Source organism: Equus asinus, chromosome 14 (assembly GCF_041296235.1).
Source record: "Equus asinus isolate D_3611 breed Donkey chromosome 14, EquAss-T2T_v2, whole genome shotgun sequence".
Taxonomy (NCBI): domain Eukaryota; kingdom Metazoa; phylum Chordata; class Mammalia; order Perissodactyla; family Equidae; genus Equus; species Equus asinus.
In genome coordinates this window covers 15,159,087-15,444,289 of record NC_091803.1, presented here as the reverse complement: position 1 = coordinate 15,444,289, position 285,203 = coordinate 15,159,087, and the positions used below count along the sequence as shown (strand labels likewise).

Genomic DNA, 285,203 nt, shown 5'->3' with positions numbered 1-285,203 from the left:
GGCTTCTGCCCACACCCAGATCTGACCTGCCAGGGTGCTGCCCGAGGGTCTGGAGGGGGCAGCCCAGGGCCTGGGGAGACAGGAGAGGACCTGGGGGGGCAGGGCTGGCCCAGAACCCACTTTACCACCCAGTAGCTGGTCCCTGGATCTGCCAATATCGCAGAAAGGGCACTTTGGGGAAAAGGCAGATTGGCAGGGCCCGGGGAGGGCTCGGCCCTCAGGGCAGGGCATGGGGGGCTGCAGGAGGCACCGATCACGGAGGATCTTTGAGGTCTCTGCCCTTCCCAAGAGAGGAGCACCCCATCCTGGGGGATATTTTTGAAAAAGTAAGATTGCTTTGTTAAGGTATAATTTGCATACGATAAAATGCACTCACTTTGTGTCCAGTGACACGGTTTTGACGAACGCATACCTGGATGACTGCCACCCCCATCAAGATACGAAACATTTCCTTCACCCCAGAAAGTCCCCTTGTCCTCCGCAGCTAGGCTCTCCCTCCCTCGGGCAGCCACTGGTCTGGTTTCTCCCATGGGAGATTGGTTTTGCTGCTTTTGAGCTGCAGGTAAGCGGAATCCTGCAGGATGCACCCTTCGTGCCTGGCTCCCTCCCGTCACAGTGATGACCCCGAGATTCGTCGCGTCTTTGCGGGAATTGCTGAGTGGTACTTGAGGGTCTGCCGCACCGGGAGTTCTCAGCCCCCGTGAATGGCCGAGGCACCAGCGCCCAGACCCGGGCAGAGGCGCATCACTGACGCCATCAGGGATCATTCTTTCATGGACTGTTCCTCTGCTCTCCGGTCTGTAGTAGGCACCTGCTGTGTGCACTGGCCTGTGCCGGCCCCTGAAGAGGACATAAAGGAGGGGTGAGGGGGAGTGGGGGGTAGGATGTGGGGAAAGGGCTGGTGGTCAGCCGGTGGGGGCTGATAACGACAAGGAGGAGGTAAGCCTTAGGCCAGGTCCTAAGCATGGGACACAGTCCCCAGGGGAGGGAGCTGTGGTGCCGTTTGGGGGTGGGGTGGTCAGGGCTGAGTGGGTGCCTGGCAGTGGCAGGGCCTGCGGGATGCGTTCTTGGGTCTCTTCCTCCTTTCACATTGTTCACACCTGGGCGCTGGCCGAAGCCTTGACAGCAGGGGGTCTCACACCGAGAGAGCATCAGTCCGCTGGAGGGCTCGTTAAAACGCAGGTTGCTGGTTCCCCTCCCCACCCAGTGTTTCCGATTCAGCAGATCAGGCTGCGCCCGAGAATCTGCATTTCTAACAAGTTCGCCAGTCAGGTGGATGCTGCCGGTCCAGGGTCCACACGTTGAGACCCTCTGCTCTGCAAGGCAGGGAGGGCCCACACCCCCACAGTTCTGGGTCCATGGCTACTTCAGAAGATGTCAAAGTTCTAGGATGGGGCCCTCACACCTCCTCCCCAGGTCTTTGCTCAGGGTGTTTCTCCCGTCAAGAAGGCCTTTCCCAGCCCATTCGTCTCTCCAAATTCTTGTCTGTCCTTCCAGCTCTGGAGTAATGCCCCCTCCTCCAGGAAGCCTGCCAAGGCCACCCCATACTCCGTTATCTTTCTGCCCACTCTTGTTATCACCCACCCTCGGGATGGTTCCGAACACTTCCAGTCTGCTCATTTCTTCTCTTCAGAAGGATGGAGGCACCCAACAGAAGTAGAAATGTACACACACATTCACAGCAGCGCTATTCACAATAGCCCCAAAGCAGAAGCACCCGAGTGTCCATCAGTGGATGAAGGATAAACAAAATGTGGGGCATCCACACACGGGGGTATGATTCAGCCATAAAAAGGAAGGAAGTGTTGACATACGCTACAATGTGGATGAACCTCGAAAATGACGCTAAGTGAAGGAAGCCAGACACAAAGGACCAAGTACGGTATGATTTCATTTGCAGGAAATGTCTAGAATGAGCAAATCCATAGAGACAGACTGTAGATTATCGGCTGCCAGGGGCTGGGCGGGGAGACGTTGGGGGGCCGCTGCTCAAAGGCACAGGGCTTCTTTTTGGGGTGACGGGAAGGTGCTTAAGTCAGTTGTGGGGATGGTTGCACAACTACGTGAATACACTAAAAGACCTTGGACTGTGTTCTTTAAATGGGTGAATTGTGTGCTGTAGGAATTATGTGTCAATAAAGGTGTTATAAAAGAAAAAAGAAAGGATAGGACACTGGGCGGCGTGGGCTCTGTCTCCTGGCCCTGGGAACGGCCTGCTGTGGTCCAGCGGCTCCCACCGCCTCCATTGTTCAGAGGACTAGCTCCGGACCCGGAGTCAGCACCTTGCTGTGTGTGCTGGGGTGAGCCTGTGCCCTCTCTGAGCCGGGAACACTGAGAAGTGATGCAGGAGGCAGCGGTGGACCGAGGGACCAGTGGTCCCCAGAGCAGAATCTTTCTGAGGTCTGCAGCCTGGACCCTGGCAGGGTGGGCGTGAAGGTAGGTGCCGCCGCCCGCCTGCTCTGAGGGATGGAGGCAACCCCACCATGCTCTGTCTTTTAACGTCCCTGAGCTCCGGGGTTTGGTCCTGAGACTGCAGAGAATGAAAGGGAATTACCGGCTACAAGCCCCAGGGTCTTGTTGGTAAGTGGCGCATTCAGCCAGAACTTGGATCCAGAGCGATTTCGCCCCAGTCTTTTTTTAGATGATGTTTTCTTAACAACCTACAGAGAACTTCGGTCCCCTCCCTCCTAATCCCCCGCTTTGCGCAAACATGAAATTAATCTTCTAAATACACAAGCTGGTTCCAGAAAGAAGCGAGCTGGGAGAAAGGGTGGGGGAGAGCCCGGGGGGAGCCCCACCCTCCCATCCTCGAGGTCTTTCTCGTGTTTGACTCACAGCCCGGGAGGGGTGGGTCGCTGAACTGCCACCTGACGCTTCCCAACGTACCCTGCACCAAGCCCTCCCAGCTTCCATCCAGCCCTGCTTGCACATTTCCAGTGATGGGGAGCTCATCACATCCAAAGGCAGCTTGTCTCTGAAAGAGCTTTGCCTGGGCCACTGCCCGAGTTTGCACCTCTGCCCTCTGGGGATTGTAGGACTGTCACCGTATGCCCCGAGCCTGTTCGTGGTCAGTCCAACTGTTAACAAGGAAAATGTGTGCCCGCTTCTCCAGAGGGGATGGTCCTTCCTCAGTCTTGGCCACAGATGGGGAAGACAGACACTGGAAGACGCTCAACCCCCGACACACCGAGGTACTCCCATCCCAGCTGGAACACACCCTCTTTCTCCCCACTTGCCCAAGTTCAAACGTTGTCTTATATAAATTCGGAAAAGACACCCCCGACTCCAGGTGGGTGCAGCTTCATGCTAGGGTCAGGGGTTCAGCTCCCACTGATCCCTTAGCCCAGTGCCCTTGAGCAGTGAACAACACACACAACCGTACCAGGTGGCCCTACACCTGCCCCCTCCCCAGGTGTCTGGTCTCAGCAAACGGCTCCGTCTTTCCCTTGTGGTTTTCTCTTGGTCGAGTTGTCTGGAACCTTGTCTCTAGAATCCTCTCTCCTCTATGGGTCTGAGTCAGAGCTGACCTAACACAGCTGGAGGTGGGAGAGACAGAAGCAGAGGACAGGTTCCAGTTTGTCCTCGTCTTTCCTCTGAGTGTCCCTGATCCACTCTTCCAGATTGGGGACCTCCTGTGTGCCAGCTCCTCTTCCAGATTGCTGGCTGGGCTGGCTCCCAGGAAGACGCCATGGGCCTCCCTAGGCTTCCGGCAACGTCTACACCGGCCAGGCCCCGCTGCAGCAGCTGGACCCACCTGGCTTCCGGATTTCTCTGTGGGCTCCTCTTGCACCCTGGCTTTGAGACGGCTGGCTGGAGATGCTCCCCTGGTCCCCGCACGGCTCCCTTCTTTGCACCTTTGTTCGCAGACCCCCCTGGGGGTGAGGCTGTTTCCTGTGCTGCGATGCTCGCCATGGCTGCTCCCTGCCCAAGTCTGAGTGGTACCCACCCCGTCACCCACATCTGAGCAAGTGGGACGGCCTCGCTCCTGCTCAGCTCACACTTGATTGCTCCCCACAGGCTGTTGGCTTGACCCCCTAGTGTCCCTCTAGCTGACACCCTGACCCTCCTGGGCCCCTCTCTCCACTCACCTGCACTGTTTCATCAGAGTCTTTTCTGGTTTTCCAGCTCTGGTCCAGCTCTGTGTCTGGCCAGAGATTGCTTCATATTTGTCTCTGCGCCAAACCTCTCGGTGGCTCCCTGTCTTCCACAAGGACCAGGCCCCTTACCTGGGTCCAGGGCCCCCCCAGAACCTGGTACTCGCCACCTTCACAGACAAGTCCTGCCTCTTACTCATCCTGTGACCTGGGTCAGCCAGCTGAATCAGTGTCTCCAGTGATCATCCTAGGAAAAATGAGAGGAACACACAGCGTCCTGCAGACAGGTTGTCTGAATCCTCCTCCCCATTCCACCCCCACCCACCATCTCTGTCTGGAAAACTTCTACTCGTCCATCAAAACCTCAGCTTCAGTGTCCACCTCTGCTCACTTGTTCACTTGGCCACACCCTCCCCACCAGCCCCACTCCTTTATGCTTCTCCTATGGTTCCTTGAGCTTTCCAGTGTCCTAGCTCTGTCCCACTGGATGGCAGCGGCCTTTTTGCTCTCTGTTCCTATGAGGACCAGGCAGCAGGCACGGGCTCTGATCTACTCCTGTGTCCTGGTGTGGCTCAGCCCAGGCCCGGAGGAGGCACCCAGAAAGGCTTGGGGACCTCCTGTGTGCCAGGGTAATGGGAGCAGATGGAGACCTCTCAGCAGGAGATTTCTGCGTGGTCAACCTGTCATCAAAGAGCCTGCAGGGGAGCTGAGGCCACCACTGGGGGACACCGAAGGGGCAAGAGAGCTCCGGTAAAGGTCACCGAGAGTGTGCGCACTGCCTCCCTTCCTGGGAAGCCCGTGGGCAGCCAGGCTCCGGGCGGTGTGGGCCTCTGCGCAGCCGAGGGGATGGGCAGGACCAAGGTCTGCGGGGGGAGCCTGCCTCGGTGCGAGGCCCGGCCTGGAGCTCGCCCACTTTGTCCGCGTCCTCTTCCCTGTCATCATCATCATCAGCAGCAGCAGCAGCAGCAGCTACAGTGACCATCCCTCTGGGACTCAGCGTTTATAGGACGCCCTGAATCCACGGGTGTGAGCCTCTCAGGGGCTGGCGGGGGGTCCTGCGGCGCCCACGCGCGGGCGGAGCGGAGGAGGCTGCATCTGGTTCTCTGTCCATGCGCTTTGAGCCCCAGACGCCCAGGGCACCCGGAGGGGTTGTGGGGGCCATGATGTGGTGGCTGGGCGTGCTGCCGTGGGGCGCTGGGCGTCAGGCAGTGGCAGCTCAGCCTTTCCCGGGTCTGAACTCAGGTCTCCCCCCGCCTCTCCTGGGTCAGGTGAGTACCTTCTCTCCCCCTGGGCTCGGTCTCCTCATCCACAAAGTGGGAATAAGACACAGCTCCGGGCTTTGCCAGCTGACCCACGCGGGCCGTGCCTGGGGAGCCGCTTTGAATCTGTAAATCCACGTGCTCGGAGAAGGGGGTTTGGGCCAGCGACTGATGGAAGCAGGGCTCTCTGTGCCTCAGTTTCTCTGGCTGGCACACCCGTGCCTCTTCCTCCCAGGCAGCTGCGGGAGGCCCCGTACGGGTAAAGGGGATTCTTGCAGGTGACCTGCCATGCTGGTGTCGGCCAACGGGGTACATTCACCCAGAGAAGGGATGGAGTGAGGCAGAGGCGATGGGGTGGGTGGTGGTGGTGGTATGTGTCCTGGACCCCAAGGGGATTCTGGAGGATGTGGCCTGGCGTGGGTGCCTGGGCAGCCAGAGCTGGAGGAGGATCCGCATGCATAGTGGTCACCAACAGAGACTCTGCAGCTGACGGCTCAGCCCCACCCAGGCTCCCCCGCGTCCCACACCTGGCGGGTGACTCTCTGTGCCTCCACTGTCTCCCCTGCTCCGCGGGGCAAAGCAGCACCTCCCTCCGGGTCGCATGAGGATGGCTTGCATTTATGTACTGCGACGCCAGATCTGTGCCAGCTGCTACTGTTCCCTGGGGGGGGGGGGGGTTGGTTGTGCCCCGGGCACAGCAGGAAGCCCACCAGGAGATTGTGGGGCAGCACCTGCCTTCTGCAGCCCTGGCCTCTGTGCATCAGCTTCTCTGGTGACTTGGGGCCTGTCCCCTCCCTTTGAGCCTCAAGTCACCATTTGGGGTAGCCAGAGGGCTCCCTGGGACCCCAGTCGCTCTGATAAAGCGACGGGGGAGGCAGATTCTGGGTCGTCTGACGCCTGACTGTTGTGCGGGCTGCTATCAGAATAAACAGGTTTTGTTGTGCGTTGCACAATCTTTGCATCTTTCATTTATCGCACAACAAATTGGAGAGGATTTAGCATGTATTTAATTAATTTGACAAAAATAGTTCAACAACAGTAAACCGGGCCGCAGAAACGCTCTCGGGGAGCGGCGCCGGCTCCTCCCGGGCTCAGAGAGGGCAGCGGCTCAGACTGCCTTGACGCTGGGGCCTGGTGTCTCTGGGTCAGGGAGAGGTGGCCCAGCCCCAGTGCCTGGGCCGACAGCCACACGCTGGACCTGGAGTTCAGGTCATGGCAGGAGAGCTGGGTGGGGGCAGGAGGCCTGGGGATGGCAGGGTCACAGGGCCCCTGGGAGCCTTGGTGCCTCATGCTCATGAAGGGACGGTACCCCCTGCAGACTCAGGGGACCCTGTGAGGATTTCCAGAGGCACTGGGGGAAAAGCTGCCTTGCGGCAGGCAGGGTGCTTGCTCCTTGCTGCTCAGTCTGCCACTGAATTCCTTATCCTTGTCTAAAGCTCAGGCCTCTCCTCTTCTGAAAAATATTTTGTATCACTTAGGGACTGTGTTTGGCTGCAAGTAAGAGGCCCTTTCTCCAAGATATGGCTCAAACAAACTAGGGGTTAGCATGTGACAAACAGGAGGCTCTTGGCTGGTGCTGGAACACCACGATGTTCTCAATGTCCCTGGTTCCTCTTCTCCTCTTCACCCTCCTTAGAGTGTGCTTTTCATCTTCAGAGAGACCGCCTGGCCATGAGATAGCTGCTCCAGATCCAGCCATCACATCCACGTCCTCAGTGGCACAAAGAGGGAAGGGGACGTGCAAAAGGGTGCAAGCCCTCTGAGTCTGTGCCTTCCTCTGAAGGTACTTTGCTAGAAACAGCACTCAATGCCTTTCACATGTTCTGGGCAAGAATTTAGTCATGTCTTCACAAGAATTTAGTCTGTCTTCAAGGGAGACTGAGCAATGTCGTCTCTCCTCTGGGCATGTTGATGCCCCTGACAGAGTCAGGGTTCTGTTAGGAAGGAAGGAGAGGAGGATGGATATTGGGTGGCCTGCCAGCAGTGTCCAGCCCACCCTCCCTAAGCCTCCTGATCCCTGGGGTCCCCAGGACTGGCTGCTGGGCGGGCTGGGTCCTTGTGCACTGGAGTGGGCTCCTGCGGCAGGAGTGGAGTCTGATTCCTCCTGAGTGTCCAGCTCTGAAGGCGAAACCTGGTCCCCAAAGGAGGAGCAGGTGATGTGGGAGCGAGGGAGCTGCCCGTGTCCTGGCCTCCGTCACAGAAGGACAGAGAGGTGAGGGCGCAGGGCTCAGCAGTGGACGCAGAGCCAGGCTGTCTGGGTTTGAATCCCAGCCCCGCTATTTATCAGCCAGCTTTCCAGGGCTCTGGCCCCATTGGGAGGGAGAAGGTTCCAGAAAGGCAGGAGAGAGAGCTCTCCCAAGGGTGACCTGGGACAGGGGCTTAGGGGACAACCTCGGTGGGGACTCTGCCCTCCCCGTGGGAAGGCCACATCCTGAACCCTCTCCTCTTGGAGCTGCGGCTGCTGGCGGACCCCAGCCCACGTGGCCATGTAGGCGAGCAGCTCCTTGCCTCCCACATCTTGGAAACTCCTCGGTCTGGGGGGCCTGGGGGCAGGGTTGGTCCCCCCCACGCACTTTCTCCTACTGGCTTCCCTGCCGCTCTGGGGAGCCAGGGGCAGTCCGCCTGACGCAGAAACGCCCCAAGGCGGTGGAAGAGGGAATCCCAACACCTACCGGGGAGAGGCTCCCAGGCTCAGCCCCAGGGCGGACCCCCGGGGGGACCACACCCCTCCCCCAGGAGATGTTTAAACAGCTTTAGTAAGACACAATAAGAACGTATGTTTAAAGCACAGAATTTGATAAGTTTGACAGACGTGTATAGCCGTTAAAAGCGTCACCCCAATCTGGGATGAAGACCCTAGATCACGCACACATCCATCGCCCCCAGATTTTCCTCTTGACCCTTGGGGGCCCCTCCCTCCTGCCCTGCCCCTTCCCGCCAGCCCCAGGCCACCTCCGATGTGCTTTCTGTCGCTACAAAGATTAGTCTGCAGTTTATAGAATTTTATACAAATGCAATTATACAATATGTACGGTTTGTAAAAATTAACTCAATTTTGGGGCTGGCCCCGTGGCCGAGTGGTTAAGTTCGCGCGCTCCGCTGCAGGCGGCCCAGTGTTTTGTCGGTTTGAATCCTGGGCGCGGACATGGCACTGCTCGTCAGACCACGCTGAGGCAGCGTCCCACATGCCACAACTAGAGGAACCCACAACGAAGAATACACAACTATGTACCGGGGGGCTTTGGGGAGAAAAAGGAAAAAATAAAAAATCTTTAAAAAAAAAAAAATTAACTCAATTTTAGAATAGTTTTAAATTTCCAGAAAAGGTGCAAAGATAGTACAGAGGGTCCCCGTACGCCCCACACCTCGTTCCCCCATTATTAACATCTTACTTTAATATGGTAAACTTGTCACAATTCGTGAACCAGTACTGATACATGTTTATTAACGAAAGTCCGTGCTTTATTCAGATTTCCTTAGTTTCCACCCAACATCCTCATCTGTTCCGGGATCCAGGAACCGCGGCACAGTCAGTCTCCTTGTCTCCTAGGCAACTCCTGGCTGTGACAGTTTCTCAGACCTTCCCTGTTTTGGGTGACCGTGACAGTTTGGAGGAACTGGGGCCAAGGGCAGTGTAGGCTGTCCCGCCATTGGGGTTTGTCTGATATTCTCACCATCAGACGGGGTAATGGGTTTGGGGAGGACGTGCCCTCCTTACATTCAGGACAAGGGCACATTCTGTCGACATAACTCGTCGCTGGACCTCCTGGCCGAGGTGGTGTCTGTCCAATGCCTCCGCTGTAAACTTACCCTTTATCCCTCTGTCCTCTCTGGGAAGAAGTCACAATGCGCAGCCCACACTTAAGGAGTTCCCTGAGGGTGGAGGAGCTAGAGAAACTATTCGGAATTCCTCTGCACAGACTTGTCTCTTCCCATTCATTCATTCATTCATTCTCTCATTCATTCCAGGTTAGGACAGACCTGAGTCCTCACACTGGATCCTTCACTTTCTGTGTCCTCAGTTCCAAGAGGCCAATCTGATTACGTCAGCGTGGGCCCCCACAGTCACGGAGGGCTTCCTGGGGCCGTGTTTGGGTCCCGGAAGATGCGGAGGGCTTGGCGAGCAGGACCTGTGTGTCTGGGGGTGGGGATGGATGCGGTTGACTGGGGTTCCTGCAGTGCCTGCAGCCCAGGGGGTGTCTGGGCACGTACTGGGCCTGGGCAGGGGCCCTGGGATGACAAGCTGGGACCAGAGGTGTGTGGTGTGGATCAGATGCAGGTGAGGGAGAGGATGGAGCAGATGTCGCCAAAAGCTCAGACTGGAGTGGCCAGGAGGGGGCGCGTGGCCTTCCTGGAGAGCAGTTCAAGTCCTTCCCTCCTCAGGCCTCCGTTTCCCTTCACAGAACTGGGGGTGGATCAGAGGGTCACAGAGGCCCTTCAAGCTCTCCCTGTGGACGGGATCCAGCTTAAAACTTGGCCCCTTGAGTCAGAGGAAGCTCCTGAGATGAGAATCCAAGAAAGTGAGAGCTTGTCATTCGGCCTTTGATGTGAAATTCCCAGCAGGGGGATGCTTGGCGTGTGTGTGTGTGTGTGTGTGTGTGCACGCTCGCTTCTGGAAGCCTGACCTGTGACAACCCCACTGGGCTCAGGAATGCCCCCCACCCATCCTGGGGCATGTAGGACTCACTCCCTAAGGTGACCCCCAATGATTTCCACCTCCTGTTGTTCATGCTTTGCTGTAATCCCTTCCCCCTGAGTGAGGGTGGGACCTGTGACTTGCTTCTAACCCTCAAAAATGTGGCAAAAGTGAAGGAACGTCACTCCCGGGACTCCATTACCTTATAGGAGACGCCGACTTAGCCGGCTGAAGAGAAACCCTCAGGGGTGGCTTGGTGAAGTAAAGAGTTACGGTGGAGATGGCCACGTGGAAGGGACTGCAGAGAACTCCAGGGCCTTCAGCAGCCTCCAGCGGACAGCCACAGGAAGCTCTCCGTCATCCAGGCGCAAAGAAGCGGGGCAGATTCCGCAGCCCCTGAATAAGCCTGGGAGCGGAGTCCTCCCCAGTCAAGGCTCCGGAGGAGAGTGCAGCCCAGCCAACAGCCTGATTGTGAGACTCTGAGCACGTGACTCCACAGCTGTGCCCAGGCCCCCGTCCGCGGAAGCTGTCAGGTGAGAGACGTGTGCGTTGTTTCAAGTCACTGGACCTACAGTCATGTTTTACGCCGCAACAGAAAGCTAATCCAGGAGGCATCGGGGAGGGAGCGGGTCCCCGACGTAGCTGCCCCTCACCTGGGGTGGTGCCTCCACTCCTTGAAGGTCAAGTTCCTTGTCTGTAAGGAGGGGGTTGTTGGAGCCACCCTGGGTCAGCCGAGGTCCCAGGTCCGCTCAGCATGGCAGCTGGCACACAGTAGGTGCCAGACCACAGTAGGTCACTTCCTCTGTGAAATGTTGAATACAGTGGTCTCCCAGCGCCAGGGGACTTTGGGAAACCGGGCTACGCCTGCGCGTTTGATTTGGCTGTTATAAGGCTTGCTTCCATCACGGGTGACCTTATGGTTTACGGGGGAGCTTTCCCGCTGGGCAGGGGAGCGGGAATGAACCAGTGACAAGCCGGAGCCAGGTAAGCAGGGCAGGTGGCGAATGGAGCTGAGTCTCTTCTTGGATCTGCTCTGGGCAGCTGGCTCCTGGCTCCAGGTTCCGACTGGCCCCCTGGAGACAAGGAGCCTCCACGCTCCGCGTGCTGACGGAATGTGGGAGCAGGAGCGGGACGCACCGGAGCTGGTCCCGGCTTGTTGGACGGACGGTTCTCAGTGACGAAGGTGACTTGGCGTGGGTGTGTGGAGGGGGCGCCTGACTCCCCGACCTGGCTTTGAGGGGCTTCCAGGGGAGAGGCGAGGGCTGGGGAGCAGTCTGGGGTCCGTTTGGAGGTTGAGAATCCCCAAGGTGAGGCTGCCCATGGAGGGATGGATGCTGGAGAGGCCTCAGAGGGCTTCCAAGCTGCAGGCAGGCAGATGCCAAGGAACTCGGGGAGGGGCAGGGCGGTGCAGTGGTCATTAGCTCAGGACCTAGAGTTTCTCCCCTCAGGAAGTCACTCAGCCGCCTCTTAAATCGGGACCCTAACAGACCACTTTCTAGTGTCAGGGTGAAGGGAAAGGGACCCAGCCCAGGGATAGTTCTCGACACAGTGTCTGGTCCATTCTAAGCCCCTTCAAGGCTCAGCCGCGAGAAGCTAAGGCCTTGCCTGCTGCTGTACCCCAAGCGCCAGCGCCACGCGGAAGGCGCTCAGTAGGTGTTTGTGAAATTAACGTCCAGGAACCACAGGCCAGCTTCCCCTGTCTCTTTAGCGAGGTTGCATCCTGCAGAGGATGTTGGGGTGCCCCTGCATCAGATGGAGCTGCCCCACTGTCTGGGCCAGCCCAGTAATCCCTCCATTCTTGCCAGGCAGGGTGGAGGGCAGTGGGGCGGTGCCCTCCTGCCACCCGGGGGGCCGGCGGCTGGATCTCAGCCCACGTCTCACCCTTGGGGTTTGGGGTGGGAGAAGCTCTGGCCCCACCTGACCCTGCACTCTGACTCACACTAGCTTCTGAGCCCACCCAGAACGACTTTCCCGACCGCCTGGCCCTGTGCAGGCAAGGCCTGCCCCCGCTGTTTATTCTTGGCAGATGGGACCTTCCTGTTTCTAAGAAAATGGCTTTAATTGGTAATTATCTCATGTCTATATCACGTCTTCCATCCAGGTGCCCGCAGCGCCCAGCTCGTTAAAGGGAATCCTTAGAAGGTGCCTGGACTTCAAACAGCAGCCCGGTTCACTGAGGCGCCTCGCGGGCTCCCCACGGCGCGAGCACCCAGGGTCAGCTCAGGGCGTCTGCTGCACCTCTGCCCCGGCATCGGGTGGGAGCAGGAGCGTGACCTCGGGGGCCTCACCGAGAATCCCGCTGCGCCCAGCCCAGCATGGGCTCTGAGGCGGGGCAGGGGGAGCGAGACCCTCTTCTCGCCTCTGTCTTTGGAGAGTCCAGGCCTTGCTCCTCCCCCAGAGTTGGGGTCCCCTCCACAACCTCATTCACTCACCGTTCATCTGACGATGTTTATTGAGCACCGACTGTGTGCTGGGTTCTACATTTCCTCCCGCGGCTGCTTGTGGAAGCGACGGGGAGCTCACTCTCTTGCACTCCTTCCTAGGTGTGGTGGAAATCTGACTTCTCCCTCCGCCCCAGCCCAGGAGCACTTGACTCCTGTAACCATTCCTCCTGCAAGGCCTGGCCTGCTCCCTGCCAGTCCCTGTATTGGTCAGGGTTCTCCAGAGCAAGAGAAAGATGTATTTTAAGTCTCATGAGATTGTGGCGATGCAAGTCCAAAATCTGCAGGGCAGGCCAGCAGCTGGAGACCCCAGGAAGGGTCGCAGTCCAGGCCCAGAGGCCGTCTGCTAGCAGAATCCCCTCTTGCCTGAGGGAGCTCAGTGTTTGTTCTATGAAGGCCTTCAACTGATCGGATGAGGCCCACCCACATTATGGAGGGCAGTCTGTTTTCCTCAAAGTCCACTGACTTAAAGGTTAATCTCACCCAAAGCACACACTCACAGAAACAGCCAGGATAATGTTTCACCAAATATCTGGGCAGGTCTAGCCAAGTTGACACATAAAATGAACTATTGCAGTCCCCAGGCAGGTGGATGGTGAGATGGGGACATGCAGGCCAGAGACACTCACCCCACTGCCGAGTCCAGGGACTGTGGATGTAGGACTGCATGGAGGAAGGAAACAGAAAACACCAGCACCCCGTGCATTTCATCCTTAGGAGAGAAGTGTCCTCCGTGGGGAAGGGCAGGCTCCTGCCTCTCTCCTCCTGTCCCCTCCCCCTGCACCCCCCAGCCCCTCGTCAGGGCGTCCGATGCATCCCCGGCCGGCCTCCTCATCTCGGATACTCCTCCCGTTCCCTCTGGGGAAAGAAACCCCGTCGCTTGTCTCTAGAGCTGACATGGCACAAGTGACGGCTTAGAGGGTCTTCGGCTCCCCCCACCAACCTCTGCAGGTGCCTTCTCTCCCTGCCGCCACCCCAGCCGCCTGAAGAAGACAATGTAAACAAATCAGGGTGGCGTTAGACGAACGTAACTGCAACGAGGATCTGCGAGTCCGCCCCTCCCATCGATTGTTCTCCTGGGCTTCTCTGAGAGAGAAATCCCGGCCCTCCCGTCTGCCCCCCGCCCCCACCCCGTTCTGATGCCTGCTCAGGATGCAGATGGGCGCCCAGGCCCAGCTCAAGACCCTCCCAGAGAGAGCTGGGGGGCCATTCTTGTAGGAAGAGAGCTACGAACGTCTCCCCAGAGTGAGCACTGAGTTCACGATATCTGCCTCAGAAGCAACCCAGGCCAGTTCCAAGCCGAGGTGAAGTCCTTCCCTTGGTCAGGTGACTTTGGCCTTGCTCCCTCCTGCACGGTGGACCTGCTGGCAGCGAGAGCCCGGCTGGGTCACGACAGAACCAGCTCGAGCAGCAAACGACTGGCTTCTTCGCCCTTCAGGGAATGGACCCTGCTTGATTATTTAATTTTTCTTCCAAGTCTGGGCCTCGTGGAAGGTAGGAGGTTTCGGTTTGCCCGACACATACAAAAATAGACCCATGCATACATAATATTTTGCCACTTGCTGTTTTTCTCATTAGAATGTGAAAATCTTTTTATACCATCATATTCACCTGAACTATGATTTTTAACTGCAGTAGATTCATCGTGGGAATTTGATGGAATTTAACATCTCCCTGTTATAGAACATTTAGGATCCAGTTGTTATTGGTGTCTTTTGCTGCTAGTGAACAAGGCTCAAGAAACTGCAGACCCCAAAGAAAAGATGGAGAAATTTGGCTATGTGAAAATTGAGACCTTTTACTCAGGAAAAGACATACCAAAGAAAATAAAAAGACAAGCCACAAACTGGGAGAAAATGCCAGCTAAGGCTTGGAATCAAGAATAAATGACAAATTCCTGTAAGTCAATGAGAAAAAAATCCAATAGAAAAATAGCCCAAAGACCAGAACACACATTTCATACGAGAAGGAAAAACGAGACCCATGAATATGCGAGGACACGTTCAGCCTCACCACGCGACCAGGTAGGTGCGGGTGCGGGTCCTCGTGTGTTAGTTTCGGGGCTGCTGTGATAAAGGGCCTCAACAGCTGACATTTGCGGCCTCACGGTTCTGGAGGCTGGAAGTCCGAGATCAAGATGTGGGCAGGGTTGCTGCCTTCTGAGGCTGTGAGGGGGTCTGTTCTGGGCCTCCCTCCGGCTTCTGGTGGCCTCAGATGTCCCTTGGCTTGTAGACGGCACTCTCCCTGTGTCTTCACCTTGCCTTCCCTCTGCGCATGTCTCTGTGCCAACTCCTGCTTTTCGTCGGGATACAGTCATATCAGGTTAGAGCCCACCCCAACGACCTCATTTTAACTCGATTGCCTCTGTAAAGAGCCTACCTCCACCCAAGGTCACCATCTGACGTCCTGGGGGTTAGGACTCCAACATACCTTTCTGGAGGGGACACAGTTCCACCCACACACCATGAGATACCGATTAGAACCCTTGAATTGGCCGGAAGGAACGGGTCTGACAGCAGGGGTTGGAGAGGACGGGCTCAACAGCTGACGAGAGCGAAAATTAATAGAGCCACTTAGAAAAACGATCTGACACTATCTTGTAAAGTTGAATTTGTGCGTTTCTACTTCTAGTTATGTTCCCAAGAGATCCTCTTGCACACATGTACCGAGAGACATTTACAAGGATGTCCGAGGCAGGGCTGTTCGTGACAGCAAAGGGGGGGTCCATTAATAGAAAACCAGACACATTAGTGATGCTATAGTCACACAGCTGAGAATAAACCAGGGAAAGCTTTGTATGTCAGCAAAGACGAACTTTGGGGTAACCAGTAGTTATTGCCACAAAGATGCTGCATCACCACTTACCCCAAGTCTCCGATGGGGAAAGCTACAATCTCAGTTCTCGCGGGTCTTCAGCCCGGCTGGTGCTTGGTTGATCTCTCCTGATCTCGACTGAGCTGGGCTGGCGGCCCTGCCTCGGCTGCTCTGCTCCAAGGTGTCAAGGCAAGCCTCGATATTTTAGGTCTTACAACACAACACGGCCAAGCTCGAAGTCTGGGGATGGGAATGGTCTGCCCATGATCCGGCCGTGGTGAGGGGGCTGACCTGGGAGGCAGGAAAGGTCGGAGCCCGTCATTCAATTTCCCATACTTAGTAATATAATGTCAAGTGAAAAAAGCAAGGCTCAGAGACCTTGGCTGCCCCTTTATATTCAAGTTTAAAAATAAGCAAAGCCAAACAGCATCCTATCTAACCACATGTGAATATGTGATACAATGAAAATAAACAAGAGAATGATAAACACCCAGACTCAGGCTGGTTGTTTCTCGGCTTGGAGAAGGATGGGGGATAGGAAGGAAGAAGTGATGCAAGTTACTGGTGATGTTCTAGTTATCGGCTGTGTGGTGGGTTCGTGGGTGTTCATTATGTCAACCAGTCAATCAATTAAATGGAGAAAAGGAAAAGGCCAGGCTTGGGCAGGTGATGAGGGTATCCCATTGACCAAAGTTCACGATTAATCCAATTCTGTAAACTTGAGGTCCAAGAAGTTCTGCTGGGCCGTCTGCTAGGCCTGGACAATGTGGGTCTGCGCCCTCACCCTCTCCCAAGTTCCTGGAATCTCTCCTTCGGTGTATCTGTTTCTCTCCCAAAGTAGGCCCAGAGCTGTACTCAGAACTCGAAGATAGCACCCACCCAGAAGAGAGAGGAGAAGAGAGGGGAGTCCTTCCAGGGTTATAGCCTCGCAGGAGGGTTCAGTTGGGTGGCTGGTCCCCTGCCTCCAGGATGTGTATCATATTTGGTTGAGGGAAGAAATTGAGAATCTGTGCCTTGGAGAAGGGTTGCCGGGGACGGCCACTCAGGTTGTGCACTGCTCAACTGCAGTGCAGCGGCTACCATTTCCATTTTGGCCAAGTTCTAGGTCATTGCTGTGTGTGTGAGTGGCCCCCCCGGAGCTGCGCCTGGTGGTCCTCCTCAGTGACCGGCTCTGGAGGTGTGGGATTAAAGACTGAAACACGAGGGTCACTATGGGCCATGTCCAAGGAGCCCCGGTCTCCTGTGGCAGAGGCAGCGTTCAGAGTCACTGGACACCTGAGATTCTAGATCCAGAGGGACTGGGCAGATGGAGGCATGGAGCCAGACGGAGGCTCAGAGGGGAACCCAGGGCTCAGGCGCAGACCAGAGGGAGGCGAGCGACAAAGGGCCAGAGCCAGGCAGAAACAAGATCGGACAAGCCCCTCGGCCTCCTCTCCTCCCGTCTTCCTGTCCTCCCGAGGCCGGAGCTCTGCGCAAACAGGACAGCCCTCACCCCTTGACAGTGGCGGGACAGAGAGGGAGAGAGTGAGGCGTAAATGATACGCTCCTTGTCGGGCCGGAGGCCCCACCATGGGGGCCTGGGTGGCCCAGCTCCTTCAGCTTCACCCCAGGCCGGCCGAGTTGGGGGGTGAGGTAGGGCCGCCTGGCTCTTCCTGGGGACTCCAAGGAGAGGCGGAGCTTCCCCCGGGGTGCCCGCTTTCAGGGTGTGTAGGAAGCGTCGCATGGCTACCAGGGCTGGCCCCTCCTACCGCCCGTTTCTCCCGCCTCAGAGGCCACGGCTCTCCCTTCCAGCCGATTCTTTGCGTGGTTCCCTCCACAGCACTCAGTGACACGCTGGCCTGGCTGCCAGCTGGCTCCTCAGGGTCAACGTTTTCTGTGGACTTCCCACGACGGGAGGTGAGCATTCAGCTCCTCACACACACGCACACGCCCCGATCCACATTTCCCAGCCCACTGTCCCCCGGTGCACCCACGCCCCATTCAGTCTAGGAGGCCGGCTCTTCCTGGATCTCACCAGGAGGCAGCAACGAACAGTTTTCACACAACTGGGACGTGTTCAAAGCCAGTCGGATTCTTGAAGAGAGGCCGGTGCAGAGCCTGCGCAAGCTGGTGCGCTAGCGACGGTGAAGGAATCAACTGCAAACGCCGTCCAGTGTCGGTGATGGAGGCTCTGCCGGGCCAGGGCCGGCGTGCAGGCCCGTTCTGGGAGGGGGAACCCCGTCGGCGTTCCCCTGGAAGCCACCTTCTGGAAGGGCAGTGACATAAGGGACCGCATAGACACTGGGCCCAGGGAGGGTGGGGCTGTGTGGTCTTGAAACTGGAGGGGACCCTGGCGCTGACAGCCATGTCCTCTGCCAATGACGAGTCACAGCTTATAAGCCCACATCGCTTCCCAGGCACAGGCTCGAGTCCTCGTACCAAACCTTCACAGCGAACGTGACCTGCTCCGTGTCTCTGGTGAAGCATCAGAGACCCTGACACCTCACCCTGTGCGTGAGGTCACCGAGCAGGCAGGCCCGGCAGGACTCGAACCCAGGTCTGTCGGATTCCGAGATTTCATTCCAGTCTTTCTGCAGCCCCAGAGCCCTGGGGAGCAGAATGGGGTCCCCCTACAGATGAGCCCACGGATCTGGGCGCTGGGGAGGGGACGCCTTCCAGGGAGGGCCCTCCATCGTCCCCTCCAGTGAGGGTGTCCCAGCCTGTGGGGCGGGCGGGGCTGCAGCTCCGAGTTCTCCCTCTGAGGGTCATTGAGGTTTGGCTGGGGTGCTGGGTGCCCAGCTGGGGAGGAAGCCCCATCTGCAGGCTCATCTCTAGAGTGGGAGATTTGTGGGGGGTTTAAAAAGCGAACCCCCCTCCTCCCAGCTTCTGATGCCCCCACCCCGGGCCAGGCTGGGGTGGAAGCTGCTGGATGCTGGGTAACCTGGCTAATTGCTAAGCCGGGGCGGTGGGGTGCGGCTTGACATAATTACAGTTTGTCCCATGGCTGCCGGCCCGGCTCCCAGGAGAGCGGGGAGGCGGCTCTGAGCAGCAGAAAGCGCACATTAGCACAGCAAATTGGGCTTGTTGGCACCGTCCAGGCCCCCGGGAGGCCCAAGTGCACAGGATGCCTTTGCCACCGCCCGCGGCAGGGCTACCCCCAGTCTCAGGGGAGGGCCTGTGCCAGCCTCCCGGCTGCTCGGCTCCCAGGCATCCCTTTGGGGATGGGGTGTAAGTCTTACAGTGGCACCCTGAGCCAGCCCTCCCCACTCTGGGCCTCAGTTGCCTCATCTGTCCAGGCGGATGAGGCCTGCCAGCATCTTGGGGGAAGGAAAAGGATGTGCTTTGTGAACAAGGGGCGTGGCCTCCACCATCCACTGTGGCCCTGCTCGTCCCCTCTCTCCTCCACCAGGGTGACCTCCTGGACTCTTCCCACCGCGGGGCTCTCGTCTGCTCCAAGCCCCCACAGAAATGCCTACTGGGGCCTGGGGGGTGCATGCACCTGACCCCACCTGCCCCTCCTGTTGCCTACTTGTGGAGGGCAGGGTTCTGACACAACAGAAAGAGCAAGGTACTGGAGCCAGCTGGAGGCCCAATGCCCCTTAGCCTCTGAGCCTCAGTTTCCACAACTGTCGAGGAGGGTGGGGTGAGAGGAGGCGGCATCCAGGGGCCCGGGATAGGCAGATGTGGACGCTGAGACGCAGAGGGCGAGGCCAGGTCCAGGCCGAGTGGGAGGGGCTGGCACAGGACGAAGGCTGGGGCCCACCCTGAAGGTTGTTCTCAGCAGGAGAAAGGGCCCTCGCCCCCGTCCCAGCTCTGGGCTTTCCAAACGCAGGCCGTCCTGGCTGTGGGGCGAGAGCGACCACCGCCACGCTGCCCGCCCCAGGGGAGCTCCCGCCTTCCTGGGCTCACGTCCTTTCCTGTGGACAGAGTCCCTCAGGCCTGGATCTGAGTTCTGGCTCCTCTAACCCCAGGTCTGCAGCCTGAGGCCACTTTCTGAGGCCCCAGAGCCCAGGCTCGGTGGGAGCGGCAGCTGTAAGATGCTCCAGCAAGTTCTTTGCCACATGCCCTGGAGAGGCAGGGTCCGTGTCGTCTCTCCTTGCTGCCGGACAGGGTTTGGTGACGGCTTGGACCAAGAGAGTAGGCCAGAAGGGTTCCCACGTGACTCCAGAGCTTGGGGCACGAGAAGCCGTGGGCTTCCGCCTTATCACCGGGACCTTTGTGCCGGGGCCCCGAGCCACCGTGTTGGAGGGCTGGCTGCTGTGGGGCCGCCATGTTGGGAGGAAGCCTGGGTCACACAGAGAGGCCGTGTGTCAGTGCCCTGGGCAGCAGACCTTGACCTGGGGTCCTCCCAGCCCAGACACCAAACACGTGGCTGGTGGACCCTTCAGAGGGCTCCAGCACTAGCCGTCCAGTCTTCCCAGCTGAGGTCCCAGATGTCATGAAGCAGAGACAGGCCGCCCTTGGTACGCCCTTCCGGAATGGCTGCCCCACAGAACCTGCGAGCACACCACGATGTTTTGGGGTGATTCTTCAGCTGGCAATAGCTAATAACCCAAACAGTGGGGTTTAAATGGGGTAAGTAGGGGAAAGCTTTTCCCAAGGGGCTGAGCTTGGAGATGGGCTATGAGCCTGGCTGCAAACACCAGGAGGAAGGAAGATGGCAGCCACAGAGCTCGGCGTGGGTCCCAGTTGGGTGTGTATACAGGCCCTGGCCCAGCTGCCAAACTGACGCAGCCGCCACAATTATGCTCCCCACCAAGACAGCTCCGCTCTGGCTCAGAGCCCCCAACCCCTTAGCCACAATTCGTGTGACTGAACACTGCTATCCTCCAAAAAGCCCTCCCCACAAAGCCCAGTACTAGGACCAAGCATAAGTCTTCTGCTGTTTATGTAGGTCAACCAAAGGTAGCCCTGTCACCTCCCTGGATTGAGGAGCTAGACCTCTATTAATGCAGCCCAAGAATATCTTCACTTTTACAACCACGGCTGAGTTGAGCTGACTGTGACTACAATCCATGGCCACTTCTGTGCTGCTAAATCCTTGCAACTTCTCAGCATAAGTTAGTGCTAGGTTCGACCTGCCTTGTGGCTGCTATAGCTGGGTAGACAAGTCACCATCACTCTCCAGGGAGCAACGAAGCACTGAGAAGTCTCCTTTCCAACCCTGGACCCCTGAATCCTCCTGGCCGTGGCTTAGTCACCAGGCCAGCCCTGTCCACCTCTGCAGCCACTCAGCTCTGAGGAGGAGGTCAGGGTCCTGATACCTGCTTCTCACCATCCTCCAGCTCCCCATTGCTTCCTCAGTCATGGGATCAGAGATTGTCCCGGCCGCCTGGGAGCAGGGCCCTAGACCAGGGAGGTACGTGCTCCCTGAGGACCACCCTCCCCACTCAGAATCTAGACCAATAGATCTGGCATTAAGCCGAGGGACACCAACATGTGCCGCTGGCACAGGAGCGCCCATGTTCATGGTCGAGGCATCCCCCACTCCCCGGGGACCAGGGTCCAGAGTCCGGCTCAGCCAGAGCAGCCCCGACCCTGCAGTTAATGTTCCCGGCAGAGCCCAGACTTAGGACCAATTAGCCTTTTCCTCCCTTTCACCCCAAAGGAAATTGCCTTTTGCGTCCAACTCTCTAATCGCCAGATGGAACGACTGCGACTTTGAGGACAATTAGGGAGGTCTGTCTTTTCCCAAACTCCCTGGTGTCCCCTCCTCCCAGGCCCGCCCTGTCTGGAGCCTTCCTCTAATTTGGGGCCGCTCAGGATGGACGGGGAAACCTTTAATGCTAAGAAGAATGCCTCCCTCCCGCTTTATAGCTGCGCCAGGAGCTGGCGGATGCGCTCGTCTTGCAGAAGCACGAGAGAGGCAGCCCGTTCAAGGGGCCTGTGGCTGCAGCATCCTGCTGTAAAAATAGCTGCGGGCTGGATGGCTGGAGGAAGAGAGAGGGCACGATTCATCTGCCCAGAGGGCCAAGGGTCACCCTAAACCCAGAAGAGGGAATCCCCAAGCCGGGTCTGGGAACTCCTTGCTGAGCTCTCCTCCGTCACCTCCGAGGTCCTCTGAGGTCACATCTTGATGGTTCAGATGCCGCGTCCTGTCCCCTCAGCTCTCCTCTCCAGCCCAAGCCTGGCCCCTCACACGGTGCAGCTTCACATCTGAGCCACTTTGCGGGTGCCTGGGACAGTCACCTGCTCTTCTCCCAGCACAGTGACAGCTCCTGTTGTGTTCCTCGTCCTTCAAGGCCCAGTTTGTTGGACCCCAGCCCATAAGGCCCCCTCTGAACGTTGGTGGCGCTTTTCCTCTGGATCCCCTCACCCTGACAGCCACACTTGTTTTGCGCACCACTGTGTCTGCAGTGCCCAGCACTCAGTAAGTACTCCATAAGCATCTGATGAATGAACGAACTCCGCACACCTTGTCTAACTGGGTTACTAAAGTGGTCCAAACGCAGGCATCGTCAAAGATGAGTGCTTAGTCCCCAGCACACCCAGTGTGGGGCCACAGTAGACAATTGATGAACATTTGCCAATGTGAGCTGCCTTTGCTTGGGAAGTGATGAGCTCCCCGTCACAGGTGGTATGCACGCAAAGACCACTTGATGGGGAGGCTGCAAAGGACACTCAGCGTCTAGCAGGGCTGGACTCAGAAGGCTGATGGATTCCACTGGGCCTCCGAGATCCCTTTGGCCAGAAAGTCTGTAACAAGGATTCTCCACGTGGAGTGCCATGTATGAACAAGTCCCCAGGAGCCTGAATTGCTGAGGCCCCCCTGTGATCCTGGAGGCCAGGCAGGTGGAGGCCGAGGAGCAAAGGTGACGGGGCCCCATGGCCAAGGGAAAGGCAGGCAGTCCTTGCTCTGCAGAGCAGAGGTTGGAGGGAGGCAGCGGTTCCAGGGAGAGAGGCAGACCAGCGAAGGCTCCTGGGAGGAGGTGAGAGGGGACGGAGGCGGGAGGATGGGGACGTGATGAGGGAGGGAGACGCCACTCTGGCAAAGGCCAGTGGAGGATGGAGATTGGAAAGCAGTGGAGGTCAAGGGGGCGGCTGGCGGGCTGCCGTCGGGGAGGCAGGTGACCGCCTGCTGCCCGTGAGGAGTTAGAGGCTAGGGGTGAAGTCACCTTCCCTGGCTTGCTCCCGTGTGGTCTGTCCTAAGGTCTCTTTCAAGCTGCCTTCCAGGCTTGGTCACCCCCAAGACCTCAGGTCGCCCTCTAGGAAGTGGGTGCTCGTCACAAGGGGCTAAGTACTCCTCTGACTCACCCCGGCTGACTCGGAATTCCAGTTCTGAGGCTCCTTGCTCCCAGGGGCCCCCTGGCCGGGAGCACAGACCTTGGGGCTCTCTCTGACCCCAAGAACTGGTCATCGCCTGTGGTCACTCGAGTCAAAATTGTGACCCGGCCTCCCCGTGCCCCTTCCGGCTGACAAGGGAGGGCAGCTTGGAGAGGCTGTGAGTTTCGCCGAGGACGCCCTCCTTGCTGGGGGTCTGCCCTCCCAACCCGGGCTGTTGACCACCTGGGGCTCCTGCCACGGTGCTGGGCTGCCCGACGGCAGCTTCGGAGGGGCTGGGCTGCTGGCACTGTTTCTCAGAGGGAGAAAACTAAGGGTCTGTACGCTGCTGAGCGAGGGTCCCACGGCGAGGGCAGAGCTCTGAGCCCCCCGCTGCCCCCAGGGCCATCGCATCCTCCCCACGCCCCGAACAGACCAAGCCCCGGGGACAAATGTTTCCCAACCATCTCTCCCGGGGGTTCCACGGTCCCCGCCAGACTTCTGACTCGCTCTTCCTGCTTTCGTAATCCCGAGGAGAAGGCGGCCAGGGAAGGAAAGCGGGGGACTAATTTGCTAAGCGCTTGTAAGCTCGGTGGTGACTAACTCAAGTCTCACCATGAACCCCTCTGGCATGTCCCTCCCCGGGCGGGCTGGCCGGCTCACCGCTCGCTCAGGACTGTCCTGGCCCTCAGGAGCCCTCCGTGGTCCTGGGCGGTGATCCCTGGAGACAAGAGCCTCGGGGCATCCAGTCCCACATGGAGAGGCCTGTGGCCAGCAGGAAGGAGGTGTTATTGTCCTGGGTGGCGTGTCTCCCTGCTCAGCAAGCCCAGAGCAGGAGGCCCCAAGGCCAGGCTCACGGACAGGGCCAGAAGCCAGGCCCAGGAAGGGGCAGGCACCTGCCTCACCCACGTGGCCCGTCTCCCACAGCAGGTGGAGGAGGGGCCAGGGCTGGAACCCAGGGCCCCTGCCCGCCTGTCTAGTCCTCTTCACCCAGGCCTGCCGTGCACCTCTGGAGTACGTGGTTGGTCCCTGCTGGGGGACAACACGGCAGGGCCTGGCCCAGCTCAGGGCGGAGGGCTCTATCACAGGTTCAGGAGGTCAGAGTCAGCTAGTCAGGGACGGCTACTATGGAAGGGGGGCATTTGGATGGGCCGAACCTTCTAGAAGCTTCGTTCTGGAGCCACTAGCAAGAGGGGCTTTCACCCTGGCACCACCACATATCAGACTTGGGTGAGTGACTTAACCCGTGTGTGCCTCAGTTTCCCTCCCCAGAAAACGGGGTAAGGATTGAAAGTGAGGACACGTTTTAGTACACGGCCTGACTTCCTGTGTCTTATAAACGTTTGCTGCTCTTCTCATCATCGCATTCCCGCCCCCAGGCAGGGATCAGCCGTATCGGGGCCCGGAGGCCTGGGGCCAGCTCCGGGGACAGTTAAGCTGTCCTGCGTCTGGGGATGGGTGGACTCGCCGCCTGAGCCCAGCACTGCCGGCCCTGGCAGCCCATCAGACGTGGTGGGCCCCGGGCGGGGGCGACTCGGCTGGACGGACGGGGCAGCTGGGCTGCGTCGGCCACACTCGGGGCCTGCCAGGGGCAGGTGTGGGCTCGGCCTGGCACGTGGCCTGGAGAATTCTTGGGCTGGGCCAGGCCTGGTGGGGACAGGCCATGTCCGGATATGTGTGTGTGGCCAGAGTGGAATGGGGATCTGGTCCCTCATCAGGGTCACCTCCATTGTTCTTTTGTCTCTTTGCTTTTTCAACTCCCTGGCATTGCCAACGTCCCCAGGGGGCCCGGGCTGGTGGGTAAGGATGGCACTGATGACCACAGAGCAGTAGTCCTATGGTTGAGGGGCCCCTGAGGACCAGGTTGGTGTTGAACCCCTCTCCACGAGCTGACCAGAGAGGTCATGTGCCCCCCACTTTTCATAGGAGAGGACTGAGCCTTCTGGAGGATGGCGCCCCGCCCCGTCACATGTCGCAGCTTGAGTTTCCCAGCTGGCGTGGGTGGCCCTGCCGTGGGAGCTCTCCTGACCTGCACGGCTCATAGCCAAGTCTTCCCAGATGGTTTCAGGCCTCAACTTACCCTGAGGCCTCGGCTGGGAGCCCCGTCCTGGGCCTCTGTCCCTGGCTACCGGGATCCGGTTGGCCTGGGCCTGGTGGAGATCCTGGTGGCTTGGAGCGTCTCTCTGGATCCCACAGCCCCACCCACTCAGAACGGCCCCAGACAGGTGCCTGGCAGGGAAGCCCCCATCCTGTCCTTTGTCACCTTCCAAACTCTTGTCCGGACTGGAGCACTATTTAAAGGGCTGTCCCCGAGCTCCGCCAGCCCTGCTGCGTCGCGAGGGAGCCCTCCAGACCATGGTAGGCTGGGGCCACCCTGCCTCCTGCCCCTGACCTCACTCCTCAACTCTGACCTCACCCCGTGGACTTACTTGGTTTGTGATTCCGACCTTCACCTCATTGCCTGAACTCACTCTGACCTTGACCTCGCTCCTCTCACTGGCATCCTTGACCTTGACCTGATATCCTGACCTTTTCTACCCTCTTGGTGTCATCCCCTGGTTCCTGTGGGGATTGGGGTTGGTGTTCATGACAGCATGGTTCCCACTGAGCCCGGCCTGGGGCCCGCCCTGCTTCCTCCCCTCGCCCCTGGGCTCCAGACGTGTGGGTCTTCCTGCAGGCTCTTAACAGCCTGCTCTGTCCTGCCTCTGTCTCACACGCCCTCGCCCTCATCAGTGCCACTTGGCCTGAGAACTCTGACTCAGTGTCAAGCCTCAGCTCAGAAGCCACCTCCTCCAGGAAGTCTGCCCGGAGTGCCCCAGTGGCAGAGGGGTTTCTTTGTGTTCTCAGCCCTTGCCCCTCCCTCTATCTTCCTCTACTGACCGTGTGACTCCCAGCTGGACCGTGAGCTCCTTGGGGACAAGGATGGGGCCTGATTCAGCCCTGGGTCCCCGAGACTGGGCATAGGGCCTGGCTGGAGGTGGCAGGTCCCTAATAAATGTCCTGATGCTTTGAGGTAGGCATTGTCTTGGTTTATAAATGGGTAAACTGAGGCTCAGACCAGGCAACTGAGTTTCTTAACGTCGCAGAGGCTGTGAGCAGGAAAGCAAGGATTAGCTCTCGGGTCGGGGTGACCCCCTCTGCCCTGAGGTGCTCCTTTTGGGGGAGTTTTATTTCTTAGGGACACTTTATAAAAGGGAATTTTCAAGCCAGCTGGGCTGGAAAGGGTCCCATCTGGGAGATCCGACGCCCGGCCGGGGCCTTGAGCCCCAGATTCCCTCTGCGCAGTCAGAGAAAACACTTTCCTCCCTTGCAGGTTTCTGGAACAGGGCCTGGCACACAGTAGGGTGACGGTTCACGAGATGGACATGAAAGGCTGGGTCGAGGCAGGGGTGGGGACACAGAGGCTGAGGGCAGGTCTGCAGAGAGAAAGGGCAGAAGGGAAGCGATTGTTTTTATTAATCAGAGGGAAATGTATATGTAATTATGCGAGATGAACTCCGCGGGGAGGTTCCTTTCTTTATGATGTCTGAAGGGATTTATAAATATTACAGAGGTTTTACAGCATCATAACGTCCCGGCTGCCCTGCCAGCCCCTTTCAAAGGATTAGTGGAGACAAAGGACCCAGTAAAAGCTAATTATAAGTCAGCCAGGCGCTGTCTCTCTTGAAATGAGCCCGGGAGCCGGTGGGAAGTGGGGGCGAGTGTGGGGGTGGGGGACAAGGATGAACTGTGGGGAGGGGAGACCACACAGGCACTGGGGGGACAGGGGAGGCCCATGCTCTGGGGTGCGGTAGACAGGGGCTTGGCAGAGAGGCTGGTGCAGGCTGAGATGGAGGCAGGAGCTGGGGGTGGGGGTCCGGGAGTGGGGACCCTGTCTTTTCCACCCCTCTGAGCCAATTCTGGGGCTCCTTGCACAGCGGCCCTAGTGATGGCTGCTGAGTGGAAGGTCCCTCGGGGGTCTTGGGGACCGAGAGCTTTCAGTAAATGCCCAACAGTGGACTCCTCGGCACCGTGACATCCTGAAAGAAACATTTGGTGGGAGGCTGGCCAGAGAGCCTGGAATCAGTCCACGCGGGTGGTCACCTGTTTTACCTGCTGAGCTCTGGACGGCTGTTTCCAAACCCAGCCCCACTCTGAGCCAGGCCCCGGGGTGGGGGCAGCAGGCAGGGGAGCCCAGAGATGGGACAGACATAGGGAGACATAGAGGGCAGTATGGCACGGCTGCCCCAGACCGGTTGGAAGGGGCGTGGGGTGGGGAGGAGCTCTAAGCTGGCCTGGGAGTCAGGGAAGGCTTCTCAGAGGAGGTGGCAGAGGAGCTGAGCCTGCAGGATGTGGATTCTTCCAGATGGAAGGCAGGGAAGGCGTTCCAGGGAGGCAGACCTTGGGAGAGAAGGAGGCTCCAAGTGGGTTTGGGGCAGAGGTGGGCACCTAGGTGGGTGGGGGTGGGCACTCTGGGAGAAGGACAAAGGACAGAGCTCACGGGCCTGAGGGCCCAGGTGCTATGCTGAGAACACTGGGAGGGTGGCAGGAGAGGAGGGGGCCCCATGGAGGGTCCGATGGTAGAAAAGATGCCCCTCTCTGCTCCACAGCCTGGGCGCAGACCACCCGCCTTCCGGAGCCCCGGGGCCCAGGTCAGGAAGCAGCTGTCCGGCCCCGTGGGGGGGGCTGGGAAACCCTCCCGCTTATCTGCGAGGCTTCCTGAGGAGCCTTGTCTGTCTGTCTCGGGCCCGGAGGGAGGGCAGCGTCACTCAGGATGGTGACACTGGGGGAGGTGAGGCCTGGGGGGTGGATGGCTGCCCTCCCATGGAGGGGGCTTCTGCAAGGCCTCCCCTGGCACCTCACAGGCACCCAGAAGAGCCCGGAAGAGAGCAGAAGGAGCAGCCAGCTCCAATGTCTTCTCCATGTTCGACCAATCCCAGATCCAGGAGTTTAAAGAGGTCAGTGCCCCCGGGGCCCTCGGGGGGATTAATGTCTTGCATGGAAAACACCCAGGAGCCCACGAGGCGTGGGGTCAGCCCTCAGTCCCTGGGGGCGATGCTGTCACTGTTCTGAGGGGCGCCACGCTGCACCTCTGGACCTGCTGGAGTAGGGTGGCTGCTGCCCTCTGGCAGCCCTGACCCTTTCTACAGAGCCTTTGCTTGCTGTGTGACCTCGAGCAAGTCCTTCCTTTCTCTGTGCCTCAGTTTCCCGCTCTGTAAAACGGGGCTGCTGGGAGCCGGACATGAGGGATGGGCATGAAGCCCGAGCTGCATTCCAGTGCCCAGTAGGAGCTCAGGGCAGGTCAGCCAGGGCTCTCACGCTGCTATCACACCAGGCGGGGTACCCGGGTGGCCCCAGGGGGCTGCACTGTTAACCCAGGTGGCAGGTCACAGGAGAACGGCCCCTTGGGTGGGCGCGGTTTCTGGGGCCAGGGGCCAGGCTTGGGTGGGCGGCCGCTCAGTGCCCATGTCTCGGCCAGGCCTTCACCATCATGGACCAGAACCGGGATGGCTTCATCGACAAGGAGGACCTGAGGGACACCTTTGCCGCCCTGGGTGGGTGACCAGCAGCTGGGGAGGCTTGGGACTTGGGGTGGAGCTGAGCCCAGGCCTTCCAGAAAGAGTGGGCGGCTGGGGGCAGGCCAGGGCAGTAGACATGGGGGGTGGTGAGGGGCTCATGAGCCACGGGGGCGCAGGAAAGGGACGGCCGCTGCCTGGGAGGGCTGCTGGGTGTCAGAGGATGACTCAGGGAAAGGGGAGGGCGTTGCAGGGGCAGGAATGGCCTGTGCAAAGGCCTGCGGCGTGGGAGGGCTGGGTGGGATGAGGGGTCAAGAGAGCAGGGGGAGACGCTGGGGGCGGGGGAGGGAGGAGCCTGGAGGTGTCCACAGAGCTCCAGGGTAGTGGCTTCAGCTGCCTGGCGGGCTCTGGCATGAAGGCCAGGGAGGGGCCTTATGGCGTGGATGGGGTGGCGGTGGGAGTGAGGCGGGGGTAAGGGGGCACAACCAAGTCACGTCTGGACTGACCTGTGGGCCCCTGGAAGTCTGCTGTCCGCTGGGACCATGACGAATCCCACAGTCCCCACCTCCAGGCAGCCAGCTGACCCCCTCCTGGGGCACAGGAGCCCCTGCGGCCCGGGCCTTCCAGCCTCTGTGCACCTCAGCTGCTGCTTCTTTGGGCCTCAGTTTCCCCATCTGTAAAATAGCGATAACAACCACCTTGCTCTCCTTTGTGGGGAGACTGAGCAGCCACCTTCCAAAGTCCCCAGCAGGTGGGCAGGGCCCCGGCCCAGTGGGAGTGGGAGTAGGGGTGGCCGTGGAGCTGGGAGACTCTCCTGGATGCTCCGTGGTCCGAGCTCCCCTCTCTCCGGCTGCCTGTAGGCAGGACCCCACTGACCCTTGTTGTGCTCCTGGATGTCCCCGCCTCTCTCCTCCCCCAGGCCGCATCAATGTGAAGAACGAGGAGCTGGATGCCATGGTGAAGGAGGCCCCTGGGCCCATCAACTTCACTGTCTTCCTGACCATGTTTGGGGAGAAGCTGAAGGGTGAGTGAGGCCCCAGGAGGCCCTGGGGAGGGGCTGGGCGAGCGGGAGGGGGCAATGGGGCCCCGTGTGCAGACGAGTCCCCCAGAGATGCCCATCACAGCTGGGAGCGTGGTGTCTCCCCCAGACACCAGCCCCCAGGTGCACACACCTCCCTGGGCCCTGCCTCAGTTTCCCTCTACCCCACAGAGGGGAGTAACTGTAGGAACTTCCACCTTCTGGGGCTGTGAAGGGCCCAGCGGGAAGATTTGTGTGGAAGCCCTTTGCCCACCATCAGGACGATGCCCCAGCCCCGCCTCCCTGGCCCCGGGTTCGTCTTCCATGATCTGCCTCACCACCCACTGCCGATGGGAGGAGGGGTACCTGGAAGGAGGTTCTAGAAGTTACCATGGCTGACCCCAGTGCAGGACAGGTTATACACACAGCCTCCAGGGAAAGGACTGGGGGGCCTCATTCACAAGCGAGGAGCCTCGAGCTCAGAGGGGTTGCCACACCTGCCCCAGGTGCTCCAGCAACAGAGTGACAGGGATGGCCCCCAAACCCCGATTCCTGGCTCTAACCACTGTACCTCCTGAGACACAGCATCAGGCTGGGGACGCAGGATGGGGGCGGGGTCAGGGCAGCTCTGTCCCTTTCCGGGCCCTGGGGAGCTCTCCCCTCCCCCTGGGCTCGAGGGTTCCACGGTCAGAGGGAGGGGCCAGCCTGGGCTGCGGCTGCCCTGGGAGGTGAGCCTTGTCGCCACTCTGTCCTCAGGCTGCCCCTGCCCAATGCCCTCCCTCGGCCTCGGCTAGATGTGGGTTCCAGACCTGGCGTCCCACCGACCCCCGGGGTGACCTTGGGCAAGGCTTATTTTCCCTTTGCACCCCAGTTTTTCTGTCTGTAAGATGGGGGTTGTGTTCATTTCCCAAGGCCGCTGTGACAAATGACCACAGACTTCATGGCTCAAAAAACCCGCAATGTATTCTCCCAGTTCTGGAGTCCAGAAGTCCCAAATCTGCCAGAGGCTCCAGGGCATAATCTGTTCTTCGCCTCTTCCAGCTACTGGCCGCTGCATCGCTCCCATGATCGTGGTCCACACCCCCTTTCTGTCTGTCTCCCTCTGCCACACTCTAATAAGGTTGCCTGTCATTGGATTTAGGGGCCACCTGCATAGTCAGGGGGATCCCCCCATCTCCAGATCCTTTCCTTACAAGTGCAAAGGCCCTGTCTCCAAGTAAGGGGGATGCACAGGTTCCGGGGACGAGGACGTGGACATATCTTTTGGGGGCCGCCATTTGACCTATGAAAAGTGGGGTTCTGCCTAATATCAGATTTTATTTGGTGAAAAATCACAAGCTTCTCAGGGTCGTGACCTGCTGGACAGTGCAACAGCCTCACACACCCTGTCCTGGCCGATCCTAGAGGCAGAGGGAGGCCAGCAACGGACCTATGATCAAACAGCCCACCATCCGTGTCAGAGATGAGGAAACTGAGGGCCCGAGAGGGGTGGGCTGGGAGCCGGGTGCTCTCCGCCTGACCAGGAGTGCCACTGGACCCCCCGCCCGGGCAGCTGTTAGGGGTTATTCCCAGGACCATGGCTACCTCCTCGAAGAGCTCAGAAGCCCAGGGGTACACTCCCGGGGACAGACATGCGTGCTCCAGCCGGTGACTTTAAAGGGAGGCCGGAGTCCGTGGCTGAGCGAGGAGATGTGACCCTGGGCCAGGCGGGGACTGCAGGCCTGCAGCTTTTTCTCATTTTTGCAGGGACTGAGGCTCCAGCTGAGCCTGTCACGCGAACTCGGCTGAGCCTGCATGCTCTGCTGGCGGTGGGGACAGGAGCCGGGGGCTGGGGCAGGCTCCGCCTCATCCCTCTAATTGGGACGAGGACACTTTGTCATGAGATTCCCAACAGGGAGCTGGGAGCAGCCGCTCTGTAGCCTGTCTGATGGGCTTCGCAGGCTGCAGAGCAGAGGCCCTCTCTGGGAGGGGGGACGGGGACCAGGACCACCGGGCCTGGGCGTGGGGCAGCTGGTCCACGTGGAGCTGGTCCTCAGGAAGGCAGGCTGGAGCCAGCCTGCCCCAGCAGTGAGGCCCCTTCAAAGACCCCGGGAGGCCAAAACCCCTACCAGCACCCCCCACCAATAATCCCTTGGCCAGCCCCCCACACCCCCCCCCCCCCCCACCGCCTGCAAGGCCAGCTGTGTGGGCCTGGAGCTCTGCCCCTGCTGGCCCCTTGGCTGAGCCTGTAGGCCGGGCATACTGGCTCCCCGATGCTCTGCCCAGATCATGCCCACAGCTCTGCCCTCCGGCTCCCAGGTCAGTGCCAGGCTCCATCACTCTGGGCCAGCCTCGGAGATGCAGAGTGATTCAGACACCATCCTGTCCTGGATGAGCTCCCAGTCTGATGGGGGAGACACAGGCGGCCCTGATCTAGTCTGATGGGGGAGACACAGCTGGCCCCAATCCTGCCTGGTTGGGGAGGCTCAGCTGGCCCTGACCCAGTCTGATGGGCAGGCACATATAGCGGAAGAACAAGCAGGGGGCTTCAAATCCTTCCTCTCCTTATTAGTGGGGACCTCAGGCGAGTCACACAGCCCCTCTGAGCCTCAGTTTCCTCTTTGATAAACTGGGGACATCAATACCCACCACATGGGCGCTTCTGGGGGTTCCATAGGAGAAAACGGCAAAGTTGCAGGCTGGAGCTTGGCTCAGAGTCCTCAGCTGTGTTTGCGGCCATGACCGACCACTGTTCGTCAGGACCTTTACCGTCCACGATCCGTTGTCCTTTCTTACCTGGGGGGTGGACAGCCAACACTGCTGTTGTCTCCACTTCACCAGTGACACAGCTGGACCTTGAAGAAGGAAGGGGGCATCCCCTGGTCCACAGTGAGCAGGGGGGCCGTGTGACAGAGGGGAAAGAGCACCAGGTCACTTGCTGTCATTCACACAGTCTGTGAGGCCTTGGGTGAGACCCTTCCTCTCTCTGGGCCTCAGTTTCCCCATCTCTACAACCAGGGCGCTGGGTATTCGGTCCCCTTGTGGAAGTAGAACCATTTCTTCTAACGACATCTTTCCTGAAGCTCACACTGTGAAGGTGATGAAACCAGAATTGCTCTGGCCCACCCGCCCCACCTCTGGCCCAGACAACCTTGCAGACCCCTCCAGTGCCCTGCCCGAGCCCCAGTCTTTGGCCCCTAACTGTGACACTCTTTCTCCTCCACCCACAGCCTCTCATGCACATCTTGGGTAATGAGAGAGCCCCAGAGTGGCCCCCCCCCCCCGCCCCACTAATCACACAGCAGCATCGGCTGTGAGAACTTGGACAAGTCACTTAACCTCTCTGAGCCTCAGTTTCTTCGTCTGTAAAATTAGACCTGTCATCAGGAGGCTTAAGCACGTAGTGAGTGCTCAGTCAGGGTCGCCGTGGACAGCTGTGCAGGTTGTTCATAACTATACGCAGCGCCCTTGGCTATTACTGCTATTCCTTGTTTCTCTGAAACCTTCAAGTGGAGTTGGCCCTCACTGTGGAGTGGAAGTTGGGGAGGAAGCTCCTGGACCCATTGCCCTCTGCAGGGGCCATGGGACCCACCCCTGTCTGTCCTTTTCATCCTGGCGCTCTCCCTGCCTTGTGTGTGCTGCTTCCAGGCACGGACCCAGAGGAGACCATTCTCCACGCCTTCAAGGTGTTCGACACTGAGGGGAAAGGTTTTGTCAAGGCTGATTTGTAAGTTCCCCCTGCTCTCTGTTTCGGTTTTTCTTTCCCCAAAGTCTCAGGTGATAATGAGCCCGGGTGGGGTCAGGGTGGGTGGCAGCCCAGCCTCCTCTCCCGCCCAGAACTCAGCGGGCTCGAGCAGCATCGGGCCAGGAGCCAGGAGGCTGCTGCCCCGCCCAGCTCAGCCATCACTTGACGTCCCTTCCCCTCTCTGGGCCTCAGTATCCCCATCTCTGTGTGGAAGCGGACAGGGAGAGTGGGGTCACCAGGGCTGGGCTTCCCAGGGGCGAGAGTGGGGGTGGGGGCAGAGGTGGGCCTTGAAGGACGACTAAGGATTGCCTGGGCTGGGGCAGAGAACATTCTAGATGCAGGAACTTAGTGAGTGAAGGGCCAGGGCTTGGCATGTGTGGGGTTGGGGAGCCGGGTTGGGCTGTGGCTGGAGGGCGTGGACGGACATGAGTGGGGGACACTGAGCACAAAGGGCAGACATGGCCTGTGTGGGGTGGCTCTAGACTCCAGGTCTGCCCTGGGGACATGGAGAACCCAAGAAAGAGTTAGGCAGGGGCAACATGGAGGCCAGCCTGGAGGAGGAGACGAGAAGTTTGCAGCCTCCACAAGGGCCGTGTCCATAGGGATGGAGGGGAGTGGTCAGATAAGTGGAGCCCCAGGGGCCAGCACCCATGGGATCCAGGGTTCTGGGGAGAAAGTTGGGCCAGATGTTTCTGGAGTCTGAGTGGATGCCCGGATGGAGGCACCAGCTCAGCCGGGGATGCACAGAGAGTGAGGTGGCTGCAGCCAGCTGTCTGGCAGGCCACTGGGCTGGCGTTATTGGGGTGGGGCCCCTGATGCCCGCCATGCCTGAGAATCTCACGCCAGTGGGAGCTCAAGGCAGAGAGCCACAGGTGGCAGGCAGGGGCAGGCAGGGCAGTGGCAGCCTCCCCAGGCGCCCGGACTCTGGGCTGACCTCTGAGCTGTCTCCAGGCAGTCCCCTCAGAGCCTCTAAGGTCTCGCTGGGCCTGTCGGTGGCCCCGGGCAGGCAGGATTTCCTCGCCAGCACAGGCTTCCTGACCAGTCGTTCTGATGCCTCAGGCCTCGGCTTCGGGGCTCGCCTTGCTGACTCTTAGAACCATCATGCACTGGAGGTGGGTTATGAGGGGCAGGCGCGGTGGGGGGACACACGGAGGGTCTGTCTTGTCTCTCAGACGTTCGTTCTCACCATCTCCTGCCCCCAAAGTTGTGAGTCACACTCTCCCCAGGGGTAGGGAGGGAGTCTCAGGGTTTCTCCCGGCTGCAGCCCTCTCCTTCACCCCTCCCTCTGGGGCCATGGCTCCCACTCCCATCTTGGGGACCCGGGGCGGGAGGCAAGGGGGGCACACCCTGGAGTGGCCTGGACCAGCCCCTCTCCTGCCACCCACCTTCTCTCCCACTAGCACAAGGCCAGGGCTGGGAGGAACCCTGTGGGGACCCAATTTGGGAAGCGAAGGCACTGCCCCCGGGATACGGGACCTGAGAGACGTGGCTGCCAGCCAGGCAGGCCACAGAGGAGGCTCTGGTTGAAACGGAGTCTTGTGAAAAGTCTCCAGCTTGGAGAGTTGGAAACTGTGACTGTGCTGCAGTAACATAAATAATGGAAAATGAGCATCCATCCTTAGCAGGGCCCGCCACCGCCGGCGCCACGGGACACTCTGGGTACACAGGGCCCGGCTCAGCCCTCGGATCCCATCGCCGCCCACTGCAATCCCTTGGGAACCCTGCAGGGCCAGCCGAGCTCCTGGGGGCATCAGTCCCTCCCACGCAGCCTCGAATGCAGCATCCTCTCCGCCTCCGGCAGCTCCTCCAGGACCAGGCAGCTCTGGCTCCTGAGGGCAGCTGCTCTTCTGGACAGCCCAGGGGACAGGCCGCCCCCCGCCACTGCAGATCATTACCTTTCCCCAGCCTCAGTTTCCCTCTCTGTAAAAGAGGGTACTAGTACTCACTTCCCAGGGCCGTGGGGAGCAAGTGAGAGCAGGCCCAGGAGGACACCGACCTGAGTGCACCTTCCCACCCCTCGGCTGAGTGTGAGCATCTTGCTGACCGTAAAACACGCACAGACGTCAGAGAAAATCACAGGCTAAGAAAGCGGTGCTTCCAGAACTGAAGCAACGACCTCCCCTCGGGGACCGGGAGGCTGATCATTAGTGCATGATGGGAAATCAGAGTGGCCCCAAGGTCGTGTTGGAGTCCTGAGGTCATTTCATTTGGTCCGCACCTGATGCTGGGAGAAGAGTCCATGTCACAAAGGAGGAAACTGAGGCTGAGAGCAGAAGTGTCCGCCTGAGGCCACACGGCCATCTGGGGGCCGGAGGGCCAGGCTCAGGTTGCTGTCCTCCTGGGCCAGGTCCCCCACCCCTGCCTGCCCTCCTCACCCCTGGCAGCCACGTGTCCACGTAGGTGCCCTTCCCCTGAGCACGACCGTTTCTCTCCTTTGAGCAGCATCAAAGAGAAGCTCATGACACAGGCAGACCGGTTCAGCGAGGAGGAGGTGAGGGCTGGCTTCTCGGGGCGCAGCCCAGCGCTGCGGAGGGTCTTCCTGGGAGGCGCATCCCTGCCCTTCTCGTCCCCCCAACCCCCGTCACTCTTCTTTAGATGCTGAGGTGACGTCCCCCTCGACTCCTTGGATGAGAACACGGATGGGTGGGGGTGGCTGTGGGACCCCGGCCTGCTGGCCTGGCCTCTGTGCCCTCCAACCTAATGCCTTCATCTGCACAGAGGGGAAAAATGTCCTTCCTGACACCCTTGGGGGACCCCCTGTCCTGCTGCCCACTCTGACCTGGTCCAGGCTGACTCCCTGCTCCTTCCCCAGGTCAAGCAGATGTTTGCGGCTTTCCCACCAGATGTGAGCGGCAACCTGGACTACAGGAACCTGTGCTACGTCATCACGCACGGCGAAGAGAAGGACTAGGAGGCGGCCGGGGACCTCCGCCACATTCAGAGGCAGCAGACGCGGGGGTGGGGCCCCCGCTCCCCGCGCCCTGGGGGTCGGGGCGAAGCAAGAATAAATAATGCTAACAAGGTCTGGGTTTTCGTGATGAATGCTCCGGTTGGGGAGAAAGCGAAACATTCCTATGTCGTTGGTTTTTCCAAAACTTTTTACTTCCCTGGCTTTGCTCAAAGGTTCCTGATGAGCTGGTGTTTAGAACCAATTGACAGTTTTAATGATCCCCAGCTGGGCCCCAGGACACTGCCTTCATTTATGAAGCTTTTATTGAGCATCTAATGCGGGCCAGACCTGGTGCCAGTCCTGGGGACGCGGGGATGAGCCAGCCCTGGGCCTGGGAGGGAAGATGGAGACGGGAGGAGGGCAAGAGTCAGGGAGGAGGGAGGTGCAGTGGGGGGAGGAGGGAGCGGCCCAGGAGAGACCTGGCAGAGGCAAAGCAGGTGGCAGAGGCAAAGGAGGTGGCGAGGGGGGGGGGTGCTTCCAGGGATGTTTGAGGAGTGGGCAAAGGTTTCTCAAAGAGGACACATGGAGCGCCAGCCATAAGATAAAAAGGGAGTGAATTGAATGTCATCAAAATTAAGACCTGCCGCTTAGCAAGACACCAGTAAGAACGTGACAAGAAAACGGGTAGGGCTGGAGAAGATATTGGCAACGATAGGTCTTGACGGAGATTTTACATCCAGAATACGGTTTTTAAAACCCTACACTTCAATAAAGGAAAGACAACCAAAAGAAAAATCAGGTAAACACAAAGAGGATATTCACATGGCCAATAAAGACCTGAAAAGATGCCCAACCTCATTCCTCACAAGGAAAATGCAAATGGAAACTTCCAGAAGGTACACACCCGGCAGAATGGCTAAGACGAAAAAGGTTGACAATACCAAGTGTTGGTGAGGATGTGGAACAAACAGCACTCTTAGATTTTGGTGGCAGGAGTGTAAACGTGGTCATCCACTTTGGAAAAATCTTTGACAGTGCCTACTAAAGTTAAAATACATGCCTGACTTGACCCATCTGTTCCACTGCTAGGTCTGTTCCACCAGAAATGTCCGTCATCTACCCTTCCAAAGACTTGTGTAAGAACGGACCGATTTATGAGTCCAAACTGGAAACAAGACAACTGCCCATCAAGAGGAGAGCTGATAAAGAAAGAACAGTACGTTCGTGCGTTGGGACACTACACAGCAATAAGAAGAAACCTGGACACACGCATACATGGTGATGCTCGCATACACGACATCACACAGAAGAAGAGACGCATAAGAGAGCATACTTCTAGAAAACCTCCTTATTGAGATATAATTCACATCCCATAAAATTCACCATTTTAAAGAATCCAATTCAGTGGCGTTTAGTACATTCCCAGGGTTGTGCAACCATCACCACTATCTATATCCGGAACATTTTTATCAACCCCAAAAGAAATCCATTAGCAGGCTCTCCCCAGCCCTAAGCAACCACTAATCTACTTTCCGTCTCTACGGATTTGCGTGTTCCAGACATTTCATAGACATGGAATCATATAACATATGGCCTTTTGTGTCTGGCTTCTTAGCATAGTATTTCACCGTTCATCTGTGTCATAGTTCTTATTTCTTTTAAATAGCTGAATAATATTCCATTGTGTGGCTACACCACATTTCATTTATCCCTTCATCTCTCGATGGACATTGGGGATGCTCCCATTTTTGGCTAGTATGAATGATACTGCTATGAACATTCACGTGCAATTTTGCGAGAACATGTTTTCGATTCTCTTGGGCACATACCTGGCGGTGGAACGACTGGGTCACACAGTAACTCTATGTTTAACTTTTTGAGGAATTAGTAAACTACTTTTCAAAGCATCTTTTCAAAGTGACTGCACCATTTTACATGCCCCCCAGCAATGTTCAAGGGTTCCAGTGTCTTCGGCTCCTCACCAACACTTGCTATTTTCTGTTTTATTTTTCTTTATTATGGCCTTCCAAGTGCATGTGAAGTGAGATCTCATGTTGGGTTTGTTTTGCATTTCCCTAGTGATTATGACATTGAGCACCCTGTCATGTCCTTATTGGCTATTTGTATGTCTTCTTTGGAGAAATGTTTATTCAGGTCTTTTGCCCACTTTTAAATTGGGTTATTTGTCTTTTTGTTGTCAAGTTGTAAGTTCTTTATATGATCTAGATACTGGACTCTTTTTCGATATACGATTTGCAAATATTTTCCCCCATTCTGTAGGTTGTCTGTTTCACTTTCTTGATAGTGTTTTTTTAAGCCTGTGTTTTCTTCTAAGAGTTTTGTAGTTTTAGCTTTCCCATTTAGGACTTGGAGCCATCTTGAGTTAGTTTTTTGTATACGGTGTGGGGTAGGGATCCAATGTCATTCTTTGCCTGTAAATATCCAGTGCTTCCAGCACCATGTGTTGATAAGACTATTTTCCTCCACTGAATGGTCTTAGCATCCTTTTTGAAAGTCAGTTGATTGTAGATGTATGGGTTTATTTCTAGACTTTCATTTCTAGTCCGCTGGTCTCTGTGTCTAAGGGTGTAAGTGATTCCAGTTATGTGGAGTTCAAAACCAGGCAAAACTAATTTATGAAGAAGGCAGAATAACAGTTACTTCTGCGGTAGGGGAGGGCCATAAGAGAAACATGGGAGCTGGAAATGCTCCATGTCTTGATCTGGGTGGTGGTACCCAGGCGTAAGCATATATGAAAGATGATAGAGCTGCACCCTTAGGATTCATGAACTTCATGCACTTTACTATATTTATGTTATATCCCAATAGAAGGGAAAGAAGGAAGAAAAGAAAGAAGGGAAGGGAAAGAAAGAAGGAAAGAAAGAGAGAAAAGATGGCGTGGTCAAGAGGTAGGGTGGAGACTGACCAATGCGGAGGAGAGTCGTGGGGACTTGGCTTTGGTGCCTGATGGCACTGTGCCCCGAGGAGGAGAACTTGGAGGAGAAGAGGCTCTGGGGAGAGAGGCTGAGTTCGGCTGGGGGCCTGTTGAGCGTGAGGTGGCGCGGTCCCGGAGGCAGCCGGATGCTGTGCCTACAGCTCTGGGAGGCAGCGGCTAGAATGGGATGGAGAGCGGGGCCTGGGCGAGCCCATGCAGGAAGAGCAGCTAGTGGGACGAGAAGAGGCCGTGGGCCAACTCTGAGCACTTGGAGCAGGAGGTGCGCCTGGCAGAGTAGGTGGTCAGCTAGGCTGGGAGGTGGGAACTGAGGGCTGGAGGGGTTGAGGAGGTCAGGATCAGGTGGAGGAATGTCCACAACACTGCATCCCAAGGGCCAGGCCGCAGGCTCCAGGCTGCGTGTGCTCTTCGTCATCTCATCCCTGTGAGTACAAGGAGGAAACTGAGGCACAAAGCTTGCCCAAGATCAAGGCAGAGCTGGGAGTGGAATCCAGGCAGCCCGGCTCCAAGCCTGCACCCATAAGCCCTACCCCACACTGCCACCCGGTGCAGTGGCACATGGGGGCGGGGACTGAGTTTGGGGTCTTAACAAGGGGGCCCCTTTCCTTGTTCCTTGCTCCCTCTGGGGGCGGTGGGGAGAGAGGTGTCCCCTCCGCCTGGAGCCCTGGCTCGGGACACGAGGGGAAGATCAGTGAGCAGGGGCCGGGGAGGCTGAGGCAGAGAGGGGGAGTTTTCCGAAAGAGCCCTCCCTCCACCGGCCTGGCTCCCTCTGCTCTCTAAAAGGGTGGCTTTCCTGGAAATCAAGGGCTCTGCCTCCGACGAACTCGTCAGACCTGTTTGTGTCCCGAGGAACCAGGCCGGAGCCAAGCTGGAGGGAATGGGCACTGCGGGCACCTGCCTGCCTGCTTGGCAGCTCCCGGCTGCCCTGCTTCATGACACCCAGATCTCCCTGCCCCGCAGTGGCCTGGCTCCACAAGGACACAGGGGCAGCCAGTGGGGAAGGCGAGAGGGGCTCCACGCAGCTCAGGAGAGGAGACTGGGGGCCATTTCTTTGCTCATTCATCCCTCCATCCTTCAGACATCCATCTACTTACACCTCCTCTGCTCCAGGACCCGGAGACAATCGATTACACCAATAACACCCACTACCTGCTCTCAAGGGGCCCTGAGGGAGGGTGGTGGGGGTGGAGTGGAGAGCCACAGGCCCGGGAGTGACCCGGCTCCGGTGGCCTAGGGAAAAGAAGGTGGGAGGTGAGCGATGGCCAGTTGTGAGGCTGCTGGTGGCTCGAGGCCCTGGCCTCTGCCTCTCTCGGCAGCCGCACAGCACTGCTCGCTCAGGACCCTTTCCCTCCAGCTGTGTGTCATTGATGCTCTTGGCTGCGCCTGACCTGGGCCCACCATCAGCCACCTTCAGTCTCCGTGACTCTCCATCCAGTTCTCAAGGGCCACCTGGGTTGGCTCTGCACTACCCCCATATGTGTTCCCCTGGGCCCCCCTCTGGTCCAGGCAGCAGGGCTGGTCTACAGAGCTGCCCCTTCCAGGAGTAGGGGCCGAGGCTCCTGAGAGCTAGAGAGAAACTGGGAGGAGCACACACACTGGTGGACATATCCTCTCTCCTGTGTCATATCTGGAGCCACCTTCTTAAAGGCACAGGAACTCCTCGTGGCCCCCTCCCCTCCCCTGTACCCCTATCCTCTTGCTGCTGGGCTCCAGCTGCACGGTTTCCTTTGGCGACTTGAGTGCCCTGCCTTTCCTTCTGCCAGAGGGTCTCTGAATATGCTGTTCCTTCTGCCTGGAACGCTCTCCCGCCCGGCACCGCCCCCTTCTTGCCCAGTCCCCAACTCTCAGCTTTCCGCCCTCGGCTCTGGGTCACCTCCCCAGGCCCCTGCATGCGCTTTCATGGCATCAAGTGCTTTTGCTAGAGAGACTAAGTGGTGTTCATCTGTAAGCCTGGGAGCAGCTTAGACTGTCCCTCGCTGCACCCCCAGCACCCCGCCCCGGGCCCGACGCATCAGGACTCTTGAGAAACATTGAACCGACTCCGGGGGGCCCAGAGACCCACCCCCGAATTGCACAAGGCCTGTGGCGGCAGCTCCCGGGGCCAGCGCTGCAGGCTCTGGGCCTCCGAGAGGACACCGTGGGCCAGAGGCTGAGGCCGGTCCAGAGCCGTCCCTGGGACTCCACGGGGCCTGGCCTGTCTATCTGGGCCTTAGTTTCCCCACAAGCAACGGGCCCTCGAGGTTCTTGGGATTCCCGGGCAGCAGCAAACCCCGAGGCCATGGCCATCCCTGGGCTTTCCTGGCTGTGCCTCCCCAGAGGTGACCTGTCTCGGGAGCTGGCCAGACCGGCTCCCCTGGAATTCTTGGTGGCCCCAACCAGGGCCTGGCAGGCGATGGGCAGGGAGCCCAGGCATGGCCACGGCAGGCCTTCCTCTCCCTGGCTCCCCGCGTGCAGGGATCCGACCCGCCTTGGCCCCGCCAGCCCCCCAGCCAGCTGGGTCTCATTGAGGGTAATTGGCCCAGCGGGACGCCTGGGTCTTGGCATCTCATTTTCCACTGCGATCCGTCAGCCGGGCCTTCGGACCGTGGCCCCCCGTATAAATCACGAGGGGGTCCCTGTTAAGAGAAACAGCAAATTCCTTCCACCCGTGTGGCTGACTAAATTGACTCGGAGAGCAGATTCCCTCCTGGCGCTCACTCAAGAATGGCCGAGTCCTTTGAAGGGCCTTCCAGGATGGACCCCAGGGGCCGGCAGCCGGCTGGGCAGGGAGTCTCCCCAGAGCCTCTGCTGACCGCAGGAGACCCCGCCTGACGCTGCTCCACCGTAGCTCCTCTGCGTCTCGGTGGCAAGCCTGGGGGCAAGTGGCTGTGGTGGGGGTGGGGGAGCCGATGGTGAAGGGACAGCAGACCTCAGGCCATGAACCGTGCTGGTGGAATTTCAGGCTTCAGGGTGGTGGAGGCCCCAGCCGCCGCAGAGTCTGACGGGAAACTCCACTCCATCGCTGCTGTGAGCTGAACCCTGGGCTGGGCCAAGGTTTCAGTCCGGCTGAGGGTCAGTCTGGGCCTCCAAGCAGCCCCCAAGTGTCTGTTTCTTTCTGTCTGTCTTGTGCATAAAGCTCACAGTTGACAAAAGCAGAGAAAAGTCCTGCAAGGGAGACGGTCAAAGGTGACCTGTGCCAGCTCTCGAGCCTGGGGCCTGAATTTGCATCGAGCTCCACTACTAGGCGGGTGACCCTGGGCAAGTCACAAACCACAGGCCAGGCCGGGGAATCCGACAGTGGACAGACAGACATCATCTGGGCCCCCACTGAGCCTACATCTCGGGGGAGGGAGACACCACGAGCAATGATGACATCAAGATGCAAGAAGGACTCCAGTTGGTGGAGAGGTGGACGGCCGGTGGGGAGAGGGGAGGGAGTGGACCACCCGTGTAGGCCGTGGTAAAGTTCATCCCAGGAGTCTGGACACTTCCATTCCATTGGGAGTGACATGATCAGAAATGTGGTTTAATAACCCCGGGTAGCAAGTACAAAGTCAGGAAAGGCCTATGGAACTGAGGAAGCACAGAGGAGATGCCCCTTCCAGGCTGGAAGGCTTCCTGGAGGAGGTGATCACCTGAAGAATGGGTGGGAGAAAGGCAGACAGAGAGGGGATGATGACGGGCCTCCAGGTGGAAGATGGAGAAAGGGAGCCTTCTTCCAGAAAAGTCCGTTCCTGATTACACCAAGGGGGAGGCTCAGTTTGGCACTAGTGGATCTCTGGGCAGTCCACGGCCCTTTTCAACCATCGGGAGCCGGCCACAGGCCAAGAGCCTTCCTTTGGCCACAGCAGCCAGCTGGACTTGAACAATATTGTTTTCACCATATAAAATGCTATGGTCATCTTCTGTTGGTGGCGTGTGGGACCAGCTTTTCATTTTTGGCAGTGAAGTTCTTTATAAAATCTTTCTGCAAAATACGTGCCTGAGTTGATTTAAAGAAAACAACATGAGCAATATTTAGGGGCAAAAATCATGAAGCGGGGATGGGAAATCACTGAGGTTTGGGAAGAGCTGAAGTCTCGGGAAGAGGCTGTGAGAGATGACACTGAAGGGGAATGTTCCAGAACTCTCTGGAACACAGGTTCCAGAATGCCTATGCTGAAATCGTCAGCTTTCAGTCTTGAGTCCCCTTGAACAAAGAAACTCCATCCTAGACCCCAAACCAGTGGGGTGGGGCCACGGGTGGGGCCACTGGTGAGGTGGGAGTGTCGTTGCTCGCTGACAGACAGACAGACAGGCTCCCAGCCAGGTGAGACTTGGTTGCGGGGCACGTACACGAGCTTAGAGTTGGTTGCCTTGAAGCCAGTCTCCCTGGGTGATTCAGGGGCAGCTCAGTCTGGCGGATGTGGCATCCTGGGGCCTGCCCTGTGCCTGCCGCCCCGCGCCACAGGCCCCTCTGCCCAGCCTCTCCCAGCTTGGCGAGGATGGAGCAGAGGGGGAGTCAAACCTTTGTTCTTGGTTTGGTTAAGACCGTCCAGCCTCTCCTTGGAGTCAGCAGGCCTCACTGACCAGAAGCCGAGGTCACTCAGCAGGGGCATGTGGCCGCCAGAGGAGCCCGCAGTGTCAGAGGCTGCACTCCCGGAGCAGCCTCAGCCAGGATGCAGAGGGGATGGGCCTGCTCACCCAGGAGGGCTGGCCCCCCCACACCCTCCCCCCGCTCTCTGGGGGACAAAGACAGAGGCAAGCCTGAGGGGGAGAGGCCAGGACGGGGCAGGGGGAGGGAGCTGGGGACAGTGTCCTGTGAGCCCATGCAGGCTGGGTGGGGGATACTCAATCTTCAAACGCTGTCCTGGGGCAGAAGGCGGGACTGGCTCAGGTGCCCCAGAAGGCAGAGCGGAGGAGGTAGCTGGGGGTGACAGGGACTCAGTCTTCAGACTGCTCTGCAGAAGGACTTTCTGCAAGCCTGAGCCATCATGGGGATGGGCATCTCGAGTGGGAGTGAACTGCCCGTGACTGGAGGTATGCAAGCAGCTACTGGTGATCATGTGGCAGGGATGGGGCAGGCTGGCTTTTAGGACCCGAGTTGCCTCTCGGGGCAGAAAGATGGGGCGCATAAAGCACCTGGCCTGGCACACAGTGGGTATCTCTCCCGTCCCACACTCGCCTGCCTGGCCTCGGTGTGGCCCAACCAGAATCGCAGGGCCCATGGCAGGCTGAGCCGGGACCCTCTGGGTCACCGGGTGCCAAGAGCTCTGTGAACAGACGAGGGAACTCGCCCTCCTCAGCTCCAGAGCATCCACGTGCCCTCCCTCTTTCCGGTTGCCCCGGAAACATGCTCAGGACCACATTCCTGTCCCAGACCTGTTGCTGGTGACGGGTGCTGAGCACGTGTGTCGGTGGCTGGGACAGGGAACAGCATGTTAACCTGCGGCCTCCTGGGTGAGGTTGGGGGGCTGTGAGGTGGGGCTTCAGGCCCTGGGCACGCTGGGGGACTTGGGGCTCCTCAGTGCAGGGGGAGGGCGTCCCGAAGATGGGCTGCTGAGCGGGTCTTTCCCTCTCCGGGCCCCAGACCTCTCTGTGCCACGAGCACGCTGGACTGGAGAGGGGCCCGTGGGCGTGGGCCTGGCGACGGGGCTGGGAGGCACAGGCCAGCCTGGAGCCGCCCTAATCTGGGGCTTAGCTCTGACTTCAAAGCTGGCGGCTTCAGCTTCGCTGGAATGTCCAGCCATGGCGGGGGCGGAGGGGGATGCCTGGTTCCCATCAAGCTCCAGAGAGCAACTGTGGCCTCTTGGGGGCCATGAGGGTGGGGTGGATGGCAGGAGGGCAGGGCTGGGGATCTCAGCGGGGGCATCTGGGTCCCACCCCAGCCCCTTAGAGCTGTGTGACCTCGGGCGGTGGCTTAATCTCTCTGGGCCCTTGTATTCCCCCTCAGAGAAACAGGGCGAGTGGTACCTCCCTCTCGGGGCAGCACCTGGTGTAGATCTGGCCCGGGGGTAGGGGGACCCCAGTCTGTGCCTGACCTAGCGTGTGAGCACCGGCTTGCTGCGAGGGTGACCCTGTGGCCCCACAGCGCCATCTACTGACAGCTGAGCAGCTGCGCCCAGCTCGGCTTCTCCAAGGCCCGTGAGCCTGGGCGTCTTCTGCGCAGCCAGGGGCACAGGGTTAAAAGCCCAATTTAGGGGCAGACAAGACTGAATGTGAGTCCCAGCAGCCTCAATTCCTGGCTGGATGACAGGGAAAACTCCTGTAAAAGTCAGCAGCGAGCACTTAGAGAGCGTCCACGGTGCCCCGGGGACGGTACTTTATGTGCCTCCACTCAGATACCTCTCCTAACAACCACCCAGAGTGGAGCTGACTACTACCCCTATTTTACAGAAGGGACATTGAGGCCAGAGAGGGAAAGACACTGGCCCTAGGCTGCACAGCCAGTGAGTGACAAAGCTGGGATTTGAATCCAGGAAGTCTACCTCCTCAGCCCTTGCTTGTTGTCACCCCTAGACCGAGTACAACGAACGCAGCTGATGTAGCTGTCCGGCCGGGTTGCAGGTAAGAGCGCCTCCTGGTAATTCGGCTGACAGCTCTTGGCTCAAGGTGGTGTGTTCCAGGGACTCCAGCACGGGGTTTGCGTTGCTCTGGGTTCACGTCCTCGCGCTTCTCCTTATTAGCTGTGGGACCCGGGCGAGTCACCCAAAGCTTGGTGCCTCCGTGTCTTTATGGCTGCTTGGCGCAACAGTCAGAGATGAAGCACGGAGGGGACACCCAGCAGCTGGTGACAGTGAACTCCTGCTTGTTCTCACGTATCTGCAATGTCCCCCTCTGGGCCGGTGGCCCCTCCTGGTGCCCGTGCACCAGAGACGGTCCAGGAAGCAGTCCTCACACTGCCACAGTCCTGCAGCCCCGGGCACGAGAAGGCCCACAGTTGGGGAGGGGGCTGGGTGCTCAGAGAGAAGGGACCTTCATCCTGGCTCCCGTGTCCAGGGGACCGGACTGAGGCGGCCTGAGCCCTGGGGCCTCGGGTGGAAGAGAAGCAGCCATGGCGGGGCCCCACCTGTCAGAGCCTGGTTCACGCCTTCCTCCAAATTTGTGGGGAGAAGGCTTCCTCTCCTTGTGGGTCCCGGGACCTGCATCGCCCAACCCTGCCGCCCACTGGGAACAACGCGGGTGGGAGGAGATGGCCGCCGCCATCTGTCGTGTGACCCACTCTGCGAGGCCTCGTCTTCTGCCCTCGCATGGGGTGACCTTATACCTCCAGCCACTTCCAGCTCTAACACCTCCCCAGCCTCTGCCTTCCTCCCTCACATGCCCCTTAGGGGTCAGATTCCCCAGGGACATAGGCCCCCAACACCTCCACTGGGAGGGACTTGTCAGAGCAGTTTGACCCCTGAGTCACTGCCCCCACCCGGAAATGCCCTCCTTGGCTCTCTAATCCTGGTTCTTCTTCCTGCCCCACCTCCAAGCTTCGTCAAGTGTTTGCTCACCGACAGGGCTGTGCTGTGAAAGCCGGAGGCCTAGGATGGCTTGAGCACATCCAAATACAACGGAAAGGGAAGCTGCCCCTGAATCCCACTGTCCAGCCTGGGAGACTTTGGGAGATGGGACCGCGGATCAAGCTGGGCCCAGAGTGGCCCTGGCTCGGGGCTTAGGACCCTCACTGGACCACTGTCCAGGGTGTCTCCATGAACACCTGCCAGTGAAGGGGTGAGCTCCCCATCACCGAGTGCTGGGTGGCCTGGGCCACCTGCTCCACAACCCTTGACAATCTCCATGGCCCTTGGACCCCCACTCTGAGGATCAGGCCTGCCGCCACCTGGGGGGTGGACCAGGCAGGCAGGAGGACCCATTTTACAGATGGGGAAGCTGAGGCCCAGGGAGGAAAAGCAGCTTGCCTTTAGACACACTGGCAGGAAGTGGCAGAGTGGACCTCAGAAGCCAAGGATGAGGACTCCGGGCCCAGGGCTCTCCCCATCGCCTGCTCTGGGGGTCCAGCCCCTGGCTCAGGTCTGTTTCCTGGGGGCTGGACAAGGAGGACATGGGTCCCCAGAGGGTGCTCAAGGTTGGGTCGCTGCAGCTTGGGAATGGGGCTGGTCCTGGGCCCTGAGGCAGACACCGGGGCAGGGGGCAGGCCTAGGAGGAAGGGGCGAGTTGGATGATCTGGGGATGGAGCAAAGAGGTGGACCCTGAGGACAGGGGATGGGGGACGCCTGGGGCTGGAGGGGGAGCTGCCGTCTCCCGCACACCTGCCGGCCGCGCCCTGTCCTTGAGCTTCATGCGGTCGGTCTCTCTGAAACCGCTCTTCAGCCCTGTGAAGTTGGAAGTGATAGATCTTGACAACGAGCTCATACCCTGAATATACTTGTTAAAAATCCTACATGCCAATAAGGAAAAGAGAACAATAAAAAACCCCAAACCAAAAAACACAAACCAGGTAGGTGGCAAAAAAGGATACCCAAATGACCAATAAAGGCCTGGAAAGATGCTCAACCCCATTCTCCACAAGGAAAATGCAAATTAAAACTTCAGTAAGGTAGCCACCCAGCAGACTGGCTAAAATGAAAAAGATGGACCCTAATTATGCCCATTCTGCAGAGGAGGAAACTGAGGCTCGGAGAAGCTAAGATACCTGTCTAACGGCCGAGGATGCCCAGGGCTGTCTGCTCTCCCAGCCTGCTATCCTTCTCCTCCCAGGGGGTGGTTGGAATGCCTTCCGCTGACCAGAAACTTTCTGAATGCATTGGTCACTTTGCAAACCACCAATGGGCTCCTCCTTTGGCCAGGCCGGTCCTGGGCACTGGGAGTCGGGCCTGCTCACCCCCAGCCTCTGCTCCTGAGCAGTGTAGCCAGAGAGCAGGGGGCGGGTCCATAACAGCCCGTGGCCTGGGCTGGGCAGAGTCCTGGGGGCCCAGAGGATGGAGAGGCCCTCGCTGCCAGGGGCGGAGGGATAGGCCGGGCACCGATGAGCCGGCCTTGCCAGGGCAGGAGTTGCTGCGGGAGGCAGCCAACAGCCAAGCTCGGCGGGTGGTCTGGAGGCGGCCGGAGGCCCGGAGTGCCCTCTGGGGGAGGGGCAGGGCCTTGGCTCCAGTCAGAGCTGGGTGGTGATGCTGAGGGCACAGGGAGCCGCCCTCGAGGGCGTGGGGCCCACACGGGCACTGTGGCATGGCCGGGACTGAATGGAACTCTGTGCTGCCGTCCCCAGAGGTGGTGACAGAGGCCACTGCTGACACGAGGCCGGGCACAGTGACAGAGGTGTGCATGGTCCTGGACTCCTGCCCCGGGGGTCCTTGGAGAAGCCCAAGGCTGTGGCCCCATCTCTGTGGTGGAACCAAGAAGGCGACCAGGAGGGCAGAGGTCAGTAGCTTCTGCAGGCCGAGGAGTTCGGGCTGATTCCATCCCAGACGAGCCAGCTGCTCCCCTGGTGCGTCCCTTCCCCGAAGGGAGCTGGCAGCCATCGGGGACCAAAGGACAGACCCAACATCTCTTAGCTCCAGCCCCCAGCTGGTCCCAATGTGACGATGTCATCGCTCTGGGGTGGTGTGTGTCTGCCTGATGTCACCAGTCAGCTGTGCCAAAATGGACTGACCAGAACAAAGGGGATGCCATGTCCTGGGGGAGCGGGGGCCAGGTGGGGGCTGGGCTGCCCCATGGGGTCTGTGCCCCAGTTGGGCCTGGGGTTGCTGTCTGGGGTGGACACCCTGCTGTCTGCCTGTGTGCCCTGCGGTGCCACCCATCTGAGCCCCTTTCAGAACTCAACCGTTTGTCCATGGAGTGGGGTGTCAGTCAGACCTGGGAGCCTCGGGGCCTGTGGTTTGTGTCCCTCACATGGGGTCATCAAAGGGTTTACGAGGCCCTCTGGAAGGCCCACTGGGTTTCTGTGAGGTGAGGTCATGCACCTGAAAGGGGGGCCCACCCTCCCTGTGCCTTGAATGGGCTTCTTGTTCTCCGGAACCCGGTTGTCAGCACCCGGCTTTTTCCTGCCAGGCCAGGGGCCCTGCCAGAGGCCAGGTGAGGGTGGAGACAGCTCAGGCTCGGCCCCAAACGTGCCCACCCGTTGGGGGGCCCCAGTCTGTCTGCACTGCTGGTCCTGGCAGGCGGTGGGTGGGAGGGGTGCCGGATCATAGAGGCCTGCACTGTCGGGCCCACTCAGCATCCTTGAATTTTCTGGTACCCAAATGCTCAGGAAGGGCTGTGGGGGCTCCTTCACTCAGCACCTGGGCCCTGATGCCTCCCTGGGGCCCCACCACTGCCCTTGCAGTGCTTCCAGCCCAGGAGCAGGACGACTAGGAGGTGGGTCTGGACGATACGATATGGCAGGTGGGAACTTAGAGGAACGTGCCTGGAGAAGCCTGTGATGGATGTGGGAATGGGCGATATGGATGATGACGGACTTCCAGGTGGAGAAAGGGGCCCCGGAGGGGTGAAGGAATCTGTGCAGGACTGAGGCGCCAGGGGCCTGGAGCATGGGGCAGGGGTGGGGGTCGGGGGAGGAGGCTGCAGGGCTGCAGTGTGGGCCTTAGGGAGCGTCCTGGTCCAGCTGGGCCTCTTTTCCAAACCCTGTTCTCCTTATTCAAAATCCTCAGTCTCTCCCCACCATGAGAAAGTTTTAATTTGATGTCTCCTTGAACGCTTTCTTGGCACTCCTCCCACAATTTGCTAAATTTTGCACAGTTTGGCCATTTTTTAGATTTCTTAAAGCTTCCAAGCTTTTAGATAAACAAACAAACAAGTAAGCAAAAAAGTCCACAATGTTCGTTTTTTTTTACTTGGTAGAGTAAGTAAATAGAAGCTCAGAAACACATGCAGCGTTTTCTATGCAGTGATTTAAGACCAAAATGGTGACACATATTTAATGCTCTGCTGCAGGGGTGGGAAGTCCGTGCAAAGGGCCAGACAGTAAATCTTTTAGTCTCTGCAGCCTTTCGGTCTTTGCCGCAACCACACAAGTCGGCCCTTGTCGTGCGAAAGCAGCCGTGGACCATATGTCGTCGAAGGAGCGTGCCTGTGTCCCAATCACACTTTATTTATGGGACCGAAATTTGAATTTCAGATAATTTTCACACACGGATCACCAAATAATATCCCTCTGATTTTTTTTGCCCAGCCATTTAAAAATGTAAAAATCATTCTTACCTTCCAGGCTGTACAAAAACAGGCAGCAGGCAGTTTTCTGTAGTTTTTTGGCTCTTGTCTGATAGTGTAGAAAGGCCTTTTAAAAACTAGTAAATAAACACTTAGAAATGCATACGCATCTCATGGATGGGGCTACCATCTGTGTTGGTTACCCATTGCTGCTTAATAAACTGCCCCCAAACTTTTTGGCTTAAAGCAATAACCATCTCACTGAGTCTCACGGTTCTGTGAGGCGACTGTGCTCGGCTGGGAGGTTCCTCTGCTCCACGTGATGGTCGTTGGGGCTGCAGCCTTCTGAGGGCTTGATGTGTTCCAGAGCAGGATAGCCGGACCCCGAGAAGGAGCGTCCCAGAGGGAAGAAGCGGAAGCCGCCAGTCTTCTTTGAGGCGAGGACTAGAACTGGCACCGAGTCCCTTCCATGACATCCTGTGGGTTAAGCAGCCACAAGGCCAGCCTAGACTCGAGGGGAGAGGGAACAGACCCCTTGAAGGGAGTGACAAATACTCTGTGGCCATCTTTAGTCTACCCTCCCACCTGTTGAGGCCACCAGGTGGGTGGATGACCTGGTGTGGATTTCAAGTGATTGCTGGATGCTCGAATGTTCAGGGACTACACACAGCTGGCCGGACCATGGGGACACGTTCCCAGCCAGTTAATAGCTAACGTTTATTGAGTACCTACCATGGGCGCAATGAAAGTGTGATATTGTAGTATCTTATAATACCCTGTGATGCAGAAACTATCGTTATTCCGGTTTCACAGATGAGAAAATAGAGGCTTAGAGACTTCCACCCAAGACCTGCTAAGTTGTAGGGTCCGAGGGACACCTGAGGATAAAGCCCGGGTGGTAGGGGGTGCAGGGGCTGGGGCACAGAAGGAGATCAGGGCTGGGGGAGGCAGCCAGGTTTAGATGATGGGAAGTGACTTGTCCAAGGCCACACCGCCAGCATCCTGAGTGGAGCTGAGACAAGAACCCAGGCCAGCGGGGGTGGGGGGTGGCATCACCCCCAGGACTCGGGAGCGAGCGCTGCATTTTCATCCACACTTGCAAGGTGAACCAGTCAACTCTGAGCTTCAGGCTGCTCCCCGGCAAACAGAGCAGATAATGGCTTCCTCTCAGAGCTGCGGGGAAGGTCAGACCAGAAAAAAGTCACCACCGCTGTCATTTTGAAGTGCTGAGGGTCTGTGGATCTGGGCACATGGGGACTACTCACTTAGCATTCCAGCCCCTGTAGTTTTCTCATCTATAAAACGGGCCCCGGTCTTGCGAGGAGTAAGTGAGATAATGTGTATGACGCACTGAGTACAGAGCACCCTCCTCCCAACCCTGAGCTGGTGGAGGACAGCAGCTCTATCCCACCCCTGGGTCCCCAGCCCAGTGCCTGATGGAGAGCAGCGCTCAACATAGCTGAATGCGCATATCATGAACGCATCCTGAGCTCCTAGGAGGAAACAGAGGAGGAGAGCGTGCACACAGAGGAGAGGCTGGCAGTGGGAAAGTCCCCTGAGGACCCCTGGCTGCCTCTTGGGAGGATTGGGGTCTCTGGGGTCAGGCAGACCCAGGACCCTCCCCACGTGGTGGCTGGAAGACGCCAGGAAGAGGAAAGACGAGGGGCAGATTTAGTTGTGTGCTGGAAAATGTGGGGAAAAGCTGCAATTTGTAGCATCTGCCAGTTCCCATGGTTTAAATGCTCTCACTGTGGCTAATTTCAAGCTCTCATCATGACATCAACCAGTTTGCAACATACTGAGAAATTAACAACTGGTTCTCAGAGCCGGCACCGGCAGGTTCCGGGACCACTGGGGGAGCTCTACCCCGACCTTCCTACTCCACGGAGCAGGGTGGAATGAGGTGGGTGCCCGGGGACGTCCATGGTGGGTATAATGGGAGGACTGGGCTAGTGACCATGAGGGAGGTGGGATCCAGATGTGGCCATCCCCTGAAGCTCAGGAGGGTTGGCTGGCTGCTTTACTCATCTCTCTCTCCTCTCCCCCAAACAGAATCCAGGCAGTTTACAGCAATGAAGACACTGCAACAAGGTGGAGTGACAAACAGTATTTAGAGGCTGATAAAAGGTAATATTTGGAAGCAGTAGGGCAAGGCCAGGGGTGAGGTTAAGACCCCAAGTTAATGTCACAAGGTACTCTCCTTCCTCTGGTCTCCTGGGCTGCCTCCCTTTCCTGTGGCTTGATGACACACTTGGCCTTCTGTGCCAGACTGACAGCTGGGAGGTGAGAGGGTCTGGGGGCAGCCTGGAGGGGACCCAGGCTGGGGAAGAGATGGGTGGATGGATAGGCACTGAGGGACACCAGTGCCATCTTCAAGTTTCTACAGGGACATTCTGGGACAGCAGGAATATACTGGGTCCAGAGGACAAAACTAGGGTCAATATGGACCTCTGTCCAAGAAAGAGCAGTGCACAGTCAGAGTTGTTCGTAGATGAGACTCGCAGCCTGGGAAGGTAGTGAGCTTCTTGTCAGGGGAGGTGTGTAAGCAGATGCTGGACAGCCACTGATTGGAGGCTTTCTGAGCACTTGGCTTGAGGGCCCGTAGTGCAGGCTGTTACCAGTCAGTGTAAGGCAGAGGTTAAGAGTGTGGCTCTGGGCCCACGGCCCAGTTCAGTAGCTTCCTGATCAGGTAGTCAAGTTTCTTAACCTCTCTGTGCCCAGGTTTCCCCATCTCACCTCTACTTCCACGTCCACGCCCTCCAGGCTCCATCCTATCTGGACTCTTGGTGGAAATGCTTCTGGTCTCCCAGGTTCCCAGGCAAGCCGAGCTCAAGAGGGGCAGTGCATCAGCAGCAGTCAGAAGCGGCCACGCTCTCGGGCTGCACTCTAAGACTGGGGCTCAGCATCCCCCTCAGCTCCCGCCTGTGCCTCTCTGCTACTACTGGTGGCCTCTCCCTGGGAGGGGGTCCTGGAGCTGCTTCTGATTCCTCTCTGTCCCCCAGATCCCAGTGCAGACCTGGCACATAGGAGACCTCAGTGAGTGCTTGTTAGATGAATGGAGGAGAGGATAGATGGATGGATGGATGGATGGATGGATAGGTGGATGGATGGGTGAATGGATGGATGGATGGATGGATGGATGGATAGATAGGTGGATGGAAGGGTGAATGGATGGGTGGATCCATGGATGGATAGAAGGGTGGTTGGATGGGTGGAGCGATGGATGGGTGGATGGATAGGCGGATGGATGGGTGAATGGATGGATGGATGGATAGGTGGATGGATGGATGGATGGATGGAAGGGTGGATGGATGGATGGATAATTGCAAGGGTGAATGGATGGTGAGTGGATGGATGGATGGGTGGAGGAAGGAAGGGAGGGAGAGGTAGTACAGGCCCTTTAATACAATTGCAAAGCATTCTCAACTCCTTTATTTTGTTTTATCCTCACAACTGTTTTGAAGGCTGGGCTGGAACTACCAATCACATCCACAGAATGAACACTGAGTAAAAAACTGGTAAAGTGCCTTGCTCCCGGTGCCTCTTCCAAAAGCTCCGTGCAGTCCCTCACTCATTCATTTATTCAAGCAGTCATTGTCACTGGGCATCATGCATTCAAGCAGAAGCTTGCTGAAGCCCATTTTGGGCCACTCAGGGCTGGGGACCTGGAAATCAAGCACACCTGCTTCCTGGCTTTGAGACGCTCTTAGGGAGCAATGCATGGACAGTTTGGCAGGCTCTGGGGAGAGCCTGGGCTAAGCGGCAGGGCACCACCCGTTCTGGAAGGTGGTATCAGAGTCGGTGTTTCCGAGGAAGTGAGGCAGGGCTGGACCTGGAAGGAGATGCAGGAGTTGGCCAGGTCAAGAAGGACAAGGCCGGTGATTTATGGCCGACATTGTACAGAACCCCCAGTCACAGCAGCTCGGCTCCCTCTGGGGCAAGCCAGGCATCCTGGGCATCTGAAAGAGGGTGGGGGGGGAGGGGCAGGGATAAGGCCAGGGAAGCTGGCGGGGATGGATCAGGGGCTCTGAGGGCCAGGCTGCAGAGTTGGGACTTCCTTTGAGGCGGCGGGGAGATGCTGAAGGGAGGGATGTGAGAGGGATCTCCCCACTGAGAGAGCAGCGGTGTTGGCCCTCACTCAGGCCCCTCTTGGCCTCCTTGGCCGGCTTCAGAACCAGCCTCCACTGTGACCTCAGCCAGGCCTGGGCCCCAGTGCCACCCCCTCAGGCAGTGGGAAAGCCAGCCAGGGCAGGGGCCCACCCACGGCTGCCCACCCGGCAGCGCCAGGGGGCCGCCAGCGCTCCGGGAGCCTGGGGCTGGGGTGCGGGGACACAGCCCCCAGAAGCCGCCTCCAGGGGCACGGCCGCGACGCCAGGTGCGCGCCGCTGCTCATTAGGCCGCCGTGCGCGCCCGGCTCTTGGTGTCTTTCTGAGAATCCCCCGAAGAAGAAAGCAATCAAAGCCCGGGGATTGGAAAACAAGGATGAGGAGATAGAAAACAAGATTTCTATCTGAATAATTTCCTCTAATTGCTGGTGAGAGACACTCATTTTCCTTTTGAAGCTCCCCGCGGCCCCGGGCACCTCGGGCCGTGCCAACATGGCAGCCCGTCTGGCCGGATTGTCTCCCCGCGCGCCCGCGGGGCTGGCAGGGCGCCCACGGGGGCGGGCTGGGTGCTGCCCGGTCGGGGGAGGGGGGGAGCCCCTGACCTGGTGCGCTGAGGATGAAGCACAGGGGGCCTTGCCTCTCTGCGTCCTGGCGCGCCTCCTGACCTCCCGCCACCCTGGGAGGGACACAGGAACTGGGGACCCCGATGCCGGGCCCCTCTCCCGTGCTGTGGAACCGCTGGGCCTTGGGACACGCAGGGCATTGGCTGGGCCATGGCTTAAGGCACTGCTTCCTCACCTCTCCTGCCCTTGACCTTGGCCCCCACAGTGGACAGAGCCAGGTGAGGCCAGGTGAGAGAGGCCGAGCCGGGGCCCCCTGTCCAAGCTCCTACCCGCTCCTCATGATTATCCCCTTGAGGGCTTGAGGTTCAGGGATGGTCCCACTGCAAGAGGGAGGATGAATGAAAGTTCTGTCCCCAAGCCCTGGTCTTCAGATGGCCGTGGAGAAGAGTGCAGGGGAAAATCTGGATTCTTCAGCAGTGCCTCCCAGCCAGCCCTGATCTGTCCCCAGCTCCCTCATCTGCTCTCTTCTCTCATTGTCCCTTGTCCTGTTCCCTCCATCGGCTGGGCTAGGGGCCTCCTCTGGGTTCGCCAGCCCCCCGGCTTTCTCTCTCTGCACTGGTCACGGCGACTGCCACGGCCGGCTGGCTGCTGCTCCCTCCTGTCTGCAGGGACCCTGGGGTGTGTCCCACGCTCAGCCCGGGGCCACATGTGTCGGGGTGTGCAGGGGACACGGAGTGGAAGGAAGGCCCACACCCCAAGGCAGCCGCGTGGGCGTGTCAGCTGGGGATGGGGCCCAAGCTGTCTTCTCCCCTAAGAGGTTTTTCCTTCTCTTTTGATCCTTTGCAATTTATGAAAAATGGAACGCATGTGTTCCTGATTAATTTCTACAAAATCACAGAAATGTTGACTTTTTTATAGAGTCGTTTTATGTGGATGCTCCTTTTATATTCTTTGAAGTCTTCCTTTGCTGGGAAAGTTGAGTTTGGGGAGAAGGACCACTCGGCCGCCTCTCACCTCCCATCAACACAAGGAGAATCGGCACTGTCACAAAGGCTGGCCCTGGAGGGAAGGTGTCCCCACCTCACTTACATTCCTCCTTGGCTCCCCTTGGCCTTCAGAATAAAGTCTGGGCTCCTGAGCCTGTCATTCAAGGCTCCACAACCCAGCCCTCTCGGTCAGTCTCTCAGCGCCCTCCTCTCCTCCCTAATAGCCAGACTCGCTGAACTTCTAGTTGCTCCCAGAAGATGCCAGTCTGTTCCTCTCTCTATCCGTTTGCACATTCCCTTTGCTAGGAATGCTCTCCCTTCCGTTTTTCCACCTGACAAACTTCTACTCATCCTTCAAAACCCAGGCCCAGTGTCTCCTTGTCTGTTCAGCCTTTGCTGCCTTGCCCAGGCAGCCCCTGTGCTTACCCCGCATTCCAAGAGGCGAGTCCTCATTTGACCAAAGAGGCCTGGACACGTCACCTCTGGCCTGCCTCCCGGGGTCACTGACCCAGGCGTGCAAAGATGAAAGGCTGGTATGTTGTGGTAAGAAGTAATAAAAAAGGCAAGACAAACCCTCCGCAAATGAAAGCCATGCCCAGTGTTTATTTTTGGTATTTTATGAGGTGCTTTTGGGCCTGGGAGACGGAGGAGAGTTCCACCAGCGACAAGAAGCACATTTCATCCTTGGGCTGGGAGGGCGGAGACAGGCGCAGCAGCCCCTCTGGTCCATCGCTGATCTCTGGGCCTCACCTGGACTCCTGGGGAGCCGGAGGTGCTGCCAGAGCTGGTCACGGGCAGGATTTTGGATCCCAGCAGAGGGTCCCTCTGGCTCTCACACCCTCCCCTCCCACCCCCACACTGAACCCCTTCTCACATGCTTTGCAGCTCACCTTGTAAGGCGGGCGGGCTGTACACGATGCCCATTTTACAGGTAAGCAAGCTGAGGCCCAGGCATGAGAGGGCTGGTTTAAGGCCGCATGCTGACTTAGCAGCCAGGCAAGGACTAGAACTCGGGGCGTCTGCCCCTACAGTCCAGGCTGGCTCTTTCTACCCAGCTGTCTCCAGCCATGGGAGAGGGGTCCCAGGCGTCTCCAGCCTCCTGTCCTGACAGCAGAGGGCACCCTACCCGTCCATTTCCTCCAGCCACACCAGGCCCTGGCCTCCTGGACTTCCTGCTTGCCTGCCTTACCATGAGCTGCTGTGTCTCTAGTTGAAGAAGGGGGCAGAGTGTGTGTGCGGAGTTCCAGCCCTGAAACCACATGGCCCAGCTGTAGGAGGCTGTCCAGCGAGCAGGCTGGCCCCGGAGACAAGGGAGACCCTCATATGCCAGATTGCCTCCTCCTGATCCAGCCCCAGTCCGGAGGATTGCCAGCAGCCTACTCTGTCCCCACACTCACAAGAGCTGGGGAAATCCCAGAGGGCTTCCTGCAGGCAGGGCCCAGCTGCGGGCGGGAGCCTTCCTCTTGTCTTCTTGAGTAATGGGGGCCTGAAGCCACAACAGAGGCTGGGAGGAGCCGGGGGCTGGAAAGGCCATGGGTGCTGCTAGCTGCTAGCCCAAGGGAGGGGTGGGTGGTGGGAGAGAGCCGGACCCTCAGGGAGCCTGCGTTGTGTCATGGAAAACAGCACGGCCTTGGATGACCCCACTTCCTGAGCACCGATTGGAAACCCAGCTCTGGGTCCTTTACGACCATCATGGAATTCTTGTAGTGACCTCATTGGCCCCATTTTACACAGAAGAAAACTCAGAAGGCTGGGAAGGATCCATGGCCCACCTGGGGGCACAGAGGGAGTCGATTGCAGATGTGGGATTTGAACCCACATCTATCTGACCTCAGAGCCTGCGCTGTGACCCATAGGAATGGCTACTTAGAGTGGTGGGAGCACCCCGGGGCCCTCCCCATTGGCCGATGTTGGAGGAGAGGTTGCTGATTTGGCCCAAAGAGGTGTCCCAGGTGTGTGGCCCTGTGCTGCCCCAGCCAGGCCCCAAGGGAGGCATGATGACAAACGCTCTCCCCGTGAGCGGGGACCACCATTTCAGAAGGGAGTTGAGTGTAAGTCAACCAGTCCTGATCTGGGTTCATCTCTGACACCGCGAGGCTCTGCTGGAGCTCTTCCTTGGCCTCTCTTGTGAATTGCATTTGAGTAAACACTCAGTAAATGAGTAAACTCAATGTAAATGCTCACCGGTTATGCCTCCCAGCATCCTTTGATTAGCCTCGGTCATGTGACTAGTTCTGGCCAATAGGATGTGAGCAGAGGAGACCTGCGTCCCTTCTGGGCTGAAGCAGTTAGGAGCCAAGGAGCTCTCAGCATCCCTCGCTCCTGCAGGAGCAATCTTGGAGGAACATACGTTCCAGATAATAAGGCTAAAAGATGGAGGAAGGCCTCCACGTCCGATTTTGTAGGAGGCAAAAATTAAACACCGAGCTTTGAGGCTTTCTCCAATGTTGATTACCTGAGTATTAGTACTCCGAGTCATGCCATCCTGGGAAATAGGGATTATGGTCTCCATCCTGCAGGTGAGCACACTTGGGTCTGGAGAAGGCTGGAATCTTTAGTTCCAGAACCACATCAGCCGGCGGTGCCTGATCCAGCCCCCCTGAGGTTTTCCCCGCCCCTTGCATTGCTGGCCTGCTGAAAACAGTGCAAGGACAGAGGCCCCGGAGAGGGGAGAGGAAGGAGCGGCTACAGCCCACTGGTAAAAAACTGCGTGTTGTTAAAACCCCATAAGGCTCATGCAAACCATGCCATGCAGGGCGGCTGCGTGCAGAAGAGCACAAAGGAGGACTAAAACGGGGCAGACGCCTGGGCGCCCCAAGGACGGTGGCAGGATGTGTGCGGGGCATGAGGGCAGTGTGTGGGGCCGGCTGTCAGATGCTCCACCTGCAGCGTGATGGATGGCAGGTAGGGGCCACCAGGGTGGTGGAGATAGGGCCTGATTTACAGGCAGCGGGGAAGGAAACGCAGCCAAGATTTATGGGGGCTCAAGTGACTCGTTCAAGCCAAGTTTATTACCCATCACGTGCATCTGAATGTGTATTTATGGCTCTCCAAATGATCCCGTCTCGCTGCAAATTATGTCCAAAGGACGCGAACAGTAGTTTGTCTGCATCAAGAAGGGCTGGTCCAGAGTGGAGTTCAAGACGGCTTTCCCAGTTGTCCGGGGAGGCCTGGAGCTGATCTCATTGGTGTGTGCACAGGTTCGAAAGGTGGACACAGGCCAGCGGGAGCTCCGAGCCGGGCCCCGCACTGGAGCCAGCGTGCAGAGACTCACCCGCCTCACAGGGCCCTGCCTGCACCACACTGTGCCCTGCCTGCACCCCACTCTGCCCGGCACGGAGCCAGGTGCTGAGTCTCACAGGCACGCTGAGGAGGTAGCCCAGAGGGAGGGTGAGAATGCTAACTCTGTCACCTGACTGCTGAGTAACCCTGGGTGAGCTACCTAACTTCTCTGAGCCTCAGTTTCCTCGTCAAGAAAGTGGAATTAACAAGGATGGCTGCCCCAGAGAGTAGTTAGGAGGTGTGTGAGACACAGCATGTAAAGTGCCGAGCACAGTTCCTGGCATTCGGTAAGTGCCCATAAATGTTTTTTTGTCTGTTGTCATCGTGATTATTACTCTAAGCATCATATGTAATGTTTGGCACAACCTGACCATCAAACCAAACCAAACAAGGCAAATATCTGGCTGAAGCCCATTTGGTAAAAGAAGGACCACTTAGCTGCTTTGCACACACTGGATACCAGGGAGGTAGGTCCAGCCAGTCAGATAACCACCTACAAGCGGCTTTTATCTTCGAACTTAATGAATAAGTGAAAGAACTGGTTGGGAATGACTTAACCTGCCCCAGTCTCAGACCTGTAGATCTCTAACTAAGCCCTGAACTTTGGCACAGTTGGAAACAAGAGCTGACATTATGCCAGTAGGCGCTCATATGACTGTCTCTTCCAGACGTGCCAGTAAATAGCAACCACTCTTGACACTGGAAGTGCCTGTCCTGCTGCCCCGGCCATCCTAGCCCCTCCACCAGGACCCCTTGATTAAGGGGTGTCTTAATTTGGATTGCCCCCGAAGGAGAACCTAGGACAAAGTCTTAGGAGTTGGGAATTCATTTGGGAGGTGTTTTAGGATGTAAGTAGAAGCAAGGGGAATGTTAAGGAGAAAGATGAAAAGCCAGTGTCCTGATGTGTTATCGTGGGCACTGCTCTCAGAGATGGGGACGTGGTTCTATAGGGGCCCTTGAGAAGAGTACAGAGTGTCTTCCAGAATTGTCCTTCCGGAAGAAGGAGGATGGAGCATGTGTCCACTGTCTCCTGTGCCCCAGTGGCTGAGAGCTTCCTTTGGGAGGATTGACCCTCCCACACTTCTGGGCAGTGCTTGCTCATAGACTGAGCAGACCCTTGTTGTCGGAGAGGAGCCTGAGCCAGAAAGGGGAAGGACGCATGTCACACGCCTGACATGGAACACTATCAGTGTGCCTGAGTTCACCTATAACTGTCCATCCTAGCTGCTGATGAAATCAGAGGGAAGCTGAGGGAATGTGATGCAGGGCACCGAAAAGCATCTGCTACGGTCCACCCCTTGCAACACTTGGATCTCTTTGTGTCCACATTAACTCCACTGTGTACTGAGTCTTCAAGTGGTGTACAGCCATAATCTATAAAGAACTTAATGCAGGATTCTGGGAAGGTGGTGGAGTAGGAATCACCAGGAATCTCTCTCTCCATGTAGACAACAACTGCATTGGCAAAATCTGTCTGATACAACTATTTGGGAACTCTGGGGTCTATTGAAGACTTGCAACTTCCAGGGAGAAGCTTAGACAATAAATTGCTGTTGATTTCAGCTCTTCGCACAGTAGTAGCTACCCATCCCTCACCCCCAGCCACATGGCAGGCAGATGTGCATATGTTCCTGGAGCAGCTTGCACATAACTGGCGAGAGCTAGATGGGCCAAATATGGAGGATTTGTGCTCTGATTGCTGACTGCTGCTTCTGATCACAGAGGTGCAGACAAAGAGGTGAGCAGCCATTATTGTTGCATCTCCCCTTTTTCTTGCAAACCCCTCCTCCTCCAGCTGAAGTGACATCTGGGGAATTTAAAGGGCTAGCATCCCTCTACTCCTTCTTCATTTTTTGCTTTTTTCCCCTTTGGGGAGACAGACATTAAATAGTAAGACATTAAAAAAACAACCACATATACAGGGAAAATTAGAAAGCAAGCCCAGGGAAAGGCTTAGAAAAAACTATAGAGGAACTTAAGCTGATACCTCAGGCTGATCCTCATCACAGAGACAGCCTACAACAATCAAAAAGAAAGAGAGAAAGGCAAAGAAACAATAACAGAAAAGAACAAACCCTGGGAAAGGGAAGAATCTGATTTTCAGAGTTACCACATAATTAAATTCTAGGGTCCAATTTTCAACAACAACAAAATCACAAAACATAGAAACAAACAAGAAAGTATGGCTTGTTCAAAGGAAAAGAAATAATTCAAAAGAAACTGTCCCTGAAAAAGTTCTGATGACAGATGTACTAGACAAAGACTTTAAAACAAATGTCTTAAAGATGCCCAAAGAATTAAGGGAAGATGTGGAGAAAGTCAGGAAAAACGCGGTGTGAATAAGATGGAAATGATAAACTGATATAAAACCTAAAAAGAAACCAAAAAGAAATTCTGGAGCTGGAAAGTACAAATAACTGAAGTAAAAATTCACTAGAGGGATTTAAAGGCAGATTAGAGTAGGCAGAAGGAAGAGTCAGTGAACTGGAAGGTAGAAAAATGGAAATTATCAAGGCTGAGGAACAGAAAGAAAAAAGATTGAAGAAAAGTGAAGAGAAGCTAGGAGACCTGTGGGACACCATCAAAAGGACCAACGTACACATCGTGAGAATCCCAGAAGGAGAAGAGAGAGAGAAAGTGTCAGAGAGAATATTTGAAGAAATAGTGGTTAAAAGCTTCCCACATTTGATGAAAGACATGAATATAAACATCCAAGACGCCCAACAAATTCCTGATAAGATGAACTCGAAGAGACCCACACTGAGACACGTTATGATCAAACTTTCAAAAGACAAAGACAAAAAAAGAATCTGGAAAGCAGCAAGAGAGAAAGGAATCATCACGTGCAGGGGATTCCAGTAAGAATATCAGCAGATTTCTCATCAGAAACTTTGGAGGCCAGAAGGCAGCGGGTCAATATCTTCAAAGAGCCAAAAGAATAAAATTGTCAACCAAGAATCCTATGCCTGGCAAAACTGTCCTTCAAAAATGAGGGGGAAATGAAGACATTCCCAGATAAACAAAAGCTGAGAGAGTCTGTGACTTCAAGACCTACCCCACAAGAGGCGCTCACGGGAGTCCTGCAGGTGAAATGAAAGGATCCCAGACAGAAACTTGAAGATGTGTGGAGAAATAAAGATCTCAGTAAAGGTAAACACATGGGCAATTGTAAAAGCTAGTATTATGGTAACTATGGTTTGTAATTCTACTTTTTGTTTGTTTTCTCATGATTTAAGAGACTAATATATTTAAGGAAAAAAATCCACCTACTAGTGTAAAGGTTAGTACTGCTGTAACTTTGGGTTTTAAATCTTGTTTTCTACATAATTCAGGACACGGATCCATTTAAAAGAATTATGAGTTTATGTTTTTGGCAACACAAAGTCTAAAGATGTAATTTTCTGACATCAGGAACTGAAAGGGATGGGGACAGAGCTGTAAAGAAGAATTTTTGTATGCTATTGAAGTTAAACTGGTATAAATCCAAATTAGAGGGTTATAACTTCAGAATCTTAAGTGTAATCCCCATGGTAAACACAAAGAAAATAGCTATAGGATATACACAAAAGGTAATGAAAAAGGAATTTAAACATTTCACACACAAAAATTAACTAAACACAAAAGAAAACCGTAATGCAGGAAACGAGGGACCAAAAAGCTATAATGCATCTAGAAAGCAAATAGCAAAATGACAGGAGTAAGTTCCTCCTTATCAGAATTACTTTAAATGTAAATGGATTAAACTTTCCAATTAAAAGCCAGAGACTGGCAGAATGCATAAAAATACATGGTCCAACTGTGTGCTGTCTACAAGAGACTCACTTTAGATCCAAAGACACAAATAGACTGAAAGTGAAAGGATGGAAAAGATATTCTGTGCAAATAGTAACCAAAAGAGAGGAGCGGCTGTGCTCATATCAGACAAAATAGACTTTAAATCAAAAAAGTTTGCAAGAGACAATGAAGGACATTATATATTAATAAAAGACTCAGTGCAGCAAGAAAATATAACAATTATAAACATTTACGCACCTAAGGGCAGACCCTCAAAATGTATGACGCAAAACTGACACAATTGAAGGGAGAAATAGACAGTTGTACAATAATAGTTGGAGACTTCAATAATCCATCACAATAATGGATAGAACAACCAGACAGAAGTTAAGTAAAGACAGAGGATTTAACACAGTAAACCAACTGATTCTAACAGATTTATATCTACCCAAAAACAATAGCATACACATTCTTCTCAAGTTCACAGGAGACTTTTGTCAGGATAGATTATATCTTAGGCCACAAATTAAGTCTCAATAGATTTTAAAAGACAGATGTTATCCAGAGTATCTTCTCTAGCCATGACAGAATGAAGTTAGAAATCAGTAACAGAAGGAAAACTGGGAAATTCACAAGATTGTGGAAATCATACCACATAATTTTAAACCAATCAATGGATCAAAGAAGGGATCACAAGGGAAATTAGAAAATACTCAAAGACAAATGAAAATAAAAATACAACATACCAAAACTTAGAGGATGAAAAGAAAGTGGTGCTAAGGGAAAACTTATAGTTATAAACACATTAAAAAACAGGAAAGATCTCAAATCAACAACCTAACTTTACAACTTAAGGAATTGGAAAAAGAAGAATAAACTAAACTCAGCAAAAGGAAGGAAGTAATACAAACGTTAGAGCGGAGATCAATGCAATAGAGGATAGAAAAACAATAAACAAATCAATGAAACTGAAAGTTGGTCCTTTGGTAAGATCAACTAAATTGACAAACCTTCAGCTAGATGGACTAACGAAAAAAGAGGGAAGACTCAAATTCCTAAAATCAGAAATGAAAGTTGGGACATTACTACTGATTCTACAGAAATAAAAACGATTATAAGAGAATACAATGAACAACTATATGCCAACAAATTAGATAACCTAGATAAAAGTGGAAAAACTCCTAGAAACAAAATCTACTAAGGTTAAATTACAAAGAAAGAGAAAATCTGAGTAGACCTATAACTAGCAAGTAGATTGAATCAGTAATCAACAACCTCTCAACAAAGAAAAGCCCTGGACCTGATGGCTTCACTGATGAATTCCACTTAACATTTAAAGAAGAACTAATACAATCCTTCTCAAACTTTTCCAAAAAGCGGGAAAAATGCTTCCTAACTCATTCTATGAGGCGAGTATTACCCCGATGTGAAAATCAGACAAAGACACTACAAGAAAACTACACATCAATATCTCTTGTGAACATTGATGCAAAAATCCTTAACAAAATAGTAGCCAACCAGATTTAGCAGCATATTAAAAGAATTATACTCCATGACCAAGTGGTGTTTATTCCTGGAATGCAAAGATGGTTTGACACACCAAAATTGATTAGTATAATACACCACAGTAAGAGAATGAAGGCCAAAAAACCCCACGTGATCATCTCAGTTGATGAAGGAAAAGTATTTGACAAAATTCAACACCTTTTCATGATAAAAATACTCAAGTAACTAGGAATGGAAGAAATTACCCCAATATAATGAAAGCCATATAAGAAAAATCCGCAGCAAACATCATACTCAACATTGAAAGACTGCAAGTGTTCTCTCTAAGATCAAGAACAAGGCAAGGATGCTCGTTTTCATCACTTGTATTCAACATAGTACTAGAAATTTCCTAAGCAGGAAAGGGAGAAGTAAAATTCTGTTTGCAGCTATAGTCTTACATGGAGAAAACCCTAAAGATTCCACAAAAAAATCCCCACAAACTGTTAGAACAAATAAATGAATTCAGAAAAGTAGTAGAATGCAAAGTCAACACAGAAAAATGAGTTGTGTTTCTTTAAGCTAACAATGAACAATCTGAAAAGGAAATTACAAATACAGTTCCATTTACAATGACATTGAAAAGAATAAGATATGTAGGAATTAACCAAGGAGATGAAATACTTGTACAATGAAAACTTCATAATATTGCTTTGGAAAATTAAAGAAGAATAATAGAAACAGATCCGACATTCACAAATTTGAAGACTTAATATTGTTAAAATGGCAATGCTATCCAAAGTGATCTATAATTCAACGCAATTCCTATCAAAATCCCAATGACTTTTTTTTTTGCAGAAATGGAAAAACCCATCCTAAAATTCATATGGAATCTTAAGGGCCCCCGAATAGCCAAAAGAGTCTTGAAAAAGAAGAACAAAACTGGAAGCCTCACACTTTCTGATTTCAAAACTTGCTACAAAGACACAGGAATCAAAACGGTGTGGTTCTGGCATAAAGACAGACATATAGACCAATGGCATAGAATAGGGAGCCCAGAAACAAACTCTTGCAAATACGGCCAAATGATTTTTGACAAGAGTGTTATCACCATTCAGTGGGGGAAAGGACTGTCTTTTCCACAAATGGTGCTGGGAAGACTGGACATCCACATGGAAAAAAATGAAGTTGGGCATTTGCCCAACACCATATACAAAAATTAACTCAGAATGCATCAAAGGCCTAAGTGTAAGACCTAAAAGAATAAAACTCTTAGAAGAAAACATAGGATGAAAGTTTTACTGTGTTGGATTGGGCAATGATTTCTTGGATATGACACGAAAGGCACAGGAAACAAAGAAAAAGACAACTTGAACTTTAGGAAAATTTTAAAACTTTGTGTATCAAAAGACACTATTAACAGAGTAATAAGGCAACCCATAGAATGGGAGAAAGTATTTGCAAATCATATATCTGATAAGGCATTAAAATCCAGAGTATATAGAGAGCTCCTAAAACTCAACCACAGAAAAACAACAACCTGATCAAAAAATGAGCAAAGGGCTTGAATAGACATTTCTCCAAAGATATGTGAATGACCAATAAGCTCATGAAAAGATCCTCAACATCAGTAATCACTAGGGAAATGCAAGTCAAAACCACTTCACACCCATTAGGATGGCTATAAAAAAACTGCTATTAAAAAAACTATTTTAAAAAGTCCCCAGAAACTACTGTTTCTACTATTGAAAAAATGCAATAACACAGAAAACAGTAAGTGTTGACGAGGATGTGGAGAAATTGGAACCCTTGTGTGCTGATGGTGGGAGTGTAAAATGGTACAGCTACTTTGGAAAACAGTATGGCGGTTCCTCAAAAAATTAAAAATAGAATTACCATATGATTCAGCAATTCCACTTCTGGATATAGACCCCAACAAAGTGAAAGCGGGGTCTTGATGAGATATTTGTACACCCATGTTCACAGTAGCATCATTCACAACAGCTAAAACGTGGAAGAAACCCAAGTGCCCATCGACCAATGAATGGATAAACAAAATGTGGCATATACATACTATGGAATATTCCTCAGCCTTACAGAAGGGACGTCTGTTACACTACAACCTGGATGAACCTCGAGGACCTTATGTTGAGTGAAAGAAGACAGTCACAAAAAGACAAATACTGTATGATTCTTACATGAGGTCCCTGGAGTAGTCAAAACTATAGAGACAGAAAGCAGAATGAAGGTTTCCAGGGACTGCGGGGAGTGGGGAATGGGAGTTAGTGTTTAATGGCACAGAATTCAATTTTACGTGATGAAAAGAGTTACGGAGTTGGGTGGTGGTAATGGTTGCACAATATTATAAATGTATTTAACACCACTGAGTTGTACACTCACAAATAGTTAAGATGGTAAATTTTATGTTATATATATTTTACCACAATAAAAAAAATTGGAAAAAAACCCACCTTAATACAGAGGTATATTGGAACAAGCTACATTCCTTGCAGCTACAGCTGGTCAAAAGTCCATGATCAATATTCATCTTCTGTCCTCTCCATCACCCATGCAAGATTTCCTTCATGTCAGTCAGCACTTCAGCTGGTCCAAGTTGCTTGCCGCTGTGGGGACCCTGGCCCTCATCCCCGAGGGATCTGAGCCCTTGGTTGCCTTGCCATTGTCAGACCCTGGTTGCCGCCTGTTCACCATATCACTAGGCATCGATGCACCAAGAGACGCTCCAGTGGAACCTCCAGTTCCAGACACACTGCCCCTGCCCTACTCTATATCGCAACCCAGCTTCCTCACAGTAATTGATAGTCGCCCCCATCGGTATGACGACTCCTTCCTTTGCCTTCTATTCTACTAGCCTAAGAAACCCAAAGAGACAGATAACATTTATAGGTGCAGGCTCAGTGGAACTTTTAGTGGGTTTTCTAGTGGAAATATCTCCCCAGACCCTGGAAACAGGGCTCCAGGTCTGGTGCAGCACAGATTCCACTAGGGTCTCTGGGAGTAACGTGAGAGGGACCAATCCTTGGTTCCTGAACATCTGAGTTCTAGCTAAGATGTTCTAGCTACAGGGGTATAGCATATCAGTTGTTGGTTCAATGCATATACAGCCATGTGCTGCATAGTGATGTTTTTGTCAACAATGGACTGCATATACAACGGTGGTCCCAAAAGATTAGTACCACATAGCCTAGGTGTGTGGTAGGCTATGCCATCCAGGTTTGTGTAAGTGCACTCTATGATGTTGGCAAAATGATGAAATGGCCTAACGATGCACTTCTCAGGATGTCTGCTAGTTGTTAAGCCCTGCACGACTGTACCACATTGTGGAGGACAGCTCTGTGTCAATCATATTTTTTATTTTCTGTATTTTATGATGGTTTGATGTATTGGGACCTTGATAATCCTAGGGGCTGTCAACCCCAGGACTAATTAATTCCTAGAGAGAGTAAATAGTTTGCCTCCAAGCACACATTTGCTATGCGAACCAACCAATCCAGAAGCCGCTGGACAACCTCCTCTATTTGGCTTTTACACTCCAGGAGGCAGTATTCTTCTGCCCTAATCATGCCAGGGCCAGGCGTCAGGCACATAGGGACAGCCTTGACACCCTAGAGCCCACTAAAATCATTCAAACTAGACGATCCCAAACCTACTCAGCCCATTCCCCCTGCCTCACCCTTTCCTTCTCTTGAAAACCACAATAAAGCCTTTTGCCCACTTTTCCCCTTGTTCTTTCTGCCTCCTGACCAACCCAGGTGCTTCTCCATGTGGCCCTGCATGGTGCACCATGCCTCCTGTTTCTAGGGAACTGTGAATAAAAACTTCCTTCATGGCAGTCTTCTCCTGATCTGTTGGCCTCACCATACCTGATTAAAACAAATCTTGAAAAATTTGAACACAAGCTCCCAATCCCACAGGGCATTTTCCTCCAAATGGCACTTTACCTGAGCCTTAAACAGGAATTCCAATGGTCAACCGGGCTGGCTGCTTCCCCGTGATGTGGTAGTTGGTAGGAACAATGGATCCCATTGTCATGCATTTATTGTCTTTCCTCTGCTGTAAAATAGGCCTCTTGGTCCAAAGCACGGCTGTACAGGATTCCAGACTGGGAGATCAGTCACTTTATAAGCCTGTGTGTGGTGCTGGAATGCAGGCAGAGATAGCAAATGCATATCGCAGCAGATGGATGTCCATCGTTTCTTGCCCTTAGACATTGGAGCTCTGGGTTGTCAGGCCTTGGACTCATACTGAATTATACCACTGGCTTTCCTGGGTCTCCAGCTTGTGGACCACAGATTGTAGGGCTTCTTGGCCTCCATAGCTGCATGAACAAATTTCTATAATAAAGCTCCTCTTATCTACATCTATGTCTAATTTCCTATTGCCCCATTTCCCTGGAGAACCCTGATGCATACAGCATCTGTTGATTATCCTTTCGCTTGAGAATTATCGAAATTTTCCTGGTTCTTTGTATGTTGAGTAACTTTGGATTTTATCCCAGAATTTTGAAATTCTGGGTCCTGTGAAAATATTCTGTTAAATGCTGATTACTCTAAAAGAAGAAAGTCGTTGTGACTAGGTTCAGACCTCAAGTCATGGTCCTCCTTCTTTGAGCTGTGATTCCAATGCAAGTTATGTTTTTAAAGCCTTTGCAATGCTATCCTGGCCCGTCCCATGGCGCACTACCCAGAGGCCAGTTTGGGACCTTGATAGTGGTCTATACTAGGGGTTGGCAAACTGGTCCACAAGCCCAATCCAGCCTGTGGATTGTTTTTGTGATGGCCTATGTGATAAAACTGGTTTTTATATTTGTAACAGTTGTGAAAAAGAAAAAAAAGAGAAAATATGTGACAGAGAACATATGTTACCCACAAAATCTAAAATAGTTGCTGTCTGGCCTTTTATGGAGAACTTTTCGACCTCAGTTCTCAAAGCCTTTCCTATGCTATTCCTTGCACGCACGACTCAAGGCTTATGCCTTTTCTTCACACGTTCTGCCAGCTCCCTCCTCCCCAGGACTTCCCCCACAATCTCCGTCTCTCCAAGCCTCTATTTCTGGTGAGAAAGCCGAGGGTCTAATCTCTCTGACTATCATGCGTGTCCTCTGACTGGGTCCACTCAGGGAGAAGTGGCAAGAGAAACATATGGGATTCCCCACCCTCTTCAAATCACAGAGGCACTTGCCCAGTTTCTCTGAGCAGAGAGAAATTTTTCTCAGAGTTTTAGGTGCATGTGGGACTGCCGCCACCCCAGGACCACAGATTCATAACTGGGGCTTGCCTCAGGAGAGAGACAGTTAAAAGTGAAAGAAAAAAACTGGGATTTCCCACCGTGTCCTCTGTCCTAAGAAATGTCTCATTCCTGGTTCTCTGGCCAGAAAGATGGTTTTTCTTAAAGCTCATTCTGTTTCAATCCACTTCACGGTCCCAGGATTTGGTCCATGCTAGAGTTTAACCCAGGAGATGTGGAGAAAAACAAAAAACCAGGGAACTCACAGCTATTTCTGTCATTTTTTGAGCTAACTGAGCAGAAACTTCAGTGGCTAAAAACAATGAAGAACACAGGCCTTGCAGAATTAGTCCAGGAGAGCCACGAAAGAAACCAACAGCAGCAGTAGCAACAGCAATAAATAGCAGTAACAACAAATCTTTGGGAAGCGGGTGAAGGGGTGGGGAATCTGATTTCCTGACTTGCCACATTCTGTTATTTCAAACACCCAGTTTCCAGTGAAATTTTATGAAACATGCAAAGAAACAAAGAAGTATGGCCCATTTACAGGAAACTGTTCCTGAGGAAGTGCAAACACTGGGCTTACTAGATGAGGACTTTAAATGCACTATTATAAATTTGTGCAAAGAACTAAAGGAAACCATGTCTAAAGAATTAACACTAGCAACCAACTGAACCTAAACAGACGTCTATGGAGCACCCCACCCAACGTCAGAATACATGCTCTTCTCAAGTGCACATGGAGCATTCTGCAGTCTATACCCCATGTTAGGCAATAAAACAAGACTCAGTAACTTTAATAGGATTGAAATCATACAATGTATGTTCTCTGGTCTCAGCAGCACGAAGTTAGAAATCAATAACAAAAGAAAACTTGGGATATTCACAAATATGTTAAAGTTAAACAACACCCCCCTAAATAACCAATAGTTCAAAGAGGAAATCACAAGGAAATTAGAAAACACTTTGAGATAAATAAAAATAAAATCACAACATACCCAAACTTGTGGGATGCAGCTAAAGCAGTGCTTAGTGGGCATTTTATAGCTGTAATTGCCTTTATTAAAAAAGAATAAAGGTCTTAAATCAATAACCTAAATTTCTACCTTAAGGAAATCACAAAAGGAGAGTAAACTAAACCCAACATGAGCTGAAGAAAAGAAATAATAAAGATTAAAATGGAATAAATGAAACAGAGAATAGAAACACAATAGAGAAAAAACAAAACACAAAAGTTGGTTTTTTGAAAAGATAAAATTTGACAAACGTTCAGGTAGACTGACTAAGAAAAAAAGAGAGAAGACTCAAATTACTAAAATCAGGAATGAAAGTGGGACATTATTACTGACTTTACAGAAATAAAAAAGATTATAAGAGAATACCAGGAAAAATTGTATGCCAAAAAATTAGGATGAAATGGACAAATTCCTCGCAAGACATGAACTACTGAAACTAACTCAAGAAGAAACAGAGCATCTGAATAAACCTGTAAGAAGTAAAGAGATTGAATTAGTAATGAAAAAACTTCCCATGAAGAAAAGTCCAGGCCAACATGGACTCTCTGGTGAATTCTACCAAAAATTCAAAGAAAAATTAACTCCAATTCTTCAAAAAATCTAGCAATATAGAAAATATAGTAGAATGGATGCTTCCCAACTTATTCTATGAGACCGGTATGACTCTGATAACAAAACTGGACAAAGACATCACCAGAAAAGACCAATATCATTTATGAACGTGGCCAAAAATCCTTGACAAAATACTGGAAAATCAAATCCAGCAACATATAAAAGAATTATATACCGTCACCATTGGAGATTTATCCCGAGAATGCAAGGTTGGTTTAACATCTGAAAATCAATCAATGTAATACAACATATTAATAGAATAAAGGACAAAGCACATATGACCATCTCGATAGGTGCATAAAAGCCATTTGACAAAATCCAACACTCTGTTATAATAAAAACACTCAAAAAACTAGGAATACAAGGGAACTTCTTTAATCTGATAAAGGACACCTACAAAAACCCACAGCTAACATCATGCTTAATGGAGAAAGACTGAATGCTTTCCTCCTAAGATCAGGAAGAAAACCGGGATGTCCTCTCTCACCACTTCTATTCAACATCGTACTGGAGGTTCTACCCAGAGTAATTAGACAAGAAAAATAAATAAAGCCATCCAGAATGGAAAGAAAGAAGTAAAACTATTCCTATTCATAGGTGATATGACAAAATCCTAAGGAATCCACAGACACACACACACACACACACACAAATTAGACTAATAACAAGTTCAGCAAGATTTCAGAATATAAGATCAGCATAAAAAATCAATTTTACTTCTATACACTAGCAATGAACAATTTGAAAATGAAGTTAAAAACAGTTGCATTTACAATACCATAAAAAAGAGAGAATACTTAGAAAATACTTGGAAATGACAAAAGAAGTGTGAGACTTGTGCACTGAAAACTGCAGAACATTGAAGAAAGAAGAAATAAATGGAAAGGCATCGCATGCTCATGGATTGAAAGAGTTAATGTTGTCAAGATAACAATCCTCTACAAATTGATCAATCTCTGTCAAAATTCCATTTGGCTTTTATTTTGCAGAAATTGACAAGCTGACCCTGAATTTAATGTGGAAAATCAAGGAACTCAAAATAGTCAAAACAACCTTGGAAAAGAAGAGCAAAGTTAGAGGACTCATACTTTCCAATTTCAAAACTTACTACTAAGGTGTCATATTTAAAAGTGTGAAACTGGCATAAGTCCAGGCATATAGATCAATGAAAGAGAACTGAAAGTCCAGATATAAACTTACGGTCAATTTATTTTCAATGTGTGTCAAATCCATTCAACAGGGAAACAATAGTCTTGTCAACAAAAGGTGCTGGGACAATTGAATAGCCACGTGCAAAAACTGAAGGATACCCTGTATTAGTTTTTATGGCTTCCATAAGAAAGTACCATAAACTGCGTGCCTTAAAACAAAAGAAATTTGTTGTCACATAGTTCTGGAGGCTAGAAGTCCAAAATCAGTGACATGTCAGCGCCATGTTCTTTCTGAAGAGTCAAGAAAGATGCTTCCTTGCCTCTTTCTAGCTTCTGGTGCTTGCTGGCAATCCTTGGCTTGTAGGTGTATCGCTCCAATCTCTGCCTCTGCCTTCGTCACAGGTGTTCAATGAGTGTTCTCCTTGTGTGTCTCTGTGCCCCTGTGTCTTCACATGGTGTTCTCATGAAGACATCAGTCATTGGATTTAGGTCCCACCCTAATCCAATGTGACCTCATCTTATCTTGGTTACATCTGTAAAAGTTCTATTTCCAAATAAAGTCACATCCACAGATATTAGAAGTTAAGAATTCAACATATCTTTTGGGGGAACACAGTTCAACCCACTACAGACCCCTACCTCTCACCATATAAAAAATGAACTAAAAATGGATTATAGACCTAAATGTAAGAGCTAAAACTATGAGACTGTTAGAAGAAAACATAGGTATAAATCTTTGTGGCCTTGGATTAAGCAATGATTTCTTTGCTATGGCATCAAAATCACAAGCAACAAAAGAAAAAATAGATAAATTTGACTTCCTCAAAATTAAAAACTTTGTGCATCAAAAGATACTATCAAAGAGTGAAAAGACAGCCCACAGAATGGGAGAAAAATTTGCAGATCATATATCTGATAGGTGACTAGTATCCAGAATATATAAAGAACTCTTATAACTCAACAATAAAAATGCAAACATCCCAATTAAAAATGGGTGAAGGATTCTAATAGACATTTCTTCATAGATACACAATGGCCAATAGGCAATGAAAAGATGCTCAACGTTGTTAGTCATCAAAGAACTGCAAATCAAAACCACAATGGGCTACCACTTCACATCCACCAGGATGGCTAAACAAGAAAGACAGACAAAAACAAGTGTTGATGAGGATACAGAGAAATTCGGATCCTCATACACTGGTGGGATTATAAAATGGGGCAGCCATTTTGGAAGATAATTTGACTGTTTCTCAGAAAGTTAAACAGTTACACCCCACAGCTCCTCTCCCAGATCTACATCCAAAAGAAAGAAAAACAGGAGGGAGATCCAAGATGGCGCCGTAAGTAGTCCTCTTTGTCTCTCCCCCCTCGAGTCTACAATTATTTGGACACTTATCACTTAACAAAGGATATCCAGACAGCGTCTCAGGACGTCTGAGATACCCACGCGACTATACATCGGAAGGTGGACGGACTTTCCTCCGGGAGGATGTGGAAATAGGTGAAAACTCTCTGACCCCGACCGAGCAGCCTAGTACCCGCAAGAGGCTTTCTTCCAACGGACGCCCCCAGAAGATCTACACACATCTAGGGCAGGAGCGAGCACACAACAGAGGAGCGACGGTGGAAACAGGTGACCAGAACCCTACCTAAACCCCCTGCAATTACTCCTAAACGCAGAGGGAAACTTTGGAGTTGCACACCTGGGCCCGTGGGGAGAGTCTCTCCCGGCCATTGGCGGGGAGACCCCGCCTGGTGTTCGCGGCGCCTGGAGGGTCCCAGAGAGAGTCACTGGGGGTGTGGAGGTCTCCCGGCTGCCACTGCCGGCGTGGTGGGGCTAGGGATTGCCGGAGATCTCCGAGCGGACTGGGACTGGGTGAAGCTCCAAAGACTCCATGCCCCGGAGGGGAAGCTCCAGAGGGGCAGCAGACAAAACTCTCTGTCTGCCATTAGCAGAGGGGCCACGCCCAGCATTCACGGCTCCGGGAGAGTCCCGGAGAGAATCCCAGAGGGAAGGGCGACCCCCAGCTGCCACTGCCCACCCCATGGGGCTAGGGATTGCCGGAGATCTCGGAGAGGACTGGGGCTGGGGAGAGTTCCAGAGACCCAGCTCCATAGCCTAGGGGGAAACCCTACAGGCTCACAGCAGCCTTAGGGAAAGCCTCTGCACAGCACCAGTAGAAAGCACCCAGCCAGCAGCCACAAGGCTGGAAGACCCCAGGGCAAAAGCAGCATAGCTAGGTGAACTAACCACAGACTGTAGAAGATGCCAATAGCTCTCCTGCGGCCCATAGAGGACAAGTGAGATTTTGTGGGTGCCGACAGCAACGGAGTGACAAATATAAGAGATCCCACCCCTGGCCGCTGGAAAAGCCCATAACACCGTTGCAGACCCCAAGGAGGGAGCACATCTAGGTGGGCTGCAACAGTAGGCACCAGCAGCCTGAAGCCCCCCTGTGATGGCCCCCATGGCAGAGGAGGGAATCCAAAGGACCACTGTGACTACGAGGAGGGGCCCAGGCCCAGTTAGCAACTGCGGACAGGGTTCCTGGTTGGTGCAGTATAAACAGCTGCTCCCCCACCGCAGCAGCTGAAACAAGTGAAAGGAGCAACTAAACTCTATCTCCATGCGGAGGCACAAATCAACAACATCAAGCAATATGAAAAAATACATTAAATCTCCAGAACAGAAAGAAAGTAACAAATACACAGAAAACAATCCCAAAGAAAATGAGATATATAACCTAAATGACGATGACTTCAAAACAGCCATCATTAAAATACTCAATGAGTTAAGAGAGAATTCTGACTGACAACTCAACGAGTTCAGGAGCTATGTCACAAAAGAGTTTGATACGATAAAGAAGAACCAAACAGAAATATTGGAAATGAAGAACACAATAGAGGAGATTAAGAAAAATCTAGATGCTCTGAACAGTAGGGCCGATAATATGGAGGAAAGAATTAGCAATTTGGAAGATGGCAATATAGAATTGCTGCAGGCAGAGAAGGAGAGAGAAGCAAGACTAAAAAGAAATGAAGAAACTCTCCGAGAATTATCAGACACAATTAGGAGATGCAACGTAAGGATTATAGGTATACCAGAGGGAGAAGAGAAGAAGAAAGGGGCAGAAAGCCTATTCAAAGAAACAATGGCCGAGAACTTCCCAAATCTGGTGAGAGAGATGGATCTTCAGGTGACAGAAGCCAATAGATCTCCAAACTTTATCAATGCAAGAAGACCAACTCCACGGCGTATAGTAGTGAAGCTAGCAAAAGTCAACGACAAGGAGAAAATACTAAGGACAGCCAGGCAAAAGAAACTAACCTACAAAGGAACCCCCATCAGGTTATCAGCAGATTTCTCAGCAGAAACTTTACAGGCTAGAAGAGAGTGGAATGATATATTCAAAAATCTGACGGACAAAAATCTACAGCCGAGAATTCTCTACCCAGCGAAAATATCCTTCAAATACGATGGAGAAATAAAAACTTTCCCACATAAACAAAAATTAAGGGAGTTCATTGCCACAAAACCTCCTCTACAGGAAATCCTCAGGAAAGCCCTCATTCCTGAAAAATCCAAAAAAGGAAAGGGGCTACAAAACCAAGAGCAGAGGAGATAAGTAGAAGGACAACAACAGAGAGTAGCAGCTCTACATCAGAACAGATTAAACCATGGGACAAGAAACAAAGGAAATTGAAGAAAACCGGAAAACAAGACACAAAATGGTAGTGGTAGGCCCCCACATCTCAATAATCACTCTAAATGTAAATGGATTGAACTCCCCAATCAAAAGACACAGAGTGGCAGGATGGATCAAAGAACAAGATCCAACAATATGCTGCCTCCAGGAAACACACTTCAGCCCCAAAGACAAACACAGACTCAGAGTGAAGGGATGGAGAACAATACTCCAAGCTAATAATGAACAAAAGAAAGCAGGTGTCGCTATACTAATATCAGACAAGGTAGAGTTCAAAGCAAAACAGATAAAGAAAGACAAAGAGGGACAGTATATAATGATAAAAGGGACTCTCCACCAAGAAGACATAACACTTATAAATATATACGCACCCAACACAGGAGCACCAAAATTTGTAAGGCAACTCTTAATAGAACTAAAAGAAGACATCAACAACAATACAATAACAGTAGGGGACCTCAACACACCATTAACACCAATGGACAGAACATCCAGACAGAAAATCAACAAGGAAATAATAGAATTAAATGAAAAATTAGACCAGATGGACTTAATAGACATATATAGAACACTTCATCCAAAAACAGCAGGTTACACATTCTTCTCAAGTGCACATGGCACATTCTCAAGGATTGACCATATATTGGGAACCAAAGCAAACATCAATAAATACAAGAGAGTTGAAATAATATCAAGCATCTTTTCTGATCATAATGCTATTAAACTACAAGAACAAAGCAGAGAAAGGTACAAAAGAAAGAAAAACATATGTCAACACGAAAACGTATTTGTGCAAAAAGGGCACTTGTACAAAAATGTACATAGTAGCGTTATTCATAATATCCAAAAAGTGGAAAAAACTCAAATGCCCATCAATTGACGAATGGATTAAAAAATCTGGTGTAACCATATAGTGGAATATTCATTCAGCTATCAAAATGAATTAAGTACTGATACATCCTGCAACATGGATGGTCTTCAAAACGTGCTAAATGAAAGAAGCCAGACACAGAAGGACACATGTTGTGTGATTCCGTTTGTACGAAATGTCCAGAATGGACAAATCCATAGAGACAGAAAACAGACAAGTGGTTTCCAGGGGCTGAGGGAGAGGAGGACGGAGGAATAACTGCTAATGGGTACAGGTTTTGGGGAAGGGTGATGAAAATGTTTTAAAATTAGATGGTGAGGTAGGTGGTTGCACGACTCTAAAGATTCGAAAAACCACTGAATTGGAACTTTAAAGGGTTGGACTTTACGGCATGTGAATTACATATCCATAAGGTTGTTATTGAAAAAGAAAAACAGGCAGGAGCCAGATTCAGGCCACGGGCAGTAGCTTCCTGACCCCCACATCATTGTGTCGTCCCGGACCTCCAGCACAAGGTTGAATGGAGGTGGGTGAGTTCATACCCTTGTCTTTTGTCCCAACCATAAGGGAAAGGCATTCATTAGATCGCCAGTAAGTTTGGTGTCAGCTGTAATTTTTTTAATATACTCTTCATCAGGTAAGGAAGATTCCTTACATTCCTTATCCAACACCTTAAATAAATGTTGATTTTATTATTTTTTTTCCTGAGGAAGATTGTCCCTGAGCTTACATCTATTCCAATCTTCCTCTGTTTTGTATGTGGGACACCATCTCAGCATGGCTGATGAGCGGTGCTTCAGTCCATGCCCAGGATCTGAACCCACAAACCCTGGCTGCTGAGGCTGAGTGCACAAACTTAACCACGACACCTCCAGGCCAGCCCGGGATATGTAACATTTCTTCCTTAACTGTTGGGTAGAATTCACCAGTTAAACCATCTGAGGCTGGTGTTTTCTTTAAGGGAATGTGTCTAATTATGGATTTAATTTCTTTAACAGATATAAGACTATAGGTTTTCTATTTCTTCTTATGACAATTTTGATAAATTGTGTTTTCCAACGAATTTATCCATTTCATCTAAAATTTCAAATTGTTGGCATAAAGGTCTTCATAATATCCTCTTACTATCTTTTTAAAGCCTTTAGGGTCTCCTGATATTTACTGATACTGATAATTTGTGTTTTTCTTTTCATTTCTTTGATCAACCAATCTAAGGATCTATCAGTTTTGTTAATCTTAGTCTTTCAAAATACCAATTTGTGGCCTTTAAAATTTTCTCTATACATATGTTTTCTATTTTATTGGTTTCTGCTCTCATCTTTGTTTTATTTTTTCCTCTTCTTTCTTTTAATTTGCCATTCTTTATCTAGTTTCTTGAGTGTTATGGGCTGAATTATGTTGCCCCCCAATTCATATGTTGAAGTTCTAACACCTAGTGCCTTAGAACGTGACTGTATTGGTGACAGGGCCTTTAAGAAGTTAACATGAGGTCATTGGGGTGGACCCTAATCCACTATGACTGGTGTCATTATAAGAAGAGGAGATAGGACACAGACACACACAGAGAGAAGACCACGTGAGGGCACAGCGAGAAGACGGCCATCTACAAGCCAAGGGGGGAGGCCTCAGGAGAAACCAACCCTGCCCACACCTTGATTTTTGGTCTTCCAGCCTCGAGAACTGTGAGAAAATAAATTTCTGTTGTGTGAGCCGCCCCGTCTGTGGTACTTTCATATGGCAGCCTTAGCAAGCTGAGATAGAAGCCTAGAACATTTGTCTTCCACCTTTTTTCTAGTCTATTCATTTAGAGTTATAAACTTCCTTCTGAGAGCTGAACGAGCAGCATCTCACAATTTTTGTACGTCATGCGCTTATTTTCATTAATTCAAAATACTTTCTAATGTCAATGGCGATTTCTTCTTTGACCTATTGATTACCTAAAAGTGTGGCTTAATTTCCAAGTATTGGGGTATTTTCTATTCTTTCATCGTTATTGATTTCTAGTTTAATTTCAATTCAGGCAGAAAACATACTCTGTATGATTTTAATCATTTGAAATTTGCTGAGATTTCTTAATTTGGTTAACACATGGTCTATTTTGGAAAATGTTCTACGTGCCCCTTAAAAGAACACGTATTCTGCAATCGGTAGGCGCGTTCTGTATATGTCCATTAGGTCAAGTTGGATAATTATATACTCCAAATATTCTATATTATTACTAGTTTTTTTCTCCTCGTCTTCTTAGTGAGAGAGAGGTGTGCTAAAATCTCAGACTATAATTGCGTATTTGTCTATTTTGGTAAACTTTTTCTTTATGTATTTTGGAGCTGTGGTACTGGTGTACAGAAAGCCTCCTGTTGAACTGACCTTGACATCATTACAGAAGGTCTTTCTTTAGCTCTGGTATACTTCTTGCCTTAAAGTCCATTTTGTCTCTTAATTTTGCTACACCAGCTTTCTTTTGGTTAGTATTTGCATGCTGTATATTTTCTGTTATTTTCTTCTTTTCCATGTCCTTTATTCAAAATGTGCCTTTTCTTTACTTTTTATTAAGATTATGATAGCTTACAACCTTGTGAAATTTCAGTTGTACGTTATTGTCTGTCAGTCGTGTTGTAGGTGCACCCCTTCACCCTTTGCGCCCACCCTCCACCCCACCTTTCCCCTGGTGGCCACTAATCTGTTCTCTTTGTCTACATGTTTAACTTCCACATGTGAGTGGAGTCATACAGAGATTGTCTTTCTCTATCTGGCTTATTTCACTTAACATAATTCCCTCAAGGTCCATCCATGTTGTTGTGAATGGGATGATTTTATTCTTTTTTTATGGTTGAGTAGTATTCCATTGTGTATATATACCACATCTTCTTTATCCAATCATCAGTTGATGGGCACTTAGGTTGCTTCCACGTCTTTGCTATTGTAAACAACGCTGCAATGAACATAGGGGTGCATGGGACTTTTGGAATTGCTGATTTCAAGTTCTTTGGATAGATACCCAGTAGTGGGATGGCTGGGTCATACGGTATTTCTATTTTTAATTTTTTGAGAAATCTCCATACTGTTTTCCATAGTGGCTGCACCATTTTGCATTCCCACCAGCAGTGTATGAGGGTTCCTTTCTCTCCACAACCTCTCCAACATTTGTCACTTTTTGTCTTGGTTATTTTTGCCATTCGAACGGGTGTAAGGTAATATCTTAGTATAGTTTTGATTTGCATTTCCCTGATGATTAGTGATGATGAGCATCTTTTCATGTGTCTGTTGGACATCCGTGTATCTTCTTTGGAGAAATGTCTGTTCATGTCCCTTGCCCATTTTTTGATTGGCTTGTTTGATGTTTTGTTGTTGAGTTGTGTGAGTTCTTTATATAGTATAGAGATTAACCCTTTCTCGGATATATGACTTGCAAATATTTTCTCCCAATTGGTGGGTTGTTTTTTGTTTCAATCCTGTTTTCCCTTGCTTTGAAGAAGCTCTTTAGTCTGAAGAAGTCCCATTTGTTTATTCTTTCTATTGTTTCCCTTCTCTGAGAAGGCATGGTGTCCGAAAAGATCCTTTTGATACTGATGTCAAAGAGTGTACTGCCGATATTCTCTTCTAGAAGCCTTATGGTTTCAGGTCTTATCTTTAGGTCTTTGATCCATTTTGAGTTTATTTTTGTGAATGGTGAAAAAGAATGGTCAATTTTCGTTCTGTTACATGTGGCTGTCCAGTTTTCCCAGCACCATTTGTTGAAGAGACTTTCTTTTCTCCATTGTATGCCCTCAGCTCCTTTGTCGAAGATTAGCTGTCCATAGATGTGTGGTTTTATTTCTGGTCTTTCGATTCTGTTCCATTGATCTGTGCACCTGTTTTTGTGCCAGTACCATGCTGTTTTGATTACTGTAGCTTTGTAGTATGTTTTGAAGTCAGGGATTGTGATGCCTCCAGCTGTGTTCTTTTTTCTCAGGATTGCTTTAGTGATTTGGGGTCTTTTGTTGCCCCATATGAATTTTAGGATTCTTTGTTCTATTTCTGTAAAGAATGTCATTGGGATTCTGATTGGGCTAGCATTGAATCTGTAGATTGCTTTAGGTAGAATGGACATTTTAACTATGTTTATTCTTCCAATCCATGTACATGGAATGTCTTTCCATCTCTTTATGTCGTCATCAATTTCTTTCAGGAAAGTCTTGTTGTTTTCGTTGTACAGGTATTTCACTTCCTTGGTTAAATTTACCCCAAGGTATTTTATTCTTTTTGTTATGATTGTGAATGGGATTGTGTTCTTGAGTTATTTTTCTGTTAGTTCATTGTTAGAGTATAGAAATGCTACTGATTTATGTATGTTGATTTTATACCCTGCAACTTTGTTGTAGCTGTTGATTATTTCTAATAGTTTTCCAGTGGATTCTTTGGGGTTTTCTATATATAAGATCATGTCATCTGAAAACAGCAAGAGTTTTACTTCTTCATTGCCTATTTGGATTCCTTTTATTTCTTTTTCCTGCCTAATTGCTCTGGCCAAAACCTCCAGTACTATGTTGAATAAGAGCGGTGAGAGTGGACACCCTTGTCTTGTTCCTGTTCTTGCCCATTGAGTATGATGTTGGCTGTGGGTTTATCATATATGGCCTTTATTATGTTGAGGTACTTTCCTTCTATACCCATTTTATTGAGAGTTTTTATCATAAATGGATGTTGGATCTTGTCAAAAGCTTTCTCTGCATCTATTGAGATGATCGTGTGGTTTTTGTTTCTCATTTTGTTAATGTAGTGTATCACGTTGATTGACTTGCGGATGTTGAACCATCCCTGTGTCCCTGGTATAAATCCCACTTGATCATGGTGTATGATCTTTTTAATGTATTGCTGTATTTGGTTTTCCAGAATTTTGTTGAGGATTTTTGCATCTATGTTCAGCAGTGATACTGGCCCATAGTTTTCCTTCTTTGTGTTGTCCTTGCCTGGTTTTGGGATCAGGGTGATGTTAGCTTCATAGAATGTGTTAGGGAGTGCTCCATCTTCCTCAATTTTCTGGAATAGTTTGAGAAGGATGGGTATTAAATTCTTCTTTGAATGTTTGATAGAATTCTACAGAGAGGCCATCTGGTCCTGGAATTTTATATTTGGGGAGGTTTTTGATTACTGTTTCAATTTCTTTACTTGTGTTTGGTCTACTCAGATTCTCTATTTCTTCCTGCTTCAGTTTTGGGAGGTTGTAAGAGTCTAAGAATTTATCCATTTCTTCTAGGTTGTCCAATTTGTTGGCATATAGTTTTTCATAGTATTCTCTTATAATCTTTTGTATTTCTGTGGTATCTGTTGTGATTTCTCCTCTTTCATTTCTAATTTTATTTATTTGAGTCTTCTCTCTTTTTTTCTTAGTGAGCCTGGCTAAGGGTTTGTCAATTTTGTTTATTTTCTCAAAGAACCAACTCTTTGTTTCATTGATCCTTTCTACTGTCTTTCTTGTTTCAATTTCATTTACTTCTGCTCTAATTTTTATATATTTCCCTCCTTCTACTGACTTTGGGGTTTGTTTGTTCTTCTTTTTCCAATTCTGTTAGGTGTCATTTGAGATTGCTTATCTGAGATTTTTCTTGTTTATTGAGGTGAGCTTGTATTGCAATGAATTTCCATCTTAAGACCACTTTTGCTGCATCCCAAATGAGTTGGTATGATGTGTTTTCATTTTCATTTGTCTCCAGATAATATTTTATTTCTTCTTTCATTTCTTCAATGATCCATTGGTTGTTCAGTAGCATGTTGTTTAATCTCCACATTTTTGCCCCTTTCCTAGCTTCATTCTTGTAGTTGATTTCTAGTTTCATAGCATTATGGTCAGAAAAGATGCTTGGTATTATTTCAACCCTCCTGAATTTGTTGAGACTTGCTTTGTTTCCCAAGATTTGGTCTATCCTTGAGAATGTTCCATGAACACTTGAGAAGAACGTGTAACCTGCTGTTTTTGGATGGAGTGTTCTATATATATCTATTAAGTCCATCTGGTCTAGTTTTTCATTTAATTCTGCAATTTCCTTGTTGACTTTCTGTCTGGATGATCCATCCATTGGTGTTAGTGGGGTGTTGAGTTTCCCTACTATTATTGTGTTGTTGTTGATATCTCCTTTTAGTTTTGTTAATAGTCACTTTACATACTTTGGTGCTCCTGTCTTGAGTGCATATATATTTATAAGTGTTATGTCTTCTTGGTGGAGTGTCCCTTTTATCATTATAAACTGCCCCCCTTTGTCTCTCTGTATCTGTTTTGCTTTGTCTGATATTAGTATGGCAACACCTGCTTTCTTATGTTCATTATTAGCTTGGAGTATCATCTTCCATCCCTTCACTCTGAGTCTGTGTTTGTCTTTGAGGCTGAAGTGTGTTTCCTGGAGGCAGCGTATTATTGGGTCTTGTTCTTTAATCCATCCTACCACTCTGTGTCTTTTAATTGGAGAGTTCAATCCATTTACATTTAGAGTGATCATTGAAATGTGGGGGCCTAACGCTGCCATTTTATTGCTTGTTTTCGGGTTCTTTTGCATTTCTTTTGTTTCTCGTCCCATGATTTCTGGACTACCAATTCAGGGAGGTAGTTTTCTATATCGGCTTTCTTCTTATTTGTAATTTCTGTTTTTATTCTTGTTATTTGTTTAGTGGTTACCAAGTGGTTTGTATGAAACGTCTCATAGATGACATAGTCCATTTTCCGATAGCCTCTTATTTCCTTAGATTAAGTCGTTCCATCCCTTTCCTCTTTGCCTTCTAGGTTGTTATTGTCAGATTTTTTTTTTCTTCCTTCTTGTGTTGTGGGTTTGTGGTTAAGATGACAAGATTATATTTATTCTTGGTGTTTCCCTTCCTTTTATCTTTAAAGTTATACTTAGCCTTTGCTAACCTGTTCTGATGGAGAGCTGCAACTTTCTGATTTTGTCTTTCTACTTATCTCCTTTGCTCTGGGTTTTATAATGCCTTTCCGTTTTTTGTTTTTTCAGGTATGAGGGTCTTCTTGAGCATTTCTTGTAGGGGGAGTCTTGTGGTGATGAGCTCCCTTAACTTTTGTTTATCTGGGAAAGGTTTTATTTCTCCATCATATTTGAAGGATATTTTCGCTGGATAGAATATTCTTGGCTGCAAGTTTTTGTCCTTTGAGTTTTGAATATATCATTCCACTCTCTTCTAGCCTGTAAGGTATCTGCTGAGAAATCTGCTGACAGCCTGTTGGGGGTCACTTTGCTGGTTATTTTCTTCTGCCTTGCTGTCCTTAGTATTTTCTCTTTGTCATTGACTTTTGCGAGCTTCACTACTATATGCCTTGGGGTTGGTCTTTTCACACTGATAAAGTTTGGAGATCTATTAGCGTCTGTGACATGGAGTTCCATCTCTCTCCCCAGGTTTGGGAATTTCTCAGCCATTATTTATTTGAACAGGCTTTCTGCCCCCTTCTCCTTCTCTTCTCCCTCTTGGACACCTATAATCCTTATGTTGCTTTTCCTAATTGAGTTGGATATTTCTTGGAGAGTTTCTTCATTTCTTTTTAGTCTTAGTTCTCTCTCCTCCTCTATCTGCAGCATTTCTATATTCCTATCCTCCAAATTGCTAATTCTGCCTTCTATATTATTGACCCTACTGTTCAGAGAGTCCAGATTTTTCATAATCTCCTCCATTGTGTTCTTCATCTCCAACATTTCTGATTGGTTCTTCCTTATAATATCAAGCTCCTTTGTGACATAGCTCCTGAACTCCTTGAGTTGTCTGTCTGTATTCTCTTTTAATTCATTGAGTTTTTAAATGATGGCTATTTTGAATTCATTGTCATTTAGGTTACAGATTTCAGTGTCTTCAGGATTTTCTGGGTACTTGTCATTTTCCTTCTGCTCTGGAGATTTAATATATTTTTTCATACTGCTTGATGGCATGGATTTGTGCCTCCACATAGAGACAGAGTTTGGTTACTGCTTCCTTTTGCTTCTACTGGTGGTGGTGGTGGGGCAGGAGCTGTGTAATCTGCACCAACCAGGATCCCTGTCAGCTGTTCCTGACCGAGCCTGGGCCCCTCCTTGTGATCACAGTGGCCCTGTGAGGTCTCTTGTCAGCTGTGGGGACAATTGCAAAGGGGCCTCCGGTGGCTGGTGCCTACTGTCGCAGACCACCTAGATGCACTCCCTCCTTAGGGTCTGCAAAAGTGTTATGGGCTTTCACAGCAGCCTGGAGCAGGTTCACTTGACTCGCAGCTCTGCCACCATCAGGTCCCACAGGGTCTCACTTGTCCACTGTGGGCTGCAGCAGAGCTATGGGTATCTACTGCTGTCTGTGGTTAGCCCACCCAGCTGTGCTACTTCTGACCCAGGGCCTTCCAGGCTTGTGAGTGCCGGGTGGGGCCACTCTACTACTGCTGAGCAGAGGCTTTCCCTGCTGCTGCTGTGGGACTGTGGATTTTCCCCCTGGACCAGGGAGCAGTCAGGCTGGGGTTCCAACTTGTCACTGCCCACTCACACAGTCCCTCTGGGTCTCCCTTGCCCCCTCGGGGTTGCAGCCAGGCTTTGTTTGTTAGATGCAGCCAGCAGGGTGCTCAGCCAGCCAGTCCCCTTTTGCCCTAGGGCCTCCCAGAAGTCTGATTGCTGGGCGGGGCCTCTCCCCTACGGCCGAGTGGAGGCTTTCCCTGTGGCTGCTGTGGGACTGTGGATTTTCCCACTGGGCTAAGGAGCAATCACGGGGGGCTTAGGGCTGTAGTCACCTGTTTCCACAGTTGCACCGCAGATGTGCACCCTTGGTGCCATGGCGATGCCATGGGCGTGTCAGCCAATAGAAAGCCGCTTGCAGGTACAAGGCTGTCTGGGGGTTGGAGAGTTCTCACCTATCTCCACCTCCTCTGGGGGGGAAGTCTGTCCATTTTCTGATGTATAGCAGCCCGGGTCTCTCAGGCATCCTGAGACGCTGTGTGGATATCCTTTGCTGACCCATGAATGTCCAATTAGTTGTAGTTCGAAGGAGGAGAGACAAAGAAAACTGCTCACTCTGCCATGTTGCTGACACCACTCCAAACTGTGCCTTTTATAAACAGCGTATACTTAGGATTTTAAAGCTCCATCTTGCCCTCATCCTTTGGGGTCTCCCTGGCTCTAGCTCATCACTTCTCCGTGCTGGTTCTTCCGCATCCCACCTACACCTGTATAAACAGTCTCCTTGGGATTAAATCTTCCTCAGATTATGCTAATCTGAGTGTGCTGTCTGTTTCCTGTTGGAACTCCAAGGACCACTTCCTCCCACTTCACAGCCTCCACTGCAGTTAACTGGGGGCCGTATGACTGGTTCTGACCAATGCACCAGGCAGGGAAATGACTGGGGTCTCCCACCGAGCTCCTCCACCCGTCTCTTCCCTGTGGTAACAATCTCGGAGGCCATGTGTTCCAGATGGAGCGGCCACAGGATGGAGAACGGCTGCCCAGCATGGTAAGAACTGTGTTGGGTGAGTAAGAAATGAACATCAATGGGCAACATCACTGAGGTTTCAGGGTGCCTTCTTATCTCTGGATCGCCTGTTCTCCGTGACTTAGGGTCATGCACTGGGTCTACTTTTGTATCCTCCTTGTGATGGATGCTCGCTTTTTCTTCCTTCCTTCCTCTTTCTTCTCTTTATCTTTCTCTTCTCCATTTTTCTTGTTCTCCGTCTTTTTTCTCTCTCTTTCTCTCTCCCTTCCTTCCTTCTTGCTTGCTTCCCTCCTTCTTCTCTCCCTCTCTCCCTTTCGCTCTCTCTCTCTCTCCTCTGCGCAGCACTTGAATCAATTCCCTTCCTACTGTGCCGAATTTCCCACTGTGGTTCTGAGGGCAGCGGTGCCTGCCTTCCACCAAAGATGAAACAACTGGATACCTGATCTCCCCTGAGTCCTGGCCCCCATCTCCTCTGACTCTCTCTCTCTTAGATCCTGGCACACGGCTTCGCTTGACCAACCAAGCCTGCAGGGGCAGCAGCGGCAGCCACTGGAAGCCGAATTCTGTGCAGAGCACGTGCCTCACCCAAAGGTTCCTCATCTTGCCTGGGTTTGTGGCTGTCTTGCTGCCTGACTGTTTTCTCAGTCCAGTTCTCTCGTGTTCCTGCTGATTCTGACCCTCCAATGTCTCCCAGTGAATTCCTTTTCCGCTTTACCCAGCCTGCTGGAGTGGGTTTCAATTGCCAGCAGCTAAAATCTCAATTGATATCCTATTTTCCACTTAACATATATCACAGACGTATTTCCACGCTATTATCATTCAAAATGTTATTTTAATGGTTGCATATTTCACCGTACTCATGTAGTATAATTTATTTAGCCATGCCCTAGTATTTGAGTAAATTTATTTAGCCATTCCCTAGTAAAAATTTCTGTTAAATGCTTGCAATGAATATTTTTGTGTTCACATATTTAGTTTCAATCTTTTTCTTTTTTAAAGATTGACACCTGAGCTAACCTCTGTTGCCAATATTCCTTTTTTCTTCTTCCTCTTCTTTTCCCCAAAGCCCCCCAGTACATAGGTGTGTATTTTTAGTTGTGGGTCCTTCTAGTTGTGGCATGTGGGACACCACCTCAGCATAGCTTGATGAGCGGTCCCATGTCTATGCCCAGGATCCGAACTGGCGAAACCCTGGGCCGTTGAAGCAGAGCACGCGAACTTAACCACTTGCCCACAGGCCCGGCCCCTTAGTTTCAATCTTTATCTCCTTAGGATGTCTCAGGAGTGGGAGTACTGGCTTAACAACATGAACATTTTGAAAGCTCTTGTCGCGTAAAGCCAATTTTTTCCCAGAAACGTTATACCAATTTGTACCCTCACAGTTAAGGATGCTCAATTTCACTCCACTCAATGAGACAAGGTATTATAATTTTAAACAATCTTTGATAATCTGATAGGGGAGACTCTCACTGGTGTTTTAAAGGGCATTTGATGACCAGTGAAGCCGAATATTTTAAAATAGTTTATTACATATTTTTATTTGTTCTTTTGTACATTTCTTGTTGAAGAACAAGAAATTTTTCTACTGGAATGTTCATTTTTATTGATTTGTAATTGCTTTTTATATATTAGAGGTGATAACCTTTCGTCTATTTGTTGTAACTATTTTATCCTGGTTTGTAGTTCCCCAATAAATTTAATTAAATGGTTCATAGAGATTTAAATTTTTATATATTAAATTCTATCTATCTTATTCTTTGTCATTTTTTCCCCTGCTTTTATGTTTAGAAAGTCTTTACTCACTCCCGGATCAAATATTTGTCTCTAGTTTCCTCTCTTTTTTTATGATTTTCCTTTTTTACATTCAGTTCTTTAAATCCTCTGGAATTTATATCAGAGCATGGTGTGAAGGAAAGAGCTAATTTCATTTCTTTCCAAATAGCTAAGCGGATGTCCCGGCATCATTTATTGAATAATCTGTTCTGTCCCCACAGATCTGCAGTGCCACCTCGGGAAGCGGAGACGCTACAGTCGCCATGGTAACAGGGCTGCCTCAAAAGCATTTGTTCTCACAGAGCCACGGCTGGTGCCCAGCAGGGCTCAGTCTGGCCTCACTGCACGTCTTCCCTAATTAAGATGCACCTTTTGGTTTTGTCTTTTAAAAACATTCTCCCTTTATAGCCACGATGCAGAAGGAAGTGGAGACCGAGGCCTCCTCACATCCTGTGTATTATGAGCTAGGCCCGCCAGGGTGGCTGGAGCACGGGAAGAGGAGGCAGCAAGCTGAGAAAGTGGATGCTGGTTCGCTCCTCTTTCATCCTGAGGAACTGGAGGGACGTCGTCAAGGTCCCTGAACAGCTGGAGGGTGATGTTCGAGAATGAAGCTCTATTTAAAATGGAGCGGAGACTGCGCTGTTGGCCCAGCGAGAGCCCAGCTTGGGTCCCAAGCACCCCTTCCCCTCCTGGGGTGGCAGCTTCTGCCACTGATGGGCAGCAAAGCCCACACTTCCTGCTCTCTGGGGCTTCCGGCCTTAGGCCCCTGGAGTCCTCTTCCTTATTAGGGGTCTGTGTCCAGCTGGGTGGGGATGAGACCTGGGCCTGCGCTCATCCTTCAGGAAGGAGGAGAAGGAGCCCTGCTTTGGGGGAGGTCCCAGGGAGCCTGAGCGCGGAGGGGGAGATGGTGAGGATGCTTGACGACCACTTTGAATGCTGGGTGATCGCAAAGCCGCCTGCTGCAGGGCAGAGCAGGCGAGAGACCATGTGAGCCGGGGCAGGAAGATGCAGAAGCTATGAGGCCGGGGACAGAACCCGGGTGGCAGTGAGAGGAGGGAGGGACATGCGACAGCTGTGGGAATCAGCAGCCTCCTCCTGCCGTTGTCCCCTGGGGGCCTGGCCCCCAGCCCTGGGGTCCCCTGAGATCCCTGGAGCTTTGCAGTAAGCCCCCATTACTCGAGGCACTTGGAGTGGGTTTCTCTTTCTTGCAATCGGAGCAGCCTGTGTCCCAGCAGGTGTGAGGCCTGGCAGTGGTGCCGTGGCCCTCCATGCGGCATGTCTGTCAGCAGCTCTGTTGGCCCTGGGTCTCCAGCCTTAACCCCCTCCCCCTCCCCCCTTCTTCCTGAGGACCCAGGTGCCAAGGCCTGCTGGAGCTCCAGCCCAAGTGTCTTTCCTCTCTCGCCCTCCATCCGTGCAAATACTGTCCTGCTCTCTGAGCCATGACCTGAGAAAGGTCAGAAGCTCTGCCCCAGGTGGGGGCGGACCAGGCCTGGTGGCTGGCATTCAAGCTCGCCAGCTGATGCCCCCGTCTCTGGGCTGCTGGCTGTGCCAGGAATCTTGTCCAAAGAGAGGACACTGCTGTGGGAAGAGGGGTAATAGATGGTGTCCCCCATGTCCTACAGAATCCTTGCAGATCAGGCCTTGAGGATTGGCTGAGGTTTCTGGAATATGCCAATCCTACAGAAAGACTTTCAGAGCTTCCGGGGACCTTACAGGTCATTGTAGTGGCTAAGAGTGTGGGCTCCTGTTTGGCCAAAAGGGAAATGAAGCCCTGGGGCTGGCCTGGTGGTGGTGCACTCCACTTCGGCAGCCCAGGGTTCATGGGTTCAGATCCCAGGTGCGGACTTACACACCGCTCATCAAGCCATGCTGTGGCAGTATCCCATATACAAAATAGAAGGAGATTGGCACAGATGTTAGCTCAGGGTCAATCTTCCTCACCAAAAAAAAAAAAAAAAGGGGGGAAAAGAGAAATGAAGCCCTGATACACAGCACAACATGGATGAACCTTGAAATCATGATGCTGAGTGAAAGAAGCCAGACACAAAGGGCCACATTGTATGATTGCATTTCTACGAAACATCCAGAATAGGTAAGTCCATAGAGACAGGGGTGGGGGGATGGGGGGACTGGGGATATTACTAAATGATATGGGGCTTCTTTGGGGGGGGTGATGAAAATGTTCTAAAATTGATTGTAGCGATGGCTGCACAGCTCTGAATATACCAGAACCCACTGAGTTGTACACTTGAAATGGGGGAGTCGAATGGTATGTGAATCATAGCTCAACTGAAAAAGCTCAACTACAAAAGAAGGGGAGTTTGGGCCACAGGGCAGACGGCCTGGGTTCCAATCCTGCCCCTCACTTACCAGCTGGCTCCTGGGACAGGCGGCCTAACCTCTTTGCACCCGAGCTTGCTCACCTGCAACAAGAAGCTGATAAAGCACCTGCTTCCTGGGTCAGGGGTCGGGGGTCGGGCTGGGTTAGATGAGTCAGCACGTGACTGGTGAGAACAGGGCCCGACGCTCAGTCAGCAGCTGCCTGCGCGGTTCAGTGAGGCAGCCCCTTGTTGGACGAGGTGGAAAATGGAAGCCCCGAGAGGTTAAGCGACTTGCCCAAGGTCACTGTCAGAAGCTGAAGAACAGCCCCCACAATAAAATACATGTCCAAGTCCTCATTCCTGGAACCTCTGCGTGTGACCTGGTTTGGAAAGAGGGTCTTTGTGGATGTGACAAAGTTAAGGATCTTGAGATGAAGAGATCGTCCTGGATTACCGGGTGAGCCTGAAATCCGACGACAAGTGTCGAGGCAGGTTCTGTGATCCCCTTTTACAGAGGAGAACACCGAGGCCATGTTTTCACTTGCCCATGTCACACCCCCATCAACGTGAGGGAGGAGGAGGGACTGAGATGTGCGAACCCGGGCTGTCCCCTTGGAGCACACTGGCTCATTAGATTTCCCAGCCTCTGCCTGAAAAGGTATTTAATTTGCCTTTTACGATGTACCGATTGCAAGTTAATTAACTGGCAATTGCAAGTTATAGGTGGCATTAGAATTTATTAATAACATTGGAAATAAATCTCCCTGGAATTCAAATAATTGACAATCTCGTGAAATTCTCTATTTTATAATCCATAAAACAGGTCTGGCAGAGAGGTGTTCCAGAAACCCTGGGGGTGGTTGGGGCTGCAGGTGTGGGAGAGTCAGGCTGGGGAGGGGCTTCTGTTCTGACCTAGGCCCGTCTTGGGCCTGCACCCCTGCCCACCACCTCAGCCACTGCCTCTTAGGGTCTCCTATTGGGATATTCTGTGGCTCACTGCAGTGATCACTGCAGGGCACTGGGACGAAGATGAGACCCTGCCCACAGGAACATCACAGCCTGCTGGGGGTGACAGAGCTGTGAGGGCACTTTTTTTTTTTTTTTTTTTGGTGAGGAAGATTAGCCCTGAGCTAACATCTGTTGTCAATCTTCCTCTATTTTGTATGTGGGACACCACCACAGCATGGCTTGATCAGTGGTGTGTAGGTCCACGCCCAGAATCTGAACGCACAAACCCTGGGCTGCTGAAGTGGAGTGTGCAAACTTAACCACCCGGCCGTGAGGCCAGCCCTAGAGGGCACATTTTTGCTCCAGGGAGATGAGGGCTGGGACTGGGGGACCCCACTGGCGCCTGGACTGCCTCTGGCTGGTGCTCCTGGCCCATTCGGCAGGAGAAGAGCCCCTTGTGGGTCTTTGGAACACACCACACACAGGATGAGAAGAATGAGCCCCCCAAATACCCCTCCTGTCCAGCGTGGAGTGGGCCAACCCCGCCCGCTGCATTCTGAGAAGGGAGATGCTCAGAGACCCTGAGGGTCAGGCAAGTGTCTGACCAACTTCCAGCCACGCCTTGATTCCCTCCCCGTCCCAGGTCACATGGAATTCTTTTGAGTTCCATTCCCAAGGAGGTGCAGCAGGAAATGTGGGGTCCCATTGGGATGCCCAAGAGGGCCCCTGCTGGGGCTGACCAGGGCTTCTGGCCCACTTCTGCGGGTTTTTTTGGGTTTTTTTCAAGGTATGCTTTTTTATTTATTTATTTATTTTTGGTGAGGAAGATTGGCCCTGAGCTAACATCTGTTGCCAATCTTCCTCTGTTTTTTTTTTCCTTCTTTCCTTCCCCAAAGGCCCAGTGCATAGCTGTATATCCTAGTTGTAGGTCATTCTAGTTCCTCTATGTGGGACACCGCCACAGGGTGGCTTGATGAGTGGTGTGTAGGTCCACACCCAGGATCCGAACCGGCAAACCCCAGGCCACCAAAGCGGAGGACACTAACTTAACCACTAGGCCACCGGGGCCGGCCCCCCTCTGAGTTTTTGACCAAGGCCGTCCAACCCCTCCATGGGAAGCAACCCTGTCCCAGAGCAGCGCCTCGGCCTCTGCTCATACTCGCCCCTCCCAGTGGGGCCATCCTTCCGTCTCTCGGTTCACATGGTCTCCGCTCTTCCTTCCAGAATCCCAGCAGCCAACAGCACGGCCTCCCCGAGTCCCACGGACCTGATCTGAGACCCAGATTCACCATCAGCTGGCTGTATGACCTCGGGCGAGCCACTCAGCCTCTCTGGGGCTTAGCTGACTCTCCACAAAGTGGGGAAGGCGTCTGTGAAGTTGAAGGGAGGTGATGCATGCCACGTGCTTCACACGCTGCCTGGCCTCATCCTTAAAGACCAGCTCACGTCCACTTCCCCGGGCAGACCCACACCCCTGGCCCTTGGGGACCGGGGCCTCCTTTGGGGTCCACAATACCTGCGCCTGGGCCCTGTCCACACACACGGCAAACTTGGCCTGTTTCCCTGCGGCCGTGGAGCTCCCGTCGGAAGCTGGCTCCCCCTGTGCCCCTCCACTCCCGGCAGCTCTGAGCGGGCCCGGGAGCACCTGGACTTCGATCCTGCGCCCATCCTGGGGGCTCACTCCAGACTCTGCCAGCCCCCACGCAGGCCTGCCCCGGACAGCACAGGGTCCAGGGCCAGGGTACGTGGAGGCGTCCCATATATCTGAATATTTCAGTTAGATGTTGAGTTAACCGACAGTTAAATAAAATGTTCGATGCTCCTACTTGGATAAACGTCCTTTATGAGGACCTGGAAGGCCAGGATGACTTCAGATTGTGACCCCGGAACGTGAGGGCCCGGGGAGAGCCGCCCCCAACCCTTTGAACCACGGCCACCCCTGCTTGCTTCTGTCCGGCACCTAGGGCCTGTGTGCACGTGTGGACACCCACCCTGCACACCCAGGCTCAGTCACCCTTGGGAAGCAGCAGCCCCCGGTCTAAGGATGCAGATGTCAGTGGGGACGCGGTCTGCCCTCCAGACATCCGTGGGGAGAGGCACACGCCGACCTTGGGCTGGGGCCACGGGGAGGGCACATTTGGTGTCCTGGGCGAGACAGGACAGGCTCCCTCTTACGGTCCCACATCTGCCACTGGGTCTGGGAGAATGAAATGCTCCTGGCCTGCTTCACCAAGGGGTGGAGGACTCAGCTTGTCAGATGGCATTTGGTCCCGTGGGACCTCCATGAGGCTTCAGCCAATAAGGACGGGGTGCGGGGGATGGGGTGGGGGCCTCCAGGGAGCCAAGAGTGTGGCCTGGAGAAGAAAAAGGGGCTCGGCTCCCCGGGGGGGGGCACTCACACCTCTGCCCAGCCCTCTGAGCCATCCTCTCCCTCCTGCACCCTTGTGTGTACACCGTGTGTCCCCCTTGCACAAAGGATCACCAAGGAGACACCCGCCTTCACTCCCCGAGACTTTGCTGATGCTGTTCCCCTGCCTGCAGTGTCCTTTCCTGTTTAGCCCACTTCTGCTGATGCCTGAAGACCCCTTCCTCCTCTGTGGCTCCTGCTCCGGCCCCCAGCAGACTGGCTGCGCCCCCTGCTGTGTTGGTGTGACCACGCGGCCATTCTCCGACATGGTGAGCCACGCATGTCCCACTGGCTGGAATTCACCTGTCCTCAAACCCGGCCACACTGTCACTAGATGGGGGCCTTCGTTCCAGGGCCGGCCTCCCACGCCACCTGTGGGGCACCAGGTTGGGCTCAGCGCTGGCTCTAAGTAGCCGTCCCTCAGTGTTCTTGTGTGATTGGGTCTGTGTCCCCATAGGGAGGATGCCATTCCTTTATTAAAAAACGGACACTTCGTCTGGGCCAGGCTCTGTGCAGGAGGCTGGGAAGGGGGGAGGTGACCAGACAAGCTGGATCAGGATCTCAGTAATGTCACCCTGGGACGAGGCCAGACCAGGGGTAACATGGGGGCCAGGGGCAGGAGCCCAGTCCGAAGCTTCCAGCCGGGAACACAGGGTCTCCCTGGGCCCTGGAAGCGTGGGCCTCCTCCTGGGCTGGGGCTGTGGTCAGAGAAGAACTCCCCTGGGGCCCCTCATGAGGGGTGGGTAGCCCCACGAGGCTCTGAGTCCTGCCGGGGACAGCCTGTAGGAAGCCCTGGGTGGCATTCAGTTCAGTCCCCCACCTCGGCTGAGGGCCAGGAAAGGACCCAGCGACTGGGCCCCAAACCGGATTTGTGCCTGAAAGAAAATGTCCACGACCCCAGGCTTGGGCCGGAGCAGGGAGGCAGGGGTCCCTCTGCCCAGGACCCTGAGGCCTCCCCATGTCACTCTCCGTCTTGCAGAGCTGGGCCAGGCCAACCTGGATGCCACGCTGTTGGGAGGAGGGCTCCTGGCAGACCCCTGAGGGGCCGGGCCTCGGTGAGGCTGACCAGGGACATGGTTGGTCAGTGGGCACAGCCAGGCCCCCCACCAGCTACCCCACACGACACCAGAGCCACATGAGGAGACCACCTTTATTGTCAGAGTCTTACAGACGTCCTGTCCACTTCCGACTGCCCCTCTGTAACAGCAGGCCTGCGGGAGGCCACACCTCGGCCCTAGGGCCAGCCCTGCCTCATGAGGGGCAGTCAGGACCTCGAGGGCAGAGAGAGGTTACCAGGGGCCAGGGACCAGGCCACAGCTGCCCAGGAGCACCCAGGGCTCTGGGGACCATCACTTCTCCTGAGGGGACACATGCCCGGGGGGCGCCTGCACCTGTGAGGCCCAGCGAGGGAGCAGCACCAGGGCTGGTCCGGGTCACAGGGGACCCAAGGCCTGAGAGGCCTGAGTGGCCCAGATGGCTGGGTCTGAGCTGCTCCGGGCGTCTGCTGGGGGGCCCGCCTGGGCTCGCAGCCCTGAGGGCAGGGGCGTCTCTCCCCACCAGGGCCTGGGACATAGACAGCCCTCCTTCCTCTGTGTCAAGGGGACACAGGACTTGCCGTGTGGCAGAAATGGCCAAGCCTACAGATTCCCAGGAGCCTGCGAGGGGGCATGTGGTGGCCCCTGGAGGATGCGCATTCCATTCAATCTTGCCTCCTCCCTGCTCCGGGGACGGGGGTCTGGGGGCGGGTGGGCTCAGAGAGACTGGGATGCTGTGGTGGCCATGCCAACACGGTTTGAGGGCCCCTGCACCCCAGGGCTCCTCTTTCACGGTCCCCAAGTCCATGTGACTGTCGTGGCTTTATTCAAGGCCTTCCTGGCCTCCAGGAGCAGATACAGGCCCAGACGCTGCCAGCCCTCGGAGCAGACCCCGAGCCTGGGGAGGGCCGTCACGGAAGGTGGCCCAGGTGCCGCGCATGCAGTCTTGGGGTGCTGGGGAGGGCCCACCCTCCTCCCCACCCTCCTCCCCACCCTCCTCCCCACCCGGCGGCCGGTCCAGCCTCGCCAGCCCTGCGCCCGCGCTGGCCGAGGTTCCCCGTGAAGAGGGTAAGCTGGCTGGGTGGAGAGTTCGGAAGGGAGAGGCCTGGGTTCAAATCCTGCCCCAGCCGCCCACGGTCCGGTGGTCTGGGGCGGGTCACTCATCCTCTCCAAGCCTCCGTTGTTCCCCCAGCAGGCGGGGACAATAAGCCTATCTAAGGGCTAAATGAGACAATGTGGGGCCAGCCCCTGGACAGGCGCCCGCCTAGCAGGGACTCAGGAAATGACGGGGATTACGATTATTCCCACGCTCTCCGCCCACCCGGACCCCAGCTCCTGCAGGGAGGGGGCGTAGGGGGCAGGGACTGGGGCAGGGCTCTGCCAAGCGTGCTGGGCCCCTCTGGACCCTGCCCCTGGAGATGCCATCTGTCCCCAAGGTCTCCAGGCCTCAGGAGCCAGTGTCCCTCATCGTCGTCCACCTGGAGCCCTGGCCCACTGGGGGTGCCCTCAGGAGCCGGCAGTGGCACAGGCCTCGGGCTGGGGCTCTTGGGCTGGGGCTCTAGGGGCCGGGCTTGTCCTGGAGAGCTGGCCCTACTGCCTGCTGCTGGCCCGGCCCGCGCTCTTCTGCCCAGGGTCGGGGCCGAGCAGGGCGGCCAGTGAGCCGTCGGGGGGTGGGCCACCCCGCTTCATCTTGAGGCTGGCCCTCAGGGCGGCGTCCTGGCCGGAGCCCCCCTCGGGGGACGCCAGGGGATCTGGAAGGAGAGTGGGAGAGTGGGCTAACACAGGCCTGGGGGCACTCCAGGGCACCCTGGCTCTTGGTCCCCGGCGAGGGAAGCACTGTGCCAGGAGAGGAGAGGGCAAGGCAGCAGCCGGCTTCCTATGCCTCAGGCATGGGCTCAGTCATTCATTCATCCATCAACTCATTCACTTACCCATTCATTCATTCATTAGTTCACTATCCATTCATCCATCCATTCCATCACTCACTCAGCCAGCCATTCATTCATTCATCCATCATTCCCTTGCTCACTTACCCATTCATTCATCTATGCATCCATTCATTCACTCACTCATTCATTCATCTATCATTCATTCTTTAACAAATGCTGACCAAGGCTGGGCTCCAGCTGCAGAGGTGCCAGTCCCCACCCTGCCACAAGAGCCTCCTAATGTGCCAGGGGGAGACCTGGACAGCCCGCCCCCTGCGGGAACAGAAGGATTCACAGAGCGCCCTGGCGAGAGCAGAGGGCACCTCCACCGAGGAAGGGATCTTCGAGCAGGTCCTGAAGTGGGAGCTGGTGTCCAGCAGGTGGAGGGACCGGCCTGAGCAAAGGCACGGATGGAGGTGGGAGGGGACCCGGGTGACTGGGTGGTGCCTGTGTCCCTGGGCACCAGCCTATGCTGAGGAGGAACTTGGGACTTGATGTGTCTGAATGTCGGTCACGGGCATCAGGGAGCCACCGAGGGTCCTTGAGCTGGGGAGGGACAGGGTCAGACTGGGGTCTGAGGAGGACCGTCCGGCAGCCAAGTGGAGGGTCCTGGAGGCAGGGAGACCAGAGACCAGCGGCAGCTTCCAGGAGGGCAGAAGGGAGTGGGGAGGCGCGAGCAGAGGGAGAGTCCAGCTCGGTGGCCAGCAAGGGGCCCGCCCGTCCACCAGTCCCCAGGTGGTCGCCACTCACCGTGGATCCCAATCATGTGCTCCAGGATGAGGACTCTCTCCGCCAGGATCTTCAGGGCCTCCCGCAGCTGCTGGACCCCCTCGCCCTGCCGGGGAGGAAGCCACCAGGGTCAGGGCCGTCCCACCCCAGCGCACCTGTCATCGGAGCCCTCCCCATCCCCCCCTTCCCTCCTGTCACCGTCAACACAAATAACCATCATCCAAAATGTGCCAGGGGTGGGGTTCGAATTCTTGTTCACAGACAAGGAACCTGAAGCACAGAGAAGGTAACCAGCGTCCCTGTGGCCACACAGCTTGGAAGTGGCTGACGGGGCTTCACACCCAGACCTGCCTGCCTCCTGTCGGGCTCCTCCTGCTCCGAAAGCTGCCCGGCTGCTCCCCCTCCGTGCCCTTCCTTCCAGAAAATGCCCTGCTGCGGGCAGAGCACCTGGCACGGGCCCCCAGTGTGGGTGCTCTGCTGGTGTCCTTCCTGGAGCTGCCCACCTGTGAGCTCTCTGCCAACCAAACGTGCAGAGCAGGCCGGGGCGGCCACCCCGGCAAGAACAAGAGAAGGGGGAGCCGCCACTTCCCGGTGCCAGCGGCAGGGCGCGATGATGGCGAGGCCACATTCTGGGACCCGGCCGACACATGGGCAACAGACCTCGTGCATCAAGACTCCTGAATGAGCTGATTTACTGAGAAGACGGGTGTCAAGGCCACTTTGAAAAGAAAAGTGACGGTGAAGGGTCAAGGCCCTGTGCTGGGTCAGCAGCAAAATGGGTGCCTTTTGCTGGAATAACATGACAGCTCTGTCATGACATTCAGATTAATTTAGCTTAAAAAACAAAAGGAAACCAAAAAGCGTGCTACTGGGTTACAGGCGAGAAGTCTTCCTACGGGGAAGCCAAAGGCCATGAGAAGCCGCACACACTGTGGACAGTGTCTGGGATGGGAGTGTCCCCAGCGAGCAGCAGGGGTCCAGCCTCCTCTCTCAGGGAGCCAGCTAAGCCCCAAGTCCCTGGACCACAGGCTGCACTCTTAAGAAATGGGGAGGGGGGAGTCACGGTGACCTCTCAGTCTCCATCTGTGCTCACGCTCCTGCATGCACATCTTCCTCCCACTGCCTCCTGCACCCACCACGGCTGCTGTGGTTCCAGCCTCTTTCCATTTCTCCATTCCTGCATGTACCTTCCAAAGGTCCGCCCCAGCTCGTCCCTCCAGCCCAGCCCGCCTCCTGCAGCTGTCTGCCTCCAACGCCCACCTCCCACCTTGCCAGACTCTCCCCTGCTTGGAACCTCCCCAAGCTCGCTCACTTAAGGGGCTCTGGGTGCCCACCATGCTGGCGGGCCTGGCCAGCACTGACACAACCGGGGGACTCTTATTCCCAGCTTGCAAGGCCTCCCAGGTGGCCCCACTGCCCTTGCCCCCTTTATGCATCACCCTGGTCCCCAGCACCCCTCCCCATCCCAGAGGGCAGGGGGCCCCACAGCCACGCCCTTGCCCCATCTGTGTGCCCTGCCCGCCCCATCTTGCCCTGCCACCTTCCTGCTCCCATCCTCACTCCTTCATCCGCCTTGTCCCACTTCCACCAGCCACGCACCCATGTGCCCTTCAGTCCACCAGAGCCGTAACCCTGTGGGCGCATCCTGTCATGGGAGAGGATCCTGTCCCTGGAGAGGGACCCCACAGCGTGAAGCCTCCTTCAAGGAGGGGTCTTTTCTGCAGCCGGTGGCCCCTCCTGTCCTCTCCACGAGGGTCTCCTCCACCCTCCGCCCGAGCCAGTCACCCCTCCGTGCTCCCCCCACTGCAGCACCCTCGCACAGTGCCGCCAGCACTGCTTCTCGCGTCTGCCTCCCCCGATGGACGGGTCCCTGTCACCCCGTAGCCGCGCCGGCTCCGGCTCCGGCTGAGGGGCGTCGGCTCAGATCTGCTGGGAGGGAGGCAGAGGGGCCACGGCAGTTACCTCGGCGGCGGCTTTCTCCCCTTCCTCAGCCTTCCCACCAGGCTCGCCCTGGGAAGAAAGGCAGGCTGTCAACAACCAGGGGGGCGGCGGGTGTGGGGGACCCTCCCCAGCCTCGAGGGCAGACCGTGGGGGCCTCCAGGGAGTAGGGGGGGCAGCAGCCCGGGGCCCAGAGCTGGATGGGAAGTGCCCTGGGGACAGGGAGCAGCGGAGGGCAAGGCCTGGGTGTCCCTGCACAGCCTGGGGCTGTGGGGGAGTCAGTTCATGTCTTGGCTCTTCCAGGAGCAAGTCCCCTGCCTCTCTCGGGACTCTGCTGCCTCCGGGACTCTGCTGCCCTGTTTCTAAAATGGGGCCAGGAATATCAGCCTCACGGTGACACCTACGTGGCTACTTACTGCTGTGTGACCTTGAGCCGTTACTTTACCTCTCTGTGCCTTGGTTTTCTCATCTCTAAAAAGTGGGTAACAATAGTGCCTATCTCACAGAGCTATGAGGAGGATTAAATAAATCAATACCAATAGTGAGCTTAGACTGGAGCCTAAAAGTGTTGTGAAGGTGTTTACCGTTATTGTTATTTGCTACTAAACAAAGCCCGTGGCTTTGCAGGCTGACACTCCTGGGTTTAAATCTTGGCTCTACTGTTGCCTAGCTGTGTGACCTTGGCCAAGTTACTTAACCTCTCTGAGCCTTAGCTGCCAGTTCTGGCAAATGGGGAAAATAAAGCCTGGTCTCGCTGGGTCGCTGTGAAGCTTACAGACACTATGGATGAGGAGCACCTCCTCGGAGGCCAGCATACAGTAGGTGTTCAGCAAAGACCCATCCTTCCTCCCCCGCCCTGTGCCCTCCATGTAAGGCTTGGGCACGCAGTAGAAGGCGTGGCCTCCTTGGCCCTGGAGGCAGGAGTTGAGACTCAGATTCTTCGGAATTTAGAAGTGAGCTGTCTAAGACGCTTGCTTCTGGGAGGTTCAGAGAAGGGAGAGATCTGCAGGTCACACCACGCCTTAGCCGGGGGGTCTGGGCTCTGAGGTCTCCCCTCCCCAACCTGGGCATCTGGGACCGCAGTCCGGGGGCCCCTTTCTCTCGTTCGGCCCAGCCCAGCGTCGGGGGGACAAGGCCGTGCTCGGGGAGCCTGGGGGCTGAGGTCCGGCAAGGCGGCTGGGACAGACCCCCAGCCCCCGGTGCCTGGGAGCGGCCCACCCCCAGGGCCCACACTCACCGCCACTGTGGGCCCCGGCTCGGGCCGCTCTCCAGCCGGACCCTGCGGACAGCAGACAGAGCTTAGCCCGGGCCCAGCGCCAAGCCGCCCCGCCCCCCCGCCCCGGGCTCCGTGTCTGAAAGGAGGACCAAGGAGGATGGCCCGTCCCACGTCCCCTCCAGGAGCCTCGGCCGGGCCCTGGGAAGAGGCGCCTCTCATCTGCAAGATGGGGCCGCGCCAGGGAGGCCGATCGCTGGGGGAAGGAACGATGGCCTGCGCACCCCCGCGGAGAATGGCCCCCGGAATCGAGTGACAGCAACGGCCATCGAGACGGTCCCACCCCTGGACGCCCGTCAGTGCTGGGGCCCAGCCGGAAGGCCCCCGACCCCAGACCTGGATGTCCAGCCGTCCTCCAGCATCCCCACCCAGCAGACCAAAGGGGGAACTCCTGCTCCCCACGCTACACTCGCCCCCATTCCCCAGTCGCCCTTCTCAGACCAGCCCCAGGTCCTCCGGCCGCTCCAGCGCCCACCTAGGAGCTCGCCTCCCCTTCCCCTCACTCGCCAAATCGACTCCAGCAGCCAACCGTCAGCTCCACTTTCGCAACGTGTCACTCACTCTGCCACCTCCTTAATGCAGCTGGGGCTCCCTGCTCCACGTCTGCCCCCAACGTCCACTCTCCCCACAAAAGCCAGAGGGGTCTTTCATGACCCCTGAGAATCAGATCAAGGACTAACCTCCCTGACACTCCATGAGTCAGCCCCCTTCCCACTGGGACAAAAATCCACGCTTCCGCCCTGCAGGTTGGGCCCTGCCCACCTCACCTCATCTCTCCCCACACTCCCTCTACTCAGCGTGTTCCAGCCACTTCCCTGCCCCAGGGCCTTTGCACTCACTCCGCCCTCTACCCGGATCGCTCTTTCTTGGCATCTTTGCAGGGCTGCTCTTTCTGGTTCCTGGGGTCCAGCTGAAGCGTCACCTCCCTCCTCACATGTGTCACTCCCTCATGTCGCAGGAGGCCCCTTCCCAGTCACTCTCTCACGTGGCCTCCTTTAGTTCTCTCATGACACCTCCTTACTGTTCAATGTCGGCCTCCCCCCTTAGACTCTCAGCCCCCGGAGGCAGGGCTCCCTGCGGCCCTGCTCTTGTGCCCAGTACAGTGTCTGATGCAGCCGAGGTCCCAGGAGACATCTGCTGGGTGAACAGCGTTTAGGGAGGTTCTCCTAAGGGCCTGGCGTTTCCCATCTGGCATCTCCTTTACTCCTCACAGCAAGCCCACCCAGGAGGGATCTTTATCCTCATTTCACAGATGGGGAAACTGAGGCCCGGGGGGCAGTGGCCTGCTCAGGGTCACCCAGTTGGAAACTGGCAGAAATGGGCTTCAAACCCCGGTCTGTCTGTCCCACTCAGAGGAGAAAGTAGGGGCCACCTGGTCCTCCGTCACTGTCCCATCTCACTCCTATTTGATCCCTGTCTAAGGGACCCTGTCCCCAGTGCTCAGAGGCCTCGACCCCTCGGCTACGGAAGGAGACAGTGGCTGGGGCACCAGACTGGCCCCGCCGTCCACAGTGAAGCCACAGTCCAGTCCTCCCATGGGAGCAGTGGAGGCTGCTGGCCACTCCGACATTGTCAGTATGTGGGCTAACCTCGGAATCTCTCTCTTTCCTAACCTTGGAATCTCTCTCCATCCCTACACTGTGGGCCCTGGGGAGCCAGGGACAGGCCGGGCACCGCCTGGGTCCCTCTGGCATCCCAGCCCTGCCCACAGGCCCCCGGCTGTAGGGAGAGACCACAGCTAGGAGGGGAGGGGTCAGGATGCCAGCAGCCCAAAGACCCCTCATGTCGATGCCCGGTGCCACTCTCTAGAGGGGGCTGGACGAGCAGCTCGGATTCGTGACCCCTGAACCTCCTTGGAATCTCGCAGGCCTGGGCCCCCACAAACCAAACCCCTGAAGCCCTGAGGGTCTGCACAGCACCCAAGGCAGCCCTGGCTGCAGGGCCTGGGAGACTCTGGCAACAGACCACCTGGTGGGATGAGGCCACCCCAGATCGGCCCCTGCATCCTCGGCAAGGGCCAGAAGCAGCTGGAGAGAGCCTGAGAGGGGCCTGGAGCTGCCCAGGCCCTGCGGGACCCCCACTCTGTTCCCCTGCTGTGTGACTCCGGCAGGTGATGGAGCCTCTCTGAGCTTCCACTTCCCCGTGGCTGCTGGGATTAAATGATGGGATGCCCGAAAGCAGTGGGCACAGGAGGTGGGGGAAGGGCCAGGAACACCCACGTCCCTGGCTTTCCCTGTTGCCGTGGGCTCTGGACATCTGGAGGGCCTGACCGCACAGGGCTCCTGTGGCTGACAGATCTCCGCCACACCTCTCTCCCCAGGCTGCCCCCAGCTTCCCTGGGCCCCTCCATCCCTCCCCACAGTCCTGTCTCTGTCATTGTCATTCTCTTCCCCTTGCCCCCCCCCCCCCCCCCCCCCCGCCCCGGGGCCTGTGGCTGGCGGCTCAAGGGGCTAGGAGGGGACCATGCGGGCCTGGCCTCCCAGCTTCCCTGGCCAGCCCCCTGACTCAGAAGCAGAGCAGACCTGAGGGCCCCCTGCCCTGCAGCCCCCGCCCCACCCAAGGCCCTGCCGCCAGCCTGGTTGGTGGCACAGCCAGCGTCGCTCTATCTGTGCCGTGTGCCCCTTCCCACGCCTGTGCATCCCGCCAGCCCTTCTCCACGCTGCCTCCTCCGGGTGTGACACACGGGGGACAACGGGGAGCAGGTCAGGGTGGGGACACTGGTCCTCTGACAACCAGAACATCCGCTCTCGAGGGCTGGGCTATGGCCCCGGGGCCGGTCGTGTCCCAGGCTGGCGGTGCTCAGGGAACACTTGTCAGGCGACTAAAGGGATCAATGAATGTGGGGGACTGCCCAGGTCCCAGCGCCCACAGGTCAAGGCCCGGATCCACACCCCTCGCCATGTGGGGTCACCTCTCAGCACCCACCCCAGCCAAGCCGGAGCCCCAGGACAGCGGAGTCCCGGGTCTGGACAAGGCCCAGGGTGGGGGCTGCAGGAAGCTCTGTTTGGTAGGACATCCCCAAACCCCTCCCTTTTGGCCTCCGCAGGACGTCCTGGGCCGTCCTGCCCCTCGGGGGCGATTTTGCTCCCAGGCCCCAGGCGCCTGCACAGGCTGTTCCATCTGGCACCTTAGTTCTCTTTCGCTCCCTCTAACAACCCACGAGGGAGGCCCTGTGCCCCCCCGTCTTAGCAGCTGAGGAAGCCAGAGCCCAGAGAGGCTGCCTTTCCACCCAAAGTCACACAGCCAGAGAGGCAGAGCAAGCTGGCGTTCGAGGCCACCCAGGCAGGCTTTGGGGTGCCCCCTCCCACACAGGGAATTCTTGGAGGGAGGGGTGACAGGCTGGGGTGGCTGTCCTGTGATCCTGGCCTGGCCCCACCACACCCTCTGTGCGACCTTTGGCCTCCCCGGGTCTCAGCTCATCTAAGAAATGGGAGTGACGCCAACACCTCCCTGGCACGAGGGAGCAGGCAGCAAAGGGACACTGCCACTAATACAGCCAGGATCCCCGCCGACCTTCCTCCGGGCACCCCTGGCCCCACAGGGGACTGGCCCGGCGGCTGGTTCCTTCCTGAGCAACTCTTGCGGCTAAGAAGCTGGCTCCTCCTTTCCCGGGAGACAACGCCCCCCGTCCCCCTCAAAGGGGAAAGTCCTTACCTGGGATCCAGGCACACCTGGGGGTCCTGGGGGACCGAGTGGTCCAGGGGGACCTGTTGGCAGAGTCACAGGTGGTCTCAGGGCCCAGAGAAGCTGGGTCAGCTCAGGAGAGGCCCCTCCCCGCTCCCAGCCCAGCCTGCCTGGGTCTGTCTCCACTGGTGCAAACAGGGGGGTTTGATGAAGGAATGGTCAGGGGCGGGGGGCACGTGCTCCCCTGGCCTCCCCTGCCCCATCCCCGAGCTGAGACCCCGATCCTCCACCTCTTCTCTCCCTGCAGCCCCCACACCCCATACTGCTCCCCCTCCCAGGGCCTCATCCATGGGGCCGCGCTGCACCACCCCCACCCCGAGCCAGCCCAACCCCTGGCAGATCAATCGCGTCTGCCCCTCATCGGGACCTCAGACCTGAGCCCTCCGAGGCCATCCTCACCCGGGGTACTACAACCGCGTCCTGACCATCCACCCTCCTTGTGGCCACCCAGAGCCACCTTCCAGTTAGGTCCCTCTCAGCCCAGCCCACTCCACCCTCATTCCCTAGATGCCCTTCCAGAAGTTTCCTCTGCTTCTGCGCCTGTGCCAGCACTGTTCCTTCCTCCTGGAGCTTCTCCATTCCCTCCAGATCCCGGCAAACTCTTTCCTACTAGTCTCAGGCTGAGCATCACCTCCTCCAGGAAGCCCTCCTACTCCCTCCTCCCTCTAGACACATCCCTGACGTGGACCAGCCGCTGCGCACGGCCTCTGTCAGATTCCCTGTCTGGAAACTGGGGCACGGCCCAGGGAGCGCCCAGGGGGTCAGGCTGGTGACTGAACTTCCCACACGTCTGGAAGCGTGAGGCCTTGTCCCCAGGCGCCAGCATAGGCCTGTGCCTCCCGGGCTGCAGGGAGCCCCCTGCTGTGCCCGCGTGCCCCCACGCCTGGCAAGGACCCACAGGGAGGGGCACAGATCTGAACGTGGTCTGGTTAAAAACAAACGCCCTCCCTCCAGTCGGAGCAGATGACCTCACGGTCCCCAGGTCCCCTCCGAGCTCATGCCCTTGCCTCCTCCAGCCTTTGCTCCACTGCCACCGTCGAAACAAGGCCAGGAGCCTGGAACACCGCCGAGCAGCGGGGACGGGGACGTGCTCAGGAACACGCGGAAGGCACCCTGCGGAGGCCATGGGCCCCACCCAGCCCTCGCGCCCCTCGGCCCAGGCCACCCCAGGAGGGGCACCCCGTCCAGGCCAGCCTGTGTGCTTACCTGGAGGACCTGGGGGGCCCCGGGGCCCCGGGACGCCTGCCAGCACGGTGTCCACAGCAGCAGAGGCCAGCTGCGCGTCCCCATCTGTGGTAAGAGCAGAGCCGCCTGTGACTGGCAGGCAGAGCCCAGGGCTGGGGGCTGGGCCAGGGCGGCCCCGACCCACCCCGCTGGGCCTCACAGCAGCCCCGGCACGCGGACACGGATGCTCTCACTGCTCAGAAGAGCAAGGGAGCCCGGGTCAAAGGGCAGGGGAGCCTGATGGTCTTCCTATCAAGACAAATTCCCTCCTGAACATTCCAGGCCCTTGGGCTCTGGCCCCACCCCGCTCACTGCTGGAAAGGCTGGCACTCTCTTCCAGGCTCCACCCCACATGCTCGTTCTGATGCACCCTGCTGGCTCATTCCTTCGGGGCCTCCACCTCCAGGAAGCCTGCCTGCCCACTCCTCTCAGCCACAGGGCCCTGGCCTGCCTCCCTCACGCCTGGGCAGTGGTGAGGCCTGGCTAATGGCTCCTCTCATCCAGGGCAGCCCCATGTGACTTCGCCTTGCCCCATCCCACAGCCAGGCCCAGAGCGGCCAGGCTCAGGGAATGTCTGGGATGGGGGTGGTCACCTCCGCCCCTCCCTCACACACCCGGACTCTCCTTCCACGGGCCACACAGCAGGTGGTCCTCCTGTGGGCGCTCAGTCCCCACTGGCTGCCTCCACTGCTTGGGGCCTCCCCACTCTTTCCAAACACTCACACCGCAGCCCTGCAGGATGGCCGCCCTGTGTCAGGAACCCCAGGGCTGGGGGAAGGAGGGTCCCATCTGAGGAGGGCTCCGGGCACTGGAGGTGGCAGAGGCAGGGCGTGGTGCCCAGGCCAGGGCAGGCTAGAACCTTCCTGCGGCTCCTCGTGGTCCGGGATGCGGCTGCTGGACTCGGAGACCCACGCGGGCCTCGCAAACACCCTCTGCTCTCTCCCTGCCCAGGTGCATCGCTGAGCCCACCACGCGTGAGGAAGCTGGGTCTTCAGGGCTAACACTCGCTCCAGAAGGCCCCTGAGAGCTGAGCCCCTCCCCAGGCCCTGCCGCACCCACCGGCGCAGCCCAGGACGCCCACGTGCCCAGGAATGAGTTGCTCCCTTCCGGGGCAGGCACTGGCTGGGGGCTGGTTTTCAGCTCCAGAGCAACTCCATCAGGGAGTAGTACCACCCCAACTTTACAGATAGGGAAACTGAGGCTCGGAGGACAGTGCAATTCAGGTCCAGGGTTTAACGCTCAGCTGAGGCCTGTGCTACCTGGGGGGACAGAAGCAGCCGCAGAAAGGGGGCTGGGTTTCTCTGACAGCTGACAAGGAGGTCCCCACCCCCCACGGAGCCTGGGACATCACCCACCCCTCCTGACGGCACCTGGGATGTCACCCACACATCCCCGAAGCACCCAGGACGTCACCCCCCACCCCCATGGTGCCCGGACGTCACCCACCTGCCCCCACGGCAACTGGGACGTCACCCACCCATCCCCCCATGGTGCCTGGGACGTCACCCACCTGTCCCCACAGCAGCTGGGACGTCATCCACCCAGCCTCTCTTCTCAGAATTTAAAGTCAACCCTGTCACTTGCTTCTTAAAACCCTCCCCTGATTTCCCAGGGCATTTAACAAAAACAGTGCCCCTCTGCCCACCCGCACCCCGCCACCTTCCTGTCCCTGTGCCCTGAGTGTGGCGGATGGTCCCATGTGCCAAGGCCCCTCCTGCACAGGCTGTGGCCCCCAGGGCAGGCGTCTGTCTCTTGCTCCTCGATGAGTCCCCAGTGTGTGCGACACATAGTAGGTGCCCAATCAACACTTGTGGAGTGACCTACAGCGAGGGGACTTGTAAGGAGCAGATGCCATAATGGATGACCTGGGGGCGCTGCCGTCACCAGGCGGGGAAACCGAGGCTGGGCCAGAGAACAGAGTGATCTTTGGGGGTCAGGACCCAGGGGCGGGAGCTCCAGGCATGGACAGGCCGCACTGGGGCCGAGAGCAGGGTTGGGGGCCAGCATCAGCCCCCAGGGGACCCCTGCCCGCCTGGCTCCCCAGCCGACGCCCTGCTCCCTGACGTCCGCTTCCCGGGTCCCTAGGGGAGGCTGATCCCCCAGGCATGACACTCACTGTCCTTGTCGGTGGGCGGCTGCAGGGAGTAGAGGACGCCTTGGGGGCCACCTGGAGGGAGGCCAGGGCTGCCTGCCGGGCCAGGGGGGCCAGGGGGGCCAGGGCGCCCCATCTCTCCAGGAAGCCCGCGGGGCCCTGGCGGCCCCAAGAGGCCTGTGGGGGAGAAGAGGAGTCACATGAGGCCCGGGCCTGGCCGCTGACATCACAGATGGGAGCAGGCCCATCCAAAGGACGGGTTGGGGGGCCAGAGTCAGTGGGGGCGTCTAGATCACCGTCTCCCCGGAGGGCTGTCCTGGGATGTGAGTGACACGGCTTCCCCTCCCCGGCCAGGGCAGAGGGCACAGCGGGGCGCTGGTGGGAGTGAGGGGGGGCTAGGAACCAGCGAGGCTCTGCTCAGACGCCGTCTGCCCCTCCAGGGGCCTCAGCTCTGGGGCAGGGGTCCCGAGGGTGGCGGTCAGCCTGGGCCAGCCCTGTGCCTGCCCTGACAGGACCCGTACCTCCCCTGCTCTCTGGAGGTGTCGTTAAAATGGCTGGGAACAACCGCCAGCCCCCCATGGCCTCACCCCACGCCAGCACCCACGGTCCCAGAGCCTTCTCTTCTCCCTGCAGCCCACAGTGAGCCCCGGCCCTAAGGCGCTTGGGATGGGGCAGCCATGGGGATGCTGGAGGGAGGAAGTGAGGCTGGAGCCCCCCAAGATGGCGGCCATTAACCCCAGCAAGATCCGGGGTACACAGGATGCCTGCTCAGATAGGGGAGAAACACCCCCCGGCCGAGGGGACAAAGTCAGGTAGGGGGTCCTTACCCGGAGGCCCCGCTGGGCCCTTCTCTCCCGCCTGGCCCCGGTCACCTTTGGAGCCTGGGGGGCCTGCAGGCCCTGGTGGTCCCGTCTGCCCTGGGGGCCCTGGGGAGAGAATGAGGGGAGGCCTGAGGACACTGTGGGCCAAGCTGCCTCTGGTGGCTCCAGGCCTGACCACCTGGGCTGTCCGGCCAGACCTGCTCCAGGAGCCGGGACCCCCGTCGGCTCGCTCGGTCATTACAGTTTACAAATCACTTTTGTACCTATTAACTTCCGTGATCTCAGGAGCTACTTTTGTCCCACTTGACAGGTGGGGAAACTGAGGCTCGGAGAGGGGTGGTCCGTTGCTCAGGCTCGCAGAGCCAGGCTGCAGGTGACTCAGGCTCCTCCCTCCACGACCTACCGTCTCCCTGCTCGGGGTCTGGAACTGGGCTTGTGGCAAAGAGCTCTCCAGTAAGGCCTCCTCGGAGCCCCGGGTGGCCCTGGAGGACACGCCTGCCCAGCGTCCCAGCCCCGGGGTCTACAGGCCCCCAGGGTGGCCGGGAGTGGCGGGGGCCGGCCCCTCTCCCTCTGGAATGCCTAGAGAGGATGCCCAGGAAGCCTCGCTGAACCGAGGGAGGGACCTGTGCTGGCTCCGCGGGCCCCTCCTGCTCCCACCGCCTGACTGTGGTCCTGCAATAAGGGTTCGACCTTGGCCTTGACCCAGGCTGCTGTTTTCTGCTCTCAGGAGGTCCAGGCGCTGGGGTGTCACCATTTGTAGGGATTGTGCCCCACCTGGTGGCCACTTCTTGGAACTGCACCTCCCCGGGGTGGGGGGGGGGGGGGGGCGGCGGGAACCCAGAGCCTCTCCCAGCCTCCCACCAGCGGGTTTGGGGCCTGGGGCCTCAGGGACGGGAAGGTTCCTTCCTCCCCAGTTCCAGAGGAAGGATCTGAAGAACATGGGCATGGGGCAGCCCCTGGGGGTGAGATCTTGGGGACAGCGGCTAGAGAAGTGGGCCTGGGGGCCCAGGGAGAGATGCTCCCCGCGCCCCCAGCCCCCAGCCTCTTGGAAGAGTGCAGAATATCTGCTCCTCCCCCAGTACCAGGACTGGCCTGTGGAGGGCAGCTCCCCCACAGCCGGGGGTCTCCCTCGTGCTCTTTTCCCTCTGCTGGCCGGGCCAGACAGGCACAGATAGGAAACATGCAGAGGAGGCAGGGAGGGGCCGGGCGCGTGCTCAGAGCTGAGACAGGGCAGGGGTGCTAATATGCTGTGGGCTCGACTGGGAGCCAGGAGGGGAGGGAGGTGTCACCTGCAAAGGGCTCTCGTGGGGCTGACAATCATGGAGAGAAAATGCCCCTGGATCCCTGGGTGACCCCCACTCTGAACCTCAGTTTTCTCCTCTGTAACCCCCAGCTTTAGTGGAATGATTAGAAATGAGATCCGTACAGCCAGGGGTGACATAAAAGTATTTAATAACTGGCACAACATGGACACTGACCAGTGAAAAGCGACATCAGCCTTAACCCCGAGTTCAGCCATTGTGACAGGTGCCAGCCAACCATCTGCCCAGGGTAAGCGCCTGGCACAAGGCAGGCCTTCAACAATCTTAACGACTATTATTACAATTATTATTACTATTCTACCATCCTAGAGAGCAGAGCCCAGGGGATAGAAGCTGCAGAGAGTAAACATTTACCCTGATTTTGCAATGTGGCCGGAAGGGAGAAAACAGGATGGCAGGTGTCCTCTGACTATAGTTAGAGGTCAACAAGGAACCCCCAGAAGGTGGTGGGAGGCAGTCACTCCCCGTAAGATGGAGCCGAGCAAGGTTGGGGCTGGGCTGGGGGCCTAAGTGTAGAGCTAAGGGGCAGCAGGGTAGACAACGAGGACAGTAGCTGAACTGGGAGGCAATAAGGAATGGTGAGGCCTGCGGCAAACTGCAGAGCTTGGACAGAATCTGTGGGGCAGCCGTAACTAGACTGCAGTGAATTGTTTCCATGAGGGACTGCCAGCCCCAATGGCCAGAACTTCCATTTTCCTAAGAGAAGCTAAAAAATCCTGATATTCATGTGAAAACCTCCAGTTTTTAAATGTTAGTTTAATTTTTCTAGATGCCACGTGGGCGTATGTGACCCAGAGGGCCTACCCTGCGACCTACTGGTGGAGGTCCTGGGAGGCCATGCCTGGGCCCTCCCCTGCAGGCCTCACTCACCGGCTGGGCCTGTGGGTCTTCTCCTTTGGGGCCCCGGGTGGGCGAGGGGGATGGCATCTGGGAGGAAATCCTCGTTCCAGGGCGGTGGGCTGCTCTGGGGCACCGGCAGGTCGTTGTCCGGGCCTGAGGGCCGTTCTGCAGCTTCCAGCAGGAGAACCTGGGCAGGAGAAGGGCAGAGGGTCAGGCCAGTCACATGCTCGCAGAGTCCCTGAACTTCTCTCCGGAGTGGCCGCCACTGGGATTGGAGACCTGTGGCCGTCGGGGAACGACCCCGGTCACCCCACTTCACTGGTCCTCCCAGGGCGGCGCTGGGGGCACTTGTCCCTGACATTGCCCAGCTCAGGGCACAAACAAGGTGGTCAGGAAATGTCTGTGGACAGATGGAAGGAGGGAGGGAGGAAGGAAGGAAGGAAGGAAAGAAAGAAAAAAAGGGAGGAAGAAAGCGCCCAGCTTGGCGCATGATCTTTAGGGGAGCTCCAGGAAAACGGAAGGTGGTCGTGGTCACCCAGGGCCTGGAAGGCAGCCATGTCCTCTCCCCTTGAGGGACGCAGGGGCCAGAGACCAGGAAGGCCCCAGGGGACCGTCTCCCAGATTCAGGTGAACTGGGAGCCGGAGGGAGGCCCCCGCGAGTCCCTGCTGCCCCCGAAGAGGCCGCCAGGGGGCGCTGCAGGCCCGGGATCCGCGCGGGCGCCGGCAGGTGCGAGAGCCAGGGGCGCCCCCAACCCGGGCAGAGGGTGCCCGGGTCCCTGTCACGTGGAGCCCGGCTTCCTGCTCCCACCCTCTGTGTCCCTGGTCTCAGCCCCCCCGATCTGCCGACCGGGAGGAAGAAGTCGGGGTCTCGGGGTCCCGCCCCACACCCCCCGCCTCGGGAGCCGGGCCCCTGCGTCCTGCTGGATTCCCGGAATCCGCCCCCACTTCGCGGAGGGTCAGGGCCCTGCACGTGGCCTCCCCCGGTGCCCCCGCGCTCAGGCCACAGCCGGTGCCCAGGCCTGCGGCAGCCCCCCAACCCCCGCCTGCCCCTCCCCCGCCTGCAGCAGGGGGCGTCAGCCCGCCCCGCCCCCTCCTGAGCCCCTGGAAGCGGCTGAGGCTCTGAGTGCCCCCTCCGCTGGCCCTCTGCAGAAGGGGGCCACGCCCTCCTGTGTGTCCCTCAGCCCCTGCACCACCACTTTGTGCCACCAGCCCTGCCCTGGGGAGAAGGGACCACGACGGGGCGCGCGCCCTCCTTGCTGCTGGTCCCCAGAGCCCGGCTGGCGTTAAGTGCCACGTGGTGGGGAGGCTAGGGCCCTGGTGCGACACAGGCCAGTCTGGACCCTGGTTCTCCCCCGAGGTGGTCCCTGCGGGACCTGTGCGAGCGTCATGACCTCTGTGGGCCTCAGTTTCCCCCTCAGCAAAATGGGAGGAGCGTGCAGCCCACGCGCACCCTGGTTAGTCCGCCGCTGCTGGGGGGTCACGGGGACAGACGGCTGCCCGCACAGCCCCCGGGTCTGGGCTGCGCTGAGGATTCGTGGGTCCCTCTGGGCACCCCCGCCCCCCACTCTGCAGTGTCCCTGGGCCTGCGTGACAGAGTCTCCCAGGATCCTTGGGAACACGTGCCACCCCTGCACCAGGTCTCAGGGCCTCCATCTGTGTTGGCTGAGGGGGCTCCTGTGCCGTGAGGCTCTGGTGACGCCCAAGCCACGTCTCTGGGCCCCTCCCTTCCGGTCCTCACAAAGGCCCATGAGGCAGGAAGGGTCCCTGCGGCCACATCACAGGTGAAGCCAAATTAGAGGCTCAGAGACTGTAAGTGACTTGTCCAAGGTCACCCAGGAAGTAGGTGGTGGGGCATGGGCCCCATGTGATGCCTCGTCCACCTCGTCACGGCTTGGCCACCACTTTGTCCTCAGCAGAGCTTCTCGGAGGCACAGAGAAGGGGAGCGGCTGGCTCAGATCACAGAGCAGCTTGGGGTGGAACCCCGTCTCCTGACCCCGGGAACCCCCACAAAGAGGAGAGGGTGTCCCTTCCTGCCCCAACCGCCCAGTGTCCACTGGAAGCTGACCAGCCTCGCCAAGGTTGGGGGCTTCCGGGCAGCGGAGGAGTTGGCGAGGGGGGCAAGGAGACTCGGCTGCGGGGGCAGGTGATGGGGGACGCCAGGCAGTGGGCGTGGGGACGGGGTGAGAACCGTCGGGACTGGTGCCCGGGGCTGGGGGACAGGAGGGCGGGTGAAGGCAGGAGCGGCTCCCCCGTTTCAGGCCTGGCTCTGGGGACGGTGGGATTGCTGCCAGTCAAACTGGGGCACAAGAGAGGGCAGGTGTGGGGCTGACAGTGACCAGTGTGGGGTCGCGTTGAGTTGCAGTGTCTTGGGGGACCTCCAGATGGACATACCTAACAGGGAGTAGCAGGGGTGGGGCAGTTTGGAGGGGGAGGGGCCCCCACCGGGGCTCCCGGGGTTGACCCCCAGTGTTCGTTCCTGGCAGGGCTCAAGAACCCCCATAGGGGACCTGCCACCTGCAGCCCGGCCCCCGCACAAAAGGCCTGGCTCACTCCTTCCTGGGCCACCTCCCATGCAGACACCAGGTCCACAGAGCCCACGGCCCCAGGCAGAGGGGCGCTGGCCACGGCTAAGTTAGCCTCAGGCCCCGCCGGAGTCCAAGCCCCCTGGCCAGGCCGTGGCCAACGTCCCAGAGCGACAGGCCCCACCCTGGCAGCATGAGCTCACCAGGCTTGGCAGCAGTGGGCGTGAGGACTCAGCCCAAGAAAACCAGACATGGCCGGCCTTCGGGGGCAGTGGCCCCAGTGATGTCATCGTGGCCTGGCTGATTGGCCGGAATGCTGCCCCCCTGCACCAGAGACCAGCTGAACTCAGCGGCTCCTGTGACCCTCACGTGGGGGAACTGCCTGCGTGTGGTCCCTGAAACCAGCGTGTAAACTCAGGGGGGAGAGAGGAAGGAAGGCAGGATGCTTTCCCCAGCTGGCCTCCCACCCCACTGCCCCCAGCAGCCAGGCCCGCCTGTCCTAGGGAAAGAGGGGGGCAGGAACGCTACATCAGCTCCTAAGTCTGGGTCCTATGGCAACTCGGGCACCCGTGGGGAGTGAAGATGGAGCAGACCCTGATGGTTGCCTGGTCACCAACTGCCCCTCTCCCCTGGCTCCAGAACCCCCTCTTGTATGTCTGTGGGTGTGCCCCAGAGGAGGAATCCTGATTGGCCAGGTACTCATTTTCCCAGCTCCCTTGCAACTACGAGGTGGGCATATAGCCCAGTGCTGGCCAATGAGTCTGCTGGGGTGTTTTCCCTCACTCTAGTTCCTGCCTTTGAGGAAGTGTGAGGATGTGATGCCTTGAGCTGCAGCAGCCACTTTGTAACCATGAGGCACTGACCATGAGGACAAAAGCCAATTCACTAAGGAGCTGGAGGGGAAGGCTCCTGAATAACTTGGGTTCTTGAGTCACCAAACCAATCCAAAGACCACCTACTCCTGGACTCTTTGTTAAACAAACAATAAGTGTCCTTAAGGAATACACTGTCATTAGCTAGGTTTCTGTTACTTGCAGCTGAATGCCTCCTTCCTGACAAACCAAAACAGGCTTCTTGTCTGAGGGAGCAGAAGGCTGTTTCCAGGCCTCTGTGTTGCTGCTCTCTCATGCCAGCTGCCTCGTTTCTGGCTCCCCGTCTGGGTTCTCCCTGCCTGGCTCTGCTGTCACCCTCCTGATCCAGCCTCTGGCCTGGCTGACCCCAGCTCCACCTTCTCTCTGACCCCTGCAGGCTCGCCTGGCCTTGGCGCAGCCCCAGGGTTGCTGGGCTGTCCTGACCACCAGCCTGGCTTGTGTCCCCTCCCTCTCCAGGCCGCTGCCTTTCAGTGCCCTCTGGCCCAGGCCAGCGAAACTCCCAGTGGCCCTGTATCCTCGGGGGACAGGGACATGGAGCAGGCAGCTGGAAGGTGGCCCAGGCAAGACACGGGAGCTGAGCCAAGAGCCTGCCAGCCCTCCCTGGAATCCAGAAGGAGGGTAGGCAGCTGAGAGGGGCTCCCCACAGGAGGGGCAGGCAGCCACCTCCCCAGACTCAAGCTGCGCCCACTACTCCCCACCCAAGAGCGCCCTGAGCTGGCCCTTGTGCACGAGCCTCGGAAGGACCCAGCAAGGGGCAGGGAAGTGACGTCTTCCGTGTCCATTTTACAGGGCAGCAGAATGAGGCCGAGCTGAGAAGGGAGCTGCCAAGCCAGGGCTATTTATTGCCAGGCCGGGCATCCTCGTTCTGCTTCCTCCAGCACATCCTGCTGTCCCTCCCTCCCTCCCCTGATGTCCACAGAGGGGTCACAACCCTCACCCTCAGCCACCAAGGTGCCACCGAGCCAGCCCTGCGCCCAGCTGCGATGCCGGGGCTGCGCCGGCAGGAGTGTCAGGGCCGAGAGGACCAGGGGCTGGGATGGCTCATGGCAGGAGGGCACAGGCACAGGCCAGGTGGGCGGGGACAGCTGGCGTTAACAGTGGAGGAGCTGTGACTTGACACCCCGAGGCGCTGGGTGGGGCCAGGGCTGGCTGTCGGGGCTGCTCTGCCAAACCACACAGCCGCTTTGGGGGCCTAGGAAATGTCTGGCTGGCTGGCCCGGGGATCCCCCTTTCCTAAACTCTTAGGTGCCAGAAGCTCACCCCAGCACCCTCCCTGCACCCACTCCCGTCCCAGGGCTGCCCCAGCCCTGGCTTGGCCCACGTGGCAGCATCTGCTCCCTTTCGCCCCCACCCCCAGGGAGCCACTACCCCAAGGAGGGCCCAGGTCCTCCATCCCCGGCCCGTGCCCAGGACCCCCAGCCAGCAGCAGGGGTCCAGGACGGGGAGGCCATTCACACCCTGGGGCTCCTCGTGCCATGCGCTCCACACGGACGCCTCCCACACACTTGTGTCTTCAGCTGTAAGATGGGGACAGTGATGTGGCATAGATGGTAACACGGACCCTCACACTTGTCGGGCACTGGACCTCTTCCAAAGCCAGGTCCCACCACCATGTCCCCTGCGGCCCCCAGCTGCCCTGCGAGGCTGGTCCTCTCATCCACTCCACGGGGGAGGAGCTGGGAGCTCGGCGAGAGCCACCAGCTGGTGGAGGGTGGTCCCGTGTACATCTGACCCCAAGCGACAGGCACCTGCAGCCTCCATCTGACCAGTCGGGTGCCCTCAGAGTCCAGCTTTCAGGGCAGGAGGCAGGGCCAAGGGGCGAGGTAGGGTTGGCAAGGGCTGCGTGTATGTCTGTGTGTGTGTCTCTGTGCTGTGTGTGTCCGTGTGTGTGTGTGTGTGTCTCTGTGCCGTGTGTGTCTGTGTGTGTGTGTCTATGTGGTGTGAGTGTGTCTGCAGAGGACACCTGCCTGCCCGGCTCCCCTGGGCAGGTTGCCCGCTAACACCCTGCGCCTGGCCCAGCCCTCCCTTCCCTGGCTTTCTTCCTGTCTCCTGGCCCAATGCTGCCTGGGACCACTGCCAAATAAATGACTTGTCCTTTATCCCAGTCCTTTTCCCTCTGGGGTGACCCGTCCCTCCCACCGATGTCCAGGGGCCAAAAGCTGCCTGGCGCCCAAGGCTCCTACTCCACCAGCAACTCAGTGCGCAGCTCCGCACCAGACAGAAGGAGGAGAAGCCGGAGCTGGGGACGGCGGCCCTGGGGGGCGGTGACTCCGCGCTCTTTCCTCCAAGGGGTTGACTTCTGGGTGTCTAGCCTCCCCGTCCCCGAGGCCTGCACCCAGACCAGCCTGCTTCGTGGAGCCTCCAGACTTCTCCCCTCTCCCCTCCCCCACCCAGGAGGCTGGCCCAGCCCAGAGAAGGCCACTCAGCCCCCGAGTCCCCGGCAGCACCCAGCCCCGGGCCCAGGCTGCTCAGGCCTGCTGGGCTCCCTGGGGTTGGCGCTTCCCCAGCCACACCCTGTGGGTGCCCGCTGCAGCCTCCCCGGCCAGCTCCCCAGGCCGTCTGACCTTGGCCTCCAGCGTGGTCAGCCGCTCACTCATGTCGCTGAGCCGGGTACAGTTCATGCATTCTGAAAGAGAAGAGGCGCCCAGTGAGGGTGGGGTGTAGACCCTGGGGAGAGAGCAGCTCAGCCACCAGGACGGCCTCTGGGTAGACACGCAGGGAAATCTCTGCGGATGTGCCTGGAAAACTCCTACCCATCCTTCAGGGCCTTATCCTCAGCGCAGCCTGCCGGACCTCCAAGTCTCCTTTCTGAGTACCCACAGCACATTGCACCATCTTTTTTCCAGCAAAGTTCTGAGCTGGTGCCAGGCCGCTGCCTGGGCTGCCTCGTCAGTCTATGAGCGTCCCGAGGGCAGGGTCTTGTCTATTTTGTTTGCCCACGAATCTCAGTGTGTGGCCCAAAGTAGAGGCTCAAAAAAGTTCTGAGAGTTGAGGAATGGATGGTCAATGAGCTGCACTCTCTGCCTTTGGGAACTGTGGTCTGGGGAAGGAGCCGGGTGAATAGACTCAGGCCGGGAAGGGCTGTGCTGGGGCTGTAAGAACAGGACCTGCAGGTGAGCATCACGGGGGATGCCCAGGCCAGTCTGCAGTGGGGGAGGGGCTGGTCAGGGAGGACAGCCTGGAGGCAGCAGCCTCTAGGGTGAGGCCCGGGAGAGGCACAGTGAATGGTCAGGTTCAGCAGAGGGGAACAGAACAGGGGTCCACCAGCAGCCTGGCTGAATCAGAGGGCCCCTGCAGGCCCCCCGAGGTTGAACAGGGGGCCCCTAACACAGGAGGCCTGGAGGAAGGAGCTGGGCAGGGTCCTGAGGCCAGGGGGCAGCTGTTGGCAGGGGTGGAAGTCAAGGTTGCATTTGGGTTTTTTAAAGCTCATTCTGGCAGCAAAGTGTACGGAGGGCGGGAGTGGGAGGGACTGGCAGCCGGAGGGCCAATTAGGAGCGCGGTAATGGTCGACCCCCCGGGGAACGCCTCTCCCTGGGCTGTAATTATCTCTTTCTGTCTGTCTGCCCCGGAGACCCGGAGCTCTTTAATGAGGAAATAGATGGTTCAAAGCTGTTCCAAAGAGCTTTTATTGCTCTCGAAGTCAAGGGACGCCGAAATGCCTCTGTCAGTTCAAAGGCTGACCCCACAGGAACCTCATTCTGGTTAAACAGACAGACACCCGACAGAGATCAGGTCCCCCTGCGTGTGCTGGGCTGACCATGGCAGTGAGGCCCGCATGCCCCCGTCCTTGGCAAGATCCCCCATCTCCATCACTGGATGCGAGTCACCTCGCCAACGTCCCTATCCTGAAATGGCGATTGCTCTGTGAGAGACGGGGGAGCGCCAGGGTTTCAGGACCACGGCGCTAGATGGTTCCTGCCGTGTCCTCCCCAGGGCTGCCCACCGGCTTCGGGGCCAGGGGGGCTGACCCCCGCGGCTTTCTGCTCAGCAGCCCCAGGGGGCTTTGCAGTGCCTACTGCGGGGCCGGCAGACGCCCCGCTCCCCGTCTCCCTCCGCTGCTTCCCTGGGCTGGGCTCAGTCAGTGGTTTATTAGCATTTTTTTAGGACCAGAACTCTTCCTCCTCTTCCTCCCCTCTCGTAAAACCTTCTCAGTAACCCCGACACATAAAACAGATTAAAGCCTAAGGTATAAACACTAAAGTTTTAAAGAACAGAAGAATGTACACAGTCGTCTGACTCTCTGACGACTTCACAGGGGACCCGCCAGGCGGGGGTGGTGTTCTGGTTAAACACGGGGAGATTGAACACACATGTCTCCTTCTGGTCGCTCCAGGAGAGGGAGGGTAGAGGAAGAAAGAGGTACAACCACAAAGCAGAGATGGACTGGGGGACTTCTCAGGGGACCAGCGCTGCCAGGAAGTGACAGGCAGCCAGGCCAGTCCCGGCCTCGCCAACGCCCACGGAGGCCACCAGAGCCTCCAGGCTCCCCTGAGGCTGGGACAGCCCAGGCGGGTGGGGTGAGGGGTCCTCTCTGGGCACAGGGACCCGCCCAAGGGAAAGGCCCACAGGCACTGACAGCTGGGGAGGCCCCGTGCCGACAAGGCCAAACCACATGGAAAGAGCCCCAGGGGCTCCACAGGCCCTCTGAAACAGACAGCCCAGGACTCCCCGGCCTTTGAAAGAAGCCTGTAATGAGAAAGACGGAGACCAAAACAGGGTTCCGTGTGTCCATCCACCCACCCTGCCCTCCACCTATCTACCAGCTCTGCACCCCACTCACCCACCCACCATACCCACCCCCGCCCATCCCCTCACCCCCTGGAGCTCGGCAGCTTCCCTGTGCCCCTTGGTGACCCTGTGCCAACACTGATGGGGTGGGCGGCAGGGCAGCATGCACGGGGGGGCCTGCCTCGGAGCAAAGGCCCATGGACCATCCCCCGCAGTTGTGTCTGAGGGGGAACAGGCGCCAACTCCGGAGGAGGACGGGCCGGAGGACTTTGAAAGAGCTAGATTCCTGCTGGAGCCCCAGCTGCCTGGTCCGCACTCTGCATGGGAGAGGGCACCCCCCGCACCCCGGGTCCGGCAGGAAGAGCAGGAGCCGGAGGAACAGGATGGACGCGGGTGACTGTGAATCAGAGCCCCAGCCCTGCCCAAAGCACATTCTAGAAGCGTTTAGGGGCCATGACCAGAGCGTTTCCATGCTCTCAGGCCACAAATAGGACTCTCTGCAGGGGAGAAGGTCAGCGGAGGGAGGGGCGGGACCTATTTCTGGAAAGTGTGCTGGGCCTGCTTCCAGTTTGCCCTGGCACTGGGCGCCCTGCTTGGCAGTTGAGTGGCGGGTTGGCCATCGGCGGGCACAGGGGGTCCAGCTCCCTGGCTGTGGAGAGGCCCAGCCAGCGGGCACCTGGCCGCAGGCATTGACACTGGCTGGCCCCGCGGCTCCCCTGGCATCCTGTCATCACTGAAGCCTGTTTGTTTCACTTTCTCGAATTACCCATCAGCGCAGTGGATGCACGGAAACGGCACAAGTGGCACTGGGCCTGGCTCTGGGGCGGACGAGCTCCGGGCCTTGGTTTCCCCTGAGAGCAGGGCTCTCACTTCCTGGGATTCTGAGGGTCCCCATGTTCCCAGTGCACACAGGCCGTGAGCCCCGGGCCACAGGACACGTCCCGGTGGCTAGGACACAGGTGCAGAAACCCCTGTTGGCAAATCTTTGCCAGAACAGCATGTGCATCTCGGAAGTGTGGATGTGCCAGGCAAACCAGCCTGTGTGTGTGCGCGCGTGTGTGTAAGAGAGAAACAGAACCGGACTGCTTGGTGCGCTCAGTGGAAAGAACTCTGGAGGCCACTAACTCCCTGTGTGGCCTGAGAGGCCCTCTTCTCTGTGCCTTGGTTTGACCCTCTGTAAAAGGGGTTCACGCCGGATCAGCTCCCAGGGCCTCCGGCTCCTGGACCCTGCTCCTGCCGCCTGTGCCCTCACCCTCGGGCCTTGCTGCTGGGCTCTGTCCACTGCAGGACAGTTGTTGCCAGTCCGCCTGCCATTCACCTTTGGCCAGCACTGTGCTGGTGATGGCTCGGCACCCAGAATTCAGGACCCGCTGCCTGAACGGGGCCGGATTCCTGAGGCCTGGGCCCTGAGATTGGCTTCACCCATAAGGCTATTGCAGAGAAACCTAAACTAAAAGGGCAGAGACCCCGACAGGGGGAGCCAGGGCGCAAAGGTGGTCCTGTCCCCAGAGGCCCAGCTCCCTCCATGAGAGGTCTCAGAGATGGCCGTGCAGGCAGGGACATGTGCGGGGCAGTGTCACCAGTGGGGCCCGGGTGGAGGAGATCCCTCGATCCTCCTGGAGACCTCTGACCCTAGCCAAGACTCCTCGGCCCTGTTAGGAGGACACAGCTCCACTGGAATGGCCGTGAGTGCTCACAGGACCACAGGAACAAGGAGATCCTGAGTGGACTCGGTTTCCCCAATATGACAAGAGTGGGGCTGGGCCCTGCACAAATACATCTGGCACCTTTCTGTCCTTGACACAGGTCAGCCTTGGGCCACACATTCTTTCAGTGCCTCCCTCACCCACTGGGACCCTGGGGGTCACTCAGCACCTCACCCCGCTGGAGAGATTGGTCATCTCCCCCTCTGTCAGAACCCTGAGCAGCTCCCACGTGCTCAGGAGAGAGTCCTTGTCTTGGCTGGGCACACTGCCCCAGATGGGGGCTCTCTTTTCTCTTCTCTCTCAATACCACACCCCCCGCCAGGACACACTTCTCCAGCTAGGACACACCCTCCAGCCAGGACACACCTCCTCCAGCCAGGACACACCCCTCTAGCCAGTACACACTCCCCTCAGCCAGGACACACCCCTCCAGCCAGGACACACCCCCAGCCAGGACACACCCCCAGCCAGGACACACCCCTCCAGCCAGGACACACCCCCAGCCAGGACACACCCCCAGCCAGGACACACCCCTCCAGCCAAGACACACCCCGAGCCAGGACACACCCCCAGCCAGGACACACTACCTGAGCTTTCCTCAGTGCCCAGAGGCTCCCTCCAGTCTCTAAGACAGAGGTAGTCTTCTGAGGAAAGAGGATTTTCTGGGTAAGACTCTGTACCCAGCTCAACTATCTACCAAGGTCTGAGAGTAGAATGAAGGCATCTTAGACAGGCATGGCCTCAAAACACTTATACTCATGTGCCCCCCCTCAGGAAGATGTTAAAGGATGTACTCCACCAAAACAAAGGAGTAAACTAGAGAAAGGAGGACAGGAAACAGGGACACACAGAGGCAAGAAGTTCCACATGGGAGAGAGACAAAGGGGTATCCTGAGTAGGGAACTAAAGGAATGCCACGTGAGGACAGGAGGCCTGGAGGACAACCTGACCACGTTAGACCAGGAGACAGAGCGTTCTAGAAAAGAGAGAGCCTCTGAGGGTGGGAATGTCAGGAAGGGAGAATTAAATATCTTTGCGGGAAATCTGGGGTGAATTAGTGATATGCCAAGTAATGCACACCCACAACATGGCATAGAAAACTGAACACTTAAAACACGAACTATTAACTTTCCAGAAAATGAAAAATCTAAAGCGAGGAGAAGCACCCTGGTCTACTGCCCAAATCAGCTGCGAACGTGGTTTGCTTTGTCAGAATCCTCTGTTCATTGTCTATCGCTCTAACCCAAATTGTGATACAATTCTCTGGGAGGAGGGGAGGAAGAGAAGGCCTGGAGCATGGGTCAGGGGTGAAACAACGTGTGTCTAGTTCAGCCTGCAGCTCTGCGGGGCCCTCAGGGGCTCTGAACCAGCCCCATGGGTAGCAGAGAGGCCCTGGGAAGACCTGTGCCTGGGAAGCTCCCTTTCCAGCCAGCTTCTAGAGCGCCACTTATCCAGGCTGGATTTCTCGAAGCCACATGCCCCAAAAGGAAAGGCGGAGGGGGCAAGGTCAGGCCGAAGCGGGGGGGCCTTGCCCTGTGCATCCTCTGTGCTCCCCAATATACACCAGAGCAATGAACCTCATCGGGGGCTGGGGAGCCTGCTGGTGCGATAGAGCCATGGCTGCATGCCAGGCCCAGCCGTGGGGTTCACGGACAGGACAGAATAATTAAATTCCATCCTTTTCTATATCAGGGATCACAGAGGAGGCAAGATTTTTTAGGAACTTCTGCCAAGACTTTTATTGAAGAGTAACTTGAGTTCCTTCTCAAGAGGGGCAGCCTCGCAGGGGTGTCCTCACTGGAAACACAAATGCGCGAAGCACTGGCTGCCCCGAAACTTCTCAGAACATGATGGTAGCTGGCCACCTCCATCCCGACTGCTGGCACCCACATCAGCAGCCCCTGGACTGCGGAACTTTCTGGCGATGTTCAGAAACACCCCACCGGGAGACGGACAACACTGGTGAGTGAAGTTGGTTCACTGGTGTTTATCAGGCACCCACTGGGTAAAAAGCAGAAATACCCTGGCATACTGCCCTCCCTTTGCAAGTGAGGAGGATGAGATTCAGAGAGGTTTGGCAATGTACTCAAGGTCACACAGCTTGTCAATTAAAGGCCAGAATCAGAACCCAGGTCTTCCCTTCCCATAAAGCCATGGTGGGCTTGGCTAGGTGCCCTGGCTGGGGCAACAACTCTCAATGCGAAGTCAAGACAGTGCCTGGATCTTGGCTGGGCATGGGCAAAGTCTGTGAATTCTGCACCCCACATGGCCCTAGGGATCTGCTGTTCTGGCTGGCCAAGTCTGTCTTCCCCCTTCTCTACCTCCACATCCAGCCCAGAGTTCAAGGTTGATGGGTCTTGCACCACGGCTGGACCACATCCCAAAGCATCTTTTCCCCAACAGAATCTACAGAGGGATTATTAGAATTATTGAGTTACTTTACCAAGGTCGTTGGAATACAAAGACAGTTTACAAAAATCAACAGTATTCCTATATACCGGTGATAAACAAATAGAAAATGAAATTTTAAAATACCATTCACAAAAGCATCATAAACCATCATTATGTAGGAATAAATCTACCAAAAACTATAGAACATCATTGAGAGAAATTAAACAAGATCTGAATAAATGGAAAGATATACTATGTTCATGGATTGGAAGACCCAACACTGTAAAGATGTTAATTCTCCTCGGTTGTTCTTTAGAGTCAGTGCAATTGCACTCAAGATCTCAGAAGGCGTGTGTGTGTGCAAATTGGCAGGTTGATTCTAAAACGTATATGGAAATATAAAGATCCAAGAATAGCCAACGCAATCTGCAAGAAATTGAACAAAAGTGGAGGACATGCTAGCAGAATTGAGACCTATGATACAAGTATAGTAATTAAGACTGTATTTTGGGTGCAAAGACAGACAAACAGACCCACATTTATACAGTCACCTGGTTTAGGAAAAAGGCACAAACGCATTACAGTAGAGAAAGGACAGACTCTCAATAAATGGTGCTGGGTCAATTGAATATCCAAATGGAAAAGAAAAATAAAAGAATCGGACCTCTAACCCACCCCACGCACACAAGTCGATTCCAGACGGCTCATAGATCTAAATGGAAAAGGTCAAACAACACGGCTTTTAAAAGAAAACATGGGCAACTACCTTCATGACCTCAGGATAGATGAAGATGTTTTTAAACAGGACATAAAAAGTAGTAACATCATAGAAAACGGTGATAAAGCGGACTGCCTTAAAATTAAGAATTTCTTTTCTTCAGAAGACACCACTAAGAGAATGCAGAGGCTGCCACTGGGTGGAAGAGGAAGGTTGGAATTCCCGTGTCCACAAGATGTCCAAATGGCCAATAATCACACACAGAGGGGTCACCTCATTCGCCCTGTCAGGAAATGCAAATGACCCCCAGCGCCACACTCCCACACCCCATCAGAATGGGTGCAAGTAAAAAGATGAACAACGCCGGTGTTAGGGAGGCTGAGAGCCACTGTATAAACCCAACAAAAATGAATGAACACGTTCACCAAAAGCTGTGTGCAAGAATGTTCACTGCTGACAATCACCGAAAACCAGAAATAACCCAAATTCCCATCGACGGCCGACCAGATAAACTGAATATTCACGAGATGGAGTTCCTCACAGTAACGAGCTTGCACGAACCGTGTGCAGCTGTGTGGATGGACCGCAGGAAGATAAGGCTGGGCGAAGGGTGGCAGACCCTGGGGGAGCATGCGCCGGGCGGGCCCCATTCTCTCAAGCTCCAGTGCTGACTAAGGTGCTGGCCCTCGGGGTAGATGACCTTGGGGAGGGCGGCTATTGGAAGGGGCGGGAGGAGGCCTCTAAGATGACGACAATGTTCCTTTTCTTGATGTGGGTCCTGGGACACAGGTGCCGTCAGTTCGAAAAACACGTGGAACTATTCCCCTGCTCATCCGAAACCACCAATCTGACATGTTGCCCCCAGGGCTCCCTGTCACCCTGAGGACAAACCCCAACAGTGTGGGCTACTTGCCATGCTCTGAGCACCTCTCACTCTCCCAGGCCTTGTTGTCTCATCAAGAAATGGCTCCCAGCCCACCCCGTTGATCAGCTAACTCCTGCTTAAGCATCACCTCCTCCAGGAAGCCTTCCTGGACCACTCCAGCTGGACATCGGCACCTGCCTTCCCATCAATTGCCACGCGCCCAGTGCACACCTTGCTGACAGCACTGGGCACCCTGGATGGGGCTGGCCTCTTGTGTACCCCTCTTTCCTGTGGGCTGTGAACCCCTTGAGGGCAGGGCCCATGTCTCATCCATTCTCATATTCTAGAAAAATGGGGGAGGCATATTCCCCTGTCACATGGGGCTGCAAAGATGCTCATGTGTCCTCATGGGAGGTGGCAGCGCTGCCCTTGGGGATGAGCAGAACTGGAAGGGGACCCCCAGCTCACAGTCCGGGCAGCCTGCCCTGGGGAGGACCTCGGGGGACAGCGAGGGAGGGGGCCGCTCTCGTCAGTGGGGGAGGCGAGCACGGTCGGGTGTCTGCCCGGTGCCCCCTGCAGCTCCGTGCCAAGCTCCCTCCCTGCACAGGAAGGGCCACAGCCCCGAGCAGAGAACAGCTGTTTCCCATTTCCACCAAGGCCAGACGGAGCGGAAGCGGCTGAGGGAGAGATAAGGAGGACGTTTTGATGCTGAAGCTCATTATATTCTGGCTGTGTCACCACGGGACGGGAGGAAGGGGGGAAACGCTCTCCTCCAATTTCACAGGAGCAGCAGGTCTGGCCCACGTGGCGTGAGGCAGGTCACAAAAACGATCCAAAGGAGAGATGGCCCCTCAGGTCCAGGGAGCACTTACCGTGTGCCGGACGCTGCTCAAAGGGCTAGACCTGCGCTGACACCCCCTTTTCGTGTAAACTCGTCTAATGCCTACACTAACCCCATGAGGTAGGGACCATTGTTACCTCCACTTTACAAATGAGGAAACAGGCACAGAGAGGTTAGGGAGATAGCCCCAAGTCACACAGCTAGGAAGTGGCAGAGCCTGGATCCAAACCCAGGCAGTCAGGGGGTGGCACCCTGGCCGGCCTCGGGGACCTGCCTGGTGAAAACACCTGAGACCCAGGGGCTCTGGGGAGCCTGCCTCCAGGCTTCCTCCTGGCCCCAGCCCCACCAGCTGTCCTCTGGAATGCCTACCCCCGTGCCGAGGGCTCCACAGCCTCTCCCCAGATGCCATCTCCTCCCCTTGCCCCAGCTGAGGGCACCACAGCGTTTCCTTTTGAAAACATTAGGGCCCTCGACTTCTGTGGGGAAACAGCAGGAATTAAATTAATGCATTTCTTTGGGAAATGAGCCCTGACCCAAAGTGAGCTGTGTCCCTCTGCTCGACGGGGCTGACACGTTCCCTTTGCCTTCTCCCCCAGAGGGCAGCTGGGCCCAACCAAGAAGACACTCAAGCTGGCGGTGGCGTGGGGTGGGGGCTGCAGGGGCGAGGGGCTGCCACCTGAGGAGGGGCCTCAGGGCTCCCAGAGGGTCAGGGCACTGCTGAGGGGGAGGGGGCACAGGAGGGAGACCAATGCACATGGCCACGCAGCACGGTGCAGACACTCGAGAACATGTGTGTGTGTGCGTGTGCACGTCTGGTCCTATTTCTGGGAGGGAATAGGAAGCATTCTCCCCTCCCCCAGGGCCCCGGGTTCACAAAGCCCTTTCACCTTCAACCTCACTTGGTCCCCGTGTGGCTAGTGAGGCCCCAGAATCCATGGTCCCAATTTATAGCCATGTCAAGGGCAGCTCAGAGAGGGGAGGGGACTTTCCTAGGTCATACAGTGCTGTGACCAAATGCCAGTGTCCTCTGGGGAAGGCCAGGGGCCCTCCCACCCCACCACGCCCCCCATTCCCACGGCCGCTCCAGCAAAAGGAACCCACAAGAGGCTCCAGGAAGAGTGGAGGCCGAGGCCAGGGAACCAGCCCCCTGCTCTGTGAGCATGCACCCTCTGATGGATCAGGAGTGGGGTCAGGCATCAGGAACAGCGCTGTGTGCCCTCAGGCAGGGTGCAGCCATCTCTGGGCCTCAGCTTCCCGAAGGTTAGATACAGAGACAGACTCAACGCTCTCTCAGGGCCCTGTCGCCCATCGTTCTCTGAGTCAGTAACCCAAACGGGAGCCAAAAGGTGCATCAGCTGGGCATCTGCCTTTCCCCTTCTCTCTCCTGTGGGCAAAGGAGCCGGGCCTTGCTTCCTGCGAACAGACGGATCACATCATGGCGGCTCATTCTCAGGCTTCTATGGTGACATGTGATCCCCTGTGAAGCAGCCCGGGGCCTCCGTGGGCTGAAGGGGCCATTTGCCCACCTCGCAGGGGGCAGGCAGCGTGCAGCCCAGGTGAGGCGCAGAGGCTCTAGTCCCATCTCGGCTCACCCGCTGCCTCTCAGTGGGCCTCAGCTTTCCTCCACGACAAAATGGGGCAATAGCGCCTGCCCTGTGTGGCTGGGAGGCCGGGCCCAGACCTTTGCCGCTGGCCTTCGGTTAGTGCGTGGCCTTCCGTCCCCGTGGCTGGGGTGCTTGGACCAAGGCGGCTGTGCGACAACAGAGGGGTTTCCAGCTTTCCAGCACTGTCCCTCAGGTCTTGAAGGGGATTTCATCACAACAAAAATAAGTGGTCCAGTCTCTATGGCCTTTTGGGGGAGCGAGAAGCTGGTGGGGGCCGGGGCACCCTCCCTGCATATGTTTTCTCTCTCCGTATTCGGCCGCTTCTCTCGGTGGAGTCCTGAGGTTCGTGCGGTTAATCTGAAGTTATTGCTGGAAGCCCTCTATGCTTTTTTCCTCATCCAGAAAGAAATCATAAATATCTCCAAGGTCCCGGGAAGCTGGCAGGCAGCCTTGCCCGGGCCTGAAAGATGACACCAGGCACGGCCGAGGGAGATAAGCTGCGATCCTAGACACCCTTGGACACGCGGAGTCGGGGCTGCCACGGCTGTGTGTCACTGGGAAAGAATCCCGTTTAACAGGGCTCCAAGCCGAAGGTCAAGGTTCAGGGGTCATCAAGCAAAGCTGGCTGACCGGGGCCTCCAGACCCCAGGAGGGGCGGCCTGACGCCGCCGGGGCTTCCGCTCCCCAGGGGGCCGGAGGAGCAGCCCAGCCTCGGCCCTGGTGCAGCCTCCCCCTGCCGTGCCCGTCCAGGCTCCAGAGGCGCAGGGAGCTCTCCTGGGGAAACAGGAGGTGCCCAGATGACAGCAAGAAGGGGGCGGGCTCCTTGGTCCCCAGGCCTTCAGAGGGAAACAGTAGCAGAGTTTTAAGAACTCAAGTCAAAGTCCCTGGCCCGTCCCAGGAGGGCAGCGTGGTGGCGGAGGAGCCCACAGCAGAGGGGAGGGAGGCCTGGGGAGCAGGTCTGCACGTATCTCCACAGGCACCTGGGCGGGTCCCTTCCCCTCTGGGGTCCTATTCCTCCAAAGGCAGCTGAAGGGACCCTCATAGATAACAAATCAAAGAGAAGCTGCTCCCATGCAGGGGGAGGGAGCCCAGAGCCCCCGAATCAGCTACCTCCTGCCTCCTGGGCTCAAGGTGGGCACGGGGTGGACGGGTCTCGGTGCCCCGGCCCCGGGGCCTCAGACCCCCAAGGGAGCAGCATGTGAGGAGGCCCGTCCCACGCCCACTGGGGCTGTAGACAAGACTCCTGACTCTCAGGGTCAAACCTGGACCAGGCCTTTCCCCGGAAGAGGTTGCCATGGCAACTAAAGGACCACTTGATGGGGCCCCTCCCCTCACCAGGCACAGACCCTCCCTAACGATGGATCTCCCTGCTGATTGCCTGTGTTTTCCAGCCTGGAGGATCACTCAGACACAACCTGGCTCTTTCTTAGGGACACTTCCTCCCCACCCCCCGCCCCCAATAGTTGAAAACACATTTGAACGACACAACGTGAAGGCCTTTGTGCAGGATTTACAGTCGTTGTCTCATAGCTTAAGGCTTAGTCACCTCTCCGGGCCCTGCCCCCTGACAAGCTGAGTGACCTTGGCAAAGTTACTTCTCTGAACTCGAGTTGCTTTGCTGGGAAGAGGAGGATAATCGAGGCCGCCTCCTAGGACCCGGACCAGTTAGAGAGGAACAGGATAAACACGGACCGCACGTCCCAGGAAGGGCGGCTGTTAGCTGGACTCTCATTGGAAAGCACACCGCCCACGCCGTTATACAGTCCAGAAGGATCTCACGCTACCTCACCCGGGCCTTTCATTTTACAGATTAGAAAACGGATCTGGAATGGTAAATGGTTCACGGCCACAGTCACACATTTGAGATGGTGGCCAACCCAGGTCTGAAATCTGGTTCTGGGCATACGTCCAGTGGCCTTTTCCCCCTCCTGGGGTAGGCGCCACATTACTTCCCCTCAGTCATTTACACCATAGTAAGAATGAGTCCATACAGTACCACTGAGGTCACAATGCTTTACAAATCACTCTCCCATCCCTCTCTCCCACTAGGAGAGCCCAAGAAAATAACATTATCCCCAGAACTAAGGAGGGGTGGGAGATGGTCCAGCCCAGAAAGGTGAGGGGTGGTCCAGGATCTGGAAATGCCAATCCCTCTGAGTCAGTGGCTCCGTCTGTGTGCAGGTTCAAGGAATGGGACAGGAAGCCCTCTGCTCAGGCACAGAGTACAGTTATGGAGGGGGCTCCTGTTGGCCGCGAGTTCCAGCACCCAGACGCTGGTCTGGAGCAGCAGCAGAAGCTTCTGCTCCACGATCGGCGCTGATGCCTAAACTTGGTCCTACCCCAGGCTTCTGGGAGCCCAGCTGGACTCACCATGCAGCAGAGGAAAGAAAGCTCAGGCCAGAAGCAAAGCCGCTACAGGGGAGGTGGGAGGACAGCCAGAGGCTGGCCTCAGCGGCTGACACTTGTGCCCTGTTCAGAGCTGGGCTGGAGCATGGGGGGCGCAGAGAGCCCCGATCTCCCCCCTTCAGCCTCTCTGAGCTTCAGGGATTAGGGGAGGACTGGGGCTGGGGTTGCAGATTCTCCCGGAGAAGGGGTCCGTCCATGTGCAAGGGGGGCTGGTCTGATCCACTTAACCCCGGTCCCCTTCTCCCTCTCTCCTGCCCCCTGCCCTGCAGACCAGACCCAGGCACTAGCCAGAGGCACACCTGGCCGCCCGGGAAGGGGCCCTGCCACCAGTAGATTCCAGGCAAGCAGTCTCAGGTCTGGGCCGGGGGTACGGGGTGGGTGGGGAGGGCCTAGGGGGACCCAAACAGCACCGCCTTGGGGCTGCTCGCTGTCCCAGCCAGAGCCAAGCCCCGAAGGAAGATAGGAGTCAGGAACGAGCCTCCCTATGGGAGAGCATCCAGTCCCCTGCCTCCTCCAACGACCCCCACCCCAGCTCTGTACCCCAGAGCCCCCGGAGCCCCGAGATGCAGCCGTCCAAGACTGCAAAGTCTGCCAATCTGGTGGGCGTGAAATGCGATCTCGCCGTGGTTTGAATTTGCATTTTCCACATTGCTAATGAGGCTGGGCATCTTTCCATAGGTTTGCAAGCCGCTTCTCTCCCCGACCCCTCTATGAAATGCCCGTTTGCGCTCTTGACCCATTTTTCTACCGGATTGTTCTGTCTTTTTCATATTGATTCATAGGAGTTCTCTCCGTATTTCCGATACCAACCCGCTGGCGATTTCACACGTTGCAATACGGCCTCCCGGTCTGTGGCTTGTGTTTTTGCCCCGGTAACACTGTCTCTTGTCGTGCAGATGTTTTCCAGTTGATTCACCATTTATTCCTTTAACTCCAGGCATTTCGTGAAGTCGCGCTAGCCGCCTCCGAACCCCATTCGCGACTTTGAAGGGACACTTCCAAGGACTCACTCACGTGTGTGACATTGGCTGTGGGACTGGTAGGCGGGATCTATGTGGCCAAAAGGTCCTTTCTCTGCCTAGTTTGCCAGGAGTTTTCACCACGAATAGATGTTGAATCGTATCTTTTAAACTGTGAATGAACTGAATTACAGGAACCACCGTTCTGAACGCTGCTTGGTGGCGATCTACGACTCGTTTGTGCTCCGCTCGACTTGAATAGCTACTATTTTATTTCGGGTTTTTCACTTGAATCCTTTATAGCTCCAACGCAGAACCATTGTGTGGCCACAGAGGTGAGGTCAATTTCAGTCCTGCACCCGGGGGAGGGAGAGGCCTGGGGCTCTGATTTCTCAGGCCTATTTCTCCCCATCCAGAGTCTGACGGACAAGCTCCCTCGTGGCCTCCCTGAGCTGGGAGGGGACCCTTCCTGTCTCGTCTTTCACTGAGTCTCCCCCGTTCCAGCTCAGGCGTAGACCCCAGTCCCGGGTTCCTGAGACCCACGCCCCCACCCCACCACCACCTACCACTGGTGCCCCCAGCACCAGCAGCGAGCCCTCGGTCTCCTAGGGTACCTGGACGCCTGGAGCCCTTGCTCCCTGCCCCGGAGGGGAGGCCGAGAAGGGGCCAGCAGCCTTGTTCCTGCTTGTTTCACCCAAGCTGAGGTTGTATTTAAAATGTAAAAGAAATGGTTCTGGAAAACACTGATGAATAAGTGAAATTTGATGAAAACGCTGGCTACGAGTCAGCCAGCCGCTCCAGTACAGGCTAACACGCAGGACTCCAGTGCTGGTAGAATTTCTCAGTGGTTTGGTGCTAAGAGACATCTGTGCCCAGATGACGAAGAGATTCCCAGAGTGTGAAGCTTGGTTCTGGGGTCCCACTGTTCCGGAGCCTGGACGAGGGCTCCTGCTCCTGGGCCATCGTCCCATACCATGGGCCCAGGCTTCTTTACACAGCTTACACGTGCATACAAGCACATACATGTATAAATAGACACATATATTCACAAAACATGACGTCCAAGCTCTGTATGGGCATGAAGACTCTGATGCTGGGGTCACACACATGCAAGTGCACATGTACACACAAACACACACGTACCATGGCAGTCTCTTAAGCCTTCCTTCTAGAACATTCCAGGCTGAGACTTGACTCATAAGCTGAGAGGTGGGCCCCCAAGGCCCATGGAATGGGAGGGTCTGGGGGAGCTGGGCAGGAATAGTGGCCAGCTCTGGGAGGCCGGTTTGAGGCTGCATGTAAAGGGGAAGACAGGCTTTCAGCGTCAGCTTCTGGAACATTCTCTAGATAGAAATGATTTTGGAAAATCCTGCAGCACAGAATCCTTTCTAAAGAAAGTAAGGCACTTACCACTACCCAACATTTGGAGAAACACATGGTGAATGACCTTACAGATATTCATTCAACAAACACTGCCAAGCACCCTGGCCAGGAAGCACTATCCTGGGCATTCAGGATTCAGGGAGTGAGAACACAGACTCAACCCTTGAGAGCTCCATGGCCCTGGGAGAGACAACCCACGAGACCATTGTAACAGCAAGCTAAGGAAGCCAAGAGGGTAGGGTGGGTACACAATGAGGCCTTCCTGAGGGTGGCGGCACCAGAAAATAAGAACAAGTTGGAATTACTGGAAAGGGAAAGTAGTACTTAGGTAGTTTCCAAACCTAATTTGGTTAACAGTTCCCAAGACGATGCTGGGGGCCCGAGGCCCCAGCTCAGGTCTGCCCAGGGCTCTGCCAGTTGTCCAGTGTCTGAAGCAGCAGGATCTGCCCCCGGCCATCAGACCCATTTCCCAACAAGGGGCTGGTCAGCATTCCCAGGAGGTCCATGAGGGCTGTAACCACAGGTGGTCCCTCAGCAAACACTGAAGCCAAACTCCATCTTATGCAGATGGAAACAACGGCCCAGAGAGGGTAGGGAATTGACCAAAAACACCCAGTCAGTCAGGGCAAAGCTGGGCCAGAGCTGGGGCCCACATGCCAGTTTTGCTGGCTCAGACTTCTGCAAGTTCTCGGTCCCAAAGCTGTTCTCAGCCCTGTCGGGGTTCCCCAGGCCGTCACCAGCTCCCTTAAAGAAAGTCTCAACTTCTCTGGACAATGGGCTCCCCGTCCCTGTGGTGTAAACTGCAAACTCCTCAGCTGGCCCTTCAAGGCCCTTGCAGTGCGGCCTCTGCGCCTCCCGGGCCGTCTCCCCCCTCTCCCACCCTCCCCACGTTCTCCCTCTGCACCGGATCAGTCGCCTGCCGTCCCCAAACAGACCTCGCTCTTCCCTGACTCCTGGCCTCCACATACCACCCCTGTGGCGTGGGCCTTCTTGTCCCCTCTGACAGATGGGGAAACCGAGGCTCCCCAAAAACCCCCCACCCCAGGGTGCATGGCAGTGCCACTGTATACAAGCCCAGGACGACTCAGCCGGCTCCTGGCACTGCCTGGGCTGCGGGCCCTAGAGGCGTGGCCTCTGCAGAAGAGGGCTCAGCCCAGTGGTCAGTTCCTCTGTCTTATGATTTCATCCTGCTGGGATAATATTAATAATAGCAATAACAGCAGTCGGCACTCACAGGGCTTCCCAGGTGCCAGGTCCTGTTCTAAGCACACTGCATATATTAACCCATTTAATCCTCACAACAACCCTATGAAGCTGCACCCATTTTACAGATAGGGAAACTGAGGCACAGAGAACAGGCTGGTAAGACGTCACACAGCTTGTCATGCAGATAATTCGATGGCTACCGTCCAAAACGTGCCTGATAAACTCTGACTTGACCCCAGATCAAGCACCTTCAGGACACCAGCATCCCCAGGGCACCAGGTCAGCCATCCAGGATTTGCTCTGGGTGTTCAGTTTGTGGTCCTCCCACTGAGCACCCAGGAGTCCCAGCCCTGAGATGGGGTCCAGGCCTGCTACTCGCCTTCCCAGGGACCCCCGTCAGCTCCCCCAAGGGCCTTTGTCTTTCCCAGTTGAAGCCTTCCAAAGGGTTCCACGTGGCCGGGCCACTGGAGGCACAGAGAGGCCCCCCGCCCATGTGCGGCTGCCTGGCATCGACCTGGACTCAGGCAGGAGCGCTCGTGAAAAGAAGCGAGATGCTCAAGTGCTTTCGAATCACCCCGTGTGGACAGCCGAGAAGAGCCCCCCGTGTTGAGAGGCCCAGAAGCCGCATCCCATACTGCTGGGGCCTCAGCTCTCAGCTCCATCCCGCCCACTGCTGGGCCCGCCTGGAATATTCTGGGCTGGGGCCCTGCCCGGACCTCAGCAGTCCTGGCCTTCAGCTGGCAGCAATCCCCGCCGCCCCTGGCAGGGTGGGCTCCTCAGTTAGCACGTCCACTGGCTGCGATGAGCCGTCCTCGCTCTCAGTCCAGGGAAGGAATCCACACACTTGGGGCCCCGCCATTCAGGCCCCGGGGAACCGGGCACATGCTGGGCCCAGCTTGTCCTCCAGAACACGCCCTCGGAGGACAGCTGGCAGCACACACGGCGTTATTTCCTCCGACCCAGGGCGGTGCGCACAGTACTCGGAGCATCCTTACCTTACAGGTGGGGACTTCGAGCGGGCAGAGGGTTAAGTGCACCCAAAAGAAAGGGAGGACGAGGAGCTCTCGCTCCGGCTCCAGCGCTCTTTCTGCTCCAGGCCGGCCCCGTCCAGGAGCAGAAGCAGCCGCCAGAAGCCTCAAGAAGGAAGATACAGAAGCCCATGGCATGCATGCCTATGTGTGAGCGTGTCTGCACGTGAGTGTGTAAATGGGTACATTCCTGTTGGCCCAAGTGTGCAGATGCCCATGGGCACGTGCGTACACCGGCTGTTTGCGCATGCCGGTGCTTGTATGCTCATGGGTCTTGTCCGTGTCTGTCTCCTATGCAGGGGTGTGGACTGTGTGCTGCGTGCCGTGTGAGCGCGTTCACGTGTGAGGGGAAGAAGAGGCTACGTCTGTGTGCCGTCCTCCCACACACCTCAGTCACGGCCGAGCAAGGGACATGGAAGCACTGGGGCCCATGTTGGGAGGTTGGGGGTCCCGGCGGCTGCGAGGAAGCCACCACCCCTTGCTGCTCCAGGAAGGGCTGGGCACTGCCCATATTTTGCACCACTGTTTATACAGAGACTGCAGCCCCACCCCTGGGCCAGGATGTGGGGGCTGCGGGCTTGATCAACGGATGCAGAAGCCAGCCAAGTGCAAACTCAAGGAGGGACCAAGGCATCCTTCACTTTCTGAAAAAGGAGGGGGAGCCGCTTACCTCCGTTGAAGATAAAGCAATAGAGACTAGAGAGGAGATGGCGTCGGCCAAGACTAGCCGTGGAAGCCTGACCTTGAGCCCGGTCTGCCTGAGTTCCAGCCCAGGGCTCCTTCCTCCATCCACACTGCCTCCCCAGGCCAGGGGGCTTGGGCCGGGCTCCTCAGATGGCGAGTCGGCAGTGCCGCCCTGGACCAGCATCTCGGTGCAGGATGCAGAAATCCCGAAAGCTTCGCGCTGAACCAGGCAGAGTGTAGGGAGCCCAGTGGCTCTGAGCCTGCAAGGGGACAGCACCCCCAAGCTTTACGACCTGACGATGGGGAACCTCAGGCAGCATCTCCAAGCCAGAGGCTTCCATCTCCAGCATCCGCCCTCCAGCTCCGTGAGTTCTTGGAGGCCCGGCAGCCAGAGCCCAGCTGGGGCTCCCAGCACCTCCAAGAGACTCAGAAGCTTGGCAGCTGGGGCCCTTGGAGTGTGCAAAGGGAGGGGACGTTGGTCTGCTCCATCCAGGGAAGTGCATGAGGCCAGGCAACAGGCCAGCATCACGGCCTCCATCAACCTGAACCTGGAGTGTCTGGGGCTGAAGCAGGGAGGGGAGGCGGGAAAGGCGGGTCTGGGGAGTCCATGTCCCACACCCCTCCCTCTGGCCAGGGCGAGGGTGCTGGGTCACTAAAGCGACTGGAGGCTGAGGGAGGAAAGGATCACACACTGAGGCCAGAACGGAGGAGCACTCAGGAGAACAGAGGTCAGCACGCTTCTCCCTCCTCCTCTCGATGTCCAGCCTCCCATTGGGCCACTTATTCAGCAGATGCTCCCTGTGCCCTGCTGAGTGTCAGGGGCTACAACACACAGTGGCAGTGGGTGCAACACACTCTTTGCCCTTTGAGAGCTTCGAGTCTGCTGGAGGAGACACAGGGTCACCAAACAGGTCCTGCAGTGTCCCACGTGCTGTGGTGGCCGTAGGGACGGGCCACTGGGGGAAAAGGGAGAGGGGCCTCAAATCCAGACGTGATTTATCAGCGGAGGCTCCCAGAGCAGGAGTGAGCAGTTGGTCAGGTGGAGGGGCCAGTCTGTGAAAAGGCCCTGAGCAGGGAGAGAGCTCAGCACGTTCCAGGTCAGGGCGGCTAGAACACAAACCTCAGTTGCCTCGTGCCAGGCCCTGCGAGCCCACTAAGGTGCCCGGTATCTATCCTCAGGGTGGCAAAAGCTGAGGAACAACATTAAACAGGGAGTGAGAAGCAGAGGGACCTTCACCATGAAGCTTACACTTCTGGAACCTTCACTGGCAAGGGTCCCTTCAAGGCCCCGAGAGAGACTCTGGCAATGTGTTCACATGTCTGTATAAAATTTGCCAACCTAGGAGTTTTCTATGTATTCCTTTTATTTAAAAGCCCCTCCAGTTGGATAAGCATCCGATCCACGGGCCCGGATCTGCCTCTGGATGGGGAATCAGCTCCCGTTGCTGGGAGGTGCTCCTGGCACAGAAGGAGCCCTTGCGTCAACTATGGACTTCAGGTGATTGTGGTATGTCACTGTAGGTCCATCAGTTGTAACAAATGTGCCAGTCGGGGGGTGGACACTGATAACGGGGGAGGCTATGCACGGGGCGGGGGCGGGAAATCTCTGTACCTCCTGCTTAATTTTGCTGTGAACCTAAAACAGCTCCACAAAAATGAAGTCTTACAAAAAGAACTGCGGGGGCCAGCCCGGTGGTGCAGCGGTTAAGTGTGCACATTCTGCTTTGGCAGCCCAGGGTCAGCCAGTTCGGATCCCGGGTGCAGACATAGCACCACTCAGCAAGCCATGCTGTGGTAGGCGTCCCACGTATAAAGTAGAGGAAGATGGGTATGGATGTTAGCTCAGAGCCAGTCTTCCTCAGCAAAAAAAAAAAAAAAGAACAGTGGGAAAGTGCTCCAGGCTCAGTGTGAGAGGCGGATGGGGTCCCCTTTCACAGAGCAGGGTCTTGCACACCTCTGGACAAACAGCAGGTTCTCGGTCTACACTGGGTGTTCTGGAAAAGCTTGCTGATCGCGTGGGAACTGCCCCTTCCCTTTGGAAAAACCCTTTCCCAGCCCTGCACTGAGGCGGCTGCTGAAGGCTGAGGGACGTCCTAAAGAGAAGAGAGGTTCCCATACTCCCAGCCTCGGCGTTGCTTGTGGCCGACGACCGTGACATCTCCCGGCTCACACCTGACCCTGTGGGACCGGGCAGCTGCAGCGAGCGGGTGACAGAGCCGGGCCTGGGAAGACCAATGGCATCTAATATTCAGTCTGACATCATCTGGCTGATGTTCCCAGAGACTAAAATTAGGCAGAGGAAATTTGGGATGCTGCTTCAGGTTTCCAAAGAAAACAGGAGGGGAGGCCAGAAAAACGGATTATCAAAGGATTTTTGTGACTCAGTCGCAGCTAGGAAAACAGACACGGGCTCCACTTATGGGAATAGGCAGAGGATCTCCCAGCCCTTCAGCGGAAAGGGAGAGCCAAGCTCCGGGTGAGCCCGCTCCCACTGGGGCTGTCCCGGTGCAGCCCCATTTTGCGGATGGAGTGGAGAGATGCCGGGCCTCGTCCAAGGGCAGCTGGAAGCCGGTGGAGTTCCATCCGCAGCCACCTCCTTAGGACACTGCTCTGCTCCCAAGAGCATTTGGCTCTGCCCCACTTAGGAGAGGTGAGGGGTCTCGAAGGGTCTGCTGCTCCATCAGAACTAAGTGTTTATCCCCAAGGACCAGCTGGGAACGTCCAGGCCACGCGGGTGGGCAGGCCAGTGCCTGAGAACTTGAAAAGTGCCCGCTACCCCACGTGCCATGGGGCCCAGCAAGGATCAGCAGTCTTTCCTCATTCTACCACTTGAGCTGAAAGACCTTTGGTAGAAGCTTCTCAATGAGAGATTAGGGAACCCCAAGGTTCTCACAGTCTCTGAAACGTGGAAAGTGTAAGCAAGATAAACTGTGCCTGGGCCCGTTTCAGGAGAAACTGTCCAAAGCCTTGTCCAGTTCTCAGAGAGGGGGATCCATGACCCTCTATGTGTTAAGACCATTGCCTCGACTGTCCAGTTCAACCTCTCCTTTTATAGATGAGGAGCTGAGGAGGGGCCGGCTGCAGATGCTGACACAGGTGTGGAGTGCAACAGGTCGAAACCAGGTGGAAAGATGGAGGGGAGGAGACATCAGGCAGAAAAGTCAGATGAAGCCGGGGTAAGTGGGGGTACAGAAAACGGAACTGGGGGGACCGCCACGATTGTCAATCATCAGATACAAGCGGGGCATTCTACTGCCCTCATGTGGCTGCGGGGAGAATTACAGGCATGAGCTGGCCTGAATCCCGGCCCCCACCCCCCCACCCCGTCCCCCCACCCCGACCCCGAGCCTGGCCCGGTTAGCGGGCGCTCTATACAGATGTGAGTTTTCTCCCTGGATGAGAAAAAAACAGGACAGATCACCACCAGGCACTGTCGAGATGGAAGGAGATGCGGGGTGGGCATCTCGAATTTTCTGGCATCTTCAGGACTGCAGTAATCCCAGAGCACCCCCAACAGAAATGTAATCCTGACAACACAGCAGAGGCTTGGGCCTGATTCTGGGATTTCGCTTCCAACTTATTGGGCAAATTCTCTCAGTGTTGCAGAATAAATTAACAGGCAGGTGGATGGGAAGACCAGCATCCCCGGGAACAGTAGGTGCAAAGTCCAGCTCCAACACGAGGGCTGAGGAAAGGGGAGCTGCAGGCGGCTGGGTGGCCCCGCAGATTTCCAGTCACCACGCCAAAGGGAAAGGGAGAGGTGAACTCTGCAGAAGCCAGAGAGGGATTAGCAAGAAGCGGGGCAACGAGGGGCGAGCCTCACGCCAGGCTGCCAGGCCCACTCAGAACCGGCCCTCCCACAGCAACTGTAACTCAGAACGTGGCCTTTGCAGCTGCCTCACAGCCTCGGCGGCCAGTAACCCCAAGGTCTCCATTTCACAAACAAGGAAATGGAGCCTGAGAGGGAGTGAGGCCCTCCCCACAGCACACGCCCAGAAAGAACCCAGGCCTTCAAAATAGGCCAGAGCCATATTTCCACGGCCAGCTGATTTTCAACAAGGGTGCCAAGATCATTCGATGGGGAAGGAATAGTCTCTTCAACAAGTGGTGCTGGGAACCCTGGATGTCCAGATGCAAAGAACAGAGCGAGACCCTACCTCACCCTGTACACAGAAATTAACTTGAAATGGATCAACAACCTAAATCCAAGAGCTGAAACCATAAAACTCTGAGAAGAAAACACAAGGGAATGCCCTGCACTTGGCGACGGATTCTCAGATATGACACCAAAAGCACAAGCGAAAGAAAAAAATCGATCAATTGGACTTCATCCAAATTAAAAATGTTTGTGCATCAGAGGACGTTACCGAGAAAGTGAAAGACAACCTACAGAACGGGAGAAAATAGCTGCAAATCGTATCTCTGAAAAGGGTCTAGTTTTCAGAATACATCTTACAACTCAACAAAAAAGACAAACAATCCAATTTAAAAAACAAAGGACTTGAATAGACAGTTTTCCTAAGAAGATACACAAATGGCCAACGAGCACATGGAAAGATGCTCAGCATCCTTACTTACTGGGGAAGCGCAAATCAAAACCACAGCGAGATACCACTTTCCATCTGCCAGGATGCTTAATAATTTAACAAATTTTAAAAAACCCCAGAAAATAACAAGCGTTGATGAGGACGTGGAGAAACTGGAACCCCTGTACCTTGCTGGTGAGAATAAAAAATGGTTCCGTTCCCATGGAGAACAGTTTGGTGGTTATTCAAAGAGTTAAACACAGAATTACCGTATGACCCAGCAATTCTCCTCTTCGACATACACCCAGAACTGAAAACAGACACTCACACAACTGCACGTACAAACACGCTCACCCTTCATAGCAGCTCTTTGCACAACAGCCAAAAGGTGGAAACAGCCCAAATGCCAACCCATGGATGAATGAATAAACAAATGGTGGAATATTAGTCAGCCATAAAAAGGAAGGAAGCACTGATCTGGGCTACGACGTAGGTGACCCTCCAAAACATTATGCTCAGTGAAAGAAGTCAGACCCAAAGGTCACATATTGTGTGGTTCTATTTATACGACATATCGGCATAGATAAATCCACGGGGACAGAATGTAGATTGGTGGCTGCCAGAGGCAGGGGGGAGGGGAGAACAGGGAGTGATGGTTTAACGGGTTAAGGGGTTTTACTTCGGAGAAGTGGTCACATTCTAAAACCAGAGAGAGGTGGTGGTTGCATAATACTGTAAAAATATACCAAACGCCACTGAATTGTTCAGTGTAAAATGGTCAGTTTTGTTATGTGAATTTTACCTGAATAAACTGTTAAAAAATAAACCAGAAAATTTACTATAAACCACAGGATATGCTTCCCTAGGCTGGGTGCTTCCCACCCCACCCTCATCCCTTCTCAGACCCTGGAACCAATACGTTCTCTCCAACCACCCGATGGAGAGCTCACGCCAGCCTCTCCCCAAGCTGAGCCATGCACCACGCGTCCAGCCCGGCCTCTTGGGCTTTGCTCCGCCGCATGGCCGCCGCCTCAGCCATGAGAGACCATGGCATGCCCCAGTAGGAGAGGGGCTGGTCTAAAATGGCGCCACTTCCAGTTTGAAACGTCAATCCCTCAGCCCCAGGCTTCTATCTCCTTTCAAAAAGGCACCTGCCAACCTCAGTACAGAATTCCTGCCCCACAGGCACCGCTTCTCTTTAGGGCCTTTCTCATCGGCCAGCCCCAGGAGGACATGGTATTAGCACGATGAAGCTGAGGCTCAGAGAGGTTAGCCACTCTCCCAGGGCCACACAGCAGGGCAGCAGAGCTGGGACGTGAGCCCAGGCTTCTGACCCCCAGGCTGGTGTGGTGCCTGATGCCCATTTCACCTCCTGCCTCCCAGTGTACAATCCCACAGCTCCCACGGGAATGGCCGTGACGCCAAGACAAGGACTCACGGCAAAGTCCTGGGCACAGGCCTTCCCACTGCACCTGCCTTCCTCTGCCCTGGGGCTCCAGGCCCTGCTCTCTCCCCACCACGTTCCCTAGACTCCAGGGCAGGAGCCAGCAGCCTGCAGACCTGCAAGCTTCCCCATCTCTTCTGCCCAGAGTCAGACCCAGGCTCCAATCCTGGGTCCACCCCTTACTGCCCTGGGGCCTTGAGCAAATTCCCTAATCCCGAGGGCCTCAATGTCCTCTTCTGTAAAATGGGACTACGAATAGGATGGTGAGCTCACCATAGTGTCAATCCCTTAGTTGTTATTAATCACTTTTGCCCTCTAGCTCCCTGTTGTTAAAGGGCTTACCTACTAAATAAATGACATTTACTGAGGGATACTGAATTTATGTTACCATTTTGAACTGTGATCCCATACAATGGTACGTTGCTTAAAATCAGTATTCAATAGGGCTGGCCTGGTGGCACAGTGGTTAAGTTCCCACGTTCCCCTTTGCTGGCCAGAGGTTTGCGGGTTCGGATCCCGGGTGCAGATCTACACACGGCTTGGCACACCATGCTGTGGTAGGTGTCCCACATATAAAGTAGAGGAAGATGGGCACGGATGTTAGCTCAGGGCCAGTCTTCCTCAGCAAAAAAAGAGGAGGATTGGCGGCAGATGCTAGCTCAGGGCTAATCTTCCTCAAAAAAAAGAAAAATCAATATTCAATAGCAAAATGCTTAAAACTATTTGAGGTGATTTTCAGTACAAACTTTGGGAATTCCTACTCTGAAGCCACCCTTAGGCTGGGTCCTGAGCATTCAGACCCTAATAAGACCTGCTTCCTGCTGGCGAGGAGCTCACAGGGCAGGGACACCTAAGGGACAAGGACAAGCTTTTGTTAGAGTGGTGCCTGAGGGTCGCCCAGGGACTGAGGGAGCCTGGAGGAGGAAGCAGGGACACCCTCCTGGCCCTGATGAGGAACGGCTTTCTGAGCCTTGAGGTGTGACGAGAAGCTGACCAAGCAGAGCCGAGCAGAGCAGGGTGGGAGGGAGGCACGCCATGCAGAAAGAATGCCCGTGAAAGGGCAGAGGTGAGGAGAAGAGTAAGAAAGGAAAAAGACTAACGTAGCGCTTCTGCGTGCCAAGCCCTATTTCACATTTTACAAATATTAACCATTTAATCCCCACAAAAACCCAAGGAGGAGGGTCTTCCTCTGAGCCCCATTTCCCGGATAAGGAAACCGGTCGGATGCAGAGGTTAGGGAACTGGACAGCAGGTGCTGGTCCAGCTGGGATTCTGTCTCCCAAGTCCGCATTCTTAGCCACCCCGCTGGGGCGCATGTGGAGCCTCAAACAGCTCCATGTCTGTGGAGGGTGAGATGTGAGTGGGTCAAGGGGCAGGAGGTGTGAGGGCACCCAGGGTCTCGGATGCCCCGGGACACCTGGATTCAGGAGACTGTGCATGCACACCCCTAGCACAGTCATCGATTTGTATGCTCATTACAACTGTCGTCCAGCAGATGGCAGTCAAGGGCCTTGAGGCAGGGTGCCTTCTAACCGGCACAAAGAGGTGCCGCTTGGCTGGTACCCAAAGCCTCTCAAACCGGGAGGGGCTGTTTAATTGCCATCTGGGACTGGAGACAGCTGGGCGCTCCAGGTGATAGGTGGGCGAGGGCTAACCTAAGATTCGGCAGGGGCCAGAGAAGAGAGGATGAGTTCAAGGGCTGCGTAGACAGAAGAATTCGCAGGACATGGGGATCCCTGGAACTGGGGCACAAGGAAAGGAGAGCGTTGGGGCTTTGAGGTTCCTGGACTCAACAGCTGACAGATGCAGTGGCGTCGCTCACTCGTTGCTGAGCAGGGGGAGTCAGCAATGGTTCCGGGGGCAGCGATGAGTGGCTTTCGGACACGCAGGGAGTGAGGAGAGGGCAGCAATCCAAGAGGGACGTCTGGAGGGGGCTGGATGGAAAGGAATGGATCTCAGCACATGACCCATCCACGCAAGACACTAACATTCCACGGGAATCCCATAGTGGTCCAAACCGTCTAGCAGAGCTCCCTGAGAGACCTGGGACGGAGCAGGTCTTCCTGTGGTCCCGGAGCAAGTCCAGGTGAAGCCAGGATGCTCTTCGATCCCACCACACTGGGACCCCGAGTCACTGTCCCCCTCCTGCACCCAGAAGATCTTTAATATACTCTCTCCACGGGGGCTGCAGAGCCCGCTTACTAATAAGAAGGAGGTCATGTTTCTGGAAACAAATGGAGTCTGGACACCACAGGGATCTCTTCTGTAGTGACCAACCTGCAGCTGGGCGAAAGGAAGAAAGCGATCCGGGATCCCACAGCTGGATGCAGCGGTCTCAGGGCTGGCGCCCAGGACCCACCTCCAGCTTCTGAACCAGCCCCGCGGCCCACCCATGATCTGGGGGCCCCCTCTCAGCTCCCTCAAGCCGGAGCCGCTGTCCGAGGGGGCTGGGCCGGCAGGTCTGGCTGGGACCGGTTTGGTCTCTGCTGAGAGGCCCCCACCAAGTCTTTGATTAGCAGCCAAGACGTGCTTCTTTCCAAGTCAAAAATAAAATAAAATAAAGCATGTTACAAAGTGATTCCCTCTCCTCCAGCTCATTTTAATGTGGTTTTCAGTGTCGGTTTATTGCGAGCAGCCCTGCTCACAGAGAACATGTGCGTGCAATATGGCCTGTCACCGTCGGGATTCCAGGGGGCCGCTGCCGGCCGGCCGCGCAATCAAGAGCAACAGGAAGGAAGTTAAAGGCGTGTCGGTGAGGGTCAGGTAATTGGTGCCTCAAATATTTGTCCTAAAGGCTCTGAATGGGTCTGCTTCCACCCTGCATCCTTTCCCTTTATAATCCCAAGGCTTTCTTGAGCCTGGCAGGGGAAGGAGGAAGGACAGGGTGGGAGAATTCCAGGGCTGGGGTGTGGCGTGGGGACGGGGCAGCCTGGGGTATGCCTTCTCCTGTCTTCGGGTCCTCGCAGTGGGATGAGGGAGCAGGAAGATCTCCCTGGCAGGCGATGGGGAGATGGAGCCTGTAACAACACTGTGCTCTCTTGGGTAAGTGCCTGCTCATCTCAGGGCAGCTGGGCCTCGGTTTCCCCATCTATAAGAGAAGGTGTTTGGCCTAGATGTCAAAAGGTGACTTCTATATGTGACATTCTCTGGTTTCTCTGGGTGGAGACAGTGGAGCAGGGATGGTGGATGGCCCGAGCCCCGACAGGATCTTGTGGGGTCCCTGCAGTTATGTAGGGTCAGAGGGTGCCTTAAATATTATCAAACTCACCCGAATGTGTTATTTGACTCAACCTCCCCCCACTGACAAGAAGACCACTGCCTCTCTGGGAATGTGCCCCCAGCTCATCCCTCCGTCTTCATCCCTTGGTCCTGGGTGTGCCCGCTGGTGCTCCCAGGGAGACCCTGGCCCCCTTCCCCACCCATGACAGCCCTGTGGATGTCTGGGGAGCACGGACAGGTCTGCCCTGGATCTCAGTGTCCTTGGTCCGACATCCCCACACTGCGGCCTCCACCTGCAGGGCCCGGTGTCCAGGCCTGGCCATGTCAGGCAGCTCATGTGAACAAGAGCCATCCTGCCAACCCCCACCCGACAGGGACGTCCAGAGGAGAGAAGGCAGAGGCGGGAGACGCTTCCTGAGCACCTAAGATGCACAAGACACGATTCTCTCATCTGTTGTCTCTCCTCCTGGGTGCCTCTGTTTTATAGTCGTGTAACTTGCCCAAAGTTGCGCAGCTCACACATAGCACTCAGAAGGGCCTAGAGGCAGAGAGCCCAGTGCTTAGGACCTGAGTCCGTGTCTGTCCTCACCCCTATTCAGCGGTGCGACCCCAGGCAAGTTGTTTAACTTCTCCAGGCCTCACTGATCATACGAAAAATGGGGATAATATTAGTACCCACTTCCGTGGGCTGTGGTGGGATCTGGTTTCCGTAAAGCGCCTGGCACAGTGTGGGACACAGAGTGTCACAGCGCCGCGCTGGGCACCGTGTGACCCGGCTCCATCAGACTCCACCAGAGTGCTGGGGCACCGGCAGCCACCGCACAAAGGACCTCTTTCAGGAGGAGAGATAAGTGGCATCTGCTTCTTTGAGAGATGACGAAACCCCATGGACTTGACCGAGGACCAGAGGCTCCTGGGAGCTGTCAGCCAGGCCCCACACCCCGCTGAGGGTGGACCAGGAAGGGGAGCCCCAAGTCAGCTCCCGCCCTTCCTTCCTGCCCCTCTTCCTTTTGTTCTATGGGATGGCCTGCCCCTGCTTACCAGAACCTTCTGGGGCCTGCTTCCAAGGGAGTTCCATTTGCCATGGATGCCAAAAAGGCTTCAGGGTGGGGCACAAATAAAATGAAAAGCAAATATTGCAGTTTGCGGTTTCCCATAGTCATCCAGGCTCCAGGCCCTCTCTGGATATGTTGTGTACACTCATGCACACACATACACACATGCACGCACAGTGTTCACACATGGGCACATCCAGACCCACTCAGGCCCCTCCACCCATATGAATGGACACACAGGCCTGCACGGACGCACACGCATGTGCATGCACACACACTGCGGGCAGAGCTGACCATGGCCCTCTGACTCCACTGGAGTCGGAGAATCTGGACAACAGTCAAGAACCAGGCTCTGCGCTTGGTGGCTGGGGACCACGGGCAAGTCACTGAATTCTGAGCTCAGGGGCCTCACGTGTGTAATGAGCAAGTGAAAAGATCATAAAAACCCCTCTGCCGGGCCGGCCGCGCAGGGCCCTGGAGAAGGAGCAACAAGGCGGCAGAAGGAAGATGGCTGGTGACTCACAGAGCCCACGTGTCACTCTCAGCGGCATCAGCGTCACCCCAACAGACAGAGATGCCAGAGGCTCTTGCGTGGAGAGTAGCGTGATGGAAACCCCTGGAATCAGGAACGGCAAAGATGGGGGAGGGAGCAGAGCCTGGATCCCTAAATCCAAAGTGTGAGGAGGGGTCAGCTTGAGGCCAAGAGAAGGTGCTGGCTCACAACAGGATGGGTTTCCAACCCAGGGGGACTGGGAAGCTGGGGTCCGCAGGAGATGGACAGACACGACTCCGTTCAGGGCCGCCTCCCCACGTCGTGGGCCCGCTGCAGAGAAAGGGTCTGGTGACACCTTACACGCGGTCCCCTTCCTGGAAATCACCGTAAATTCCGATCCACTGTGAAAAGGAACTGCAGACCCATAGTCGCCCAAACAGGTTGCGACAACAGCTCGGAGCTGTATTCAATAAGCCGAAAGAGGGTTCCAGCAACTGACTCTCTTAGGAAAAGAACAAGCCCCGCCCAACCACGCCCCCCTGCCCAGCTCCTTGAATAGGGGGCACACTCACGTAGGTTTCGATTTCGGACCGAAGGACGAGAGGCCCCACACCTGGCCTCGAGGCTCCCTTTCTTTGGCTCTGTGTTTCATTAGTACCTTTGCTCCTCTGGATGGGGTCCCCGACCAGCAGCAGCGTCTCCTGAGAGCTCGTTAGAAATGCAGACTCCTGGGCCCGCCCCAGGTCCTCCCAGTCCCAGTCTGCACCGTAACAGGACCCCAGGGGATCCATGTGCACCGGGCATCTGAGAAGTGCTGGGTTGTTTTCCAGCCATCGTTTCTGAGACACACAAAACTGGGAACAGCAAGACAAGCAAACGGAGCAGTGACTGGTGCTGTCACCAGCAGGTGTCATTGGGGACACAGGAAAGAAAGCGTCGCAGGAGCAGAGGAGAGGGGGAGCCTCACAGAGCCTTGATGCCCAAGACCCAGTTCTCAGGCCTGGGATGAAGGCCCATCACTGAAAAAGGAGGGTAATGGGGGGGACCATGTAGGGGCGGGGCCCTAGCCTGGTGGGGTGGCGGGCGAACTGGGGCGGATCTGGGAGAAGCAGGTAGGCAGGGCCCTGGGGAGCCACAGAAGGCACTGGGCCGTTCACCATGGGCAGGAGGAGGCGACACAGGCTGTATCTGTCATGGGGCAGAACGAGCAGGTGGGCCCCACTTGGGTCAACCAGAGTCAGTGCGCAGACTCCACACAAGGTCCCAGCTCCCTCAGAGGAGGGGCTCCCTGCAGAGAGGCGTGGCTGCCCCGCGGAGGGGGAAACGGAGGGAGGGAGGGCGTGCCCATCTCTAGAAGTGCCCAGAAGAGGGCAGACAGCTGCTAGGTGGGCATGCCAAGGAGAGGGCTTGTCCCCCAAGGGCCCCCACATGCTGAGCTGCCCACCCACGTCGGGTGGGGGAAGGGGGCTCCTGATCAAGCTGCCCTTCCAGGCTTCAGCTGCACAGCCCCATTCGTGTGTCCCTGGGGATGGCGGGGCTCCAGCCCCACTCCTGCCCTAGCCCGGCGCTCCTCTCCGGCAGCCCCCGTCCCTTAGCACGCTCAGCCGCCAGCTTTGAAGGCGCTTCTCAGTCAGGAGCCAGTGGGTATGGAATGCCCAGTCCCCTCTCTGAGCCTCAGTTTCTCCATTTGAACAAAGAGAGGGGTAGGCCAAATGACGTTCCAGGCTTTGGCAGGGGTGATCTATCCCACGTGTGTTTCTCTAGAGAGCTGCTTTGAACTAAGACTACAGAACCGTGTACACACAGCCCACGCACACACACAGCCCTATACACACGGCCCATGTGTGTACACACAGCCCATGCGCATGCATCCTATGTCCACACACAGCCCCCCCACACCCTATGTATACACATGACCCACGCACGCCCATGGCCCATGTTTGCACACACAGCCCAGGTCTGCACAGCTCATGTACACACATGGCCCGTGCACACACATCCCAAGTGCATTCACATGTACTATACACACACAGCCCATGCTTGCAGAGAGGACTCATGGCACACACTCAGACTCACACATGCACATGCACACGTGAACAAACACCACCAGCAGTCTAAGCCCCACTGGGCACGGTGGGGATAAACCCAATGGCTGTCTTGCCAAAATGGAGCATGCGGCCGATCTGGGGCAGAAACAGCAGGCAGAGAGTGACAAGGACCAAAAAAAGGGACAGCTCGTAAAGAGAGCCTGGCTCCCCCAAGACCGATGGGGCTGGTATCTTGGAGGAGGTGCCTGGTGAATCTGGAATAAGGGTGGAACATTTTGGACTTGAAGACATGGGCCATCTCCGAGGGGTGTTACCTCTGAGCTCACAGCCCCTCCCGGCCTCTCCCCGCCACCGCCGCAGAGGCAGGGAGCAGTGGGGGCAAGTGGGGGCGAGAACGGGCCGGGCGTGGCAATGTGTATGGGTCTCAGCCAACGGCTCTCACGGCCACCAACTCATTTCCTCCCTAATCCTCGGGCTTATTTTAGTTGGCAGATTCTTAAGCGATACTTAACAGCCTCTTTAAGACAATCAGGACAATTTTCTTTTTAATAAGAATAAAAATAAAACACCTCCGGATCTGAGGCCGCTCTCCTGGGCTGGGCAGTAAGAACCTGGGTCTGATGAAGCTGAGGGCCCCGCCTGGAGGCCTGGCTCCACCCTGGAGCTGAAGCTGCTGGACCAACATGCGCAGGTGGGCTGCTTTCACAGGAGACATTAAACACGAATGTGACTCAAACAGGGACCAAAAACTAACGCGCAAAAGGAGCACCCGAGAAGTCTGCGATTGTAGGCTTTGCTTTCAAAACATCCCCTTCCTCCCCAGGTCAGGGGTCTCTACATAAGGCCAGGCTCCTTGGGCCTCACCATGACCTGCAGAAGCTGCTACCAGCCCACCAGGCCTGGTTCCATGCCCACCAGGGCCCCGTTCTACATGGCTCCCTGGCCCCTTGTACCCAAGCCCTGGGCATGCCAGCCACTGGAAAGGGAGACCCCACTGGACATTTTTCCACCCCCCTCCTCAAACACGCCAACTCCCAGTGGAGCCTGAGGTCCACGGGGACTCAGGAGGGAAGGGAGCATTTGGCAAGAATAACCCAGCTCCTTCCAGGAATGAGCAGATCGGCCGTTGAGGCTGTGCCGGAGTCCCGAGGCTGCCTCTGCCCCTTGGGCAGCAACGTCTCCTGAGAAACGACCTTTGCAAAGAGGCAGGTCTTGTTCTCGCCCTTACACTTGGATCAAGGCAGACAAGTTTGGTGGTAAACAAAGGCCTGGTTGCAAGTGGTCACCGGCCAGCTGTGTAGCCTTTGGCAAGTTACTCAGTCTCTCTGAGCCTCAGTTTTGTCATCTATAAATGGGAACAACAGTAGTAACAGTGTTATATACTATTGTGTTATACATTCTATAATTGCATATGATATATTAATATGGTATGATGTGATATGATATAATAATAAGGCCTGATCCATGGTGGTGTTGGGAGGACCCCCTGGGAGAACACTCAGAGTGCTTCGCACAGTGCCTGGCAGAAAGTGTTCACTAACTGTGGTATTGTCTCCGCTATGCATCAGGATGTTCGACTGGAAGTTTCCACCGAGCGCCATGCTGTCGAATACCAAGAGAATTCAGAAGCAAACCAGCGCGCAGACAGTTCAGAGCATGTGATGGAGAACCTGTTAGGAAACTCGCCCCCGTTAGCATATAAAGGGGTGGAGAGGAGTTTCCAAGCTCTGTTTGGAGGATGGGGTGAGGTGTGGCTGTTTCCCTGGACCAGAGCGGGGCCATGCACACAGCGAGCTGGCCAGCGCATCAGCTCAGCTCCTGGCCACGGCGGACGAACAGCCCACAGCAGGAGGCCGAGGCAGCCTCTGGATTCCTGGAAGTTGAAAAAAGCCCCAGCAACTGCCAGCAGGATGGCATTTGCTCAGGTGATTGGAGGGGGGAGGTGCCCCTTCAAGGAGAAAGGCAGTTCCAAGCCTGCCAGCCCCAAGGAGGAGCCTTAATGGTTGATGAGTGTCGCACAGGAAGCCACATGCCTGCTGTTCCGGCCTCCCCTCCTCCCCACCCCCACCCCCCATCCGGGAGACGGGAGTTGGATGAGGCAGAGAAGGCGAGGACGCCCGGGCAGCTGGGCTCCGAGCAGCCAGCCCGCGGCAGGCCCAACTGGGGAAGGGGGCAGATTGCATTATAAATCAAGTTTAGACTTTTGAGGATTACCTGGTTCCAGTTTTTTCTGGTTGACGATTGAGACTGAGTTTGCGACGTCAGCTGACTGTCAAACGTTCTGTTCCCTACCGAGGGACCAGAAAAATCGTGGGAATACCCAGTTCCTGCTCCACAGCGGGGGTGAAACTGCCCCCTTGAGCAAACTGGAAAGGGAGCATAGGTGGCAATAACAAAGGTGCTTCCCCACCACAGCCGCCGGTCCCGCTTCTCAATTCCAGTTTCTAGAATAAAGACATCTGCCCCAGGGAAGGTTCCCCCCTTACCTCAGGGATGGTCCTTCATTCGCCTGCCTTGGGAAGTGTGAACTGCCATCCCCTTAAATACCCCTGCCCCTCCCCGAGGCTGGTGGTCATGTGACCTGGCTGGGCCAATCGGAATCCTTCCCTGGGAGTTTTTCCTTCTCCAGCCTCTGGAAGAGCTCCCTTTCCTCTCAGAACTCGAGCAGTTAAGGCTGAGTTTGCACCCTCATGGCTGTGCCCCCTCCTGAAGGAAGAGACTCCTCTGAGAAAATGAAGGGGACGCACTGCAGGGAAAGACCCCAAGACAAGAGACAGAGGAAGAGATGTGGCAGGAGAGCAGGGGGGCTGGAAGGTGGCTCCCTGGCTCCTGCCACCCCTTTATCGGCATGGTCGTGGGACTCCCCCATGTGCGACAGGCTCCTGTCTCTGTAGCTGAAGGCCTGCAGGTGAACCCAGACCTTCCCAGAGAAGCAGGGAGGGAGCCTCCCCTCGACGGGCCGGGCTGTCTGCAGAGCCCGCCCTGCTGTGGGAGCCCAGGTCACCTCCCCGCCAGAATGATCACGCTAGTGCCCATGACCCTCATCAAACTCTGTTTGGCGTGGCCCTCCTCAGCTCACACAGCTGTCGCGCAAATACAACGTTCCAGCAACCCCGTGAGCAAAGCGTGACTATCTGCATCTTACAAAGGAGCAGGTGAAGTGACTTGCCGTATCTTACGGCTGGGAATTGTCGTCACCGGGACTTGAACCCAGGATTGCCTGCATCCCTCGCCAGCATCCCTCCAGGTCCACCAGAGGTCCCTTGGTGGCACACCCTCCCCTAATCCTGGGATCATGTCAGGGGCTCTAAGGGAGGGCGCTAGACTCAGTGCTCTCTGTGGCCCCCAACACCAATCCCTGAGGGGTCAGATCTCCCTTTGTCTCTGAACCTCAGTTTCCCCATCTGCAAAGTGGGGCGATCATGGGCCTCGCCACCTCCAGGCCGAGGGGAGCACAGGCAGGCATGCGGGGAGCTGCGGAGCCCGACCTCACTCCCCACAGCGTTGGGGGCAGGAGGATGGAGACACAGCGAAGCCTGCGTGTGTCGGCTCCGACGCAGAACAAATTCAAGCAAAAGTGGCCCAAACTGACCTTGAACAAACCTCCTTGAATAGCCCCTCCATCCCCTCCACCAACCCCTTAGCCACATGTGGCGGACGGTCACCTTTCCCGATGCCTGGTTTGTTCATTCACTCATTTATTCACTCATTCATTCATTCCCCAAGTATTCATGGAGCAACAGGATCCAGCAGGGAAAAGAGTGGACAAAGCCTTAGAGGGCTGGACATTCCTAAGAGAAGGATAATTAGCGTAACGACTAAGTCAGTGATGTAGTGCTAGGGTGTTGGGGGGAGAAGAAAGCAGAGTAAAGAGATAGGTAGAGTGGGGGCCACAGGGCAGCAGCCACGCCAGTTAGGTGGAGAGACAAGAGAGTGGGTGTCCCAGCTGGAGGACATGGTAAGTGCAAAGGCCCTGAGGTGGGCGTGGACTTGCAGTGTTGAGGAACAAGCAGGGGCCAGTGGGGCTGAGGCAGAGGGAGCCACAGAGGCGGGTGGTGTGTGTGCTAGGGTTGCCCCGTTTGGTGGCTGCCCCCCAAGGTGGGCAGAAGCCCAGTTGGAAAATGCCCCCACGTACCTGAGAACAGAGCACACAAGGGTTGGGCTCTGGGAGGCAGGCATTCCCCATTGCATTTCTGGGGCAAGGAAGAAGAGGCCTGGGGAGGGACCAGGAGCCCCAAATCTGTCCCCACTCACTGTGACTCAGACCACGGCAAGTCCCGTCACTGCCATTGGTCAGCTCTCAACTGAGCGTCCTGACGCTCCGTCCCGGGGTGGCTGGGAGGACACAGGTATCACAGCGGTGGACACAAGGCCCGGGGGTCGGCAGTGGCCCTGCATCCACGCAGAGCGGGGCTGGAGCTCCCGCCGCGCGGCCCCTCCCGCAGCCTCCCCTCCCCCGCCCAGCCTTCCCGGGAAGGAGCGCGCCTCCGCTGGCCCAATCTGGAAAGCATTGAGGCCGGATGGCTCCATTTCAAGCGCAATTATTACAAACCCTTCAGGGGACGCGAGCTCCAAGATGAAATCTCTCTGTCAAAACTTTCATTACGGCGGCGACGCCGCGCGTGGATCAGCTTACACCGAGCCCGCGAGCCCTCGGTGGAGACCGGATTCCCGCCCCGCTCGCTCGCTGCCTCCCTGGAGTCTGCACACCCCAGAGAATCCGCCTCCAGCCGCTGTCTCCAAAAGACAATAGCCTTTGTGTTGGGAAAACGTCCACTCGGATTTCACCAAAGCTGGGCACAAACACGTCAAGGGAAACACACCACTTGCTCGCTGGTTGTCAAGAGCCGTCTCTGAACTCAAACCAGCATCAGGGAGCAACTCTCCAGGGTGCAGCAGCTCCAGCGCGCCACGCACGGTGCAGATGAGGAAGCGGCTTGGAGGCCTGGGATGCTGCCCGAGGATCCAGGTCTCTCAGAGCCGACAGGAGAACCCAGGGCTCCTACCCCATGCCCAGTGCGCACACCGCAACGCCAGGGCCACTTTAGCCACACCTGCATCTCCTCTGTCAATCACTCTAATGTGACTCTGACAGCCCAGGGGCAGGATGCCGGGGAAGCACTGATGAACCCAGCACAGGAGGCAGCCCCAGGTTTAGTTTTTCTATGAGGCAAACTGAGGGCCTGAGTTTGGGGAAATTCCTGGACCAGAAGTCCTGGGTGCCCCCTTTTCACCAGTCCAATGGCTCTTCTCAGATGGACAGGGAGAGGGGGAAACAGCAGAGCAATGACCCCCACTGTCCCTGAATCCCTTCCCCTGCCTGGAATCTTCCTCCTGGAACACCAAGGAGGTCCTTCTGAAACATGGGTCTGAGCTCTGCTCACTTCCTCACTCACTAACCTTCAATGGCTCCCTATTGTCGACAGGACCAAGTTCGAGTCAGCCTGGGCAGGTGGCATCACTGCGTCCAGCCACAAGTCCCCTCTGTCCATCCCCAGCACCGGCACTCCAGGGCATGCAAAGAACCACTAGCTTCTTCCGGAACCAGCATCCAAGCCTCTGCATTTGCTATTCCCCCCACCAAGAGGATCTTTCCAACTCATTTCACTGGGCCAATTCCTCCTCATCTTTCCAGGTCCGCCTCCTCTGGGAAGCGCCCCCAGGCCCCTGGGGAGCTGGCCGCCCCACCCCGTGTTCTCCTCTATTACAGGGACAAAGGGACAAAGCCTGGGTCTTACTCCCCTTAGAATCTCCAGCGCTGAGCACAGGCTCTGACGAAGAGGTTCTGGCTACACAGCTCAGTGGTTCCGGGCACAGATCGCTGCAGGTTATAGGTTCAAGTCCCGGCCCCGGCACTTACAGACTAGGTGAGTTTGGGCAAACCACTCAGCTTCTCTCGGCCTTGAGAGATGTTTCCTCGTCCACAAAATCATTGCAGTCTCTCCTCACTGTTGCAGGCATTCAATGAGGATTAAATGCCTTTAAAGGGCTCAGCCCGGTGCCTGGCATGGGACCTGCTCAGCGCAGGTTACCCAAAATAAGACGAACACAAAACAGGACGAACCTCCTGCTCCCCGAGCTGCGGGTCATGGCTCCGACCATGGGGAGTGCAGAGCTGTGGCCCACCTCTCCTGCCAGCGACAACGCAGAGGAAGAAAGAAACAAAGGCACAGGATGATGCAAGGTTTCCAGCCTGCCAGACGGAGCCTGCTGGTGAGCCACAAGCGTCCACCTTTTGGGGACAGAAGCACCCAAGGGGGCCGTTTTGCTGGGTCTCACTCTGATGAGCCCATGGGGCCTCTGGCGCCCGGCAGGTGCACCATTCTCCCCACCCATGTTGGAGGCCAGTAGTCCAAGCCACTCTTTGCTCCTGAGTCCTGATGGCTCTTGCTGGGTGTGGCCTGCCATCAGCCCTGTGGCCCTGGCCACAGCCCACTGGCCCAGGAGTCAGCTGGTTTGAAACCCTGCCTGGGAGGAATGGTCCCTTCTGGATGGTGACAAATGATCTTGGAAGTGTAATGTCCAGTTTGCCAGGAGATGTGGGACTGCTGGGGAACAGGACACGCCGAGTGACTCGGAGCCATTCCCTGGGGCCGGATGAGGTGGCACAGCACCCTAGGCTGCCCAGAGTGCCTGCCTCTGCTCTTGCACCAAATGCCACTGCCCGAGGTCCCCTGGAAACTCAGGGAGCTAGCAGCTGCCCTTGGGAAGAAAAGGAATCGGGGCCACGTGCTCTGGAAAGTTCTGTCCGCAGAGCTTCCATCGCCGGGTCTGAGTGACGTCGGGCTGTGCTGGGCAGATAATGTTCCATCGCTGCGTGCTGGTGACGGCTAGAGCGGATGGCTCCCTGATAGGCTGACATTCTCAGTGGGTTAGTGTAATGCCTCTTTAAGACAACCCTCGCTGGGTTTTTTTCTCCAGGCCAGAATAGCGTCAGGTCAATTAATTTCTAAAACCGCAGCAGCTCCTTCAGGCTGCCTTTGCCAGGAGGAAGTTTTGGAAGCAGCGAGGGACGCCCGGCGGGATGAGCACAGCCCCTTTCCCCGGAGACGAGAAAATCACAGCCAGCTCAGGGCAGCACCTGACAAACTGATTCTGAGAGGGGGTCTCGTGCCGGGCCAAGCCAAGTCACGATCATGCCATTAAACCGGCACAGCTGGAGGACTAGAGCCTGGGGACGAGCAAGGCCTGGCCCCCTGCCACGACTTCCTTCACTTAAATCACTCAGTCACTCACTCACTCATTCAACAAACCTGCGGTTCGCTATATTCAGCTTGCCTGCATGGTCCAAACCAGGTGTGACTCGAAGTACTGGAGATGCAGACAAAACCTCATCCTGGACCTCAAGGATGCCTGAGTCTGGAGCACAGGTTCTTAGAGGGTAGAAATCAGGAGTTTATGAACTGTGATTGGAAATAGAATTACGTCTTTATTTTCACCAACCTCTAACTGACGTTTAGCATTTCTTTCCATTACGAATGTACTAACAACATCACCGAGGCAGAAGTAGGAGTACCTGGATCTTCGTTCCCTATAGAATTCACATCACAATTGTTGCAACTATCTAGAGACATCATTCACATTCATTGCTACTTTGAAATTCTAGAAGTCATCGGACCCACTGTTAGATCTTGCTGTCTGGGTGTTAGCAGAGAAGCATATGCATTATTCTCTATATGATTTGTCAAGACTGCTGTTTGCACTCAGTGTGGTGAGGACTCTAACTGATGGAGCGAAGCCACCACCATAGGACCCCCAGGGAGTCGGGGGCTTCACGGAGGAGGTGACTTCTAAGTTGGGCCTCTGCAGGCAAGTAGGAGCCCTGGGCGAATGGGGAGGGGATGAGGTGGGAGCACTTCGGCAGCCCGCTCTCTCCCTGCTTCTGGCTCCCTATTGCAGTAAGGAGGCAAAAGGATGTGCTTCAGCTCAGACGGATCCAGGGTCAACCCCTGCTCAGTCATTTACCCACCGCACGCCCATGAGCAAAGTGCCTGCTCCTCTCAAGGCTTAGTTTTCCCCTCCGTGAAGGGGGATGACCACGCCCGCCTTGTTTGAGGATGAAATGCAACAAGGGCTGTAGTTTGCCAACCACAGCTGGTACCCGGAGGCTGCCCAAGAAATGATGACAAATCATCATCCTCATTATCCGTGTTATTTCTACCACTGCTTCTATCTACTGGGTTTTTTCTTAAGAAAAAACAAAGAAGCCTCTTCCCAGAAGATCCCACTGCCTGAGCAAGAGGAAGAGCAGGCAATGTCCCTTTCATTCTACCCTCCGAAATTCACCATCTGCGCTGACCTGGGGAGCCGCCCCCAGGCACCTAGTGTCTCCAGGCAAGGACCCAACCCTTGTCAGCCCACCCAAAGCCAGTGGTCTTGCACCCTGTTACGCCATAGTCCTCACACCCCAAAGGGAACAAGCGTCCCCAGTGCCGGGCACCAAACAGCGGCTACACATTGGCACGGCCACCAGTGGTGTGCTGGCAAAGGTGAGCCACCAGCTGTCTGTGGGAACAAGCCCATGCCTGTAGAGCTCGCTGATGCCCATGGTGGAGATGCTCCCACCGTGGCCAATTTCAAGGTACCGACGTGACATCACCGGACCCGAAGGTCGGAGGTTGAAGGGGTTCAGGGTCTCCCCGAGATGCGCCACTTTGGCATGTGGAATATTCTGCAGACTCAAGAGAAACTTTTATTTCTCCCTTAAGGAATTTAAATGGGGGTCCCTTGCCCATAATAAGAGTTATTACCAGAAATAACTTTTTATGACCTATCCGTAGGGCCCAGCAAACCTCTAATCACTGAACCTCTGCTCTTCCTGTCGTCCCAGGAATTACCCTCTTCCCCTCTGCAGCCTCAGGCCCCTGTCCTGTTCCTCAGCTCAAGATGGCAGATATTCCTCGTTCTTCCTTTCAGTCTGTGAACCTCTCATGTGTCTGGGCTCTCTGAGCCTCTTGTGTATGTGAGGCTCCTGCACACACACAATTAAATTTGATTTTCTCCTATTAAGCTGTCTCTTGTCAATTTCATTCTTAGACCAGCCAGAAGAATCTGGAATGCAGAGGAACATGTCTAAGGTGATGCATAAAATTGGCCCTCATGAGAGAGCAGGGGACAGCTTCAGTGCACAGCTAATGACACAGTAGACGGAAGAGCATGATGGTCCCCATGTCACAGGTGAGGAAATGAGGCTCAGAGGAGTTAAGTCCACACACCTAGAGACTCTGAATCTGTGTCGCTCTGCTTTACCATGAGTCCTCCCATGAAACTGCCCTGGCTTCAGAATGGCCCTGGAGAGCCGGCAGAAGGACAGAAGGACAGGGAGGGACAGTGGGGGATGCTACGGTTGTGGGGGCCAGCTGCAAGGGGCACTGCGCTATCCACAGATGCTCGGAAGGGGCCCAGCCCCGGTGCAGCCCGGGGCCCAAGGTGACCTGCCTGCTCGGGGATAGCTGTGGAAGGAATCAGAGCCTACAGGTCCCCCCAGTGACAGATGCATTTTTCCAACAAAATGAACAGCCACCCAGCAGGCGGTCTTTATGGTTCCCCTGCAAGTCCTTTCTATTGTTTCGGTTTTTTCTTTAACGGTTCCCTTTCTTCTGAACCAAACAAAAGCTCATTGTTGGAGCAGTTCCAGGCACCCTGGAATGCTGTGTTCCACTGGGGACCCCTTGGGTCCCTCTGCCCCTTGACTCCCTGTGTCATTGGGGGACAGTGCTGGAGGCCAGGTACCTGTCGCCACTGCCCACCCGGCCGCACTGTGACCTTGGGCTGGTTCATCTCTGAACAGGAGCCAGTGCCCACACCCGTGCCTCCCAGGGGTGTCCAAGGGTCAACAGGAGTGGACGTGCCGAGCTCCGAGCAGCCACTGGCACAGAGCGGGTGCTCACAGCCCACCGGTCTGAACCTGGCTGCCAGGCCTCGGCTAAAACGTGAGCGGGGTGGTGAGATGGCCTCAGGGCCCCCTCCGGCTCTGGCTGGCTGATGGTGGCATTTCGGTCGTTTGCTCCTGGGGTGACAAAGGATGGAATACATCTGGCACCTCTTTCCCAGCTGGGCTGTAACAACCCAGAAGACCCTAGGCCTTGCCCTTCCTACAGCCGGGGAAAGACCAGCCCGCAGCCCCCACTCAGGCTCAGGCTCCCTGGGGGGCCTCCATGTGACCCTCTCATCTGTCAGCAGCGAGCTCCTCACAGGGGCCCACGATGAGCGAGGGCGAATCTGTGAAAGGCGTGCAGGGCGGCTGCAGACCTGCTGGGCGTGACACATTCCGACCCCCTTGGGAACGGGACACCGGCTGAGGAATTTCAGGACTTAAACCACAGCTCCCCCAACTCTGCAGACTGAAATCTTGTGAAAGGACCAAGTCTAACAAGAGGGGAAACCATGGCTCCCTTACAAATATAAAATGAACACGTGTCAAGGATTTTATTTAACGCATTCATGAAAGCGGGGACAAAGCAGTAAGATGCTACGAACGGTTCAAAGAAAAACTCAGAGAACCACAAGAACGCGGAGGCAAACGAGGATCGCTCCGGGAATTTACAAATAAATGCAGACCAGGCCCAGCCCTCGGCGTGACCGGCTGCGATCCACGGGCCTCAATTAAGGGACGTTAATAGGGACAAGGATCTTCCCATTCTCCCTCGCGCTGTGCAACGTTACCGGGTTGTGTAAAATATTTCAAAGACAATGAGAGGCAGAGCTCGCCCGGGAGGGCACGCTGGACAGGACGTGCAGTACACTTTTTTCTCCCTTTGAAAGTCTGCAACTTAATTGGGATGATGAAAAAGTGCTGGATGAGGATGGTGATGCTTGCACAGCAATGTGAATGTACGTACTACCACGGCACTGTGTACTTAAAACTGGTTAAAGTGGCAAATTTTATCTTACGTTTTATTACAATTAAAAAAACAATTTCTATAGCCTAAAAGCTACCGCAATAGCCCCAACCCAAGTGACACTGTGGGTTCGCTTCGGGGTCTCAAACACCAGAGTTGTGAAGGTCTCACCACCCCACGGCTGGTCTTTTCTGCCTAGAAGCCCCCCAAATCCAGCCTCAGGGGGTGGGCTTCCCTCCCACAGAGGACGGCCCACCAAAAGCCAGCATGCGGGCCTGAGGCCCTGGGGACAGAGCGGTGGCCGAAGTGACTGAAGGCCGCGAGTCTGCGCGTGAGCATGACGTCTCAGAGGAGGAAGGGGAGGTCTGGACTCCATCTACTCCCTACGTCCCAAAACACACCCCCAAGCAGGAGACTGGTCCTGAGCCCCTCCCCCAAGAGGGACGAACCCCGCTTAAGTGGGAAGGTGTCCAGGCTGGCGAGGAGAGAGCACTGAGCTCCTGGCAGGACAGCAGTGAGCGGCCACAGCAGAGTGGAGGCCGCCCAGAAGCTTGTGCCTCCTCCTGCCGCCCCACTCCCCAGAGGTCTGTGGCCCAAGGCACAGAAGAGACCCTAGTGTCTTCTCGCCCTGAGGGCCCGATGGGAGAGGACCCCCAGGGCCCCATGCTCCCAGAGCCTGGACACCTTTCTCTAAGTCACACACAGGCACCCTGTGGGCTGGCTGCAGCCCTGCCCCCTGCTCAACAAACAGGAGTGAGGGGCCCACGCGGGCGGAGGGCCTGTGGACAGTGCTTCGGCCACCGCTCCGCCCTCAGGAACAAACCCTGCAGACTCCTCCACAACTTACATGTGTCTCTGACACTTCCCAGGCCTCTCTCGGACTCCGGATGGCTCTCGGCAGACAATGCCAGCCTCAGCCAGGGGGAGTGACCATCCCGGGGTTAGCCATGAATAAGGACTCGGGTCACCAAGCTCAGCCTTGGGGCCAGGCCTGGTGGCCCCAAGGGCAGTGCTCTGCTCACATGGCCTCGCGCTCCTCCGGGAGGCACCTCCCTGGGGCTTCATCCTCCCTGGATGCCCAGGCTCCAGGTTCTCTTCTCCAGAGGCTAGAAAATCGTGGTCCAGTGCCCGCAACCAGCCCTGGAGGGTCTGCTCCTCATCGCCGGGTTTTGAGAACAGCTGTGCCTCCTCCCAGCCCTGCATCCTCTCAGCTTCCTTTGTCCATCTCCCCAGCCTCCCCTCCCACGCCCGCCTGGAATCCCCTTAATTGGGAGCTGTCGGCCCAGGCTCCCTTCCTCCCCCTCCAGCCCCGGGACTGTGCTTGGGTTCCCGGTGCCTGTCTGATGGCCACGGGGGCAAACGCGGGGCTCCGGCCTCCCTGGAGATGGTCCAGAGACTTCAGAATTAATAGTACAGAGTCTGATTCCAAAAGAGCATAAATTACATCCTGGAATCCATTACATTCTGATCTGCGAGGCAGGAGGAAACGTGGTCTGTAGCGAAATAAAAGACATCCTGGAACCCATTACGGACTCCGACAGAAGACAAAGGCAGTGGGAAGGACATTCCAGGATCGACGTGCCTAATAGACGGCGTGTTGGCATCCCCCTCCACCGGGATGCGGATTAACAACAGATGTACCACACTAATGGCGATTTGTATGCTAATCGAAAACAACTGTGGGGCCTCTGCAGACAGGAATTCTATAAATGCAGCCGGGTCCTGTTCCCAGAGCAGCTGCCGGTGGCAAAGGCAGTGGCGGGGCTGGGGGCTGTCTCCAGCCCTCCCCTGCGGCACCGCGTGGTGGGGACCCCCAGCTCGGGGTCAGGGCCCCAGCCCCTGCCTTCCCCAGGGTCTCCTCTGAGCCTGGCCTGTGAACCCCAAGACCCAGCCTGAGGAGTCCTCATGGGGTAGGACACAGGCAGCCTTGGGCTCTGGGGGTAGGCCCCACCAAGTATTCAGCTGGTCCCTCCACGGGGCTGACGCTCCCGGAACATCCCTTCCCCAAGGTTCAGCCACGCCCAGAGGGTGAAGCCGGATCCCAGAATCCCAGAGAATCTCAGACCCGCTGAGATCACTCTGCCCCCAACACCACCATCTAGGATGAGAGTCGGAGGCTGGGGGAGAGGATGAAGCTTCCCAAAGTCACACGGATGCAACGCCAAGCCTCCTCCATCCACTCCCCCACAGCCCAGGCACCTGCACGTTTGTGGCGACCTGCTCTCGGGGATGCCAGAACAGTCAGTTCTGTCCCATCAAAGAGCCCTTCCTGAGGCCTCTCCAGGGCCAGGCCCTGTCCTGGACACTGGGGACACAGAGATGAGTCAAATGAGCCCCCAGCATCCTGGCCAAAGCAGCCGAGCAAACAAAGGCAGCCACAAGTCAGGGGACAGAGGCCGGGACAAGCTCCACAGCAGCACAGGGAAGGAAGGGACCGTGAGGACCACCTCCTTTCTGGTCCATAAGCTCCCAAGTGTATGTCCCAAGGGAGCCTTAAGGGCCCCTGCAGCACAACAGCCTATGGCACAAAGGGCCCAAACTCACACTTGTCGTTTTGGAATGTGTCTCCAGGTAGGTGTGTGTCAGGCAAAGCATGACCAGCCTCTGAAGCCGAGGGGCAACCCCTCCCACAGGTGAGCTGATAGGCACCCCTGCTCCTGGAGCTCACCTGGAGAGACAGATCGCCTCTTGGCAGCAAACATCCAGAGCTGACCTCTGGATTCCTCTCACCTCCCTGCGTGTCTCTGGTCTTTTTCTCCAGTGGTAGAAATATACGATCAGGAATCAGAAGGTAGAATCCAGACTCTGGCTCTGCCACTAAGTAGCTGGGGCATCTTGCATGAGCTCCTTAACCTCTCTGACTCTGGTTTCTTCATACACAAAGCTGCCTTGCAGCACTGCTGGGAGCAGAGAGGGACTGTGGCCGGCACAGGGCTGGACACTTAGAAGGGGCTTGAGAAACAAACGTTCATTTCTCTCCATTCCTGTCTCTTCCAGAGATAGATGTAGTCACCAATCTCCCATTTTCTTCCTTACGTTTCCTTGACCCCTTAGGGTTGACCAGGGCCACATGACTGCTTTTGGCCAGTAAGTTCCAAGAGGTTGAAGTGCTGCTGAAAAGTCCATGGGCAACTTCCCAGCCTCCCATCTGATGCAGATGGTACACCAGCAAGATGGTGGAATGTCTGTCAACTGGAGCCCTAAGATGCTCTGTGATGCAGGGCCCTCCGCTGACCTGCACCGGACACGTAGCTTGAGCAAGAAAGAAACCTTTGTTGGGTCAACTCCCTGAAATCTTGGGGCTGTTTGTTACCAAAGTGTAACCTGGTCCATCCTGACTGTTACAACATCCCCCATCACGGGGTTATTATAGGGATGATGTGAGAGAAGATATATTAATGTAACTAGCATAACGTGAACAGTAACTTTCAATTTCATTGCTTCTTCCCTACCTCCTTCTCAGGATAAATTTGGCACTATTAAAGGTCACAGCTTACATTGGGAGAAAATGAGCTATTTTATTTTCAAAAGTTGCCAGCAGGGCCCCACAAAAATACCAATAAAGAGAAAAACCACATATGATGTCAATGTAATAGTAATCATTATTCCCAGCATTTATTGAGTGCTTACCATGTGGCTAAATGTTTTACACAAATCCTTACCTAATCCTGATAATGCATTGTAGAAGGTGACATTATTCCTACTTCATAAATGGAACAATTGAGGCTCAAGGGGATTAAGTGGAGACCTCTGGTTCTAACAAGATGGTATATAAGAAAACAGAAAAACTTTCTACAAACACTTAGAAATGCTGGGTAAAATGTAACAAAAATTACTTCAAATGCATAGCTGGTTTCCCAAGAAAGAAAGGAGGTGCTTACAAAAATAAAGAGGAAACTGAAGACAGAGTAGGTAAGACATGAGTGGCTGCTGTACGGGACCTTGGGTCGGGGGTTGGTTATCATCACAGGAATCCGGCTGCTTCAGTGTGGGGATTCACACCCATGAGCTCTGAGCATCCACGACATGAGCGAGGGCAGCAAGCCCTGTGAAAGCTTTGCTGGAAGTCTATCAGCATAAGGGGGCAATAATGAAGCTTCTCCTTTTTGCCTGAGTTTAAACAGAAAATCTCCTCTGGTACATCCAAACCTCAGGCCTGTGCCTTACGTGGATCTTGGGTTTGAATTAATCTTAGAAACCCACGAGAATTTATCCAGAAACCCACAAGCCAGGAAATCAACATAAAAGTCTACTCCTGTCCAGTGATACTCTGAAGTGCCTTGTAAAATGTTGTGGGAGAACGGTTCTACAATCCAGGTGCTGAGGGGTTCCCACAGGAAAACAGGCTGCAACAAAGATGAGCTCACCAACAGAAATTGCAAAACAAACAAGGAAATAAGCTACCATGAGTGAGAGGGTGAATAAGACAATCGGGAACATGAAACCCCAACAACATGAGAAAATAGAATTCCAATATGCAAGGACATATGAAATATATATAAAATAAGTATGTTTTAAAACATTAAAGAACTGAAAGAAGGAGTTGGAAATAGGACAGAAATGAAAAAGAACTAAATATAACTTGTAGAAATTAAAAATATAATAAAGATAAAAATTAAATGGACAGGTAAAAAGGCATATTGGACACTGCTGAGGATAAGATTAATAAAATCAAGGCTAGATCTGAGGAAATTGCCAAAAATGCAAAATTGAAACAAAGAAATAGAAAGAACGAGTGGTTAAGACACATGGAGGATCGAATGAGGATTCCACCTGTCTACAAGGAATTCCAGAAGCAAAGAATAGAGAAAATGGCAAAGAGGCAAAATCGGGAGAGATAACGGCTTGAGGTTTTCTGGAATTGATTTAAAAATACACAGATCCTCATAAATCAAGGATTGCAATGAATCCCAAACAGATGAGTAAACCAATCCATCTCTAGAGAAGTTAGAGTGAATTTGCAGAACACCAAAGACAGACAAAATCTTACAACCAACCAAAGGAAAAAGTTGAATTATCTCCAAAGACATCTACAGTAGATCTCCAACAGTAACAACAGCGGCCAGAAGATAAAGGTATGAAATCTCCAAAGGGCAGAGGGAAAATAACCGTCAACCTAGAATTTTATACCCAACCAAACTATTATTCGAGAGCCATGCCTAAGCACAATAATTTTTGGACAGACAAAAACTGAAAGAAGCTGAAACTCAGATGCACCAGGGGAATGCAAATCTTTAGAACACTTTACAATTTCTCTTCCATCAGAGTACAGAAAATCACGTCTGGTAACACGATGTGTTGCCTATGGTATGGAGCAGTGGGGAACTTTCACATACTGCTGGTGAGGTGGCAATTGGAACAATGAGTTTGGAAAGCAATTTCACAAGATCTAGAAGAGTTCAGATACGCATTTTCATTCTGGGCAAGGCTTTGCTCATATGCACAAAGATCCAAGGGTATTCTCTCAGTCCCGCTTGTAATGGTGAAAAAGTGGAAGCAATCTATCTTCCAGTAGGAGAATGATAAACTGTAGGATGTTCACACAGTGGAATCCTATAAAGCAGTTAAAGTAAATGAACTAGAGGTAAAAAAAAAAAAAAGTCAACATGAATAGATCTCACAAATACGTTAAGTGAAAAAGCAGAAGGCAGAAGGATGAATTCAGCAGAACACGTATTCAAATCTTACAGCACATAGTCATATATATTATTTATAGATATAAACATACATAAATAACAGTAGTACAGAAGTTTGCCCAAGAATGACACACACCAGTCTGAGATTTGTACTAGCTCCATGTGGGATGGGAAAGGAGAAAAGGCACAGAGGGTGGGGCTTCAACTGTGCCTGACTTTAGCCATACCTGTAACGTTTTACATCTTTAAAATACACTGCGCTGAATTATTTTTGAATAAGCAGTTAAAAAGAAAAAACTGTTCTACAGAAAATATGACATAATGCTAACTGTTGAATCTCAGTGGTGGGTTCAGAAGTATCTTATTGGGTGTTTTATGTACTTCTTAGTTAGTTTGAGATATTTCCCATGTAAATTTTTAAAAATTAAGAGTTTAATTGGAACATCAAGATGGTGAGAGAGACTAAGGGTTGCTGAGCCAAAGTGCCCCGTGCTGTGACCTACCTCCACAAGGGGGCATGACATTTTCCTCAGCACCCGTTTGTGGCACAGATGGCAGATCCACATTGACCACCACACTCTCCTGAAACCTCCCCACTGAAGTGACAGGAAGAGTTGGTTCTGTAAAATGTATAAATTGACAAGGATAAGACAACAGGAGAGGAGTCAAGAGCAGTAGAAATGTGGGATCTGCAAAATGAATGGACAAATTCCACCGGCTTTGGGCGACTTTGCTCACCCAAGGATGCTGCACAAGGATGCTCCTCAGTCAGCACAAGGAGAGCTGAGGAAAGCTGTCACACTGCAGAAGCCCCTCCCCAAGACGGTGGCCTGTCAGGTACCTAGACGTCCGGAGTGACCTCTAAGTGAAGATACGCGGAGGTGCTAAAAATAGGCCAGTTTCTAAGACCATAAGGAGAGTCTCTGAGTCCTCAGACTTGCTCAGGCAGAAAATTGGAGACTTATTCTCTGGAGAGGAAAGCACGAGGCTCTCATGACGGAAGGATACCAGGTACGATGGAGGGTGAGGGAGCCATACTGAAAAACAGGGTTAAGTGCGAGTTCATATGTGAATGTCGAGACGCTCCCCACCCAGCCCCCCTCTCCTGTGCAGCTTCCAGAAGGCAGATGGCCAGATGAACACCTTCCAAGTACAAATTTAGACAGATTTTCTCAGGAGAATCTCCCAGTCGAAGAGAACGTCACTGAGGACGTATTACACACTCACAGCACATCTGCACACGCCACACACACGCATAAACCTCACACCCTGCCCACGAATGCACACACGTGAACACGTACGCACAAATGTTACACGCATAATTCACACTGACTACACACAGAGCACGTGGATACCCCACAGACACACAGTACCCTACGATCCACACACTGACACACACCCCCATGGGCACGCACAGGCAGCACACGCCCCACACACGTGTGCACACACACTAATGTTCTGCATGTGTGGACGACACGCATAGCCACCACACATCCTATACACACTAGGTAACGCACACATCATAAACACAACACAGACGCACAGTGCATACAGTACACACACGTTGCACGCAGACACAGCCCCACTCCATAAGTGGACCCGGTGACCAATGGCCCTGAAATCCACTGTCGCCCTTGGTCTCTGGACGAGGCCTCTGGAGACCTATTCTGTTGCCGAACCAGCCAGCTGGCCGCCTGCTTCTCTTCACCACGGCCAGGCTTCTCCTCACAGCCCCGAAGCCCAGCGTCAGCTCAGCAACAGCACAGCCCCATATGTCAATCATATATTCATCCATTTCCTCCTCAGTGAGTGTGGGGCCATAGAAACATGAGACCTGGTTTCTGGTCCAGGATGCATCACTTACACCTACGAGGCTTTCATCTAATCATCTAATGCCCTGAGTGCTCATTGGCTGCTGGGCGCTGAACTGGGCACTTTCCAGAAGCCTCTAGACCTCCTAACACACCTGCAGGGGATGCCCTAACCCATCTCATTGATGGGGAAAGCCAGGCTCGGAGAAATCGTTTTCTTGTCCGGAATTTCATAGCTAGGAGGTGGCGGGGCCAGACTTGACTGGAGGTCTGGAGGCTCCAAAGCCCTATTTTTCTCCTCGGGGCGGTGCGTCCTTGAAGAGAAAGATTTAACTCTCAGGCAGCCCCAGACTAGTTGGGACGATAAACACGTAGGTGATTGAGAGAAAAGGAAGAAGACAAAGAGGAAAACCTCAAGCCGGTGAGAGGAGCATTGAATGAGAGGCCCAGGCAATAAATAACTATTCACAGCAGAGTGAGGCACAGTGATTCTGGAACATTCCAACTCCACGTCGGGAAATGCAGCCCCTCCTGAGGGGAACTCGAGGCAGTGCCTGGCCATAAAGAAGATTTAGGAGGTTCTTGTGGGAACAGGGGACCCAGGGCCAAATGCACCACCTCCACAGACCCTGGGGGTCCCGTGGGATCCCGGGACACTTCAGCTGGAAGGAGTCACGGTTTGCACCATAGATTCCCGTGTTTACGGGCTCCTGAGGGCACGTGGGCATTTCATAATACGACTTGGTGATGGAACACTTGGCTGAGGCGAGAACTGTTCTCATCCCAGCTGCTCCGAGGTCTCCTGGAGGTCATTTTCCTGTGGCGTGATGAACACGATTGCAGTCCACACGCACTGGGATCGCTTACTGTCGTGTGGCACCCATGTGTCCGTGATTAATGGGTCCACCGACACAGTAAAGGCACGAGCATCAGGCAACTCTACACTCTGTCAAAGGCACTGCCATCCTCAGCCACGCGCCTGGCTGGAGCGGAGCCCTCGTGCTGTGATGCATGTGATCCATGGGAGCAGACCCCTGCATCACGCTCCGTGGCTTTCGGTACCATGGAACGACACTGCAGACACCAGGGCCCCCCCACCTCAAACCTAAGGCCCCAAGTGGGCGTTTTCAGGCCCCTCAGCAGCTCCAGTCGCAGCTCGGAAAGCCTTCATCTCTGTGGCATAATAAAATATACCTATTTGGATTTTATTCCCAGGTCCTGGCACAGAGCTCCTAAACCCCTTGGAATTTCGTCAGCAAGAGGAGCATCTTCTGTTATTCAAAATCGCCCCTTTTGACCACACCTGAGTTCGTGCTAAGGAGGGGACACTTGGTGGCCCCTGGATGCTCCAGAATGGGGGCTGGTCGCCAGAGGAACGGACTGTGTGGTTGGAGGGCTGAAACTCTCATCCCACCCCGTGACTTCCCTCTCCAAGGAGGGAAGAGGAGTCGGAGATTGGGCTCTGTCACCAATGGCCAATGATTAACTCAATCGTGCCTACGTTGTGGAACCCCATATAAAAATCCTAAAGGACGGGGCTGCGAGAGATTCCAGGCTGCTGAACACATCAAGGTGCTGGGGAACAGTACCTCTGGAGAGGACATGGAAGCTCCATGCCCCTTCCCCCACTCCTTGCCCTGTGGAACTCTTCCACTTGGCTGTTCCCGAGTTGTATCCTTTACAATAAAACGGTATCATAAGCACGGTGCTTGCTTGAGTTCTGGGAGTCATTCTAGCGAATCGTGGAATTTGAGGCGGGAGTTGTGGGAACCACGAATTGGTAGTCAGCAGGGAGGCGGATGTGTGGGTGGTCCCCGGGGACCTCATTTGCAGCTGGCGTCTGAAGTGGGGGCAGTCCTGTGGGACTGAGCCCTTCACTTGTGGCGTCTCCAGAACCTCCGGGTCGTTGGTGTCAGAACTGAATTGAAGTGTTGAACACCCTTCGGTGTCGGCGAGTCGGTGTTGAAATGAAGAATTTGGAGTTAGGAAAAAAAAAAACACGACAGCATCTATCTTTTCTACAAAAACATTCCTGAAGTTGCTACCGACACAGTTTTCAGAGAAGGAGACCCCAGGACTTCCAGGACAGGGCCCCTTGTGTCTGCACGGCACTTTACAGCCTACAAAGTCGTCCCTGTCTTGCCAAATTTCTCCTCACCGTGGCCCCAAGAGGTGGGTCTTAAACTCGAAAAGGCATTCCTTCCGCTCGACAGGCGTGTCTACTGATCCGCCCCGCCAGGTCTCCGAGGATCAGGAGATGGAACCCTTCGTGCTGGGAGATTCTCTCTCCCGCCCCGTTTTACAGGTCAGGAAACTGAGGCCCCGTGAGGCTGCAACTCGCTCCACGTCCACCCAGCTCAGGAGAGCAGAGCTCCAGCCACCAGGGCTCCAGAAACCAGCGCCGGGCACGTCCCGCTTTGGAGGAAGCAGCCACGTGAGACCAGAGAGTTCGAGGCGGTGCCTGGCGCCCATGGATGGCCGGAGAGGAAGCACAGAGGGAAGTGGGCACCTCGCCTCCCCCCCCAGGACAGTCTTCCCAGCACGTTCAAGTCCCAGAAATCTCTCGTTAAAGTTTTACAGTTTAACCGCTGAACATGCTACTTTGTCTCCATAATTTATACCTGACCTGGGCGTCTAGACATGACATCATGGTAAGGTATGCCTCGTTCTGCGGGAAGTTTACAATAACCAGAGCTCAGCATCGTCCTTACGACAGCCTCGCTCCGCAGCAGCGGGGAGCCCCGTGGGGGGAGCGCAGAGCCACGGGCTCGCAGACCTCAAAGGCGCCCCCTGACCCCCAGCAGAATGACTACGAGGACCCCATTTCCAGATGAGAAACCGACCGCAGGTGACTTACACAGGTCCTGTGGCCAGGAACAGTCACAGCATCTGGCCTCAAAGCCCAAGCTCAGTGCCCACCACCTGCCGCCTCCCGAGCTCCATTCACAGCATCCCTGCTGATCAGCTGCCTCGAGGGGGACGTGGTTGGAGCCCAGACCCCAGCTGCCCCCAGAGGAGAGCTCACCTTTGCAGGTGAGGGCACTCCCCCGGCCCTCAGGGCGGGGCTCCAGCACTCGCAGCAGAGCCACCACCTCCTGATGCTCTCCACCTGCCGGGGCGCTCAGGGTCACTGGCAGCTGAGTGATCCCCACTTCTGGGGTCCCCTGGTGCCCAGGCAATATGTGGGCCTAAACCCCATGCTCACTCAGACCCCAGTCACGTTCACAAAAAGCAGAGTCTGAATCAATCTCTCTTACACACACACACGGACACAACAAAGATTTTAAGGTCCATTTCAGTTCTAAGCACCTGTTTTCTGAAGAGGAAGACACCAAAATCAGTGAGTGTGTCTCTGTAACACATTGTGCCTAGCCCTGGGCAGGTTGGGAGGATAATAATAGCAGCAAGAACCGTTTACTAAGGACCTACTATGTGCCACGGTCTGTGCCACATCAGGTACTTTGTATTCCCCTCATTTGACATACAATAGGACAAACAGCAGCTCTGTGAGGCAGCTATCATTGTACCCACTTGACAGATGAGGAAATGGAGGCTCAGACAGAGGAGCTGACTTGCCCACAGAGCGAGTGTGTGGAGCCAGGATTTCAACCCTCGGTCTGGGTTGAAGCCTGCGGTCCTTCTACTGTCCAAGCGGGTGAGGGACACAGAATCCCTCGGCATGGACAGACCGATGGCTCCACCGTGCTGGGAGCATGAATGATACACCAGCCAAGCCCAGATCCCCTTCTGGGAGCTCTAGCTGGGAAACTGAGTCACCACGGGCAAAACAGCCAGTCACGTGACAAGAGGAAGGAGGGGGTGGAGCCCTTTCTTTCCTCTGGGCGGGGTGGAGAGTCCCAGCCGAGGGCTGCTGCAGGGCGCTCCTGCCCTCAGCAAGCTGGCCCAGCTCATCCTCGCACTCCGGGGGGTTGTATGCGGGCCCCGGGAGGTGAGACTCTGTTCTCCATTCTGCTTGTTCTGTTTGGAAAGCCACCATGCTCTGTCCGTGGGTGTCTGGTTACACAGGAAGGGGTCCGATGCCTTATACCACCGCCACCCTGATGTCCTGCATGGGGGTGTCGGAGGGTCAGGGGACTGGCTGGACAGCCAAGCTGGAGTTCCCCACCCAGCAGCCCAGGATCCAAGGCTGTGACTCTGTTAAAATGGTGCAGAGAGGACCTTCTGGGCTTCCAGTGGACCTCAAGCTGGCCTTGGTGAGTCATGTGGTGTCGGAAAGAAAATGTTTAAATGGAGCGGAAGGCAAACCAGACCTGCCCACCAGTCTTGGTGTAGTTCATGCACCGCGCACCCCAGGGGCGGGAGAACCAGGTGAGGCAGCAAGGATGGAGGCCACGGGGGCCTGTCTGGTCTGGAAAAGGATTGGGGAAACTGAGTCTGTCCAGCAAGAGAGAGGCAAAGATGCCTAGGATGGGGGACTGCAAATACACAGCATGGCTTACGCACAGACAGGGGGCACAGGGCTGGGATTCAGGTGAGACAGAAAAGAGGCAGCCTCTCTGAAGGCAAGCGCCCCCACCCAGGACGTGAGGACCCGGGGACCTCTGTCGGGGGCTGGGACTGCAGCCTCTCTGGAGGCAGAAGGGGCCTAGGCAGACTCCCCAGGTCTCCAGTCCCTGCCTAAATGCCCCTGTCAGCCTTGAGCTGTGCCCTCGGTGGTCTCGGGCTGGGGGCAGGGACTCGGCTATCCCTCCGCCACCTGCCAGGGAGTTTGTGGCTGGAAAAGCGCTAGAAGCCACAGAGCCAGTGCTCCTTGGGCCGAACCCCCTCGGGAAGACCCAGAATCAGAACTGCATCGGCCCTGCAGGCCCAGGCTCTCGCAGGCGGAAACGCCCCTCCGTGTAGACCACCTTCCAGGCCACCGGGCCCTGCCTCTCCATCTCAGCAGCCGCCAGCCCTGCCTCAGCCTCAGTTTCCAAGTGGGAGGCAGACACAGGCCGCTGGGCGGTGCTGCAGGAGGGCACAGGAACTCGAAGTCTCCTCTCAGGACCCCCACTCGGGGCGGTTCTGAAGGGCCGTCCATCTCGGAGCTCCTGTGGAGTGGGCGGAGGCCTTCCCGGAGGCTGCATTGCAGCCCAGCCTCTCAGCTTGTTCCATCCATCCTGCTTCCCTTCCCCTGAGAGGTGTTGATCCTCAGAGCACCCCCAATAAACCTCTTGCACAAACCTCCCTCCCAGGGTCTGCATCTTGGGGAACCCAGCCGGCCACAGCTCTCCGGCCTCCCCACTTTCTCAATCCATGTGTGTTTGGCCCTGCGGTCGGACTTGGGCCACCGTGAGTAGGGGTGGGGGCCTTGTCTCACACACTGATGGTTAATGTTATATGTGGGCTTGGCTGGCCTAAGGCATGCCCACATAGCTGGTAAGACGTTATTTCTGGGTGTGTCTATGAGGGTATTTCCAAAAGAGATGAGCATTTGAATGGGCAGCCTGAGTAAAGATTGCCCTCACCATGCGGGTGGGCACCATCCAATTCTTCCAGGGCCTGAATAGAACAAAAAGGCAGAGAAAGGGCAAATTTGCTCTCCACTCGAGCTGGGCCCTCCATCTTCTCCTGCCCTCCTGGTTCCTAGGCCTCCGGGTTTGGACCGGAACTGTACCATTGGCTTTCCCAGTCTCCAGCTTGCAGACAGCAGATCGCGGGACTTCTCCGCCCCCAAATCTCGTGAGCCAATTCCTTATAACGAAGCTCTTTCAATGTATCTACATACGTCCTATTGGCTCTGTTTCTCTGGCTTTCTCTTCAGGGCTGCTCTCAGTGGCCCCAGAAAAGGCCAGCTTCGCCCCAGGGCAGGGCTCCAGGAGCGTTTGTCACACCCCTGACCTGGACCACTGGCACCAGAGACCTTACCTGGATGGCTGTTAAACACACAGATACCTGGAGCTGCCCCAGGGTTTCCTGTTCTGGAGGTCTCCATGTCTAATCTGTTCTCTGGGTGATTCTGAGGTCGGCCAGTGAGCAAGGAGCATGAGGCGCCCTCCAGCCTCCTCATCAGCAGCTGAGGCCACAGCCCCACAGGGAGGAAATGAAAATTATATTATCTAAGCTTCAGGTGGATGCTGTGAGCAATTTACCTGCAAACAGGTGTCCCACGAAACCCAAATGACCTCAAATGTCCAAAACAGAGCTATTACAAGCTAACACCGTCTAATTACACGCTACTCTTAGAAGACTCTATGCTATTTATTTCTTTTAATAGAATCAGAGTCACCGATAATAGTAAAGAACACTTGCCCCCAGTTTCGCTCCCCAAAGTCCTTCCTTATATACTCCCTCCTTTCATCTGCTAAAGGACCCCAAAGGTGAGGTTGGGCAGGCACAACCTGCAGTGAAGGGATGAGGAGAGTGAGACGTGGATTTGATCCTACATCGCTCAACCCAGGTGATCCCCGGTCCTTCATCCACACCTCTGCGCCTGCCTGGAAAACGAAAATCAGGTGAAAACGTGCATTTGACTGGCAGGCGTGCCTTTCTCACTGCGGACGAAGCTGAAGGGCCCTTCCCGCCCCGGCCCCCATGCTGGGAGGCCATGTGCTGTTGGCCATGCCTGAGTCGCCAGTGGCCCAGCTGAGGACAGCCGGGAAGCAGACTCAAGGATGTGCAAACAATTCTCCTCTCCCTTCCGGCTGTTCTTCCCTCCGGGGGAAGAACCTGGAAGCCCCGAAGGCCAGGGCCCTCAGTGGGCTCTCAGGACGGGACCAGAAAGGTGCCCCCCTGCTCCTCACGGCCCCGCAGCCCAGCTCCTTCACTCCCTGGCTGTGTGAGGATGTATAACTCCTCCCGGGTGCAGACCGAGCCAGGCGCACAGGCCATTCCCTCGAGGGAAGAAAAGCCCGCGGCTCCGAGTTGGGGACTACATTTGGGCAGGGCGGCGCAGAGTCAGGAAACCTCCAAATAGAGGGGCGGGCAGGGTGGATTTCGCATTCGGGTGTGCCGCGGGTGGGTAAACTATTGCAGGAAAAGCAGAGAGGCAGTGTGGTGCAGTGGCGTGCGCAAGGGTTGGGGTTTGGTGAATGAGAGGGGCTCACATCGCAGCTCTGTCACCACCTGCCCAGCTGGGTCACTTCATCCTCATTCATCTCACACCCATTGTTTGAGTCCTGGCTGGACAGAGGGGATGCGGGGACGAAAAGGACGGCCCATGTCTTCCTCACAAGGTGGTCCAGAGGGCTATATGGCTCACGTCCATGAGAGCCCACGGCCCCCAGCATTGAACGCCTGCTGGATACAAATGCACGCGAGGCCTAAGAGAGAAATGGGCTCATGTCTGCAGTTTACTTTGAAATGCACCAAAAAATAAGACGGATCGAGGGATGGAGAGATGGATAGCCACTTCTGGCTTGTGGACCGTGGCTCGTCCTCACCCTCTAAGAGGTCTGGACCCTTCTTCTGGGAAAAGAGAGGGTAATTCCCAGCTGCATCACCCCTTAAGATCGGGGGTCACCGGGGGGAATGCCCTCCCCAGCTCAGGCGGCGGGTCCTGGTTTGCTCCGCCCAGACTCAGTGTGGATGCTTCTGTTGTCTGCTTCTACGACTGTCATGATGGGTCAGGCCTGCCAGCCCCCCACCCTCCCATGTGTCACCGGGGGCCAGAGGCATGGAGGTCCCGGATAAGCAGTACAGGGAGCTGCTGATGACACTGTAGTCTAGGAGGCCCCAGGAGGAGAAGCAGAAACACCTAGAAGACGGAGCTGTCAAATTACAAGTGCTGTCTGGGTGGAGCCCATCCATCGCCGTCCACCATAATAGGCCAAGGGTCCTACTAAGCATGGGCAGGCCCCAAACAGTCAACCCCACAGTCCCCGAGGGTGGGACTGGGATGGACAGATGGCCCCTGCCAGTCACCGGCTCTGCCCAGCCTGGGCCAGCACAGCTTGGACCCTGAGTTCATGGCTGATGACATTGGCCAAGGCCCTTCGCCTCTCTCGGCCACAGTGTGGTTGTGATGTGCTCACTGCCTGGGACCCTAGCCTCAGCCAGAAGGTTCTGGAAATGCTTCCCTGCAGTCGTGGGTCAGGTTGAGCATTCTGGCCAACCCAGTCCTCTTCAGTGCATTGGGCCTGGCAACTATCGCAGCCTCTCGAAACCAGAGTATGTGACTTTGAGCCCCAGCGTGTGGCCTTGGCCCTAGAGAGGATCATAATTAGAAGGAGAAGGAAGGGGAAGAAGAAAACCAGCTCCTTGATCTGCTGAATTAGCATAACTACCCCTTTCTTTATGTTTTCTCCTGGTTTTCTAATACAGCTCCCGCTTCTCCCCGCCAACACGCAGGCCGCGCTCCATAAGGCTCTCCACTCGCCTGCTGAGTGCTCTGGAGAGAAGCCCACTGGCATTGAACAGGCCGCTTGGGGGGCTGACATGTTCGCCTTAGAGCCTCAGAAGCTAATTGAGGGACCCCGCCCTCCCAAAGGCTGCCTCGGCCCAGTGGCTCAGCCAAGCGCAGCGCACATCTGCTGCCCTTTGCCTGGCCCCGCTTCTCTCCCATCCACAGCTCCCCCACATCTTACCCCCAGAGCGCCTGCACCATTCATGTGATCCAGCTCCTTGTCTCCGGGCTAGCCTGTACTTCACCTCTCAAAGAGAAGGAGAGACTCCCCTCGCCAGGCTCTGCCCACCCTTCCCAGACCTCAACAGAGGCCCCCATCTCCCTCCCTGCGGTCAGCACATCAGACTAACAGGAGAGCCTTGCCTTGCACCTGGAGCCTCTCCCAGAGAGATGTGGAGCCCTGTGGCCAACAGGGAAATGCCCAGGTTCCCCCTGAGGCGGTCTAACCCTGGCCCAGAGGAGTCTCAGAAAATTCATGAGTGTAGCGATCATCTCCCACGGCATCGCTCTGGCCCCAGCCTCCCCCTGTGAAACGCCCCTGGGTGAAGAAGAAGCCCCCCCGCGGAGTGCTGAGAGCGCTCTGGACGTGCAGACAGCCCGGCAGCCGAGCAATGCGCCTGCGTCCTGGGCCAGCCCCCGTGCAAGCGCTTCCCAGAAAAGGAAAAGGCAGGTGACATCTGTGGATATTTACAGCCCCACAAAGCATGACGGGAGGTGCCGAAAGATGCTCGCCTGACAACAAAACCCGTGCCGATGGCTGGAACCAGTCCAGGCTAAGGAGGGAGTATCAAAGGGCCCGGATCTCATCAGCAGGGCCATGCTGTCTGCTGAAGCTGAGAGCAAGAGCAGATGCCGACTGGAGCAGGCCCTCAGCTCGTCCTCCCCACCAGGCCAGGGCCCAAAGTTCACCGAAGATGCCAGGAAAGAGGCGGGTGTCAGAAGTGACCGAGTGGTCAGGCCCTATGAAATGTCCTCTCCAGCTCAACCAGCCAGAGAGCTGGCAGCAGCGATGGCACCTTCCTCTTCTGGTCACTCGACCCCTACTGTCCCCCATCGGCTCCAGCAGGGCCTCACATAAACTATCAACGCTTCTGTAAGTCCCAGATCCTCATCTACGCAGTCGGGATAATCATCCATCCGCCATCCGAACCTCATATCTCACACACATGAAAATCGCCTTTGCTCTCATTCATTCATTCATTCATTCATTCGAGAAATGTCATCAAGTTCCAACTCTTTGCCAGTGGGTTGGGAAGTAGAGATAAATATGACAAGGACATACCCTGCATGGCGGTCACTCAGCGAGAAGACTCTCTAAGTGGTAAGTAGGGCAGGGCTCTGACCTCGCTGCTTGGAGAAGACCCTGGAAGCACAGAAGCTGAGTCAGGGAAGGTGGATAGCTCTTCCAAGAAGCTTGGCCGAGAAAGGAAGCCCAAGATGGGGTGGTGGCCAAAGGGTAATGCAGAGTCAGTAAGATTGTTTCCTTCAAGATGGGAGATGCTTGATGCACTCACGGGCTGACGGGAAGGAACCAGCGGAGAAGAAAGACGGAACCTACAGGAGTAGGGGATGCCCCGTGGAGTGGAGCCTTGAGAAAGTCAGCCACGTTGGGTCCAGAGGACCAGGCCTTGGACTGGAGGAGCCCCCCAAACTCCCTACTCTGCGGGTCCCACAGCACCACAAACATACCTTTGGCCAAGCCCTTACTCACAGCCTGAGGATTATCTGCTCACTTCTCTGACCCCTACACCACCCCCACCCCACCCCACCTGGGAGCTCCCTTTTCATGAATGTGACCCAAGCACCTAGCACAGTGCCTGGAACCTCCCAGGCACTTGGGTAATTTGAATAAATGGCCCTACTTGCTTGTCCCTCCCTTGATGACAGCCATTGTAGGCAAGTCTCAGAGACATCATCAGATCCCCCCAGAATCATTTCCCTAAAATGCTGAGCTCAGCAGACTGGCCAGGAGGTTGCAGCCTCCTCCCAAGAGAACTCCTTCTGGCTTTGAACCCTCAGCCATTCCAAACACAAACACACTCACACACAGAGCTCGAGCCAGGGGTGAAAGGTCAGCATCGCCTTGGACTCAAATCAATCAGCTCAACGCTTGGATGCACCGACTAAGCCCCCTCGCCCCGAGCCTGCCCTTGCCCATATGGGGGCCCAGGGATTCATTTCCCATTCTGGCCAGGACTCCAGCTGAAACAAAAAAAAAAAAAAGAGGAAAAATCTCCTACTTGAGTTAAATTTATCATCTCCTGATGATAGAGTCCATCAACTTTATGGCAAATCTCCTCCACGACACCAAGGCAACGTGAGATCTGGCCTCTAAAACACAAGGGACCAGGCTGCCTTAGGTATTTCAGGAAGGAGCCAGCCCAGAATCCAGTGGACCTGTCCCTTGTGCTGGGACAACTTTGGGAGGGATTTCCCAAGACCTCAAAGGTCCCAGTTGGCTTAGAGTAAAAATCACTTAATCAGGAGCAAACGATCCAGGTTCCAGTTCTGCAGTGGCCATTCCTCAGCTGGATGATCTCGGCCAAATCTCTTCTCACCTCTGAGCTCAGTTTCTGCGTCTGTCTTAGTCCATTTGGGCTGCTATAACAAAACACCACAGACGGGGCGCTTACAAACAACAAGCACTTATTCTCACAGCTCTGGAGGCTGGAAGTCCAAGATCAAGGTGTTGGCAGATTCAGTGCTTGGTGAGGGCCCACTTTCTGGTTCACAGATGGCCGTCTTTTCATTGTCTCTTCACGTGGCAGATGGGAAAGGAAGTACTCTGGGCCCTCTTTATAAGGACACAAATCCCATTCATAAGGGCTCCACCCTCAGGACCCAATCACTTCCCACAGGCCCCACCTGCTAACACTATCACGTGGGGAAAGAGGTTTCAACATATGAATTTGGGGGGAACACAAACATTCGATCTAAAGCAGCATCCACACTGTGGAAATGTAGAGTAACATGACTGAAAGCTCTTCCCAAAGTGTGAACTACCATTTCAAAGATAAAGAGTAATGACATGATGATATGACGCTGATAAGGGTGATGATGTCACCTCTGCTCCAGCCAACCAAACTAACTGAACGGACATCTACTGGTAGAATGTGGCTTAAGGAACTACTTTGAAACTTAAATCTAGTGGTGAAGCAGTCGCACTGTGTCCTATGCACGATGCTACTCCTTTGATCAGCATGGCAGAAATCACACTCCAGGTGCAGAGTCAGTCAACAATCCTGACAGAACCCTAACTAAGCTCCAGGCACTGTGTTGGGCACTGCAAAGCAAAGAGATAATGACAACAGCCTCTGCCCTCCAGAGCCTCTTAGCCTGTCCAACGGCAGTGTAAGGTCTAATTTGGCAAATATGATTCAAAACCCTTGATGTGGCTCCATGCCCCTTGACCCAATAATTCTGCATAGGATTTATCCTAATGAAATTATTAAAAGTGTTGACAAAGATTTAGCCAAAAAGATCTTCACAAAGTTCCAGTTCCAGGAATGATGGTGTAGCTCGTATCAGACTAAGCCTACTTTAGATAAAAATTATAAACTCCAGATAAATGTCTTTTAAACAACTACTTGAAGGCACTAGAGAGCAACAAAGAGCCAGCAGAAACTGGAGGGGATTCAACTCTTGCAGACTGGACTAGAACTAAGTGAGTTCCACATGACATGGCTTTGCCCCCAAGGGCACATCTCAGTTCAGGCAGTGCAGGGTGGCCAGAACTCAAGTCAAAAACTTCAGTTGTTCTGGATAAAGGCTGCCAGAGGACCTGGAAACTGAGGGAAGAAATCTAATAAGGGAGGAGCCACATAGAACAAAGAGCCCCAAACTCGGTGTACAAACTCCCCTGACATCCTCGGCTGACCCCCGAACTGTGTGAGTGTAGGGGGGATGCCAATGAGCTCAGCAGAGGACCATCGTGGGAGGTGATGAAAGCTGAGCAGAGATCGCCGCCGCTGCTCAACAGAAGGGAGACATTTTAGAGCTGGAGTCTCTCAAGTTGGGGCAGAGTTAACAGCTAGGGCTTGCCTTTGAAACCACAGAAAAGCTATGCCTTACGAGTAAAAAGTATAACCCAGGTCTAAGGGATTTACATACCCACCCCATAAAGGATACAAACCAAACCTTCACAAATTTACAGCAATTAAGTGCTTGCTAGAGTGAAAATCCACACTCTTCAAAGAAACCAGAATCTCTATAACATATCCTCCAAAGTGTTCAGCATATAAGCAAAAGGCATTAACATGGGAAGAAAGAAAGACAGAGAAAAGAAAGGAAGGAAGAAAGGTAGGGAGACAGAAACAATTGCGACCCAAACCAAGAAAAAAGTGCCAATACAAACAAACCATAAGATCACTCAGAAGTTGGAAATAGAAGACAAGGACTTAAAAGCAGCTATTATATATAAGTTCTAGGATATAAAATAAATTATGGTCATAATAAATGAATAGATGGAGAAATCTTATCAGGGAAATATTAACCAAAAACACACACACAAATGGAAATTCTAGAACTGAAAAGTATAATATCTGAAATGAAAACTTCACTGGATGGGCTTAACAAAAGATTGTAGACGTCTGAAGAAAGAGTCAACAAACTTGAGGACAGATCAACAGAAATTATCCAGTCTGAAGAACAGAGGAGAAAAAACAGACCCTCAATGATAATATCAAGCAATCTAACATGCATGCTAGTGGAGGCTTAAGAGGAGAGGAGAGAATGGGGCAGAAAAAATGATGGACAAAATTTTTCTAATTTGGTAAAAAAAAAAAAAAATTGACTTAAGAGATCCAAAGTGCTCAAAGAACTCCAAGCAGGGTTAAGAAAATCCCACCTGTAACACTGTAGTCAAACTGTGGAAAGGTAAGGATAAAAAAAAAAATCTTGAAATCAACCAGAGGAAAAAAAAGACAGGTTCTAGAGAGGAAACTACAATATGAACATGGCAGACCTCTCACCAGAAATGATGGATGCCAACAGACAATGGAACGACCAATCTGTTGAAAGCACGGAAAGAAAAATCATCAACCCAGAATTCTGAATAATGAAACTCAATGCAAATATTATCCAAAAACTGGAGTATTGGAGATGATGTGGAGAAACCAGAACCTTATACATTGCTGGTGGGAATGTAAAACGGTGCAGCCACTATGAAAACAGTTTGGCAGTTCCTCAGCAAGTTAAACATAGAATTACCACATATAGCTCAGAAATCCCAAACCTGAGTATATTTCAAAAAGAATCAAAAACAGTACTCAAACAAAAACTTGTATGTGAATGTTCACAGCGGCACCACTGAAAATAGCCAAAAGGGTGGAAACAACCCAAATGTCCATCAACTAATGAACAAATAAACAAAATGTGGTATATCTATGTAACAAGATAATAGTCATTATTCAGATATATCCCACAACTTGGATGAAGCTTCAAAACATTTTGCTAAGTAAATAAGCCAGACACAAAAGGCCACATATTGTATGATTGTATTTATATGAGATAGCCAGAACAGGCAAATAAATAGAGACAGAAAGCAGATTTGTGGCTGCCAAGGGCTAGGGGAAGAGGGGAATGAGGGATGACTGCCTAAAGAGTCTGGGGTCTCCCTTTGGGGTGATACAAAATTTCTGGAACTAGATAGCAGTGATGGTTGCAAAGCATTGTAAATTATACACTTTAAAATGGTTAAAAAGGTAAATGTTATGTTATGTGTATTTTACCATAAATAAAATTAAGGCAAAATAGATACTAAAAATGTTTTTCAGTTGAGAGAATTCACTGCCAGCAGACCCACACTACAAGAAATGCTGAAAGAACTTCTTGGGGCTGAGAAGAAAGGACACCAGATGGAGGCTCAGAGTTCCAGGAGAAATAAAGATCATGGAAATGATAACTACGGGGTAAATAAAAGACTATTTTTTTTCCTCCCTTCACTTTTTAAAAGGTGATCTGGTTAATACAAAAATTATAATAATGAACTGTGAAGCTTTTAACATATTTAGATTTTAAACATATGATAACAATAGCACAAAGGCCGGTGGGGGTAGATAAACGGAATCATACTGTTTCTAGAACTGAGAAATAATACGGAGAAGTATAACTAAAAATCCAATAAAGGAAAACATGCAATTTGTTTCCAGTCATGATAGACTAACTCATACTGAACTTGCCCCCCCATCATAAACAACTAGAAAACTGGACAAAATTTATGAAACAAATGTTTACAGACACCGGACAGGAGGCAATTAGGAAAAGTGATTCCTAAGGGAAGAGAAACACACAAGGTGATTCCTGGAGGCACCTTCTGGCCCGGAGCACATAGAGGAGGAAGTAAGAAGAACGTGGCAATCTCTCTGAATTAAAGAAAGAGAAATCAGAGTTCAGGGAGGCTGAGGTAAATTCGGTGGACAGAACACCAGAGAAAAGCAAATTAAATAGAAAATTATGCGTAGGGTCAAAACTTATTGAACTGTACACTTGTGACGTGTGTAAATTATATGTATGCAATAAGTCGTATGTAAATTACACCTTGGTAAAGTTAATTTTTTAAATGCATAAGTGATTATTAAATTAAGAAATAGAAAACATGTACAGCCCTATGTAGATTAAAGAAAGTGAATTTGTTATCAAGAACTTCCCTGCAAAGAAAATTCCAGGTCCAGATGGTTTCACTGTGAATTCTATTAAATATTTAAGGGAAAAGTAATATCAACTTTACAAAAACAAAAATGCTTTCAGAAAATAGAGGAGGAGGAAAACAGAGGAGGAGATTTTCCCAATTCATTTTATGAGGACAGCATAACCCTCATAACTAAACTGACAGGCATGATAAGGAAAGAAAATTACAGACAAATATCAAATATAGAAATATAAAAAAGAATAACACATCCAAATGAGGTTTTTATCTCAGTAATAATAAGGTTATTCCCAAGAACAAAAGGTTGGTTTAATATTCCAAATCAATGTGATTTGCCACATTAACAAAATAAAGGATTAAAAATCACCTCAATATAGATGCAGAGAAAGCATTCGACAAGATTCAGCCCCTATTCTTGATGAATACTCTCAACAAACTAAGAATAAAAGTGACTATCTTCATGGGATAAACGGCATAGATGAAAATCTACTGCTAACAACATACTTAGTGAAATATAGAGAACTTCCACCCTGTGATCAGAAACAAGGCAAGTACATTTATTGTCATCGAGTCTATTAAACATCTTACTAGAAGTTCCAGCTAGTCCAATAGGGCAAGAAAAAGAAATAAAAGGCATAAATATTTGAAAAGAAGCAGCAAAAATATCTTTACTTACAGAGGACATGATAGTTTATGTAGAAAACCCAAAGGAATCAATAAATAAGCTACTGGAACTAACAAATGAATTTAGCACGTTTTCACATACAAAGTCAATATTTAAAAATCAAATATATTTCTATACACTAGCAGCAAAATAATAAAATGAAATTTTAAAAAGCAATCCCATTTTTTAAAAAGCACTGAACATACAAAATACTTATTAATAAATTTAATAAAAGACAAGCAAGACTTCTAGCCTGAAAAATGCAGAACATTGCTGACAAACATGAAAGATCTAAATAAATGGAGAGCTATACTATGTTCATGAACCAGAAGACTCATTATTAGACATCCATTCTCCCCAAATTGGTCTAGAAACTCATGACAATCCTAATTCTAATCCCAAGAGGCATATTTTTGGTAGACATTGATACATTGATTGTAAATTTTTGACGGAAATGCAAATGAACTAGAGTGGTCAAAACAGTATTAAAAAAGAAGACATTTTAAAAGGAAGAAGAAATGACATTCCATTTCATTCTCATTAGAACAGCCAAAAATTAAAGAGACTTGACAACACCAAATGTTGGCAGGGACGTGGAGCAACTGGAACATACTTTGCTGGTGTAACCTGGTGAAACCACATTGGACAACATAAACACACACCACGACCTAGCAATTCCACTCAAATGCCCAAGGGACGTAAAATCATATGTCCACAGAAAGACATATACAAGAAACTTCACAAAAGCTTTATTGGTAAAGCCAAAAACTAGAAACTACTCAAATATCTATCCTCAGGAGAATGGATGAGTAAAATTGTGGTTATTCACCCAATGGGACGATCCCCAGTAACAAAAACAAATAAACTACTGATGCTCATGTAACGACATGAGTAAATCTCAAAAACATTATGTAAAGTGAAAGAAACATACTCAAAAGAGTATACACTATACGGCTCCATTTATACGAAGCTCCAGAATAGGTAAAACTGATCCATGATGCGAGAGAGCAGGCAGTGGTTGCTAAGGGGTGGGAACTTGCTAGGAGGTGATAACACGTGTATGCATTTATCAAAACTCATTAAACTGTACGCTTAAGATCAGCGCATTTTGGTGTATGTAAATTTTACCTGAGTGAGAAAAAAAGACACGTACAGCAATGTTATTAATGATTTACAAATTGGAAGCAACTGAAATATCTTGTAGTAGGGGTTTAGTTTATAAAGTGTGCACCCAAATTCCACAGCCACTAAAAATGATACTACAGAACACTATCTGTTGACAAGGAGAGATGTCGGTGACAATGAAGTTATCCAACAGCACGTACAGTACCACTGAGGTGTAAGCACAGAAGGGCTGGAAGCCCTCCACCGAAGTGAGAGTCAAGGTCACCTTGAGCGGTGGAATTCTGCGTACTGTCACTGTTTCTACACTGAACATGTACTTGTTTTTGTAATAAGAAAAAATTATTCCTAGATACATACATAATAGTTATAGACATAGATACACAGACACGGTTAATTCTCATGATTCACAGCAGTTCTGTTCTATGAAGTCACAGGAAACCCTGAAATAGCGAATACCAAGCCGTTGCTCCTGGGAGAAAGACAGGACTAGGTTCCCCCGAGCATCTGGTCACGATGTTTTCATCAACTGATCAATGCGTAGCTTTGTTTCACGTGTGCTTCTGCTTAAAGGCACCTTGTTGATTCTGTGACGTTGTAGTAGGGGTTTAGTTTATAAAGTGTGCACCCAAATTCACAGCCAACAGCACTGTAACCAACGTCTGAACGAAGCTCATTTCACACACGTATCCTCTCCATAACGCACATCATAGCCTTCTGACGCTTCAGAACACTACACAGCACTACGCTTGGAGACATTTTAAACAATGAGATCACAAAAAAGCACGATAATGCAAAAAGCATGGCACCAAACAGACCATGAAGAGGACACTTGTTTGCAGTCTGAGAGGTGAAACGAGGCAGAGCGTCGCCCTGTTTGACCTCAGCTGGGAGCACGCACGTCGGGTGACTCAAAGTTTGTGCTGTTCTGCACGCATCTTGAATGATCACGCAAGTGCCACGAGCATTGATTTGGGGGTTACAAATAAATTTTGGCAAATAGGCAGATTCACAAACACAGAATTCTCAACTAATTAGCCTTGACTGTCTGTAGACATGTCTAGGAAGGAAGGTCCCTCCCGCAGTCTTGGCCCTGCCCTCCTGGGCATCCAGGGAGGGAGGAAGGAGGGGGGTGATGGGAAGGAGGACCTGAGAGAGGCCACCTGCCCCTAGGTAGTCACAGTCCCAAGTCGCAAGACTGGAGAGATCTGAACACTTGGAAGGAAGACCAGTCACAGCCAAAGAAAAAGACGCTTCCCCAGGGAACAAGATCCGAACCACAGCAAACCCACCGAGGAGGGGGCCTCAGACCTGCATCCTTTGCAGAGGGGCCACCATGGGGACTGAGGGGGAACCAGCTTAGGAATGTGCCTAAAGTCACAGACACGGCTCTGATTTCGCCTTCTGTCTTTACTGTTGCGTATTTGGGGATGTAAAATCTTTACAAGGGCTTTCAGGAGCTGGCCCCAAACTCAGCCCAGGCCCTCAGGCTCCCAGGAATCCTCAGCCCCTCAGGGTTTTCAGGACCCTCGTGCTCCCAGCGGGAAGGGGCCACTCGACCCTGAGGCTCTCTGAAAGAGGCTAGCCTTGCCCTCGCCCTGAGATGGATACACGGCTGGTCCAGATGGGCAAATGCAGAAGGTTCCTCCACCAGGGAGGGGCTGGCAGACGCTCTGAGGCTGAGAGTGTCTCAAGAGGTGCCAGCAACTCTTAATAACCAGCCCAGGAGGCTCAGATGCTTCTGGTGAGTGTATTGGTCATCGCCAGGTACGTGGTTTATCAGATAAGAGCTTTCTTTTGGAGGTGAGGGGCCAAGCTCTGAAGGGTGGGCACCTTTGGGGGGCATCTGACCAGTTCATAGTCACCCCGTCTTTTCACCCAAGAAGGGTGGGCCCACAGCCCTGCCGGACCCTCACCTGCCCCAATGGGCAGAACCTCCTGGATGGCAGGAATCGCTCCCAATGGTCCGCCAGCCTCCTGTGCTTGGTTCACTGGGCCCACAAGAAGAATTATCCAAACCCTGGAAAAATGGCAACAAGGCGATGGCCTGACCTGGTAACATCATGCTAGAGCACTCTGGAATGAGGCTGCCTAAGTGCCTCCGACCCCCGGGGAGAAGGTCGCTTTGTTTAGTTACCGTGGACCACGGATGACAGCGCAGGTTCTGGAAAACTGGGAAGATGCAAATGCCTTCTGCTCGGGGGAGAGGAGAACCCCAAAGGCTTTGTTTTACTGTCCTGTGGGATCTAATTGAATGATCTTACTTCAGGTTCTTATTTCATATATACGAAATATATTTCTTATTTTACATATATTTCGTATAGTTCGCATATATGAAATCTATCTCACATGATATATGTATATACTCACGTTATATATGTATATATATTAGTAAAGGATCACCCTCCGCCTCAGAGAGGTTTGCTGTTTGCACTTGGCTCCTGAGCCCTTGGAATGAGGGTCTTTGTTGACCGGGGAGCCCTGGGCCACCCAGACGGTCTGCACCGACAATGTCATTTATAAGGACATCCCTGGACCAGGTGATGCCAGCTCCACCACCAGAGCACCAGGAACAGCTCAGCCACACGCATCCATCATGTACACACCACCAATCCCACCAAGAACTCTGGGGGCCTTCCCTGGTGGGCAATACTCCATGCAGATGGTCGCGTGTTGTAGCTGGGAGAAATTAAGCATGTGCACCCCTCCACTGGACGGGGACCACCGGATGCTCTGCGTGTGGCGCCCTCCTGGACTCTGCCCATGCCTCGTTGCCCTTGGCTGATTTTAATCTGCATCCTTTCACCGTAATAAACCATCAGCGTGGGCACAGCAGCTTTCGGGTTCTGTGAGTTCTGGTGAATTACCAAACCCAGGGGTGGTCTTGGGGCCCCTGGTCTGCATCTCTGTCAGTTGCTCTAACCCTCCTTTGAACAGCGTTGCCAGTCTGCTGCTTCCCTTGTGAAACGCGTTCTGGAAAACACGCTCACCAGCTCCTCGTGGGAGAGTGAGGACTTAGACATTCTGAGACCTAGACTTCATCTAGGAGTTCACGCCTTTCTTCAATAAAGAGAACGCGAAGAGAGATACAAACTAGACGAGCTCAAGCACCTCAGTGGTTTCCAGGAGAAGGAGGAAGGGGCCCCACTCAGGCCTGACCCAGTCACCTGGGAAGAACCAGACAGTCCCGCTGGGCGGGGAGGGGCGGCTGGGAGGTAGACAGGAGACACAGGTTATAGTCGGCTGAGGCGACGATGGGGTGTGGGGGTGCTCAGAGGCTCTGCGGGCTGAGAGAAGGGCCCAGAAGCCTTCTTAATGCCGAGGGAAGGCTTCTAACGATGAGGCCTCGATGGTAAACCGGCACCTCGTTGGGTGGAGCCAACGTTACTCATTTTATTGATCATTGAAAAGCGCTCAGTCGGTTACTCAAGGGTCATCAATCGATTTGCCAGAAGCCCCGTAGAGTCTAGCCAGCAGGGCCGCTCCTGTCTGACAGGGGGACCAGGTGTCTCTCCCCACGGCCATGGCACTGACCCAAAAGGCAGGCCCACGTCCTGGCTTCGAGGGCCTCTGACCTCACTGAGGGACCTGGCGCGAGCTGTGGTCATTCATCACAGAGTGCAGGGTCCTGCCACCCACGCCTCCACCCGAGGTAGCACGGCCTCTCCTCACCCCCCGCCCCTGAGCTCCCTCCTGCTCCTCCCCGAGCAAAGGCCCAGGGCAGTCTGTGCCCCCAGGTGTGGCCCAGCTGCGGAGGCTGCCCAGCGGCCCTCCCAGGATCAGGAGGAAGGACGCCACCTCCGACACTTTCACATCCCAACCCCGTCCTGCAGCTCAGCTTTGGGCCGCCGGCTGGTCAAAACATCACCACCATCATTATTATTACTGCTATTTCTGTTGTTATGCTATTATTTGTAACCCAAAGCATTTTAGGCAGTTCACAATCAAAGCATATACTTATGTTATAACTTATTATAACTTTATTATAACCTAACATATATATAGGTCTATGTATATGCATATATATATATATATATATATATGACAAAAATACATGCTGGGTAATAAAAAAAGATAAGAGAGAACGATTTTGTCAGAAAGTCAGGTTGAGGAGAGCTACTGTTTCCAAATACGACAGTGACCCCTGAGCCTCGGGACTGACCAGCTGTTCTGCGGATTGAGGCGGGCTGCAAGCCTCTTGGGTGGGCAGGACCCGCCTTCCCTGGCAGTGACGGTGGCAGGGATTTGCTGTGGGCCAGCCCTGACTTCCACGTGAGCGCTGCTGTCTGGCCCCATCGGGCTCCGCAGCCAGGCTGAGCCCGACCCCGACCTCTCGTCCTCCCTCTGGGCACCAGCTGGGCAGAGGGCAGGGGCAGTGGGCCAGGCCTTCCTGCCGTGGCCTGCCACCAGGTCTGTCTGCCTCAAGCTACAACAGCCTTCAAGGCTGGTGGGCCCTCGTATGCATCTGCTCAGAGCCTGGACACCCAGCTCTGTCTGCCCCAGGCCCTGCGTGAGTGGGAGCCAGGGCGGAAGAAACAGACTGTAGGTCGAACGCTCCCCCCCAAGCCAGGGCTCGTGATTCTCCTCCACCCCCCACCCAAGCGGTGCACACAGGGACCCCACCTCGACGCCCTGGTGCAGGTGGCAGCCTCACCCCAGTTTGGTGGGTCCAGAGCATCTGGTTCAGAGGCGCTTGGGAACAGGAAGGAAGGAATGTGGAGGAATGGAGACCCGCTCCCAGGAGGAGGGCAGAGGAGGGAGGAGCACCCAGAACTCCACAGCCCGGCTGGGCCACGCCCTGTCCCCTGCCCCCCACACCCCTGCAGACTCACCCTCGTCACAGTTGCTCCCGGTGAAGCCAGGGCAGCACCTCCACTCCAGCGCCGTCACGGTGCGGTAGGACACTCTGTATGTGGGTCTGATCAGAGTCCTGTAACTAACACAAGGGCAGCGTCAGGACAGGACGGTGTGAGCGCCCGCCCGGCCGCCCCAGACTCCAGCCCTGCAGGACAGCCCAGCCCAGGGCTCCAGGAGCCACCCATCGCCTTGACTCTGTGGCGGGCAGCTGTGTGGTCCCGGGCAAGTGACCACTCATCTCTGTGCCAGGTGAATTCTTAAGTTCCTTCCAGCTCTGCCTTCCTGCAAGCGTCCAAACGTGGCCACCTAAGGGGTAAATGTCCTCCACACCGACTGTTATGGACTGAATCATGTCCCCCAGAATCCATGTGTTGATGCCCTACCCCTGCCACAGTGTGATTATCTAGACATGGGTCTTTAGGAGGGAGTTAAGGTTAACTGAGGTCGTCAGGGTGGGGCCCTAATCCAATGGGACTGGTGGCCTTATAAGAAGAGGAAGAGAGAGACGTCGCTCACACGCACGCACTGAGGAAGGGTCACGCGAGGACACAGCGAGAAGGCGACCATCTGAGAAAATAAATTTCTACTGTTGAAGCCACCCAGTGTGGGATATTTTGTTACAGCAGCCCGAGCCAACTGAGACGTTGACCAAGATAACGAACAAGGAAAAGAAAAACATCGTTAGAACCTGTACAAACTCCAGCCACTCGCAAGTCACTGGACTCCAACTTCCTTCCCAACCGTTATTACTTTTTGTTGATTCATCTAATGAATATTTATTGAGCGCCGACTACATGCTCTCCTGCACGGTGGTCACAGATTGACAACACTGAGTGCCCATCCTCGAGACACTCGCAGCCTGGCGGCCGAGAGAGACGCTGCAAGGAGAACTCGAAGCCCAGCAGTGGGGCCCTCGCGGCCATCGAAAGCTCTTGCACACTGCTGTGGGTTCCGTGGTCAAATCTCACGCTCCTACGGTTTCGAAATTTTTCTTACAAATAACTTTCTACTATTTTGTGAAACTGCAAAAATAGTGAATATAAAATACATGGCCCAATTTCACAAGGGGCCTAAATTGGGCTTTTACTATTCGCTTTACAGGCATCATTACAACCCTGCCGCTTGATGGAGTTGGCACGACTTCCTGTTGAAAACAAAACTGTATGACTTCACAAAATTTGAATCTGCTGACACCAAGCAATTTAACCGGTGAACGGAAAAATCATGAATTAATTGGTAGCAGTGGGCGTGACGTTCTGAGATGCAACGTGGACAGGAAAACACACAAGTCACGTCTCGAATTTCAGAAATACAGCACTAAATCTGAAAAACCCTGTTACACTAATTTTTTCTCTTAAAAAAATCTTCTCACTCGTGTTTCATAAGCATTCCAGCAAACCAGCTTGCCCCTGGAATCTAAAGGGGGTATGACAGCACTGTGTGCGCTGCCAGCGGCTGGCACCTTTGAGTGAGGAGTGAGAGTCTGTACGGAGAGGTGCCCACAGCTGGGAGCTGGAGGGCGAGCCCAGGCCTTTGGACATCAGACGCCCCAAGGGAGCCAGTGATGTAGGCCAACGGGGGGTGGGGAGGTGACAGTGTCACCATCGCCACTCCTTACAGCAAGGGGCTCGGTGGGACATAAGTGGATTGATGAACCTGGGTGCAAGGAGTACAAAGAGACTGCAGAATACACACACACTCACACACTTTCACACTCACACACGCTCGCACACTCAACTGAAGCAGGCCAGGCTGGGAGAGGGGAGAAGTTTTAATTTGCGTAAAAGATGCCCGGTTTAAAACTAATTTCTGAAATGAGATCGTTGCTCCAGTGGAGAGAAAGCAGGAAAGCTCTGGAATCTAGCCGGGGCCACATGCCGGCAGGAAAGCGTTTGTTGCTTGAATCTGTGCATCCCAGGGGGTCCCTCCTGTCACCTCAGCACCCTGGGGCAGACGGACTCCTGGGCTGCGGGGGCTTCACCCCGAACTCATGGTGTGGACGACTTGTGCACATTATTCAACCTCCCTGAGCCTGTTTCCTGGTCTGCCTGCTGAGGACCCCCTGGAGACAGGATGTGGGGGCGGGGCGGAGGAGCGAGGCTCCCTGGGAGGGCGCATGTTCAAGGCGCTGAGAGCAGAAGTGGAGGCACAGATGCTGGGTCCGCACAACGCAGATGTGCCCTCCTTCCTCCCAGCCCCCGCCCTTCGGCCGTGCCCACTGGGGTCAGGAGACAGTCCGAGCTGCTTGGTCACGAGCACTGGCCCTTCTTCAGCTGACACGGCCCCCTGTGTCGCAGGCCACCTCTCAGCCTCCAGCCCGTGAGCCCTCAAACGCACCGGTCATTCTGCAGTCCATACCTTGAATGACGACGATGATAAAAACAATAATAGATTAGGAGCTTGGCCCGAGCGCTCACCACGCGCCAGTCACATTCTGAGTGTTTTATATTTGCTGACGCACAACCACCCTAACAGGTGGGTACTATGACTATTCCTAATTTACAGATGAGGAAACCGAAGCACAGAGAGGTTCAGTAACTTTCTCAAGGTCACACTGCTAGAAAATAGTGGAACTAGGATCCAAACCCAGGCAGAAGCGGCACAGCCTAAAAATGCTAGTTTGTGTCTGTTAAGGACGAGGGAATATTTTTTCCTTCCTACGTCTGCACAAGGTACTGATCTGAGGCCTCCGAACCGGAGGGAGAGCTCGTCCCCCAGAGAAGGTCTCTTTCTGCCCCTCATCTGAGGGCCATGGGGCTGGCCCGTCCCACTTTGGGACCGGGAGGAACCAGGTGGCCTGCCAAGTCCAGGAGCAGGGGGTGCCAGTAGGTGGCGCTGCTCCACCAGCCCAGCAGGCCAGGGCTCGGCAGGGCAGACCCCCGCGGTTTCACCTGAGTGCCCAAGGCAGGCTCAGGGTTGGTGGCCTGTCCCCAGTCTGGGCAAGAGCCTGAGGGAGCTTCGCTTTCCTACGTTCACGAAGAACTCCTAGGCCTTCTGCCGGGGTCCAGTCTGCAAACCCAGGGATCTTTCTAAAACGCAGATCCAGTTTTGCGACTGGCTTATCTCAAAACCTCCCATGGCTCCCACAGACTAAAGACCAAATTCTTCAGGTCGGCAAATAAGGCCCTGCCTACCTTTCTACCCTCCCCTCCGTCTACCACCAGCAGCCGAAGCTCCTACCACCACAGTACAACAAGCTGCTCTCCCTGCCTCTGGGCCTTTGCACGAGCAGCTTCCTCTGCCTACCTGCACTTCCTCATTTACCCAGCCTGAGAAAAGTCTCCAAAGGACTTCACGGTGTGACTCAAATGTCCCCTTCTCCTCTGAGACGCTCCCCTATGCCCTGGCCAGAGTTCACAGGCTCCCTCCTCAGCGCCCCCACAACACCTTGCACAGAGCTCGGTTTTGACCCAGTGCTCATTCACGTACTAAGCAGACATGTACCGAGAGCCCGCTGCGTGCCAGGCACTGGGAATACAGATTGAATACGGCAGTGTGGGCTCCGCTCTGCCAGAGCTGTGGCACTAACATATGACCACACGTGTGGATGGATGATTGCACACTTGGGTCAGTGCTATGATGGAAGTACTGGGTTCACGGCCACGTTATAATGGATTTTTTTCTTGTTTTATTAAAATGTAATTTACATGCAGTAAAATAGGTCAATCTAATGTCTAGCTCAATGCATTTTTACCTATGTGTACACCAATGTTTCCATCACTCCAAAGTCCCCTTGCGTCCCCTCCAAGTCGATTACCCAGCCCCTAGAGGTAACCATTCTTCTGACTTCTCTCACCAGAGATTGGTTTTGCCTGTTCTAGAATTTCCTACAACGGAATCTTACAGCAGGCACTCATTTGTGTCTGTCCTCTTCCATCCATTATGTCTGTGAGGCTCATCCATGTCGCTAAGTGTAGCTGTATGTTGTTCCCATTTATTGCTAAATAATATTCCATTAGATAAATATACCACAGTTTGTCCATTCCCCTGTTGATGGACATCTGGGTTGTCTCCAGCTCTGAGCTATGATGAAAGAGGATGCTGTGAGCGTTCTCGTAGAACTCATGTGAACACACGTTTTCATTTCTCTGGAGCATATACCCAGGGATGGATATATGTCAAACTTTAGTAGATGCAACAAACAGATGTGCCAAACCCACGCGGAGGAAGCCGCTCACATCTTAGCAGCAGCGAATGAGTTCCAGTTGCCCCATCACCTCGCCGACATTTACACTGTCCGCCATTTTCACTTTACTCCTTCAAGGGTGTGCGTAGTACTTTTCTTTACTGTTTAATTTGCAATTTCTGTTGACTAAATAAAGTTGAGCCCCTTTTCATGTTTGTCACATGGACATCTCCTTTTGTGAAGCTCCTGTTTAAGACTTGTGCCTACTTTTAAATTGGGTTTTGTGCTTTTTCTTATTAATTTGTAAGATATATATTTTTTGTGGGAGACCTCTGTCAGATTTATGCATTGCAAATGTTTTCTCCCAATCTGTGACATGCCTTCTTATTTTCTTAAAGGGGTATTTATCATAATCAGTTTTTAATTTTGATGAAGTCCAATTTACCACTTTAAAAATTTTACTATTGGTTGGGTAGGAGTCAAGGTTCATTGTTTTTCATTTGGATATCCAGTTGCACCAGTGCTAAAAAGACCTTTTTTCCCTCCATTGAATTATTTGAGTGCCTTGTTGACGACCAAGTGATTGTTTAAATGTGTGTTTACTTCTGGACTCTCTGTTCTGTTCCACTGATCTGTTTGTCTGTCCTTGTACCAAAACCACGCTGTCTTATTAACGTAGCTTCATAGTAAGTCTCGAAATCTGGTAATGTAAGTTTCCCGATTTTATGCTCTTTCAGGCTCTTCTAGGTCTTTTGCCTTCCCAAAGATCTTTTTAATTGGCTTATCAATCTCTGCAAAAAAGCTCATTATGATTTTGATAAAGATTACATGGAATCTATAGACTCATTTGTAGAAAACTGACATCCTAATAATATTGTCTTCCTATCCATGAAAATGGCATAAGTTTCCATTTATTTAGGTCTTGATTTTTTCTCAGCAGTCTGCACATTTTTCATTAAATTTACTGCTAGATCTCTGTATTAGTCTGTTCAGGCTGTCGTAACAAAATACCATAGGCTGGGGGGCTTGAACAATAGAAATTTATCTTCTCACAGCTCTGGAGGTTGGGAAGGCTGAGATCAAGTTCACAGCCATGTCGGTTTCTGGTGAGGACTCTTTCTGGCTTGCAGTGGCCAGTGTGTGTCCTCACACGGCCTTTCCTCGGTGTGCGTGTGCGTGTGGAGGGAGAGAGAGAGAGGGAACTCTCTGGGGTCTCTTCCTATAAGGACACTAATCTTGTCAGACCAAGCTCCCCCCACTTATGACCTCATTTAACCTTACTTCCTTCCTTAGAGGCCCCATCTCCAAATACAGCTGCACTGGGGGTCCGGGCTTCAACCTATGAACGTGGGGGACACAGACATTCAGCTCACACCAGTATCTGACGCTCTATTACTTTGCTGTACCTGGGGAGGTTTTTTACCTTTCTTTTTCCGCTTTGGTTCCGCTAGTATATCGTTATTCATTTTTTCTTTATTAACCTTGTATTTTGGCCCATTCGGGCTGCTGTAACGGCACACCACAGGCTGGGTGTCTTACAAACAACAGAAGTGTATTTCTCACAGTTCTGGGAAGTCCGAGATGGAGGCATCAGCAGAGTCGGGGTCTAGCGAGGGGCCGCTTCCTGGTTCGGAACAGCTGTCTTCTCGCTGTGTCCTCAGGCGGCACAAGGGGTGAGGCAGCTCTCTGGGGTCTCTTTTTTAAGGGCACTAATCCCATTCAGGAGGGCTCCACCCTCATGACTTAATCACCTCCCAAAGGCCCCACATCCTAATTCCTCATGTTGGGGTTAGGATGTCAACTGATGGACTGTGGGGGGACACAGACATTTGGTCTATGGCGCCTCGTATCCAGTGAACCTGCGGAGTTCTAGCACCATATTTGTCTCTTCCTTTGGATTTTCTGTGTACCCGATAATGTCGTCTGTGAACAGAGTTCTCCCTCCTTGTTTCTGAGCTAAACGCCTTTTATTGCCGACAGAACAATGCGGAATAGAAGTGGCAACCACAGACATTGCTTTCTTACTCTCAAACTAAGGGGGGGAGGTGCAATATTTCATCAATTAAGCAGGACGTTGATTGCAGGTTTCGTAACAGATACTCTTTGTCAGCTGGGGGGAGGTTTCCCTCCTGTTCCTAGCTTGCTCAGAGTTGTTTTTTTTCTCATTCACTCAGCGGGTGCTGAATTTTATCAAATGATTTTTCTGCATCTATTGAGATGATCACATGGTTTTTCTCCTTTCTTCCATGATTTTGATGAAATCACATTAATCAGTGTGCAAATGTGAAACCGACCTAGGATTCCTGGGTTAAGTCCCAGACGGCCATGCCGTACCACCCTTCCCCCATCTCACTGGATTCTATTTTCTCATATACTGTTTTGAGTTTTTGCATCGATATCCATAAGGGATACAATTGGGATCCTTTATCTCCTGAAAAAAACACAAGAAACCGATCATGCGGATTGCCCCCAAGGTGGGGGGACCTTTGTGTTCACTGGATATTCGTCTATATTTTTTGGATTTTGAATTTCGTGGCTTTCGAATCACTCAAAAAGGAATAAAAATGTAAATGCTAAATTAAAAACTTAGATGATTCTCTGATGGACCAAATGTCTGTGTCCCCCCGAAATCCGTATGCTGAAGCCCTACCCCCCAGGGTGACGGTATTCAGAGGCGGGGCCTCTGGGAGGTCATTAGGGTTAGATGAGGTTGGGAGGGTGGGGCCCCATGATGGGGTTAGTGCCCTCGGAAGAAGAGGAAGACCAGAGCTCTCTCTGTCTCCCTTCCACGTGAGGACACAGGAGGCAGCTATCTACAAGCCAGAAAGAGGGCCTTCACCGGGACCCAAATGCGCTGGCCCCTGGCTCTTGTGCTTTTCAGCCTACAGAACCTCGAGAAATAAATGTCTGTGGCTTAGGCCACCCAGGGTGTGGCATTTTGCCATCGCAGCCCAAGCCGACGAAGTGGTTAACACAGCGTCCAGGCAGGAGATGCAAACGATAATGAAAGTGAGCTATCCTGATGGTTAGTTTTGTGTCAACTTGCCTGGGCTAAGGGATGCCCGGATATATGGTAAGACATTATTTCTGAGTGTGTCTGTGAGGGTGTTTCTGGAAGAAAAATAGCGTTCCAATTGGTAGACTCAGTGAAGAGAATCGCTCTCACCAGCATGGGTGGGCATCATCCAGTCCGCTGAGGGCCTGAATAAAGCACAAAGATGGAGGGAAGGTAAATTTGTTCTCTCCAACAACTTCCAACTTCTCCTGCCCTTGGCCATCAGAGTACCTGGTTCTCGGACCTGCGGGTGTGGACTGGAGCTACACCACCGGGTCTCCTGGGCCTCCAGCTGGCAGACAGCAGACCGTGGGCCTTCTCAGCCTCCATAATCACACGAGCCAATCCCATATCATAAACCTCTTTCTATATGTCTATATATATCCTATTGGCTCTGTTTCTCTGGAGACCTCTGGCTAATACAGCTATTATTGCCAATTATAATTGATAATGAAACTATTTATTTGTTACTTAGTAATTGCCACCTCCAGACTGGGAAGTCCTCCCCAAGCGTGACCTTGTCTGCCTCATCTACTGGGCAGAGTGTAGTCGTGTCAAGAAACAACCAATGAAGGGGAGTGCAAATCAAAGCCACAAAGGGACAGCACCTCACCCCTGTTAGGACGGCCGTCATCAAAAAGACAAGAGATGACAAATGCAGGCGAGGATGCGGAGAAAACGGAACACTCCAGCACTGCTGGTGGGGATGCAAATTGGTGCAGCCACTATGGAAAACAGTATGGAGGTTCCTCAAAAAATTAAACATAGAATTCTCGTACGATGCAGCAATCCCATTTCTGGGTATATATCCAATGGCACCCAAATCAGTATCTCGAAAAGATCGGCGCCGTATGTTCACTGCAGCATCATTCACAATAGCCAGGACACGGAAACAGCCTTCCTGCCCATCACCAGATGAACAGACAAAGAAAAGGTGACATATATGCACACACATACACAATGGAAGATTATTCAGCCATTAAAAAGAGGAAATCTTGCCATTTGCAACAATGTGGATGAACCTGGGGGACATTTTGCAAAGTGAAATAAGCTAGACACAGAAGACAATATTTCAAGACCTCAAATACTGAACCAAAAAAAAAGGCAGAACTCGTAGTAACAGAGAAATTAGTGGTTACCAGAGGCGAGGAGGTGGGGGAAGGAGAGATGTTGATCCAAGGGTACAAACTTTCAGTTACCAGATGAATAAATTCTGGAAACCTAATGCGCAGCATGGCGGCTGTAGCCAATAACAAGGGATCATATACTGGAAATTTGCTAAGAGGATAGATTCCAAATGCTCTCACCACACACACACAAATGGTAACTATGGGAGCCGACGGATATGTTAACTAGTTTGATGGAGGCCATCATTTCACGATGTGTATATGCATCTATCAAAATGTCACCTTGTACACCTTAAATATATACCATTTTTGTCAAAAATAAATAAATGGATCAATGAACAAAACTACAAACAGACGCACGCGCGCACACACACACACACACACACAAAACCTTGAGCGCCCACATGAGATACGAAGGTGATTGGACCATCTGTTGCTGCTTCAAGACTGTTCCCAAGGGGCAGAGAGGCCTCCCGCCCCACTCCCACCCCGCACCCCAGGGAGCAATTCCTTTCAAATCAGAACAGCCCCCCAGACCACCCCCACAATAAGACAGACGGCAACAATCCCAGGGGTTCCCGACTTCGTGGGACTTTTGACAGCCCTGAGGCCGGTCTCCGTTGAGGACGCTGGACTCCGGGAAGAACCCAGCTTGCCAAGGCTCCCCCGAGAGGCTGCACCCCTCTCTCTCTCTCTCTATTATCCACTTAAGGCCCAATCACCTGCACTCTCACCTCGAAGGCCCTCTCCTCCAGGAAGCCTTCCTGAGGCCTCCAACCAGATCAGCATTCCCAGTGGCTCCTGGTGCCCTGCCTCCATAGCACTCACTCCAGGTTGCAAACTGTGCTCCCACGTGTGGCTATTAATTGATGCCTGTGTCTCTGCCACACCGTGGGCTCCAGGAGGGCAGGGACCTTTTTTGTGCCTGGCACGCCGTGGGTGGGCAAGACTACGGATCCACTGACGGACCATTTACTGACTCCCGTGGCGTGGCGGTTCTCCTGGAGCCTGCTGGCCAAGAGGCTGTGCAACTGTGTGAATGGGCTGAAGGTGGGGGAGCCCCCGCTGGTCCATGGAAAGTGCTATCTATGCCCATTTTACAGATGGCAAAGTCAGCTCTGAAAAGGAAGGAGAATGCAAGGGACTTGCAGCCACTAACACCTGGGTGCTCGGCCTGCTCACACTGTGAGTGTCTCTTCCCATTTTATGGACAAGGACACTGAGTCCTGCCTGCACTGTGCAGCTGGTGGGCAGCGGAGCCCCAGCTGGGCCCCCACCGTCAGGAAGTGGAGGATCCAGGCTTGACCCGCTCCCCATCCGCGACTGCACACCCCCAGGGCCTGTCTTTTCATCAGCTGCCACCCGTCCCCACCGTAGACGCATCCAAGATGAGATGAGGCCCAGCCGAGATGGGGATCCAGCGAGGGTGACACTGGGGAACATGTCCCAGGCGACCCCTGCAAGGACAGCCCAGGCCGACTGCCTTGCTTCTAGTTGATTCCAGCGCGTCTCTGCCTGTCTGTGAGCCGTGGAGCGAGCCCTGCCTCTCTGAGCCCCGCCTCTCTGAGCCCCCAGAAAGTCTGGGCTGAGCCGTGACAACCTCGAAGTTCCCCTCCTTCCCTGAAACTCCCCAAATGCAATTGGGAGTCTCCATCTGGGGTCTCCCACCTCACCAGCCATGGTTTTTTTCCCAAGACTGCCCAAGTCTGGGGACTTCTGACCTCTCTGCATTTGTTCCCTCAGATGGGCAGATCCGGGGCTTCCCTCACTGTCACTTGGCCAATTCAAAGACGTAAATTCTCCTGGGGGTTGTCATTCACTCAACAAATATCCACAGACACCTTGACCCTCCCCTCCCTGCCCCCTCTCATCACTGAGTCCAGGGAATTCCACCTCCACTGCATGGATCCACCTGTCCTCTGCTCACTGCCCACCCCACCCTTGTCCGGCCTCCATCACTGCCCTCCCAGATGGTGGCAATGGCCCCTAAGTGGTGCCCCAGCTTACACCCCCACCGCCAGCCTCCACATAGAAGCTCTAGAGATGTTATCAACACACAGATTTCCTCCGTGAACCCTTCCCAGCTTCTCTGTTCAATCTTAGGACAAAACCCAAACCCTTAGTATGACCACGTGGACTTCTAAGATCCGGCCACTGTCCACCTTGGCTGCCTGCCGCTCTCTCCTCCCCGAGCCGGCTCAGAACTCCAGCATCAGCCTTCGAGTTTAGGAGCTCTGCTTGAGATGCCCCCTAACTCCAACGCAGCCCCAGGGCTTGGTGAAAGTGCCATCCCCTCTGAGAGGTCCTTCCTGGCCAGCCCATCCTCAGATCCACGCGCCCCACTGCAGGCTGGGTCCCCTCTATTTCCACTGTCATAGAACCCTGACTTCCCTCCCAAACACTTAGTCTCCTCACCGTTATACATCTACCTGGGCCACCACTTGCCTGATGTCGTTTGTCTCCTCCGCTAAGCTGCGGGCCACACCCCAGGCCTAGCTCAGGCGGGCGGGGGACGTCGTAGGCACTCAATAAAGACCGGTGGAATGAATGAAACCATCAGTGACTCACGTGCCAGATGGCGTCCCAGGCTGGGAACAGCCACACTGACCAAGACACGGGGGCTCCCTAGAGCATCTGTGGAAACCGATGGCTGCAGGGATGGGGGAGCAGGGCGTGGCCACTGCCACCAGGAGGGGCCAGAAAAGGCCTCCACTTGTGGGGACCCCTGAGGGAGCTCTGCTGAGCCGAGAAGGCAGGGAGGCAGCTGACAGCAGAAGAGTGGGGAGGTCGTTTGAGGTGAAATTTGGGGAGCAGAATGCTTTGACGGGCAGATGGGGCACAGCCAGGACAGCAGTGAAGCTTCAAACGCAGGCAGGGAGTCTGGCCTGGGCCTGTGGAGACCGGCCAGCGCCCTCTCAGCTTTCCTGAACATGCTCCTGATCAGCAAAATATTTCTGAGTCTGCGATATATGCATATTAATTTTTCCATGTATATATATGTGTATTACTTACTGTCTTTGCATATATTAAAAATCAGTAGAGCTTAATTTCGCAGATTAAAAAATAAACAGAAGACTTGATGTGGTTTTTCCACCCGTCAACAGACAGCCTTGTGTACCCATTGGGAGACCACCCCTTCTGGCCATGGGGAGACCACCCAGGGACTGTGGCGCAGAGGAGCATTCTGATCAGATCTGCTTTCAAGAAAGACCCAAGCTGTGGGAGTGTCCCACCTGTGGCGGTGTGGCAGCTGGATAGGAAGGGAGAGGTGGGAGGTGGGGAAGAGAGTCAGGCAGCTGCTGGTTGACAAAGCGGGGTGGGCGGGAAACACTGAGAGCTGAGGTCATGAGATCCTCCAAGGGACCCCACTGAAGTCCTACAGCCCAATGACTGTCCTGGAAAGGGTGCAGATGTGTCCCATGCATCCCCAAAGGTGGCCCTGGGTGCACATGATCACATGAGAAGGCATTTGAAAAAAGGGATCCCAGGAGGAGTGAGGTGCCCATCACCAGAGGTATGCAAGCAGAGGCCATGGCTCTCTGGCCTCCAAAGGTGATGTCCCCAAAGCATCATGAGGTCCCTTGGTGGATGCCAGGACAGGGCCATCATCCAGGCATCGTCCGCTCAGAATGACTGTGCCAGCCCAGAGACCTCATCTGAGGGAGCAGGTACCCCGTCCATCACTGGGCACTCCAGCCTGCAGCCTCCGCTCCTGCCCTGGCCCCACTTCCTCACCAGGGACCCTGGCAAGGAGGACCAGACTGGGAGGTACCGAGACAGGCTGGAGACTCAACAGGAAACGGGAGTGGGGGTTTCAGCAAGGGCAGCAGTAGATTATTAATCTCCTGATTAATAGCAGTGGGCCAGCGCACAGGGAGGGGGCCGTCCCACTGCAGATCCGGGGCAGGAGCGGGAGCCTCTAGCCTCTGGCCTCCAAGAATCCAAGCTAGTCCTTCTTAACTGCCAGACGGAAGGGACAGCGGGCCCAGCGGGTTTGTGTTCCTCCCAGGCCTCCCCCTCACTCGAGCCCAGGCCCACAGTCTGCGTGGGGGGCCACAGAGGGGGAGATGCTCGCAGCCCAGACAAGCCCAACTGCTGGCGGGGGCAGCCTGGGTGAGCTTCCCGACCCACACAGGCCGGCTGAGGAGGAGGGACAGGAAAGAAAAGCCACGTGTTAAGAAAGCACTAGGTCCAGGACTCCATGTGGCCTTGCCAGCAGGCAACACAACCAGAGCGGGGAGGCGGGCTGGCGGGGGGCCGTCTGGCAGAGGGGCGTGGAGGAGGCAGATGGAGCCCCGGAGAGTTCCGGAAAACCCCTCCACTCGGCACATCTGGAAAAGGTTGGCTCTAATGCCATCAAAGAGCTCTGAGGAGCCAGGAGACAGCCGAGGGCAGGGAAGCCAGGCCGAGGAAAACTTAACCCCCCTCCTCCTCGTCCCTGGGGCTCGTCCCCCCTGCGGCCCAGCCCACCCCCTCCAGCAGCAGACTGAGGGGCTCCGGAGGGCAGGGGACAGCGTCAGAAACGCCTGACATCCCGCCACCAGGAACAAGGCAGAGCCAGGGGTATGATTTCCACCCCGGAGCAAGATGAGGGTGGGTGGGGGGGATGTCCCCATTTCCCAGAAAGGGAAACTAAGGCACAGGGAGGGGAAGCGTGGCTTGTCCTCTCTGCCTTCCTCCGGGTGGTGAGCTGGTTCTGAGGGTCCCTCACAGGCAAGTCTCCAGGTCCAGCCCCCTCCCTATGGAGCCGCCCGGAAGCCAGCAGGGAGGGGCCCGCGTCGCCCTCACAGGCTGTTCCCCCTCCCCCATTCAACGCCCTCCCCGAGTGACAGTCCCCCGTCCCCCAGGTCTCAGCTCAAATGTCCCTCCCCCAGGGAAACCCCAGGACCAGCTCCCAGCGCTGACTGGCCTGTGCCCGCTCCTCTCTCCATGCAGCCCTATGAGGGGGGGAGGGAGAGGCGCACTAGTGCCTGGCACCCAGGTGCTCCGTCAGCCCAAACGCAGGATCTGAGAAACTGGGGGTGAGGCTGCAGTTCCCCAGGCCGGAGCAGGCCCGCAGGCCCCACTGGCATCTCTCCACACCAGCTGTCACTGCCTGGGCGCCTGGCCCAGTCCTCTGGGGCTCATGTATGTCTCTGAGTGTTAGTTGTGGGTGCCGCCCTCACCCCCACCTCCAACACACACACCATAAGAATCCAATATAAAAAAATCATGGGATTGGCAAATCTACAGGGGACGCAGTGGTATTACAATTTTTTGTTCACTTAACAAGAGGATGGATGTGTTTCTTTAATGACCATCGTCAAGCACCTTAATGTGCCGGAGCCCTGGGAACAGCTGGGTGACGACATCATGGTCCTGCCTTCCAGGTGCTCATGGGTTGGTGGAAAGAGCCCCAAGGGCAGATGGTCTGAGTGTCACATGGATGGACCCCTACAGGTGACGGGTGCCCCCACTCTTGGCCTTCCTCCTATTGCTGCTCTGATGAGGCCACTGCCCCCTGCTCCGAGCCCACCCCTCTGGGCTTCTCAGCATCTCACCCCAACAGCTGCCCTTTGCCACCTGTGCCATCTTCTCCCCTGTCGCCCGGATCATTGCTGGCCGTTTAGAGTTTAGAAACCAGCTTAAAAACAAACAGAGCACCTCCTTAGCCCCACGCTGCCCCCGCTTCTGAGCCCCGCACCACGCTCCCTTCCCAGCAGAACTTCTAGACACTCTTCTGTCGTCCCCCTCTCACTTTCTCACCACCTCTCATTTCTCTCCTCCGCCCATACCATCTTGGCCTCCATCCCCACCACTCGACCCTCCTCTATAGCCCCACCTCTAAGGCTGGGGGGCCCCGACTGTTCCCTTCTCCATCTATTCATCCCGAAGTTCACCTCCAGTCCCACAGCTTTAAACACCGTCTACACGCTCCTGATCCTCCGTCACTCTGCGTTTCCTCAAGGCTGCAAGGCACGGATTGTGACATTTTCACATCTCTGACGTTGGCATTCGTGTGACAGTGGGTGGTGTGATATAGTTTAATTAGCAGTGTTCATAGTGATGATAAGATAATGTACTTTTTCCTGCCAAAGTCATCTTAGAACCCACAAAACACAACATGGCCCCAGCCCCGGAGGCTTCCTGGCACTCCAGACCTTTGTCTTCGACCTCCGACTTGCACCCCTCCCGCTGGATGGCATCTCAAACTTCTCTTGACTAAAGCAAAGCTGTTGGTTTGCACCTCCCAGGGCTGACCTCCTGCCAGTGTCCCCAACTCAATGAACGACATGCCCAGCCAGCCAGCCACCCAAACCAAAAATCTAGGGTTATCCCCGATCGCTCCCTGCCCTTACGTGATCAGACACTCCTCTCACCTCAGCTTCCAGAACACCTCCTGAATCCGCCCACGTCTCCCCACTTCCCCCGCTATCATCCTAGCTTGAGCCACCATTGTGTTGCACCCATGTCCATTCTCCCCACAGCAGCCAGGGATCTTTTCAAAATCTAAATCAGCCCATCTCAGGAACTTCCAAAATGGAGAGAAAAATAAACCCAAAGCAAGAAGAAAGAAAGACAGAGTAGAGATAACAGCAGAAATCAATGACGTTGAAAAGAGAAAAACAATAGAGAAAAAGCAATAAAACCAAAAACTGGTTCTCTGAAAAGATCAATGAAATGACAAACCTCTAGCAAGGATGATAAAGAAAAAAGGAGAGAAGACACAGATTATCAATAGCAGGAGTGAAATAGGGAGTATCACTATACACATAAATTTAACAACTTAGAGGAAATGAGCCAATTCATGGAAAAACACAAATTAGTACAACTCACTCAACATGAAATTGATCATTGGAATAGCCCTATAACTATTAAGGAATTTGAATTTGTAGCTTAAAAGAAATCTCCAGATCCCAATGGTTTCACTGGAGAATTCTAACAAATTAATTCTTTAAGAAGAATTAATACCAATTCTATATAATCTCATCTAGAAAATGGAGGAAGAGGGAGCACTTCTTAACTCATTTCATGAGACCTTGATACCAAAGTCAGTCAAAGACAGTACAAAACAAGAAAACTACAGACCATTATCCATCCTGAATATAGACACAAAAATCCTTAACAAAATATTAGCAATTAGAGTTCAGCAATATAGAAAAAAAATTATATACCATGACCAAGTGGAGTTTATTCCAGGAATGCAAGGCTGGTTCAATATTCCAAAATCAATCAACGTAATCACCATATTAACAGGCTAAAGAAGAAAAATCACATGATTGCATCAATCAATGCAAAAATGTATATATTTGACAAAATTCAGCCCCCAAGATAAACACCCTCAGAAAAGTAGTAACATAGGGAACTTCCTCAACTTGATCAGCAACAGCTACAAAACCCTTATGATTAACATTGTACTTGATAGTGAAATGCTTTCCCCCTACAATTGGGAACAACATATTCTCTCCACTCCAACTAGTGCTGGAGGTTCTAGCCAGTGAAAAGGCAAGAAAAAGAAATAACAGACACACAGATCAGGAGGGAGAAAACAAGACTACCTCTGTTTACAGATGACATGATTGTCTTTGTAGAAAATCTCAAGAAATCTACAAAAAAAATTCCCAGACCTAATAAATGAGTTCAGCAAGGTCAGAGGATACAAGATAAACATAAAAAAATCAACTGAATTTCTATATACCAGCAATAAACACATGGACATCAAAATTAAAAACACAATTTTTCCAAAAAAAAAGCTATTTACAATCACTCAAAAAAAAATGAATAGCCTTATATGCTGAAACTACAGAAAATCAAAGAAATCAATGAAGAAAGATGAAGGAAATCAAAAAAGATCTAAATAAATGGAGAGACCTCCCATGTTCCTGGATTGGAAGTCTCAATAAAGTAAAGATGTCAATTCTTCCCCAAGTGGATATACAGGTTTAATGCAATTCCTATAAAGATCCCATCAAGATTTCTGGCAAATATAGACAAGATTACTCTAAAGTTTATATGAAAAGACAAAGGAACTATAGTAACTAAAATAATCTCAAAAAAGAAGAATAAAGTGGGAGGAATCTGTCTCCCCAATTTCAAGACTTATTATGTGGCTACAGCTTCCAAGACTGTGTGGTATTGGCAGAATGCTAGACATATACATGAGTGGAACAGAACAGAGAACCTAGAAATAGACCGATGCAAATACGTATGCCCAAAGAACTTCTGATAAAGATGCAAAAGCAATTCAGTGACGGAAGGATGGCCTTTTCAATAAACAGTGCTGGAACATCTGGGACATCCATAAACAAAAAAATGAACCTCGCTCTAAACATCACACCTTCTGCAAAAATTAACTCAAAATGGATCATGGACTTGAATGTCAAACACAAAACTATACAACTTTTAGACTAAAACGTAGGAGAAAATCTTCAACATCTAAGGCTAGGCAGTGTTCTGAGACTTGACCCCAAAAGCAGAGTCCATAAAAGGAAAAACTAATAAATTGGACTTCATGAAATTACAAATTTTTGATCTGCAAAAGACTGTTAAAAGAATGAAAAGACAAGCCACAGCGTGGGAGAAGATATTTGCAAACCACGTAACTGACAATGGGCTGTATCTAGAACATATACAGAAATCTCAAACCCAACAGTAAAAGAAAACAAATAATCCAATTAGAAAATGGGCAAAAGACAGGAACAAACATTTCATCAAAGAAGATACACAGCTGGCAAATAAGCACATAAAAAGATGTTCAACATTACTAGCTATTAGAGAAATGCAAACTAAAACCGCAATGAAACAGATGACTCAGAAAGGCTAAAATAAAATATAGTGACAACACCAAATGCTGGCAGGAATACAGAGAGAGTGGATCGCTCAGACACTGCTGGTGGGAATGTCAAATGGTCCAGCCACTCTGGAAACAGTTTGGCAGTGTCTTAAAAAAACTAAACATGTAATTACCATATGACCCAACAATTGCACTCCTGGGCATTCACCCAGAGAAACGAAAACTTATGTTCACACAAAAACCTGAATGGACGTGAATGTTTATAGCAGCCTTATTCTCATAATAGCCCCAAACTGGAAACTACCCAGATGTTTTTTCAACAGAGAAATGGTTAAACTAACTGTGGTACATCCATGCTGTGGAATACTACTCAGCAGTAAAAAGGAATGAACTACTGATACACCCAAGAGCCTGGATGAATCTCCACAGAATTAGGACGAGTGAAAAGATCCATTCCCAAAAGGTTACATACTGTATGAGTCATTTTTGAAATGACAAAATTATAGAACTGGAGAACAGATTAGTTGTTACCATGGGTTAAGGAGAGGTTGGGGGCGAGAAGAAAGTGCATGTAGCTATAAAGTGGCAACATGGGGGGGAGGGTCCTTGTGGTGACCGAAATGTTCTGTATCTTGATGGCATCAATGCCAATATCACAATTCCCTGGTTGTGACATCGTCCTACAGTGTTGCAAGATGTTACCATTGGGAGGACAGTCTAAAGAGGACACGGGATCTCTCTGTATTGTTTCTTACAACTACATGTGAATTTAAAATTATCTCAAAATAAAAAGTTTAATTAAAAAAACCCTAAACCAGATCATTTCTCATCTCTACTTAAAACCCTCAATGGCTTCCCAATATGCTTACAATAAAATCAAAACTGAAACCCACCGAGATCAGTCTCTGCCTATACTCTCCTCCTCTCCTGTCTGCTTCTGGATACTGACCTCCTCATCCAGGTCCTCCATGCCTCAGGGCCTTTGCACCAACTCTCTTCACCCAGTCTTCACATGGAGGCTTTCTCATGACTCATTGCTCAGCATCAATGTCATCTCTTCAAAGCATGTCTCTCCCACCTCCTCTAAAGTAACCCTAATTAGTCAGTCACATCACCCTATTTTAATTTCCTACACTCATTAGGGGATTTGGTTTTGGGGGTATTTTTTTGGTGAGAAAGATTGGCCCTGAGCTAACATCCGTTGTCAGTCTTCCTCTTATTGCTTGAGGAAGATTGTTGCTGAGCTAACACCTGTGCCACTCTCCCTCTATTTCATCTGTGGGACACCACCACAGTATGTTTGACGAACTGTGTGTAGGTCCACGCCAGGGGTCCAAACCTCCAAACCCCAGGCCGCCAAAGAGGAGTGCATGAACTTAACTACTATACCACCGGGCTGGCCCCATCATTACGAGGGGAGATTTTTTTCTTGTTTTCCTATTTAGATAAATATAAACTCCACGAGAGAGAGGATTTGGCGGTATTCGGCATCATAGTCCCACATGGCGCACAGTGGGCCCTCAATAAGTATTTGTCGAAAAGCTTGAGTGAATGAATAAATGGAAAGAAAGAGGCATCCATGGGGCTCCTGGGGGCACAGGCGGGACTGGGGGCACATGCCAGTCCCCTAGAGCATTCCAAATAGGCTTAAGTGCGCCCCACTTCACGTTTCCACAACCACACCTCCCTTCCCCCACCTGCACACTTTTGTCGTAGAAAGGTCATCATTTCTATGCAGGATGTAACACGATAACGTGTGGCATCATAGTGCCCTGCAGAGAGAGGCGCCACCGAGGATGACGGCCAGGCTGATCCCTGAATCCAGCTACACAGAGATGCAGAAGGCCCTTCCCCGTGCACGGCCCTGGCCCAGAGCTCGCACTGAGCAGGCGTGTGCGGCAGGAGGACGCTGAGGCAGGTGTCCCCAGCTCTCAGCCAGCAAACAGTTCTCGTGTTCTCTCACCGGCCACTGTTTGCTCACTTGATACTTACACCTCTTCTCAGAGGGCCGCAGCCAACACTCACCAAGGGCTTATCAAAGCCACACACTGGGCTGGACGCACCACAGCATGGGTATCTGTGCAGATGAAACAAGTGAGACCCCAACCCCCACCCCTTCTCCTCCGACCCCCAGCTCCATCCCACACCCTGTGTGTGGACCCAGGCCACACGTCCCAGCTCCATCCACGCCCCCTACTCTCACAAATAGCCACCCCTGACCCACCCCTTGAGGCTCAGAGTGTGCCTCCAACAGGCACAGTCCCCCAGATTCAGGGGAGAGGCCAGGGCGGGCCTGGAAGCCACTCAGGGCTGTTTAGCCAGGTATCCAGAGAATGGTCTAGAAGATGGGCGCAGACTTGGGATGGACACGTCCGCCTGGCCTCATGGACTCCTCACCCTGTGAAGATGGGCATGGTTAGAGGAGGACCAGAGTGGCCTCCTCAATGGGCAGGGTCCAGGACAAGGGTTCTCTTTGCCTGGGGGAAGGGCCATATGCCCCAGGAACCCGAGGGGGCAGGCAGCTTCTGGTCACGCTCGAGTCTGACTCCATCTCCCATGGCTGGAGGTGGCAAAGCGTGGCGGTCCTGCTCCTCTCAGAAACCCATAGCTCTGAGCACGCAGACCTTCCCCAGGCACAAATGTGATGGGTGGACGAGCTCTCACCCCCCTCACCCTCCTTTCTGCCTCCTACTCTCTGCTTTGGGCCCTCACTGCCCAAGGTGCCCCCATCATGGGGCAGTAGGGGGTCCCTCAGCCAGTTGCCTCTACAGGAGGGGGTGAGGAGATCATCATATTTAACTGGAGGCTCCTGGACAAGGCGCTGCCGAATCGAAGGGAATGACCAGCTGAGCCCCAACTCCTCAGCTGAGTGCTCTGGCCCTGTGGCCGTCCTGCCTCATGCACCCCCATTGTCCCTCATCGCCCAGCCCCACTCAGGGGTCTGGAGCTCCTGAGCCCCTCCTGCCATGAGCCCCTCTGTGCCGGAGCTCCAGCTGTTCCCTCCCTGTCCCCGCCAGGCCCTGCCTCAGCTCAGATGACACCTCCGCCAGGAGCCTTCCCCCGCCCCCCCGTCAGGATGGGTGCCGCTCCTACAGTAGCCTGGCTTACCCTAGACCCCAGCCACCATTTGGAAACAGTTATTTGCCCCTGGAGTGCCACCTCCTTGAGGACAGACAGACAGACAGACAGCAGTGCTGTCAGCCAGAACCTGGCATGCAACCAGCCTCCAGGACATGTGAATGAATGAATGGATGGATGAATGAATGAATGGTGAGTGAGTGAACCAATACAACTTTGCAGGCACCCTGGGAGGGGATATCTGGGGCTTGGGGGTTTCCTAGCACCCAAAAATCACGTTACCTATTTCTAGGCAAAGCTAAGCTCATCTCTAGGAGAAAGAGGTGTGACGATGAAGGCACTGCTCATTCCGAGTGGCAGGATTATGGCACAGCCCATGTGCCCCAGGAGAATATCCCTATATCCCGACGACTCCAAGGAGGGGACGCCCGTGGACAGCCGCGTCCAGGTGATTGGGCCGGCCCATCCACAACCGTTCATTAAGCTCCACTTCACGCCAGGCCCTTGCCTCGCTGGGGCTCATGGGGAGTGAGCCAGTCAGGGGTCGTGGGATGGGCTAGGGTCCCGGGCCCACTCAGAGACCCAAGCTGGGGCGAAGGCAGGAGGAGGGAGGCAGACAGCCAGGGAGGAGGGCAGCGCTTCTGACTCGGCCACAGGGCTCCACGCACACTGGTCAGAGAGCAGCCCCTCCCGGTGCCCCTCGGCTCTCACTTCCTGCCCCGCGCCCCCCACCAGCCCTTCCCCACCAGCGGGCTCTCTGCCCTTAAGCACAGCCAGATTAAACCGGGACAGACCAGGGGACACCTCCTTGCAGGGGCTGTCCCCATGGGGCTCACACCCAACAGCTACCCCCGCCCTGGAGTCGGGGCCTCTACCGGGCCCACTCCAACTCTGCTTCAACAGCCATTTAGTCTTCATCCTTCTTCCAACCCTTCTCCATCCGGACTCACTCACTCTCTCCTGACACTGGCCAAGGCCCCACGTCCTCCCTTCTGGTCACACTGTCACAGCCACATGAGGGAATTGGGACACAGCCCGTTTCCAAACCCAGCCAGAAGAAGGAAGACAGAAATGCCCTTTAGGGTTCTCCAAGCTTCCTTGTCATGTTTCTCTTCTTCTGGTTGGACTGCCCACAATTCTACACATGACCGGGTAAGGCCTGGCCCAGGAGCCCTCAGTTAGATATGAATTCCCTTGAGGTGTGGGGACCTCTGGCTAAGGGATCCAGTGGAGGGGGTCCCTCCCTTGCAGAGTGTGAGTACCTGGACAGTGGGGGAGTGGGGACAGGAGGCAGAACGGGGCGGGGGGGGGAAGTGGGCAAAACTTTGCCAAGCTCATGATCATCTTCTCCAGGCACTCGCAAAGCTGCGGGAGAATCTAAACGTGAAGGTCAGACTTCCCCTGGCCTGGAGGCAGAGACTCCAGCGGGAGGGATGGACAGGCAGACAATTAACTAAAACCAGCCCGGCTGCGCTCTGTGAAGGACAGATAAGGCTCTGGGAGAACGTAACTGAAGGACTGATCGATTCTGCCTGGGAGGGTGCAAGCAACAGCTTCAAAAAGGGGAGGCTGCAGCTGGACCTTCAAGGGAAGAAGGAATTCACTGGGCAAGGGGAAGGAGCAGTTAATCACGGTCATTACCATGTCCCGAAACACGCCACGCGCAGCACTAAACTAGCACTTTCTCTCGTGGAATCCTAACAATGGCACTATGAGACAAGGGTTGTCTGCATTTTAGAGATAAGGGCCAGAGAGGGTAGGTAACTTGCTCAAGGTGACACAGCTGGTCTTTCGGATTCCAAAGCTGTACTAGCCCCAACCCCCATAACAGGGAAAACTCAGAACAGCAGAGAACTGGAAGTGGCAGTTCACAGTCAATCACGCCATGATCATATTCCCTCTCATTTTCCCTGCAAAAGTTCTGTGTGAACACAATTGAAAGCATCCAGAATGTTTCAAAAGATGAAGGGAACAAGAATAGGGCCACACACAGCTTCAGAAAGTGCTGAGGGGAAACAGACAAGAAATACGGAACCCTGCAAATTTCTATGTAAATACTGAGATTGCAATGTGCAAGACGCGCTGAGCAGCCAGGATTATAAGCAACAGAATACGGCACCCACCGGGAGGTGACGGCGGGGGTGGGGGGGTTCCGCTGGGGTTTGCCACCCTAACCTAGGAGAGAAATGCAAGCTCAGAGCATGCCCAGGCCTGAACGCCAGCATGAAGCTGCCGCGGGAGATACCTGTCTGGGATCCGCTTCCCGGCTCAGCCATGGCCCCACCTCTGCTCCCATCCCCCCAGAGAGCTTCTTACATAGCGCCTCTCCCAGATTTATCGTGAGATTAATAGGCTCCGTTATCCAAGCCTCTTGTGGTGATGTCGTCTCTCGCTTTCAGCCCAGGGCATTGTGACACACGAGGAAACAGGCGCGTAGACAGTCCCTGCCTCAAAGTGCTCCCAGGAACCCGCTCCCCGCAAGCTCCTCCCACCCTGAGGCTCTGCTCAGGGAGATGAGCCCAGCACAGACTCCCGCAGCGTCCAGACTCTTTAGAAAAAAAGCTAAAATTACGCTAAAAAATAAATTACACCAAGAAGCATAATAAGCACACTGGGAGGGGGCTACACAATCCTCAGCCTTTCTTATTTCAGTAACACCCCCGCCTCCTGCATACAGGAGGAGGTCAACAAATGTTTATTTGGGGGAGGAAGGGAGCTGGGCCTTCAAACCTCAAGGGTGTCCCAACGGGGCCTGATGGGGATGGGCTAGAGTCAAATCCAAGATGGCGAAGGGTCTTTGGATGGGTGTGGGGCGAGAGTGGGTAAAGGAAGCCAGCCCTGGAGCTGGAGTAGGGCCTGGAAGAGGAGAGGATGGGGAGGTGGGCGAGGCCGGGGTCTCAGAGACCCTGCACTGGGCCACATATTCAGATCTTTCCATGTGAATGCTGAGGACCGGCTGAGGGCTGGGGGGTGGGGTTTGACGAGATGGGCGGGGATTGAAGGGGCGGGGCTGCGACAGGGCAGAGCTGTGAGGGGCAGGGCTGAGAGAGGGCGGGGCTGAGAGATGGGCGTGGCTGCGGGAGGGACGGGGCTGCGGGAGGGGAAGGGTTTATAATGGGGTCAAGGCTGGAGGCACGCCGGATTTGCAAGGGCATCATAGGCCCACACTCTCATCTGGACCAAGGCTGGCTAGTTCCTTCTTCATCCTCCTCTGGCCCTTCCCAAGCCACTCTGTCCCCTCGCCCCACTCATTGACCATTGCTGGCTTCTCCCCCACCAATCAGCCGCTGGGTGGTGAGGTTCTGTCGGGGTGGGGAGCGCATCCTTTCATCTTTGCACACACATACCCCCATGCCCTATACACAGAAGGTGCTCCATAAATGCATGCTCAGCTCTTGTTTCCGAGCGTCCACCCGCCTCCCCGGACAGCTGTGCTGGGGCTGGATTCACCCAAGGGAACAGAAAGGAAGGGCAGAGCAGGCCAGCCCCGCGGCCGTTACCTCACAAGGTTGGCGCAGGGCCCGGGCCACCGGCAGCTCTGGTAGACGCGCTGGACCACTGTCTCCGAGCCGTTCTGCACCTGGCAGGACACCGTCCGCGTCACCGTGTGATGGCACCAGTGCCTGTGGGAGAGCAACAATCTCATCAGCCCTATCTGACGCTGAAACACGGACTGCGGGTCAAAAGGCCGTGCTGGCAGAGAAGGGCCTCTCCACAAGCCGGGGGGCTCGTCCTCTTGGGTAAGGGGGGCGCTGAGACCCTCTGTCGGGGCCTAAGAGGGAGCGCGAGTACCCACATCCCTTGGCCACCAAGCCCTGGCATCATTTCAGTCATTGAATGCTGTATAGAGTCAATGAAAAAGACTGAACCGCTGCCCCGGGGAATCCCACTCTGCTGGAGAAGACGGACGAGGAGAGGATTACGACCCACAGGAACTCGGGGTCACGAGTACAACCACACGATGAGCTCAGGGAGCTATGGGAACGGAGCAGGGCACCCAACCCGGGTCCTAAGAAAGGCCAACCAGTGGAGTACTGAAAGATCAGAGTCAGCGACCAAAAGTGGGGCAATGAGAGGGGATGGCATTAGCGGAGGAGGGAGCAGTGTGAGCAAAGGCACGGAGGCGAGAGAGGCCATGGCTGGTCTGGGGACCTGTGTGCAATGAGACGTGGCCAGATGGCTGGAGGAAGGGGACAGCCCGGGGAGAGAAAGAGGCATGGCACCCATCAGGCTCGATGGAGGTCTTATCGTGAAGTCACTGAGGGATCCTGAGCAGGGGGATGACTCAGATGGGCCTGATTTTAGAAAATGCCTCACTGGTGCAACATGTAAGAGGTGAGGTGGCCTGAGCTGGGGCGTTGCAGTGGGGAGGAGGGGACACATGCAGACAATATGTGACTGGATCAAGATGGCAGATAAGCACACACTCCTATCTGGCCCTCCCAGCCGCAGATCTCAGATATTTAAAATCTAAAAATAAGTCCCTACTGTGACATCAGCAAAATGGGGGGGTGGAAGGTTCCCCACTCATATCTCCCCACAGTAACAATAATTTGGCAGCCAGCCACAGACAAAAATGCCTTTGTGAGAGCTGTGGGATTTTTGCAAACCAGATATCAGATAAGGGCTGAGGGTGGGAGAGATGGAGGGACATTGGTCAAAGGGCACGAACTCCCAGTTATACGATGAACAAGTTCTGGGGCGCTAACGGACAGCATGGTGACTACAGTTAATAATACTGTATTGTAGACTTGAAATTTGCTAAGAGTCGATCTTCGGTGTTCTTAGCACACACACAAAAAAGACGCCAACTATGCAAGGCAATGGATGTGTCAACCATTTGTGATAATCACTTCACAATATATACATATATTAAATCATCATGTTGTACACCTTTTAAAAAAAATCACATTGTACAACCTAAATAGATACTTTTTTTTTTTTGAGGAAGATTAGCTCTGAGCTAACATCTGCTCCCAATCCTTCTCTTTTTGCTGAGGAAGACTGGCCCTGAGCTAACATCCGTGCCCATCTTCCTCTACTTTATATGTGGGATGCCTACCACAGAATGGCTTGCCAAGCGGTACCATGTCCGCACCCGGGATCCGAACTGGTGAACCCCGGGCCGCCAAAGCAGAATGTGCGTACTTAACCGCTGCGCCACTGGGCTGGCCCGTAAATATATACATTTTATTTGTCATTCATAACTCAATAAAGCAGAAAATAAATAGATAAAAATAAGTCCCTAATGGCATTGGAAAACAGGAAGGAATTGGGCCGGAAATTTTGAGGAATCCTGGAGAGACTGAAAGTAGGTGGGACTCAATTGAAGGAGGAGGGCACAGCCCAAAACACACAGGGAAGGGGACCAGAGCTAAGGGTGGGAGCAAGTTAGAAGCAGCAGACGTGGCTGGTGGAATTGGGGAGGGAGTTAGGGGTGACTGTCAGAGGACCACAGAGAGAGCCAGCCAGGAAGGACCCAGTGACCCCTCCTGCTGGGATCAAGAATCAGGCACGGGATCCGCCTGCTCTGAGGCAGGTGGGGTCAGAGTGGGTGCCTCCAAAGCTGATGACCTCCAGAAGAAAAGGGGACCCTCTCAAGTTCAGACAACTGAATTCTCGCACACTCTTTCTCTGCCCTTCACCTCCACCCACCTCAAAGAGGAAATGCAGCAGGAAACAGAGAAAGAGGGACAAGCTCGTGGAAAACCCCAAATATCAAGAATTTCAACTCATTTGAGAAAAAAGGCCAAGACTATGAAAGCAAGGCACCAACTCAACAGACAAGAGAAAACAATTAATAAAGCAAATAGATGGAGACAATTCTTAAAGCATAATTAATGTCCTCAAAGAGATAAGAGAATTTTTCACTCAAAAAATATTATGAAATAGGGGCCAGCCCAGTGGCATAGTGGTTAAGTTCGTGCACTCTGCTTTGGTGGCCCGGGGTTTGTGGGTTTGGATCCCAGGTGTGGACCTAGCACTGCTCGTCAAGCCATGCTGTGGCAGAGTCCCACATAAAATAGAGGAAGATTGGTACAGATCTTAGCTCAGTGACAATCTTCCTCCAGCAAAAAAAGGAAGATTGGCAACAGATATTAGCTCAGGGCCAATCTGCCTCACCAAAAAAAAAAAGGAAAGAAATGAAAAAACTAGTTATCTCAGAAATGAAATGTATGACTGTGAAAATAAAAAGCTCACCAGATGGGTTGAAAAGCAGAAGGGACATGGCTAAAGAGTGAGCCTTGGATGAGCTGGAATTCTGAGCCATGAACTTTCCAGGGGTGCACTGCAAAGGGACAGAGAGATAGAAAATGAGGGAGAAAACGTGAGGGACCTAGAAGACAGACCAAGTTCCAACATAGATCTGTTAGTAGCTCTGGAAGGGGAGATCGGAGAGAGCAAATGGAAGTATATACTTGAAGAAATAATACAGAAAATTTCCGAGAGCTGAAGATAGACCTGAGTTCTTAATTCGAAAGGGCCCCCTGAGTGCTAAGGAGATAAAGAAAAACAAACAGATACATTGTGGTGAAACTTCAGAACACTCTGGATGAAGAGAAACTACCAAATGCTCCAGAAAGAGAAGAGTAAGAGATTCCCAATCATAAACTGAAATCAGATTTCTTACTGGCAGCAGCAGATTCAAGAATATAGTGAAACAATTGCTTCAAGTTCTGAGGGGAAATATTTAGAACCAAGAATTCTATACCCAGGCAAAGTTTTTCAAGATCTTGACAATTTTCTAGGAAAATATACATTACCACTATTGGCACAGTCAAAAATGCCATAGAAAAAAAGGAAAAGTGGTCAAAAGTCGATCCCTCTCTCCAAAGGCACCAGGAGACCTAGTTCAAAACACGGTTCTGCCACCAACCTGCTGTGTGACTTGAGCAAAGTGATGTCCCCTCTCTGAGCCTCAGTTAAATAAAAAATTCTACGTCTCAAGGTTATTGTGAGGACTCAGTGAGCACATCCAGGTTAATGGTGTGTAAACCGTGCGGCACTCCATAATCCAAGGTATTACTGCTTGGCTGGCTACTGAAAGCCCACGATATTCCTAAGAGCTAAGGATGGTCCTGCCTATTTTGCAGATGGAAAAGAAGCACTGGGAGCTTCGACTTCATGGCCCAAAGTCCAAAGCAGAGATGGGAAAGCAATCCAGGCTTCCTGCCCACGGGACCAGCAGGGTCGCACCTACCCAATACCAACCACTGCTCCTGCCTCCGCCAGTTACTCAGGGAAACTGGAAACTGCGCGAGACATCAGCAGCCCCCAGCCCCTCCTTCATCCCTACCAGGAGCGTCGCGCCATCTCAGGCGTTCTGTGTGATTCTTTTCAGGACGAACTACCGTCAATCTGAGGACAATGCTCCACCCTGAGAGCTGCCCCTGCGGGTCCGGAGCAGACAGACTGTGCGGCCGTCTCAGAACTACACTGGCTCAGCACTTTCCATAGGGAGCGAGCTTTGAATTGGAAAACAGTTTCAAATGCCTCGATTTATCATCCCCAGACATTTGATCTTTTAATGGGCTGTAAATGGCTTCCCAAAATCAAAACCTGGCCAAAAACAACAAAGAAGGCAGGCGGAGATGAGGAAAGAGGGCTCCAGACCTTTCCAGATGGAATTCAAGACCGCGTTCGTCTCCAGGCACCTGAGGTTCTGGGGGAATCTTGCTCCCCAGAGAGTCAGGATCCCCACGTCCTGAGCACTATGTACACATCTTCTACCCTCCCCCCCCCCCCCGACCATCCCTGGTGGGTGCGTAGTGGTGGGTGAACAGGGCTGTATGGGCCACAGAGGCCCTCCACCCAGAGGCTGGCCTGGCAGGAGACGTTCGTCCCTTTTACGACCCTGGAAGGACTGGCCCAGGAGCACAGACTTTGGGAGTGCTCCTCAAACGGCCTAGGACGTGAAGGTGCCCTCAGCAGCCTTCATCAGGATGGGAAGGGACCGGCATCATCTCTGAACATCATCTCGGCAACAGCTCTTCGTCATCTTCCCTCCCCAACCCCAGCTGAGCTCCCATGGAGTCCAGGAGGGGAAACACTCCCAGCCTTGGGGACGGATCTGCTCCCCTCCAGGTCCCTTTCCTTATGAGAAGAGGCCCACTCCCTGATGGGGAACAGCGACGGACTTGGCTAAGCATTTGGGTCCGTGGCTTGGCCAAGCCGTGAAATCCTTTGAGAAAACAAGCGCTAAGGAAATCATGTCAGACGGAACGGAGGGGCCTTCAGGACAAGCCTGGCCCAACCCTGAACGTTACTAACTGACCCCATCTCCCATGTCACCTGCCACCCGGGGAGATGCCACTGCGACCCCTCCTTCCCCAGGACCCTGAGCTCTGAACGGAGGCCCAGGGCTTTGCTGTGCCCTCCCCCTCACAAGGAGACCTCCCTTCCATGAGGACCACCTACTCTGCCCCCAATTCTTGTCCTGCGCTCTCGCTCCGCCCCCATGTGGAGTCACCTCAGTGCTTCCTCTCAACCCCAACATATGGGCCCCACTTGCCTGGACAGCATCATATCATCACAGCCCGTGGGACACCCCAAAACCCACCATTTCCATCTGTTCAATACCGAACCCATCACTATACTAACCCCAACTTGCTCCATCTTGGCGACGGGCACCACTAAGCTCCAGGTCCCCTTACCCAGAAACCTCCTGGAGCTAATCGCCCCTGACTCCACCTTCTCCCTCCCTCACTTCCATGTCCAAATTAGCCGACAGGCCGGGAAAGTCTACCTTAGGCGCCCCTCCCCTCAATCCTCATTCTGGGCATGCTCATCTTTCATCAGGGCAGCCTCCGCCCCGCCGGCTCCCAGCCTCCCGCCGCATCTCCCTGCAGTCTTCTCTACATGCCACCAGAGGGCGCTCCCTAAAACACAAATCTGGCCCTGTGGCCTTCCCTGAAACGCCTTCTTAGCTGCCCATCCCCCCAGGCTCCCGCTCACCTCCCTGGTGCCACCTCCCACCATCCTCCATCTTGCCATCTACACTGCTACGTTGTCCTCCCTGGCATGCCATGTCACCTTCTGTCATTCGGCCAACTCTTACTCTACCCCTCTTCATTCGGGCTCCGTCCCTTCCCGCAAGGCTCACCCCTACCCCCACCCCCACCCCCACCCCCAGCCCCTGGCCAAGAACGGACTCCTGCCTCCTGCTTCACGCGGCCCCTGCACCTCTATCTTAACCCTCATCATCCGGGTACAGACAGGCTCCTGAGGACAGCAGGCTCCGGGCAGGCCTAGTAAAGTGTGCTGCTCCGTCCGACCCCAAACCCTACATCCCAGAAGGACCTTTTCCGGTCCACACTCACTCACCAAACACTGCTTTTTGGGTTCTCCTATGTGCCAGGCCCTGAGCCCCAGTGGGGTCTGCTCCATGGCTGCTCGAGGTCGGGGGTATCCCGTTTCTGGTCCCTCTCCACCTGCCCCTCACTGTTCTCATTGCCTGGCCACACCCTGCCTGATCCCCAGAGAGGCCAGTTCCAGGAGGTGCCTGCCAGCTGGGCTCAAGAAGCTCCGTGAGAAAGGAGGTTGCAGCCTGAAGACGATGGCCAAACAGATGGAAACTGGATGACTCTGAGGTCACACCCATGAAGCAGCGCCCGCGGGCCTTGGCTGGTCCCCAGAGAGATGCAGGCAGAGGAGCCAGCCCCCAGCCCCTACCAGCGAGAGGAAGGCCAACTCTGCCACAAACAGCGTCAGCCCACCTGGCCCCTGACCACACAGAGACTCTCTCCCACAGGCAGGGTAGGGTCCAACATCCCAAGACCCATTTTTCAGTTCGCAAAGCAGTTCCACATAGTGTTACGAGCTGAACTGTGCCCCCCGGAAACTCATATGTGGAAGCCCTGGCCCCAAGGACCTCAAAACGCGACTGTATTTGGAGACAGGGTCTTTAAAGAGACCCTAAAGTTAAAATGAGGTCATCAGGATGGGTTCTAATCCACTATGACCAGCATCCTTATAACAAGAGGAAATTTGGATGCAAGTCTGTACAGAGGGCAGACAATGTGAATACACAGGGAGAGCGCATCTGTCTGCAAGCCAAGGAGAGAGGCCCCAGGAGAAAGCGAGTCTGCTGACACCTTGATCTTGGACTTCCAGCCTCTGGAACTGCGGGGAAGTTCATTTCTGCTGTGGAGGGCCCCCTGTCTGTGGAGCTTTGTTATGACATCCCTAGCAAACCAGCACACACGTGACCTCATTTAATCTTCTCGACGATTCTCATGTAGGGACTTGGCAGAGAGGGGACCTGACACTCCGGAGGAGACTCAAGGGCGTACAACGAGCACATGGTCAGTTTAGGTCTTGAATTCCAAACCCCATGCCGCATCCACCTTGCCACTGAGATGTACAATGGCCCCTGGCAGGCCCTTATTAGCTATGTCCCTCAGGGGGCCATCCACACGCAAAACAGCAAGCAGGAGGCACCGCCTCCACCCCATGTGTGAAACCATCAAGACAACAGTGGAGGGCAGATGAGGCCACAGTGGGGCTGATGGGGTGGGCTGTGCCCGGCCTCCTCCTCACTCCCATTCATCCCCACATGACCCTGGGCAGTAAGGACTGGATTACTCCACTTTACAGGTAAGGAAAGTGAGGCACTGGGAGAGGGTACATAACACATCCAAGGCCACCCAACAAGTCAACCGGCAACCAAGATTGAAGCCCAGCTCTAAGCCACTTGGCTACACCACTGGTGACTTGAAGCTCACCCCAGAGGATCTGGGTCTTCGCCAGCTGTGGTCTCTTCCCTTGGGGCCACACGGCCAGGAGAAGGCTGCTTTGCAGACCGTGATGGAGGCAGCGGGCTGCTGATGGCAAGTGCGGAAGACCGGGAGCTCGCAAACACGGAGGCCTGGGTCTTAGGAGAGAGTCGGGATCCAAGCTAGATCTCCCCAGCCCGGAGCCAGGAGCCAAGTCTAACAAGATGAAATGTGAGCGGGCGACTGTGGAGTCCAGCACTGCAGCCCCAAACCCAGCGGACGAGCCCCAGGAGGGGCGGAGCGCTTCTCGCCAACAGTAGGTTCAGTGAGGCAATGGTGAGCTGCGGCCTCTAGGGCACAAAGGGGATCTCAGGCTGTCTTACTAGCAAAGTGATGTCACGAACACCCCTACTCCCCTACACGCCATCCCACGTGTCATGGACACTGGGCTGTGCCACCCAGAGCCCCCTCAATGAAGGGCCTTCAGCCCCAGCAGCAGAAACCCTGTCAGCAGGCGTTGTTCAGTGGTCAGCCCCTCCCGGTACTGTCCCAGCTGCGTAGAGTCACCTTGCCAAGGCCCAGCTCTTCCCGAGGTGGGCCCCATCCAGTGCCAGGTCATCAGGACTGTGAAGGGCTAGTCCAGCCGCAGAGGCCCCGGGAGGTCGACAGTAGCTGTCATGGGGCCCGCATCACAGCCCAGCTCCTCCTTCTGCACACACCTGCTTCTGTCCCCTCCCTTCCACGGATATTAGTCCTAAGAGCCATCCCCAATACGCATCCTCCGTGATGGACCCCATGCAGAGTCTGCTTCGTGGGCACTCAACCCGGTGTCTGCACTGAGCCCCAACAGGGAAATAGACAAACTGACATCTGGTGCATTGGGAGGACAGGGCTGCGGCCACCGTGCCACCCGCAGGAGATGACAGGGCTCGGGGAAGGGGAGGCCGACTGGCAGAGTGGTGAACGTCTGTGGAAGAAGACAGGTCAGAAGCCCAAGATCTGGCCAGGAGGAAGGGAGGCCCCGGGCCCCTCGGATTCACATCTGCCCCCTCCAGCAGGTGAGGATTGCCAGCAGCGGGTCCCTCAGATAAGTGGAGCAGAAATAAGCTGAGCGCCGTGGCAGGAGAGCCCAGCTGTCCACACCGGGATACCTGCAGGGGGGCCAGCCGGGCCTTGCCCACGTGGCCCCAGAGGGCCCGGGGTCGGGTCAGAACAGGAAGGCTCCTAGGAAACAGACTTGCACTCAGGCTCAGGACGTGCCTGCTCCCGGGAGAGCCGGCCACGGGTGCAAGAGCTGCCCACGGCACTTGTAGAGGGTGCCCATCCGGGAAAGGGGTGAGCAGAGGCGGGATACCCACTCAGTGGGGGGAGGATGAAGATCCACGATCAGCCCACGACCCACCCCATTGGAAAAGAGGCAGTGAGAACACAGAAGGCTTTTCAAGGAGTGGGGAACTGGGTCAGTGACATCCAGGAGGACCTTCTGGTGGCGAGTGGTGGGGAGCGGCAGAGGCTGGAGGGGGGCCCAGTCGGCATAAATGGACCCAATCCATGAGGGCGCTCATGACCGTAGCTCCATGGCAGCCCCCCCAAGATGGTCTTCTTCAACATCCGCCCCCTATTCGGGCAAACTGGGGCTGAACTGGGCCAGCACACGGACGGCCACACAATCTCCCAACAAAGTGAGTGTCTCTGTGGCCTATTTATTTCTCTCCCTCTCATCCACCCGAAGCACCATCCGGAGCCACGGTTTGTTTATATAAGGATGACTGAGTGTGTGTTACGCTAAGTCCTGATCAGTTTTTAGGGCACACAAACCAGTAGGAGTGTTTGCATAAGCAGATAAATTTGCCTGCATTTTCTCACGATAGTTTTTATTGGAAGTGTCCATTTCGAGGCAATACTGGGGAGGAACTGACGGAAATGTCAGGCCACTGACTTTTGGAGGGGAAGGATGCTGAGCTGAATGCCCGGGGGCAGCTGACCCAATCTTTCTGTAAAAACAGGAGAGCGAGGACAGGGGCTCCAGGGCCCAGCACTGAGGCCTGATGGGAGAAGGAGGCGTGTGGGTTCGTGTCCGTGGGAGACGGGGAGCCGGCGCGCCCCCAGAGAGCACAGCTGTGCCGCAGGCAGCCTCTCGGCTTCCTCCCACTTCATTATCATCTGCACTCACTCTCTAGCACCTTCCACGGCGGCAGGGGATTCCTGAGGCCTCCCCCACCTGAGAGAAGGCTGGAAAGAGCCTCATATGGAACATCGGCCACGTATGGATTGAATTTCCCATTCACATGCAGGCAGCTAAGGGAGTATATGATTTGGCCGATCAGACTGTGCGGTTTGAGCTTTTTGACAGCGATCCACAGCTACTCCCGTGAGAGGAGTGCCAGGGTCGACAAGCTGTGGGAAGATGGTGAGATGCCTTCCATGGAACCATTGTTCCCGCACACGCTTCGGGAGGCCACGCGCTGAGAAACGCCCTGGCTACACAGGACCCACCACCACTACTGGGACCAACCGGCACTCACCGAGAGCCCACCAGGCTCCGGGAGGGCGCTAGGCATTTGTTCAGACCCACCTATGATCTTCCGTGTCCAGCGTGGACCATGATGCATTTGGCCAGCGAGTGACCTCCGCAGAAACCAGAGCTTTCTGGGTGTCCAAGATCTGGACAGGACCCAGCAGTGGTGGTCCTCGGTGGTCTTTCTCAAGTGCACCGTCTCTCAAAACCTCCTACTGACTCGGATTCTGTGGCTTCAGGCCCAGGAATAGGCACATATGACAGGCTTCCCAGGTGACACTGATGCCCACCGATGCCCACCAAAGTTAGGAACTTGAGGGAATCAGAAACTAAAGCAGAAAGAAGAGTAATCAGCATTTACTGAGTACTTACGAGGTGCCAGGCACTGCGGCCAGCCCCCGACACATCTCCCCCTGTCATCTTGAGACTTTTGGCAGCCTTTGGAAGGACGGTGCCCATTTCACAGATGAGGAAATTGAAGCTCTGAAGTTGAGATTTGCCCAAAGCTACGCAGGTGGTAAGTGATTGTATTTCATGATGGAAATGCAACCACGATCCTGAACTCGTTCAAACTCTTCTGGAACAAAAGGAGACTGTAGTCTTTACCTAGATGGTCTCTGCATTTTCTTCTCCACTAGACTACGGCCAGTCTCGTAGGCCATTTCTGGGTCAGCGAGGGCCAGACTGCTCTGGCTTGACCAGCCCCTTGGTTTGGGAGTTTAGGCTCCTCAGGGTGTAAACATTTCACTTCCACAAACTTCAGCGTAGCATGTGCCTTGTGACCCCCACCGCCGACTGCCAGCCGAGGTGCTGGCTCTGGATGCTGTGGGCCAAAGGCGACCTCCCTCACTGATTCCCACAAACGTTCATGGAGCCCCTGCTTCACGCAAGGCCCAGACCAGCTGTGTGGCCACTGCGTGCCCTCCCACGCTCCGGGACGGTGGAAAATGGGCAGGACCGGGGGGGTTAAGGTGAACCAGGCTCCAGTTCTGCCCAGTTGAACAGGCTTTATGTCACCCGAGCCTCAGTTGCCTCATGTGTAAAATGGGAATAATGAGATGCAGCCTGGGACCCACAAAAATTAATGGATGTGCAAGCAGTCTGAAACTTGGACAAGAACATCAGCGGCAATTACTCTCGGGGGTATTATTGCAAATAGGTACAGCCAAGGCCGTACCGCTGGGCGGGGAGGTCCAAACTCATTGGAGCATTCCCCTGAGGGCCCGGCCCCTTGGAACGTGGAATGCCAGTCTCTGACAGTCTCAGCTGCAGCATCTCAGGGGGAGGAGTGCTTCCCTGGGAGGGAGGGGACACATGGAGAGGCCGCCCCTCCTAGGCTCCCACTGCTCAAGTGTGCTGGAACAGCGTCCGCTCTGGGAAGCAGACACACTTTTGTTTAGGTGTATTTTCCAGAAAGCAACCCGCTAGGGACTTGCATGGAGAATTATGAGAGTCTTGCACTGCGAGGGGCCTTGCAAAGATGCTCTCATTCCAATCCCCTCTTCAGAGGTGAGAAAACAAGGCCTGGAAAGCGACGGACCCAAGGTGGCAGGGCAGGCTGGTGGCAGGGTCGGGAGGAAAGCCAGGACTCCTGTTTTTAATTTTCTCCCATCCTCCTGCAATCAGCGGGGAGACTGGTTCCCAGTGTTCACTTGAGAAAAAAAAAACTGATAAGAATCTGAGGAATGTGACTGCTGAAAGGGACTGTGGAATTTGGCATTCGATACCCGCTGGAGGATCACACACAATTACGGGCGAGCGAGTCTCTGGGGAGCAGCACACCTTCTGGACTTGTGTCCGTTTCCAAAAGAACCGAGCTCTGGGTCTAGGCGCCGGGCCCCGCTGGGTGGCCCGTGGCACCCCTGCCGCCCGCAGCTGTCTGTCGGGCTCTAAGGAGTTCCTCAGTTCCCCTGCAAAGGGCAGGCCCCCGGGAACTCGAGGCGACTAGGAATCTGGGGTATGAACACGGCATTCTGAATTAAGTCCTGCTGGTGAGGAAGTCCGCCTTTTCTTTTGGATCGCCACTTCTCTTAAACCTGCCTTCTCCTCTACCAGCACTAATCATTGGCAGCTCATTAAACCCCCCAGCAGGTAGGGGAAACACTGGTTAGACACCGCTGGATCGTGCACTTTCCGTCTGACATGCAAAGGTCTTCCTCAGAAGAGCTCCCAGAACCCTGGGTTGGGGGTCCCGCTGCGGGAATGGCTGTGTGACCTTGCACCGGGCCCGATCCTCTCTAGGCCTCCAGCTCCTCCTTGTCAGCAGATGGAGCAGGCAAGGCAGCAGTAGGACTGGGGTACTTTCAGAGGCCACCACGCTGGCCTGGGCAGCAGGGCCCCAGCAACACTGCCCCTCGCTGGTCGAGAAGTCACACATGGTTGGGAAAGAAGACTGGCCGAGCAAGCGGCCTCTTCCTGTCCTCCAGCCAGGCAGGGCCAAGGTTCCGCTGCCCACGGGGCTGGAGGTCAGGGCAAGCCTGTGCGCCAACCCCTCCAGGCAGGCAGTTCAGTTCTGCAAACACCTGGGTCTGCAAAATCGTCCCCAAGCCAGGGGCTCGGGGAGAATTCCCTGCAGAACAGAGCCACTTGTATGGGGCATGTCCACCTGTACCGTGTGACCACGGCTCCCGGAGGGCAGACGCCCCGAGCTCCTATCTCCCCCTCCCCCGGCCCGTGTTTAGCACGGGGTGCATGGCAGTAAATGTGTGCCGAATGAGCAAAGGAATGAAGAAGGAGGTGCAGAGATGGTGTGGAGGAGGTCTGGAAGGGACAAAGCCCACGTCTGCCACCATCCCCTGAGGTCTCCTGACTGAGCCCTGTCTGGCCCTCCGGTGGGCCCTCTCCGGTCTCCCTCTGGAACACAAGGCCCCTGACACCCCCTACCCAGGCTAAACTGTGCCGGTGCCCTCTCTGGGCCTTCAGCCCCCAGTAGCCTCTCCCAGGAATGCCCCTCCGTCCTCACCCGGCCCGTCTTCTCTCAAATCTCTTGGTCCCCTCAACTCTGCCCACCACTCACAGCCACTGTTCCCCGCCAGGCACTTGTGGGTTCACACCGCCGTCCCTTTCTCTCACGGGTCCCTGAGAGCAGAAAGCCACTCGACGTGTCTCTGCACGGCGGTGTCTGGCATGGAGTGGGTGATGAGTAAGGCGCTTGTGAATGAACGAGCTAGTGGGAGGATTAAATGTACATCAATTATGTATTGGAAGAAACAACTTTAAGCTTCGTACATTCAAATTTCAACATCCTTTACCATCCGATCCGATTACTTCCCATGGGAAAGCATTTTGGGAAATTAGAATGAACGCTCATTAGAAACAGGATTCCTTACACAAATATGTGCTTTGCCCACACTGAGAGACTCTGTATAATATACGAGGGGAGGAAAGCCACAAAGTGCAATGCACAGATGTGTTCGAGAAAAACTGCAGCTCTGACCAGCCAGGTGCACCAGGAGGGCCCACCCATTTTTTGACTGCCATGTGACCGCGCCCCCGCCCTGAGGGCACCCTCTGCAGCCGGGGTACTGCGAACGAACACGAAGGGGACATGCACCAGGGGTCCCTACCTCTCCCTTGCCCCACTCTCCTCACCTGTAAACCAGGTATAACCCGAGGCATCTGGGAAGGTGACCTAACCCTGGGTACACAATTAGAATAAGACCAATACCACAAAGGGTCGTTGTGAGGAGCGGCTGATTCAGTCCTTCGGGTACTGGAGCAGCCGGCACTTGCTAAATTCTCAGGAAATAGTGGCTCATTTTATTCACACTTGCTATCTGCCTCCCAGGATTATAATCCGGTGTCGATGGATGACGCACCTGGATGTCCGTCGTATTCTGATAGCTCTAGACACACATCGTCATCTCTAATCCAGAAGGTTCCAACCCACGATGAGTATTTCAGAGCCCTGCCCACACCCCGGGGGCACGCCCCCCCCCCCCCCCCCAGCAGGCAGCCTCGCCAGCTTCCGCACGGCTGAAGCGGCCTGTCCTCGCCCGTCCACCCCAGCCAGGCAACTGATCGCATCAGATCAATGAGGATGTGGTCACCCAATTATGATCCGACCACAAAGGGCCTCAGATCAGTGAAGTCCACACCCCCCGCCCCCGTGGAGTCCCTCTGAGAACTCTGCACGAGGCTTTGGGGAGAGACAAAAATTAGGCAGGGAATTGGGAATGCGCTTCCCAAGGCACCAACAAGGAAGGGGATGAGAGGATAAATAATGCACAGAAGCCCCTACAGGGTCTGGCTCACAGTAAAGGCAGGAAGAGAGGCTGCTGCTCCTGCTGATTCTACTGCTGTTTCAGGTCAGGAGGCAAGAACTCAGACACCCTGGAGATGGCTCAGGCCTCTGTGACCCGCTGACTTTCACGGGGCCCCGGACAGTCGAGCATCAGGTGACGTGGGAATATGGCCACCCTGAACCCAGTCAGAGGCACCAGCTGGGCTGGGCCGCTGCGGAAGCTCAGGAGTCTATATATCTGGCCTCTTTGGGGGAAAATCACTGGCCTGTGAATCAGGAAACAGGGGTCTCATGCTTTGAGTGACCTTGGGTGCGTGACCCCTAATCTCCGGGCCTCAATCTCTTCATTTGAAAGTGACAGGCTCAAGCTGAAGCTGTCCAGCTCTCAGTCACCAACAGACTGTAAAACGGAGACAGCAGCGAACTTCCCAAATGGCCAGCAAGAGGACAATGAATAAAGTATCGAATCCACACAGTGGAATACAGCAGAAAGGGAACAAAACCAATACCCGCCTCAGCGTGAGTCTCATGCACAGTGTCGATGAAAGAAGACAAGACAACACAGTCTACAGCATGTGGTTCTGTTTCCACAGAGTTCGAGAACAGGCAGAGCTGATCTATGGTGAAGAAATAAGAACAGAGGTCCCCCTGTGGGTGCTCCCTGGGCAGGGGCCTTGGGGTGCTGGAGATGCTGTCTCTCTGGTCCTGAACGGTGATTGCATGACTGTGCACGTACGTAGAAACTCATCAAGCTGTAAGCACGTTACTGTATTTAAGGGATGCTTTGAAAAAAAAGTTAAAAAAACAAACAAATAACAGGAAAGGGCAATTCTAAGCCTTTTGGTCAATTAACATTAAGCCCTTTGGGGGCTCAGCCAGACCCTAATGGGGTCACTGGCTAACAGAGCTGGATTTGGGGAGAGGACACAGACGATGCAAAGAACTCCAGAGATACGAGGCAGGTGATGAGAAAATGCAAAGACCTGGAGTGCTGGAAGACCTGAGGAGGAGGCGCCTGGCTCCACTCGGGAAGGACAGGAAGGTCAACCCCACTCACGGCCCAGGGACTCTGACCCACAAAGCCCAGCCCAGGCATCCACGGGCTCCCGTCTGTCTTCACTCCTTGCTCCCCCTCCTCCTGGTCTTGCAGCCCTGCCCACCCAGCAAGGCCCTAGCCTGGGCTACTGATGGAATATCCCTCAGCCACACTGTGGAGCCCCCCAGAGACCCATGACCCCCTGGGCAGAGCCCTCCAGGCCAATGGCAGTTCCGTCTTCCCCGACCCCTCTCCTTCTTTCCTCCCAGGTGCAGGCGGTGTCGCCCCCCCAATCCACTGGGAAGCCTGAGCCCACAGGGCAGCACCCCCCGACCTCCTCCCCAGCCCCTCCAAGGGGCTTCGCCCTCCCCATCCCACTTCCCAGCCTCAGGGAAGCAGGTGCCCTCGCCTCCTCTCACCTGGAGCAGGAGACCAAGCCAGGAATCCCCCCACGTCCAAACTCCCAGTTTCCCATGCTTTCAAGTCTATTCTCCATGGGGTCTTACTCTATCCATCTGCCTGCTCCAGGCTCGCCCGTCAAACCCTGGTCCCCACAGCCCAGGATTACGTCCTTCTCTCTCCTCATCTTCTTGGGGACCATGGTCCTCAAAAGAGGAGTCCACACCCCCAGACAGACTCACTGCCCACCTACTGGCCCCCGTCCCCTCCCTTCCACCAGCCACACCTGCGCGGTCCAGCCAGAGCCTCTTCTCTGTCCTCCTCTTCCTCAGCCTCTTGGTGACATAGACTTCTCAAGCCCTGCCTCCCGTGTCTCCATCCCGATTCTCTGAGCTCCACCAGCTCCTGCTTTCCCTGGGACCCCAGGTCCATGAACTCTTCCTCCTCCCGTCTGTGCCTTCCTTGAGGGAGCTCGTCCACTCCAGACTTCTACCGGGAAGGCCTGGGGCATCTTCACCAGGACGTCCCAGCTCAAACGCAAACTCAGCATCCCACACACCGAGAGGGCTTCCCTCCAGAGGCCCTTCTCTGGGGAGCAGCTCCACTCTCCAGGCATCTCCTCTCGGCCCCCTTGCCTGCACTGTGGCTTCATGCTGCCTTAGCACCCACTTGGCCACTGCCTTCCCCCCTCATTCCTGCCGCCCCTGGTCCAGGCCTCACAGGTGCCTCCCAGGACACACGAAATCCTGCTTTCTCCAGGTCCCCCACGCTGGTGGGGGCAGGGACAGATCAGACCAGATCGTGCTCCACGACGTGGTACCCCCAGCATCCAGCATCAGCCTGACTCTGAGTCAAGGCTGAGGAATGTTCGTGAAGAGGATGGCCATTCACAGGGGCCTAAGCTCTGAAACTGCCAGAGGAGCAGCTCTCGGGACTGGAAGGGAGGCTGAGAATGGAGAGTGGGCTGGGAAGAGCCAGACCACTAAAGGCCTCCATGCCACCCATGGGGTGGAGACCTGCGCTGAGGCCAGGGGAGCCATCAGAGCAGTTTTTAAGCAAGGGCGGGATGTGAACAGATCCCAGCTCCAGAAAGCTTTCTCCAGCAGCCCCTGCAGGCACGACCCCAGGGCTGAGCCCCAACCAGGAGGCTGCAGCCTCCAGAGAGCCCTGAGCTGCCTGGTCGAATGCAATCCCTCGGCCCGCTTTGTTCTCAGCTGTGATTGAAGGCAGATGGCCCTCTGCTCGGGCAGCCCACCTTCCCCTCACCTTTCCCCTCTCATCTGGCTGCTTCCCCCAAGTCCTCCAGGCACTACGGGGCTAGCCACAAGAAAGGCGCAAAATCACCAAAGAGAGAATTTGCATCCGGAGGAGAGATGCTGTTTCAAGTTCCCGGTTTGCCCCGCGGCCCTGCTGATTAAAGGGCTCCCCCCCAGGAACCCCCGCAGACAGGCGGTTCCCACAGAGCAGCCAGGAGGAGCGGTGGCTTCCGCACCTCACCGGTCCCCGGAGCACCGCCGGGGCCGGGCCGCCTAATGTGCTTCTATTTGATTGTGGGTTTCGCCGTGGGATCAAAAAAGAAAATTAAATCCATCCCGAGCTGCAGAATGCTCTGAACCAGGCCACCCCACGGTCACACATGGAAAAGCTGAAAACTAATGACTTGCAGTTTTCCAGCTCGAAAGGTTTCTTTTCATCAGTCCTGCGGTGGGATGGCGGAGTTTGGGGTTAGAATTCCTCGGGAAAAGGTTTTCTCTCCTCCAGAGGAGACCTCACAATGGGACATTTGCATCCATACGACAGGGAGGCCTGGAAACCTACCTTTGTTTTTCTAAGTCACTTTCTTGAGGTCCGGTTGACATACAAAAAGCAATACATATTTAATGGGTACAACTCGATGAATTCAGAGACTGGCATACACTCCTGAAACCATCACCAGAATCTACGCAGGAAATATACCCGTCACCTCCACAAGTTTCCTCCTGCCCTCTTGTTGTTATTATTATTATTATTATTATTATTATTTTGTGATAAGAACACTTAACACAAGACCCACCCTCTTAGCAATGTTTAAGTACACAGCACAGAGTTGTCAACCGTTGGCACTTGGCTGCACAGGAGATCTCTAGGGCTTATTTGATCTCGGATAACTGAACCTTTGTACCCTTGATGACCTCCTCCGTCTTCCCCAGCGGCCCCCAGCCTCTGGCACCCACCATTCCACTCTCTGCTTCTATAAGTTTGGCTCTTTTAGTTTCCTCATATAAAGGGGATCTTGTAGCATTTGTCCTACTGTGTCTGGCTTAGAACACTGTCCTCCAGGTTCATCCATCTTGTCACAAATTGAGGGATTTCCTGCGTTTTTAAGCCGGAATAATACTCCACTGTATGTAAATACCAAATTTTCTTTATCATCTATTGGTCCCTCGATGGAGGGAAACCTGCTTAATGGTGACAGAAAGTTCCGGCAAGAGCCCAGATGACCGGAAGTTCTCCTGCTTTCTGATGCCCGGAGAGTGAGTCAGGACACGGGTGTCGTGACCATGATATGGATGAAAAGGCTGTGGTTCAGATCGGGGACACAGTGTACTTGTTGCCTGTTGCTCCTGTGACAAATTACCACCAACTTAGTGATGCAAAATGGTGCCTACTGATATCTTACAGGACTGGAGGTCGGAAGTCCAGAATCAGTCTCCCTGAGCTCGAGTCAAGGTTTGTGCAGAGCTGGTTCCCTCCAGAGGCTCTAGGAGAGAATCTGTTCCGTGTCTTTTCTAGCTTCTGGAGGCCTCCTGCATCCCTCGGCTCGAGGCCCCCTCCTCGCATCACTCAGACCTCTTGCTTCCGTCATCACATCTCCCATTCCCTCTGACTCTCCTGCCTCCCTCCTATAAGGGCCCTCGGGATTAGGTTGGGCCCACCAGGATAAACCAGGATCATCTCTAAAGTCAGAGTCTTCATTTCATCACATCTGCAAGGTCCCTTTTATCACAGAGGGTAACATACGCACAGGCTCTGGGGATCAGGACATGGACATCTTTGGGGGCCATTATTCTGCCTCCCACGCATGGTTGGCCCCAGACCACATGGGCAAGAGGTGGCCACACTGGGCCTGTGGAGGGAGGTGCAGTTCAGACAAGTGGGCACTGGATCAGGAGCGCCTGTCCCCCTTTTGGTGTTCCTAGATGTCACCATAGGCCTGGTTTTTGGAAACTTGCTTCCTAGTTAATACAGACAACGTGTGGTTCAACATAACTGATGCAAAAAGGAGCTGTGCAAAGGTACCTACAGACGGGAAGCAGGAGGGGGGTGCACATGGCTCAGAAGTGCCAGACCCGCTGCCCTCAGGGCACCTCTGCTCCCACTGTCCCCACCAGCCTGGAGGGCCCCTCCACCTCTGCACCCACCTCCCACATCCCAGCTCTGCTGTGACACCCACAGCAACTTCTCCCTCCCCCGGCCTAGAATGACCTCTTTCCCCGACCGCTTACATCCTCCTGCCTCTCAGGCCCGCAGCCCTCCCCACCCCCGCCTCCCTGCTCCCATCCTGCTCTGCGTTACTCCAGGAGTGCACCCCACAGCCCATAATGGGTGCAGACACACGTACACATGGCCCTCCCCGCACTGAGCAGACCGCGTCACCCTCGTCTGTGCATCCTTCTCCACTCACCCTCCACTCTCAAGCACCAAATGGGCAGGTGGCACAGCGGCTAAGGGCATGAACTAAGGACAGCCTGGGTTCAAATCCTTGCTACCCCTTATTAGACGTGTGACCCAGGGCAAGCCGTTTAACCTCCCTGTGCCTCAGTTTCCTTACCCATAAAATAGGTCTAATGATGGCTCCTCATCAGTGGGGTCGCTGGGAGGGATACGTGAGCTATTGTACCAACGTGCATAGAACACCTCCCCGCACATAAGAAGCACTAATTAAGTGTCTGCCGTTGTAATTAGGTATTTAGGATGTTCCAGCCACTGTAGTGTCCAGGCTCGGGAAGTTTATAATCCAACAGAGGAACACGGATACTAAACAAATACTTAGTTACAGAGTTAAAATAGCAGGCAGTGGGAATGCACGCCCCTGCCTGTCTGGGGCCCCCGTGGATCCACATCAGCTAAACACAGTGGCCCCCCCTGCGCAGCCCTGCAGCAGCCGTACCTACGCTTGCTTCCGAGGCAGCAACAGTCAACACGGGCTGCCACAGGACCCTGCGCATCAGCCGTGTTTCTAGCTTCTATGAACTTCATGCTTTCACATCTGCCTCTGGGCACACGCCAGACACGCCTTGTTCTGGACAACGCCACGACACACCTGAGGCACCTCGCCTTGGCCTCCTGCTCCCTCATTGCCCGCCCTGCCTGAAGTCCTGCCCCCAGGGCATGCATTTCAAATACTCAATCCAGAGTCCACACCCCAACTACCTCCTCTGTGGGTGTCTCCCTCGCAGGGCCACTGCCCGCCTGTCCCAATTCCCCAGGGCCAGGCACTAGCCGGCTAGGGGCAGCCCCTGCACCCAGAGCCTGCTGACATTATCCAAACGAGCCCATCCTAAGCCTGCTTACCCTCCCTCACCTGTTCCTTCCAGCGAAAATCACAAGAAGGCTCTTGCTCCACTCCTCCCACTCTGCCTCCTGACCAACGCTGGTGCTCCCCTGAGTAGCCCTGTGTGGCTTGGCGTGCCCCCTCCTCTTGGGAACTGAGAGTAACAGCTATCTAGACCTCACGTCATCTATTAGCACACTCTATTTTAGAACACCTACCACCCCATCAATCCACACACAGACCCTAAGCTGCATACGCAGGATGTAAAGCCAGAAAACACACAGATTCGGGCCCCGGCCCGGCCACTCCCCAGCGTCGCATCTTTGGACAAGTCCCTCTTGGTCTCCCGGCCCCGTTTCCCGGTGGTGGGGGCTCAGGGGGAACAAGACCCGCCCGTGAAATAAGGAACAAATGCAGGCGCGCGTGGTCAGCCTAAAACTACAAAGGTGAACATTTAGTCCCAAACCAAAGCCTGCAGAATTTGGAAGCCCTCAAACCTTGGGTCCAAATGCAGAGATGGCTCCCGCCCGCAGAGTCACGGGGAAGACCTACGAGGAACATGGAGACTGTCCTCTCCTCCCGAAATCTCCTGGTCCAGCCACCACTCCACGGGACCTGGCTGACACACACGGCGCCCCCAGCAGGACACACAGGGCCTGGGCATGTGTCTCGGCCGTTGCCCGGGATGAATTCGCAGCCCAGACAAAGTCAGGCCCTCAGGGAGGTAAACAACAACAGGAAACCCCATCAGGTCCCCGTGCTTCCAGCAAAAAGGGGGGGGGACCCACGTCCCCACACACTCCCACATTCGCTTGTGAGTCAGCAAACTGCCCCCAAGGCCAGAGAAACCTCCATTTTGTGCTAGAACCAGACCCCACAGAGGCCCGTGTTTGCCTTCACCATCTGCTCCAGCTCGGAGGGCTGCGCCTCCCCATCCCCCTTTCCTTCCGAGGCCTTGTCCCCCACGAGGCTTCTGTCCCCACAGCCAGGCCGCGCTGGCCTCACACAGAAGGCTTTCGTTAGCAGGTCAGGCCAGAGGGGCAGGGCGGGGGCAAAGGCCATAGGCCAAGCAGGAGACCTGAGGAGGGGAATGCTCTCCTGGGGGAGCCCTGAGCCATGCGGGGGGACAGAGGGGCACAGAGCTGGGGGTTCTGTGGGAGCCCCCCCACACACAGCCCCCTGCAATGGGCCCTCAGCTTCCCAGCCTCAGAGAAGTGGCTCCCAATCCCCGAGACCTCACCGTATATTTACATTGAGGCTGTCTCAAGGAATTTTCTGGAAAACTCCCCCTTCTCCACCCACTCCCACTTCAAAGGGAGAAGCAAGACCCCAAAGCTGGTGGCCTCCTTGGCTTCTTTAAAGTGGCTTCTGGAAAGCTGGCCTGGCGGGAACAAGGCACAGATGAGGACCTCACTCCAGGAATCGCAGACCTGCTATGGAGGAGGAGCAAGGGCCTCAGTTTCTCATTCCTTGTTTTTGTACCCAGTTCTTTGCACCTGTGACTGGGCAGCATATCTGATGGCCCATGTCACTCCCCTCCTTCCAGGCCTCCAGAGGCTCCGCGCGGCCCCCAGAATGATCCACAGCTCCTACGCCTGGCAAGGCAGGCTCTCCATCCTTGCTTCCTACTCTTGTTCTCAGAACCCTGGCCTTGCCATGCTGGGCCCCCTCCCACACCCTCTCTGGGCCTTTGCTCACTCCCCGCTCTCAGCCTCTTCTTCCTCCAGAGTGCTCTGGGGTACCTCTGCCTCCTCGTGTCCCTTTGTCCAGAACTGTGTGGCTCCGGCCTTGCTGTGATCATTGTTCATTTATTATCCTAATCGGGACGTTGAAGGCAGTGACCCTCTCTGGATCATTTCTGCACACTCGGCAACTGACACAGTCCCTGGTAAACCAGGGCATCTGTAATATCTATGGAATGAATGAAGATGGCTTCTTTGAGGTTCCTGGGCACGTGCGTTAAAAGAAAAGGCAGGACCCAAAACCAAATATACTGACCTTCTTCCTTAATACAGCCTGTGTGACCGCAACTCTGCAAAGTATGGATAATAAATACGTAAAGAAATAAATAAGCAAGCACATTCAGGGCAAAGATCAAGAAGAAATACGCCTCTTGAAAATGGAATTATATAGAATGACCGTAAGAGCCAACAATTACACTTCTGGAATATATCCAAAGGAAATGAAAACACTAGCTCGAAAAGATATATGTCCCCTCATGTTCACTGCAGCATTATCTACAATAGCCAAGATGTGGAAATAACCTAAGTGTCCATCGACAGATGGATGGATAAAGAAGATGGGGTATATATATACAACGGAATATTATTCAGCCATAACAAAAACAAGGAAATCCTACCATTTGCAATAACATAGATGGACGTTGAAGGCGTTATGCTAAGTGAAATAAGTCAGACAGAGAAGGACAAATACTGTATGATCGCACTTATATGTGGAATCTAAAAAAAAAAAAAAAACCCACCAAACTCATAGAAAAAGCGGTCAGATTTGTGGTTACCAGAGGGGGGGGTCGGGGAGGGGGTATTGGAGGAAGATGATCAAAAGGTGTAAACTCCCAGTCATAAGATAAATAAGTACCAGGGATGTCACATACAGTATGATGACTATAGCTGACCCTGCTGATTGATATATAGGAAAGCTGTTTAGAGAATAGATCCTAAGAGTTCTCAACACAAGGAGAAAACGTTTTCCTTTTTATTGTATTGATACGAGATGATGGGTGCTAACTAGCCTATTGTGGTCATCGCTCCACGATATATGTAAACCAAACCACCATGCCATACACCTTCGACTTAGCCAGTGATGGATGCCAATTCTTTCTCAATACAACTGAAAAAAATGGAATTACAGGGAAAGGAAAGTCCAACAAATGGCATTGGGAAAAGCATGAAGTTAAACTCTCATCTTACACCACATACAAATATTAACTCAAAATGGATCAAAGACCTAAACGTAAGACCTAAAAGAATAAAACTCTTGGAAGAAAACATAGGGCAATTGGATTTGGCGATGATTTCTTGGATATGACACCAAAAGCACTGTCAACAAAAGAAAATATAGATAAATTAGACTGCATCAAAATTTAAAGCTTTTGCGCATCAAAGGACACAATCAACAGAGTGAAAAGGCAACTCGTGCAATGCGGGAAAAAACTGCAAATCGTATATCTGATGAGGAATTAACACCCAGAATATACAAAGAACACTTACAACACAACAACAACAACAACAACCTAATTTTAAAACTGGAGGGCTGGCCGCGTGGCGGAGTGGTTAAGTTCGTGTGCTCCGCCTCAGCAGCCCAGGGTTCGCCAGTTCAGATCCTGGGCGCAGACATGGCACCGCTCATCAAGCCATGCTGTGGCGGCGTCCCACGTAGAAGAGCTAGAATTACCTACAACTAGGATATACAACTATGCACTGGAGCTTTGGGGAGAAATAAATAAATAAATTACTTAAAATAAAAATAGACAGGGAACTTGAACAGACATTTGTCCAAAGATGACATACAGATGGCCAATAAGCTCAGAAAAGATGCTCAACATCACTAATCATTAAGGAAATGCAAATCAAAACCATAATGAGACACCCCTTTACACCCATTAGGATGGCTCCTATCCAAAAGAAAACCAAACACGCGCTGGCAAGGATGTGGAGAAACTGCAACATTTTGCACCGTTGGTAGGAATGTAGAAAGGTGCAGCCGCTGTGGAAAACAGTATGGCGGTTCCTCAAAAAGTTAAAAATAGAATTACCATATGCTCTAGGAATTCAGCTTCTGGGTATATACCCAAAAAAACTGAAAGCGAGGGCTCAGAGAGATATTAGTGCAGCCACGTGATAGCAGCATTATTTACAACAGCCAGAAGGCGGAAGAAATCCAAGTGTCCATCGATGAATGAATAAACAAAACGACGTATGTATACAATGGAATATTATTCAGCCTTACAAATGGAAGAAATTTTGACACATGGTACAACCTAGATGAAACTTGAGGACATTATGCTGAGTGAAATAAGCTAGTCACAAAAGGACAAATACTGTATGATTTCACTTACGTGAGGCCCCTAGAGTAGTCAGATTCACAGAGACAAGAAAGTAGAATGGCGGTTACCGGGGGACCGGGGGAGGGGGGAGGGGAAGTTAGCGTCTAAAGGTGTAGAGTTTCTGTTTTGCAAGATGAAAAGGGTCTGGAGAGGATGGTGGTGATGGTTGCACGACAACGTGAGTGTATTTAACACCACTGAACTATACACTTAAAACTGGTTAAGATGGTAAATTTTATGTAATGTGTACTTTACCACAATAAAAAGAATAAAAAATCTAAAACTGAAAAACACAGAATTATAAATAATTGCTTTCTTTCCACTTATGCATAGTTTCCAAATGATCTATAATAAATATCATCAGGAAAAAAATAAACCTTTTTTTTTTTTAAAAGAAAACGTGTCGGGCCCCTTTCACCTAAACATCTGTGCTGGCCACTGACCTCCAAGCCCCCATCCCCTGCTCACAGGCCTGCTGGGCCACTGGTTCCCATCAGCCTTCTCTACCTGACACCAACATTTGGTTTCCATTCCCAACTCTTCACATAATTCTTGGAGATCAGCGCCTGCCGGTTTCGGGTCCAGCGGAAAGAAAGTGGCCCTTGGGAGGGTCAGCTTGCATCCCGTGGGGGTGGATTTGGCTCGGCCAGTGGTGAGCTGCTTTGCCCAGACGCCCCCAGCCCCCAGAGCCCATCCATCCTGCAGGCTACCCACCCACTGTCAGCAGGGCAGGCGAACTTCCTGGTGCACTGTAACCCAAACCGCTCCCCGCTCCCCCCGGGCACGGCCAGGCTCTGTTATTAATCTTGGGGCAGATCCTGTGTCCAAAGCTGAGACAGCTGTCCCCACGTGCAGCTGCCCCAGGCCAGCAGGCAGACGATTTCCAGCACTGCCGCCTCCCTGCCAACGGTCAAGCAGAAAGCTGGGCTGTCCTGCCAAATCTCTTGCTCATGCAACTGCCTGGCCCCTCACACAGCATCAGGGTCCACCAGGCTCACTGTTCACTCCCGGGTCACTCCAGGTGAGAAGGCAACCCAGGCCCATGAGCTCCGGACCGACCTGGACTTCCCAGCCTGCAGGGCACACACAGCGGGGTCCCGGTGGGTCCTGCCATGGTCGAACCAATAAGGGATTGTTTCAGCCCACATTCTGCACTCAGTCCTGGGTCACCTGCTGTGGCAGACAAAGCCATCGTGGGGTCAGCTGGGCTCCTGACCCCAAGGGGCTTGCAGCCCAGCTGCAGAAGACTCACATGAAACAAGAATGAAGCAAGCCAGGACAGGACCCAGGGGGAAGCTGCTCATGGCGGCCACTTGGCCAGATGCTACACAATCCAGATGGCGGCACGACCAACTCCAGGGGCCACTGTTCTCGCCGGACTCCAAGTGCAACACACAGCCCTCGTTCAAACGGCTCTTTTGCTGCTCCCACAGGAACTGGCTGCGATTAGTCCCATCTCACAGATGTGTAAACTGATGCACGTTACCAGTAACTTGCCCACAGCTGGAGGGGGAGCCAAATTCCGACAGAAATTTGCCTGACTCCAAAGTTCCGTGCTTTCGGGCCCACCCACCAGCCCAACTTGGCTGCGCCTTTATAAACTGACCCGCCCACCTGCTCCCAGCTGGCAGGTGCCCACCCAGCATGAACCTGCTTGGCTTTGTCACCTCTTTCTGGCTCTGTATTGATGGCGGGGATAGAGTGATAACCCAGACAGACAACCCCAGAACCCCCAAACCTTCCCTGCTAAGGCATCCCAAGATCCCAGGCATGCACGATTTTGGCCTCTGCATTCTCTGGGACACAGCTGTGACTCAGTCCTGGCCGTCTCTATGATTCCCCCACGGGCACACTGACAGGCACAGGAGGACCAGAGTCAGTGCACACGGCCAGCCCCAGCCCGTATGGGGCAACTGGATAGCTAACCCGTGGACTAAAACACAGCTCGCATCAGTCTCTAAAAGCGTGTCAGGCCACTCTGAAACACTGCTCTCTCACCCTTACGAACGCTTTGGGCCACCTGCGGTTTTCAGGGGATGCCATCTGCCTAGGACACCTGTGTGGAAGGATGTAGCTTGTGTTCTTAGCTCTGCTAATCAAGATGGCCCTTGGTTTTCATTTTAACTGGACAAGCCTGGCAGGGTGAGGGAGGAAACTCACATGCTCCCCATCCCGACCCCCAGCATTTGGACCCCCTCAGACAGATGCTGGCCTCTGTTGGGGAGAAAGAGAAAGACCAGAGAGAAGCTGACAGCTCACGGTCTACGTCCAGCGCTGTTTGCAGGAAGAGCAGGTGGCTGCTGCTGGGAGGAGTGGGGACAGATGGGTGATGATGGAAGAAACAATGTAGCCTTAATTCAGAATGACTGGCCCAGAATGACAAGGAGTCTAGAATCCACAGTCCATTATTAGGTTCCTTCTGTAATAAATGGCAGGAGGCAGGGGAGGGAAAGGTGAATGAATCCTGGGTCCTCTGATTCCAAAAAATATCCTTTCTATAAACCAAGAATTGAGGCAAAGATATCTTCGTCTTTTAACCATGTCCTACATACCTCTGCCTCTCTTCAGAGCGAACAAGGAGAAGGAAAGAGGGAGCAGAGAGGACGACTCCGGGTGAGACCAAACCATCATCTGTTCTCCAGACGCCCTTTCTCTCTCTTAAAACGCCTCTGCCGGGTCACCATTGTAGGAAAAACGAAGCTCCATCCTTCTAGCTCAACCAAGATTTTGACTTACACAATGATCAACACACACACACGCACACACACACACACATTGGGAGCCAATAGGATCCTCTACCTCAAAAATCTTAGAGAACAACCTAAAAACCATTAAAATAATTTTTATTTTTATTTTTTATTATTATTTATTTTTTCCTCCCACAGCCCCAGTGCATGGTTGTACATCCTAGTTGTAAGTTCTTCTGGTTCTTCTGTGAGAGCTGCCACACAGCATGGCAGCTGACAGGCGGGTTGTGTGATCCTGCCACCGCAAGTCAAACCCAGGCCGCCGAAGCAGCGAGAGCGTGGAACTTTGACCACCAGGCCATCAGGGCCTGGGTCTCTAAAACAATTTTTTTAACTGCACGTAGCTGAATATAAGACCAACATGTCTATTTGCCAGACAGAAACACTTAGAAACATCAAGGAACAAAAAGAACTCGTTCACAATAGCAATAAAGACTACAAAATGACCACAAATAAATCCAACAAGATCTGGATAAATGGAGCAGCACACCTCGTGCCTGAAAAACACACGAGATTATAAACAGTGATTCTATAATCCACTAAGTCAACACAGCCTAGATCAAAATCTCAGCGGCAGGCTTTATAGAACTGGAAGAGATGATTCTAAAATTCACCCAAAAGAAAAAATGTAGCACAGCTAGGAACATTTGGATAAAGATGAACAGCGAAGGAGGAACTGCTCCATCAGCTAACAAAACATACAAGAATGATTAAAAGTGTGGTTTTGGCCCCAGGTCAGATTAAGGGTTGAGAAAAAGGACCAATTTACTATAGGATACAAGTGGCTCTTCAAATTATTGGAAAAGGATGGATTATTCAATAGAAGTCAGAGAGGGAAAGGTGTTTGGGGGAAAAAAAACCCTAAAGTTATATCCCTACCTCACAGCCGATGTAAAAAATTTGGGTGGGAAGGCCATGATGCTCTTATCATGACTCTTCACACAAGGCTGAGTCTTAACAGGCTTCTGATGCTCAAAGCCACTGTCGGTCTTAATACTGTTGGAAACCTAGGATCAATCCGACCCTCCAGGGCCCCGAAAGTCTGGTGTGTCTTTCCCTTTTCGTTTCTGTTTGTGTGGTAGGTTAAATAATGGCTCCCCAGTGATGGCCTCACCCCATCCCTGGAATTGTGTTATCTCACACGGTAAAAGGGACTTTGCAGGTGTGATTAAATTAAGGACCTTGAGGGGAGGAGGTGACCCTGGATTGTCCGGCTGGACCCAACCTAACCACACCGGTCCTTATAAGATGGGGGTGGGGCCAGGAGGATGAGAGTCAGAGAGAGGAAAGGTTGGAAAGAGAGGTTAGAGGATGGTCTCTGGAGATGGAGGAAGGAGCTATAAGTCCAGGGATGCTGGCAGCCTCTAGAAGCCAGAAAAAAACAAGCAAATGACTTCTCCCCTGGAGCCTCCAGAAGGACCAGTCCTTCGAACAGCTTTCAGCCCAGTGAGATTTATTCTGGACTTCCGACCTCAAGAACTGTAAGATAATAAATCTGTGATTTTTAAGCCATGAAGTTTATGATCATTTGTTTCAGCGTCAAGAGGAAACTAACACAGCTGGCAAAGCGGTTAGTCCTTTCCTGAGTCCCCTCTGTGACCAGGCACTCTGCAAGAACCTAGAGGTGTGGCACCAAACAAGATGGATGGGATCCCTGGCCTCACAGAACTTACAGTCTCAGGGTAGACAACTATTGACCAATTATCAATCAGTTATAGGATTGACTTATAGTTATCATGAGCCTCTACGTCCAAGAGCAAGCTCAGGGGCATTTAACCAAGGGGACTGACCTCGCCTTGGGGGATAGCTAAAGGTTCCCTGAAGACCTGATGTTTAAGCTGATCTTTGAGCTTTGAGCAGGAGTTAGCTAAGCCAAGAGAAAGCAAAGACTGATCGAGGCAGTGCAAAGGCCCTGAGGCAGGAAGCAGTTTGAGATTAAAAGGCAGCTGGTGGGGAGCAGAGCACCCAGAGAGACAAGGAACAGGTTGTGGGGGGGGGTCTGGATGAGCTCCCTCCAGGCCCCTGATGTAGGGGTCTCTCCCGCCTGCTCAGCTGCCTCTGCAGGAAGGCAGATATTCAGAGCTCTTGTGCGAAGAGTTTCAGTGTCTGAGCTAAGTGTCAGCATCAACCACAGGACAAAAGACAGGAAGAGCCTGGCAGACCCTGTAGAAGCCCAGGATCCCATCACCCAGAAACAGCGGGTGTCCAGCAGGCTGAGCCCTCTCAGATCACAGAGGGACAGGAAGAGAGAAGTGCTGATTCCCCAGAGAAGCCCTTCCAGGGGAGCAGGAATGACAAAAATGTCAGATGCCACAGGCAACTGGCCGGGGCGCAGACGGCCGGAGCCAAACCAGAAGGAAACCGCCACCTTCTCGGCAAAGGCTGCCCACGTGAGACCGGGGCGTCCGGCAGGCCCTGGCGCCTCCGGGGGCCGGCAGGGACCGCAGGCAGCCCGCAGCGGGGCCTGATTCCACAGGCTGCTCCCTGGAAGAGGGAAGCCTGAGGCTCCCACAATAGCTCCCAGCAGGACAGACCCTCAGCCGGGCCCCCCGAGTGCCAGGACCTGGGGGGCTTCTCAGCCACTGCCACCCAGGCCCTGTCCTTTCAGGAGGAAGGGCGTGGGGGACTTTCAAAGAAAGACATAAAATATTTGGGCTGCAAATCACAGCCAGTCCCAGATGCAAACCACTTACACACACACAGAGCAAACGACCATCCTCATGCACGTGTGGGTGCCTCCCGCCCCCTCTCCCGGGGCACCATCCAGGGAGCAGGAACACGCTCAGGAATAATTAGTCTGCATATTTCACAAACACATTTCCTCACTTGATCTCGGCCCAATCCTATTAGTTTCATGTTACTTGTGAGTCTACGAAGGGAAGCGCTGGCTGGACTGTGGCTCCCTGAAGGGTCACGACAGGCCGGCTGCAGGAGACACCTGCCGGAGAAGCCCTTCCCTCACTCCGGGGCCACACGGGGTTCCCTGGGACACGAAGCTCGTCTGAACTCCTTGGCCACCGACCTTGCCGTGGGCATCTCAGGCCCCCAGATTCTCCAACCTCCTCCCCACTTGCATTCTGGGGGCGGCCCTCTGTGCTCACCCTTCCCCCTCCAGTGGCTGAGGTTCAGCTGGGAGCGCAGACAGGTCCCCACTCCTCACCTGCGGCCTTCCAAACCTGAGTAGGGTCCTCAGGGATTCAGAAAAACTGAAAGGACCCTTGATTCTGTATTTCTTGGCTCCTCCACAGCACCACGGTGGGCGACGGCGGGGTGAGGTTAGAAACGACCCCAGCCGGCGAGAGAGCTTAGGACCAGCTCCCGGAGGGTGAGGGCAAACTGCTGAGACTTTTAACCTTGACCCGTAGGCCAGCGTTTCCCAAAGTTTGGAGTCTGGAACACCATCCTAAGGAAACGCTCCCCAGAAAAGGATTCCAGGCCTCAGATGTCTGTGCCAACTCCCCATTTCCCAAGCTTGGCAAGGCCGGTCAGCACGCTACCCTGTCTGTGAAAGCCTTTATCCTTTTCCACGGCCGCACAGAGTGTTCACCTGATATGGTCCTAAGCATTTTATTAATATTAGCTCATGCAGCCCCAGAACGACCTGATGAAGTGAAAACTAAGATCACCCCCACTTTACAGATGAGGAGCCTGAGGCACAGAGAGGTCAGTTGACTCAGTCGGGGCCACCCAGAGCTGGGATCCAGCCCCAGGCAACCTGGCTCCAGAGTCTGCTCTTTAGGCCCTCCCTCTTTATTCAGGAAACTTGAGCTTGGTTCGTAAGCACTTCCCAAGCTTCTCCTCGCAGCTTCTGTTAACACCTGACGCAACAAGTTCCGGAAATATCAGGTCAGGGGCAGCACGGCCACTCCCACCTTCTTGCAGATCCCTCTGGAGGCGGCTGTGGGTGGGGCAGACAGAGAGGCGCACGAGGTGGGCGCCCTGCTTCCCTCCTCGAGTGTGACAGCATCAACCTGGCCCGGGCCCAGCTCCTCGCAAGGTGGTCTCGTACAGGCCACCAAAGAAACACCGAGACCCCGGTTTCTGGGAGGCAGGAAAGGCTGAGGACCCCGGACTCCTGGGAGAGGAGAACAGTGTGCCATGTGTCTACATCCCCAGGATCGGCTGCGGGATTCCAGAAAATCCTCTCACAGTTCGTTATTGTTCCTCTGGTCCCTGGCGCAGGCGGAGTTGGTCAGGGTCCAGCTCATACACGGTCGAAGCGGCAATGAAGTGTCGGCCCAGCTCAAGCCAAGGGAAGCCTGGAGCGGGGTTCTCGCTGCCTTAGGAATTGTGTCTCTGGGAAAGGATTTTAAAATAACAGACAAGCTGGGATGGGGGAGAGGAGACTCAGAAAGCCCTGGAGCCTTTGAGAAAGGCCCCACCAGATATTTATATCGAGGTCATTCCGCCTGATTTTTAGGAAAGGTCCCCATTTTCCACGCTCTCCTGCTTCAGAGGAAGAGGCAGGATCCCCAGAAGCGGTGGTTCCTCTGAAAGTGGCTTCCAGAGCCGGCCCAGTGGGGATAAAGCACAGGCAAGGACCTCACTCCAGGCCCCCTCAGAACAGCAGACCTGCACAGAGGCAGAGGCCCCTGCCTCAGTTTCCTAGAGGAGAGAGGTCAAGGCATTCGTTCATTCATTTACTCAACAAACAGCCCTTGAATACCTCATGTGTGCAAGTCCGGGGCTAGATGCTTAAATTCAGCTACAAAAACCCCACGGAGGAAAAAGATGAGTATTTCACAGAAATGCGAGGGCGTGAGCTCTGCGTTTTGCTGCCTTTTCAACGCTGAGAAAACACGGCAGAGTCTTTGCAATGCTCCCAGGCTCAAAGCAGCCGGCTCCCGGCATCCCCCAGAGCAGTGGGGACAGCCAGGCGGCCCAGTCCACAACCTGTCCTCGCCTGTGCACGGCCCACCAGGTGGCCAGGTGCTGCCAGCTATACAGCCTCAGAGGTCTCTCCTCCCCCGGCACCATCCCCACGGCCTCTGCCCAACTCCAGGTCCCCTGAGCCTCTCTGCCAGCCGGCCCCCCTTCTCCGCTCTCCTGCCTCTGCTGGTCTCCTCTGCACCAGCAAAGCCCCACGGGACCCACTGTGACCGTGCCTCCACATAAAGCCCAAGCTCCTTAGGGTGGCAGAAAAGGGGCTTTGCGCCCAGCCCTCAAAGGCCCTGCCTGCCCCCCACCTGCCTGCAGCCACGTCCAGCCATTCTGATGTCAGCCGCACCAACGGACGTCAGGCCCCACCCCGCGTCCAAGCCCTTGGTCGGCCTGAACGCCCTCCCAGTCACTTCCGAGAACACGCCTGCTCATCTCGCAGGACCCACGGCAGACACTGACTCCTCCAGGACGTCCTCGGCATGTAGCCTTGGTCCACCAGGCCAGCATTTCCCGAAGTACGGAAGCTGGAACCCCATTCTCAGAGCAGGATTCTGCGGCCTCACGTGTTTGTGAGACCCCCTCTCCTCATCACCTTTGCAAGGCATGTTAACACATTTGGTTACAAGCCCAAACAGAGTGTTTACTGCTTGTTTTTCTAAGCACTTTATTAATATTAGTTCATTTAAGCCCTAGAACCACCTTGTGAAGGAAATACTATGATCATTGCCTTTTTTTTTTTTTTTTGAGTAAGACTGGCCCTGAGCTAACACGTGTGCCCATCTTCCTCTACTTTATATGTGGGAAGCCTGCCACAGCACGGCTTGATAAGCAGTGGGTAGGTCCACACCCAGGATCTGAACCAATGAATCCCAGGCAGCCAAAGCGGAACGTGTGAACTTAACCAGTGGGCCACCAGGCTAGCTCCGTGATCACCGCCGTTTTACAGAGGCGAAAACTAAACACAAAGACGCCCCAGCTCCCACACAGCCACACTCCCCTGGACGAGTAAGTGCGCACACGCCCTGGCCTGCCCACCCCACGCCACACACATTCACGTCATGGGAAGTCCCACACTTGCTCGTGGGTCTTCCCCAACCGTCTCTGAGCTCCTCAAGGGCAGAGGCTGGCTCTGCATCTTCAGTGGTCTCGCTCCCCCCAGCCCCAATCGCACAGCAGGCGCTCAATTATAGCTTCTTGAAGGTAAGGCACCAGAGAACCCACAATCCAGTCACAGGGACAAGGCCTCCCCTGGACGTGGTCATTCACTCCCCGAGTTTGCAGAGAGCCATCCACGAGCAGGCCTCCGGGGAGAGTGCCCCACCCTCACGGTTGAGTTCCCAGCTCCTGCCTGCCTACTGTGGGCTGGGTGAAGGTCAGGTGGTTAAATGACTGGCCCGGACAAGGACACATTCCCAAGGGGCGGGGAGGGCGGTGGGCAGCGTGGGCGCACACGCTCCTGTCACAGGTGGGCCGCTCAGGGCCAGGCTGGGGAGTAAACGGGAGAAATTAATCCATCAACAGGGAGGGGGAGTGGCAAGTGAGTTCTCAGGACGAAACCACAAGCAATCACAGAGACAGGAGGCGAAGGGACCCCTGCATTTGCCCAGGGCGAGGGGTCTCCCACGGCAGGTCTGAACCCAGAGGGGCTGTGGAATCAATTTTCTTAGTCTGGCAAGCACTTTTTTATGAACTGGATAGAATACCATAAAAAGAGAGTACCACATATGGTAACAGTAAGTATTATTTTGTGAAACTTGTTTCAGATGTGAGTGCACATGTGCGTGCACTCAGTCACCGTATAAAAGGTATTTCTTACTACGGGCCATGGCGAAAGAATCTCAAAAAAAGCTTTTCTCCGTGCTGTGCTCTGTAAACCCGGCTGCCCAGGAAAACGACCGGGGAGGCCATTAAAACACCTATCTCCAGGCCTGGAGCGGGGAAGTCAAGGCAGGCACCTCCCCTTCCCAAGGGCGACCATCCTACAGCGGACAGGCAACCTTCAAGGACACTGCAGCCTCTGCCATGGATGCACTAGGATTGGGGTGGTGAGAGGCTCTCCCCTGCTGAGTCACCTGTGGACCACACCAGGCACTGCCAGCCCAGGGCAGGGACAGCAGCCACCATGCCCCACCCCTCCCTGAGCCCACACCAGGCCCGAGCCAGAGGCAGAAGGTGACAGTGGCTACTGGGCAGGGATGGAGAGGGGGTGCCAGAGGGTAGGGAGCGAGCAGCAGAGACTCCACCCCAGGGAGGCGGTAGGAGGTGAGAGGTGGGACATGGCATGAGCTAAGAGGCTCAAGTCCCCAGGGTATGCTCCATTGTCCCCTCAGACTTCACGTACAAAACACATATTTTTACTTTATTTATGTTTTTGGTGTGGAAGATTGGCCCTGAGCTAACATCTGCACCAATCTTCCTCTATTTTGTATGTCGGACGCTGCCACAGCGTGGCTTGATGAGTGGTGTGTAGGTCCATGCCCGGGCTCTGAACCCGTGAACCCCAGGCTGCCAAGCGGAATGTGTGAACTTAAGCCACCAGGCCAGCCCCTAAAGCACAAACTTAAAGATGAGAGTATTGAGAATTTTGAGACGGTGCATGCAAAGAATTAAACCCCAACCATGGGACCCTTCTGAGCATCGGGCCCTGGTATCTGCACTGGTCACATGGCCCTGACGCTGGCCCTGCCTGGGGACACATGAGGGGGAGGGTAGGGGAAGGAAGAGTCCAGATCCAGCAGCATTGTCATATCAGGATCAGACCCTTTCCAAAACTGACCGCCAGAGTTTCTAAATGGAAAACAAAAAGCAGTCGCAAGTTCTGAATTCCATTCCATCACTTCTTAGAATAGTGTGAAAATGGGTAAAAACCCCGAGCATCCGGCCAGAATACAGCTGTGTTCCTAAAAGAGCTGAAACAAGTCCCCACAAGCAGCCCTGGAGCCTGCCCCCGCTGCCGCTCCTCGTCATTTCTGAAAGGCGTCCGTGCGCAGGGCGACTGTGTGACCGGTGCTGCTGGCGCTGCAGAGGAAACTGGGAAGGACCCACATCCTCTGGAGATTCACAGCCTCGGTGGGTCCCTGATGGAGGCGCTCCAGTTCACTCAACACGACCGGCGGAGTCCAGCTCTATTCTGAGCCCCGGGCTGGGTCCCCGACAGGCAGGGGACATCCCGCTTGGTGCTCACAGCCCAATGGGAGATGAAGTGCTAGAAGGGTACTAGACGGGAACGCGACGCTGGGACACTGACCGTTTAACTCAGTCACTGTAATGCAACCTTTTTGACTGGGGTCGTTTGGGGAAGAGCCATCTAAGTTTTGAGGATCTGGGGTACACGTGTCCTGGTTCCACCCCCGAGACTCACTCCACATCCCCCCAGAGGTGACATTTACACAGAACTGACTTGAAAGCTGGGCAAAAGGAGCCCCAGCTTGGCGTTGTGCTTTTGAGGAGCGCACTCTGGCCCCCTCTGGCCATACCCACAGGATGAGGAGACTGTGGGGCCCAGGAGACATGACCACAGCCCCCACTGGAGGCCAAGCAGGTACCTACCCAGGGGCCTGGAATTTCCTCCCCAAACAGCTGGGGACAAGGTACGGCCAAGTGGCCATTGCCAGGATGAGGAGAAGGACCAGGACTTGGGCTAGAGTGTCCACGAATGTGTTCATGACACCCCACTAGGGACGAGGCGTCAGGTGGGATGAGAAGGGAAGTGGAGTGTGGCTCTCCCTGCACCGCCGACTTCCAGCACAAAATGCAAGGCAGTCAAGAGCTCTAAACGTGAGCCTGGCGCCAGGTCATGAGGATGATGTGTCTTCAAGGTCGATGACAGAAAATATTTTATTTAACAGTTTGCAAGGTTGATTTATAACTGTTAAATATTTACACACATGGTGGGTGGGTCTCCATCCGTCCCCTTGCCCCGGGCCCCGCAAATGTTAGGGTGGCCCAGGCTCACAGGTGGTGTGGGCCAGGGAAGTCCACTGTCACCCTGGCAAGGCCACTTGACCCAGCATCATTCAAACGGGGCTCTAAAATGTACCCCATGAAAAAACTGCTGAATGCAAATGGGATAACGCCTGTGGCGGGAAATTTGACATATCTGGCAGAATGACGCACGTGTTAACGCTTTAACTCAGAAAACTCACATTCAAAAATGTATCCTAAAGATTCATTCACAAAAAGATAAGACGAATAAGGCACGACAACATAGAGTGTGGCATCATATGTGACACAAAAGGTTAGAACAACATCTGCTGTCCATCAGCAGAGCCCTAGCTGCTTCAACAAACAAATTGCAAGGAAAAGAGAGAGAAGAAACCTACAGACAGTGGTGTTCTCGAGAATTCCAACTCCCAGCTCTCCAGAAAAAAATCACATCCTCTTCTATCAGCCTGCTCGGGCTGCCCTCACAAAATGCCACAGACTGGGTGGCTGACACAACAGACATTTATTTCTCAGACATAGAGGCTGGAAGCCCAAGATCAGGGTGCTGGCAGATTCGGTTCCTGGCGGGAACTCTCATCCTGGCTTGCAGATGGCCACGTTCCCTCTGTGTCTTCCCAGGCCAGAGGGAAAGAGAGCTCTGGTCTCTCTCTCTTCTTAAAAGGACACTAATCTCACCATGGGGGCCCCACCCTCATGACCTCATCTAAACCCAGTGACCTCCCAAAGGCCCCACCCCCAAGCACAACACAGTGGGGGTTAGGGCTCCAACGTACGGATTTTGGGGGACACAAACATTCAGCCCGTAAGACCTCCTGAGATGATATGGTAAACGGGGCCAACCAGGAAGCACCCTTGCCTCCCCTAAAAAAAAGATCCTAAATCTAAGCAAAACATTACAGCCGATCTCCAACAGAGAAGAGATACAGGGGGCAGAGGATCAAATTAATGACTCCACTGAGAAGCAACCAGCTGAACCTGGAACGTGGGCATCCTACAGGACGACGGGCCTTCAACAAGCCGAGGGCACTCTCTGAAAGGAGAGAGGACTCTCCTATGAGGGGAGAGACTACAGAGGCTCAACCATCAACACACGGACTTTATCTAGACCCAGATTTGAACAAACTGACAATGAAGAAAGGCTCTTTGGAAAACTGGAGAAGTCTGAATGTGGATCGGATTTTAGATCCAATTATAAGTAATAAGGATTAATAATAATAATAATAATAAGGACTGATTTTAAGTTTGTTAGACGTGAGGATGGCATGGTGGGGAGGAATCAGGCACGTACTGAATGCTACAAGTGAAATGAACACGAGTCTGGGATTTGCTTTAAAATACCCTACACACACAAAAAGAATATGAGGGGGCTGAAATAAGTGTGATGGAATGGTTGGCAAAGCCAAGTGAGGGTACCTGAGGGTTCATCTTAATCTCTACTTGTGCATAGACTTGCAAACTTCCACTGAAAAATTTTTACTTTTTTTTTTTTTTTTTTTGCTGAGGAAGATTGGCCCTGAGCTAATATCCACGTCCATCTTCCTCCATTTTGTATGTGGGACCCTGCCACAGCATGGCTTGATGAGCGGTGTGTAGGTCCACACCCAGGATCCAAACCCACCAACCCATGGCCCCCGAAGTGGAGTGTGTGAACCACTATGCCACCAGCTGGCCCTCCCCTTAAATACAATATTTTTAAATATCCCCCAGATCAAAATGTTCATCTTCAGAAAGAACAGTGACTTATCACTGGGTGCGGTTTTGTCCCCTAGGGGACACTGGGCAGGCCCTGCAGACGTTCTTGGTTGTCACAGTTGGGGATAGGGGGTGCTGCTGGCATTTACTGTGTAGAGGCCAGGGATGCTGCTAAATATCCTACGATGCACAGGACGGCCCCATAGCAAAGGATCATCCAGCCCCACACGTCAAGAGTGCCAAGGTTGAGAAATCTTGAGATAGATGTAAGCAGAATATTCCAGGTGCTCAAAGGAGGGCATCTAACGCAGCAGGGAAAGCATTCCAAACAAAAGATGCAGCACACGCCAAGAAACAGAGGCGCGACAGAAATAACGAATATAACGTAGCTGGTATAGAGAGACGGAAGATGGGGTTTCAAAAGCCAGCCTTCATACGTAATGCCGGAGGGGCTGGATTTTATCACAAAGGCCAGGACTGCAAATACATCACACTTGCCTCCACTTTCCTGTCCTCCACTCACGGTGATCAGTAGATTGTCCCGGCACTCCTTCTCAGAGCCTAGACCCCACCTCAGAATCCTTCTTAACACACCGGCCTGGGCAGCTCCTGCCAGTCGGTGAAAGTTGACCTAAACGTTGACCTCTCTGCCAAGAGGACATAGGAGATGGTAGGACACCACAGGGTTTTAAGCTGGCGAGAGAGGGTCTCCATTGCAGCTGAGAAGGGTCCATCGGGCAGCAGTACAGAGCAGAAAGACAGACTGCTATGGAAATAAACGGGGCCCCACCAGACAGCAGCTAGGCTGGTCACAGACTGTGCCACAAGGCCTCCCATCACAGGGCTGGCACTTACAGCACCCTGTGGCCAGGCACCTCCACATCCTGCGCAGAGAGGCAGGAAGCCCCAGTGCCAGACCCCATCTCCACTGCCAGGGAGCAGCGGCTTTGCAGAAACAGCCCTCCTGACCCTCCACAGAAAGCTGGAGGGTCCCCTTGCAGTGGGGGGGGGGGGCCTTTCTAGGTAGCTGGGAGAAAGGTCCAGGGGACCGGAAGCTGAGGATGCTAGTGAGATCCGGGCTGGACTGGAAGGCCGTGAAGACCGGACAGGCTTGCGGGCTGAGAGAAGACGGAGTGGGTAGAGGCCTGGGGTCAGTGAGGGACAGCGTGAGTGATGGGGGCGCAGGGCCTGAGTCCTGAGTTGAAGATATTGAGATCCTGTATGAGATTCCTGCGGGGGAGTGAGAGCGGGGGACGGCCAAGGAGAGTGGCTGACGTGGACGGAGAGGCCGAGAAGAGTGACACCGGCCATGGGGGAGCCACATAACTGGACGTCCAGGTGCCAGGATAATGGCAAAATGGGGGCCGGGTAGAGAGTGAGCAGGTGGCCTCGAGGGGGGAAGTGAGGATGACCCATTGCTGCAGGTAAAGCACAAGGATGGAACAGGCCCTCCCCTGGTGAGGGGTCCAGAGAAACTGTCACTCATTCATTAGTGCCAGCATCATTAAAGGTGCAGCCTGGAGCAGAGCACCCAGGGTACCTGGATGACCCACAGGAGCCTGAGGGACGGCCTGCAGCACAGGGGTCCATGTCAGCTGGACAAGGACCAGCATCCGGGGTTAAGCAGCTCAGACTGTCTCCTGACCACAGTGGGCACGGCCGAAGGATGCAGGCTGGGAGGAACGAGGGCAGATCTGCGTTTTGTAGACCCAGCATCCGTGCCTCCCCTTCTGCTCTCAGCGCCTGGAACACGTGCCTCTTCCAGGGCAGACCCTGAGCCAGTGTGCCCACTCCGAGGCCAAGCGGTGTGGACTGAACTCGCATGTGCAGGTTGAGGGGTCCGGAAGCCTGTGCATGAAGCCCCTCACTGTGTGGGAATAATCCAGGGTACAGGGTGGGCCAGGGCCCGGGCCGGCCCTCCCCGGCCACCACTTTCCAGACCAGAATTCTAAGGCTTCCTCACTTGGCCTTGGCTTTCCAGGTCATTGTGAAAGGGGACTTGTCACACTTGAAGGATAGAACCTACTTATTGAACTGTTGGCTAGCTTGATTCGTAACCTGCAGACACGTGGTTGGAGTGAGCGGTTTATGGAATGAGCACCGTTCTTCAGGGGGAAGGAATCAAAACCAATTTTGTCCGTGTCTCCTGCCCACACTGGGTGTATTCATTTCCTCCTCTGCTGAAATCCAGGTAGGTCCCACAGTTCTTCTGGTTTCTCTCTCTCTCTCTTTTTTATTTTTTTGTGAGGAAGATTGGCCCTGAGCTAACATCTGTGCCAATCCTCCTCTAGAATTGCGTGGCTTGACGAGAAGCGGTAGGTCCACGCCCAGGGTTCTGAACCTGTGAACCTGAAGCACGTGAACTTAACCACTACACCACCAGGCCGGCCCCTCGGGGTTTCTCTTAGTCAGAAGAATACTCCCGTCCAAGAATTAATATTATAAATTTCTCTTTTATCCAAATTAAAACTTCTTCCTCCTCGAGCTGGGGGCTGTGCAACATGGGATGGGGGCAGGCCCACCCCTTGCGCCATGTCACTCACTGCCGTTTTGGCTTCTTCAGGGTGGGACATAGAGGTATAAAGGAGGAGACAACAGACAAGACCCCTAATAAACATCTGTGGAAGGGAGGGGGGAGGGGAGGGGGGCAGGGAGGGAAAGAGACAGGAAGGAGGGAGGACGGGAGGGAAATGAGTGAGATTTGCATACTTTGAAGAGTTTCCCAAACGCATTATCCCATTATCCTTACTAGGGTGGAACGGAAGAACTGGGGCGGGGAGCTGGGCGCTCCATCCTCGCGCAGCCCTCCAGGCAATCACCAGTGCATTTCCCTTCAACTTTTATTTGGCATATGAACTCTGTGGCTGACAAAAACCATTAGCGGTCCACACGTGGGGCTGCAAGATTCTACTGGAAACAGGCCTCTAAGGAATATGGGTCCTCTTCTTCTTTGCAAAAATAGCTTAAACAGAGGGGTCCACCCTGGGCTTCTGACACAGGTGACCAGGGTAAGGCAAGAGGCCCCCAGCACGTCACACCCAGACACGCGGCCCAGGAGGGTGTGCGCAGGCAGGCACACATGCAAACATACACACACACACACACAGAAAGGAGAACACAGAGCACATCCAAAATTCAGACGCCAACGGGCACAACCACCACGGAATAAACAAAGGTTATTTATCAAGAAACAGCTCTGTTGCTTTGCCCATCAACAGAGACCAAGCCACTGCAAACACATGTATGCAGCTAAAGCTGTGAAGAGCGCTGTGCCATGGGCTGTCCCCAAGCCCTCTGCTCCCAGGGCTCTTGAATTTCAAGGACATGGGCCACCTGTGACTGATGGCTCATGAGACACACGAACATGTGACACCCGGGCCAGCTCAAGCCTGCATTGCCCACGCTGGGCTTTCCGTGGAAGGGCTCAGTTACCCTCTGGAGCATCCGTCTCAAGCATCTGGAACCTTCTCCGAGCCCCCTTAACACCTTCTCGTATCCTATTCGGGAATCCATTTCCCACAGATTCAGCCGGATCCTTCCTGAACCTGATTACACCTTCTCCCTGCTCCCATCCTGGTGGGAAGAGTTCTGGAAGACAACCACATTTGTTTGGGCCACTTTCTATTTATGATAAACCCATCCCTTCAAGGTTTCTGTGGACGTCCCTGAGTTCCAGCCCACCGGACGCCAGCAGCCTGGTCCCCAGTCACTCCCTCCCTTCACAGACTTCACGGCTGGCTCCCCGCGGCATGCACATTCCAGGCTGCGGGAGCCTTTTTTCCCTTCCTACACTTTCTAATTACAAAAGTAATACAGGAACATATGCTCCTTGCCAAACATGCAAACCAGACACAAGCAGAGACAGGAAAAACACAGGAGCCCTCTTTACTCTCTCCCCTGGTCCAGCTCCAGGTCTCTCTATAGGTAACTGTCGGAAAGGGCGTCCTACAAACGTTTTCCTGGGCATTCATATATCTAAGTATACATAAGAATTTTTTCCATAAATGAGATGATGTTAGCCATATCATTCTGTAACTTGAGAACCCTATTTTATAGACTACTCTCACATGGAAGCGAGCAGAGGCCACACTACTGTGGGTGTTGGGAGAATTAACACCAACAGAAGTCTTGGGTGAGTATTTCCAAACAAAATGAGGGAAATAAAGTTGCATGCAAAGCTTCCAGAAGCACTTTTATGCTTTTCTGAGTCTCGCCTTATCCGGCCATGAAGTGTTCGTTCTTCCCAGCACGACGCATGCCCGTCTCCCGGCCACAAGACATCGCCCGTGTTCATCGGCGTAGCCCTCTCGCGTTTGGTAAACACCCAGGAGGAGAAAAAACCGGGACCTGTCTCTGGCCTTCCTCCGTAAAGATGGCAGTGGGTGCCCTGGAAAGCACAGGATTTGGAGAAACAAGACAGGAGGTGGGTCCTGAGCTGCCACCGACTTGGGGACCTCTCCTCGGTTAGCGGAAAGATAATACTCAACAGCAAACCCCGGAGTGGTTCCAGGATCCAAAGAGACGGAGGGTACGAACGCAGGTGTGTGTTCTAGAAGGCTATCGCGGCAAACGAGGCGCTCGGCAGCTCTCATTCGCATGCTTTCGCGTTTTCTGGGGGAAGGCAACGGCGGGGCGAGGACACGCTCCCCTAACCGTCCCGGGGTGGCCAGGGCGCCACCTGCCGGCGGCGGCGGAGGCCGTCGTGGGTCCCGCGGTGACCCCGCTGCTCCTCCGACCCCACCGCAGATGCATCGATCGCGGCGGCTTCCATGCCCCCAGGTGGCTAGCGAGCCGCAGCCGACGCCCCTGTGGCCCCAGCCCCAAAGACCGAACGGAATCGCCCCTCCAGTGTCCCCGGGCGGCCGACAGGAGCGGCGGGGCACCCGGCCTTGGCAGCCCCGGGACCTGCTTCCCAACACAAAGCCGGGCCGCGCAGGTGAGCGCGGCGGAGCCACGTGAGCCGGGCAACGTCCCGGGACGCAGCCACCGAGCACCGGCGAGCCGCGGTCGCCCCGCCGCGCGCCCCCTCCGCGCGCCCCCGCCGCAGGTTGGAGCCACCTCCGCTCGGAGCCTGGAGCCGAAGGGGCGAAGGGTGGGAGAGCACGGAAAGGAAGAGAGAGGGCGGGCGCGGCCGGAGCCCACCGCAGTCCCAGCCCCGCACCTTCAGTCCCTCGGCCCGGCGCCCCCAGCCCCGGACCACCCCGATCCCCAGCCCCCGACCCCCAGCCCCGTCGCCCCGAGTCCACAGCCCCCCAGTCCTCGGCCGCCCCGCGTCCCCGGCCCCCAGTCCCACTGCCCCAAGCCCCCCTCCCGCGCGCCCCCGGGCCCCGCCGCCCCTCGCGCTCACCGGCGGCCCGCGTAGCCGCTGCCCGGGGAGCCGGCGGCCGGCTCGGGGTAGCCGTGCTGCGGCAGGGCTGCGGCCGGGAAGGGGTAGAGGAAGCCGGTGGCCAGCGCCGAGCCGCAGAGGCAGCAGCACGCCCAGGGCAGGAGCAGGGCCAGCTTCATCTTGCGCGGCCGCCGCGGGGCCCCGGAGGCCCGGGCGCAGGACGGGCGAGAGCGCAGCGCGGCCGGCCCGAACCCGCGCCCCCGCCGGCGCAGAGCGAGCGAGCGAGCCGGGGCCGAGCCGAGGAGTCGGGGGGCGCCCACGCCGCGCCGGGGCCGCCTTTTCAAATTCGGCGAGGTGGGCTCTGCGCCGTCAAAGGGGGCGTGGGGCTTTCTCATTAACCCTCGGCGGTCCGGGGCCCAGGAGGCGCCGTGGCCGCTGAGCCCTGGTTCCAGCTCCGCAGGGGGTCCCTCGTGCCCGGAGAGGCAGACCTTGCGCCTGGGATCCCGCACGCACACTTTCTAGAACTTTCGCAAGCAAAGGCGATTCAAGCCCACAAACGCTTGTGGAGCCCCCGCCCTGTGCCTGGCAGTTTCGCCGGGGCCAAGTTGTTTAATCTCCGCAACATGGCCCTGCGTGTTAGGAGGTACCACTCCCATTTTTCAGAAGTGGAAACTGAGGCTCAAAAAACTTAAGCCAGAAAAATACCCACTCGTTGTCCAGGGCTCTTTGGACCGACCCATTGCATGGCCAGCCTGCCCCAGAATCCTCTCCCCTTCGCCTCCTGTGATGAGGGAAGCACTGATGTGGGGTGAGAAGTTGTCCCCACCGATTCGTGAGGCATCGGATCTGGAAAAGAGCTGGGGGAAGAACCCACCTCTTAGGATGGAAAAGCTGAGTCCCAGATCACACACGCTGGGCCCACGGCCAGACGGCCAGCCTGGCCCCAGATTGATCTTCTCTGGGCTGCGGGATCCCCACAGGGCTGTGCCCCGCACAGGGGACAGGTGGGACCTGCTTCCAGCCTGGGCTCTACTCCCCAAGTTGGGAGTCTTTTTCTGATTCTCCCAAAAGCATCCTAGGGACTGGCGGAGGCCCTGGGGCCGTCTGTGCCCCTGCTAACAGTGGGGCGCTCCAGGTCTGTAAAATGCCCATAGGCCTGGAGAGAAGCCACCGAATATGGAAGTGGTTAATGGGCTTCAACACATTTTGTGAAAGAGTTGCGGGACTGTTGTTAGAGGAAGGCAGTTGAAATGTGGAAGGCTGTTGAAAATGTGGAGGGAAAGGCCCACTCCTGTGGCATTTGCCATCTTATTTATATATCTCAACATGTCCCCATGTGTACATCTCCCATCTGGACCCTTTTGAGTACGTATCATATCCCAAGATATCACATCCAACCTGCTTCACCCTCTTCCCAAACTACCCTTCCTTACCCATCAAACCCCTCAGATCCTGACCGGTCTTTTGAACAGAACTTGCACACTTCCAAAGTCTCGGGTCACCAGGAACCAGGATGGATAGAGTTCATCTCCAACAGACAGCCCCCTGTCCGCTGTAACTTCGACCTAGGACCACTTCCTTCATCTCGTCCTCCATCCCTTTCTCAAGGCCTAAAAGATTTGGAGAATTTGGGTTATCAGGGGATTTTCAGTGCCTCCCCCAAAAGGAATCTCAACTGTGCTCCTTGGGCAGTCAGCCAAAACCCAATAAAAGATGAGGTCATACCCCCCCCCCCAGGAATCTGTAAGCATTCTGTCTTCCTCCCTCCCTCCTTTACTTGCATAATGAGATCTTAAAGACCAGAGAAATTCCTTGTCGCTGTAAATTGGCTTTTTGCTGGCAGGCATTACAGTAAGGGAACAAGAATTTAGTTTTTATCTTAAATGCATGTCTCTGGTGCCAAGGGCTGCACGCAAGCTAGAGGGGTGGAGGAGAGGAAGGGATAACACTGCCCCAGAGACTGCAGGATTCTTTAGCATGAAAAGCTTTAGGAAGACAATTAATCCATCCCAGAAACTTCAGGACTGAGGCAGCCGTCTTGAGTTGTGTCTCCCTCTTCACATCTGGGACAAGAAATTCCCTCTGGCCCCGTGAATGTGCACCGGGAAACCTCTGTGTGTCCAGCCCCATGTTGGGTGCTGCAAAGGCTGTTAGAGAAGCAGATAACATGGTTGTCACCCTCAAGGTCCTTACGCTGTTCTTTAGGAAGCATTATAATGGCCTTTTTGCCTTCAAAAGAAAGCAAGCAGTCTGGATAAACGTTCTGCAAACAAGAGGTTCCATTTAGACGGCGAGAGATAAAAAGAGCAAGATGCATAAAATCAGGAAGAGAAATATGATCTCACTCACACCACCCAGACCCAGAAGCCCAGGTCTGCTCCCAGCTGCCCCACTGACTAGCTGGGTGACCTGGAGTAAAGCCTCTTCCCTCTCTGGTCCTCCCCAGTGTCTTCATTTGTAAAGTGAAGAGTGGATTGGCTTGTCTCTGAAGCCCTTGCCAGTTCTGGGCTTTCCCTTCACTTTTCGCTTCATCCTCCACTCCCATCTCCAAGGTGGCTGAGGATGTTCCCAACCTTATGGAGCCATCACTGTTGTAGGCAAGATTTTCAGCTGCAGCACGCACCAGTGGGGTCATGGGAGCCAAGAAGAAGGGAGAAGGATTCTGTAGCATCCCAACCTAAAGTCCCCACGGGAGCACCAGTTAGTATAGTCCACCTCCAAACGCATAATAGCTGTGTGACCTGGGACACACTACCTAACCTCTCTGAGCATCCTCATCTGTAAAATCAGAAGAATAATAACGGCCCCTAACGTCCGGGTTTGCTAAAGAACTCAATGACACACTCATCTAAAGTGTTTGGAATGGTGCCCCTGACACATAACGCTCAGCAAAGCTTCGTTATTACTCTTTGCAAGGCTTTGGTGAGAGATAAAATTGAAGAACATAGCCCTTCTCAAACCCCCAGGGTGGGCCCGGCCAGGAGGCTCCTACCTGGGGGTGCCGGGAGCTTTCTCAGATGACACTTGGAGCCCCAGGATAAACGGGGTACATCTTACTCCACGGTCAACAATTAAAACTTTATTTTAAAACAAACCTGGGAATATTATTGAGTTGAATGTGCCGTGGTGGTATTTTTCAAGACAAAACATACTTGTGGTGGTGAAAGTGGGAAAGTTCGAGCAGCCCAGGAATAAAGGACGCGCGGGGCCCTGGGGGGGTCTGGTGCGCCCCGTGGCCTCTGACCCGCTTTCCACACAAGCGGTCGTCTCTGTATTTGAAAACTGCACCTGCCGCTGTCCCAGGACGTGTTCGGCTTCAGTCGAGGCAGAAGCCACTGTCCCCGGGGGCCTGAGAAATGGAGCGGTAAAGGCTTGGGGTGGGACCCAGGTTGTGGCATCGGCTCCTTCCTCCTCGCTTCCTTGGGGACCCTCGGCGATCTCACCACCCCTGGAACCTGGTTAAAATGGAAACTGGACAAATAAGGGTGGGGGGGCTTCACCGAGCCCCCCTCCTCCACCGCCCAGCGCAACTCTGACACGGATACGCAAGAGCTGTCATCGCCCCATTTTTCAGAGATGAGAGATGAAGCCATGTGTCCGGGATCCCGTGCCCCTCCCCCCCTTCTGTAAGTTCAAAAGCGCCTGAGAAACGGGGTGGTTTGTACAAAGAGGGATCAGATTTCCTGGTGGAAGAAGACAACCCCCCCAACCTGGGCTCCCCCCACCCTCCAGGCTACATCAGAGAAGCGGGCTCATCCGCAACTTTGTTTCCAGACCTTTCTGATAAGAAAATATCGGTCAGCATCCTCTTCGGCAGACAAAAAGCAGATCTTCGCTTCTGCTGAAGTCAGCAGAGAGCCACCGAACGGAGAAGTAAATACACATGAGGCCGAAGCCAAGGTAAATATTGACCTTCTGGCATGATAGATCCTCCCGTTAATCTAAACCAGAGATCTCCCCTCCCCCACCGCCCTGGAGGACACGGATTCTGCGGTTCTCCCGAAGTTCAGGGAGCGAAGGCGCGCCGGAGCCCTTTCCATCCTGATTTCTCTAGCAGACCAGGCTCCCAGCTGCGCCGGATCCAGGACCGCACAGCAACGGGGTGCAGTCGACTCCAGGTAGCGGACGTCGCCACAAAAGGGCCTCTTTGTTTTGCTGCAAGATTTCCTCTCGGCCAGGGCAAAATGCAAGCAGAACGGGGACGTTATGGAAGATGCCGACCGGAATTTTCTTCTTGACCTGGACACCCCCAGAATTCCACCCAGGCCCCATAAAAAGGAACAATTCTTTGCTCAGCCTACCTACAATGTAAACCCACCTATTTCCCCAAACATTGGCAGTGAAATGGACGTTCAGATGACAGCAAATTAGATGGTAACCACAATAGCCCATGATCTCAAATAGAAGTTTGGCAGGGAAAAAAAGTGTTGAAAACAAAACCTAGGGGCAGGCAGATGGTGTAGTGGTTAAGTTCCCCAGCTCTGCTTCAGCGGCCTGGGGTTCATGGGTTTGGATCCTGGTCAGGACCTACACACTGCTCGTCAAGCCACACTGTGGAGGCGTCCCACATACTAATAGAGGAAGATTGGCGACAGATGTTAGCTCAAGGCCAATCTTCCTCACCAAACAAAAGAGAAAGAAAAAGAAAAAAGAAGGAAAACAAAACCTTAAAAACTCTCAAAAATAGGGAGTCTGCCCAATCACCAATGCTGAAGCCCACCTCACAGGTGGTGATAAGAAGTTTGTTCACTAACATAACCCCAGAAATAACGCTTCCCAGGAGCTTAATGACATTGCCTGGTGATCAATGAAGAAAAAGGCTGTCTTAGTCTGTTCGGCTGCTGTAACAGAGTATCACAGCCCGGGGTCCTTGTAAACAACAGACATTTATTTCTCACAGTTCTGGAGGCTGGAAGTCCAAGGTGAAGGTGCGGGCAGATGTGGTGCCGGGTGAGGGCCCCTTCCTGGTTCATAGGCGGCTGTGTTCCTCTGCGTCCTCACGTGTCGGAAGGAGCCAGGGAGCTCTCGGGGCCGCTTTTGTAAGGCACTAATCTCATTCAGGAGGGCACCACCCTCTTAACCTGAGTACCTCCCAAAGGCCCCACCTCCCAGTACCATCACATTGGGGGTTAGGATCCCAACAGATGAATTTGGGGGGACGCAAACATTCCATGCATTGCAGGGGGCTAAAATGACAAAAGAAAGAAGAGATAACACCCAGGGGAGCCTTATAAGTTTTACGCCAGCACAGGCATGAAGGTGGTAGGGGGTTTAGACACAATGAATCAACGTCACGCTGCCCCTCCCAGAAGTGCCCCAAGCTGAGGGTCTGCAGTAGGGGGTCTGCCCAAGGCTCCCCACCACAGCTGTCCACACCCCTTCCACCGCCCAGGTCTGCAGTTCAGTACTTGGGGCTCCTAGGGTGACAGAGGATGGTGAGTGAAGAGGAGACCCACCAGGCAGGTGGGGGCTGGGCTGCTACAGGGCTGTTGGACTTAGAGAAGGAAAGTCTAGAAGGAAGCGATCCAGAGCACCCAAGCAATGCAGGAAAAAGAAGTCAGTTTGTTCTTTGAGCCCCAAGGATGAACTGGGGACCAACAGGTGGACGATGCCGGCTGAATATCAGGAAGAACTTTGTAGGAGTCAGGCTGTCCACAGTTGGATTTATCTGTGTGGAAAATGAGGGGTGAGTTCCCCATCACTAGAGGAATCCAAGCAGAGAGTGGGGTAACACCTGGTAGAAGTGTTGTAATTAAGTGGAAAGCACTACGTAGAGGCAAGAAAGGCATCCACTCAACCATAGAATTTTCCCGAAACAGGCGTGAGTAAGTATGGTAGACTTTACCAGTGTTCACCAATGTCTGGCTCTCCTGTCCTCTCTGGGCACAGAAGGACCTCCCTCAGCAGCCTCCCTTGCAGCGAGGCGGGGCCCTGTGACTAGTTCTGGCCAAGGAGCTATGAGCAGGAGGGACCTGTGCCATTTCTTGGCCAGAGAGAAGAGAGGGTTTGAGTTCTCCAAGCCGTCTCTGTTCCAGCCATGACAAATGCTCCCTGGGCTGTGCCTTCGTCAGCCTGGATCCCTGAGTGCAGAAGGCATGCCTCCACCCCTCCACCCCCTCAGTAGCTTTGGTCGTCCTTTGTTTTTTTCGGCCACTGAGATGTCAGAGCTAAGTTATTGTTGTGGCATCATCTGGCTTTTCCTGACTAAGGACAGGCGTGTGGTTTGGTGGCCAGGGCAAAGGGGCCTTTTGTCCTGCAGAAGCTGTTAGAAAATGACCTCATGCGAGCCAGGGTGGACCTTCTGATGTCTGTCCACCTGTGTTTTTGCAGGACCAAGCCCACCTCCCTCTCTTTCACTTTCCCAGCTGTGTCCGTGCTCACTGAGCAAGCCTTCATCCGAGACAAAGCAGACTACACGGGTGAGGCTCCGTGCTCGGCCCCGGCGGTGCCCCGCCAGGTTAGACATCATCTTCACCCTCGGTTGGCCCTAAGGCTCCTTAGGAAGAATGCACTTAAAGAGACATTATCCCTGGTGCTGTACGACCCAAAGTTAGCAGCTCGGAGGAGAGAGTGGAAGCTGGGGGTCTGCTGGCACTGTGACAGGAGCGTGGCCGAGGGTCAAAGGCAGGACTGTGTGCTGTGATGGAGGGGCTGAGGATTGGGGCACCGGGATGGAGTGGAAGGTGCACGCCCAGCTCAGCACACCCATGCGCACACCAGCTGCATGCTCGTGTGTGCAGTCACAAACCCCTCCGAGAGCTGGAGATTGGCCGTCTCCCCGAGGCAGCCGTCCAGGTGAGCGAGGGCTCTGCACTGCGATGCACCTTCCTTCCCCCTCCACCCCCAGCTCTAAGACGTCATCCTCACCTCCAGCGCCACCTTGGAAGCCTAGGGCTCATGAGAAAAGCCCCCAGGAGGAGTTGTTTGTGGGACGTTGGGGACCAGGCTCAGGCTGGAGGTGGCAGTAGGGACCGGGTTCTTCTTACGAGCAGATCTAAAGTCGGAGTGCTGCATGGGGTGGGCATTGCAGATACGGGGAGAGAAACCAAAGGTGTGCAAAAGCAGGAAGGGTGGTGGTGCTGCCGCCACGCCATCCTGTCACTCTGAGCGTCCCCAAGTCCTCTAAGCACCCTGAGGCTGCTGCCACCCACTGCGTCTCAGACATCTGCATCCTCCCGGAGGCCCTCAAACTCAGCAGGTTAAAAGCTGAGCTCAGCTCAGCTCTCTAGGGCCACTGCCAGCCACACTTGTGCAAATCAGAGAAAGATGCCTCCTTTCTTTCCAGGTGGACACAGCCCCCGTCAGGCTGGGCCCCAAGAGCCAGGCTGGATACCAGCCCCGACTCGCCCGTTTGCAGAGACACCTACAGCCCTGTGGGTTTCTTCCAGCTGGTTTCTTCCACCGTGCCCCCCCCCCCCCCCCCCCCCGCCCAGACTGGAATCCGGTCCCCCTGCCCCGTATCTGAAGGGGTCTCCACATTTAACTCTTCACTCCCCTCCCTGCACGCTGCCGCCCTGCCAACGCTCACAGCTCACAGCTGCTGCCAGAGCCCTTCTTCTGCCCAGCCTTTGTCAGGTCCTCTGTGGGCTTCTGGAATAAGTCCCCAAGAGGTCCCCTGGCCTCCTGTCTTCCCTCCCTCTGCCCTTTCTTCTGCATGGCTTTCAGAAAGCTCCTTCCAAAACATGGTGGGATCCCTCGACTCCTGTTGAAACAGACCTCTGCCGGCTCTCCATTGTCTCCTCCTTGACTGGGCACTCAAGTCTTCTGCTACTTGCTCCTCCCCTGCCTCCCCTGCCTCCCCTCCCCCCTCTCCTCCATCAGCCCCAGACACACCCCCTCCCCAGGCTCATCCCTCAATGGGCCGAGATCGCTCCCTTTGCCGTGACTTCGCACAGACTGCTCCCTCCGTCTGGAATGCTCTTTGCTGTAGACTGAATGTTTATGTGCCCCCCCCCAAATTCCTATGTTGACATCCTAACCCCTAGTGTGATAGTATTAGGAGGTGGGGCCTTTGGGAGGTGATTAAGTGGTGAGGGTGGAACCCTCATGAATGGGATTAATGCCCTTATAAAAGACACCCCAGAGAGCTCCCCCCTCCCTTCGGCCACGTGATGACACAAGGAGATGGATGTCTGCGAACCAGGAAACGGGCTCTCGCCACACACCAAATCTGTCAGCACCTTGATCCTGGACTTCTAGCCTCCAGAACTGTGAGAAATAAATGTCTGTTGTTTATAAGCCCCCCGTCTATGGTATTTTGTAGCAGCCTGAACCAAGACACTCTTCCACCCTCTCTGCCTCCTCCTGGTGAGCCTTCCTCAGGAGGCAGCTCCTCACCCCCTCCAGCTAGCATTGGTGCCCACTCTGTCCTCCCAGAGATGTTTCCACAGCTTTCTATGTCCACATCTACCTCCCTTTGCCATGTTTACTTCTTCTTCTTTTTTTTGTGTGTGAAGAAGATTGGCCCTGAGCTAACATCTTTGCCAATCTTCCTCTATTTTGTATGTGGGACGCCACCACAGCATGGCTTGACAAATGATGTCTAGGTCTGCTCCTGGGATCCAAACCCACAAACCCCAGGCCACCAAAGCAGAGTGTGGGAACTTAACCACTATGGCACCAGGCTGGCCCCATGCTTCCTTCTTAACACGTTTGTCATCTTTCCCACAACACATTGCACATTCTAAAACCAAGAATAATTTCCCACTCATCTCTGTCTCCCTGGGCCTACCAGCATCACACTCGGTCAGAGCTTAATAACTATTAGCTGGATATCTGAGTAAATCAATGAAGCATTCAGTTCATCCTCGGGGCCAAGCTGCCTTCCAGGACATGGCTTCTGGAGGACATTCATTAAAGTTTGGGCCTTGAGCAACAAAGTTGTTTACTCTGTCTTCTTGTTTCTTTGTATGTGACCAAAAAAAAGAGAGAACCACAAATGAAAACACCAGGTTGGTCCTGCAGATGACTAGACCAGAGAAGGAACTTGCCATTCATGCCAAGAGGCACTGATGCCTGCCCCACTCACATGTCGGTCCAAAATTATTGAGTTTAGTACATAAGAAAGGATTGTCACCAAATTGGAAAGGAAGAAGTGAAACTCTCACTGTTTGTGGAGGACGTGATTCTATATATAGGAAACCCCTAAAGAACCCACCAGAAAGCCGTTAGAAATAATCAACTACAGCAAAGTTGCAGGGTACAAAATCAGCTTACAAAAATCAGTTGCATTTCTATACTCTCATAACGAACCAGCAGAAAGAGAAGTTAAGAATACAATCCCATTTGCAACCACAACAAGAAGAATAAAATACCTAGGAATAAACTTAACCAAAGAGGTGAAAGACCTATACACTGAAAACTATAGGACATTATTGAAAGAAATAGAAGAAGACATGAAGAAATGGAAAGATATTCTATGCTCATGGATTGGAAGAATAAACCTAGTTAAAATGTCCATACTACCCAAAGCAATCTACAGATTGAATGCAATCCCAATCAGAACCCTAATGACATTCTTCACGGAAACAGAACAAAGAATCATAAAAATATATATGGAATGACAAAAGACCCTGAATAGCCAAAGCAATCCTGAGAAAAAAGAACAAGCTGGAGGCATCACAATCCCTGACTTCAAAACGTACTACAAAGCTACAGTAATCAAAACAGCACGGGACTGGTATAAAAACGGACCCACAGATCAATGGAACAGAACTGAAAGCCCAGAAATAAAACCACACATCTACGGACAGCTGATCTTCGACTGAGGAGCCAAGAACATACAATGGAGAAAGGAAAGTCTCTTCAATAAATGGCATTGGGAAAACTGGACAGCCACACCACACACAAAAATTAACTCAAAATGGTTAAAGGCTTGAAGGTAAGACCTGAAACCATAAAACTCCTACAAGAAAATGTAGGCAGTACACTCTTTGACATCAGTCTTAGCCGCATCTTTTTGAATACCATGTCCACTCAGGCAAAGGAAACAAAAGAAAAAATAAATAAATGGGACTTTATCAGACTAAAAATATTCTGTAAGGCAAAGGAAAGCAGGAACCAAATAAAAAGGCAACCCACCCACTGGGAGAAAATATTTTCAAATCATATATCCAACAAGAAGTTAATTTCCAAAATATATAAAGAACTCACACAACTGAACAAGAAAAAGGCAAACAACCCAATCAAAAAAACGGGCAGAGGATATGAAAAGACATTTTTCCAAAGAAGATATACAGATGGCCAATAGATACATGAAAAGATGTTCGATATCACTAATTATTAGGGAAATGTAAATCAAAGCTACAATGAGACATCATCTGACACCTGTCAGAATGGCTATCATTAACAAGAAGAGAAATAAAAAGTGTTGGAGAGGGTGTGGAGAAAAGGGAACCCTCACACACTGCTGGTGGGAATGCAAACTGGTGCAGCCACTATGGAAAACAGTTTGGAGATTCCTCAAAAAGTTAAAAATAGGGGGCCGGCCCCACAGCTGAGGGGTTGTTAAGTTCACACACTCTGCTTCTGCGGCCCAGGGTTTCGCTGGTTTGGATCCTGGGCACGGACATGGCACTGCTTATCAGGCCGTGCTGAGGTGGCATCCCACACAGCACAACCAGAGGCACTCACAACTAGAATGTACAACTATGTACTGGGGGGCTTTGGGGAGAAGAAGAAGCAAAAAAAAAAAAAAAAAGAAGAAGAACGTTGGCAACAGATGCTAGCTCAGGTGCCAATCTTCAAAACAAATAAATAAATAAAAATAGAAATGCCATACAACCCAGCTATCCCACTACTGGGTATTTATCCAAAGAACTTGAAATCAACAATTCAAAGAGACTTATGTACCCCTATGTTCATTGCAGCATTATTCACAACAGCCAAGACATGGAAGCAACCCAAGTGCCCATCAACTGATGAATTGATAAAAAAGATGTGGCATATATATATAATGGAATACTACTCAGCCATAAAAAAGACAGAATCATCCCATTTACAACAACATGGATGGACCTTGAGGGTATTATGTTAAGCGAAATAAGCCAGACAGAGAAAGACAAACACCATATGATTTCACTCATATGTGAAAGATAAACAAACACGTGGATAAGAAGAATGGATTAGTGGTTACCAGAGAAGGAGGTGAGGGAGCAGTGGGTGAAAGGGGTAGAGGTGCTCCCATGCATGGTGACGGATAAAAACTAGACTATTGGTGGTGAGCACGATGCAGCCTCTACAGAAACGGATATATAATCATGTACACCTGAAATTAACACAATGTTATAAACCAACACGACCTCAATAAAATTTAAAAATTTTAACAAAAGAAAGGATCGTCAGGTGCAATCTTCAAACCAAAAGTGCCCCAATAGCCTTGTAAATATCAGGCCACCATCATCTCATAAGGATTGACCGTGGAGGTCTCTGTTGTCCACAATCCAAATACCCTCGCTGTGCTTCTCGGAAGGCATGTTTTCCTGAAAACCAGAGAGGAATGCAGACATGTTCCCTAAGGGTGGCTTTGCATTGATACTAAGACCCAGAAGAAAGAGAAGGAAAAGGTTGTTCCACTTGATAAAACCTTACCGCAGTTTACCATTATGAAGTGTCTGTTTGAAGTCGAAACAAGTTCTAGATAAGCCCTTCACTGAGAGACCAGAAAAAAGGGGAGGAGGGAGATAGAGCAGTCAGAGCGGAACTCTGATTATAGAGCCGTTAATCCAGACCTTGAAGGTCCCGTGGCATTTCCTCTGATTGGAAAAATAGATGACTGCAGAATTAAAGGCTTTGAGGGAAAATCTTTGCATGCTTAAGGGGAGCCAAAAATTATTTCAAAGATTTTAAAACTGAGGCACTGTTGAAGCTAAGGCGTTGGTGGTGACCTGAAGACCCTGTCAATTTAATCAAAATCTTACGGAGAAGAGGGAGACAAAGGAAGGAACCCATTTTGCCCCGTGAAACTGTCTGATTCCACTTGAAGTCACATTCAGTCTGGTCTGTGTGCCCATCCAGAGCCGCCCGGAGGGACCCTGCCATGGGGAGGCAGCCCCATAGTCCAGCACACAGCTCTCGGTGCTACCCACCTCCATTTTGCATGGGGGTTCGGTAATAAACAAGAAAACAACCTCGGAATTCCCTTTTCAAATTTCAGGTGTTATGAGGGATGGAGGATGCTGCTTTCGATGGAGGGGTGGGGGCAGGCCTCTAGGAAGAGGTGACCTTGGAGCAGAGACTTTAGTGTTATGAAAGAGTGAGCATCAGACGCTCCAAGCGGAGGGAAGAGCAAACTCTAGAATGTGACCCGTTCAAGGAAGAACAAGAAGGCTGGCGTGGCTGGAATGGAGCAAGCGAGGGGGAGGAGTGGGGGGCCCAGATGGTTCTAAGTGTCATGGGAGGCCAGAGGAGGGACGAGTAGAAACTGGAGCTGCGTCGGCGGTGAGGGGAGTACTGCTATAGACTAGGAGGGGGGCCGGCGGCTTGGACTACGGTGTCTCTCTCTGGGTCCACAGGGCCAAGACAGGTGACCCATTCTGATTGGGGTCTGGGGACTCAGGGGTCTCTTCCCAGGGTCCTGACCCGTGTCCCATCACTGTTGGCTACCTCCATGCCCTTCACACAGCATCCTTGTCCTTATTTACCTCTGTCAGGGTCCAACATGGTTTAGGGGAAAAGAAGGCCCGATATTTAAAAAGAATGAAAGAATGAAAGAATAGTGAGTTGTAAGGGGTCTTGGATCTAATATCCAGTCCCAGGTCCCTGAAGTGCTGGCTTTTCTGTCTGGCACCCACCCTCCAGATCCACCACCTGCCCTTCTCTGCTCCGCTCTGAGCCTGGGAGGCTGAACTCCACGGACCACATCACCTGACTGCCTTGGGTCCCAGCTGATGGAAGGAATCGGCAAAAGAGGAGGCCAGGAGGGGAGTGGGAGCAAGATTAGGGTGTTTCTTCCTGCTCCCTCCAGCATCAGCACCCAAGTATCTGGCAGTAACCGCCTCCCCTCCACGCTCCAGCTCTCGGAGGGAGCATTAGTCCCAAAGTGCCACCCTATCCCTTGTTTGCTCCCTTAACCCTGCCCACACCTCTAACAGGCTCCCTCTCTGAAGCCTCTTCATTTGAACCATCTGGGGTCCATTCTGTTGCCTGCCAGGTACCTGTCTGGGGCAGCCAGTTCACAGAAGATAAACCTGGGATCCACAGAGTGCTATGCAACTTCCCAGGGTGGCCACATAACGTTTGTATAGGTTGTAGACTGCACAACTTACAGGGGCTGCCATTCACTTTGCAATCTGTGGGAATGATTCGTCCTGGGTTATGCAGCACACATTCTGCATAGCTGAACCCGACGGCTTTGAATGCCCAAGGTCGACCAAATCCTGGAACTCAAGGCAGGATCCTGATCCGTGCTCCACGGCTATTGCACCACCCCAGGCCGGCTCTCCACTCTGCCATATCTCCCACCAGATGAGTTGAGTGAAGCTGCGAAGTCCATTTCTCCTCCCGTAGTCCAGGCACAGCTCAACTCCTGGCATTTCCCCATTTGCAGGGTCTCTCTGAAGAGGAAGACAAAGTTTGCAAGTTTCTTACCATTGATAATGATGAGAACCTCTGAGTGTGTTTAAGGGTAGAATGACTAGCATCCACACTTTGTCCCGGTAAGAGTTGATTAGAAAAACATTTTAACCAGATGTCTCAAAAAACATTTGTCTAATCCAAAAAAATACTAATCCAATGAGAGAGACCTTATTTTTGAAAAAGTGCAATAGTAGCTAGAACAAATATGTAATGTGGGTTCAGAAAGATCCTCCAAAACTCATTGAAAGTGGGCCCCCCAGACATTATGTGCCTCATAATGCGATGCGATAGGAAGTACTTAGCACCATCCACGAGGAATTCCTGTCTAAGAAGGAAAGGGAACCTCAATCTGATGAGGCCTCTCCATCTAAGCAGGAATTTATAGGAAATACTAGAGACAGAGGAACAAGTTAACCAACACCAGAAGGAAGCAATCGGCCAAGTGCGAAGGCAGGACATTCCCTGGGGCAGTTGATCTGGTTTCTCCAAACATCAATGGCATGAAGGAAAAAAGGAGGTAGACTGTTAGAGATTAAAAGGGACCCATCAAATGCAATGTGGTAGTCGGGCTTGGATTCTGAAACAGAAAAGGGACATTAGTAGAAAAACTGATGAAATCCGAACTTAGTTAGTAGTTATGTATCAATGTTAATTTCTTACTCTTGACAAATGTATCACCGTGTGTAAGACATTAACATCAGGGAAAACTGGATGAAGAGTGTACAGGAACTCTGTGCTAGCATTCTAACTTTTCTTTTAATCTAAAATTATTCCACAATAAAAAGGTTATTTTTTTTAAAGAGAGGGAGACGTAAAAAGTATAACAGCCACATACAATGGCTGGTGCTTGTTTGAATCCTGGTTTGAACAAAGCTATTGTAAAAACATCTTTCACACAATCAGAGAAATTTGAATATGGACTGGATATTGGAGGATATTACGGAATCACTGTTAGTTTTATTAGGTGTGATGATGACTTAGTGGTTATGTTTTTTTAAAAGCCTCAGTCTGTTAAACACATGTATGTGCTGGTGAATTGACACGATGTCTAGGATTTGCCTTAAAATACTCCAGAGGAAAAAAAGTGACGATGGTAGATAAAATGAGATTGAAAATGGTTGATAATTGTTGAAGCAGGTGATGGGTTTGTATTTTAAATTGTCAAGTTAAGAAGAAGAAGGAAGAGAGGTGGAGGAGGGGGGCAAAAAGGAGGAGGAAGAAGAAGAAGGAGAAAGAGAAGAGAGTGGAGGGGCCGGCCCAGTGGCGCAGCAGTTAAGTGCGCACATTCTACTTTGGAGGCCCAGGGTTCGCCGGTTCGGATCCCGGGTGCGGACATGGCACTGCTTGTCAAGCCATGCTGTGGCAGGCGTCCCACATATAAAGTAGAGGAAGATGGGCACGATGTGAGCTCAGGGCCAGTCTTCCTCAGCAAAAAGAGGAGGATTGGCAGATGTTATCGCAGGGCTAATCTTCCTCAAAAAAAAAAAAAAGATAGAGGAGAAGGAAGCCTGTGGACTCCCTTCCCCGTTACCAGGTTTAGAGGCTGCCTTCTGAGGTGGGACAGTCTGGCCTCCAGCTTCTTTGTTTCCCTGATCAAGACTCACTGCCAAGCCACCAAGTGACATACTTCTCACCACCACCATGGCCCCACCGAGGTAGTGGTCCAGGATGTGGCGGAGAGTTGGATCGTGCATCCGACAGCCTTCACTCACATCCTGGATGGCCTCGAATAGGTTAGTCTCCGTGCCTTGGTTCTACCTTCTAGAAAATTGGAATGAAACTAATAATTGTTCCTACCTATTGGTTGTTGAGAATTTTAAATGAGTTGATGTGCGCAAAGTGCTTAAAGTTGAGTGTGGCACAGAGGAAGGACTCTACAAATGTTAGCTGGTTTCCTTCCATTAATACAGACCGTGTTCTCCTGCGAGATGCCTCACGTCCCGCAAACCCTACATCACGGGGGCCAAAGTCTTCCTGTGCGCCGCTTCCCAGCCTCTCCTTGGCTTCCTAACATATCCCATATGGATGCTAAGAATTGCCTCAAGTCATTTGGCCAGAACTGTGCCTTTTTGTTTTCACATGCTCCTAATTTTCAAATTAAATTCTCTTGTTTTCATGGTCTTTGTCAGAAACAATTTGATTAATCCCCGTCACCATTTCGAGAGACTTCGGTTGGGTCAAAGAGATCTCTTCTCAAATAAGCAGTTGCCAAACCTCTCTGGCCTTTCCTCAGAACTAGCTGATGACAGAAGCGATGGGATGTGGATCCTCGATGCCTCATTTCCCCGGGGCCTCATGTCTGCTCATCCTGCGGCGCTGGGTGGGCTCTCCCGCCATCCGTGGAGAGGGAGCACGCCTCTGATTTATGATCTGTTCTGTCATGCTGCAGCCCAGCATCCTGTCCAGCCTCTGCGCCATGGACCAAAGCTTGTGAGGGACGTTCAAAGGCATCTTTTCCTGGCATATTAATCCTCCTACGAACACACTCATTCTCTGCAGGGCAGGTACTTAGCTCCTCGTTTCTACTTGATGGCACTACACAACACAATCAAGATGCTTCCTGGCTCCTCCCCTTGTTCTAATTTGTAGTGATCTGGAGTGCCTGCCTTTGCCATTTTTCGTGCCTGTGGAGAAAGACTGGTCCGTGAAACAGCACCACCCTGGAGTTGGGCCAGGTTTGCACAGTTATAAAATCTGACGGTGAAGGAGCCCTGCCCAGCTGACAGCAACTAAGCTGAGTTCCTTGGGCGAGTCAGCCCATTTGTCCTCACAACAGTTCTACAAAGCAAATTCGATTATTATGGCCATTTTACAGGTAAGAAAAGCGAAGCACGAGGCAGTTAAATAACTGGCCCAAGGCCACCCATCTGGGAAGTGGTAGAGCCAAGCGCTGACCTCAGGCCGTCCAGCTGCAGAGCCCAAACTCCTTACACACGTGTCGCTGCCTCACACGGACACCCACCAATGACAGCCGGGGCCAGCCTGCTCCAGTCTGATTTGTTGTGATGTTTTCTGATAGTCACTGAACTGATTGGATCAAACCATTTTGTCGTTGTTGTTGATGATGATGATAACGATGCTGCTGCTCTGGTTGGTTGGTTGGTTGGTTATTGTTTTGCTCAAAGGAATTACTGTCTGGCTGTTATGTGTCAAGCGTCTTCATCTCCATTATCTCTTTTTGTCTTCCCAATAATCCCATAACATACAGGTTACTATTCCTACTTTACAGAGGCTCAGGCAAGGCTTATTTACCCAAAGTCAGACTGCTAGTGTTTATACAGCATCCAGAAAGCCCGAGTGGCCAAGGGCTATGGTCAAGGCCCTTCTGCTTGTAGACCAGGAAACATGACTATGGCCCCAAACGTCCACCAAGAGATTGCAGGAGAGAAGGTGGGGGCCACAGTAGAGCAGGCTCTCCCAGAGGCAGCCGAGGGGAGGAAAGTCACAGGAAATCTGCTTTCTGCTCCTTGTCGCATTGCCACGTGCGTCATCACTTGCAGGCACCATGACATGAGGAAAACCATCTTCCCTTCCAAAACCTGCTCTGAAGATTGATTAGATAATGGCGGCAAAGTGCTTTGAAGAGAAGTGGTGGAGGAAACCCCCCGTGTTTGGGTTTGGGTTGATTCTCAGGGGACGTCGGACGAGATTAAGGCCAGTGAATGGGTCTGCTCAGGTGGCTGGGCTGCTGTGTGTGAGAAAGGAATTGTTTCCCATACACGGCTCCTTGAGGGGCTGTGGAAATCCCCTGGCTTTGCTCCACAACTGAGTGCGTCTTCCTTCAGCTTGGCTGTCACACGAGGAAAAGGACACTTACCCAGTCAGTTCAACCACAGACGGCCCCAGGAACTGCTGACGTGCACTTAGCCATCGAAGGGTGCCTTTAGTGAAAGACAGTCACCAAACGTTTCAGAACATGACTCCCATAGGTAAGTTTTATCAGGAAGGAAGGAAAAACCGAGATGAATAGATGAGGCATATCATCAAATCAGACAATCAGGACGGAAGGAACATCCCAGGACATTTAGCCCAACCCTATCCACGGTCAAGTCTATTTCTCTCCTCCCAGACTACTTCCTGCTGAGGCCGAGTGGTCCCCAGCCTGTGTGTGAACACCTGTGCCCTCCGGGCAGGTTGTATATGAATTACTAGCTGATAAGTAAGAGAAGAAACACATCATAGAAGTTAGCCGATGTTTTCAACATAAATATCCCGTTCCCGAGCCATGGGCCTCATTCATTTGGAAACTTTGAAAGTTAATTTTATAATATACTCTGTTGATGACACTGTAGGGAAACAGGGCCTGTCATCCATTGCCGGGGGAAGGACAAAATGTCACAGCCTAGATAGAGGGCAAATTGGCTCTATTTATTCAAGGCAAAAGTACATATATCCTTTCACCAGCAATCCCACTTCTAGGAATTTATCCTACATATACACCAGCACACATCAGAAAGGAGATGCATGTAGTGTTATTCACTGCAGCATGGTTTGCCATAGAATCAGGCTAGAAACCACCAAGTGTAAATCAAAACAGATCTGGCTAATTCAAGTGTGGTACATCCACAGAGTGGAGTACTATGCAGCAGTGAAAAAGGAGCCGCGAGCTCTCCCTGTACTGATATGGAAAGACCTCCAGGCTACACTGCTAAGTGAAGAAGAGGAAGGTGTTGAATGGGATATTTAAAACATGATACCTTTTGTTCAATAAAGAAATAAGACCATATATTAATGTTTGCTTTTATAAGGAAAACAACACAAGGAGACACAAGAAACTAATGAAAGTGGCTATCTATCTGGGGGAGGAGGTGGCGAGTGTGGTGGACAGAAACAAGGTAGGAGAGAAACTTCCTCAGGGTTTATCTTTTTCCAACATTCTTATTTCGGACAGATGAATTTGTTGTCTGTTTAAACCCACACAGGCAAATAAACACAAACAAAGCAAAATTGAGTCTTGAGTTTTATGGAAGAAAGTTGGTGAGCAGATGTCAGAGTATTCATTCCACTTAATCCCAGGTCTCCTGAGCTTTCTCTGCTCAATCCCACTCCATCATCCAGCCTTCCAGCCCAGCATCTACCCCTGCTATGGAATCCTCCATCCACGCCCCGCTCCCCCCAGGGAAGGGAGACCTTGCCCTTCTCTCCCTTCTTGGGTCTTGCAGTCTCCAGAGCCCCAGGCCTTGTCCTCAGGCTGCTGAAGCACTGCCAAGTCTGAGGGCAGGGCTGGGCTCTGGTCCCCGGGCTAAGGAAGGCAACGGGGGCCCGCTCCAGTTTCTCCACCAGCCGGCGTTCCCCCGACTTCCTCCCTAATTAGGTACAAAGCAAGCACATCTCCCCACGTCAAAGAGCAATGGTTTTAGGAGACGATGCGGTCTAGGCTCAGAGGAGGAAAAGGTGTTCCTCCTGTCTCTCGGGAAGTGAGGACCCCGCATCCCTCTGCTAGGCCCCCTTTGATGCTTCTGTGAGCCTGGCCTGTGGTGGAGGTGCCCCCACGAGGAACCGACTGTTCACAGCTCCTCTTCCCCGGGCAGGGTCCCAGGCAGCACCCCTCCGACCAGGGCCTTCCTGCTCCCAGCTCTCCCACGTGCGAAAGAGGGGCCGGAAGGGCCTTCCTGTGCTCCATCCCCCAATAATCACATCTCCAGATCCAGCCTATTAGCAGAAGGTTTGAATATGTGGTATTAAAACAACAAAACCGCGAATCCATAGCCGGTGGTGAAAAGGAGGTCTATAAAAATAGTGACCTTTCTTGAAAGTCAAAAGGCACATCTGATAATAAGTTAACTAATATTAAGTGATGGGCTTTTGTATTAATCATGTATTTCTGAGGCTTTGACATCTGGGCCTCGCTGACCCTGGAGAGCCTGCCCCTCCCAGGGCTGGCTAATTTCTAGAGGTGGTAAACCTCTTTCCTGCTGAACATGCCTTTCATTTGCAAACCAACGGATGCAGAGCCCACATCCAACCACCTCCTTCATCGGGCTCTCACACTGGTACCTTTATCAGGGTGTGGGACCACTTCCCCCTGCTCTCCCACTATCCCACTATCCTCATCCTACAGGGCCAGGTATCAGACAACTAGGGACAGCCCCCTGCCCCAGAGCCTGCTGAAATTACTCAAACTAGCCCATCCTAATCCTACTCACCCTGCTTTACCCATTCCTTCCTGCAGAAACCACAATAAAGGCTCTTGCCCACAATGTTCCCGTGACCTCTGCCTGTGACCCACCTGGTGCTTCCCCATGTGGTCCCCTCTGGGGCAACGTGCACCCTCCTCTTGGGAATGGTGAGTAATGAGCTATCTTTTCAAAGGCAGTCATCTCCTGATCTGGTGGGCTCACCATACTTAAATAATCATAAAGCCTACGTTTTAAAGCAGTTTTATGTGAAGGTGGCATTTACTCAGAAAAGAAAGCTCTAGAATCATCTCAGTTAAGTTTCAGGTTGAAGCCTGGCCCAAGAAGAGACAACGCACCAACTGCATTAGGAACGTGAGCCTGTTCGTGAATGCGTCAAGTCTGCACGCGCCCCGGGCAGGTCTTCTAAGCAACCCGCAGGTGCATCACAGTCATTCCCAGGCGTTGTCCGCTGGTTTCACATCCTCCGTGATCTAATTGACTCTTGAACATAAACACAGCGTGCGAGGCCTCTAAGTGAAGACTTCTTTAGGGAATGCATGCACTTGGAATTTGCAGCTGCCCATGGCATGTACGGTAGCCTTCATTTTAAGCAAATATAATATACAGAATTCAGAGCAAACTAAGTCACAAAAGCAGGAAATTAGCTAACTTTGGCAATCACGAAGTAATGATATATAAAGAGATGTCAACACCATGTGTTAGTCAGAGGCCTTAACTTATTTGTCACTGGTTAAACGCCTATGTGCTCCTTCCTTAAAAAAAAAAAAAGGCAAAGAAAAACTATAAAATTTTAGTGCTCAAAAGGCACACTTGCTGTAGTGGGAAAACTCCTATGATCAGGGGCGCAGAGGTGATGGGTCACAGCACCACAGAAGTATTATAAAGGCCTGAGAGCACTACAGTGACAGTGCTCTCAGGTCCCCCTCCTCCTGCACCAGGATTGGGCTAGACTGCTGGTGTGCCTGCTCTCATTCATCCTCCTGACACCCCTATGGGATTGGCTTAGAAGCCCCATTTCAGTGGGTGGGAAGCTGAGGCTCTGTGTCAGTGATAAATGCCCCCAAAACTTAGCAACCTAAAGCAACATTAACATTTATTATCTCACGCAGTTTCTATGGGTCAAGAATTTGGGCATAGCTGGGTGGTTCTGCTCAGGATCTCTCGAGGCTGAAGTCAAGGTGTTGGCCGGGGCTGTAGTCATCTGAAGGCTCGACCGGAACCAGAGGACCCACTTCCAGTCAAGGGATGGCTCGATCACATGCCAGCTGGCTGGTGCCAGGTGGTAGGCAGGAGACCCCAGTTTCTCACCACGTGGAGCTCTGCACAGGGCTGCTTGTGTCCTCGAGACATGGCAGCTGGCTTGTCCTAGAGTGATCGATCGAAGAGAGTGGAAGGCAGAAGTTGCGATGTCTTTTTATGACCCAGCCTCAGGAATCAAGCATCCCTTAATATCCTAATGGTCACACAGGTCCGCCCTATTCAGTGTGAGAGGGCACTACACAAGAACGTGAACACCAGCAGGTGGGCACGTGGAGGCCGTCTTGGATGCTGTCTGTCTTCCAGTGAACCCAAGAATTTAAGTAATTTTCTTAAGATCACTCAGCTAATTTCAAATCCTGCCTTCCTCCAAACCCAGCACTCTTTGCTCTGCACAGTGGCCTCGCCAAAGCCTGCGAACAGGACACTGCCAAATGGAGACAAAAGGTACTGCTTGAGCCTCATCCCGGGCTCATTGTTTTGGCCAAAAGTTTTATCTTCAATCCGCTGGGAATTTTTTTTTTATATATTGAGAGCATAGCTCAGACTTTCTAATGGGAATTGATGAAAAATAATTTTTACTTTATTGATTTGCCCTAAACCAAACTTGCTGAACCTCATCCCTGGCTAGAGCTCTTTTTTTCTAAAAAAAAAAAAAAAAAAGGAAAAAATTGGGAGGATGCCTGTACTAATAGAGGACAAACTATTTCCAGGCTACAAACCATTTTGAGATCGTTCCTTCTATGAGAGCTGAACTGAACACGCTCAAATCTCTGTTGTAGGAAGAGGTGATTGAAGGGCATTCTTATTCCCTCAAATAACAGGAAATCCATCATTTATTCTTCAGTAATAAAAACTGCGTGTGTAAGAATTGGGACCACGGAAGGTCAATTCAAATTAAAGATTTTACGACTGGCGGGTATATTAAATCTTTTCAACAATTTATAGAAAGGATTTGAAATATGTCAAACGTATTTCTTTAGGTTTTTTTCAAGTGAGAGATTTTATGGCATCAAGTCACAGAATCAGGAGAAAAATTTCTCTGAGGTCATGCAGTCCTGGTCACTGCCAATGTCGTATTGCTCCCTTCAGAACCAAAGGCCGGGTATTAAGTTGTCTGAAGTCAACTTCTTCTAATTAAAATGAAAGTCATAAAGCAAAGTATTTCAATAATCTACAGTAGTAATCCCAAATGTATATAGCACATATATCCGAGAAATGTAAAGCAGTTCACATTTTTTATTTCTCTCACCTGGAAACAAAAACTAAAGCCCCGAGGCAAATGGAAGGGAACATTCATTAACTTAAATATTTACAGAGTAAATCAATGTGGCTGTCTATCTGCGTGTGCATGTACCAGGAGAGGGGGGAAGAAACTGACATTTATCGAGGACCTACTGTGTACCCGGCTTTGAACTAGGTCCAGTGGACCCGAACATGAGTGCGACTCTTCATAGAGGTCACGGGCTGTTAAGAGAGTCAGCAGTTCCCAGGGTGACGCAGTAAATGCCAGGGCCAAGGACGCGCCAGCTCTGGACCCGACACAGCGGGGCAGGCTAAGAGAGGCAAAGCCATTTCTGCGCACACGTCTTTTCACAGAGAAAGGAGAAGTGGAGCTGCTACATAGCCTTATGGTTCCTGCCTCGTCCCTGACACCCACTTCAGGTATGGACTCCCTTGCCTTTTAGTCTTGAATTAAAATGAGATCCTATATGGGAAAGCATTTGACAAAGGGGCAAAGCGCCGTACAGGTTGGTCTCCCCATCTAGACGAGGAGCTCCCTGGGGGCAGGGACGGGGCAAATCCTTGCCCAGAACCCAGCGCCTGCCGGAGCATCTGGCAGCGGTCCTCGCAAAGCTCCGGCCGGAGGTCTAAGTATGTCTCACGCCAGAATGAGGCGGGAGAGAAAAGTCCCCTGTGCTTTTCCAGGTGTGAAAAGAAACAACTTTTTTGAAGTTCCTTGGAATTTTAAAACTTTTAATTGTTTTAATGGGTGCAAAAATGTGGATGATATTTGATGGTTATGAGGCTATACTAATAAAATAGCCACCTGGGAACATGTAATGTGGCCAAAAAGTAAGGAAATGCTCATGGAAGGAGAGGTAGATTTCAAAAGGGCACAGAAAGCAACCTGGGGCTCCTAATGGCCAAATCAAGGGCGAATTGAGCATCAAAATAAACAATAATGGTAACAGATTATAACCGAGTGAATAAAATAGGAAACCAGGCACCAGGACAGTGAGTGTGTGTGTGTGTGTAAGAGAGAGAGACGATCACATGACCCAGAAATCCCACTCCTAAGTATTTACCCAATAAAAATGTAAGCATCTGTCCACACAAAGCTTTATTTAGAGCAGCTATGCTTGCAGTAGTCCCAAATTAGAAACAGCCCAACCCAAATGTCCATCAACAGGTGAATGGATAAACAAGTTATGGTGTATTCATACATGGAATACTACTCAGCAATGGAAAGGAATGAACTATCAATACACACAACGTGAATGAAGATCGAGAATATTATCCTCGGTGAAAGAAGACAGACATGAAAGAGTAAATATTGCGTGGTTCCATTTATATGAAATTCTAGAACAGGCAAAACTAATTTATGGTGATAAGAAGTACGACGGAGGTTGCCTGGGGCCAGGGGTGGGAGGGAGTTGACTGCAAAGGCGCGTGAGGGAATTTTGAGTGATGGAAATATTCTGTATCTTGAGTAAGACGGTAGTTATGAGTCTAAACATTTTTTGAAACTCAAAGAACACTTAAAATGGGTACACTTTACTATATGTAAATTATAACTAAATAATATTGATTTTTTTAAAAAGGACAGACTCGGGGCCAACCTGGTGGTGCAGCGGTTAAGTTTGCACGCTCCTCTTCGGTGGCCCAGGGTTTGCCGGTTCAGATCCCAGGTGCGGACTTACTCACTGCCTGTCAAGCCATGCTGTAGCAGGCGTCCCACATATAAAGTAGAGGAAAGCGGGCACGGATGTTAGCTCAGGGCCAGTCCTCATTAGCAAAAAAGATGAGGATTGGCGGCAGATGTCAGCTCAGGGCTAATCTTCCTCAAAAAAAAAGAAAAGAAAAGAAAATTTTTTTTAAAAAAAGAGAACAGACTCAATGGGAAAAGCATTTGTTCTTCCCTCTTCTTTCCTTAATTGCAGGCATGATGTCTGGAGGCACAGCAGCTACTCTGTGACTATGAGGTAACAAGCATGAGGACAACAACTAAACCTAAGGACAGCAGACAAATGTGGTGAGAGAACCTGGTGACTGAGGCCATTTTTGAGCCTAGACTTTCCATCTCTGGACTCTCACCCTCCACACTGTCTTGTTCTCACTGTGAGAGGGTTTTGTCATTCCAGTCAAATTTATTCCCACGCAAAGTACAAACCCCTTCCATCCAGATTATTTCCACTCCATCTTCATTGTGATCAACTGATAATGCACCCTCCTCCTCCAGAACCCAAACTAAGGATGCAAGCATATAATCTTCCAAGGCGCATTTTGAAAATGGGGGCTAAGTGATGTTAATTAAGCTGATCTTCAAGATTACTGTGGCTGTCTCAGTCAAGATAACTAGATATAGCTACAAATCACAAAGGAACAAGAGGGCACTGACTCACTCCATTTTCCCAGCTTCTGTACTATAGTATATAGAGTCTGTTTTATAGCTTATACACAATACATACATTATATAATATGACAGAATTAAACATAAATCTAAATATAATATGTATTTTTAAACCCAGTAAGAATTACTATTATTATTATATTATACAGCCAATATTTATTAAGTTTATCCGGCTAGTTGCCATGTTCAGTGTTCTTCATTTAGTTCCAAGCTTCTACTTGGGTCATTTCCCTTCTGTCTATAAGACACTCTTTATTATTTCTTTTAGAGCAGAGGTGCTGGTGACCAACTCTCTCATTTCTTAAAATTATTTTATTGAGGTCATAATGGTTTACAACATTGTGTGATTTCAGGTGTACAGTATTATTTATCAGTTTCTGTATAGACCATATTGTGCTCACCACCAATAGTCTAGTTTTTATCTGTCACCTTATGTATGTGCCCTTTTACCCTTTATGCCCACCTCCCAACCCTTCCCCTCTGGTAACCACTAACCTGTTCTCTCTGTGCATGTGTTTGCTTATGTTCCACATATGAGAGAAATCATGGGGTGTTTGTCTTTCTCTGTCTGGCTTATTTCGCTTAACACAATACTCTCCAGGTCCATCCATGTTGTTGCAAATGGGATGATTTTGGCTTTTTTTCTGACTGAGTAGTATTCCGTTGTATATACACCACATCTTTATCCAGTCATTGGTCGATGGGCACTTGGATTGCTTTCATGTCTTGACTATTGTGAATAATGCTGCAATGAACATAGGGGTGCATAAGTCTTTTTGAATTGTTGATTTCATGTTCTTTGGATAAATATCCAGTAGCGGGATAGCTGGGTCGTATGGTATTTCTATTTTTAGTTTTTTGAGGAGTCTCCATACTGCTTTCCATAGTGGCTGCACCAGTTTGCATTCCCACCAGCAGTGTATGAGCGTTCCCTTTTCTCCACATCCTCTCCAACATTTGTTATTTTTCGTCTTGTTAATTATAGTCATTCTAACGGGTGTAAGGTGATATCTCATTGTAGTTTTGATTTGCATTTCCCTGATAATTAGTGATGTTGGACATCTTTTCATAAGCCTATTGGCCATCTGTATATCTTCTTTGGAGAAATGTCTGTTCATATCCTCTGCCCATTTTTGATTGGGTTGTTTTCTGTTGTTGTTGTTGAATTGTGTGGGTTCTTTATATATTTTGGAGATTAACCCCTTGTCAGATATATGATTTGCAAATATTTTCTCCCAGTTGGTGGGTTGTCTTTTTGTTTTGTTCATGGTTTTGTTTGCCTTGCAGAAGCTCTTTAGTCCGATGTAGTCCCATTTGTTTAGTTTTCCTTTTGTTTCCCTTGTCCGAGTAGACATGGTATTTGAAAAGACGCTGCTAAGATCGATGTCGAGGAGTGTACTGCCTATATTTTCTTCTAGGAGTTTTACGGTTTCAGGTCTTACCGTCAAGTCTTTAATCCATTTTGAGTTAACTTTTGTGTGTGGTGTAAGATAATGGTCTACTTTCATTCTTTTGCATGTGGCTGTCAGTTTTCCCAATGCCATTTATTGAAGAGACTTTCCTTTCTCCATTGTATGCTCTTGGCTCCTTTGTTGAAGATCAGCTGTCCATAGATGTGTCATTTTATTTCTGGGCTTTGAATTCTGTTCCATTGATCTGTGTGTCTGTTTTTGTGCCAGTACCATGCTGTTTTGATTACTATAGCTTTGTAGTATGTTTTGAAGTCAGGGATTGTGATGCCTCCAGCTGTGTTCTTTTTTCTCAGGATTGATTTAGCTATTTGGAATCTTTTGTTGCCCCATATGAATTTTAGGATTCTTTGTTATATTTCCATAAAGAATGTCATTGGGATTCTGATTGGAATTGCATTGAATGTGTAGATTGCTTTAGGTAGTATGGACATTTTAACTATGCTTATTCTTCCAATCCACGTGCATGGGATATCTTTCCATCTCTTTACGTCATCATCGATTTCTGTCAATAATGTTATAGTTTTCCTTGTATAGGTCTTTCACATCCTTGGTTAAATTTATTCCTAGATATTTTATTCTTTTTGTTGCTATTGTAAGTGGGATTGTATTCTTGAGTTCTTTCTCTGTTAGTTTGTTATTAGAGTATAGAAATGCAATGGATTTTTGTAGGTTGATTTTGTACCCTGCAACTTTGCTGTAGCTATTGATTATTTCCAATAGTTTTCCAATGGATTCTTTAGGGTTTTCTCTATATAGAATCATGTTGTCTGCAAATAGCAAAAGTTTCACTTCTTCCTTCCCAATTTGGACACCTTTTATTTCCTTTTCTTGCCTAATTGCTCTGACCAAAACCTCTAGTACTATGTTAAATAAGAGTGGTGATAGAGGGCATCCTCGTCCTGTTCCTGGGTTTGTCATATATGACCTTTATTATATTGAGATGCTTTCCTTCTATATCCATTTTATTGAGAGTTTTTATCATGAATGGATGTTGGATCTTGTCAAATGCTTTCTCTGCATCTATTGAGATGATCATGTGGTTTTTACTCCTCATTTTGTTAATGTGGTGTATCACGTTGATTGATTTGCAGATACTGAACCATCCCTGTGTCCCTGGTATAAACCCCACTTGATCATGATGTATGATCCTTTTAATGTACTTCTGTATTCAGTTTGCCAATATTTTGTTGAGGATTTTTGCATTTGTGTTCATCAGCAATATTGTCCTATAATTTTCCTTCTTTGTGTTGTGCTTGTCTGGCTTTGGTATCAGGGTGATGTTGGTCTCATAGAATGAGTTAGGAAGTGTTCCATCTTCTTTGATTTTTTGGAATCATTTGAGAAGGATAGGTATTAAACCTCCTTTGAATGTTTGGTAGAATTCTCCTGAGAAGACATCTGGTCCTAGACTTTTATTTTTGGGGAGGTTTTGATTACTCTTTCTATCTCTTTCCTTGTGATTGGTCTATTCAGATTCTCTATTTATTCTTGATTCAGTTTTGGGAGGTTGTATGAGTCTAAGAATTTATCCGTTTCTTCTAGATTGTCCAATTTGTTGGCATATAGCTTTTCATAGTATTCTTTTATATTCCTTTGTCTTTCTGTGGTATCCATTGCAATTTCTCCTGTTTCATTTCTGATTTTACTTATCTGAGCTTTCTCTCTTTTTTTCTTAGCAAGTCTGGCTAAGTGTTTGTCAATTTTGTTTATCTTCTCAAAGGACCAGCTCTTAGTTTGATTGATCCTTTCTATTGCTTTTTTTATTTCTATCCATTTATTTCTGCTCTAATTTTTATTATTTCCCTCCTTCTACTGACTTTGGTCTTTGTTCTTCTTTTTCTAATTCTGTTAGGTGTAGTTTGAGATTACTTACATGAGATTTTTCTTTGCTTGTAAGATGGGCCTGTATTGCTATGAATTTCCCTCTTAGGACTGCTTTTGCTGCATCCCATATGAGTGATAGGGTGTCTTTTCATTTTCATTTGTCTCCAGATATTTTTTTATTTCTTCTTTAGTTTCTTCATTGATCCATCAGTTGTTCAATAGCATGTTGCTTAGTCTCCACATATTTGTCACTTTCCCAGCTTTTTACTTGTAGTTAATGTCTAGTTTCATAGCCTTATGGTCAGAAAAATGCTTGATATAATTTAAATCTTCTTAAATTTTTTCAGGCTTTCCTTGTTTCCCAATAGCTTGTCTATCTTTGTGAATGTTCCATGTGCATTTGAGAAGAATGTGTATTCTGCTGTTTTGGATGGAATGTTCTATATATCTATTAAGTCCATCTGCCCAAGTGTTTCATTTAAGGCCACTGTTTCCTTGTTGACTTTCTGTCTGCATGATGTAAGTGGAGTGTTGAGGTCCCCTACTATTATTGCATTCTGTCAATTTCTCCCTTTAGGTCTGCTAATAGTCACTTTAAATACTTTGGTGCTCCTGTGTTAGGTGTGTTTATATTCATAAGTGTTATGTTCTCTTGGCGCAATATCCCTTTTACCATTATATACTGCCCCTCGTTGTCTCTCATTGTCTTTTTTAATCTTGACGTCCGCTTTGTCTGATATAAGTATGGCGGCACCTGCGTTCTTTTGCTTGCCATTTGCTTGGAGTATCGTCTCCCATCCTTTAGCTCTGAGCCTGTGTTTGTCTTTAGAGCTGAGATGTGTTTCCTGGAGGCAGTAAGTTGTTGGGTCTTGTTTTTTAATCCATTCAGCCACTCTGTCTTTTGATTGGAGAATTCAATCCATTTACTTTTACAGTGATTATTGATATATGAGGGCTTAATACTGCCCTTTTATCACTTGTTTTCTGGTTGTTCTGTATTTCCCTTGTTTCTCATCCCTTGTATTTCCTACTGCCAGTTCAGTTTGGTTTTTCTCTATGATGGTTTTCTCAGTTTTCTTTTTATTTATCATTTGTGCCTCTGTTCTGATATTTTTTGGTTTAGTGGTATGTATAAACCACTAAATGTGAGGTTTGTATAAAAGATCTCATAGATGAGATAGTCCATTTTCTAATAGTCTCTTATTTCCTTAGTCTAAGTAGTTTCCATCCCTTTACTCTCCCCATCTAAGTTATTGTTGTCACAATCTATTCCATTTTGTGTTGTGAGTTTGTGATGAAAATGAAGTGATTATAGTTATTTTGTTAAATTAATTTTTATTGAGATAATGATAGGTTACAATCTTGTGAAATTTCAGTTGTACATTATTGTTTGTCAGTCATGTTGTAGGTGCACCACTTCACCCTTTGTGCCCACTCCCCACTCCACCTTTCCCCTGGTAGCCACTAATCTGTTCTCTTTGTCTACATGTTTAAATTCCTCATATGAGTGGAGTCATACAAAGATTGTCCTTCTCTGTCTGGCTTATTTCACTTAACATAGTTCCCTCAAGGTCCATCCATGTTGTTGCAAATGGGATGATTTTGTTCTTTTTTATGGCTGAGTAGTATTCCATTGCATATATATATATATATATATATATATATATATACACACACACCACATCTTCTTTATCCAATCATCTGTTGATGGGCACTTAGGTTGCTTCCATGTCTTGGCTATTGTCAATAATGCTGCAGTGAACATTGGAGTGCATGGGACTTTTGCAATTGCTGACTTCAAGCTCTTTGGATAGATACCCAATAGTGGGATAGCTGGATCGTATGGTAGTTCTATTTTTAATTTTTTGAGGAATCTCCATACTGTTTTCCATAGTGGCTGCACCAGTTTGCATTCCCAGCAGCAGTGTATGAGAGTTCCTTTTTCTCCACAACCTCTCCAACATTTGTTACTATTTGTTTTAGTTATTTTTGTCATTCTAATGGGTGTAAAGTGATATCTTAGTGTAGTTTTGATTTGCATTTCCCTGATGATCAGCGATGATGAACATCTTTTCATGTGCCTATTGGCCATCTGTATATCTTCTTTGGAGAAATGTCTGTTCATGTCTCCTGCCCATTTTCTGATCGGGTTTTTTGATTTTTTTGTTGTTGAGCTGTGTGAGTTCTTTATATATTATGGAGATTAACTCTTTGTCAGATGTATGACTTGCAAATATTTTTTCCCAGTTAGTGGGTTGTTTTTTTGTTTCAATCCTGTTTTCCTTTGCCTTGAAGAAGCTCTTTAGTCTGGTAAAGTCCCATTTGTTTATTTTTTCTATTGTTTCCCTTGTCTGAGAAAACATGGTGTCCGAAAAGATCCTTTTAATACTGATGTCAAAGAGTGTACTGCCTACATTTTCTTCTAGAAGCCTTATGGTTTCAGGTCTCACCTTTAGGTCTTTGTTCCATTTTGAGTGTATTTTGGTGAATGGTGAAAAAGAATGGTCAATTTTCATTCTTTTACTTGTGGCTGTCCAGTTTTCCCCGCACCATTTGTTGAAAAGACTTTCTTTTCTCCATTGTATGCCCTCAGCTCCTTTGTAGAAGATTAGCTGTCCATAGATGTGTGGTTTTATTTCTGGGCTTTCAATTCTGTTTCATTGATCTGTGAACCTGTTTTTGTACCAGTACCATGTTGTTTTAGATTACTGTAGATTTGTAGTATGTTTTGAAGTCCTGGATTGTGATGCCTCCAGCTTTGTTCTTTTTTCTCAGGATTGCTTTAGCAATTCGAGGTCTTTTGTTGCCCCATATGAATTTTAGGATTCTTTGCTCTATTTCTGTAAAGAATGTCATTGGGATTCTGATTGAGATGGCGTTGAATCTATAGACTGCTTTAGGTAGAATGGACATTTTAACTATGTTTATTCTTCCAATCCACATGCATGGAATGTCTTTCCATCTCTTTATGTCGTCATCCATTTCTTTCAGAAAAGCCTTGTAATTTTCATTGTATAAGTCTTTTACTTCCTTAGTTAAATTCACCCTGAGGTATTTTATTCTTTTTGTTCAGATTGTGAATGGTATTGTGTTCTTGAGTTCTTTTTCTGTTAGTTTGTTATTAGAGTATAGAAATGCTACTGCTTTATGCAAATTGATTTTATACCCTGCAACTTTGCTGTAGTTGTTGATTACTTCTAAAAGTTTTCCAATGGATTCTTTGGGGTTTTCTATATATAAGATCATGTCGTCTGTAAACAGCGAGAGTTTCACTTCTTCCCTCCCTATTTGGATTCCTTTTATTCCTTTTTCTTGCCTAATTGCTCTGACCAAAACCTCTAGTACTATGTTAAATAAGAGTGGTGATAGAGGGCATCCTCGTCTCGTTCCTGTTTTCAGGGCGATGGTGCTCAGTTTTTGCCCATTGAGTATGATGTTGGCTGTGGGTTTGTCATATATGGCCTTTATTATGTTGAGGTAGTTCCATTCTAGCCCCATTTTGTTCAGACTTTTTATCATAAATGGCTGTTGGATCTTGTCAAATGCTTTCCCTGCATCTATTGAGATGATCATGTGGTTTTCATTCCTCAGTTTGTTGATGTGGTGTATCACGTTGATTGATTTGCAGATGTTGAACCATCCCTGTGTCCCTGGTATGAATCCCACTTGATCATGCTGTATGTTCCTTTTGATAAATTGCTGAATTCTGGTTGCCAAAATTTTGTTGAGAATTTTTGCATCTATGTTTATCAACGATGTTAGCCTGTAGTTCTCCTTTTTCATGCTGTCCTTGTCAGGCTTTGGTATCAGCATGATGTTGGCCTCATACAATGTGTTAGGAAGTGTTCCATCCTCCCTAATTTTTGGAATAGCTTGAAAAGGATAGGTATTAAATCCTCTCTGAAAGTTTGGTAGAATTCCCCAGGAAAGCCATCTGGTCCTGGGGTTTTATTCTTTGGGATGCTTTTGATTGCTGTTTCAATCTCTTTCCTTGTGATTGGTCTGTTCAAATTGTCTGCTTCTTCTTGATTGAGCTTTGGGAGATTGTAGGAGTCCAAGAATTTATCCATTTCCTCTAGGTTATCCATTTTGTTGGCATATAGTTTTTCGTAGTATTCTCTTATAATCCGTTGTGTTTCTGCAGAGTCTTTTGTTATTTCTCCTCTTTCATTTCTGATTTTGTTTATTTGAGCTTTCTCTCTTTTTTTCTTTGTAAGTCTGGCTAGGGGTTTGTCAGTTTTATTCATCTTCTCA

At 53.3% G+C, this 285,203-nt stretch overlaps 2 protein-coding genes and 1 long non-coding RNA gene across 6 annotated transcripts; 1 reads left to right on the top strand and 2 right to left on the bottom strand.

Moving 5' to 3' along the window:
• Positions 1–14,209: 14,209 nt before the first annotated feature.
• LOC139040162 (uncharacterized) lies at positions 14,210–23,326 on the bottom strand. Its single transcript, XR_011494148.1, has 3 exons — positions 23,147–23,326; positions 15,296–15,535; positions 14,210–14,722 (listed from the first exon to the last, which is right to left on the bottom strand). It is a non-coding gene; the product is annotated as an uncharacterized lncRNA (long non-coding RNA).
• A 1,464-nt stretch (positions 23,327–24,790) lies between these two features.
• Positions 24,791–35,737, top strand: MYL10 (myosin light chain 10). 2 transcript variants are annotated; one of them, XM_070484377.1, is made up of 7 exons: positions 24,791–24,841; positions 27,328–27,420; positions 27,942–28,017; positions 28,898–29,002; positions 32,624–32,702; positions 35,163–35,211; positions 35,533–35,737. In XM_070484377.1, exons 1-7 carry the CDS (start codon positions 24,839–24,841, stop codon positions 35,629–35,631), a joined length of 504 nt encoding a protein of 167 aa, XP_070340478.1. In that variant the 5' UTR covers positions 24,791–24,838; the 3' UTR covers positions 35,632–35,737. The 2 variants fall into 2 exon arrangements, with proteins under 2 accessions (XP_070340478.1, XP_070340479.1); XM_070484378.1 differs by lacking the exon at positions 24,791–24,841 and adding an exon at positions 27,078–27,114.
• Positions 35,738–94,419: 58,682 nt separating this feature from the next.
• On the bottom strand, positions 94,420–253,488 carry COL26A1 (collagen type XXVI alpha 1 chain). 3 transcript variants are annotated; one of them, XM_044747325.2, is made up of 13 exons: positions 253,069–253,484; positions 210,446–210,568; positions 186,762–186,865; positions 116,126–116,187; positions 110,197–110,353; positions 108,011–108,109; positions 107,208–107,360; positions 105,074–105,157; positions 103,838–103,890; positions 100,148–100,189; positions 98,935–98,982; positions 96,994–97,078; positions 94,420–96,066 (listed from the first exon to the last, which is right to left on the bottom strand). In XM_044747325.2, exons 1-13 carry the CDS (start codon positions 253,440–253,442, stop codon positions 95,906–95,908), a joined length of 1,545 nt encoding a protein of 514 aa, XP_044603260.1. In that variant the 5' UTR covers positions 253,443–253,484; the 3' UTR covers positions 94,420–95,905. The 3 variants fall into 3 exon arrangements, with proteins under 3 accessions (XP_044603260.1, XP_044603261.1, XP_044603263.1); XM_044747326.2 differs by having other exon boundaries at positions 186,762–186,859; positions 253,069–253,483; XM_044747328.2 differs by lacking the exon at positions 107,208–107,360 and having other exon boundaries at positions 253,069–253,488.
• Positions 253,489–285,203: the final 31,715 nt, after the last annotated feature.

Excerpts from the sequence above, each read along its gene's own strand:
- COL26A1 (XM_044747325.2), bottom strand. The coding sequence starts at position 253,442 with ATGAGAAAGCCCCACGCCCCCTTTGACGGCGCAGAGCCCACCTCGCCG. Across the intron at positions 108,110-110,196 it reads AAGACCCACAGGCCCAGCCG|GGCCCCCAGGGCAGACGGGA; the intron begins GTGAGTGAGGCC and ends TTCTCTCCCCAG. Across the intron at positions 98,983-100,147 it reads AGCCGGGGCCCACAGTGGCG|GGCGAGCCTGGTGGGAAGGC; the intron begins GTGAGTGTGGGC and ends CTTTCTTCCCAG.
- MYL10 (XM_070484377.1), top strand. Across the intron at positions 27,421-27,941 it reads AGATCCAGGAGTTTAAAGAG|GCCTTCACCATCATGGACCA; the intron begins GTCAGTGCCCCC and ends TGTCTCGGCCAG. Across the intron at positions 32,703-35,162 it reads GGTTTTGTCAAGGCTGATTT|CATCAAAGAGAAGCTCATGA; the intron begins GTAAGTTCCCCC and ends TCCTTTGAGCAG.